The sequence below is a fragment of the Ambystoma mexicanum genome, chromosome 4q (assembly GCF_040938575.1).
Source record: "Ambystoma mexicanum isolate Mex_15411 chromosome 4q, UKY_AmexF1_1, whole genome shotgun sequence".
NCBI classification, from domain to species: domain Eukaryota; kingdom Metazoa; phylum Chordata; class Amphibia; order Caudata; family Ambystomatidae; genus Ambystoma; species Ambystoma mexicanum.
The window spans coordinates 572670364-572958721 of record NC_090928.1 but is presented as its reverse complement, the minus strand read 5'-3'; positions in this window follow the sequence as shown (position 1 = coordinate 572958721).

Here is a 288358-nt window from a genome sequence, read left to right as displayed (position 1 = left end):
TTTGGCTGGTCACTTAAGTTTTAAGATGACCAAAGAAAGGCTATCTCTGCACTTCTACTGGCCTAAGATTGGTACCGAAGTAGAGAAGTTCTGCAGAAGCTGCCACACTTGTCAAACCTCTGGCAAGAGTGGATCCAATAATTTGGCTCCCTTAGTGCCTCTCCCAGTGGTGGGAATTCCTTTTGAGAGGGTTGGGATTGACATTGTTGGTCCTCTTGACCCTCCCACAACTTCAGGCAACAGGTTTATCCTGGTTGTAGTGGACCATGCCACTAGGCTTCCTGAAGCTATACCTATGAGGACTGTTATGGCTCCAGCTGTAGCTAAGGCGCTACTTGGTATTTTTTACCAGAGTAGGTTTTCCTAAGGAGGTAATATCTGAAAGGGGATCACATTTTATGTCCCATTACATGCACACCATGTGGAAAACCTGTGGAGTTACCTACAGGTTCTCAACTGCCTACCACCCCCAAACCAATGGACTGGTAGAGAGGTTTAACAGAACTATGAAGAGCATGATAGGTGCTTTAGAAGAACCCCTTAGAAGAAAGTGGGACCTTCTACCTCCATGTCTTCTCTTTGCATATAGAGAAGCCCCTCAGGAGGGAGGAGGATTTAGTCCCTTCAAACTTCTTTATGACCATCCAGTCAGAGGTCCATTGGCCCTGATTAAGGAGGGGTTGGAGAGTGCTCCTTCCCCCAAGCCAGTCAGAGTGACTGACTATGTGAGAGGTCTCTGGAGGAGAATGTCACACATGATGGCAGAGGCAAGTGAAAACTTGAAGGCTGGTCAAGCTCTGGTCAAACATTGGCATGACCAGAAGGCTCAGGTTGATTGATTCTGTGGGGATATTTTCACAAAATGTTCAATTCTTTATTTTTAGTTCGCCCTCTAGAGAGGTACTTGAAATTACTTTAACACAACTGCTTCATAGATGAAAAAAATTATTTTGATTTCTCTATCCACAGGGTATAAAAAAGGAGGTACAGCTAGATATATTTCTATTGTGTGCTGATATTCCTTTGTTTATTTTAAAAGAAGGATAGTATTTTAGATCTTCTGTGTTCCTCTTCTGTTCTGATCTTTCTCATAATTAATTTTCAAAATCCAGGTTGGAGGTTATTAAATGATTCCCATTTTTTTTATGGGAAGTCATGAATCAGAGGACCCAGATGGGTTTTGAATTCATTTTATACTCGTCTGAGACTTCCTGATATTTGAAGCCTACGGGTTTCAGTGGCACAAGGGCCACATTCATCAGGGCTGGACAGACACTTAAAGGTTAATGTGTTAATGTCTTGGTAGCTGGTTGGATCGTACCGGGGAATCCCACCTGCAGATAAGGGGAGGGGGACAAGAGGGAGGGGGGGACAAAGAAGGAGAGTGAATAGCACCATGATGGTCTGAATTGTTTATCAGTGCTCTCATGTTGTAAATTCAACCTAGGTCTTACCTAGTTATCGGGGTCCCCACGAGTATCCATGTGGTTGGAAAGAAAGAGTTTTTAAACTTCCCACAAGAAACATGAGATCATTGTCATGCTCTGGAAAACCCATCTGGGTCCTCTGATTCATGACTTCCCATAAAAAAAATGGGAATCATTTAATAACCTCCAACCTGGATTCCGAAAATTAATTATGAGAAAGATCAGAACAGAAGAGGAACACAGAAGATCTAAAATACTATCCTTCTTTTAAAATAAACAAAGGAATATCAGCACACAATAGAAATATATCTAGCTGTACCTCCTTTTTTATACCCTGTGGATAGAGAAATCAAATAAAATAATTTTTTTCATCTATGAAGCAGTTGTGTTAAAGTAATTTCAAGTACCTCTCTAGAGGGCGAACTAAAAATAAAGAATTAAACATTTTGTGAAAATATCCCCACAGAATCGATCAACCTGAGTATTCTATTGTGTGAATACGTAAGGGTACACTCAGGCTTGAGACCCTTTTCTTGAGCCTTTTTTGTCAAATGACCAGAAGACTAACATGGTTGAGTTTAATCAAGACCAGCTCGTTCTTGTTATGGTCCCCACAAGGCAGAGGGCCTTGCAGGACAAATGGATAGGACCCTTCAAGGTTGTGAGTAAACTTGGAGAGGTGAACTATCTGGTGGATTTAGGTAATCCTGAGGAGGCTCACAGAGTCTTTCACACCAACCGTTTAAAGGCTTATGTCTCCAGACCTGACATAGGAGCTTTGCTTCTAGCTTCAGCTCAGGAGGAGGAGGAGGAGAGTGACCCTCTACCTGACCTCCTCAGAGGCCTACCTTTAGATGAGCAAGTGGAAGGAGTTAATCTCTCTTCCAGTCTCACATCTGACCAGCAGGCTGACTGCAAGTTACTGTTAAATCAGTTTGCCTCTTTGTTCTCACTTTCACCAGGCTTGACCCCTTGGGGCCAGCATGACATACACACTGGTGACTGTTTGCCTGTCAAAAGCAGGGGGTACAGAATGTCAGACACTGTCAGATTCCACATAAGGAATGAGGTCAACAAGATGCTTGAACTCGGGGTAATAGACCCCTCTACTAGCCCGTGGTCTAGCCCAGTTGTGCTTGTACCAAAGGCAGGATCCAAGGAGTTGAGATTCTGCGTGGACTATAGAGCTCTAAATGTAGTCACCACGACTGATGCCCATCCTTTGCCTAGGACAGATGAGCTTCTGGACAAACTTGGTGCAGCCAAGTACCTCAGCACATTTGACCTAACATCAGGCTATTGGCAAATAGCCCTGACAGACCATGCCAAGGAGAAAACTGCATTCTCCAATGCAGCTGGCCTCTACCAATTCAAGGTAATGCCTTTTGGATTAAAGAATGCACCTGCTACATTTCAGAGGATGGTCAATCAAGTTCTAAATGGGATGGAGGATTTCTGCATGGCATACTTGGATGACATTGCGGTGTTCAGCCCTACATGGAAATAACATGTTGAACACCTAGGTTATGTATTGCAGGCTCTTGAACAGGCCCATCTGACCATAAAGGCAAGCAAATGTCAAATTGGTCAGAGTTCAGTGGTCTACCTTGGACATGAGGTAGGAGGAGGTGAAATAAGGCCACTACCTAGCAAAGTACAAGCTGTACAAAACTGGGCCACCCCTACTACTCAAACCCAAGTGAGAGCCTTTCTAGGTCTCACTGGGTATTATAGGAACTACATAGAGAACTATGGGACCATAGCTTCTCCCTTGAATGCCATCTCCTCTCCCAAATTTCCTAAAGAGGTCAGGTGGAATGAGGAGTGCAATCAAGCCTTTGAAGGCCTAAAGAAAGCCCTTTGTCAAGCTCCAGTCCTAACAGCTCCTGACTATCACCAACCTTTCATTGTACAAACTGATGCTTCTAATGTAGGTATAGGTGCAGTCCTTAGTCAACTGGATGAGAAAGGTAGGGAACACCCCATTTTTTCATCAGCAGGAAGTTGAAGGATCCTGAGACAAGGTGAGCAACAATAGAATGAGAATGCTTTGCTATTGTGTGGGCACTGAAGAGGTTTAGACCATACTTGTATGGATCTACCTTCACTATTCAGACTGACCACCAATCCTTGAGATGGCTGATGCAAATGAAAGGGGAAAACCCAAAGTTACTCAGATGGTCAATCTGCCTGCAAGGATTTTTCCATTGAGCACAGAGCAGGAAGTCACCACCAAAATGCTGATGGTCTCTCTAGGATGTTTGTAACCGACTAGAGGTATGAGGTCCATCCAGGAGTGGATTAAATCCTCCTGCCCCTTAGTCTGGGTGGGCGAGTGTTAGGGAGAATTCTCATTTATCGCTAATTTCCCTCACCTAGTGAGTCCCCCAGCAGCTTTGGTGGACTTCTGGAGTTTATTTTTTTTCCACCTGGTAATAGTGAGAGCTTTTCCCCCACTCTTACCTGTGTTTTGCTATGTTTTTCTATCTGTTTTTGTGATTGTGGACTCTGAAGTACACAACTTCAGTAGCCCCCTTCTTTGTGTGTGTCACACAGCACCTTCAATGCCGTGGCACAGAGTTGTCTTTGAGACTTCCCTCAACTCCATTTCTGAGGTGACTACTGTCCCCCAGAAAAGGGTAAAGTTACCATTAACTTTACTTAGTCAATCTACCACAGATCTAGTACACCCCATCTTCCATGGAGTACTGGAAAGGGTTAACTCGTATCCCTTTTTATCTGTACCTCCTAGAACATTGTTTCGCTCTTTTAATCTTTAGACTTGGCTGGTGGCAGTGGTATCTACCCTAACTTTTCTACCGCGATTATATTAAATAAACGTGGTACTGTTCTTGGCTATTATATTAGCCTCGAACATAAACCCGCTTGACCAAATCGTCTTTCTTTTGGCTCCGGTTGTGTTTGCTCACCATTTCTTTTTGTTAAAGTCCTAATTGTGTTTTACTTTGCGCGACAAACTAGGTCCGCCTTCTTTGTTCACTGTCTTTTGGTGGGCTTCTGCCCTGAAGCCCTCCTCAAGGCACCTCGTGTCTAGGTGGCCTGAATGTGAGGGAGGGGTGTAGTCACCCCGTGCACAGGGTATCCTAGGAAACCCAAGTCGCACTTTGTCATGATTGGCCAGGGTAGTTGTCCGGGCTGGACAACCCCACTGCTGGGTGATTGACAGCCAGGCTGCGTGAATGGGGGTTTTCGCATAAAAGGCAGGTCTCTTGGGCTAGAAGTCAGAGAGTCGCAACTGGAACTACAAGGAACCGAAGAGAAGCGGAGAGAATGACGGCTGCTCCAACTACCCCATCCCGGTGAAGCCCTGCTGCAGCCCTGCTATCTGCCCTTCAACGGCTCATCGAAGATCCAGTCCGGAGACTTCTTCCCTTGAGTTTGGTGGGGATAACTAGCTCATCTTCTACAGCCAGAGGATCCTCTTCCATGGTCGAAATCGCTGCACACTGCTGTAGTGGTCCGGATAGCCACCTGAAGAGCCTCTCCTGTTTTTAAGGAGCGCACCTTTTATTCTGTGTTGCTGCTGCCGGCCTCATCCCTGTGTGGTGCAGAACCCCTTCAGACGTCCTCCTTCTCAAGGAAGCTCCAGGAATCTTGGGTCTGCAGGAAACCAACAGGAACAACTGCCAGGGCACCAGCTGCACCATTGGAACAAGGTACTGTGTTCTGTTGAGGAAAGTGGGTGAATCCCTTTTTTTTCATTTCCAAAGCTTGACCTTGTCTTCCCTCCTTCTTATAACTTTTGCTCCCGAACATTAACAATATCGAAGTACTTTTGGCTCAGTTGAATAATGAAATGTTAGACCGTGTGATCTTTCGGCAACTGGCCCCGGTGTCTTTCGACCCTGACTCCGGCCCTTTGACTTTTGAACTCCTGTCTCTGAATGTTTCTTGATTCTGCCTGCCTAACCAAAATATTGCCTGTGATTTTTGCCTCCAACTCCCTCCGGGTATCTCAGGTGCTAAGTGTGTTTTTGCCCCGGTAGCATTTCATGTCACGGATACGCGTTTGTTTAGTAGACTGAACTGTCAAAAAGTGATCGCAATTGTATCCACGGTAACGTGTTTTTGTGCCTAAAACCGGTTCATGCCAACACAGGGTACTTACCTTGAGACTTACTGTACAAAGTGAATTGGTCAGTTGTAGTATATTTAACTTTGTGGTTTTTATTGTAGTTTAATAGAAGGGTTGTGTTTATAACGAATGGTTTAAAAATAAATGTACTTATATTTTTCTATCTAAAACCTTGAGTCAGTGTTTGCTTGAGTCACAGTAATTGTGGTCTCTTTGTGTAATCTCTGCTACTGCTCATATACTCTTGAGATAAGCCTGGCTGCTCCACCACTGCTACCACTATGACATAGCAGTACAGGCTTGTACCAAAGGTAAAACTTGTATCACCACCTGTAGTCTTAATTGTGTGTAGTGGTCCCTAAGGGCACTGCACAGGATTCTGCCTAACATCAACATTAATTGTTTAGTCACTGTCGAATTGTTACTTACTACAGTTTTAATTCTGACGATCTGAATAATTTTGCAACATCATAATGTTCTGAGAATACTGCCATTTTGTTTATTCATCTTGAATATTAATTGCTCTATTCAATTGTTTTCTGAAACAGGTATTTTTGTGAATTATAACAATTGTGTGTTCATAATTCATCTTTATGCTTTTACTTGTGATAAAAATATGTTGTCATTCATATTTTCTAGGATTACACTTTTTCTTCAAAATGAGTATTATTACTTCTGATCAATAGATTGTGTTTTCGGTGTAATACTTTTTCTGAATTACTAAATGTTGTATTCACCTTCATTGTTATTTATTATCTGATCAATATTGTTTTTTTTTGTTTTTTTTGCCACTCTGGTATTTTCCTTGAATTACTACTTTTCATGTACGTTGATTTATATTATTTCTTATCAATATTAATATTTGCATCACTTCAATTTCAGGAATTACTACACTGCCTTTTGTCACCTTAATTATTAATATTTCAGCTCAATAATATTTTGTGGCACTGTGGTATTTCTGTGAATTATTATTGTTCACCGTGTTTATTTATAATGCTGAACAATATTAATTTGGTTGCCACTTTGGTATTTTTCAGAAATTACTTATTTTTCTACATTTCATTGTTATATTTGTGGACTGTAGTTCGTGTAGTAAGGGAACATTAGTGAGGAAGGCACTGACACGGAAGAATTGACAATCAATCAATGATTGCTACATCAAAAGTGAGAAAGAAGCAAAACAAGTTTGGAATATATATGTAAAACGGAATGTAGTTGACTGTGTGCACGCATTTTCATGACATCAGCACAACCAGTGATTTGTCCATGTCAGCTATCATGCAACTATGGCTCCAGTCACGCACAGCAAATAATATTCAAAGGCATATTATGCAATATTTGTATAAACAAATGTATTTACAATATGCATGATATATGTTCCATAACATTTGCCTTTTTCCTACCTTCAAGCATCAATACTGCAAATGCAAATAAGTACTTGTATGTATTTGGTGCATGCCTACTTACATATTTTCTTTCTTTTCCATTCAGGTAGGGACATCAATCAAGTGACTCCCATTTTTTGAGAGGCCACTGCAAGCGATAGCAAGTCCTGGCTTTTTTTAAAATTTGTATTAACACATACAATGATGCGGGTGATTTCTTCTCCCAAATGGTAAACTGCTATTCAGGTCACCCTTTGGTGCCAACTCCATGCCAAAAGCAGAGTGCACTTGTGCCCTGGTGCATCAGTAGCCTGATCAACAACACACACTCTGCTCATTGAGCAGAGCAGGTTCAATGGTCAGAAGATGCCCACTCAACCACCGCAGCAACAGCAAAGTCTCAATGGCACAGGGGCGGCATTTAAGATATGCGCCCTGTACCCAAACTACGAAAATCATGAGTACCCCATGCTGGTGGCAGGGTAATCTCTAAAAAGAAGCTATGCCAGAGTTTAGTCATATTGCATGGCAATACTTATGATAATGACCACCACATCCAAATTGATATTGCAAATGTGTCAGCACCTGTGAGTCAGCTCTGCTGTGGAAGGCAGGGTGTTTTAGGGTCAGATGGGTTTATACCGTCAAACGGCAGGACAGAAACCCTGAGGATCCAGCCTCTTTTCTATCCCCTTCATGAGGCCCGGTACCACCCTCCCTCGGAGACAGCCACACAGCAGGCAGCTGTCCTGGACCCAGGTATCAAAGAAGCATGCCCATTAAGGAGGAGTAGCCTCACACCAGGTTGCTGCAAGTCCTAAGGCCTTTCTCATTTGGAAAGGAAGGGGGTGGGAGAAGGGTAGGCAGGAGGGCTGTGGTCACTACAAACATCCTTTCACCATCTTGTTTCTCGCTGTCTCTCTTTCCCTTTCGTGTCCACTGCACTTCCTCTGGAGCAAGGCACTTTAGGTGTGACAAAAAAGGGCAAAGTCCACTCTGGGCAGGAGCAGTGATTGCTCTGCTAAAGTAGGCTAGCTTTAGAACAACCACCTGGGAACTAGTGCCTTTAAAAGAAGGGGTCCCTTACCCATTCAGTAGATTCACTCAGTTCTTTGAAGATTCTTTAAGGCTGCAAAGACGTTCTGAAGATTCTCATTTGGACTTCCTTTGGGACATTTGTACTGTCCAAAGCCCTCAGCCTGAAGTGAAGAAGGAACCATCCAAGACAGAAGAAAGGTCTGTCCCCTAAGCACTGCCAGGGCACAACAGGAGTGACCCGTGCTGTGGACTAGGACCAACCACAATGCATCAGATCTTCTATGCCAGAAGAGCACACCCTTAACTGGAACAGCCTTTCCTCGAGTGCTCTGCAAAGGCCTCACAGCAACTGGAGGGCCAGACCAGCCAATGCTCCCCATTCTAGTCACTCCATGTTCCCTGCACCATGAACAATAGGGAAGATGCTGGCACTGGTGGCTGCGTTCCTCTACTCAGTCAAACTATTGCTTGTAGCAGTGACGAGTGGTCTAGGCTAAGTCTCAAGAGGTGGTGAGCTTGTAAAGGGTCCACAATGAGCACACACAGTGCAGCAGTCATGGAATGCACTTAGACACTCTAGTATAAAAATACTTCTTTACTTATGGCCAAAACACACAATGAAAAATGACCACAAACAGGTAACATTATCACTCAATACTAAAAATTAGTTACATATAAACAATTACTGGTGTAGGCAAAATACAAATGAACCTCCTCAAAGGAAAGATACATGTAAGTATTTGCACTACAAGTCCACAGAGAATCAGCTCTAACTTCAGAAGTCCAACCCTTAGTTGCCTAAGGCCTTGTGCCCAAAAGTTCTGCAAACTTTCATATCAGTCTTTGAAGTTAATTTAACTTTTAAACCAGGCCAAGAAGAAGGCTAAAAAACATGATGGCCAAAGGACAAGCAAACAATCTTGTGGAATGGCCATGTTTGACCAGTAGCCACAGTTAGTAGCCAAACACGGTAAACGAGGTAAGGCTGAAACGAAATGCACCAAAAAACAATTGTGTCCTAACGAAACGCATCACCTGCTAGGCATGAAGCGACTGCTCAATGCCAGATACCAAACCAAAGCACCACAGAGTCACTTGCCGAATTCAAACTGGGGTTTACAACCACGGCTCATCCCACTTAGCCAAAGAACTGCAACTTCATCAACCCGGCCTTGACCAGCAAAATCCAGCCAATCTCCGCCCTATCACGAATTGCAACTTTTTGTTGAAAGTTCTTGATAAGGTGGCCACTCATCAACTTCAAGTGTATGTTGACAAGCACGACCTGCTCCACTCACAGCAATCAGGATTCAGAAGTGCTCATAGCACGGAATCAGCATTACTCGACCTTCAATCTAAAATGCTAGAAATCCTCGATAAAGGCAAGGCCGGCCTGCTCATCCTATTGGACCTCTCGGCGGCTTTCGATTTATTAGACCACGAGAAGCTCCGTGAGGCCCTGGGAAATGCAGGCAACTGTGCCGCGGAAGCCATCGACTGGATATCCTCTTTTTTGAATGACAGAAAATCCAAAATCACCTGGGGTGCACACTCTTCTGGCACGAATCCAGTGGATTGTGGCGTCCCTCAAGGTGCTAGCTTCTCCCCTCTCCTATTCAATTTATATATCTGTGGCCTCTGTGCCCTTCTTTCACAGTTGGATATTTATTTTACCAATTTTGCAGACGATACTCAACTTATTATAGAACTCAGTGGAGACCACACCACAGACAATAACAGACTCTCAGCAATCTATAATACTATAGAAAGCTGGATGAAAGCCCACTGGATGTGTCTGAATAGTTCAAAAACAGAACTTATGACATTCGGATCTTCAAAAGCCTTATCCAATCTAGGCCCAGCCTACTCATCATTTCTTATTAAGGACTCTAGCATCACGGTCCTAACTAAGGTGAAAACACTTGGCATATACCTGCAATCCTCATTAGGAGCAGACGCTCAAGTCGCTTTTCTTAAAAAGAACCGCCAGTACCACCAGAGATTACTACGCCGCATTAGGCCATATCTCAACGCTACAAATTGCGCCACCATTGCTAGAGCCACGATATTGTCCCGACTGGATTATGGGAATGCGCTGATGCTCGGTTCAAGTAAATCTTGCATTAAACAATGCCAGATCATCCAGAATAACACTGTTAGAACTATTACCGGGAAGTCCAAGAGCGAGCACATCACCCATGACCGAATAGGCCTTCACTGGCTCGGCATTGAGGAGCGTATTAAATTCAAATCCCTGACACTTGTCCACCGCTGTCTTTTTGGCACGGCTCCTACATACCTTGAGAAGGAATTTCTTTGGTACGAACCAAGCCGCTGTCTTAGATCAGCAAAAAAAGGGCTACTCAAAGTTAGCCACACCAGAGTCAAAGCTACTGGACTCGGGAGAGCCTTCCCCACCAAAGCTATTGCACTCTGGAACGAGCTTCCTGAGAAACTCAGATTAGAAAGTAGCTACTCGCTATTTAGGAAGCAGCTGAAAACTCTACTCTTTCGATAATTCGCTACATATTCAGCATGGACTCCTTTGAGTCCCCTGTCCTCCTTTTTCATGTTGTCCTGTGATCTGTCCTCTTGTGTTGTTGTCACGCCCTGATGCTTGCGAGCTTCGGCGCGTTATAAATATATAAATAAATAAATAAATAAAAATAAATCAATCGCACATCGGCGCACCCAAGATCACCACTTCAATGACCACCACCCGCCATCTGGAAACGCTGGAGCATTACCTGCTTACTCTCCAAGCAGCGAAAGTCCAACTCATCCTGGTCAACTGCAAAGCATTCCTGGGACCGCCCCAACCTGCATCATGAAGAGCTGCCGTTCTACAAAACAAGGACTGCCCTTCACCCTATTCGACACGTGCTTGCTGCCGGGACCTCCACAATCCTACATTCCCGAACTGAGTCTGATCAGCTTGCATCATTGTTTGTCACCAGGTATGATGCATCAGCCCACCAATAAGTGAATCAGGTACTGTGACTCTGAACTTCCCCCACAGTCCACTTGAGCCCTAGAGACTGGTTGGGTCACGATTGCTCCTCTTTCATGCAAGACATTTTTATGTCTGTACCATAACACCACTGGACCTATGCTCAGAGTGCTACTTTCTCCTGTCTGTTACATCTACTCTGTTCTTCCCTTTGGGGTGGGTTTTTGTCTAGTAATCTCTTTTCATTCTAAGTGTAGATGGCATCTTTAATTAGAGTATGTATATTTGTACAGACACTTGATTGGAAATTCCTTTTTATTTTGGACTGAGATGCTGTGTTGTTTGGTGTCACTACTGGTTAACCTTCACACCCCTCTTGTGAGTATAACCTTTCCTCAGCCCATGTTACCAAAAAAAGGCAAGGGAGTATAGGAGATTTTGTCTTATTCAGGTAAATTTGGGATTTGGCTGTATTTTATTACCGTAAAAATATTGGCGGTAATTTGGCAGTATATTAGTCTTACATTTAGAGTGGGCCTGGTATCATACTATTTTAGTGACACTACCTTGTTAGCTTGTATTGGTGGTGATTTTAGTGGTATCATGCTTTGCAGTATTTTCAGAATTATCTTATTCCTGTGGTATGGTGGTGAGTATGTTTTTTTTTATACTATAACCCCATTATAAAAACAAACCTTTCCTTTCCATTATAATATTTTCTATTTGCCTGTAGAGAGCCCCAGACTTAGCACACCTCACAGAACCTGATGAGTTTATTTATTGCACCACTTACAGTTTGTGGCTGGTGTTACTGACTTCTGTACATCCAGTAACCTAAGTGTCAAATTAGACACCCCCTTCCCATCAGCATGCAAGTAATGAAACATTCATCACACCGCACACAACCCTCTACTTCGTAGCTGTTTATTACTAACTTTCTCTTGTTTGCTATTTTAGTTACAGTGGTAAGTTGGTAAATGCACTACTGTACTGATATGAACCTCCGCTTTGTACTTCACTTATGTAAATAATTCACAGATACATAAATGACACAAAAATCCCAATTGTTTTTATATATGCTTTTTGTATTGCATATCATTTACAAGTCACCAGATCTTACCATGCGTTATTTACAGCATCATCTGCAATATAAAAGAACAAACAGAACAAGCATGTATTTTGCAAACATGAATTAATGTTCCCACACTTTGAATATAGAGAGAAATAAACATGCAATGATTTCTAATTTCTCTGCACTGCACAAATCCTAGCCACACGCACAGCATACAAATTATTCCTCAGTTGGCACAAATCCCTTACCAAGGCCAGTACTCTGATTCCTGCACGACTTCGCTGTCTTTTGCAGTCCCAATGTCAGCACGAAAATCTTCCGTACACTTGTGTGGGGGAGCACCAACTGATGAGATTCAGTCAGCGCTCAACCCCCTTGAAACTCCGTCTGTCTGTCTCCTCAGCCCAGCATGAACTAACTACTCTCTTCATTTCTTTTTCTTAAGAACACTTTTACCTTTCCCTTTATTGACGTGGCTTGTCTGCCTACATTTTCTACCAATCAGAGTAAAAGAATGTGCCCTGTGCCAGCTTTCATTTTCAAAAGAATGAAAGCTTCAGGTCCAGAGTAACTGTTTCACTTTGCTTCCTGCATCTTGCATATTTTCTGTTCTCACAAGCTGAATAAAACGGTAGTGTGCATTTAAAAATGAATTTTAAATAGTGCAACCAAAACATGGAATTCACCTAATTTTGCATAGAAGACTACATTCTCAAGTTAAAAGTTAGCACTTAGTACTTGAGTTATGTTAGTAATGTTTGTCGGTTATGTATTCTAATGTAGTCTTCATACATGAACCATCCAAAATACATGGTGCACCTCATTATTTGAACCTGGCAGCACAATAAGATTTTCTATGTGTGCTCTGAATATCTGCAATTTCAAACTGGGCATGCCTGTGTACCTTGTATGCTAGCAATAACGCTACATATTATATTGGAAAAAACATTCTATATTACATACTGGCAAAATGCTATTATATGCTGGCAAAATGCTATTGGCAAAAATGCTATACATGTCCTTACATACCCTCCGTTTTCCGATAATTCTGGCTAATCAAACCCACAACTGGATGAAACCCAAATTGTTCATCTTTTTTCTTACATCATATACATCACAATTGAAATAATGGCAACTCAGTAAAATGAACATTGAAATATTTCATAATAAACCACTGCTTAATCATAACAAAAGTAAAACAGATCCCAAACGGGCTCAAAAATCCTCGTAGGAATATTGTACACGTTTCTTTCCAACCGAAGTGTCCATGTATGTTCGAATGTCTTCATAGTCATATTCTTTATATAGTTGTGAAATCAACATTTTAGTTATGACAACAACATAATAAAATAAAACAAATAAATAAAACAAATAACTAACATAACTAATCAAAACAATTAAATAAAATATTACTGTTTTGAGACTCCATCGCCCTCACTTCCAGTCACACAGGAAGATATTATGCTCCACCCTCAATGCTGCAGAATTAAGTTCAATTCACTACTGTTCTATTAATGACGTTCACCATCATTATGACCGTACCTCTGAGATGTCCATATCATCAACTTTTCATCATCTGGTTCATTCGGTGAAACTCTTCATCCTGGCGCTCTTGGATGCTTTTCCATAGAAATCATCTCTTTAGGCATTCCAATTGCTTTGTCTTCACCTCCATACTTTGGTTCATAGGCTTTATTTGGGCTTCCTCCCGTGGACTCCAGGACTCCATCATATCTCGTGTCCTCCGGTCCTGCGACCTCCGACCCCAACCAAATGTCAGTTAGTTGTCAAAATTAAATAGAAAAGGGACAGATTAAGTACTGTAGGGTGTTTTGTGGAGATTTGGGGCCTGACGGTATTTTCTTACCGCCGAAAAATAACTTAGCAACAATCACTCCTTGTATTCAGATTGGGCCATGTACAACAATAATACAGTGGACATGCATTATTTCAGCACCCAGACATGCATATTTGGTATGCCTGGTTGGTATGCGTGGTTGGTGGTATTTTGTGATCATAATTCCCTTGTTTTATTTGTGGCCCCAATGTCCAGAATCCCTTATCTTTGCTTAGATTTTTCGTGTAATCACTAGAGAGACCTCAGACCTACATTTCAGGAATACCACATTTTCAGTGTTAGTGTTAGTGTGCCACCATGGGCGATCTCACTGACTTATTTACGACAGAGAGCTATATGTGGCAATTTTGTGGTAATTTCCACTACCTTATATACGGTAGGGAACTATGTCCAGAGAGTCCCTCTTCCCGTTGGCTCATGTACCTCCAACGAGCTATGCTACAAACAGTCACTCACAACTGTCCATACTGAATATGATCATGCACACATCTGTCTTAAAATGACAATTGCACTGTTTAAAAATCTCCCCACATCATCAGCACTGTATTGGTAAATATAAAACACACCACCCGTCTGCTTTCAAATATTTTTCTGTATTATAAAAGTTGCATTTAAACACGATCTCACTCTTTACAGAAATAAATAAAATAGCACAGTAATAGCATTGTCTGTGATACACTGAAAAGAGAGTGGCGGAGAAAAGAACTCAATTGGCAACATTAACATGTGATTAAGGCACAGGAATCTCCTTTCCTACACTGACTGAATATTCTCGTACACACTCAGCTCCCACACTTATGTAATTACCTTATCTGTTCAGGCCGAGTTTTCTTCAGCTGTTCTCTTTCTGAATGTGGCTCCCTTGAAGATTAACCCCAGTGAAAACAAGCGCCTTTCGTTCTCAAACCGGGGTCATTGCCTGGAACTCTCAGCTTTTTCAGCAGAAATGCTCCAACCAGGAAAAAAATAGGTCCTTCTCCCAGCTCTCCAAATCTCCACTGTTCTCCCTCTCTCTTCAAACTCCCCCCAGCAAAACCCTAATCACTGCCTCTAGCATGATACTTGCTATGACGCTGCTCCAATCAGAATCAATCATGCCATCTCCTCCCTCTCTACACAATGGCTCATTTTTATAGTAATACTTTGTAACCAACTGATTTCCTGTTCTTTCGAGCCCTTTTGCTTCCTGTAGTTATGTGGACAGAGCAGCAGAGAAAACGAAAAAAAAATGAATGCGCGTTTAAAAGTTCACTTTCAGAGTAGGCCTATTTCTGCAGGGGAGACACATTTTTATTAGTGGGTTATGTTAAATTCAGTTTTATTAGTCAGGTTATTTATGAGTAATGTTAGTTATTAATTTTCAAATGTGTCTCTTGCACCATAGGCATTTCAGGTGAAAAATAGTGTGCATTTTTGAATGTGCACGTGTGCTTTTAACTGTAAAAATAGATTTGCATCTTATATGTTAAAATCGTTTTTGACTGAATAGCCTGTCTTTCCTTGTTAATCTGGTAACACATATAGCAATGCACCACACCCTTGTGGTGGTGCTGCATAAAAAAAATTGCTACCTGTGCAGTAGTGCTGTACTCTGTGCTGTAACACGCCAAATATCCTTACATACCCTCCTTTTGTTTTTAGAACTTGGCTACAATCCAAGCCAATTCCTAAAAACAACTTGTTCTTTCTTTTTTCTTTTAAAATGCATGTGTATTGGGATATCTTTCTCTTCCTGACGTAGCTAGTAAAATCAGTAACATTTTCATTTTTACTGATAGCACAATCAACCATCCACCCATGATCAGCACCAGGATAGCCAAACCCACTATTGAGCGTTCCCCCCAGGTTCCCCAATTAAATCTTTCCACTTCTATTATCCCCAGATTACTAATTGTAATATTGTTTTTTCTCAAATTCATTTTTATAACATGCCTTTCTTTGTGATTCAATAAATATTCCACATCCGGGTCTATTGGAAAAGTATCCCTTTGAAAAAAATCGATATTTTCCACTTGGCTTTCCCAAACATCATTTGTTACATGAAACAATGTTAACCCCCCAATTGACACAATTGTATCCTTTGAAACCTGTAAATAAAAAACATTATATTTCACCTGTTTAACCACGTATGTTCCATGGTTTAAATGTACTACCGTCATGTTCTTTAAACAGGTGCTGATCAACCATTTACCTCTGACCATCTTAGCCTGTGCCATTTCTTCACTCCCCATATTGCTAATAATCACTTCACATCCCTCTGATATACTTGGGTCAGATTTCAAACCACAAATAGCATCTGTGGCATCAGGAACAAACGGTTTACCTGGACACATATTATTTTGTTCTTTAAATTTTACACATGTTTCCAGGCTTGGTATTAAATAAACTTCAGGTTCCCATGACTGAAATGCCACCACTTCTGGAGTCTTAATCTTAATAAATGTGTCCTCTTGCCAAAATCCCACGTTGTGTACCCACTTCGTTTGATAAATAAGTTCAGGGGCTACATATGGGATGCATAGCAAAAATCCGACCTCTAGTCTTTCCAAGTCCACATATAACGGCATTGCATTACCCATTTCGAATGCAATTTTTACCTGTATTATATCAATTTCCCTCCTAGTCAATCTTTCTATCATTTGACGAATAATATCCTGCGAAACAAAATACAAGGGGATATGTCCTTGAATCAATTGTGAAACTGCAGTTTGAACTTCTCTCATATAATTCGTTAATAGTCTATCAACAGGACTCATTATGTTCAATATTTCATTTAAAGTTCTGTCATGCTTAAGTATTATTTTAGTCGCCCGTTGCATTACATCCGCTTGTTCATTTAGAATGATTGCAGTTTCATTTATGAATCTTACTTGTTCATCCAGTCCCCCTCTAATTCCATCTAATGTTTTTTGTATTATTTCTAGGTCAATACTCAGTTGTTGCGCTTTAGTACTCAGTGTTCCTACCGAAATAGAATTGGCTGTTGATATTGTGGTACCTATTATGGCTCCAACTATAGACATTACCATTGATATCGCGAGCATCACCGCACCTCTCTTTCCTCTCTTCTTTTTAATGTCTGCTGAATTCACGAATGTTTTTTCCAATTGCATTAATATATCTCTTATTGACTGCTTAGTGTCCTCTTTTCTTATTTCCAGCCACTCTTTAGTCTGTTCAATCTTAATTCCGGTATTGTTCAAGTGTTTTTCAATCAAAATCTCAGGATTCAATGGTATGTATATATTTTGGAAAATCATCCTTCTATCACTCATGGTGAATCCTGGTGCCTCTTCCACCGCGATACCAGATGCTGGTCCAGGTTCAATGACAACCTGTGCTTCTGAATTCTTGAAGATCCCTCCAAATATCATCATCATTAACCATATCATCGGTATCATCTTCATTGCTGATCGCTTTGCAGCCTTGGTCTTCACCCCTCTTTGGGGCTTTCCCGGAATCCGTCGACGTGGGCTCCAGGACTCCACCGTCTCCCGTGGGCTCTGATCCCGGAACCTCCGACCAAATAATGTTAATTTTCTAAATCAAATAGAAAATAAACAAATGAAGTACATAGCACCATACTAACTTCACCCTTTTGCCAAAAATAAAACATGCTTGGTAAAAATATTTCGTTTTTTTTTTTTTTTTTCTGAAATTAAACACAAGTTAAAAGAAAACAAGCACATATAAAACAGCATTCAATATTTAATACATTTTCTCTCTGCACACCAACCATGAGCTTCCATTATATATTTATTTATTTATTTATTTATTTATTTTATATTATATATTTTTACATATATTACAGTGTTTATGTGCCATCATAACAATCAACGTTTTAACTTCTTTGTCACTGCCTCCTGATTGTACCTATTTATTTTCTCTTTTTGTGTTCAAGGGACTTTATCTGTTTCTACATGCTCAAGCTGCCTTATCTCATGTCTGGGATGGCATGGTTTGATTTGATTTACATGGACAAACTGCTCTATTGCTGTTTCACCTTCATTTTTCAAAATTTTATAAACTACAGGAGAGACCTTATCTATAATTCGAAATGGCCCCTGCCAGGCTGCTAGAAATTTAGAATTTTTCTGTTTACTTTTTCCAAAATGAAACTTGTACACCTGATCCCCTACACTGTATTCCTTTACTGATGTCTTTTTGTCATAATAAGATTTTGCACTGTCAGCAGCTCTTTCCAGATTTCTCTGCACAAAAGCAAATGCATGTTGCAAATGCCTCCTCAGTTCATCAATATATTCATGAACTGTGGATGCACTCACAAGTGTCTGCTCCTGTGTTCTGTATAGTAGGTGTTGTGGTAACACCATTTTCCTACCTGTCAAGACCTCATGGGGGCTAACACCTGTTGCTTTGGCAGGAGTTGACCTGATTGCCATCAAAACCAACGGTAAACGTAAATCCCAGCTGGAACCTGCTTCTGCCACAAATTTCTTTAAAATATCCACAACAGACCTATTGCTTCTTTCAACTGTACCTGAAGACGCCGCCCGATATGCGATATGTAGTTTCCTTTTCACACCTAGTATTTGCCATACCTTACTCATTAGAGTACTTGTGAAATGACTTCCTCTGTCTGACTCAATTCTTTGTGGCAACCCAAACCTTGAGAACACATGGTTCACCAGCAATGTGGCTGCTGTTTGCGCACTACAATCTGGTGCAGGAATGCATTCAATCCACTTCGACATCAAACATATCACACTCAAAATATAACGGTGTCCCCTGCTCGACCTTTTTAAAGGACCTACATAGTCTATTTGCAAATCTGACCATGGGAGAGTTAGGCCTCTTTTCATCAATGGTGCTCTATGCATTGGTGAAGCAGGTTTAAATTGGGCGCATACTAGACATCCTCTAGTATATAATTCCACATCTTGGGACATATGTGGCCAGTAAGCATAATCTTTTAGTATTTCTAATGTTTTTTGTGAACCTCTATGGCCTGCAGTTATGGCATCATGTGCATGGTGTAGCATTAGTCCTCTGAATGAAAGGGGTACTACCCACTGTATTTGTCCTGTTATGGACTCTCTAATCATGAGTCCATCCTGTAATCTAATTCATGTTTTGTTCTTTAATAGCACCCTCAACTGTTCTTTTCCCATACAATCATTTTCTGTTAAAGGATTTTGTTCGGGATCTATCAAATGATTATAATAGATTCCCAAAATTTGATCATTCTTTTGTGCCTCAATCAAATCTTGGTCTGGCGTGTCATGACTCCACTGCACCACCGGTTGATCTACCTCCTTTGGTGCTTTAGAACGTGTGACTGCATCAATTTGTATTTCAGCCATTAAATAATCAATAGGTAGCAATTCTCCCATCACAGCCCCAATCTTAGCTAGGTGGTCTGCCTTATCATTTCCCTCCTTATCCTCTCCTGGTGTTTTTAAATGCCCACAAATTTTTCTCCAGTATATTGTTAACTTATTCTCTGACACCAATTTGTCTATGGCTTGTATCATTTTTCCATGCTTTTGTGGCTTTTTGTTGTATGTAACCATGCCTCTTGCTTTCCAACCAGGCAAATACTCCACAAAGCTATTCCGTGCATAGTCAGAATCAGTCACCAGGACAATTTCACTGAACTTTTTATCAACTGCAGTAGCAATTGCTTTATAAAGGGCTGCCAATTCCGCCACCTGACTGCTCCTATCTCCAATCCTCATCCCTATACTGGGGACATCTTCACATTTCAACCAGACATTTCCTATTCCTGCCACTAACTGTTTATTACTGTCATTTTCAATGTGAAAAGCACAACCATCCACATATACAGTTGGCAAATCCTTGCATGTTTTTTCATCAAAAGCTTTGTGTGGTGATTGTTCAAATTCCTGCAAACTAGTTTCTACTTCCATTTCATTTGGTATTTGTTCAGCTGCACAGTCATGTAAGTCAGCTAACCCTTGAGCAATTGGGTTCTTTTTATTTTGTCCATATCTCACTTCTACGGGAAAACCTTGTAATGCCAGCGTCCATGAAGTGATTCTGGATTGCGCTAGATTACCTGATCTAATTCTTTTACTCTCTAAAAATTGCAAAGGTTGATGATTTGTTTCAATAATTACCTTTTCTCCCTGAACAATGGGGCGGAAATGTTGTAGCGCCCACACAGTGGTTAATAGAGCCTTTTCAACATTCATTAAATTTCATTTCAACTTGGGAAAATGCCTTACTTGCATATGCAATGGTTTTGTGATTCAAATCGTGTTTTTGTGATAACACTGCTGACATGCAATGTTCAGAAAAACCTATTTCTATAAAGAAATCCCTGTCCTTTATGGGGTATGCTAAACATGGTGCCTTTACAAGACATTCCTTTAATCTAGCCACTGCATCAGACTGCTCTTTTTCCCATTTCCAGGGAGTATTCAGTTTAAGCAGTTTAGTCAATGGTTGAGTGATTTCTGCATAATTTTCAATTAACTTTCTGTTATAGCCTGTCATCCCTAATAAACTTTTTACTCCTTTCACATTTTTAGGATCTTTTAATCTTTGTATGGCCTCTATTTTCTTCTTTTGTGGATTTAGCCCATGTTCAGTCACTTCATGCCCTAGAAAGTTCACTTTTTTCTTGCACCATTGTGCTTTTTGCAAAGATACTTTGGCGCCTGCTTTCTGCAATTGGCCAAGTACATGTCTTATTTCATCAAAATGGCTTTTCAGGCTTTCATTTTTTATCAGGACATCGTCCACATAAACTATTGTTCCTCTTTCTGCTGCATCCGGCATGGCCTTTCTCAAAAATATGCCAAATTCACTCCCACTATTGATGTACCCGAACGGAGCTCTAAGCCAGGCATATTGAGTCCTGTCAAATGTAAAGGAAAATAAATGTTGTATCTCCTCTGCCAATGGCACGCACCAATATCCAGAGGTGAGATCTAATGTGGTAAATACATTTGAACCATGTACCTGAGCTAGGCCCTGATCAATGAATGGCAGTGGCCATCTAGATACTGGTACTCTTTTATTTAACTCTCTCAAGTCTGCACACAGCCGCCATTGACCATTTGGCTTTAACACACCTAAAATAGGTGTATTGGATGTGCTATGAATGGGCCTGATGATTCCCCGTGATTCCAAATTTTTAATAATCTCTGCCAATGATTCTAAACATGCCAGCGGTAGTCTATACTGGCGCACAAACACTGGATTTCTGCTACACCCTTCTGGTAGTGTGGCCACATGTAAATCAGTTAAACCACAATCATAAGCATCTTTTGCAAATACATCCTTAAACTCCATAAATATCTCCCTCAGATTGTCCCTCTCTTCATTGCTTTCACACGCATTCGCTAAGGAGATCTGTTCTTCTACCATTTTGGAAAATTCTGGAAAATCTTCTGGTAAGGGAATCTCAGCGCTTTCCTCTAACTGTGTGGCTGTGTCTTTTTGGAAAGCTGCCACTTTTAAATATTTTGGCATATCAGCTTCCACTTCAATGGGCTGATTTTCTGTTTCATTTTCATTTAAATTAAATATTATGCAATCCTCTTGATGGCAGCACACTGTCTCATTTGAATCATAAGGATACACAGAATGAATTTTAAATATTCCTTTGGGCTGAGAGTCCAGGTGTTCTGGTAACTCACCCTTGGCATCTACATACTTTTCAGGAATATTTCCAATCACCATGTTATTTAAATCTGCCGTATAATGTGATTTTTGTATGGCCATTCCTAATGGGGAGTTTTCCTCTAAATGAATATCCTGACAACCTTTATTATTTACCATAATTTTTACAGATCCTTCACCAATATCTACCAATGGAATGTATTCATAATCCAGGCCTTGCTGTTTTATGGATTCATTCAGGCATACAAATGCATCAGAGCCTTTCATCTGCTGTCCATTTTTGCATTTCAGTGTTATTGCAAACTGTTTTGTAAATGCAGGAATAATAGTATCTTTCCTCATTTGTAATTCGATTGCATAAGGAACCAGTTGTGCACAATGATAAGCCCTTCTTTTGTCTTCAAATTCAGGTGCCGGACCACCTAGGCGTGACCATATTTTTTGATTAAGGAAATCTAACACCATACACATTCTGTGCATGATGTCATTTCCCATGTAAAATTCATTTTGTGCTCCGCTCACTATCCATACATTATGGTAAATTGTTTTCTGCCCAATGCTAATTTTAAGCATGCATCTGCCTGCAATTCGGTTTTCAAAGTCTGGACTGTCCAATACAGAAACATATTGGTTTTTAATCCTAAATCTCGGGATTTCTTCCCTTTCCATTATTTTTTGCAACAATTTCTCATTAATGAAACTCCTTTCATGTTCAAGCGCTAAAGTGGCTTTTATTGTTTTAAAATAGTCATTTGAACCCATGGTTGCTCATCTCCCATGTCTATTTCTGCCAGAGTGGTAATGTGTTTTTCTGAATCTGTTTTAGGAGCAATATTCTGTTTGTATGTTTTCTCTTTTAAATAAAAACGTAATGTGTGCTCATCTATGGCAGTCTGCCAAGTTTTCCTTGGGTCCAAGTATATTTGTACAGGTAGTTTTTCATTGTCGCTCTGCATTTTGTCTTGACACATTAATATAAAAGTGACACTAGGTATGCAGCTATTCTGGAGATATACCTCCACAGCATCATTTGTTTTGGCAACGGTGTGACATTCATTTATATTGCTGTTTTGTGATTTTAGTTTCTTAGGCCTCAATGGTTTTTTGGTTAAGGACCACAACACTCCATTCACCCCATCTATTAGAGGAGATAATCTTTTCAGACAATCTGTCCCCATCAGAAATGGAATTTCACAAATAGATGTGATCAATACCTCTTGTTTCATTCTGTGCTTTCCTATTTTTATGTCAACCTCAGTTACACCTATGATGGGCACCTCCTCCCCATTAAAGTTATGCACTGGGCCTTGATTTTCCTTCACTGTGATCTGACTCTGTGGGGGTCTCCCTTCATTGATACTCTTTACCAGCTCCTTGGACATAATTGTGGCCTGTGCGCCAGTGTCAATCATAGCAAAGGTGTGGCATTTTTCTTCTACAGTGATGGGTGCATAATATCTGTCCTCAACTTCCTCTAATACACATAAGAAATGTGAATTCTTACTGATTTCAGGGCTCACCTTTCTCAGGTCTTTTTCACTTTTGGCTAAACACATTGGTAAATGGAAAGACATTTTTCCCTCCTTTTTACCTATTTCTGCGCGAGAGATTTTATTCATTTCTCAATGATCAGAGGTTTTTTGGAGTGTGGCCACTGTTCGCCCATCCATCTGGGTAACATCAGAGACCACATTACAATCCTCCAACTGAACATGTGTAACAACATCATTCAGCAATTTGTCATTTTTTAATTCTGTGCATTTGTGATCATTTAGTGTGATACCAGCCCTTTCAGCCTCTTCAAAAATATGTGGCTCAAAGAATTCTTCAGGTGATTGACTTGTACCCTCCTTGTGAGTATTTCCTTTTTCTGTCTGTGTTTGGTCATTGTTTTGCTTGCCCAAGGAAGGAGCTATAGCATCCCCACTTACTCCCTGTTCACTGGTATTCCCCATGCATGAGTCATTTTTCTTAAATCTGTCCCTTTGTTCTTTTGAAATTCCTAATGTTTCTTTTTCATTTGTGCAAATCTTTACTGTTTTATTTAGCTCCAGGTTAAACCGTACCTCTTTTTTAGAAGTATTTGCACTTTCTGTCACAAGTTCATTTACTGGCACTTTCATTTTTAATCCATTAGGCATCTCAGAGTCGTTATGCAAAATTATATCAGAGCAATCTGTCATTTTGGCACTGCAGTTATCATGAGTACCCCCGGTCTTTGCTATGGCCATCAGCCCCCTCTTTGGAAGGTTGTTTTTGCGCTGTACAGAGCTTTCCTATTTGCTCAGCTAACATTTTTACTTGGGCCTCAAGGCACTGGAACCTTTCCATCTCTCTAGGATCCTCTTTCTGTGGCCTAGGTCGATATTGGTTGTTTTCCCCCTGATTGGATCTATTCTGATACCTCTCAGGTGATTGATGTCGGTTGGGATGGTTTCTGAACTCTTGATTCATTTGTGGAGGGGAGCGGGTTGCACCCATCCTTTGATTATAGTCCCCTGGTGGGGATTCATTGTACTGGCGTGGATTGTAGTTCACGTTTTGCCTCATGTCCTGTCTCTCAGATTGTGGGTACTGGCCCCTAGGTTGATTTCCATTATCAGTAAATCGATCCACATATCGGGGCCTATCCTGATTACCATATATCATGGTGTTGGGATCAAATCTGCTCTGTGTCCCCAATGACTGGTAGGGACCATCATTTCTTTGATCTTGATTTTGTCTCTGGTTATTGTTCATACCTGCCATATCAGGCCGGTATCCTACCCGGGGTCTGTCCCCTAAATACCTAGGGCTGATGTAGCTCTCTCTATTACTAGGATCATGTGATTGGAACATTGGTACAGGAAATGGCGATCTTTTTTGATTACCCCTTTGTTCAGGTGTCACATTATTTTTACCTTGGCTTTGAGCAGACTCAAGGGACATTTTGGCTGACCTGATTTCCATTACTGTGGCTGAGGGTTCTTTAGATTTAGGTCTAGTATCTTTCATTTTATCACTTTCTCTACCCTGACAATAGAGTACCTTATATAATTTTGTGCTTTGATGTACAATCCATTCAAGGGACTTGTCACGGTCAAATTCACGGACCAATTGGGATATGATGTCTTTCTGTAGCCCATAGAAGTATGCAGTTTTAAACTCATTGGAATTTGAGTCAAAAGATACATCAAAGCGAGAAAATGCTCTTTTTAAGTCTTGTAAAAATTGGCGAGGGGATGTATTAGGTCCAGCAGTAATTGTGTAAGCCACTTTCTTTGCCTCCTGCAATGACTGAAAAGGAGAAAAATGACGCCTAATTTCTTTTTCAAACTCCAACCATGTCATATTCTGCTGTTCATTTAATCCCATTATGATGCTGGCCGTCGGGGCATCTAAAGTTAAATGAAAATATTGTCTGTACTGTTCCTTAGGTATCTGGAGTGCTTTAAAAATGTCATGCACCACTTCTAAGTGATCCTCAATGCAGCATTCACCTCCCTTTTTAAATGGTTTGATCAGGGCTTTAATGGATTTCATTATTTTTATGGGGCTACTTGTTGCAACGCATGGAATTGCACTATTTTGTGATTCAATCCTGTTTTCAGGTGTATGAGATTGGTGGCTGCCCCCAATGGGAGTATCAAATCCCCCAAGGGCGCTGCAACCAAGTTCAGTCACCGGCCCAGTCACTGGAGAACTAGCTCTTTGGGCAGAGCTAGAATTCACCTCCACTCCATTGAATGTGGTACCCTGCCGCCTCTCCTGGGACCCGGGAATGCACATTTGCTGTTCTAAGTCCTTACACTTTTTAAGGAGTCTGTTGGCTTCATCTTGCAAATAGTTGTTTTCACCATTCATCTTATTAATCACCTCCTGCATGTCGCACATTTGCATTTGGCATTCATTGAACTCTTTATTTCTCTTGTCTCTTTCTTGAATCATTTTAATAATTTCTTGTTCTGCGCTCTGGAGATCACCTTCTTTTTCACAATGTTCTTTTTGTAAAATCTGCATCTCTGAAACAACCTCATCTTTATCCTGTCTAATGTGATCCACTAAGGCTTTTAAGTGTGCCAATTCTTGCTCACTATCTTCAAATTGTTTCTTGCTTTTGGATAACTGAGTATCAAAGTCTCTGCATTTTAATTGCATGTCTTTTTGGCATACATCCAATTCTGCTCTCAACATTTCCTGATTTTTACTCATCTAATTCAGTCTTCAACCTGTTAATTAGCTGAGTATCATTCTCTTGCATTCGCAGGGACTTGTTTAAAATAAACCATATTTTGCCGCATAGCCGTATTAAACAGTCTTTCTCTGCACTTTTATCGGCTGCATTCAATAATCTTGTAAGGCAGACCTGAATTATGCTGCCTTCTGCAAAAATATTGTCTAGTTTTTCTTTCTGCACCTCACCCTGAATGCGGTTACTCCATTCTAACGTGCTATTCGACGACCAATTCCCATGTGCAAACAACTTTGCCTCTAAATATTGCACTAGATCTGAGAATGTGGTTTCCCTTTGTGACATTCTGAAATTCGTTTTTAGTGGCACACTGCTATTATAAAATGGGTTCCCTTTAATGTGCAAATGGCAGTGTGAGACACGCTTGCCACGCCCAGTAGGTACTCTATGATCACTTTCCCGGCCTGCAACGCACCATAAATATGTAGGGTATTTTGTGGAGATTTGGGGCCTGACGGTATTTTCTTACCGCCGAAAAATAACTTAGCAACAATCACTCCTTGTATTCAGATTGGGCCATGTACAACAATAATACAGTGGACATGCATTATTTCAGCACCCAGACATGCATATTTGGTATGCGTGGTTGGTATGCGTGGTATTTTGTGAGCATAATTCCCTTGTTTTATTTGTGGCCCCAATGTCCAGAATCCCTTATCTTTGCTTAGATTTTTCGTGTAATCACTAGAGAGACCTCAGACCTACATTTCAGGAATACCACATTTTCAGTGTTAGTGTTAGTGTGCCACCATGGGCGATCTCACTGACTTATTTACGACAGAGAGCTATATGTGGTAATTTTGTGGTAATTTCCACTACCTTATATACGGTAGGGAACTATGTCCAGAGAGTCCCTCTTCCCGTTGGCTCATGTACCTCCAACGAGCTATGCTACAAACAGTCCCTCACAACTGTCCATACTGAATATGATCATGCACACATCTGTCTTAAAATGACAATTGCACTGTTTAAAAATCTCCCCACATCATCAGCACTGTATTGGTAAATATAAAACACACCACCCGTCTGCTTTCAAATATTTTTCTTTATTATAAAAGTTGCATTTAAACACGATCTCACTCTTTACAGAAATAAATAAAATAGCACAGTAATAGCATTGTCTGTGATACACTGAAAAGAGAGTGGCGGAGAAAAGAACTCAATTGGCAACATTAACATGTGATTAAGGCACAGGAATCTCCTTTCCTACACTGACTGAATATTCTCGTATACACTCAGCTCCCACACTTATGTAATTACCTTATCTGTTCAGCCCGAGTTTTCTTCAGCTGTTCTCTTTCTGAATGTGGCTCCCTTGAAGATTAACCCCAGTGAAAACGAGCGCCTTTCGTTCTCAAACCGGGGTCATTGCCTGGAACTCTCAGCTTTTTCAGCAGAAATGCTCCAACCAGGAAAAAAATAGGTCCTTCTCCCAGCTCTCCAAATCTCCACTGTTCTCCCTCTCTCTTCAAACTCCCCCCAGCAAAACCCTAATCACTGCCTCTAGCATGATACTTGCTATGACGCTGCTCCAATCAGAATCAATCATGCCATCTCCTCCCTCTCTACACAATGGCTCATTTTTATACTAATACTTTGTAACCAACTGATTTCCTGTTCTTTCGAGCCCTTTTGCTTCCTGTAGTTATGTGGACAGAGCAGCAGAGAAAACGAAAAAAAAATGAATGTGCGTTTAAAAGTTCACTTTCAGAGTAGGCCTATTTCTGCAGGGGAGACACATTTTTATTAGTGGGTTATGTTAAATTCAGTTTTATTAGTCAGGTTATTTATGAGTAATGTTAGTTATTAATTTTCAAATGTGTCTCTTGCACCATAGGCATTTCAGGTGAAAAATAGTGTGCATTTTTGAATGTGCACGTGTGCTTTTAACTGTAAAAATAGATTTGCATCTTATATGTTAAAATCGTTTTTGACTGAATAGCCTGTCTTTCCTTGTTAATCTGGTAACACATATAGCAATGCACCGCACCCTTGTGGTGGTGCTGCATAAAATAAATTGCTACCTGTGCAGTAGTGCTGTACTCTGTGCTGTAACACGCCAAATATCCTTACAGTACATAGCACAATACCAATTTTACCCTTTCTACTATTCTGCCAAAAACAAAATGTAGTTCAAAACATTCCGATTGACCTTTCGGATATCTACAACTAAGCACATGTTAGAGAGATAACAACAATATACATATGACATCATTATACATCAAAACTATTTTTATGTAGAACATTTCCGCATTATACCTTAGTAAGTCAACCTGATTCAGCACCTTCAATCAATTTTATTACCGCACCTTTCTCAAATGTGGTATTTTCATCTGCATTTATCTCCACACTAAACATTATATCTATTTTTTTTTTATGGTGTGAGACACTTTCAAGAAAGTCACTGCATCTTTCTCTCCATGAACTCAGGGCACTTAAGCTGTCTCTACTTGCTCAAGCCTCCCGATTTCATGTTTGGAGTGACAGGGTTTAATTTGTTTAACATGAACAAATTGTTCTGTCACCATTTACCCTCTATCTTTAATATCTTGTAAACTACTGGGGACACCTTATCCACTATCTGAAATGGCCATTGCCAGGCCGCAAGAAATTTAGAATTTTTATGTTTTGTTTACCTTTTCCAAAATTAAACTTATATACCTGATCCCCTACATTATACTCTTTCACAGATGTCTTTTTATCATAATATGACTTTGCACTGTCAGCAGCTCTTTCCAAATTTCGCTGCACAAATGAAAATTCATGTTGTAAATGCTTCCTCAGTTCTTCCACATATTAGTGAACTGTAGATGCATTCACAAGTGTCTGCTCATGTGTCCTGTATAATCAATGTACCATTTTCCTTCCTGTTAATACCTCATGAGGACTGATTTTTAGAAGAGGGGGCCGGTACACAATATGCAGTTTCCTTTTCAACCCCAAAATCTGCCACACCTCACTCATTAAGGTGCTTGTGAAATGACTTCCTCTGTCTGAGTAATGTAGCTGCTGTTTATACACTACAATCTGGTGCAGGGATACACTCTACCCATTTCAACATCAAACAAACCACGGTCAAAAGATAATGGTTTCCCCTACTCGACCTTTTTAAGGCCCTAGATAGTCAATTTTCAAATCTGACCATGGAAGGGTACACCCCCTAGTGTATAATTCCACATCTTGGGACATATGTGGCCAGTAAGCATAATCTTTCAGTATCTCTAAAGTCTTTTGTGAACCTCTGTGCCCTGCAGTTATTGCATCATGTGCATGGTGTAACATTAGCCCTCTGAATGAAAGGGGTACCACACACTGTATCTGTCCTGTTATGGATTCCCTGATCATAAGTCCATCCTGTAACCTACTCCGTTTTTTATTCTTTAATAACACCCTCAACTCTTCTTTTCCTGTACAATCATTTTCAGTTAAAGGATTTTGTTCGGGTACCATCAAATAATTATGATAGATCCCCAATATGGGATCATCTTTTTGCGCCTTAATCAGATCTTGATCTGGTGTATCATAACTCCATTGCACTACTGCTTGTTCTACCTCTTTTGGAGCTTTGGAGCGTGTAGCTGCATCTATTTGTATTTCACCAATTAAGTGTTCAATGGGTAACAACTCTCCCATAACAGCCCCAATCTTGGCTAAATTATCTGCTTTATCATTTCCCTCCTTATCTTCTCCTGGAGTTTTCAAATGTCCACGAATTTTCCTCCAGTATACTGTTAAATTATTCTCTGACACTAATTTGTCTATAGCCTGTATCATTTTCCCATGCTTGAGGGGCTTTTGATTATATGTAAGCATGTCTCTTGCTTTCCCGCCAGGCAAATATTCTACAAAGCTATTTCGTGCATAATCAGAATCAGTCACCAGCACAATTTCACTGAATTTATTATCAAATGCAGTAGTAATTGCTTTATAAATGGCTGCCAACTCTGCTACCTGGCTACTCCTAGCCCCAATTCTCATTCCTATACTAGGAATGTCCTCACATTTCAAGCAGACATTTCCTGTCCCTGATACCAACTGTTTATTGCTGTCATTTTCATTGGGAAAGGCACATCCGTCAAGTTGGTAAATTCTTGCATGTATTTTCATGAAATGCTTTGTGTGGTGACTGGTCTAACTCCTGCAAACTAGACTCCACCTCTACTTCGTTTGATACACATTCAGCTGCGCAGTCATGTAAATCTGCTAATCCTTGAGCAACTGGGTTCTTTTTATTCTGGCCATACCTCACTTCTACAGGAAATCCCTGCAATGCCAATGTCCATGAAGTAATTCTGGACTGTGCTAGATTGCCTGACCTAATCCTTTTACTCTGTAAAAACTGCAATGGTTGATGATTTGTCTCAATGATTACCTTTTCCACTTGAACAAAGAGGCGAACATGTTGCAACGTCCACACAGTGGTCAGAAGAGCCTTTTCACATTCACTCAACCTGGGAAAATGCCTTACTTGCATAAGCAATAGTTTTGTGGTTCAAGTCATGTTATTGAGATAACACTGATGACATACAATGTTCAGTGAAACCTATTTCTATAAAGAAATCTCTGTTTTTTATGGGATACGCTAAGCATGGTGCCTTTATGAGACATTCCTTCAATTTAGCAACTGCTACAGATTGCTCCTTTTCCCATTTCCAGGGCGTATTCAGCTTCAATAGTTTAGTCAATGGTTGAGTAATTTCAGCATCATTTTCAATAAATGTCCTGTTATATCCCGTCATTCCTAATAAGCTTTTTAAACCTTTCACATTTCTAGGATCTTTCAATTTCTGTATGGCCTCCACCTTTTTCTTTTGTGGATTTAGTCCATGTTCAGTTACCTCATGGCCTAGGAAGTTCATGTTTTTCTTGTTTTCCTTTTTCATTTGTGCAAATTTCCAACGTTTGATTTAACTCCAGGTTAAACCAAACTTCTTTTTTAGATGTATTTCCAATTTCTGCCTCATGTTCATTTGCCAGTATTTTCATTTTTAAATCATTAAGCATCTCAGAGTCATTATACAAAACCAGATCAGTGAAATCTGTTTTTTATCATTGTAGGTGTCATGAATATTGAGTCACTTATTATCAGAAGCCACTCGGTCACTACTATGGCCTTCTGCCCCTTACTTTTATGACTGTTTTTGGGCTGTACAGAGCTTTCCTATTTGTTCAGCCAACATTTTCACTTGGGCCTTGAAACACCGGAAACTTTCAATTTCTCTAGAATCTTCTCTCTGCGGCCTATGCCGATATTGGTTAGTCTCCCCCTGATTTAATCTATTCTGATATCTCTCAGGAGAGTGATTACTATTGGAGTTGTTTGTGAACTCTTGATTCATGTGGGGTGGGGAGCGGGGTGCACCTATCCTTTGGTTGTAATCCGCTGACGGCGGTGATTGATTGTATTGACGTGGGGCATAATTCATGATCTGCCTCATGTCCTGTCTCTCATTTTGTGACTATTGTCCCCTATGATGATTCCCATTTTAAGTAAATCGATCCACATACCGGGGTCTATCCTGGTTGCAATATATCATGGTGTTGGGGTCAAATCTGCTCTGTGTCCCCAATGTCTGATAGGGATCATTACTTCTTTGATCCTGGCTTTGTCTCCGATTATTGTTCATACCTGACATATCGGGCCGATATCCTGCCCAGGGCCTGTCTCCTAAGCAATGGTCCCTGTAAGCTGTGCACATGTGCGCTTGCCCAGCTTCCTTCTGGGTGCCGCTCAGAAGATTATTAGCAGCGCACACAGACAATTCTATCCTATTCAAAGAGATTCAATAAGGCATAAGCCATAGCACTTACCTGAAATGTTCTTTCTCTTACAATAAGCAACTAATCTTGATATTCTGCTAATTTGCATTACACTACTATGTACCTAAAATCTCTAACAGCAAAATACAACAAAAGAGGTTAAAAACTACTATGAAAAACTGGCTCCATGAAAAGAAGAATCTAACCAATCTAACCAGTCTGCCTGCACACATTAACCAAAGGTTTTCCCTCCCCACCCAGGATTCCTAAACCTGACTCTAGCACACGTTTACCTTATGACTCTAACTTCTGCCCCAGAGTAAATTAAGATACTACCGGACAACATTGACTCTTCCTCTCGGCTCTGCAAAAGGTTAGCAGACTTGTGTCTACATACACTTGTTTTGTTTGTTGTAACATGAATAACATTCACGCACCAGAATTTCTGTTACTCATTGTGCCTTACCAAAAACGTTACCCACACTATATAATCGAACTACCAGCTCAAAAATCGGATACTGACTGTAAGTAGGCAGGCTACTTGGATGTGTAACCAAATCCCATGCTACTCTTCTTTGTACATATGTCACTCATGTTCTTTTTGAAGAATTATTAACACATTATAAAACTCAAATATGAATTTGCTCTATAAAGATTTGAAAGACAAATGTGATGCTCAGTGTCTCCTACTTTAGCATTACTAAGATTACCCTATAAGTAGAGAGCAACATTGCAATATCATTTACTTAGCCTACAAGGTATAATGGGTATGGACTATGCATGGGATTACTCATCCATAGTAGCAGGGCACGCATATTTGGACAGGAGAATGCTTATCACACAATCTGCATCGTTTCCAAGTGTTCAGAGTTCCTTTGGGCATAGACCTTCACACATTATATGGTAACTTGCTTCTATTCAAACATGGTTTCACTGAGCGCTTGTATAATCCTACACAATGATATAAGGGTGGGGTGTGTTGCAAATGATCTTATATGCACTGCAAAAGAATTGTATACATGCAGAGTCATGACATTCTTAAAATGCACATCATATGTTGAGGCATGTAAATATGCCTTGCCTGCAAGGTATTGTGGGTCTGCAAATATCCAAGTGAGTGTTTACTGCTACAATCCCTCACTTTTTACAGTGCTCTATCAACTAGTATTGGAGGCAAGCCCAGGGGCAGGGGAAGGGTATGGGTGGAAGCATCAGACCTTGCAGATTGAAGGTGATGAACAAAGCAACACATTTCAAAGACCACATCAGACGTTTTGGCAGTACACTGAAGGAAATGTGTTGCATGTTTGCCAAAGGATAGGAAATTCTAGTACCATCTAGACAACAGCACCTTCTTTTTCTATCTATGCTCAACTGCCGAGGGCTTTTCAATGTAACCATGTGTTCTCTGTGTGCAGTCTCTAGCATCTCCTTGCATTGTATTTAACTGATCACAAAGAATTACAGAAGAGGGATCCATAGTTACAGAAGAAGGCACTCAATCAGTTGCATCTCTGGTGATTTGATGCAATCAATTTAAAAGGCATATATGCGTGATTTCCTTCAACAGAGCTCCGTAATAAACCTCAGTAAGTCTCTTGTTTAATTTTATCTAGGCTGTGGTACGGAAGGGTGGGCAAAACTACACACTTTATTATGTGCCCCGTCATTTCACTCCAGGGGCACAAGCAGGGCTCCAATCAGATGTTGCTCCCTACTTGGAGTCAAATGATTATTCAGGGAATAAATCAGTCATGAGCTTTGCCAGCTGCTATTTTCTGCTTACTAAAAGATGTTCTTTCCCCATAAAATTACTTTTGAGATTGAGCATTAATATTATTAGTGTTCCTTCTTTCCTATGCTACTGTTCTATTGGTCACTTAATCGAAAACATATCAGTGGAGCTCTGTGGGTTGAAGCAATATGTTCATTGTTTCTCATTTTTGTTAGGCACATTTTCCTATTTAGGGAGTAAAAATACATTGTGCATAGGTCTTTTATCTCTAAGGCTGGTGTTATCACTACCCACAGGAGAATGTAATGTGTATAGTAAGCAGGGGCACAGGAATTTTGGATCATCATATTCTAAGGTACAGTTATTCTGTTGCAACTATCATCCTTACAGAAATTATTAGAAGCATGTCCTCCTGGCCCTTGAATTACTTCATTAAAGTGGCACTTGAACTCCTTTCAGCATCTTTTTGACACATTGCTTTTAATTACCATAAATCCATTGGAAAATGTATTCTGTCTGAGTTTCAGCCACATCAGTTATGACAAGAGATATTTCAGGGCCACAAATGCCAGGGATGTCGTTTGCAGCAGTAACAGGCTGACAAGCCAGCCTATTCAAGGAATGGAACCCACCTAACCCAACACACCACCAACAGCCAAGCTACCAAATGGTCAATGAACAATAACACGCCAGCCTTGATAAAGACCCGTTGGGTTGAAACATGTGACGGCTGACCACTTGTGATTACTGCATCAAGAATAAACTTCCCTTTTTTTGAAAAATCAGAATACAAAGAAAAATGTCTTTAAGAATAAATATTGTTTATACAAGATATCTGGGAACACACCTAAGAGATAATTGTGTTTTGTAATACAAATTCATGATTTTCCATTGGCATAAAAGATGCAGGGCCTCATTACGACTTGGGCAGTATCCTGGTGTAAATCTGCCAGAATACCACCCAAACAAGTTACTGTTCCTTCCATTTGGTCTGGAGGAATTTCCACCAGATTACAACTGGTGGTGGCAGTGTAATTCCCCATTCATATTGAGTTCATTGGACTCAATGTGGCTTTTTGGCTGAATTAATCCAGCAGAAATACAGACAAATCACAGCGTTGAGTTGGAGGATTTACCTCCAGGACTTTCCTGGAAGCAAATCCTCAACTCCAGGCTGGAAATCGTAATTTGGAGTAGTGGTAAAGTTGGCGGTAATGGAGTTACCGCCAACTTTACCACTTTCTGGCAAACTTGTAATGAGGCTGACATTTACGCTTGCAACATACTGTAGCAGATATGGAAGTCTTGGACTGGTTGAGTTTTCTCTATAATCACATATGACATTTTATTTTAGTTTATGTGTTTGGAAAAAGTGTTGTATGATTTTTAAAGAATTGCAGTGTCTGGGAAGAGGACATTCCTTTACAAACTCTCTTCTGCGGTGGTAGCTCACAAAATGGCTTACCTCAGTCAGTTGCGCACATGGAAAATAATGTGCGCACAACAGCCAACCGGTTCCGCACATAAAGAAAAATAATTAGAGGGAACATAACTCCTAAGTACCTAGGGCTAACGTAGCTCTCCCTATTACTAGGATCATGTGACTGAAACATCGGTACAGAGAGCGGCAACCTCTGTTGATTACTCCTCTGTTTGGGTGTCACATTATTTTTGCCTGGACTTTGAGCGAACTCAAGTGACATTTTAGCTGACCTGATCTCCATTACTGTTGCCGAGGATTCTTTAGATTTTGGTTTAGTATCTTTCATTTTATCACTCTCTCTACCTTGACAGTATAGCACTTCATATAGCTTTGTACTTTGGTGGACAATCCACTCAAGGGACTTGACATGATCAAATGTGCGGACTAAGTGTGATATAATGTCTTTCTGCAACCCATAGAAATAGGCAGTTTTAAACTCATTGGAATTGGGATCAAAAGATACATAAAAATGAGAAAAAGCTCTTTTTAAGTCTTGCAAAAATTGGCGAGGGGACGTTTTTGGCCCAGCCGTAATCGTGCATGCAACTTTCTTTGCATCCTCTAATGACTGGAAAGGAGAAAAATGACGTCTAATCTCTTTTTCAAACTCTGCCCATGTCATAATTTGCTGTTCATTTAATCCTCTGATGATACTGGCTGTGAGAGCATCCAGAGTTAAGTGGAAGTATCACAATGCTCTTATAAAATGAGTTCCCTTTAATGCACGGATGGTAGTGTGGAACACACTTGCCACGCCCAGTAGATGCTCCACAGTCACTTTCCCAGCCAATGCACCATTTTTTGTAGGATATTTTGTCTTATTGGGGTAAATTCAGGATTTGGCGGTATTTTCTTACCATAAAAGTATTGGTGGTAATTTGTTGGTATATTAGTCTTACATTTAGAGTGGGCCTGGTATCATACTATTTTAGTGACCCTATTTTGTTAGCTTGTATTGGTGGTAATTTTAGTGGTATCTTGCTTTGCGGTATTTTCAGAATTATCTTATTGCTGTGGTAGGGTGGTCAGCATGTTTTTTTATATACTATAACTCCATTATAAGAAACAAACCTTTCCTTTCCATTAGAATATTTTCTATTGCCTGTAGAGAGACCCAGACTTAGCACACCTCACAGAACCTAATGAGTTTATTCATAGCACCACCTACAGCTTGTGGCTGGTGTTGCTGGCTTATGTACATCCAGTAACCTATGTATCCGATTATACAGCCCCTTCCATTCTGCATGCAAGGAAGGAAACAATCATCACACCGCACACAACCCTCTACTTTGTAGCTGTTTATTACTAACTTTCTCTTGTTTGCTATTTTAGTTACAGTGGTAAAATGGTAAATGCACTACTGCACTGATATGAACCTCCCCTTTGTACTTCACTTATGTAATTAATTCACAGATGCATGAATGACACAAAAATCCCAATTGTTTTTATATATGCTTTTTGTATTGTATATCATTTACAATTCACCAGATCTTACCATGCGTTATTTACAGCATCATCTGCAATAAAAAAGAAGAAACAGAACAAGCACGTATTTTGCAAACATGAATTAATGTTCCCACACTTTGAATATAGAGAGAAATAAACATGCAATGATTTCTAACTTCTCTGCACTGCAAAGATCCTAGCCACACACACAGCATACAAATTATTCCTCACTTGGCACAAATCCCTTACCAAGGCCAGTAATCTGATTCCTGCACGACTTTGCTGTCTTTTGCAGTCCCAATGTCAGCGCAAAACTCCTCCGTACACTTTTGTGGGGGAGCACCAACTGATTAGATTCAGTCAGCGCTCAACCCCCTTGAAACTCTGTCTGTCTGTCTCCTCAGCCAAGCATGAACTAACTACTCTCTTCATTTCTTTTTCTTAAGAAAACTTTTACACGTCCCTTTATTAACGTGGCTTGTCTGCCTACATTTTCTACCAATCAGGGCAAAAAGAATGTGCCTGTGCCAGCCGAGTTTTTCAAAACAATGAAAGCTTCAGGTCCAGAGTAACTGTTTGACTTTGCTTCCTGCATCTTGCATATTTTCTGTTCTCACAAGCTGAATAAAACGCATTTAAAAATGAATTTTAAATAGTGCAACCAAAACATGGATTTTACCTAATTTTGCATAGAAGACTACATTCTCAAGTTAAAAGTTAGCACTTAGTACTTGAGTTATGTTAGTGATGTTAGTCGGTTATGTATTCTAATGTAGTCTTCATACAAGAAGGATCCAAAATAAATGGGCACCTCATTATTTGAACCTGGCAGCACACTAAGTTTTTCTATGTGTGCTCTGAATATTTGGAGTTTCAAACTGGGGCTGGCTGTGTACCTTGTATGCTAGCAATAATGCTATATATTATATTGGCAAAACATTTTTATATTTCATACTGGCAAAATGCTATTGTATGCTGGCAAAATGCTATTCTATTCTGGCAAAAATGCTATAGATGTCCTTAAAGGAGGTATATCTCTTGATTGTCCCTGTTTTACCTTTATGATTGTGCTGTGTGGTGTTTTGGTCTTGTAGAATTGTGATGGCTGAGTTGGCCATTTTACCCATACTCATCCTTGTACTCCTTGGGGGCGCAATCCAATTCTTCACAGCCACACCATCTCAAATGTTTTAAAATAGTTGCAAATTCAGGCAGGCAATAAAGTGAACATCACCTACAAGAAACCCCAGAGTGAAACTCAGTTTGAGATCACACATCACAATTCTTCAGAAAACTTCAGTTGCTACTGTCTGGTGTGCCTTGTTAATCCATTAGAACAATAACTGGTTATGAAAATAAATGGGCCCCTGACGGTGAGCTGAGGCATTGTCCAATTTAGATAATGGGGAACAGAACTTGACGGGTACTGTAGTGGTGGAGACAATATTTGGTGGTGAGGTATAGTCATAGGTGGAGAGGTAAGCAATGGAAAATATGCAAGTAGGTGGAGCTGGGATTGCAGATAAAGTTATATCTTCAGAGAAAGGTGGGAATTATGGAGAAAATTACAAAAAGGACAACAAGAACCATTCTTCACCATCACCTCTTTCAGGTGATGATAATGATATCAGTGACCCTCTTTGAACACTTGTTTTCTCTCCGAAAGGAAGATGAAAAGGTCACTGAGACACCCTAGTGATGATGATAATGATGATGATGTTATCCCTGTGTGTCAAAGTGCAACAAACGACCTACAGAACAACAGCACAGAGCAACGATCGCCTGTAATACCCTTCAGTGCTATTTTTGTTTGCCCAAGAAAATGAAATGAAGCTAGAGTAGGGCAAATAGTCCAAATATGTCTGGGAGCACAGTGGCAGAACAGACAGCAGTTTAACAAAGCTAGGTTCCCAGGTCTATTCAATGTTTTCAACTACACTATTGGCCAGCACCACCAAAAAAAGAGGGCGTTCTGTCACTGATTTTGCAAGTATAAAAAAGCTCACATCAGGAGTCTGAGATGTTTTTTACTATGGACAAGCACTATTATCACCTTGGCATCTGCTCAGTCTTCAAAAAGCACATGTGCTGTGGGGAGACAGGACACATTATGGCACTAGGGGACTGTGGAGTGAAAAGGGGCCCTGTAGGTTTAGACAAGAACTTGAAAGGACCTCTTATGCAACATCAGTATCACTAAACAATTGTCATTCAATGGTGTTATATAATATACAATGGCTCTAAGAATTACTTTACAAACAAAACATTATTTTGATCCATAGAATACAGGCAGAAGGAACAAAAACTGAGTTCAATGCATTTCAGACTAATTGTCCATGCATTTCAGACTAAGTGTCCATCTTCAGGGAAAACGATCTTGAAATCAACAAAGTATATTCAAACAGAAAGGCCAAAAAAATCAGTCAGTAGACGGTACTTGAAAAATGCATAAATGTCAGTACAATATTATGATAGTGTAACCAGCCTACCTGCATGTTCTCATTGCGTATGAATTCCTGAAAAGGTGAGCCTAATGTGTTACAGAAATACATTGTGTAGGTGTCACATTGAGGCCCAATTGAGGCCCCAGTGATGTTCCCGATTATTGTAGATAATGTTGATCTTCGTATCTAAAAGACACGTTTGCAGAGATGAACTCTTGCAATGCCATTAAGAATTATTTTGAGGCTCTTAAATTCTCTGTTTGTAGTAATATCCATTCAGCTGATTCTTGTCCGTGATCATGTGGGCTAGATGCATACAGGCTTTTCACATCTATCGTGCAAAGAATATCTGTGGTAGCTGGTTGTAGGTTTGACAAGGTATTAAGAAAATGTGTACTATCTTTGATATATGTCTGTGTTTCTTGTATCAATGGTTGCAAGAAAAAAATCAATGTACCTGCCTAATGGCTGTAGTCTGTTGTTCGTAGCGGATGCTATGGGATGTCCCGGTGGTTTGTTGGCATCCTTATGGATCTTTGGTAAGATATAAAAGATGGGTGTTCTTGAATAGTTGGTGGTAAGAAATGCTTTCGTTTTGTCTGAAGTACGGGCGACACTTAGAATTGACCCCTTAGTGATAATTTCACTAAATAGGACCTATCCTAACATGGACCTTCTTTTCTTTTTATGTTAACAGCAGGGTTTATCATGCGGAACAACCCAAACTTTTCAATCTGGTATCACAGCTATCATGCACAACAGGTGTGTGTCACCATGACTTGTACTACCCATATGTCAGCCACGTTTGTTTTTAGTATTATCTATTGGGCCTCAACATGAAATATACACTAATATATTTCTGTAACACACTAGGCATGGTCAACAATGTTCCTCACACAAGTTTGCTGCAAATCCACCAAGCACTCCAGGCTGTAGCTGCAAGAATAGTTGTTTTCCCATTCAAGCCTATCCCAATTTCGAAAATGTTTTAACCCCCCCGCTACAATGTAGCTCCCTCTTGACAAAATCCATTCAAGCATTCAAAGTTGGGTCTATAATCTTTTTGAAAACGTTTGGGCAGATTCGTCAAGTGGCACAAAAGTTATAAGCCATCTAAAAATGTTGGGGACCCCACTCACATTTTGCCCTCTCTTGATGAAATAACACCAAACTTTGCAACAACATTCAAAGTTGGGTCTACAGGTTTATTGTAAAATTTCCATTCAGTTTTGTGGAAAAGTACCAAAGTTATAAGCCATCTAATAATTACTCTTCACCGACCCTGTAGTGCAGACATATTCATGGATGTCCTTGAACATTTGTCAAGTTCACAAACATCACAGCAATGTCCATGAACAAAAAGCACCACATTTTTGGCTTTTTCTGCACATAGTGCATTCCATCCTCATCACCTCCCAGCTCCCCAGATATTGTTTCATTTATTTGACAGGTGTAATGATGTGTTTTTTAATATGTTTTTACCACGTTGTTCGTGGACTACGTGCATCATTCGCAAATCCAACAAAACGTCTGCTTCAAATGTTTTGACGCAATTCATGTTTTTAATTGACCAATCAGCAGTGGTCACGTATAATGTCCACGACCGATATGTGTTCCCCGATTGGTGTAGAATCATCCATGCACACTGAATGAGGAAGTGGCCAAAGCAGGAATGGAAAATTGCCTTGGGCAGCCCCGGCAAGCTACCCTACCGGACCACATCAATATTGACCTTGCCTAGATCCAACACCCACAGACAACATGCACACGACCTCTAATGTTGATCAATGCTTGCTTAGCAGTCGCTCACACTGCAGAGATAGCTAAACTCATCTCGTACGACAACTTTGATACCTTGTTCATCACTGGAACATGGTTTACCCCATCCTCTCCACATGTTTTCAATGTCCTCCTACATCAAGGTTACTGCATCCAAAATGCTGACCAGTCAGGAAGGGCAGGAGGTAGAGTGGCAATCATCCACAGGTGTGATTTGCCATGCTCCACCATCGCCTCTCCCAGAACAAGCTAATTTGAATCACTTGGCTGCTGGTTCCCACTATCGCACAACACATCCATCACCGTCTACAGACCACCTCCCTGCGGTGACTCTTTCATGGCAGACATCGCCGATATACTCTCCTCTACAAAATTTGCACATTCTAATAATGTCTTTCTTGGTGATTTTTACATCCATGAGCCACAGGCTGACAACCACACTCGAAGCACGCTTTTCACACTAACCACTTCCATGAGTCTTAGGCAAATTGTGCTATCCCCTACGTGCAACAAAATCAACACCCTAGAATTAGTCTTCACATCATCTCCCTGTATTAACTGTGCAGAGCATATCCAACTTGACTGGTCTGATACACCACCATGTCATTATAAGTCACCGACTTGCCTAAAGCTCACAAAGGTCTGGCTAAGCGCCCCCTCCCTCAATGCTGCTCATTCAAAGCCTTCCCAGTCAATGAGCTAGAAGCAAACTTTGCAGACTTCCCCATCACAGGGAATACTTCATGCCTCCTGGAATTATTCAGAAACTCTGCTATGAAACTGGTGGATGCTCATGCCCAGTAAATTCCAGCCAGGCTAAACCCCAAACCATCCGCCCCATGGTATGCCCTCGAGGTAGCCTCCATCAAATGCTCAATCAGTGCCCTAAAGAAACGGTGGCAAAAAAATATAAATTGGAACATCTCACAAACCTCAAATCTGCAAAGCACATGTTTCTGATTGCAGAGGCCAAAGCTACATACTAATACACCACCATTGTGGCAGCCTCTAATGGGAGCAAAGCCCTCTTTAAAGTAGTGAAGCATTGTACCAAACCTTGACCCGAAGTAGCAGCAACTCAGGATAAATGGCACAGAATCAACTCATTTTTTATGGAAAAATTAGGCAAAATCTGAGAGACCATCGAATCAACCTCTCACGGCGTTAACACCCCCCGCGCCCTGGCATGTACACGGCCCCTATGGACCGAATTTGCTCCTCTCTTTCCCCCAGATCTCCTAAAAATGATTGCATCCCTTATACCTATTTCTTACTCTGATAATATAATTCCAGCCTCCGTCAGGAAAAAATTGATTGGCCTGGAGCTTAAAGCGCTCCTGAGAATCATCAAACCCTTATTTCCACTGCAGGACTTCTGGACCATAGTGCAGGCCCTTGCGGTCTCGCACATCGATGGGGAAATGCTCTCCTGACAGGGCTCCCAGCTGCTCACTTGGCTCCCGTAAAAGCAGTCCACCATGCTGCAGTACGTCTTATTACAGGAGCACGGAAACGTAAATTAATTATCCCCATCTAATGCAAACTACATTAGCTTCCATCCAAACCAGGATACTGTTCAAGACTGCATATATCATCTACAAAGCAGTCACGAGTCGCACACCAGTGTACCTGGTGGCTAAGTGTCACATATCTGGCTACCCATGCAGCAAATCAGCCAACAAGCTTCAATCACAACTCATCTGCAAAGAGAGGGCCTGCAAACAATACTACTCTTGTCATGCACCCTCCCTCTGGAATTTGATCCCAGTGTCCACAATTCTCCAATTTCACAAATCTCTCAAAACATGGCTCTTTCAACAACACCTGACCAAGGACTAATTACAATGGATGCACACACCTCCGCACAGACGTCACAGTACTGCCCTAGTGTTCAAAGATGCCAGCTACCCACACTCTGTACAGTGCTCCACTGCTCTCGAGCTAGGTCTGAGTTTTAAACAATGATTTAAATACATTTTGTTCATTTTTTTAAAATCTACTGAACGGATTAAGACCCAATTTATAAAAGCACACTTTCAGGACTAGTCCGCTGTTCCTCATGCAAGTTTGGAGCAAATCCGTCCTACGCTTTGGGCTGTAGCCACAAGCAAATATTTGTTTCATTCAAGTCTATCCGGAATTCAAAGCAATGGAAAATATGCAAGTAGGTGAAGCTGGGATTGCAGATAAGGTTATATCTTCAGAAAAAGGTGGGAATTATGGAGAAAATTACAAAAAGGAAAACAACAGCCATTCTTCACCATCACCTCTTTCAGGTGATGATAATGATATCAGTGACCCTCTTTGAACACTTGTTTTCTCTCCGAAAGGAAGATGAAAGTGTCACTGAGACACCCTAGTGATGATAATAATGATGATGATGTTATCCCTGTGAGTCAAAGTGCAACAAACGACCTACAGAACAACAGCACAAAGCAACGATCGCCTGTAATACCCTTCAGTGCTATTTTTGTTTGCCCAAGAAAATGAAATGAAGCTAGAGTAGGGCAAATAGTCCAAATATGTCTGGGAGCACAGTGGCAGAACAGACAGCAGTTTAACAATGCTAGGTTCCCAGGTCTATTCAATGTTTTCAACTACACTATTGGCCCGAACCACCAAAAAAAGAGGACGTACTGTCACTGATTTTGCAAGTATGAAAAAGCTCACATCAGGAGTCTGAGATATTTTTTACTATGGACAAGTACTTTAATCACCTTGGCATCTGCTCAGTCTTCAAAAAGCACATGTGCTGTGGGGAGACAGGACACATTATGGCACTAGGGGACTGTGGAGTGAAAAGGGGCCCTGTAGGTTTAGACAAGAACTTGAAAGGACCTCTTATGCAACATCAGTATCACTAAATAATTTTCATTCAGTGGTGTTATATAATATACAGTGGCTCTAAGAATTATTTTACAAACAAAACATTATTTTGATCCATAGAATACAGGCAGAAGGAAAAACAACTGAGTTCAATGCATTTCAGACTAATTGTTCATGCATTTTAGACTAATTGTCCATCTTCAGGGAAAACGATCTTGAAATCAACAAAGTATATTCAAATAGAAAGGCCAAAAAAATCAGTCAGTAGACGGTACTTGAAAAATGCATAAATGTCAGTACAATATTATGACATTGTAACCAGCCTACCTGCATGTTCTCATCACGTATGAATTCCTGAAAAGGTGAGCCTAATGTGTTACAGAAATACATTGTGTACGTGTCACATTGAGGCCCAATTGAGGCCCCAGTGATGTTCCCGATACTTGTTGATAATGTTGATCTTCGTATCTAAAAGACACGTTTGCAGAGAGGAACTCTTACAATGCCATTAAGAATTATTTTGAGGCTCTTAAATTCTCTGTTTGTAGTAATATCCATTCAGCTCATTCTTGTCCCTGATCATGTGGGCTAGATGCATACAAGCTTTTCACATCTATCGTGCAAAGAATATCTGTGGTAACTGGTCGTAGGTTTGACAAGATATTAAGAAAATGTGTACTATCTTTGATATATGTCTGTGTTTCTTGTATCAATGGTTGCAAGAAAAAAATCAATGTACCTGCCTAATGGCTGTAGTCTGTTGTTCGTAGCGGATACTATGGGATGTCCCGGTGGTTTGTTGGCATCCTTATGGATCTTTGGTAAGATATAAAAGATGGGTGTTCTTGAATAGTTGGTGGTAAGAAATGCTTTAGTTTTGTCTGAAGTACAGGCGACACTTAGAATTGACCCCTTGGTGATAATTTCACTAAATAGGACCTATCCTAACATGGACCTTCTTTTCTTTTTATGTTAACAGCAGGGTTTATCATGCAGAACAAACCCAAACTTTTCAATCTGGTATCACGGCTATCATGCACAACAGGTGTGTGTCACCATGACTTGTACTACACATATTTCAGCCACGTTTGTTTCCAGTATTATCTATTGGGCCTCAACATGAAACATACACTGATATATTACTGTAACACACTAGGCATGGTCAACAATGTTCCTCACACAAGTTTGCTGCAAATCCACCAAGCACTCCAGGCTGTAGCTGCAACAATAGTTGTTTTCCCGTTCAAGCCTATTCCGATTTCGAAAATGTTTTGACCGCCCCTACAATGTAGCTCCCTCTTGACAAAATCCATTCAAGCTTTCAAAGTTGGGTCTATAATCTTTTTGAAAACGTTTGGGCAGATTCGTCAAGTGGCACAAAAGTTATAAGCCATCTAAAAATGTTGGGGACCCCACTCACATTTTGCCCTCTCTTGATGAAATAACACCAAACTTTGCAACAACATTCAAAGTTGGGTCTACAGGTTTAATGTAAAATTTCCATTCAGTTTTGTGGAACAGCACCAAAGTTATAAGCCATCTAATAATTACTCTTCACCGACCCTGTAGTGCAGACATATGCATGGATGTCCTTGAACATTTGTCAAGTTTGCAAACATCACAGCAATGTCCATGAACAAAAAGCACCACATTTTTGGCTTTTTCTGCACATAGTGCATTCCATCCTCATCACCCCTCAGCTCCCCAGATATTGTTTAATTTATTTGACAGGTGTAATGATGTGTTTTTTATATGTTTTTACCACGTTGTTCGTGGACTACGTGCACCAATAGCAAATCCAACAAAACACAAAGTGTCTGCTTCAAATGTTTTGACGCAATTCATGTTTTTAACTGACCAATCAGCAGTGGTCACATATGATGTCCGCGAACGATATGTGCTCCCTGATTGGTTTAGAGGCATCCATGGACACTGAATAAGGAAGTGGCCAAAGCAGGAATTGAAAAGTGCCTTGGGCAGCACGGCAAGCTACCCTACAGGACCCCATCAATATTGCCCTTGCCCAGACCCAACAACCACAGACCACATCCACACAACCTCTAATGTTGATCAATGCTTGCTTAGCAGTTGCTCAAACTGCAGAGATAGCTAACCGCATCTCGTACAACAACTTTGATACCCTGTTCATCACTGAAACATGGTTTACCCCATCTTCTCCACATGTTTTCGATGTCCTCCTACATCAAAGCTACTGCATCCAACATGCTGACCAGTCAGGAAGGGCAGGAGATATAGTTGCAATCATCCACAGGTGTGATTGGCCATGCTCCACCATCGCCTCTCCCAGAACTAGCTAATTTGAATCACTTGGCTGCTGGTTCACACTATCGCACAACACATCCATCACCATCTACAGACCACCTCACAGGAGTGACTCTTTCATGGCAGACATCGCCATTATACTCTCCTCTACAAAATGTGCACATTCTAATAATGTCTTTCTTGGTGATTTTTACATCCCCGAGTCACAGGCTGACAACCACACTCAAAGCACGCTTTTCACACTAACCACTTCCATGGGTCTTAGGCAAATTGTGCTCTCCCCTCCGTGCAACAAAAGCAACACCCTAGAATTAGTCTTCACAACATATCCCTGTATCAACGGTGCAGAGCCCATCCCACTTGACTGGTCTGATACACCGCCATGTCATATGAGTCACCCACTTGTCTAAATATCACAAAGGTCAGGCTAAGCGCCCCCTCCCTCAATGCTGCTCATTCAAAGCCTTCCCAGTCAATGAGCTAGAAGCAAACTTTGCAGACTTCCCCATCACAGGGAATACTCCAGGCCTCCTGGAATTATTCAGAAACTCTGCTATGAAACTGGTGGATGCTCATGCCCAGTAAATTCCAGCCACGCTAAAACCAAACCATCCGCCCCATGGTATGCCCTCGAGCTAGCCTCCATCACATGCTCAATCAGTGCCCTAAAGAAACGGTGTCAGCAAAATATAAATTGGAACATCTCACAAACCTCAAATCTCTCTGTGCAAAGCGTATGTTTCTAATTGCAGATGCCAAAGCTACATACTACTACACCACCATTGTGTCAGCCTCTAATGGGAGCAAAGCCCTCTTTACAGTAGTAAAGCATCGTACCAAACCCTGACCCGAGGTAGCAGCAACTCAGGATAAATGGAACAGAATCAACTAATTTTTTATGGAAAAATTAGACAAAATCTGAGAGACCATCGAATCAACCTCTCACGGCTTTAGCACCCCCCACACCCTGGCATGTACACTGCCCCTCTGGACTGAATTTGCTCCTCTCTTTCCCCCGGATCTCCTAAAAATGATTGAATCCTTCATACCTATTTCTTACTCTAATAATATCATTCCAGCCTCCATCAGGAAACAATTGATGGGCCTGGCGCTTAAAGTGCTCCTGAGCATCATCAAACCCTTAATTCCACTGCAGGACTTCTGGACCATAGTGCAGGCCCTTGTGGTCTCACACATTGATGGGGAAATGCACTCCTGACAGGGCTCCCAGCTGCTCACTTGGCTCCCATAAAAGCAGTTCACCATGCTGCAGTACGTCTTATTACAGGAGCACGGAAACGTAAATTAATTACCCCCATCCAATGCAAACTACATTGGCTTCCATCCAAACCAGGATACTGTTCAAGACTGCATATATCATCTGCAAAGCAGTCACAAGTCGCACACCAGTGTACCTGGTGGCTAAGTGCCACATATCTGGCTACCCGTGCAGCAAATCGGCCAACAAGCTTCAATCACAACTCATCTGCAAAGAGAGGACCTGCAAACAATCCTCCTCTTGTCATGCACCCTCCCTCTGGAATTTGATCCCAGTGTCCACAATTCTCCAATTTCACAAATTTCTCAAAACATGGCTCTTTCAACAACACCTGACCAAGGACCAATTCCAATGGATTCACATACCGACGCACATACCTCACAGTACTGCCCTAATGTTCGAAAATGCCAGCTACCCACACTCTGTACAGTGCTCGACTGTTCTCGAGCTGGGTCTGAGTTTTAAACAATAATATAAATACATTTTGTCCATTTTTTTAAAATCTACTGAACGGATTAAGACCCAATTTACAAAAGCACACTTTCAGGATCAGTCTGCTGTTCCTCATGCAATTTTGGAGCAAATCCGTCCTGCGCTTTGGGCTGTAGCCACAAGCAAATACTTGTTTCATTCAAGTCTATCCAGAATTCAAAGATTTTGGGACCCCGCTTATAACTTTGCTGCCCCTTGACGAAACCACACAAAACATAGCAAAATAATTCAGAGTTGGCTGTATACCTTTTTTGCAAAGTTTTGTGAGGATTCAATGAATGGTGCCAAAGATATAAACCACCCAAAAACTGCTCTTCCCCTGGGTTGAGCAACTTAACCATAACTACAGGGTTGATACCGCAGCCCCTGGAGTAAAAAAAATGTCCAAAACGACCACAGCAATAAATGCATGATTACATGTGCAAACGAGAAAAGTGAACATGTTAAAACAAAGTCATTACGGGTCCGGCGGCAACCGTGCCAGTAAAACCAGCAGGTAGCCGCCAGACCTGTAATGATTTACTGGCGCCTGACTTGCCGGAAACACTGGGGCAGTACAATCCTCGGTGGTCCGGTAAGTCAGGCGCCAGTAAAATGTTGATCCCCATTCCCATAAAGTCGCATAGAACTCTATGGGAGTGTAGACCACGGGAACACCGGCACGTTAATAACAGTGCCAGTGCTTCTGTGAAAGTCTGTGGGCCAGTGCCGTTCCGCCCATCATGTCTGACCGTTGCAGGCGGAACTGCACCTGCCCACAGACTCATAGTTTGCCGGTCCAGAAACAACAATGCTGGTAACTCGTTGTTTCCGGACCAGTAAACTTGTAATGAGGGCCAGTATACAGTTTTAACATAAGAGCAAAGTGATACATGTGTAGATTGAAGTCTATTCATAGAAGGGAGAGCACAAGGGGGGTAATGGTCTGGAAATAGCAGTGGCAAACAAATGAAGTATGGTACAATAAATACGGATTTAACAGTAATTAGGCAAGGATGTGGAATAGCTCACACAGGAGGGATAATGTGCTTGTTTGGATATGTTATTTTTGAGAGAAAAGATATGGTGTTTAGGATTTGAACCAAGGGATGGAGGTGGTATTGCTTTATATCTGGAGAAAGGATGGTCCAGTGAAGGAGGGCAAAGATAGATAAAAAATGGAAGGAGGGTCTAAGGTAGAGAAGGTTTCCAGTAGGAAAGTAGCGAGTGCCAATGACAGCATGATAAATGTATAAACTGGGAGTATTTGAAAATGGATCTGTGATGTATGCAGAGTAGGTGAGGGAGGAGGGACTCTATAGAGTATTAATTACATTGTTTGGAATTCTTTTGAGGGGGCAAATTAGTGCAGAGGGAAAGCAACCAATAGGTTTAAGCAGTATTCACGGTGACTGAGTATGTTTGCTGAGATAGGAGTTTTGAATGAGTATTAATTTGGTAGGTGATGGATTTTTCTAATTTCAGGGAGGTTGAGCTTGATAGCAGTGCAGTTGGAAGTAATGCATTGATGACAATTTTAGTAACTGTCTGATATGACCACATTTCAGTATTTGAAGGCATGAAAACGTGGGGTTGCAGGCTTGTGTTAGGAGGTTAGCAAAAAGAAATTAAGGAGGCAGGGCAGGAATGAGCAAGGTGACCAGCGATTTACATTGCTTTGGTCTTAGAAGTATTGATCATAAGACTGAGAAGATCCATTCAGTGCCCTATAGCTGAAAGATAGTTTGAGATAAAATACCATTTCGGTGTCATGGTCAAATGGGTGCCAGAAGAAAATGAAAGAGGTGATGGGTTTATCAAAGGAAGATGTGTAGAGGGGTGTGTGGGCCTATGGCAGAGCCTTGGGGGACTCCTACCTAGATGTGGCTAGAATCTGAGGTGTCTATGTTACTGGAGAAAGAGGATGATCACTTAGAGAGACAGGAGACTAATTAGGCAATTAATGTATCATGAAAGCAGGGGTGTAAAATGGTTGAAGGCGGGTGGGTATGCATCTTTTCAATTGCTCTTGATGGTTGAAAATGATGAGGTTAGAGGAGAGTGTAGCGTGGTAAAAAGTTCAAGTTAACGTTAAAGACATGATTGAAAACATTAAATAAAAATGTTAAACATTTTTCTTACAAAAAATAAAGTTAAAGACATGGGGTAGAGGCTACGGATGTTTCTTTGGAAGCTGCCACAAATAGTTGTTGACTTCAAGGTAGATGGGGAGCCAGTGGTAAACACCACATTTAAAAACTTTAAAGTAATGGGAAGGTGGGAGACAAGCCTCTAATTCGCATAGTTGTAGGGTTCCGAAGAGGACTCTTTTAGGATGAATAGTACTGTGGCTATTTAGAAGAGACTGGGAAGATACCAGATTCCCCAAAAGCTTTTTAAGAGAGAAGAGAGGTTGGAACAGTGAACATGTACCAGGGATTTTATTGTTTGAGAAGCAAAGGGGTGAATTGGCAGTATGTGAGGGGGCGTGGCATAAGAGGTAGGAGTGAGAGAGAGGAGAGGAGTTAAAGTTTCACAGTATTTCGAGATCCTGGAAGAGAAGTACAGGGGATGTCATTAGCATACAGGAATGAAGAAATAGAGCGATTATGTAAGGAAGCATTACAAGAAGAAAACTAGAGCGTTTGCAGGAGTGGGTGGGATGTAAAGAGATAAGGTTGATGGCATTGTTGGTCTTGCCATTGTCCAGGGATATAATTAGGGGACAATAAGAACCCTTGCTAACTCCAGGAGAAGAATGCTGGGTTTGAGACTGTGAATCTTGTTGGGAGATCTGGGATGGGAGTGGGCTAGTGGGACTAAGGTTTTTAGATGGGTAGCAGTGCTGAAAGAGAGAGATGGGGGCCGAGTTGAAATCGAGAGTGGCTTGTTTGATAGCATGGAAAGATGTGGGTAGAGTGAGCAGAATGCACCAGACAGCATCTAAATAGAGATTCAGGGTGATTCAGGGAGTCATGTTTAAATGTTCATTTAGTTGATCGAGAGTTGGGGTGGGAGAGAAAGGAGGGGCTTTAAGTGAACAAGGGACTATTCAGATGGAGAGGGATCAATGCAGATGATACTTGAGGTAAAGGAGAATGATAGAAAAGATCAAATGAAGGCAGTTGCCATGATTTGTGTGGCGTGATCATGGTGGGCAGCCAGTGTGTTGCCATTGAGTAAAGAGTCTAGTTGGTTAGTTGGTTGGCGAAGGAGATTTTTGCTATTGTAAAATCTCCAAAGAGCATGGGAAGGGTGGCAAGAAGCAGGTCAAGATCAGGGAAAAAAGAGGAGAGAGGGTCAAGAAACAAATATCCAAAAATGGCAGTGGTTGAAGGGTTGTTGCAGCTAGGAGTTGAGACATTGTGAATTCAAAGGCAAAGGGGTCAAAGTAAGATTTCGGAAGGGGCAGATGGGAAAGGAAGCTGGTTAGATAAACAAATGTTCACAGACCGCACAGCAGAAGACTGTATACAAGTTGCATTGTCTGCATTGCAGTCAATAATGCCCCCAACTATTCAATCTGTGTGATCCATTATTCTAGCTACATCCTTATTGTATTCAAATATTCACAGAAGGATTTTAGTGGACCTTTGAAAATCGCATGGCTTACACAACTATAAATCATATTTACTAACTCAATCTACCACACTATTTTTGAGACTGATGGTGGGAGGCTAGGTGTTGGAGTCAAAATCTGCATATGTGATTTAAGGTTTGGGACATAGGCAGTTTGGCACATTAATATGCTTATTCAAAATGAAGGAACTGCATTTCTGCTTCCAGCCAGAAACATGGATGACAGCAAAATAAGATAGATTTTCTTAAGCTCATTTGATCACAGGCCAACACGAGTAGACTGTCTGGTGTCTTACCAATGTCGATCTCTCATGTATATTTATAAAACATTCAACGATCATTGCCCAATTCCCTATTGTACATTGTTTGAGGAAATTGTTCGGCAACTTTGAGACCATTAATAACTCTGAAGTTTGCATTGCTAGTATCACAAGCTTTAGAGGATTTTCATCAAGTAAAAGGGATGTTAGGGGTGTCTCTATTCAGTCATCTGAACTTCATGGGAAAAAATTTGCTCTCAGTTTGATGCCCTCTGAAGTGCATCAGGTCTTACAAGTCCCAATTGGTTGTGTCTGATTCCCCATGCCAACATTCATACAAAGCCGCTAAAGCAATTCTGGGTTTATATATGGCAACGCTTCCAGTACCTCTGAAACAACTATCATCTTATCATTATTACAATTAATGTAAAGACTCTGAGGTGGGCCAGATCAATCTTAACAACATGTTTCCATTATTGGTTTTGTAGTCTTCTTCGCAATTCTATTGAGAAGATTACTATTTCGGCTGCTGGGGAATAATATATGTTTTTAAAAGTACTATAAAAAAAATAGGTAATTTATCGGACTAGATTTGGCATCGATTTTAAGATATTGCCGGTCTGATTTACAAATAGTTTTTCAATGCGAAAACTTCATTGTGAATCAGGCCGTAGAGGCCAGTGTACTGCTTGAACATATTCTTTGGTAGAATTGTGGTGTGTGGTGACATACCATTGATGTACAATCTGCAGTGAAAAGTCTTTTGTCAAGGAAAGCCCAAGCCTGAATGGGGATATGGTCCTAAAGAAAGTCTTTGGGAAAGTCTTTTGCTCAACAGGTCAGTCCAGGCCTGAATTGGCCCAAAGAAATATATGTAGCTGCTGTGATTGATGAAATGAGGATAGCACCACGGGTGCATTACATGCTCAGACCGAATGCATGGTTGAATTAGTACCGCAGGTATAGTTTGGCTTGAATAACTATCAAATATTTTTTTGTTGCAAATTGGTGGTCATTCTTATGTTCCTACATTCAGAGCATCCCACATTATTCTGTACCTTTCTCCACCTCTCAGCCATGCCCACGCCACTGTGAACATATTCCCTCGCCCCACGAAGATGCGTGGTGGCTCGAGTGGCCACAGTAAATGTCCATTTCCAGCACTGCATGCAGAATAATTTTTACTGCGTGCGTTATTTTGACAATACCTCATGTGTATTTTGCACAGACGTGTAAGTATTAACAGGCCGATTCATGGAATAATTAGCGCGGCGCAAGTGGGCAAAAACGTGCGAATCGCAGTGGAATATCGAAAATCGCAGTGCAAGTGCGAAAATCGCACCAAAAGCAGCGCACATCGATTCATGGAAGGCCGTGCGCGAGAAAACCAGCGGATGTGCGATAAAACAGTGCGCGGCGCACGTTGGCGCACAGGCCATCTAACAGCGTGCACCAGGTCACAGCGAAAATCGCACAGGCCACAGCGAAATTCGCACATAGCGCGGCGCACGCAACAAAAGTAGGCGGAACACGGGCGTAACACTCGGAATGGGGAACAACTTGCCAAAACGTGGACGTCACGGGGGGAGTACAGGGCACAAGTGCGCGGAACGCCCACACGCTCGCCTACAACACGTATTCATGGAATAGAATAGGGGAAAAAAGCGCACGCTCAAACCAGCGCACAGGCACAAACACGACCGCCACAAGAAAGCAGGCGGTAGCGTCTCTGCGGCTGTAAGAAATGTGCGCCAAAAGGTGCGCCAACAAATAGCACCTATATACTGCCATGATGAATGTCCTATACTGTGGCCCTCCAGGACAAATGACGTGCAAAGGGGTACCCACAAACACGGACACCCGCTGACAAAAAATACGTGTGAGTGTATACCTGGGTACGCGGGAAGTCTCAGACGCGATTTCAGCAGGGTACGTGTATTTCAGGGGTGCGCGGGAAGTCACACACACGATTGGCCATGTGCGAGCAGGGTACGTGTATTTCAGGGGTGCGCGGGAAGTTACACACGCGATTCCAGCAAGGTATGTGTATTTCAGGGGTGCGCGGGGAGTCACACACGCGATTTCAGCAGGGTACATGTATTTCAGGGGTGCGCGGGCAGTTCCACACACGATTGACCCAGTGCGAGCAGGGAACGTGTATTTCAGGTGTGCGCGGGAAGTTACACACTCGATTCCAGCAAGGTATGTGTATTTCAGGGGTGCACGGGAAGTCACACACGCGATTTCAGCAGGGTACGTGTATTTCAGGTGTGCGCGGGCAGTTCCACACACGATTGGCCCAGTGCGAGCAGGGTACGTGTATTTCAGGGGTGCGCGGGAAGTTACACACGCGATTCCAGCAAGGTATGTGTATTTCAGGGGTGCGCGGGAAGTCACACACGCGATTTCAGCAGGGTACGTGTGTTTCAGGGGTGCGCGGGCAGTTCCACACACGATTGGCCCAGTGCGAGCAGGGTACGTGTATTTCAGGGGTGCGCGGGAAGTTACACACGCGATTCCAGCAAGGTATGTGTATTTCAGGGGTGCGCGGGAAGTCACACATGCGATTTCAGCAGGGTACGTGTATTTCAGGTGTGCGCGCGCAGTTCCACACACGATTGGCCCAGTGCGAGCAGGGTACGTGTATTTCAGGGGTGCGCGGGAAGTTACACACGCGATTCCAGCAAGGTATGTGTATTTCAGGGGTGCGCGGGAAGTCACACGCAATTTCAGCAGGGTACGTGTATTTCAGGGGTGCGCGCGCAGTTCCACACACGATTGGCCCAGTGCGAGCAGGGTACGTGTATTTCAGGGCTGCACGGGAAGTTACACACGCGATTCCAGCAAGATATGTGTATTTCAGGGGTGCGCGGGATGTCACACACGCGATTTCAGCAGGGTACGTGTATTTCAGGGGTGCGCGGGCAGTTCCACACACGATTGACCCAGTGCGAGCAGGGTACGTGTATTTCAGGGGTTCTGGGGAGTACCACACGTGAATTGGCCATGTGGCCCCTCCCAGGTGTACGCTCCACAACCTCCATGGACCCTGCAGCCAGCCCACACCACGGGGGACTACCCTGCACCCCTGCCCATGTCCCGCAGGCAGCCCATTCACCATGGGCATGCCCCCCAGCCAACCCACATGTCACCTTGCACTACTGATCAACAATGCATGTCTACCACCACCCCCACCCCCCAGCAGTGCAGGGGCACCCTCCACCAGGCCCCCACTCATGTCTCCCACTACCCCCACCCCCCTGCCACCATGGGCAGCCTCCACCAGGCCCCCACTCATGTCCCCCTGCACCCCCACCTCCAAGCAGTGCAGGGGCACCCTCCACCAGGCCCCCACACATGTCTCCCACCACCCCACCCCCAAGCAGTGCAGGGGCACCCTCCACCAGGCCCCCACTCATGTCTCCCACCACCCCCACCCCCAGCCACCAGGGGCAGCCTCCACCAGGCCCCTACTCATGTCTCCCACCACCCCCACCCCCCAGCCACCAGGGGCAGCCTCCACCAGGCCCCCACTCATGTCCCCCTGCACCCCCACCCCCCAGCATCCAGGGTCACCCTCCACCAGGTCCCTACTCATGTCTCCCACCACCCCCACCCCCCAGCCACCAGGGGCATCCTCCACCAGGCCCCCAATCATGTCTCCCACCACCCCAACCCCAGCAGTGCAGGGGCACCCTCCACCAGGCCCCCACTCATGTCTCCCACCACCCCACCCCCAAGCAGTGCAGGTGCACCCTCCACCAGGCCCCCACTCATGTCTCCCACCACCCCCACCCCCAAGCAGTGCAGGGGCACCCTCCACCAGGCCCCCACTCATGTCCCCCTGCACCCCCACCTCCCAGCAGTGCATGGGCACCCTCCACCAGGCCCCCACTCATGTCTCCCACCACCCCACCCCCCAGCCACCAGGGGCAGCCTCCACCAGGCCCCCACTCATGTCTCCCTCCACCCCCACCCCCCAGCCACCAGAGGCAGCCTCCACCAGGCCCCCACTCATGTCCCCCTGCACCCCCACCCCCCAGCATCCAGGGTCACCCTCCACCAGGCCCCCACTCATGTCCCCCTGCACCCCCACCCCCCATCATCCAGGGTCACCCTCCACCAGGCCCCCACTCATGTCCCCCTGCACCCCCACCCCCCAGCATCCAGGGTCACCCTCCACCAGGCCCCCACTCATGTCACCCACCACCCCCACCCCCCAGCCACCAGGGGCATCCTCCACCAGGCCCCCAATCATGTCTCCCACCACCCCACCCCCCAGCAGTGCAGGGGCACCCTCCACCAGGCCCCCACTCATGTCTCCCACCAACCCCACCCCCCATCCACCAGGGGCAGCCTCCACCAGGCCCCCACTCATGTCTCCCACCACCCCCAAGCAGTGCAGGTGCACCCTCCACCAGGCCCCCACTCATGTCTCCCACCACCCCCACCCCCAAGCAGTGCAGGGCCAGCCTCCACCAGGCCCCCACTCATGTCTCCCACCACCCCCACCCCCCAGCCACCAGGGGCAGCCTCCACCAGGCCCCCACTCATGTCTCCCACCACCCCCACCCCCAAGCAGTGCAGGTGCACCCTCCACCAGGCCCCCACTCATGTCTCCCACCACCCCCACCCCCAAGCAGTGCAGGGGCAGCCTCCACCAGGCCCCTACTCATGTCTCCCACCACCCCCACCCCCCAGCCACCAGGGGCAGCCTCCACCAGGCCCCCACTCATGTCCCCTTGCACCCCCACCCCCCAGCATCCAGGGTCACCCTCCACCAGGCCCCCACTCATGTCTCCCACCACCCCCACCCCCCAGCCACCAGGGGCATCCTCCACCAGGCCCCCAATCATGTCTCCCACCACCCCAACCCCAGCAGTGCAGGGGCACCCTCCACCAGGCCCCCACTCATGTCTCCCACCACCCCACCCCCAAGCAGTGCAGGTGCACCCTCCACCAGGCCCCCACTCATGTCTCCCACCACCCCCACCCCCAAGCAGTGCAGGGGAACCCTCCACCAGGCCCCTACTCATGTCTCCCACCACCCCCACCCCCAAGCAGTGCAGGGGCACCCTCCACCAGGCCCCCACTCATGTCTCCCACCACCCCCACCCCCCAGCCACCAGGGGCAGCCTCCACCAGGCCCCCACTCATGTCTCCCATTACCCCCACCCCCCTGCCACCATGGGCAGCCCCCAACAGGTCCTCACAATCCCCAATCATGTGCGTAATGGTCAGCCTCCACAGCCAAAAAGCCCTACCAAGTAACCCATTCACCCACATGGAAATGGAAATCACATGTTACACCCCCAATGTTCATGAAGCTAATGAAGCCATGTCCATCACACACAATGGTTGCAATTGAATGTGAACACACACAACATGACATGCATGAAACCAATGAGATGATACCACACAGTGAAGTATGCAAACAAAATTGTATTGAAAAAAAATAAGAATGCTAAAGAAAGAAAACAAACTACAATGTGAATGACAAAAAATAAGCTGCATGTCCGTATCAAAAAATAAAACTTGAAATCCAAATCGAAAAAAATTTAGTCCAAAGTCAAATGTAAAAAAATCTCCATGCAATAAAGAACAATGTACAAAAATAACAAGGGTCCATGAGCCCAACTGAACAAAGGAAACCTACTAAAAAACCTACCTAAAAATCAACTATATACAAAAAGTGGAGCAGTGTCCGTCGACTCCAAATCATAATACGAAAGAAAGGAAACCTAAAACTAAAGAACTATATACAAAGGCGGCGGGCAAGTCCAGCTGCTCACTCTGTGGTGTCCCGGGCCAGGGCATCATCGAACTCCTGTTCGATGTCCCGGAGGCGGTCCAGTTCCATGGCCCCGAGGGTCCGCAGGGACGACGCTGTGTCCTCCTCCAACCCCCTGCGGATTGCCTCGAGGCACTCGGCCCGCCTCAGGGCCCTCCGCATGGAGTTCTCCGCCCTGACCATTGTGAGCCACGCCTCTTCCGCCCGCCGCCGCTCCGCACCTATGGCGTGGCCCAACCGCTGCCACACGGAAGACACTCTCTGTCCTGGGTCCCCCTGCCCTCCGGCCGATGCCGGCCCCTCCGATGTCGAAACCCCGAGCCTTCATGGCTCCCACCATGTTGCTGCTGCTGCTGCTCTGCCTCTGCCCGTGCACTGCCTCCTGCTGCCTGCACATCCTCCGCCGGCTGGGGTGCACTTGTTGATGTGGCCACCCCTGCTGGACCACCGACTCCCGACTGTGGCAGGGATGCCTCCTCCACCAGCCTGGCCGCACCGTCAGAGGCAGCTCCACAGGGCACCCAGGTGACTGATGGGTGGGAAGATGGCACAGAGGACGACTGGCGCGTAGGGGGTCCAGTTGAAGAGGGGGTCTGAGCAAGCCCAATCAAACGGAGGAATCCGGCCTGGGTGACCTGTCCCAGCAGGCTGACGTGGTCAACGAGCCATTCGAGATGACGTGCAGTGAAAAGACTGCAGGTCACCTCGCATGGCCCGTTGATGCAACTCCACACCAGCCAGGACAGGCTCAACCCGGACCTGGATGGCCACGTCCGCAGGCAGAGAAAGGCCAGTTGACGTCAGCTCATACCCTGCCTGAAAACGGGTCTGGACGTAGGCATCCGCTGGTGCAAGATGATGCAGGGACAGGATCGGGGACAGGATTGTGCACAGGCACCTCCGCGGCCGCCTGTGCTGCCTCCTGTCCCTGGTCCTGCACTGCACCGCTAGCACCAGTGGGATCCCCACCTCCAGACCCCGTCTCTGTTGCTTGCGCGGCCCCCTCCTCCACCAAACCCCCCACCAACCTGGATGACTCCGTGCCATCTTCCCCCGTTGGGCCCTGTGGGGTCCCAGCTGCCCCTTCTGCTGCCGAGGAGTCCAACTGCAACCTCCGCCTCTTGGACCTCCCCCCGGCAGCTGCGGCCTGGGACGCGGCACCGGACTCCTCACTCCCCGACGAGATGACAACACGGGAGGGGAGCCAGGCCTTGCGTCTCCGGCTGGCGGTCGGATCCCCGCCGCTGTGCTCCACAGCACCTTCTCCGCCCTCTTCATCAGTTGACGCTGCAGACAGGGAGAAACAAAACACAGGCATCAGGGCACTGTACAATGGACACATACACGCATGACAGTTGCACAGGAGTGGCATTGGCAAACCTCAGACATGTCATCACAATCCCCAACACACATGTCGTTGCAACTGGCACACATGAGCCATACCACAGCCATATCGCAACTGCCACCACCATCCCTACACATACAACAGCATCAGCAGCCAAAGGGGAGCCAGACATCACATGCAACACAGGAAGTGCACCACACATGTACACACACCACCACACTTGCATGCATGTCCACACCTCTGCCAAGTGTCGCACTGTTCAGACGGGCATCCATGTCACATCTGCCAATCAGGCTTCCACATACCGCTGTCACATGCATCCATGTTGCATCACTTTTGCACCCTTGTCAAATACACACACATGCACATGTACACAGTGCTCATACATGCAGCCGAAAACAACATACATGCCTGACATCACGGACATGTCTACTTATAATACACATTCATCCAAACATGTGTGCACGCACAACTGCATTTGCCATGCAAGCCCACACACACAAGCACCATCCATGTCTCACACATAACAGCCCTCGTATGTGTCAGCCCTACGGCCCAGTACACCCCCACCCATACTCGACCCCATACAAACAGATGTGCAACCGGCACAATGGCGAATGATCACCACACACACTGCTCACAATCAGGATGCATGTACACTCACCGCTCGACTCCAGACGGGTCTGCTTCTCTAGGACCTGGACGTGGAGCGCTGGGGATATGCATTCCAGGACCCCCATCTGTTCTTCCGACAAGTGGCCCCGGCGCCCCTTGGCATCCGCTGCCTTCAAGAGGCGCCGGGCCTTGTTCAGGGTCCTGTACCTGAAGTCCTCCCAGCGCTTCCTGACATGTTGTAAGTTCCGGACTGCCACCCCCTCCGCGTTGATGGCAGTCACGATGTCAGTCCAGATCCGAGTCCATCCTTCCTTGTCGGCGCGGGAACTTCCGAAGAGGGCATCATACTGCCCCAGGACTTGCTCCACCAGGACACCAACTTCGGTGGCACTGAAGCTGGTGCCCCTCTGCCTCTCTGGCCGGGGGTTGTCAGTGGTCACAGATGGTGTTTGCCCCGACATGACAACCCCAGAGGCAGGAGTGGGTGTGCAACTTGGTCCTGGGGCTGGGCTGTGGAGCGATGGAATTCCAGTCGGGAGTCTTCGGTTCCAGCAGGGGTGGTCACAGCAACAGCACCCCTGGCTGATGTGCAGGCAGCAAATGGCAGTGCACGTGGGCAGCAGGCAGTCAGGCAGCAGCAGATGGCAGGTGGGAGCGTGCTCAGGGCTCTGGGGGGCAGTAGTTCGGCCTTCTGGGCAGGAGCGTGGTCTTCCGTGTGCTTACGCGTGGCCAGCTTGGTACGGAGTGATTTGGCACGTGAAAATCTTGCACCCAGCGTGAAAACCGAGGAAAGGCCCTTAGCGCGTAAGCGCGTCAGCACGCATACGCGATTCTATTGGACCAAAGGCCCTCAGCGCATAAGCGCGTCTGTGACGTGAGCCGCACGGGTGTTTCCCACACAGCACGTGATGACAGAGCACACGTGGAAAGACTGCACGTCAGAGTCTCATCGCGTGTGATTGGTGGAAATGGCCGTACACGGGCCGTACACGTAGAAGTGACAAAGCGTGTAATTGGTGGAAATGGCCGTACACCCATAAGTCACAAAGCGTGTAATTGGTGGAAATGGCCCTAGCGCGTAGACGCCGCCTAAGTGACGCTGGACGTGTGGGCCTTTATAAAAGGTACGCGTAGAACACCATTTCCTTGTACGTGCTTTTCGTGGAGAGCGAGTGGGTGAATTCTGTACTTCTTGTCGGTTCACACGCAATTTACTTCACGGAGTTTCAAGTTCGTATTCCCTGTTACCTTTGACAGATTTTTCTCCTTTTACTCTTTTACTGGTTTACCTGGGCCTGTTCCCTCAAACAGTGTTCCCTTCTACTGTTGTCCTGTCTCCTCAGACAGCGTACAAATCTTCTTTTGGTGGGGGTGTTGCCAACCAAACGCGCTCCTTTTACACGCTCGTTTACCAGGCAGACGGTGAGTCACGCACGTATCTAACATCTGTGCTTGCCCTGTGTGTAGCCTACCCCTTCAGAGGTCATTCTAGGCTGCGTGTGACACGCATACGTTCATTCTTGTGTTACTGGGTGCCACAGCGTAGTGCAGGTTTTTCTTTCTGCACATGTGGTCTAGGAGGGGTTGCGTGCACGTCATCTCCCTTTTTTGGGGCTCCTGTGCGTAGCGTGACCCGTCATCTTTCCCCAGGGGTTACAATCAGCCTTGCAAGAGCACTAGGGTACAATTACCATCTGGTACCCAACCCCTTTGACCCCCAATTGCCCAGGACTATATTTTACTGCCACTCCCATACGCACATTAACATCAGTGCCATGGCTTGGAGGCGAGGATTCCGTAAGGGTGGCAAAGGTGGAAGAGCCACAAGTGGTGGCCATGGTGGATCCGGTAGGGGACGTGGTCATTACTTGCAGGGTGAGCCTGTCCCCCCATGTTTGGAGGACCAGTCAAGGGCACCCATAATCCCCCCCCTCCCGTTGAGGCTGATGTGGCTGACACCATCCATGCTCAGCCCTTGTTGGACCAGCCCATTGTGGCACCAGACCTGGCTGACTCCATGGCTGACTTCCAGGTCAGCAGGCCTATGACACGTGCGCTGGTGCACGTTGATGTCACCATGCCACGTGCATCTGGGGCAGCAAGGTCATCTGCTGCACCAAGTAGGCAGGGCGGAGAGGCTGCAGGGGCAGCTGCGGCTCCATCCACCCCAGCCCTCACACACCCAGCCCGGACAGTGTCGGTCCTAGTCCATGCTGCTGATATACCCCCTGACACCATCACACTAGAGCCAATGCCTGCACCAACTCCCATGCTGAGTGTGCAATCCCACACTCCTGATACAGAGTCCACCAGGGCTCCTGCCCCTAGTGTCCAGAGCGGCGCAGGACACTCAGGATCACCACCACCTTCCAAGCGGAAGAGGAAGAGTGCTCGTCCGGCACAGGCTGATGCCCCAGACACGGCTACACAGTCCGGCCCGTCCAGGAAGCCCAGCTTCACGGATGACGAACTGAATGCACTTGTCGAGTATGTGTCCGCACATGACAACGAGATGGTCATTGTTGCAGGATCCAAGACCACACCTGCACAACGCCAGGCACACTGGCAGACCGTTGCGGACATCGTAAGTGCCCTTGGAATCGTGAGGCGCACAGCCAATGATTGCTATAAGCGCTGGAATGACCTAAAGCGCAGGGCAAAGAGTAAGCTGGCCTCAAGTCATGCCGCAACTGTAGGGACTGGAGGTGGGTCTCCAGTAGCAGACATGGAGCTCACTCCACATGAGTCAGTCGCTGGGACCTACGTCACAGAGGAACAGATCCAAGGCGTGGGAGATTTGGCTGATTACGAGGCATTGTCCGGTGAGTGCACATGCATGTGTGTGTCATCCATGTGCATGGTGTGTGTGAGGGCTTCGGTTTGTGTGCCAGGTGAGAGTGTGTGCGCCTGAGTCGTATGGGTCAGCCATGTGCTTCATGCAATACATCCAGCGCATCTGCATTTGCCCATAGCTGTATCCCTTCTGCCAACATTAGACATCTAGCCCAACTGCCAGTTGCCCTTGAAGTGTCACCTTGCCACAACATAGTTGCTAAATTTTCCACTGTTCATTTAGTCAGATTTCTTACATTCCACCACTTTTACTAGGTATGTCGCAGTCCTCTAGTCTCATGTCTGACATGGCTATGGTAAAGTGGAGTGACTTTGTTACCTGGATATCATTTGTTCAAACATGTCCCTGTGCAATTGGACCATTTCGGACTGGCAGCTCCAGGTGAGGAATCTGACCTGTTTGAATTAGAAAAGCTATTACATGCGGGAACTGGACAGAATGAATAGGTGCTGGCCTCCTCTCCATCTTCACTCAATAGCAATGGTACATACCGTCTGTGTGATGGCATGTGTGTTTCACCTGCCAATCACAGGCCAATGTGTGATGCCACTGCCAGGCAGCATGCAGAACATTTGTTCATCTTCAATCTTGGTGCCATCAGTGTGTGCCATTTGCATGCCCTTCATACGCAGTGAGGGTGCATGCATGGGAGGGTTTTAGTCATGTGGGACATCTGTCAAACAAGTACTGGTTCTCTTGCTTCTCAGCCCTCATTGTGTGCCATGGTGCTAATGCCTGTTTCCATTTCTTTGCAGGGGAAGACGCACCTGATACTGCTGGGGTTGTGGAGATGGTGCAGACCCAGGAGGGGTCCGAGGGCCGACCAACCACCAGTGAGGGACGTGGTGTGGTGGTGGGTGAGAACCCACAAGTGCTGCAGGTCGTGCTCTCAAGGGGTGTCTCTGGCTGCACTTCCCCCGAGCTGTACTCAGGTGTTGATTCGGATGAGACCTACGTGCCGTCGCAGGTGAGTGTTCCAGGGAGGGATTCTGTTCTGTCTCACCCACCTGCACCAGGGTCAGAACCCTCAATGGGGATGTCAGTGTTGGCAGCTACGCCTTTGGTGGTTACGGATGCAGGGTCACACTCCGAGACATCTGATCCTGTTCCTGGGCCAGCAGATCAGAGGGGGAATGCAGTCCTGCAGCCTCAGGCAGTGCCGGCACAGCAAGGCGCAGTTCGCCTTGCCCCAGACAGGTGTGGTGCCCTCCGACGTGGTGGCCGTACGCCACCTGGCAATACCGCATGGGAGCAATCCATTTACGGTATGGCAACCCAACAGGCAGCATCATCCTAGATGATGGCTCAGGCCATGGATCGGGTGGCCACTTCCATTGTCCCCCCTGAAAGGCTGATGGAGCGACTAGAGCAGGCAACCGACTCCATCTGCCAGTCACACAGGGAGGACATGTTGGGGTCCAACAGGGACAGGCGGGCGGCACTGGCGACTCTGCAGGAGGCCATCTCCATTGAGTCCCAGGGCCACAGGGAAGCCCTGAGGCAGGAGCTCCTTCACCTCAGGACGACTCTTGTTGAGCTTGAGGCTTCTACAGATCAAAGGACAGAACAGCAGCTGGAGCGTCTCACCCGTACGCTCTCAGCTGAGATGCAGGCAACGAGGGCGGAGGTCCGGGCATCCTGTGAGTTGTTGCATGGGGACCTCCGCACACTCATCCTCCAGAACCAGACCTACCACACCCGCATGCTTGCAGCCATGGAGGAGCAGACTAGGGCCTTGCGTGGGCTGCCTCCCATAGTGCAACCACCTCCCGATGCAGCTGCACAGGGTGATAATAGCGACAGCAGTGATACTCCCGCAATAGGGTAGCCGTGTGGGCCATGAGCCCATGGAGGTGTTTTTTTCCCCAGGATCCGTGCAGGTGGGTTCTGGTGTGCATCCTGTCCTCGGACCTCCTGGGTGGCCTCCCCAACCCCCCCGGGCCCTTCAATGGCCATTTTTATTTTTTTTTTATTTTTGTTTTTATTTTTTTTTTTATTTCTTTTATTCCCAATTTTTTTGGGACGATTTGTTGGCTTCCGTGGTTCCTGTGGGCATACGCTGCATTGTGGCTGGGCACATGCAGGCTTGTAATGTATTTGGTTCAGATGCTTGGGTTTGAGTCACACACACCCCTCCTGCTTCCCGTTTCCATGGGCTTGCAAAGGGTGTGCCCAAGTGACAGTGAATTACACAGTGACGTTGGACTCCCATGAGCTGTGTGGGCAGTCTGTAGTCAATACTGTGTATACATTCCTCGTGCATATTGCTGTTGTGTTGTACACTGCATGTTGCATTGATGTGTAACTCATCTTCTGTGTCTACCTCCCAATTTGCAGGTACCTTCCTCATGTCTACACAAGGACCTCTAGTCTGGAGATGTGGTCCATGTTGGCAGCAGTGCACCTGCAACTCTACAGGCGCCAACACTGCACAGTTGGTAGTGGTGGGAGTGCAGGCATTTCCAGGTGGTGAGACTACTAATATTAAACATTAGTGATGTCAAGTCAATGGTAGTACGTGCTCAAGTTTGTTGTTGGTCCGCCATTACTGTGAGCATTTCACGTGTTGCAAGTTTCTAATAGGGACACTGTACATTGTGACAGTAGTGTCATGTTGTGGGGATTACTTTGTTTAGCTGCAAATAGCATGACATGGCACGGTGTGTCGTGTGGCGGTGCTGGGGTTGGGTTGGCTGACATGGCACTGTCCTCTTGTTGCATTTTGCAAGTGGGTATTAATTTGAGCTGCTTGAATGTGTAACTTCACAAAACTGCATTGGTGGTGTCAGTGTGGGTAGGGATGCACACATTGTGACACTTCCAGGTGAAAAATCTCAGGCTGATATGGTTTTCACGGTTCTTTCTCCAGACATTCAGGATCAGTGTCAGGTTGAGTCATCATTGATTGTCAGATGGAATGTGCCAGGGCAGTGTTCACTCCACAGGGGTGTGATTTCTATGTGAAGTAATTAGCCACTAGCTGTGTACGGGCTGCCTCCCCCCGTGCCCTTTCACCTCCCATGCGCAGCGGCTGTGCATGTGGTTGGGGATGGGGGGGCACCACCATGTCCATGGCCAGGCCCTGGCGTGTTGCAACGTTGTGCAGGACACATGCTGCCACTATGATCCTGCACACTACTGGGGGAGCGTACAACAGCTGCCCGCCAGAACGGTCAAGGGAGCGAAAGCGTGACTTCAGCACTCCGAATGTGCGCTCCACTATGCCCCGGGTTGTAATGTGGGCAGCGTTATATCTTACCTGGGGTGGCGTGGTGGGGTTCCGAATTGGCGTCATCATGTGGGGGCTGAGAGGGTAGGCACTGTCCCCTGTGGAGGTGGTGATTGGTATCATTGGTGGGGTTGTGACCTAGCTCAGTATCTGACATGCATGCATGTGCAGTGGCATTCATACTCACCAAGCAGCCATGTATCGCCATGCCGGCCAGCTTCTAGGTCCCGGCTTAGGGTGGACATTCGGTAAATGAAGCTGTCGTGGGTTGACCCGGGATAGTTGGCATATACTGAGGTGATGATTCCCTTGGCATTAAATACTACCTGCACGTTGATGGAATGCCAGTGCTTGCGGTTCCTATAGATGTGCTCAGATGCCCTGGGGGGACGTAGAGCCACATGGGTGCAGTCGATGGCACCTAGCACTTTGGGGAATCGTGCCACAGCGTAAAAATCCAGGGCGGCAGCATGCCTTTCTGCAGGGGTTCTGGGCAGGTATATGTGCCTGCGGACTGATGGGCGTGCAGTGATGATGTTCAAGACCTGGTGTAGGCAGCGTGACTGGGTGGCCTGTGATACACCACCCACAATGGCACTTGTCCGCTGAAATGATCCAGTGGCTAAGAAGTGCAGTACATTGAGGACCTTCTCCAGGGGGCTGAGTGCTTGGGAGCACAGGGTGGGTGATGTGAGGTCGTCCTCCCACTCACTCACCAGGTCCAGTATGATGTGTGGTGGAAACCTGTACCTCCCATGCACCTTGTCATCAGGCATCCCGAAAAGGCTGGTTCTGGGTGTGAATATTCTGGCCCTGACTATCCTCCTCCTCCTCCTTTGGTAGGCCACGGCCACTGCTGCTAGGAACGGTATGTTCATCCTGGGTCTGAGCTAGTTATTTTGTTAGCGTGCAAATTAATGCGTTGCACGTGTTGTAGGCGAGCGTGTGACCCGCACACCCCAGTAATCCAGTGCACAGTCCAATAGCGTGTGGAAATTGCCCGCACACCGGGATACAGGTGCGCTGACGTACTTGCGTGTGTAAGTGTCCGCGCACACCTGATATACACGTACATAGGCCAATCGCGTGTACGCGCACTTTTGTCCAATTACACGCGATGACACTCTGACGTGCTGTCCAATTACACGCGATGAGACTCTGACGTGCTGTCCAATTACACGCGATGAGACTCTGATGTGCTGTCCAATTACACGCGATGAGACTCTGACGTGCAGTCTTTCCACGTGTGCTCTGTCATCACGTGCTGTGTGGGAAACACCCGTGCGGCTCACGTCACAGACGCGCTTACGCGCTGAGGGCCTTTGGTCCAATAGAATCGCGTATGCGTGCTGACGCGCTTACGCTCTAAGGGCCTTTCCTCGGTTTTCACGCTGACGTGCAGGATTTTCACGTGCCAAATCACTCGGTACCAAGTTGGCCACGCGTAAGCACACGGAAGACCACGCTCCTGCCCAGAAGGCCGAACTACTGCCCCCCAGAGCCCCGAGCACGCTCCCACCTGCCATCTGCTGCTGCCTGACTGCCTGCTGCCCACGTGCACTGCCATTTGCTGCCTGCACATCAGCCAGGGGTGCTGTTGCTGTGACCACCCCTGCTGGAACCGAAAACTCCCGACTGGAATTCCATCGCTCCACAGCCCAGCCCCAGGACCCAGTTGCACATCCACTCCTGCCTCTGGGGTTGTCATGTCGGGGCAAACACCATCTGTGACCACTGACAACCCCCGGCCAGAGAGGCAGAGGGGCACCAGCTTCAGTGCCACCGAAGTTGGTGTCCTGGTGGAGCAAGTCCTGGGGCAGTATGATGCCCTCTTCGGAAGTTCCCGCGCCGACAAGGAAGGACGGACTCGGATCTGGACTGACATCGTGACTGCCATCAACGCGGAGGGGGTGGCAGTCCGGGACTTACAACATGTCAGGAAGCGCTGGGAGGACTTCAGGTCCAGGACCCTGAACAAGGCCCGGCACCTCTTGAAGGCAGCGGATGCCAAGGGGCGCCTGGGCCACTTGTCGGAAGAACAGATGGGGGTCCTGGAAAGCATATCCCCAGCGCTCCACGTCCAGGTCCTAGAGAAGCAGACCCGTCTGGAGTCGAGCGGTGAGTGTACATGCATCCTGATTGTGAGCAGTGCGTGTGGTGATCATTCGCCATTGTGCCGGTTGCACATCTGTTTGTATGGGGTCGAGTATGGGTGGGGGTGTACTGGGCCGTGGGGCTGACACATGCGAGGGCTGTAATGTGTGAGACATGGATGGTGCTTGTGTGTGTGGGCTTGCATGGCAAATGCAGTTGTGCGTGCACACATGTTTGGATGAATGTGTATGTAAGTAGACATGTCCGTGATGTCAGGCATGTATGTTGTTTTCGGCTGCATGTATGAGCACTGTGTACATGTGCATGTGTGTGTATTTGACAAGGGTGCAAAAGTGATGCAACATGGATGCATGTGACAGCGTTATGTGGAAGCCTGATTGGCAGATGTGACATGGATGCCCGTCTGAACAGTGCGACACTTGGCAGAGGTGTGGACATGCATGCAAGTGTGGTGGTGTGTGTACATGTGTGGTGCACTTCCTGTGTTGCATGTGATGTCTGGCTCCCCTTTGGCTGCTGATGCTGTTGTATGTGTAGGGATGGTGGTGGCAGTTGTGATATGGCTGTGGTATGGCGCATGTGTGCCAGTTGCAATGACATGTGTGTTGGGGATTGTGATGACATGTCTGAGATTTGCCAATGCCACTCCTGTGCAACTGTCATGCGTGTATGTGTCCATTGTACAGTGCCCTGATGCCTGTGTTTTGTTTCTCCCTGTCTGCAGCGTCAACTGATGAAGAGGGCGGAGAAGGTGCTGTGGAGCACAGCGGCGGGGATCTGACCGCCAGCCGGAGACGCAAGGCCCGGCTCCCCTCCCGTGTTGTCATCTCGTCGGGGAGTGAGGAGTCCGGTGCCGCGTCCCAGGCCGCAGCTGCCGGGGGGAGGTCCAAGAGGCAGAGGTTGCAGTTGGACTCCTCGGCAGCAGAAGGGGCAGCTGGGACCCCACAGGGCCCAACGGGGGAAGATGGCACGGAGTCATCCAGGTTGGTGGGGGGTTTGGTGGAGGAGGGGGCCGCGCAAGCACCAGGGACGGGGTCTGGAGGTGGGGATCCCACTGGTCCTAGCGGTGCAGTACAGGACCAGGGACAGGAGGCAGCACAGGCGGCCGCGGAGGTGCCTGTGTGCAATCCTGTCCCCGATCCTGTCCCTGCATCATCTTGCACCAGCAGGGATGCCTACGTCCAGACCCGTTTTCAGGCAGGGGATGAGCTGACGTCAACTGGCCTTCCTCTGCCTGCGGACGTGGCCATCCAGGTCTGGGTTGAGCCTGTCCTGGCTGGTGTGGCGTTGCGTCAACGGGCCATGCGAGGTGACCTGCAGTCTTTTCATGGAGAGACTGCACGTCATCTCGAATGGCTCGTTGACCACGTCAGCCTGCTGGGACAGGTCACCCAGGCCGGATTCCGCTGTCTGATGGGGCTTGCTCCGACCCCCTCCTCAACTGGACCCCCTACGCGCCAGTCGTCCTCTGTGCCATCTTCCCACCCATCAGTCACCTGGGTGCCCTGTGGAGCTGGCTCTGACGGTGCGGCCAGGCTGGTGGAGGAGGCATCCCTGCCACAGTCGGGAGTCGGTGGTCCAGCAGGGGTGGCCACATCAACAAGTGCACCCCAGCCGGCGGAGGATGTGCAGGCAGCAGGAGGCAGTGCACGGGCAGAGGCAGAGCAGCAGCAGCAGCAACATGGTGGGAGCCATGAAGGCTCGGGGCTTTCGACATCGGAGGGGCAGGCATCAGCCGGAGGGCAGGGGGACCCAGGACAGAGAGTGTCTTCCGTGTGGCAGCGGTTGGGCCACGCCATAGGTGCGGAGCGGCGGCGGGTGGAAGAGGCGCGGCTCACATTGGTCAGGGCGGGGAACTCCATGCGGAGGGCCCTGAGGCGGGTCCAGTGCCTTGAGGCAATCCGCAGGGGGTTGGAGGAGGACACAGCGTCGTCCCTGCGGACCCTCGGGGCCATGGAACTGGACCGCCTCCGGGACATCGAACAGGAGTTCGATGATGCCCTGGCCCGGGACACCACAGAGTGAGCCGCTGGACTTGCCCGCCGCATTTTTATATAGTTCTTTAGTTTTAGGTTTCCTTTCTTTCGTATTATGATTTGGAGTCGACGGACACTGCTCCACTTTTTGTATATAGTTGATTTTTAGGTAGGTTTTTTAGTAGGTTTCCTTTGTTCAGTTGGGCTCATGGACCCTTGTTATTTTTGTACATAGTTCTTTATTGAATGGAGAATTTTTTACATTTGACTTTGGACTAAATTATTTTCGATTTGGATGTCAAGTTTTATTTTTTCATACGGACATGCAGCTTATTTTTTGTCATTCACATTGTAGTTTGTTTTCTTTCTTTAGCATTCTTATTTTTTTTCAATACAATTTTGTTTGCATACTTCACTGTGTGGTATCATCTCATTGGTTTCATGCATGTCATGTTGTGTGTTTTCCCATTCAATTGCAACCATTGTGTGTGACGGACATGGCTTCATTAGCTTCATGTACATTGGGGGTGTAACATGTGATTTCCATTTCCATGTGGGTGAATGGGTTACTTGGTAGGACTTTTTGGCTGTGGAGGCTGACCATTACGCACATGATTGGGGATTGTGAGGACCTGGTGGGGGCTGCCCATGGTGACAGGGGGGTGGGGGGTGGTGGGAGACATGAGTGGGGGCCTGGTGGAGGGTGCCCCTGCACTGCTGGGGGGTGGGGTGGTGGGAGACATAATTGGGGGCCTGGTGGAGGATGCCCCTGGTGGCTGGGGGGTGGGGGTGGTGGGAGACATGAGTGGGGGCCTGGTGGAGGGTGACCCTGGATGCTGGGGGGTGGGGGTGCAGGGGGACATGAGTGGGGGCCTGGTGGAGGCTGCCCCTGGTGGCTGGGGGGTGGGGGTGGTGGGAGACATGAGTAGGGGCCTGGTGGAGGGTGCCCCTGCACTGCTTGGGGGTGGGGGTGGTGGGAGACATGAGTGGGGGCCTGGTGGAGGGGGCCCATGCACTGCTGGGGGGTGGGGGTGCAGGGGGACATGAGTGGGGGCCTGGTGGGGGCTGCCCATGGTGGCAGGGGGGTGGGGGGTGGTGGGAGACATGAGTGGGGGCCTGGTGGAGGGTGCACCTGCACTGCTTGGGGGTGGGGTGGTGGGAGACATGAGTGGGGGCCTGGTGGAGGGTGCCCATGCACTTCTGGGGGGTGGGGGTGCAGGGGGACATGAGTGGGGGCCTGGTGGAGGGTGCCCCTGCACTGCTTGGGGGTGGGGGTGGTGGGAGACATGAGTGGGGGCCTGGTGGAGGGTGCCCATGCACTGCTGGGGGTGGGGGTGCAGGGGGACATGCGTGGGGGCCTGGTGGGGGCTGCCCATGGTGGCAGGGGGGTGGGGGGTGGTGGGAGACATGAGTGGGGGCCTGGTGGAGGGTGCACCTGCACTGCTTGGGGGTGGGGTGGTGGGAGACATGAGTGGGGGCCTGGTGGAGGGTGCCCATGCACTGCTGGGGGTTGGGGGTGCAGGGGGACATGAGTGGGGGCCTGGTGGAGGGTGCCCATGCACTGCTGGGGGGTGGGGGTGCAGGGGGACATGTGTGGGGGCCTGGTGGAGGGTGCCCCTGCACTGCTTGGGGGTGGGGTTGGTGGGAGACATTAGTGGGGGCCTGGTGGAGGGTGCCCATGCACTGCTGGGGGTTGGGGGTGCAGGGGGACATGAGTGGGGGCCTGGTGGAGGGTGCCCATGCACTGCTGGGTGGTGGGGGTGGTGGGAGACATGAGTGGGGGCCTGGTGGAGGGTGCCCCTGCACTGCTTGGGGGTGGGGGTGGTGGGAGACATGAGTGGGGGCCTGGTGGAGGGTGCCCATGCACTGCTGGGGGGGTGGGGGTGCACGGGGACATGAGTGGGGGCCTGGTGGGGGCTGCCCATGGTGGCAGGGGATGGGGGGTCGTAGGAGACATGAGTGGGGGCCTGGTGGAGGGTGCACCTGCACTGCTTGGGGGTGGGGGGAGACATGAGTGGGGGCCTGGTGGAGGGTGCCCATGCACTGCTGGGGGGTGGGGGTGCAGGGGGACATGAGTGGGGGCCTGGTGGAGGGTGCCCCTGCACTGCTTGGGGGTGGGGGTGGTGGGAGACATGAGTGGGGGCCTGGTGGAGGGTGCCCATGCACTGCTGGGGGGTGGGGGTGCAGGAGGACATGAGTGGGGGCCTGGTGGAGGGTGCCCATGCACTGCTGGGGGGTGGGGGTGGTGGGAGACATGAGTGGGGGCCTGGTGGAGGGTGCCCCTGCAGTGCCTGGGGGTGGGGGTGGTGGGAGACATGAGTGGGGGCCTGGTGGAGGGTGCCCATGCACTGCTGGGGGGTGGGGGTGCAGGGGGACATGAGTGGGGGCCTGGTGGAGGGTGCACCTGCACTGCTTGGGGGTGGGGTGGTGGGAGACATGAGTGGGGGCCTGGTGGAGGGTGCCCCTGCACTGCTGAGGGGTGGGGTGGTGGGAGACATGATTGGGGGTCTGGTGGAGGATGCCCCTGTTGGCTGGGGGGTGGGGGTGGTGGGAGACATGAGTGGGGGCCTGGTGGAGGGTGACCCTGGATGCTGGGGGGTGGGGGTGCAGGGAGACATGAGTGGGGGCCTGGTGGAGGCTGCCCCTGGTGGCTGGTGGGTGGGGGTGGTGGGAGACATGAGTAGGGGCCTGGTGGAGGCTGCCCCTGCACTGCTGGAGGTGGGGGTGCAGGGGGACATGAGTGGGGGCCTGGTGGAGGGTGCCCCTGCAATGCTTGGGGGTGGGGGTGGTGGGAGACATGAGTGGGGGCCTGGTGGAGGGTGCCCATGCACTGCTGGGGGGTGGGGGTGCAGTGGGACATGAGTGGGGGCCTGGTGGAGGGTGCCCATGCACTGCTGGGGGGTGGGGGTGGTGGGAGACATGAGTGGGGGCCTGGTGGAGGGTGCCCCTGCACTGCTGGGAGGTGGGGGTGCAGGGGGACATGAGTGGGGGCCTGGTGGAGGGTGCACCTGCACTGCTTGGGGGTGGGGTGGTGGGAGACATGAGTGGGGGCCTGGTGGAGGGTGCCCCTGCACTGCTGGGGGGTGGGGTGGTGGGAGACATGATTGGGGGCCTGGTGGAGGATGCCCCTGGTGGCTGGGGGGTGGGGGTGGCGGGAGACATGAGTAGGGGCCTGGTGGAGGCTGCCCCTGCACTGCTTGGGGGTGGGTGTGGTGGGAGACATGAGTGGGGGCCTGGTGGAGGGTGACCCTGGTGGCTGGGGGGTGGGGGTGGTGGGAGACATGAGTGGGGGCCTGGTGGAGGATGCCCCTGCACTGCTGGGGGGTGGGGGTGCAGGGGGACATGAGTGGGGGCCTGGTGGAGGGTGCCCCTGCACTGCTTGGGGGTGGGGGTGGTGGGAGACATGAGTGGGGGCCTGGTGGAGGGTGCCCCTGCACTGCTGGGGGGTGGGGGTGGTGGGAGACATGCATTGTTGATCAGTAGTGCAAGGTGACATGTGGGTTGGCTGGGGGGCATGCCCATGGTGGATGGGCTGCCTGCGGGACATGAGCAGGGGTGCAGGGTAGTCCTCCGTGGTGTGGGCTGCCTGCAGGGTCCGTGGAGGTTGTGGAGCGTACACCTGGGAGGACCCACACGGCCAATTCACGTGTAGTACTCCCCAGAACCCCTGAAACACACATACCCTGCTGAAATTGCGTGTGGAACTTTCCGTGGAATACACGTGCCCTGCTCGCACTGGGCCATTCGCGTGTGGAACTTCCCGCGCACCCCTGGGATACACATACCCTGCAGAAATCGCGTGTGGAACTTCCCGCGCACCCCTGGAATGCACGTACCCTGCTGAAATCGCGTGTGGAACTTCCCGCGCACCCCTGGAATACACGTACCCTGCTTGCACGGGGCCAATCGCGTGTGGAACTTCCCGCGCACCCCTGAAATACACGTACCCTGCTGGAATCGCGTGTGGAACTTCCCGCGCACCCCTGGGATACACATACCCTGCTGAAATCGCGTGTGGAACTTCCCGCGCACCCCTGGAATACACGTACCCTGCTGAAATCGCGTGTGGAACTTCCCGCGCACCCCTGGAATACACGTACCCTGCTTGCACGGGGCCAATCGCGTGTGGAACTTCCCGCGCACCCCTGGAATACACGTACCCTGCTTGCACGGGGCCAATCGCGTGAGAGACTTCACGCGAACCCCTGAAATACACGTAGCCCGCTCCCCCAGGCCCGATCGCGTGAGAAAGTTCACGTGAACCCCTGTAATACACGTAGAACGCTCCCCCAGGCCCGATCGCGTGAGAAACTTCACGCGAACCCCTGAAATACACGTAGCCCGCTCCCCCAGGCCCGATCGCGTGAGAAACTTCACGCGAACCCCTGAAATACACGTAGCCCGCTCCCCCAGGCCCGATCGCGTGAGGAAGTTCACGCGAACCCCTGTAATACACGTAGCCCGCTCCCCCAGGCCCGATCGCGTGTGGAACTTCCCGCGCAGCCCTGAAATACACATACCTTGCTCGCTCTGGGCCAATCGCGTGTGGAACTTCCCGCGCACCCCTGAAATACACGTTCCCCGCTTGGCGTTTGCTGTTTGCCAGCCCGGTGAACTGGTCCAGGGTTAGCGAAGCCCTTTGCGATGATTTAGCGATTTTGATGGCTTTTCCTTGCGCGAGGGCGTTCTTCGGGGCGTTACTGGCGCTGCTGCAGGGTCGCTGCGATTCTCTGCGCCACGGCTGGTTTGGGAGCCTAAAATCCATGAATACGCTGTGCGCGGAAATCGGTTTTAGCGCACGTGCCTGGCGCAGACAATCGCACGCGGACACTCTGCGTCAGCCGCTTGCGACACTTTTCTGCGAAATTCTATGAATTACCCTGTAAAGCTATAATGGGCGCTGAAACCACATGTGCCATTGTAATTAGTATACACGCAGTAATCCTGAAAAAAGTACATACATCAAAGCCAAAATGAGGCCCTTCGTGACTGAAGTCGAAGTTGCTTTACAGAACCGGGAGCAAACCCAGACTCGCTGCTGGATATGATGCCCGTCAGCCAATTAAATAAATTAAATACACCAATGATGGATGGTTCCTCTACTGAATGGGGTATTTAGAACCTTTTTTCGCCTTGGGAAGATCGAGAGTCATGGAATGATGCACACATTGTCCGTATTTGGAATTAAGAAGGCAGAGAAAGGACAATTCCACTACTTGCATTCAAAATCAGTATTGTTTGCCATTGTAAAAATAAATTATTCACTTTAATGGAAGTCTCTTTATGATGAGGCGATGGATCGCAGGCTAATCCTAATGAATCGACTCCTCGTGCATGAAGCTAAAGAGAAATTCACAGCCAGAGGGAGATGACAAATATATTTCCAGCAATTAGGGGAGTTAGTTGGTGCTCGATTTCATCTCGACATTGTTCAACTTGATTTGAAATAATGTTGCGGCAGCCCTGCAAGGCACCCATCTGGCGTGGTTGGCGCATCAGTGCTCTTCTTTCATGTGATGAAAATGCGAAGTGCTTGCGACTCATGTTCTTTGAAGCATACTGCATGCAGAAACGGTAAATGTAGGTTAGCAGATTTGGAAAGACTGAGGGCCTCATTTACAAAAAAATGTGCACAATGCAAAGTGACTTTGTTCTGCACTTTGCGCCGTGCCAAATGAATTAACCTGATTCAGAACTCGGACCTTGTGGTGACTCTTCCTACTTCGCGCTGTGCAGGAGCGCTTTGAATGACAGCCCAACGTGAGGGAAGGGCCAGCACGAAGTAGAAAATAGGGGGCAGCACATGCAAAATCCTCATTAAGTGAGAAAAATGAGGAAGAACCTGGGCGGGGAGAGGGAGGCACTGTACAAACAGGCAACACGCCCACATCAAACACTTAGAAAACCCTATTCACAGAACATGTCACGCCATCTGTCAGACTCCTAAGTAAAACCGATATTACCACCACTCTTAACCTGATGAAAAGCACAAAGTGCAATGAAAGGCCATGTATAAAAAGTGCTATGCAACCCCAACTCACTTAGAATTGCCACAGTGCTGTATCCTGCATTGTTAGCTCTGATATGCATGGAAGGAGGAGAAGGAGAGCAAGTATCTTCCTACTACGCATCAAACTATTTGGAATGCCAGACTTGGATGTGCATTTAAGATACCTCTACCCCCCATCTCATACTAGACCGGGTTAGGCAGCGGTAGAATGACCTGGCATCACCCATCATGTGCTCACAGGCTGGGCCACCTCTTGTGAAGGTGCTAACAGCCTTACACTTCATGACCACTGGTTAATTCCAGCACACCACAGACATCATGCGAGGCATATCACAGCCCACACAATTCAGATGCATTGACCAGGTATTGGGCCTCATTAGGACCCAGGCGGTAAGGGGTTTACGGCGGCGTAAACAGCGCCGACCCTTACCGCCTGATTCCGAGGTCCCTTGGCGCCCTGGAGGACTTAACACCTGCTTTTAGCAGGTGTTAAAATCCATGGCGCTAAGGGACCTTGTTGTTAATTACGCCACCGTTATTTACGGTGGCGTAATTAACGCCTTCCCCACTCCCATTATGCCCTATGGGGCAAAAATGGGAATGGGGAAGGGTAAATGGGTTAATGGGGACTTACCGCCCCGCCAACCTCGGAATGGGTCGGTAAGTCCGCCAACCACCATGGCGTAAACATAGTTTACGCCATGGTGGTAAAGGTACGACCCAGGCGGTAACTTACCGCCTGGGTCGTAATGAGGCCCATTGAGTTTTATCCTAGCACATGTGCATAGGCATGTATATGCTACGCACACTGCATGCAAGATAAAGACTGTGCCAGGAATTTGACGCAGTTGCACACTTTCCACAGTTCCTGGGAGCCACCGACTGCACACATGTGGCACTGCTGCCCTGCGAGAGACTGAGCATATCTATCGCAACAGGAAATGTTGGCATTCCATTAATGCGCAGGTGATCTGTGTTGCCAAATGACACATCATGCATGTCAATGCCAATTACCCCGATGCACGCACAACAGCTACATCTTCCACTATTCGCCCATATTCCAGGCCGTAGCATCGGGAACATTTGGCAATAACAGGCTCCTAGGTATCAACTATCATGCACACAGAAGCAGTCGCATCACAAACAGAAACACACGAAATTACAATAAACAGCCATTTCCCCCTTTGCAGGGGCCAATGTCTACCCATTTTCACCATTTCTGTTGAGACCCATCAAGAATCCAACCAACCAAGATGAGGCAAGTTACAACATCACACACATAGCCAATAGGGGCATAGTGGAGCACACATTTGGGGTGCTCAAGTCACGCTTCAGCTCCCTTCATCATTCAGGTGACATATTGCTATATGCAGCCCCTCTAGAATGCAAGATCATCGTGGCATGTTGTGTCCTGCACAATATTGTCACAGGTCATGGGGTAGCAGAAGAGCTGCAGGAGGGACACCACCCTCATCCACAGGCACCAGCCATTCTCTTAGTAGGCCAAAAGGCACAGGGACAGGACACACGCAAGGAGGTTGTACAGACATAATTCAGCTGAACTGCAACCCCGTTGGACCATACTCAGTGAAGCCATATCCCAGATGCCTTCAATGATATAATTGGCCCAATCCAGCTTCCCCATAACAGCACTCTGAGAATGTGCATCTATAAGAGACAAACTGTGTGTGCCCCAAAACATGAAAACTACAATGCCACCTCATCGACATCCATTACATCAAGCGCAGAAACCCTTGCACAGCCAGAGCAAGTGGAAATAAAAGTAGTCTTGTCACAGGCACAAAATCCTAAACAGAACAAAATCATCCCCAGGCTTAATGTCACCATACCATGTGCTCCCCTCGTGGAATACAACAAATGTAAGAATGGGATCATTGGATTTCCATCTTCATGATGTTTCCCTCTGGACCATTGCTGTTGGACCTGCTCACCTTCACACACCACTACCATGTAGCTGAAACTGGAATGAGGAAACTCAACAGCTGCCCACCCACCCCCTCCACATGTACATCTCTGACACCATCAACATATCCCCCTCCAATCATGAAGTTGCTCTCCAGGAATACCAGAAAGCAAACTCTCCCACAACAGGATACACAAACATGAATAAAAAGGTAAGGTAGCACACACTCTCCCTCAACATCCCTTGACCATATTAATGGGAACACATCAGCAACATGACACACAACACATGAGAAGGACACACTGGTATCCAACACCTGCACCTCACTAGCAATGCACCACACATTACATACATCAACCACATGCATACATGTCAACTGGATCATTCACCTATGCAGCAAGAGACAGTCAGGTGTTTTGCCTGGACAGAGGTGAGCTGGAACCAAAAGAGGCCATGGAAATGATATTCAAAGTGACCCACTATGACACTTCAATTACAAGGCCAACCGATTCCCATGAGAAGATGTGGAAACATCACACAAACGAGGCCCAGGGTACAGGGGCATTCCATGAGATTACCATAGTATATAATATGCCAGTTCACCCCTGATCATCGAGTGGCCCTTGGACATGACACATGGCAGGAGATCAGCATGCAAAGCTTACATGAAAGAATTGCAAATGGAATGCCACACAATAAATAACCTACTACTTTAGCTCTCACAAAAAGCATGTGCACAGGAACATTCAGAGGAGACTGTCTCCAAGCAACAAATTGTGGATGTGCAACAAGAAGCCCAAAGCACACGCATAGCTGATCAAGGAGACATGCACACACATCAATATGTAGGACAACTCACATCTTCAGTGACAGTGACCATCACACAAACAACACCAAAACACATAATTCATGCAAACCTAAATGTGTCAATGTGTCACAGCATGCCACTAGTGGAGTGCATATGTCAGCAGCCATGAACAAGATTGACAGTGCACAATCTTACCTGCTGGTTAAGCTGTGGTGCTATGAATCCCTTACCATGTTGACCTAACGCTGGGCTTCCACATTGGTGTTAGGAGGACCACTGTCCAGCAGATGGAATGGGGACTTAGGTGGAAATAAGGCACTGGGGGTCCTCTCAGGGAGTGTGGGCACTGGATGGGGCAAGATATCTGAAACAAAATAGGACACATGTTTGGACCAGCTAAAGGAGTCAGTCATACAGACTGTACATAAACATATCAATGTGGAATGGAATGTTCACATGTGTGTGGGAGGATGAAGCACTCCACAACACCATGTCAGTTGGTGACAATGAGCATGGCTGCATGTCCAGTCCTCCAGCTTGAAATGCCCTTGAGAGGGCAATGGCCCTCATATGAGAGAAAAATAATGATGAAACAGTCCACCCTGGACGGGGGCAAACATGATATGTAGTCCACCTTTGATGGGGTTTTAAAACAAATATAGTCCACCCTCGACGGAGCAAAAATGAAATAGTGTACCTTGGATGGGGGTAAACAACAAATACAGTCCACCCCGGATGGGAACAAGCATGAAATATAGTCCACCTTGGACAGAGACAACAATCCAAATAGAAAACAACAATTGTCCACACTGGGGGGGAGGGGCAAACATGTAAAAATATTAAGTAAAGAAGCATGCCCACTCTATGGACTCATGATCACCAGGGTTCATGAAGAAGATGTGGTGGTGGTGTCAAGAGGATAGGGGTATGTGTGGACATTGCCAATGGAAACACCTGTGTGGTTCAACTGGGACCACCATCCTTTGGTGGATCCTGGGATGGTGCACTCTGACCGCACAGTGCCAAAGCCTGGTCCTCATTGGCTATTCCCACTTGTGAGAGGGATGTGTCTATGAGTGTCTCAATCGCTACAAGGTCCTGGTGATGTATGTCACGAGTGGCCACAGAGTCCTTATGCATGCACACCCTTGATGTCTCCAACTGAATGTTGAGCTGTAGATGTCTCTTGTGGCAAACATTTCATCCTGAAGGGCATTGGCAGTAGGAGAGGGCAAGCAGGCATAAACATGGCACAAGTGAGGCAGGAGAAACAATTGTGCCTGTAGGCTCTGGTGTTGGTCCAGGTGGACAATGTGAAGTAGCAGGAGGTGGAAAGGCAGCGGGCATATGATGCAGCAATAGCCAGGGATAGGCCTGTGGTGAAAGAGAGATTGGCGCGGGCACAGTCTGCCATCCTAGGGTAGTCTTGCAGGACTATGAATGAGACAGAATCTCAGATGAGGGAAGAACTGCAAGCCCTCCAGGCACCAACAGAGGCCCGCCTGCAAGCAACGGGTGTGGAAGGGGTATCGGTCTTGGCTGAGGCATTATCACAATGGAGTAGCCTCCTGACTCATGTACATAATTCTTTAGTTGTAGGTTTCCCTTTTTAGTTATATATTTTTTCACTGACTTTATTGTTGTAAATTAGCCCCTAAACTGGCAATGCTTGGCAGATAGCAAGACATTACAAAACAATATTTTAAATAGGCCCCTTGGAATGGTTCATACCTTGAACTACATGAGCCAGAATTTGCAGAAGATCGTTTATGATTGACTCACTTAAAAGATAATCAGGGCCTGATTCTGAGCTATGGCAGAAAGTAGTGTTAAAAGTCGACATTCTCCCCTCCAGTTTCCAGCACCACTATTCTGAGGTGGGTGGAAGGATTTGAGGGGATCTGTCATGCTTTCTTGGCCTTGGCAGTGTGTGTTTATATTAGCTGTTGTTATATAGTTCATCAAACATGAATAAAAAACTTCACAACCCTTTGGGTCTTCCATTGCTCCCCTTTCACCTTTGGCAATATCTGTTGGACTTATATTGCTTAGGTGTTAGATTCTCTTGGGTAATGGTTGTAGGCATTAGCCTTTAACAATGTCGCCTCGCTGCATTGTTGGACTTTCCATATGCTCAGATGTTTAATTTTACAGTCAAAAGTACTATTATAACTTGTTTCACTCACATGTGAGTGAAACTGCCTGCCTGGAACACACTAACCGAGTCAGAGCGTCACAGAGTCACTTTTAAGCTGTGTATTCACTTGGTAGATTGCATGTTTCCAATACTCTCATGCTTCCGCTGTTGTGGCTCCCTGCGACCCGGCAAACAGTCTCTCTTGTCCCACTTTCGCACGTGCCACTCGTTGCTGGAGGCTTCTTGGCTCCTGAGATTTCCTGGTGTATGGTAGCCAACTGAGAACGTTCAAGAGGGAAAACTTCCCCCGCTGCTCTTGCTTTCCACTGAGCAGCATCTGCAAAATGAGCCTTCAAAGGGCCAGTGTTCCCTCTGCACACTTCCTGCTGCACAACCTTTGCACCGGGGACATCTGGAGACATAGGCCCTCATTGCGAGGTCACCAGTAGGCTGCTGGTAGTTCTGGTGGCCTACCGGCAACCATGCTTTACCATTTCTGCTGTCCAATATCCCGGTAATGCTGGGATATTACGGGTGGTGGCGGAACGTTAAGTTTGCATTCCTGTGGAGTCCTATACGACTCTGTGGGAATAAGAACACTGAAGCATCGACACCATTAGTAAAAGTGCCAGTACTTTAGTGATTTATCTGCTAGTAGGGGCCTGAACTACCAGCTTGTCAGGCATGCTGGGAGTTCACAGCCCCTACCTGCAGACTCAAAGTGAGCCAGTCTGGAAAAGGTACCTTATTTTGCGACCTTCTCACATATAATGAGGGCCATAGACCCTCTCTGAAACAGCCATAGTCTTTCACTTCCCAACGTTCACAGCATCTTCCTTCTCCAGTCCCAACCTCAGCAGCATACATGGTGTGAACTGCTCCTCCTGCTCGCACAGCTTTCCTCCTTCTCCTTATACTTCGGCCTCTGCCTTTGCTTCTCTTCTCTCCATTACCTGCACCTGAGGGGGCCTTTTTAGCCTCTCAGTTTCCTTCAGGTATGGGTCATTTACATCAATTAGTTGTCCACTCCTGCAGTGTTGCTCTTTAGCCCTCTTCCTTCTCGGTATTATGGGTCTTGAAGTGCATAGAAACAAAGTTAGTTTTTCTGTTATTCATACCATTTTCTAAAGAAGTGTCATAAGGTTTGTTATTAGGCTTGATTGATAAGAGGAATATAGTTCTTTAGAATTTAGACTGGTATTATTTACACACTTCCTTTCACTATACTGTTGGGAGTTAGTAGGGCCTTTAGTTGTGTGAGTTCATCTGGTTTGAGAAGGGTTTTTATTTGTCTTTATGCCAAAGTGTTGTAGACTATTTATACCCACAGTAAGGTGCTCAATTTGTGGAATATACAGATTATTGTGACAACAAGCCATTATATACTTTGGCATTTGTGATATGTCTTCCCTAGAGGAAGACACATACCATGTCTCACCATTTTGGCGACTAATATTTGCTTTTGATTGTGTTGCATTCATCTTGTACATCTGCCATACATTGATTTCCCTGCCCATGTATGCTGTGACCTTATCTACCTATAATTTCTTCTGCCCTTCCACTGTAATGAGTCCGTCCCTTGGTACACAGGAAACTATTCTACTTGCAGCACACTACTTGTGCATTCCACAACCTATTTCAGTTCCCTACTAGTGTCACTCAACCAAACTACTTTTTTTATGGCAGATATATGTGCATTAATGGTTTGACTGTTTAATGGATTCTGCCTCAGTTTGTATGATTTCTAGCCCTGAGCTCATGGGGGTATAGGACCCTTATATACCCTCTCCCACCTTTAGAGTAACTGATAGGAGGAAGAGCAGAAGTTGTTACTGGCACATTTATCTGCACCATAACACTCCCCAATACTGTTGATTCATCAACAACCCCCTCACCTCTGCCCTATGGACCTCTTTGGGCAGCCACATTTTGGTGAACCCCATCAAGTTACTTCCTTGTGCTACCTATTCGCCTGGGCCATATGTCATGAAACAACAGTCCCCATCCCCTTCACAATCTACCCACTGTTCTTTTTAGCTGTGGGGGTCAGCAGGGCATTCAAAAAAATGGCCCAGGCAGTCCAACAGGATGGTCTATAGCATTCATGTAGGGTGCTGTTCTGTTTGACTACACTAATTTATTTTATCAACCACATTTACTATTATTTCCAATTCCAGTACCTTCTTTACAGCCTTTTTACAGCCGTTCCCATTGAGCCTAAGCCAATTTTCACCCATCCAGCCTCCCGCTGCAACCAGAACACCCTGCAGCAGCGACGCAGCATCATGTTGGTGAAGATCAATACAAACAATGATCTGCATATCGTCTGCATACGAGTAGCACTGGAGGCTGTGGGCATGGATGAGTTTGACCAAAGGATAAATATACACGTTAAATAACATAGTAGACAAGGCAGAGCACCAGGGAACACCACAGGAAAGGGACAAAGGAGCAGAGGGAAAAGAGGAAAGAGAGAGAGAGACTGAGTACGTGTAGTCAGGAAGGACTCAAACCAGGCACCCCTGCCTCAACCATTCGTCCAACCAGGATGGAGTGTTCTACCATGTCAAACGCAGTGGACAGATCTAAAAGTATTGGTGCGCCCACTGCACACTGATCCAACAGCTGAGCACGTTTATCTATCACGGACACTAAAACGCTCCCTGCCCTGGCCGGGACTAAAGCCCAATTGAAATGGATTGAAAAAGACAGATCCCCCGAGAAAGGAACTCAGCAGAGGAGAAGTCAGTGACTCAAGCAGTTTCATAAAGAAAGGTAGAAGAGAAATGGGATGAAGATTAAACAGAACAGAGGCATCGAGTGTGTGTTTTTTCAGTGGAGGGATCACCAGAGCGTGCTTTATTGATATGGGCAATTTACCTGTGAAAGGAACCATTGTTATAGCCCCGGAGAATCCTTGTGTTTTCATTGATATTCCTGGCATTGGGACCTTCAACATTTCAACACAGGATCTAGTTGCCCCATTGTCAACCAAGAAGGAAAAAGTCTTGTCACCTATGGTTACCCCCACCCTTGGTTCCTCTTGCGAATCTGGGATAATTGATAGAATTGGGCACATCAAATCACATTTTGGGCTGGCTTATTGTGGGTACATGTTCAGTCCTCTTCCAATGTAGGGATTCCCTCCCACTACTGTCACAACTGCTACCCTAGGTGTCTGTGCCTGCAGCAATATATTTGCACCCCAATGTGCCACTGTATTCTGTGGTAGTGCTGTTGGTGTTTGTAATTGCATCTGAGGTTGTACCTCCTGCTGGTCTGTGATATTTGCTGCCAAGTGTCTTGGTAGGTTGATACTATGTGTAATCTTGGGCATTATAGTCTTTTTGTGCAGCATTCTGTGGTATTTGATACTCAAACCCCCTCTTGGGCCAAATTGGTGCAAGTTTTGTTGCATTCCTCCCCTCCTTCTACAAACCCATGCAATATGTCTGGATCTCCCACAGGTTCAGCACTGTGGTTCAAATCTCCCAAATCATGGTTGTTCTCCATTAAACCTTGGTTGTGCAGCTTGGAATACAAACCCTTTTCCTCTTGGCACAACCCCTCTCTCTCGGGGATAATACTTGTATTCTCCTCTTCCCATAACATTTCCATTCAAACCTTGCTATAGTTGATGTGGTTCCTGTGCACTGTTGCCTTCCCCAGCACTCGTTATTACTGCTCCTTCTACTGCAAATTTTGACAATTTTTTCTCTGCAAATTTTGCTTCGGCCACCTTTATTTTCTCAAATTTCTTTCTGTCTTTCTCTTGCTTTAATGGCCAATCATGAACAATGTTCAATTGTATCTCCGGGCATGGTTTTACCTCAATCCCCACAATTTTCCTTATTTGTCTTTGTACCTCTTCTGTGAGTCCCAGACATAGAATATGGTAACAAAAAACAGGTATATTTTTGTCCCAACCTTCCCTCATTTCTAACTGCCACGTTTCTTTTATTTCTTGTATATGAGCAGCTGGGTCCTCATCTGGCCCCATTTTCTGTGTCATTATCCCACTCATTCCTGATGTATTTGGGAATTGTATTTTAAGTGCCCTCCAAATATCTGTGCAACAATTCTTGAAAGGCACACAACCACATCTGGTGTTTTGCACCATCACTCCAGGGCAGCCCGTTCATTTCCAAATGTCTTCTGATTGCTCTCCCAATATGGCAGCAAACAAGCTCTTTACATCCCCTGCTGGCAATGTCATGCCTGATGTTTCTCTTTGCAACTCTTAGATCCACCACCCTGTGCTTGCTGTAAGCGACAGCAATTTACAAACTAGATTGTTTTTGTCTGTCTTTGGCCAAGGTATATATTGGGCTAGTCCTCTGCCTTTCTGTTATAAAGGGAATTGGGTCAGTCCACCTCTGTGTGCCATATATTGAATAGTTTGTGGTGATGTGCCAACCTATATGCATATACATAGGAAATATAAGGACTATGGATGATTCCACAGCGCACTTTAGCAGAGCTGGATCCTGTGAGCAGAAAGACTTTTTCAGTGTGTCAAAATAAACTTCCTGTCTTAAGTGAGGAGCAAGAACGCTGAAGATGTCAGAGGTTCATCAAATAATAGCATTTTAAATGGAGTAAGACTCGAAAACATGGTCTACAGTCACATGGTCAGATGAAAATAGACACTATTATGAGCTGTATCGAAATTAAGAAAAGAGAGTATGCTATAATCCCTTGTATTCTCAACACAGAGAACATTTCCAAGGCCGAATTCAAAGCCTTAATTGACTAGTAGACTGCAAGAGTGACGATGGATGCCAGGGCTAAATTGGTGGGAAGCTATGGTTATGACCAGCACACCAGTACCTGTGTGCCAGCCTGCATGCTGCTTGCGTCGGTGGAATATTACAGAGGGGTACAAGGGTGCCAACCAATTATAGAGGGACATGTAATAGAGAACCCTATAGTTTGTATAACCAATGGGATGTCATGTATTTGATGACATTCATAGAAATCTGCACTAGAGGAGGGTTTAGTGGCCCCATCTGATGTTAGACACCCAATAACCTTCCCTGACAAGTATGAAACATATACCCAGATGTTCCCTGTAAGCCTATCACCATGCCAAGTAGGTTTTTGTAGTATGCAACATAGATTGACATCAATAATTATGAGTTTTTAGTATATAAGATGCTTTTTATGTGTTGCATTGAGTGTGAAGATCGAGCAAAAGCGTGGATGTTTGTTGTAACTCCCTGTTTTAAATAGTTGATATTAAAACAGTCGCACTTTGCCACCTTCCTGAGTCGGTTTTGATTATTGATGTTTGAGTAATATACTGCATCCCCATCTGTCTCTAAGTATTGCTGCCTCGTCTTTAAGGGCTGGGTCGGACACCACAGTTCACGTGATAGCAGAGCTGAGGGGTAAAAATCCATCGATCTAGTAAGCTTTGGGGTCCCGGAAATATCGGACGTCCTCCGCCATTTAACTGGAAGAACATGAGGCTTCCTGTAGATAGCAGCCGTTAGTTTAAAAACCTTGCAAGAACAAGTTGGACGGGTCGCTCGTTTTCAAGCAAAATCCCTTCCCAGCACCTACAGGAAGCTAAGAGGACTGAAGGCTGAAGTGGCTGGTTTGCGCAGGAGACGATCCCGAGGGTCGGAAGTCACAAACGCGAATGGTGAGTAGGCTGAGTGAGGTGGCAAATTGAATGTGCACTGAGTGGGCAAGAGTAATAACGCGGATAGAGTAACGGAGGGTTGGTTGGGGTATTTTATTATTTATTTAAATATGAGGAGCGCCATAGTGTGAGACGATAAGCATCATGGTTTAAGGTATATAGACGAGGAACAATCTATATAGTAAGCCCAGAGACCTACGTCAATGACGTTTAAAAGGAGCTCATCCTAAAGCCCCAAGTGGACGTATATAGGCTATGAACAATCAAGTTATCGTTAAAGAGGACAGCTCATACTCCATCAGAGTAATTTTTAGGGGCAGATATAGTCATGAGGAGCATGGACTAAAGTATATGTGGGCCAACCAGTCTGTCAAGTATTGTCTGTTTGTCTGAATATTGTATATGATAAATGTGACAAAGAAATGAAATATTGAGAAACAAGACAACAAATAGACTATGGTGGAAACTATTAGATTTGAAATTTGATTATTTATTAGTTAACTGATAATGTTCAGTGAATTGGTAGATTGAAGTAAAACGTGATATAGAGGCTTGGAGCTGTGACGATTGGTGCACATTCATATTGTATTATTTTTCTGGAAAGTATTTATTTGTGTGCAATAGCGGTAAGTAGTGACAGTCAATTGTGACTAAGCCATGAAGGAGGATATTACTTAACTCATACACTTGTGCAGACAGCTGCCAAAACACGCACCCAAGCTTAAACAATACAGTGCAGAATGGGTTAAGGGTATGGCAGATAAGATTCATGCCATGGCCACAATGGGAATTGCTGTCCAAAGCGGTCCTGCAACATATGACAACATATTTGCATGCAACATATACGGACACAAAGTTAGGTTAGCAAGCTTAGAGCTCTGGACCGTGTACCAGGAGGAAAGGGAAGACCTGCCTCCTGATGACTGGATGCTTAATCAGTATAAAGCGGAGGGTGAAGAGCCTTATGCTCCCTCTACCGCGCCTGAAGAAAATGGCGATAGTATAAAAGATGAAGGATTATATCTTTTGAGAGTGCTCAAGGCAGAAACGGGGTCTAGTAACCCAACATATAAGTCACCTGCATGTAGCAGCGATTAGAGTCCCGAAAAGACTCCAGAAAGAGATGTGATTCATAAAGTCCTATGGGTCAAGTAAAGAAGTGACCGACAAGGCATGTCTCTAGACATAGAGAGAGAAATAAAAAGATGGAAAGGAGAGAAAGACAAAGCTGACAAGGTAGCTTTCATACAAAATAAATGGATGGGCGGTCTGATATTGCTCAAACTTGATGGAAAGAGCATAGAGAAAGTAAGACAAAAGGAAGATCAGGATGAGCAAGATAGAAAAGATGAAGAAAGAGAGAAACGAGGTGAAAAGACAAGAAGAGGAAAGGGTAAGAGAGGAAGCAAGGAAGACAGCTTGACAAGGAAATAGAACTTAAGGGAAGACAAAGGGCACGTGACATTGATTGCATAGAGAAAGAGTTAATGGGACCTAATCCACTAGTAGCATAGGAGGAGATAGAAAGATTCTTCCCGACACATGAACCAAAGCCAGGTCTGTCTAGAGCAAATCTAGAAGATGATTTTGATATAAAAAGCATTGGGGAGAAAATTGATGAGGTTTATCATGACTTGAGGACCAAAAGTGAATAAAAAAAAGTTAAAAAATGATTGATTTGAAAATACACAATTGCAAGGTAAAGAGGGATGTTTGTTTAGCCTCAAGCATAGAGCTTTGTATTTGGACAGGCTGACTCTGAATAGAAATGTGAAAGTGGGAAGTCACACCAGTTGGGGACAGGATATGTCAAACGAAGATAGAGAAACCTTCCGTGGGGAGGAGGGAACTAATGTATATGGTTCTGAAGGGTGTCAATAGACAGAGAAGTAAAATGGACAGATCTAGACCTACTTAAATCTCGAACCTCTGGCATGGCTAGATCGGCCTAAAGGATGGCCCCATAGTGTGAGGGGGGGCTCGCCACCTTATGTGAGTAGACTAATGTCATTACTGGGAAGAAGGCGGTGCAGAACTATTGTCCCTGCTCTGGACAGGCATAGGATGGGGGATAAATGTGAATTTGGGATCTCACAATTCCCATTGTTAGAGAAAGGAGGGGTCAGACCACAGTATAACCCTTGACCCCAGATGTATAAGGATAATTTAAGGTGTAAACTCCCGAGTTTGACGTTGGGTGCCGTAAAATGGATCCATGAATTAGAGAATATGACTTGAGGAAATACATTAGCAAGAGGGGACATTAAGGGTCTTCTAGCAACTATACTTTGGGAGAGAGCTGATGACATTTGGTCGAGAGCAGGATACGCAGGTGTCACTGCTCAGAACACTGCTCATGATGGAGCACCATTTAATAAGAGCAGCAGTCTGGAAAGTGCTTTCAGTACAGTATCCAGACATGTCGGGCATGGGACCTATAATGGCACGCAAGATGCAGGAAGGGGAAGATTTGTTGATTTATATTCAGAATTTCCAAGAGCAATGGATATTGGAAACACGCGAGCCATGGGGGAAATCTATACCTGTATTCTATCATATATTGTGTTAAGGGCTGCCAGATAAGGTGCAGAGACATCTCAAGAAATTGGTTGGTATGGAGGCAAAACCTGGCCAGAAATACATTTGACAATAGCGCATCATTGCTGTATGTTACAAGAGAAAAACCAAAAGAAAGAAGAAGGTAGGAAACATGAGGAGGCTAAACTGGTACAGAAGAACTTATCAAAGTATGCTATAGAAGGGGCAATGTTAACTAGTGGAGAAGGGCAGGGATTGCAGCAAACAGTAGGTATGCCGCAGGTGAATAACCAACGGCAGTTTGATCAAGGAGGGAATGGATTTATATCACAAGATAGAGGAAACTTCTGCGGAAGAGGAGGTTTTCAGAACAATCAAGGGAACTTCCAGAATAACCAAGGTGGGTTTCAGCCTATACAGAATGATAATCAAGTCAAGCAAGGGGCCCAAATTAGAAAGTTCCCTCCTGTATGTTGGACATGTGGAATGACAGGGCATATAGCACGAGCATGTCAGAGCCAAGGATATGTACAGAATGGGCATTTCTCAATAGTGGGGACCGCTTATCGGCCTGCATATGGCACACAAAATAGGGATAGGTTTGCCCAAGATCAAACAATGTATCAAGCACAAGTGCTGAGAATACAACAAGCTTTGTAACCACAGCAAGCACATTTGAGTCAGCCACAAGGGCAGATTTTTCCCTTATAACTACAAACAGCTGTGGTATGAGGGGTTTTGGCTATGCTCATAGGATTTAATGACAACAGCAGATCATGGAGCACAGTAATCGCTATCGGAGAAGTTTACAGATTAACTGACGTCATTGATGAGGATCCGTTATGCTCACCTGGTCTCTGCGGAGGCGCTGGGGCATGGTTGCAGCCCTCCCTGGTGTTAGATCTCCCCCTTCTGGTTTTGTCCCCTGTGGATCAGCTATGGGCGGCAACAATTGATGGCATTGCTCCTGCGTGGATATGGGAAAAACGTGAATGCCCTGGTAGATGACTGTGGTATTTCCCAACCCCTTTGACCCAAGGAGCGATTTCTGTGTGCACGTACCGGACCATAAGGCTCACCTGATTAATGTGAATGATGAGCTCTCCGTCCTGCTACTTCTGGCAGGGGAGCTTGTTAGTGGAATATAGTTCCTTCACCGATTCCTGAGTACTAGTCCAGTCCGGCTGCGACTAAGTTCCTGCTTCTGCTTTCTCTCAATGTCTTTGTCTTTTCCCTCTCAATGTCTTGATGTTCTTGCTCTCAATGTGGTTGTTTTGCACTGAATAACGTTTCTCTCTGTTTTCTCCCAAATAGGTGGAAATGCAGCCTAACATTGCTGTGGAACGCGTTCCACGCTGTGGAAGCGTGGAACGCGGCTGAGCGGAAAATGGATGTGACTGCAATGTTCAGCAGCAGGTGAGTGATGGCTTTAGAGAAGGCGCAAGGTTTTAATGACAGCGAGCCCTTAATGTAATGTATGTTAAGTGTCTAACCTTGTCTTTTGCCTTTTCTTTGCAGGTGCTGCGAGTTTGGATGGAGTGTGTCATTCTGCGGTGCCTGGATGATGCTGTCTATGTTCTGGGGTGTTTGCCAGTGAGCTGCGTTGTCAGGAAGAAGATGTCTGCACTCTGAGATGTTTGCAGGTGAGCCGCGGTGCCAGAAGGAAGATGTCTCCGCTCCACGATGTTTGCAGGTTAGCCGCGGTGCCAGGAGGAAGATGTCTGTGCTCCGAGATGTTTGGAGGTGAGCCAGAAGGAAGATGTCTGCACTCTGAGATGTTTGCAGGTGAGCCGCGGTGCCAGGAGTGTTCAGGTAAGAGCAGGATTCTCCAGTGACAAGCACAGATGCAGATGGCAGGATAACTCCAGGTAGGATGAATCCCAGGCGACGGAGAGCGTTACACTGCACGGAGGTGCAGAATAACGTGAAGTGTGTGCTTTGGCTTGGGCTGGCTTTTATAGCTGAGCTCTTAAGGCCACTCCCCTTAGCAAAGTTCTGCATGCCACACTCCGCCACTCCTAGAAGTTAGAAGATGCACGTGAAGATGCAGATGAAGATGAAGACCACACCCGGACTAGTTACACAAATGAGAGTTCTTGAGAGTATTCTTACTCATAATAAAAGAGTTCCTGTTCATTCTAAGTACTTCTGCCCATAATGGAAATGTCCTGTTTAAATCATTCCATGAGCCTGGCGCCAGAGGCGCCAGGACTGTGTCCCACCAGGCCCCCCATGTATAAATGTCCCAAAGGTATGTGCGTGACCCATGATGCCCCCTGCTCCCTCCACTTGATGGTACCACTCTTGAGATCCTGGGTAAGTGGTCATGACACATGTTTAAAGATGACCCATCTGATGATAAAGTTGTGTTCGAGATGAGCATTACATATTGGGTTGGATCTGAAAAATGCGAGATCCCACAGAGAATGATGATAGTGAGACAGCGTCCTGCATTTTTGGATGAAGACATGGCGAAAGTGCCAGTTTCTTTATGGACTATGGGCCCCTATGACATAGAACTATTAAAAGGATTTGGAGAAGTTTAAACTGAAGCGAGGAGCAATTTTACCTGAAGCACAACAGTATCCTCTCTTGAGAGGCAGATGAGAGTATTTTTAAGACAATATCCACCATGATGGATCAACATCAGAGTCACCATGTAATACGGCCATGTACCCTGTCAAAAAATCAAAGGGGCGGTCATGGCGTTTAATTCAGGACATACATCTGATAAATCAGATTGTAGAGTTTCCTCTAGTTCCTAATGCAGCTACGATTTTATGTAGTGTACCTGTTGAGGTGTGATATTTCACTGAGATTGATTTGAAAAATGCATTTTTCTCAATCCCATTGCATACAAATTCTCAAGATCTGACGTAATTTACGTTCAGACAGACTAGGTCAAAAAGCACAAGATTACCTCAGAGGTACTGTGAGTCCCCATCGATTTTCAATAGAGTCCTGCAGATGGATATAAGCAATATTGATTTGCCAAGTACCGTGCTCCACTACGTAGATGACATTTTGGTCTGTCAGTAGAAGAGTGCAGACGTGATTATGTTCAGCTAATGGTTATTTTAGCTGAGAAAGAATATAAAGTAGACAAAGGAAAATTGCAGTATTTCCAAGAAGAGGTAATATCCATAGGCCAGTTAATTTCGCATTAAGGAAAGAAAGTTACAACTGAAAGGTCTGAGGCCATTTTGAAAACAGCAAAGCTACACATGGTAAAACATATGCAGCAATTTTTGGAACTATGCAATTATATGAGGGCATGGGTATTTGATCATAGTTCATACACAAGACCATTGTTGCAGGCCCTGAAAAAGGCTCAAGCAAGTCAGGAAAACATTGGGCCTCATTACACGGTAGGCGGTAACCATGGCGCTATTAGCGCCATGGTTGCCGCCGGTATTTTACCCTGTCCGCCTTGGTGGATGGCGGAATTACCACCCTACTCCAAGGTGAGCGGGACGGTAATTCCCCATTCCCCAAGGCTCTTCCCCATTCCCATTTTTGCCCCCATAGGGCAAAATGGGAATGGGGAAGGTGCTAATTCCGGTAACGCAAATTGCGGTACCATAATTAGCTCGAGGTCCCTTTGCGGCACCCTACTTTAACAGCTGGTAAAACCAGCCCTTAAAGTCGGGTCCCGCAAAGGGAACTCGTAGTAAGGCGGTAGAGGTTGACCGGTACCGGTGCCCTTACCGGTACCGCTCAACCCCTACCGCCTAACATGTAAGGAGGCCCATTGTATGGACCAAGCGAATGGAGGAAGGGTTTGACAAATTTAAAAAATGGCAAATTGCACAGCTCCGGTTTTGGGGATCTCTAATTATTCTGAGGAATTCTTTTTATTCTTGCACACAAATTGGACAGTTATGACAGCAGTAGACACGCAGAGAACCATGTTGGGGTACAAGCCTTTAGCGTATTACAGTGGTATTTTGGACCCAGTAATGAGGGGTCACTTCTGCTGCAAACAATCTATGGCAACCGCTGCGTTCGCTATTGAGAAGTCTGCCAGCATAGTAATGGGATGTTCCATGATGATGTTTGTTGAAAATGCATTATTTGCTGTTTTGGAAAAACATAAAGGTACACTGATGTCTCAAATAGCCCCTGCTTATGAGGTGGCCATATCGAATCCAGCGATTAAAATAGTCAGATGTGAAATGTGAATGCTGACACATTTGTAGCTGAACCACTGGTAGAAGACGAGCATGCCTATGATTGCTCAAATTATGAGGAATTTTGTGATGAAATTCAGAGAGTAAAAGAAAATGCTCTGACATCCGGAGAGACCCTCTTTATTGATGGTTCATCACAGACCGATAAAACTGATGGGCAAAAATATTCAGGTGCGCTGTGGTAAGGTACATGGCTAAAGGGGAATTTGAAGTAATGACAAGCGTATAACTACTGTCTCACTTTTCAGCACAAGTTGCAGAATTAGTGTCGCTGATTTTCACACTCAAGGACCACGCAGACAAGGAAGTAACCGTGTACCATGACTCTGCCTATGCAACGTCGATAGTACGCGCAGGGCTAGCATGTTGGAAAAGGAGGGTCTACCTCTGAGCGGACAGCACTCCAGTGCAATATGCTGCCTTATTGGACAGACTTATTAAAGCACTACAGCTCCCAGTAGCCATTGTAATCTTAAATGCGCAGCGCATACTAAGAGAGCAGACTTTATTTCACATGGAAAGCGAGTCGCAGATGAAGAAACAAAATGAGTTGCATATTGTTTCTTCGGATATTATGACCTTTGATAATGCTGATGTGAATGAAAGAATGGTGGTGATGATGATTATATTTAAAAGTTTTAATAACTTATCAAAGACACAATTAATGGAAGTTCAGGGAGAAGCACCATAGGATGAGAAAGATCTGTGGACATGGAGGGGGTGTTCTTTATCCCCTTCCGAGCGATTATGGCAACAGGAAAACACTGGTAAACCGGTGATTCCAGGAGCCTTACACTACCCTGCGCATGTCACTAGAGAATACCTTGCAGTTATTCATTTTTGGCATATTTAAACATAATTGACCAAAGGATCCAGTTCACACACGGAATTGGCCAACCTTGCATCAATTTTTTGGACGTACGTGTCATCCCTAATGTACCCTTGTTTGAAACAAGTGTATACCACAAACCAACCGACAGCAATACTCTTCCACTTGCCACTATTAAAAGCCTACCGTACAGTCAATTGCTGATTATTAAAAGGATTATCAGCAATGATTCCAAATATGAACGAGAGAAGGAGATGCTCAGCAAGTTCAAAGGAAGGGAGTACAAAGATGAAGAACTCAGTAAAGCAGCCAATAAAGTTTCCACCCAAGAACGAACAAAGCCGTTGACTCCAAAGAGTACCTCTGTGGCTGATAATCCACTGGTTTTTGTGAGAAAATATAGCGTACAGACACTGAGGATCAAAAAAATTATTCTCAAACATTGGCCCTTACTAACCTGTTACAATAAATTCCAGAATCTGTTTCAAGAAAAGCCCATATTTGCCAATCAGTGAAGCAGCAATCTCAGAGATCTCTGGGTAAAGACAAAACACAAAGCAAAGACAAAACAAAAAAAAAGGGAAGGTACCTTCCCATGTATGTCAAGCAGCAATTGCAACAACATCATTAAAGGCAACACTGTGACACACCCCAGGACGGGAGAGAAAATCAAAATTAAAGACTACAGGACCTGCATATCACGAGGAGTAATATACTGTATCAAATGGCCATGTGGTTGACTGTATATTGGACAAACCCGCAGAAAAGCATGTCTAATATTAAACAAACATAAGTCTAATATGAGAACACATAACCAGCACTCACCAATTGCTAGACATTTTGACGACGCTAAAGATCAACAGGGTAATTCATAGAAATTCGCACAAAAGTGGCGCACGCGGCTGGCGCACAGTGTCCCCGTGTGATACACTGCGCCAGCCGCGTGCAATAAAATCCTTTTCATCGCACAGCGTATTCATGGATTTTAGCCTCAAAAACCAGCCGTGGCGCAGAGTGGTGCAGCGACCCTGCAGCAGCGCCAGTTACGCCCCCAAGAACGCCCTCGCGCAAGGAAAAACCTTCAAAATTCCCAAATCATCACAAAGGGCTGCGCTAACCCTGGACCAGTTCAGAGGGCTGCCAAACAGCAAAAGCCAAGCGGGGAACGTGTATTTCAGTGGTTCTCGGGAAGTTTCACACACGATTGTCCTGGGTACGTGTATTTCAGGGGTGCTCGGGAAGTAACACACGCGATTCCATCAGGGCACGTGTATTCCAGGGGTGCGCGGGAAGTATCACACGCAAAAGCAGCAGGGTACGTGTATTTCAGGGGTGCACGGGAAGTATCACACGCGATTCCATCAGGGTACGTGTATTCCAGGGGTGCGCGGGAAGTATCATACGCAAAAGCAGCAGGGTATGTGTATTTCAGGGGTGCGCGGGAAGTATCACACGCAATTCCATCAGGGTACGTGTATTCCAGGGGTGCGCGGGAAGTATCACATGCAAAAGCAGCAGGGTTCGTGTATTTCAGGGGTGCGCGGGAAGTATCACACGCGATTCCATCAGGGTACGTGTATTTCAGGGGTGCGCGGGAAGTATCACACACGATCCCATCAGGGTACGTGTATTTCAGGGGTGCGCGGGGAGCACTACACGTGAATTGCCCGTGTGGGTCCTCCCATGTGTTCCCTCTACACCCTCCACAGCCCCTGCAGGCGGCCCACACCACAGGGGACTACCCTGCACATGTCCCGCAGGCAGCCCATCACCATGCCCATGCCCCCCAGCCAACCCACATGTCACCTTGCACTACTGCCCACCAACACATGTCCCCCTGCACCCCCACCCCCCAGCAGTGCAGGGCACCCTCCACCAGGCCCCCACTCATGTCTCCCAGCACCCCCCACCAGTCAGGGGCACCCTCCACCAGGCCCCCACTCATGTCCCCCTGCACCTCCACCCCCAGCAGTGCAGGGCACCCTCCACCAGGCCCCCACTCATGTCTCCCAGCACCCCCACCCCCCACCAGTCAGGGGCACCCTCCACCAGGCCCCCACTCATGTCCCCCTGCACCCCCACCTCCCAGCAGTGCAGGGCACATTCCACCAGGCCCCCACTCATGTCTCCCAGCACCCCCACCAGTCAGGGGCACGCTCCACCAGGCCCCCACTCATGTCGCCCTATACCCCCACCCCCCAGCACTGTGCGGCACCCTCCACCAGGCCCCCACTCATGTCCCCCTGCACCCCCACCCCCAGGCAGTGCAGGGCACCCTCCACCAGGCCCCCACTCATGTCTCGCAGCACCCCCACCCCCCAGCAGTGCAGGGCACCCTCCACCAGGCCCCACACATGTCCCCCTGCAACCCCACCCCCCAGCACTGTGGGGCACCCTCCACCAGGCCCCCACTCATGTCTCCCAGCACCCCCACCCCCCACCAGTCAGGGGCACCCTCCACCAGGCCCCCACTCATGTCGAACTCATGTCTCCCAGCACCCCCACCCCCCAGCACTGTGGGGCACCCTCCACCAGGCCCCCACTCATCTCCCCCTGCACCCCCACCCCCTAGCAGTGCAGGGCACCCTCCACCAGGCCCCCACTCATGTCTCCCAGCACCCCCACCCCCCACCAGTCAGGGGCACCCTCCACCAGGCCCCCACTCATGTCTCCCAGCACCCCCACCCCCCACCAGTCAGGGGCACCCTCCACCAGGCCCCCACTCAAGTCCCCCTGCACCCCCACCCCCCAACAGTGCGGGGCACCCTCCATCAGGCCCCCACTCATGTCTCCCAGCACCCCCAACCCCCACCAGTCAGGGGCACCCTCCACCAGGCCCCCACTCATGTCCAACTCACGTCTCCCAGCACCCCCACCCCCCAGCAGTGCAGGGCACCCTCCACCAGGCCCCCACTCATGTCCCCCTGCACCCCCACCCCCCAGCACTGTGGGGCACCCTCCACCAGGCCCCCACTCAAGTCTCCCAGCACCCCCACCCCCACCAGTCAGGGGCACCCTCCACCAGGCCCCCACTCATGTCTCCCAGCACCCCCACACCCCAGCATTGCAGGGCACCCTCCACCAGGCCCCCACTCATGTCCCCCAGCACCCCCACCCCCCAGCACTGTGGGGCACCCTCCACCAGGCCCCCACTCATGTCTCCCAGCACCCCCACCCCCCACCAGTCAGGGGCACCCTCCACCAGGCCCCCACTCATGTCCCCCTGCACCCCCACCCCCCAGCAGTGCGGGGCACCCGCCACCAGGCCCCCACTCATGTCTCCCAGCACCCCCACCAGTCAGGGGCACCCTCCACCAGGCCCCCACTCATGTCTCCCAGCACCCCCACCCCCCACCAGTCAGGGGCACCCTCCACCAGGCCCCCACTCATGTCCCCCTGCACCCACACCCCCCAGCAGTCAGGGGCACCCTCCACCAGGCCCCCACTCATGTCCCCCTGCACCCCCACCCACCAGCAGCCAGGGGCACCCTCCACCATGCCCCTACTCATGTCTCCCAACACCCCCACCCCCCACCAGTCAGGGGCACCCTCCACCAGGCCCCCATTCATGTCCCCCTGCACCCACACCCACCAGCAGCCAGGGGCACCCTCCACCAGGCCCCCACTCATGTCTCTCAGCACCCCCACCCCCCACCAGTCAGGGGCAACCTCCACCCGGCCCCCACTTATGTCCCCCTGCACCCCCACCCCCCAGCACTGTGGTGCACCCTCCACCAGGCCCCCACTCATGTCCAAATCATGTCTCCCAGCACACCCACCCACCACCAGTCAGGGGCACCCTCCACCAGGCCCCCACTCATGTCCCCCTGCACCCCCACCCCCCAGCAGTGCAGGGCACCCTCCACCAGGCCCCCACTCATGTCCCCCTGAACCCCCACCCCCCAGCAGTCAGGGGCACCCTCCACCAGGCCCCCACTCATGTCTCCCAGCACCCCCACCCCCCAGCAGTGCAGGGCACCCTCCACCAGGCCCCCACTCATGTCCCCCGCACCCCCACCCCCCAGCAGTGCAGGGCACCCTCCACCAGGCCCCCACTCATGTCTCGCAGCACCCCAACCCCCCACCAGTCAGGGGCACCCTCCATCAGGCACCCACTCATGTCCCCCTGCACCCCCCCCCAGCACTGTGGGGCACCCTCCACCAGGCCCCCACTCATGTCTCCCAGCACCCCCACCCCCCACTAGTCAGGGGCACCCTCCACCAGGCCCCCACTCATGTCGAACTCATGTCTCCCAGCACCCCCACCCCCCAGCACTGTGGGGCACCCTCCACCAGGCCCCCACTCATCTCCCCCTGCACCCCCACCCCCTAGCAGTGCAGGGCACCATCCACCAGGCCGCCATTCATGTCTCCCAGCACCCCCACCCCCCACCAGTCAGGGGCACCCTCCACCAGGCCCCCACTCATGTCTCCCAGCACCCCCACCCCCCACCAGTCAGGGTCACCCTCCACCAGGCCCCCACTCAAGTCCCCCTGCACCCCCACCCCCCAACAGTGCGGGGCACCCTCCATCAGGCCCCCACTCATGTCTCCCAGCACCCCCAACCCCCACCAGTCAGGGGCACCCTCCACCAGGCCCCCACTCATGTCCAACTCACGTCACCCAGCACCCCCACACCCCAGCATTGCAGGGCACCCTCCACCAGGCCCCCACTCATGTCCCCCAGCACCCCCAACCCCCAGCACTGTGGGGCACCCTCCACCAGGCCCCCACTCATGTCTCCCAGCACCCCCACCCCCCACAAGTCAGGGGCACCCTCCACCAGGCCCGCACTCATGTCCCCCTGCACCCCCACCCCCCAGCAGTGCGGGGCACCCGCCACCAGGCCCCCACTCATGTCTCCCAGCACCCCCACCAGTCAGGGGCACCCTCCACCAGGCCCCCACTCATGTCTCCCAGCACCCCCACCCCCCACCAGTCAGGGGCACCCTCCACCAGGCCCCCACTCATGTCCCCCTGCACCCACACCCCCCAGCAGTCAGGGGCACCCTCCACCAGGCCCCCACTCATGTCCCCCTGCACCCCCACCCACCAGCAGCCAGGGGCACCCTCCACCATGCCCCTACTCATGTCTCCCAACACCCCCACCCCCCACCAGTCAGGGGCACCCTCCACCAGGCCCCCATTCATGTCCCCCTTCACCCACACCCACCAGCAGCCAGGGGCACCCTCCACCAGGCCCCCACTCATGTCTCTCAGCACCCCCACCCCCCACCAGTCAGGGGCAACCTCCACCAGGCCCCCACTCATGTCCAAATCATGTCTCCCAGCACACCCACCCCCACCAGTCAGGGGCACCCTCCACCAGGCCCCCACTCATGTCCCCCTGCACCCCCACCCCCCAGCAGTGCAGGGCACCCTCCACCAGGCCCCCACTCATGTCCCCCTGCACCCCCACCCCCCAGCAGTCAGGGGCACCCTCCACCAGGCCCCCACTCATGTCTCCCAGCACCCCCACCCCCCAGCAGTGCAGGGCACCCTCCACCAGGCCCCCACTCATGTCCCCCGCACCCCCACCCCCCAATAGTGCAGGGCACCCTCCACCAGGCCCCCACTCATGTCTCGCAGCACCCCAACCCCCCACCAGTCAGGGGCACCCTCCATCAGGCACCCACTCATGTCCCCCTGCACCCCCACCCCCCAGCACTGTGGGGCACCCTCCACCAGGCCCCCACTCATGTCTCCCAGCACCCCACCCCCCACTAGTCAGGGGCACCCTCCACCAGGCCCCCACTCATGTCGAACTCATGTCTCCCAGCACCCCCACCCCCCAGCACTGTGAGGCACCCTCCACCAGGGCCCCCACTCATCTCCCCCTGCACCCCCACCCCCTAGCAGTGCAGGGCACCATCCACCAGGCCGCCATTCATGTCTCCCAGCACCCCCACCCCCCACCAGTCAGGGGCACCCTCCACCAGGCCCCCACTCATGTCTCCCAGCACCCCCAACCCCCACCAGTCAGGGGCACCCTCCACCAGGCCCCCACTCAAGTCCCCCTGCACCCCCACCCCCCAACAGTGTGGGGCACCCTCCATCAGGCCCCCACTCATGTCTCCCAGCACCCCCAACCCCCACCAGTCAGGGGCACCCTCCACCAGGCCCCCACTCATGTCCAACTCACGTCTCCCAGCACCCCCACCCCCCAGCAGTGCAGGGCACCCTCCACCAGGCCCCCACTCATGTCCCCCTGCACCCTCACCCCCCAGCACTGTGGGGCACCCTCCACCAGGCCCCCACTCAAGTCTCCCAGCACCCTCACCCCCACCAGTCAGGGGCACCCTCCACCAGGCCCCCACTCATGTCTCTCAGCACCCCCACATCCCAGCATTGCAGGGCACCCTCCACCAGGCCCCCACTCATGTCCCCCAGCACCCCCACCCCCAAGCACTGTGGGGCACCCTCCACCAGGCCCCCACTCATGTCTCCCAGCACCCCCACCCCCCACCAGTCAGGGGCACCCTCCACCAGGCCCCCACTCATGTCCCCCTGCACCCCCACCCCCCAGCAGTGCGGGGCACCCGCCACCAGGCCCCCACTCATGTCTCCCAGCACCCCCACCAGTCAGGGGCACCCTCCACCAGGCCCCCACTCATGTCTCCCAGAACCCCCACCCCCCACCAGTCAGGGGCACCCTCCACCAGGCCCCCACTCATGTCCCCCTGCACCCACACCCCCCAGCAGTCAGGGGCACCCTCCACCAGGCCCTGACTCATGTCCCCCTGCACCCCCACCCACCAGCAGCCAGTGGCACCCTCCACCATGCCCCCACTCATGTCTCCCAACACCCCCACCCCCCACCAGTCAGGGGCACCCTCCATCAGGCCCCCATTCATGTCCCCCTGCACCCACACCCACCAGCAGCCAGGGGCACCCTCCACCAGGCCCCCACTCATGTCTCTCAGCACCCCCACCCCCCACCAGTCAGGGGCAACCTCCACCAGGCCCCCACTTATGTCCCCCTGCACCCCCACCCCCCAGCACTGTGGTGCACCCTCCACCAGGCCCCCACTCATGTCCAAATCATGTCTCCCAGCACACCCACCCCCCACCAGTCAGGGGCACCCTCCATCAGGCCCCCACTCATGTCCCCCTGCACCCCCACCCCCCAGCAGTGCAGGGCACCCTCCACCAGGCCCCCACTCATATCCCCCTGCACCCCCACCCCCCAGCAGTCAGGGGCACCCTCCACCAGGCCCCCACTCATGTCTCCCAGCACCCCCACCCCCCAGCAGTGCAGGGCACCCTCCACCAGGCCCCCACTCATGTCCCCCGCACCCCAACCCCCCAGCAGTGCAGGGCACCCTCCACCAGGCCCCCACTCATGTCTCGCAGCACCCCAACCCCCCACCAGTCAGGGGCACCCTCCATCAGGCACCCACTCATGTCCCCCTGCACCCCCACCCCCCAGCACTGTGGTGCACCCTCCACCAGGCCCCCACTCATGTCCAACTCATGTCTCCCAGCACCCCCACCCCCCAGCAGTGCAAGGCACCCTCCACCAGGCCCTCACTCATGTCCCCCTGCACCCCCACCCCCCAGCAGTGCAGGGCACCCTCCACCAGGCCCCCACTCATGTCTCCCAGCACCCCCACCCCCCACCAGTCAGGGGCACCCTCCACCAGGCCCCCACTCATGTCCCCCTGCACCCCCACCCACCCAGCTCTGTGGGGCACCCTCCACCAGGCCCCCACTCATGTCCCCCTGCACCCCCACCCCCCAGCAGTGCAGGGCACCCTCCACTAGGCCCCCACTCATGTCTCCCAGCACCCCTACCCCCCAGCAGTGCAGGGCACCCTCCACCAGGTCCCCACACATGTCCCCCTGCACCCCCACCTCCCAGCACTGTGGGGCACCCTCCACCAGGCCCCCACTCATGTCTCCCAGCACCCCCACCCCCCACCAGTCAGGGGCACCCTCCACCAGGCCCCCATTCATGTCCAACTCATGTCTCCCAGCACCCCCACCCCCCAGCACTGTGGGGCACCCTCCAACAGGCCCCCACTCATCTCCCCCTGCACCCCCACCCCCCAGCAGTCAGGGCACCCTCCACCAGGCCCCAACTCATGTCTCCCAGCACCCCCACCCCCCACCAGTCAGGGGCACCCTCCACCAGGCCCCCACTCATGTCTCCCAGCACCCCCACCCCCCACCAGTCAGGCGCACTCTCCACCAGGCCCCCACTCATGTCCAACTCATGTCTCCCAGCACCCCCACCCCCCAGCACTGCAGGGCACCCTCCACCAGGCCCCCACTCATGTTCCCCTGCACCCCCACCCCCCAGCACTGTGGGGCACCCTCCACCAGGCCCCCACTCTTGTCTCCCAGCATCCCCACCCCCTACCAGTCAGGGGCACCCTCCACCAGGCCCCCACTCATGTCCCACTGCACCCACACCCCCCAGCAGTGCGGGGCACCCTCCACAAGGCCCCCACTCATGTCTCCCAGCACCCCCACCAGTCAGAGGCACCCTCCACCAGGCCCCCACTCATGTCCAACTCATGTCTCCCAGCACCCCTACCCCCCAGCAGTGCAGGGCACCCTCCACCAGGCCCCCACTCATGTCTCCCAGCACCCCCACCCCCACCAGTCAGGGGCACCCTCCACCAGACCCGCACTCATGTCCCCCTGCACCCACACCCCCCAGCAGTCAGGGGCACCCTCCACCAGGCCCCCACTCATGTCCCCCTGCACCCCCACCCACCAGCAGCTAGGGGCACCCTCCACCAGGCCTCCACTCATGTCTCCCAGCACCCCCACCCCCCACCAGTCAGGGGCACCCTCCACCAGGCCCCCACTCATGTCCCCCTGCACACCCACCCACCAGCAGCCAGGGGCACCCTCCAACAGGCCCCCACTCATGTCTCCCAGCACCCCCACCCCCCACCAGTCAGGGGCACCCTCCACCAGGCCCCCACTCATGTCCCCCTGCACCCCCACCCACCAGCACTGTGGTGCACCCTCCACCAGGCCCCCACTCATGTCCAACTCATGTCTCCCAGCACCCCCACCCCCCACCAGTCAGGGGCACCCTCCACCAGGCCCCCACTCATGTCCCCCTGCACCCCCACCCCCCAGCAGTGCAGGGCACCCTCCACCAGGCCCCCACTCATGTCCCCCTGCACCCCCACCCCCCAGCAGTCAGGGGCACCCTCCACCAGGCCCCCACTCATGTCTCCCAGCACCCCCACCCCCAGCAGTGCAGGGCACCCTCCACCAGGCCCCCACTCATATCCCCCTGCACCCCCACCCCCCAGCATTGCAGGGCACCCTCCACCAGGCCCACACTCATGTCTCCCAGCACCCCCACCCCCACCAGTCAGGGGCACCCTCCACCAGGCCCCCACTCATGTCCCCCTGCACCCCCACCCCCCAGCACTGTGGTGCACCCTCCACCAGGCCCCCACTCATGTCCAACTCATGTCTCCCAGCACCCCCACCCCCCAGCAGTGCAGGGCACCCTCCACCAGGCCCCCACCCATGTCCCCCTGCACCCCCACCCCCCAGCAGTGCAAGGCACCCTCCACCAGGCCCCCACTCATGTCTCCCAGCACCCCCACCCCCCACCAGTCAGGGGCACCCTCCACCAGGCCCCCACTCATATCCCCCTGCACCCCCACCCCCCAGCACTGTGGGGCACCCTCCACCAGGCCCCCACTCATGTCTCCCAGCACCCCCACCCCCACCAGTCAGGGGCACCCTCCACCAGGCCCCCACTCGTGTCCCCCTACACCCCCACCCCCCAGCAGTGCAGGGCACCCTCCACCAGGCCCCCACTCATGTCCCCCTGCACCCCCAACCCCCAGCACTGTGGGGCACCCTCCACCAGGCCCCCACTCATGTCTCCCAGCACCCCCACCTCCCAGCAGTGCGGGGCACCTGCCAGCAGGCCCCCACACATGTCCCCCAGCCAACACGTCATCACAATCCAGATCCCAGGCTCCTATGCCCACCCAAATCACACTCAGTCCAAACACCCAACCAAGCTTTACATCCATTCAAAATTGAAATACCCATTACATGATAGATAACAAATAAGCAGTATGCGCATGAGTACAAGTCCGTCAGACCCACACAATGGCAACATATGACTGTGAAAACCCACATTGTGGCAGGCATGAAACCAATGAGAGAAGTCCACACATTGAAGTAAGAAACAAAAATGTATCACAGTGTAAATGAAGTGAATGAAATCAAAACAAACAATAATGGCAACAAAAATCTAAATGCAGCATGTCCACAAAAATAATAAATAATGAAAATGGGAATCCAAAATAACCGTAATGAAATTGTGTACAAAGTCACAGTCCAACAAAGCAAATCCAAAGGGAAAGTAAAGTGAAAATCCATTGCTCCATGGTGAAAAAATAATAAAAGATGAAGGACACAAATCCACTGTGAAACTATGTAAAAAGAGCAAATCCAGGGTCCATTATCCCAACGATGTAAATGAAACCTACAATAAAACCCACCTAACTAATAACTATATACAAAAAAGTGGGGCATAGTCCAAGCGCCCCAAATTAAAAAAAAAAAAAAAACCTAACACTAATTAACTATATACAATGGCAGCGGGCTAGTCCAACGGCTCACTTCTGGATGTTGCGGGCCAGGGCATCATCGAACTCCTGCTCAATGTCCCGGAGGCGGTCCTGTTCCATGGCCCCGAGAGTCCGCAGGGACGACAACATGTTCTCCTCCAACTCCCTGCGGATTGCCTCGAGGCACTCGGCCCGCCTCAGGGCCCTCCGCATGGAGTTCTCCGCCCTGACCATCGTGAGCCGTGCCTCGTCTGCCCGCTGCCGCTCCGCATCTATGGTGTGGCCCAACCGCTGCCACACGGAAGATACTTCCCGTCCTGGGTCCTCCTGCCCTCTGGCCGATGCCTCCCCCTCTGATGTGGAAGGCCCCGAGCCATCCTGGCTCCCACCTACAGCCTCCTGCTGCTGCTGCTGCTGTCCATGTGCCCCTTCCGATGGTGCCTGCACATCCTCCTCCAGCTGGGGTGCAGTTGTTGATGTGGCCACCCCTGCTGGACGTCCGACTCCCGACTGTGGCAGGGATCTGTTGTCTTCCAGCCTGGCCGCACGGTCAGAGGCAGCTCCACAGGGCACCCAGGTGATACATATGTGGGAAGATGGCATGGTGGACGACTGGGGCATAGGGGGTTCCGTTGAGAAGGGGGTCGGAACAAGGTCCAGGAAATGGAGGAATCTGGCCATGGTGAGCTGTCCCAGTGGGTCAACGCGGTCAAAGAGCCATGCGAGAAGACATAGAGTCTGATCATGGAAAGAATGCAGGTCAGCTCGCATGGCCCGTTGACGCAACGCCACCCCACCCTGGACAGGCTCAACCTGTTGCAGGATAGCCACATCTGCAGGGAGAGGAAGGCCAGTTGGTGTAAGCCAATCCCCTCCCTGAGAACGGGTCTGGAGGTAGGCATCCCTGCTGGTGCAAGATGATGCAGTGACAGGAGCAGGGACAGGATTGCACACAGGCACCTCCACGGCGGCCTGTGCTGCCACCTGTCCCTGGTCCTGCACTGCACCACTAGCACTAGTGGAATCCCCACCTCCAGACCCCGCCTCTGTTGCTTGCACGGCCTCCTCCTCTACCAAACCCCCCACCAACCTGGATGACTCTGTGCCATCTTCCTCCGTTGGGCCCTGTGGGGTCCCAGCTGCCCCTTCTGCTGCCGAGGAGCCCAACTCCAACCTCCGCCTCCTGGACCTCCCCTCGGCAGCTGCGGCCTCAGACGAGGCACCGGACTCCTCACTCCCCGATGAGATCACAACCTGGGAGGGGAGCCAGGTCTTGCGTCTCCGGCTGGTGGTGCGACCCCTGCCGCTGTGCTCCACAGCACCTTCTCCGCCCTCTTCATCAGTTGACGCTGCAGACAGGGAGAAATAAAACACAGGCATCAGGGAACTGTATAATGGACTCATAAACACATGACAGTTGTACATGAGTGGCATTGGCAAACCTCAGACATGGCATCACAATCCCCAACACACATGTCATTTCAACTTGCACACATGAGCTATACCACAGCCATATCGCAACAGCCAGCACCATCCATACACATACAACAGCATGAGCAGGCAAAGGTGAGCCAGACATCACATGCGAAACAGGGAGTGCACTACACATGCACACACACCACCACACTTGCATGCATGTGTACACCTCTGCCAACTGTCGCAGTGTTCAGATCGGCATCCATGTCACACCTGCCAATCATTCTTCCACATCCTTTGCCATGCAAGCCTACACACACAATCACCATCCATGTGTCACACATGAGAGCCCTCGCATGTGTCAGCCTCACGTCCCTGTACCCCCCCATACTTGGCCACATAAAACCACATGTGCAACCTACACACTCCTGCCACACCACCACACGCACAGCTTACAATCAGTATGCATGTACACTTACCGCTCGACTCCAGACGGGTCTGCCTCTCAAGGACCTGGACGTGGAGCGCTGGGGATATGCGTTCCAGGACCCTCATCTGATCTTCCGACAAGTGGCCCCGGCGCCCCTTAGCATCCACTGCTTTCAGGAGGCGCCGGGCCTTCTTGAGGGTCCTGGACCTGAAGTCCTCCCAGCGCTTCTTCACATGATGGAATAGTTGGACTGCCACCCCCTCCACGTTATGGCAGTCACGATGTCCGTCCAGATCCGAGTCCGTCCTTCCTTGTCGGCGCACAACCTTCCAAAGAGGGCATCATACTGCCCCAGGACATGCTCCACCAGGACACCAACTTCGGTGGCAGTGAAGCTGGTGCCCCTCTGCCTCTCCGGCCGGGGGTTGCCACTGGTGCCAGATATTGCAAGGCCAGACATGGCAACCCCAGAGGCAGGAGTGGCTGGGCAACTGGGTCCTGGGGCTGGGCTGTGGAGCGATGGTATCCCAGTCGGGAGTCTTCGGTTCCAGCAGGGGTGGTCACAGCAACAGCACCCCTGACTGATGTGCAGGCAGCAAATGGCAGGACACGTGGGCAGCAGGCAGTCAGGCAGCAGCAGATGGCAGGTGGGAGCGTGCTCGGGGCTCTGGGGGACAGTAATTCAGCCTTCTGGGCAGGAACGTGGTCTTCCGTGTTCTTACGCGAGGCCAGCTTGATACGGAGTGATTTGGCACGTGAAAATCCAGTACGTCTGCGTGTAATTCGAGGAAAGGCCCTTAGCGCGTAAGCGCGTCAGCACAGGTATGTTAATTCATTGGCCCAAAGGCCCCCAGGCGCGTCTATGACGTCAAGCCATGGCCGTTGAGAATGACATGTGTAAAAAAAAAAATACACGTCCGAGCGTCAAAGCGTGTAATTGATGGAAATGGCCTCAGCGCGTATGCGCGTCTGTGACTTGGGTATAAAAGGTACGTGTAGAACACCATTTCCTTGTACGTGCTTTTCGTGGAGAGCGAGTGGGTGAAATCTGTACTTCTTGTCGGTTCACACGCGATTTACTTCACAGCGTTTCAAGTTCGTACTCCCTGTTACCTCTGACAGCTTTTTCTCTTTTCCTCTTTTGCCTGGGCCTGTTTCCTCAAACAGAGTTCCCTTCTACTTTTGTCCAGTCTCCTCAGACAGCGTACAATTCTTCTTTTGGCGGGGGTGTTGCCAACGCGCACACGCGTGTCTTTTTCACGCTTTTTTCTGGCAGACGGTGAGTCGTGCACGTATTTAACATCTGTGCTTGCCCCGTGTGTCCCCAGGAGGGGTTGCGTGCACCTTACTTCCCTTTTTTGGGGTGCCTGTGCATTGCGTGACCCGTCATCTTTCCCCAGGGGTGACATACAGCCTTGCTAGAGCACTAGGGTACGATTACCATCTGGTACCCAAACCCTTTGACCCCCAATTGCCCAGGACAATAGTTCACAGCGACTCCCATACGCACAATAACATCAGTGCCATGGTTGGGAGGCGACCAAGCCGTAAGGGTGACAAAGGTGGCCGAGCCCCAAGTGGTGGCCGTGGTAGATCCGGTAGGGGATGTGGCCATGACTTGCAGGGTGCCCCTAGCCCCCCATGTGTGGAGGACCAGTCAGGGACACCCATGCCCCCCCCCTGGTTGGGGGTAACGTGGCTGACACCATCCATGCTCAGCCCTTGTTGGACCAGCCCACTGTGGCACCAGACCTGGCACAGGGTGACTCCATGGCTGACTTCTAGGTCAACAGGTTTAGGCCACTTGCGCCGGTGCACGTTGGTGTCATCAGGCCACGTGGATCAGGGGCAGCTAGGTCATCTGCTGCCACGAGTAGGCAGGGTCGGGAGGCTGCAGGGGCAGCTGTGGCTCCATCCAACCCACCTCTCACACACCCAGCCAGGACAGTGTCCATCCTGCTGACATTCCCCCCTGACACCATCACACTTGAGCTAATGCCTGCACCAACTCCCATGCTGAGTGTGCAATACCACACTCCTAGTACAGAGTCCACCGGGGCTCCTGCCCCTAGTGTCCAGAGCGGCGTAGGACACTCAGGATCCCCACCACCTTCCAAGCGGAAGAGGAAGAGTGCTCGTCCAGTAGAGGCTGATGCCCCAGACACAGCTACACAGTCCGGCCCATCAAGGAAGCCCAGCTTCAATGAGGCCGAACTGAATGCACTTGTAGAGTATGTGTCCGCACATACAAGTACGGCCTAAACTTCTTCAGAGCCCACACGATAGCAAAGCACTCTCTTTCGATTGTTGCCCACCTTGTTTCAGGATCCTTCAGCTTGCGGCTGATGAAGCAAACGGGGTGCTCCCTACCTTTCCCATCCAGTTGACTGAGTACGGCACTTATCCCTACATTGGAAGCGTCTGTCTGCACAATGAAGTGTTGGCGGTAATCAGGAGCTCTGAGTACTGGGGCTTGGCAAAGAGCCTGTTTCAGGTTTTCAAAAGCCTGATTGCACTCCTCGTTCCATTTAACCTTTTTGGGAAATTTGGGCGAGGAGATGACATTCAGTGGAGAAGCTATTGTCCCATAGTTCTCTATGAAATTCCTGTAATACCCAGTGAGGCCTAGGAAGGCTCTCACCTGGGTTTGAGTAGTCGGTGTTGTCCAATTTTGCACAGCTTCAATCTTACTGAGCAAAGGCCTTATTTCTCCACCGCCTACCTCACGCCCAAGATAGACTACCTTACTCTGTCCAATTTGGCATTTACTTGCCTTTATGGTCAGATTGGCTCGTCCAAGAGCCTGCAAAACATCTCTCAGGTGGATTACATGTTCTTCCCAGGAATTGCTGAACACTGCTATGTCATCCAAGTATGCCATGCAGAAGTCCTCCATCCCATTCAGAACCTGGTTTACCATCCGTTGAAACGTAGCAGGTGCATTCTTTAGTCCGAAAGGCATTACCTTGAACTGGTATAGGCCAACGGGGGTAGAAAATGCAGTTTTCTCCTTGGCATAGTCTGTCAGGGCTATTTGCCAATAGCCTGACATCAAGTCAAATGTGCTGAGTTTATCCACCAACTCATCTGTTCTTGGCAAAGGTTGGGCATCAGTCGTGGTGACTGCATTAAGAGCAACGCCTCAGGACGCAGTGTTCGAATTGCCCGTGCAGAGCACCTCGGCAACCGGATAGCCACTACCCCTGTACCGCGACCAAAAGGTGGTGCCTTGTGACGGAGTACTCCGCGGCTGGTCTCTTCCCTGGTGGTGCACCGGACTTCACTTTTCTTCGACGACAAGATCATCTCTACTCTTGGCAAAGACCCGACGTGCATCCACCACCAGGAACAACTGCCCCCGCCGGAGCTGTCTCTCCGCAAACAAGGTACCGTGTCCGCCTGGCTTCCCTTTCGATCGGTTCGAGTGAGGTGTCTTAATCCTCTCCTTTCCGTTGGGTCGCCTCCAAGCTTTCTCACGTATTGTTCTGAACTGGTTCAATCTGCCGATAACAATTTGCTATAAAGACTCGAACGCATTTCCACTAAGAGACTTTTTGGGCCATATCGCCTTGCCTCTCTCCGAGTGGGCCTGGCCTCTGAACTTTATGATCTATTGTGGTTCTTACCTTGCATTTTTCCCGTGAAGTATTGAACTGTGTTAATTTCGTAACCTGCTTATTTTTCTCCCCCGTCCTAACTAATATTCGAGTGCCATCTAGGTTGAGGCATACACCTCTGTCTGTAAATAAGTGATGCTGGTAGAACCTAGACTTGTCGAAATATTGTTAGGGGGATTGATTGTTTCTTCTTCGTAGAGTAATTGTGATTGAAGTGTTTGCCGTGATAGTGCCATAGTGTTTTCCATAGATGTTCTGTTATAAATAAATACCTTAATATCTTTACACTGAGCCTCGTTGCGTGTTTGCTTGTCTTACTGTGAAGAATTTCCCTATATTGTATACTCCACATACTGCTTGACTCTTCTTGAGGGAAGTCTGACTGCTCAGCCACAGCTACCAAGTGAATCTGTGTGGTACAGACTGCTACCAAGTGGGTTTACTGCCAAACACCTGTAGTCCTAAATCTTTTGCAGTGGTCCCAGAGGGAACTGCACAGGTTTCCGCCTAACACCCTCCTCTCCCTCTTCACTTTATGGCTAGGGTACATGCCATCTGTGTGATGGCATGTGTATTTGACCTGCCAATCACAGGACAATGTGTGATGCCACTGCTAGGCAGCATGCAGCAAATGTGTTGATCTTCCATCTTGGTGTCATCAATGTGTGCCATTTGCCTCTCCTTCATACGCAGTGACGGTGCATGTATGGGAGGGTTTTAGTCATGTGGGACATGTGTCAATCAAGTACTGGTTCTGTAGCTTCTCAGCCCTAATTGTGTGCCATAGTGCTAATGCCTGTTTCCATTTCTTTTCTTTCATGTCTTTGCAGGGGATGACGCACTTGATACTGCTGGGGTAGTGGAGATGGTGCAGACCCATGAGGGGTCTCAGGGCCGACCGACCACCAGTGAGGGACGTGGTGTGGTGGTGGGTGAGAACCCACAACTGCTGCAGGTCGTGCTCTCAAGGGGTGTCTCTGGGTGCACCTCCCCCGAGCTGTATTCAGGTGTTGATTCGGATGATGAGACCTATGTGCCGTCGCAGGTGAGTGTTCCTGGGAGGGATTCTGTTCTGTCCGACCCACCTGCACCAGGGGTAGAACCCTCAATGGAGATGTCAGTGTTGGCAGGTACGCCTTTGGTGGTTACGGATGCAGGGTCACACTCCGCAACATCTGATCCTGTTCCTGGGCCAGCAGATCAGAGGGGGAATGCAGTCCTGCAGCCTCAGGCAGTGCCGGCACAGCAAGGCGCAGTTCGCCTTTCCCCAGACAGGTGTGGTGCCTGCCGACGTGGTGGCCGTACGCCACCTGGCAATACCGCATGGGAGCAATCCATATACGGTATGGCAACCCAACAGGCAGCATCATCAGAGATCATGGCTCAGGCCATGGATAGGGTGGCCACTTCCATTATCCCCCAAGAAAGGCTGATGGAGCGACTACAGCAGGCAACAGACTCCATCTGCCAGTCACACAGGGAGGACATGTTGGCGTCCGACAGGGACAGGCGGGCGGCACTGGCGACTCTGCGGGAAGCCATTTCCATAGAGTCCCAGGGCCACAGGGATGCCTTGAGGTTGGAACTCCGTCACCTCAGGAGGACTCTTGTTGAGCTTAAGGCTTCAACAAACACAAGGACAGAACAGAATACCCAGGCCAATCGCGTGTGGGACTTCCCGCGCACCCCGGAATACACAGACCCAGGCAATTCACGTGTGGAACTTCCCGCGCACCCCGGAATACACGTACCCAGCCAATCGCGTGTGGGACTTTCCGCGCAGCACAGAATACACACACACGCTATTTTTCACACAGCGGGTGTCCGTGGTTGTTGCGTACCCCTTTGCACGTCATTTGTCTTAGAGGGCCACAGTATGTGACATTCATCATAGCTGTATATAGGTGCTTTTTGTTGGCGCACATTTTGGCGCACATTTATTTCAGGGACAGGGACACTACCGCCTGCTTTCTTGTGGCGGACGTGTTTGGGCCTGTGCGCTGGTTTGACCGTGCGCTGGTTTGCCCTATTGGATTCTATGAATACGTGTTGTAGGCGAGCGTGTGGGCGTTCCGCGCACTTGCCTCCTGTACTTCCCCCGTGACGCCCACATTTTGACGAGTTGTTCCCCATTCCGAGTGTTACGCCCCGTGTTCCGCCTACTTTTGTTGTGTGCGCCGCGCTATGTGAGATTTTGCTGTGGCCGTGGCGCACGCCGTTAGATATCCTGTGCGCCGGCGTGCGCCGCGCACTTTTTCAGCGCACATCTGATATTTTTCTCGCGCACGGCCTTCCATGAATCGATGTGCGCTGGTTTCCCTGCGATTTTCGCACTTGCACTGCGATTTTCGCACTTGCACTGCGAATCGCACGTTTTGGCACCTCTGCGCGGGAATTTTCGGCGCACATTAATTCCATGAATCGACACCCAAGTGTCACAAATAAGGTTCTAGATCCTGGAAGTTGTCCAACTTTTAAGAATCAGCTTCTCTAAGAAACTTGAACAAATAGAAGCACACTGGATTGAAAGATTGGATACAATGCGCCTCATCACGAGTTTGGCGGTAACCCTTAAAACCTGGTGGTAGCGCTATTACCGCCGAATTTAAGGGTCTGCCAAATCAGGGCTTTGGCGGATTTCTCCCCAGCTCCGAGCTGTGGGGAAATCCACCGAAAATTTGCGCTATTACCACCGGCGGGAAATCCGCCGGCGGTAAGAGTGCGAAAATTCCCCATTGAGCCCAATGGGGAATGGGGAATTCCCGAATGGGCTCAGTAGGGAATGGGCAATACCCGTTCCGCCAAACCCGTGATCCCACGCTATTAGCGCCAGGGGGTTTGGCGGTAGGGCTAGAGCCGGCGTTACCGCCCAACTCGTGATGAGGCCCAATATCTCCTCGTGGCTTGAACAAAGAATTGGATCTACATTCTTTTCTTTAAGAAAGAGAGAACTACAATACTTCATGCATACATCATCATTTCTTGAGGATGGGCACTAGTCCCATTACAGTGTTAACAATATTTTTGTTGATATTCTTTTACTTTTGTGCAATAACGTGATAATGCCCATTGTATATTTATGGTCCAGGTAAACCTTAACCCAAGACTGAGGACTTGCATATATTTCCTCTGCCACATTATGGTTATTATCGACGAATACAATTGATGAGCACGGAATAGGCACCCCATAGGAACAATAGTTCAATATAAATAGGGGTGGAATTTGGGAATTTGAGACATCCTAGATAACCAGTTCGATACTTTACTCTCAACCTCATTATGCCCAACAGATTTAGAGGGTCACATTATATCCAAATAGTTAGTGTTGAGTTCCCCTTTGTTAATAATGAACATTTTAATTTCTTGCTGAAGCTATCACGAATCATTGCCAACTATCGCTCATCATGAGTTATTATGGTCGACATACTCCTGTGACTACCTATATGCTCTGCGTCTTCTTATGATCTGACTATTTATTGTTAACTCTCACGATACCTTACATACCATGTAAACCATGAGTTAATCACACTATCCCTTAGCCTCGAGTTCCCGATCTAAAAGAAAGTGCAACCATTCGTAACATCAATCACCATTTATGTGTATGGCTCACGCACTACTATGATAACTGACGCCACGCATTGCTTCGCGACTTGATGCCTCGCGCTTCAACCTAAGAAACATATATCCTTTAATCGTTGCACAGCCGGGATTCCTCTGATGTGAAAGCGGATAGTTTTCAAATCTCCATACATTTCGTCATAAGAAGGCTACCACTTCACTAATACAAACGATAAAATACGGGTACCTTCGTAATAAGTAGGGCTGTACCGAACTTCGGCTTCGAGTCCCTATTCTGCCGAAGTTCGGCTGAAATACAGCTATCCGGCTTCGGCAGAATAGTTTCTGTTTAGGGACTCGAAGCTGAAGTCCACTTTCTATGATTAGCTGCCCTCTCCCTGTTTGGGAGATGACAGCCAATCATAGAATGTTTGACAGTGTTCAGGCTGCAGAAGCCAAACAAGCTGTTTGCCTATTGGCTTCTGCAGTCTGACCACAGAGGAACCAGCCTAACGTGTTGAAATAGGAAGCGAGGGAAGGGAACAGTTCTTCCCGTCCCTCACTTCCTATGCCAGCCCCCGGACCCAATCACCAGGTAAGTGACGCCCCCCCCCATACCCCCTCATCACGGTGAGGCCGCGGGGCCTCAGGGAACCCCCGCGGCCTCACCGCAATAATGTTCTGTTTGTCGGGCCACCGGTGCAAAGCCGGTGGCCCGACGTTTATTTTGCATTGGGGGGCCGCTCCTACAGGAGCGGCCCCCCCAGACTCATGAGGCCGCCGGGGCACTTTGCCGACCCCGGCGGCCTCGGTGCCCCCCATCCCCCTCACCACGGTGAGGCCGCGGGGCTTCAGGGAACCCCCGCGGCCTCACCGCAATAATGTTTTGTTTGTCGGGCCACCGGTGCAAAGCCGGTGGCCCGACGTTTATTTTGCATTGGGGGGCCGCTCCTACAGGAGCGGCCCCCCCAGACTCATGAGGCCGCCGGGGCACTTTGCCGACCCCGGCGGCCTCGGTGCCCCCCATCCCCCTCACCACGGTGAGGCCGCGGGGCCTCAGGGAACCCCCGCGGCCTCACCGCAATAATGTTCTGTTTGTCGGGCCACCGGTGCAAAGCCGGTGGCCCGACGTTTATTTTGCATTGGGGGGCCGCTCCTACAGGAGCGGCCCCCCCAGACTCATGAGGCCGCCAGGGCACTTTGCCGACCCCGGTGGCCTCGGTGCCCCCCATCCCCCTCACCACGGTGAGGCCGCGGGGCCTCAGGGAACCCCCGCGGCCTCACCGCAATAATGTTCTGTTTGTCGGGCCACCGGTGCAAAGCCGGTGGCCCGATGTTTATTTTGCATTGGGGGGCCGCTCCTACAAGAGCGGCCCCCCCAGACTCATGAGGCCGCCGGGGCACTTTGCCGACCCCGGCGGCCTCGGTGCCCCCCATCCCCCTCACCACGGTGAGGCCGCGGGGCTTCAGGGAACCCCCGCGGCCTCACCGCAATAATGTTCTGTTTGTCGGGCCACCGGTGCAAAGCCGGTGGCCCGACGTTTATTTTGCATTGGGGGGCCGCTCCTACAAGAGCCGCCCCCCCAGACTCATGAGGCCGCCGGGGCACTTTGCCGACCCCGGCGGCCTCGGTGCCCCCCATCCCCCTCACCACGGTGAGGCCGCGGGGCTTCAGGGAACCCCCGCGGCCTCACCGCAATAATGTTCTGTTTGTCGGGCCACCGGTGCAAAGCCGGTGGCCCGACGTTTATTTTGCATTGGGGGGCCGCTCCTACAGGAGCGGCCCCCCCAGACTCATGAGGCCGCCGGGGCACTTTGCCGACCCCGGCGGCCTCGGTGCCCCCCATCCCCCTCACCACGGTGAGGCCGCGGGGCCTCAGGGAACCCCCGCGGCCTCACCGCAATAATGTTCTGTTTGTCGGGCCACCGGTGCAAAGCCGGTGGCCCGACGTTTATTTTGCATTGGGGGGCCGCTCCTACAAGAGCGGCCCCCCCAGACTCATGAGGCCGCCGGGGCACTTTGCCGACCCCGGCGGCCTCGGTGCCCCCCATCCCCCTCACCACGGTGAGGCCGCGGGGCTTCAGGGAACCCCCGCGGCCTCACCGCAATAATGTTCTGTTTGTCGGGCCACCGGTGCAAAGCCGGTGGCCCGACGTTTATTTTGCATTGGGGGGCCGCTCCTACAAGAGCGGCCCCCCCAGACTCATGAGGCCGCCGGGGCACTTTGCCGACCCCGGCGGCCTCGGTGCCCCCCATCCCCCTCACCACGGTGAGGCCGCCGGGCCTCAGGGAACCCCCGCGGCCTCACCGCAATAATGTTTTGTTTGTCGGGCCACCGGTGCAAAGCCGGTGGCCTGATGTTTATTTTGCATTGGGGGGCCGCTCCTACAGGAGCGGCCCCCCCAGACTCATGAGGCCGCCGGGGCACTTTGCCGACCCCGGCGGCCTCGCTGTGAAATGTGCCTCACCCCTTGAGCACGGTGAGGCCGCGGGGCCACAGGGAACCCCCGCGGCCTCACCGCAATAATGTTCTGTTTGTCGGGCCACCGGTGCAAAGCCGGTGGCCCGACGTTTATTTTGCATTGGGGGGCCGCTCCTACAAGAGCGGCCCCCCCAGACTCATGAGGCCGCCGGGGCACTTTGCCGACCCCGGCGGCCTCGGTGCCCCCCATCCCCCTCACCACGGTGAGGCCGCGGGGCCTCAGGGAACCCCCGCGGCCTCACCGCAATAATGTTTTGTTTGTCGGGCCACCGGTGCAAAGCCGGTGGCCTGATGTTTATTTTGCATTGGGGGGCCGCTCCTACAGGAGCGGCCCCCCCAGACTCATGAGGCCGCCGGGGCACTTTGCCGACCCCGGCGGCCTCGCTGTGAAATGTGCCTCACCCCTTGAGCACGGTGAGGCCGCGGGGCCACAGGGAACCCCCGCGGCCTCACCGCAATAATGTTCTGTTTGTCGGGCCACCGGTGCAAAGCCGGTGGCCCGACGTTTATTTTGCATTGGGGGGCCGCTCCTACAAGAGCGGCCCCCCCAGACTCATGAGGCCGCCGGGGCACTTTGCCGACCCCGGCGGCCTCGGTGCCCCCCATCCCCCTCACCACGGTGAGGCCGCGGGGCCTCAGGGAACCCCCGCGGCCTCACCGCAATAATGTTGCGTTTGTCGGGCCACCGGGCCAAAGCTGGTGGCCCGAGATTGTATTGCATAGGGGGGCCTAAAAAAAAAAAACTATTCGGCTCACTATTCGGCTCCGGCCGAATAGTTGACAAACTATTCGGTATCCGGCCGAATACTAAATATGCTATTCGGTACAGCCCTAGTAATAAGATGGTCTGCTCTCACAATCCTACAATGTCAATAGACCTATCATAGCAACTTGTTACTTGTTCCGCTGTATTATTGGCTCACAATTTTTAGTTTCACTTTTACCGATCCTATACCCGACTCAGAACATTACATGGTCATCCGCTGCACTCTATGCGATTGTCTAGACAACGAACCATGCAACGTGCTTGAACGTCACATATGTGAGGATGCTACGCTGTAACTAACTGGAGCATTACCATAACAACGTCTCTATACTAAAGTTCGTCTTGTTTCCCTAGCCGCACACATTCGGTGGACATTAGAATACCAGAGACATCAGACACGGTAAGAGTTTTTGAGCGGAATAATGACGCTCCCTTATTTCAACCATACTATTAAGGGCATTAGTAATTTCTTGACAATTTATTATTTAGTTGTGCAACACTGGACAGACATTATAGGATAAGTTTAACGGCCAGATGCTGCCATTATTTCTGTAACCTTTACATTGATGAAAAACAAAACAGATATAGACATCTCTGCACTGTACATGGTAGGAAACTTCATTTTATGTTCCCATTTGCATATAAAGATATGGCAAGATATTAAAAGACATCAGTGAATTTAAAGTAAACACGTGACTTATATGCCGCTCTGCTACTACTTGTTCTACGGATAGAAATGACCCGGGTATAAAGCTGCACTTGTGCATTACAGATGAAAGCGAGAGTTGTTACCAAGCACCTAGTGGATGGTGGTCGAGGCTTGATGAACACACGTTGGATCTGATTGACAGAGAAATAAGATTTGTGAGGTAACATGCACACACAATAGCAAGTACGTTAGACACACAAGACTGCAGGTACTGTGTGTATATTACTTCATTGTTTATAATGCATATCCATTTGAGAAACGTATTTATAAATAACGTGTTATCAACAGTTAAGTGTCTAGTTGATGCGAACTGCAACCTCCTTCTTAATAAGTTTGCACATTATTGTTCGATTTTGTAAAATTCGCCCTGAAGAAGGACCACAAAAAAGGTCTGAAACGCATTGGCGTTGTTCACATTCACTTCTTCATAGAAAATTAACTATAATTAAAAGATTAACTGATTACTTTACAACAACACAAGGAACTATTGTCTTGGTTTATACACACGTAAGATGAAATGAATGGATAAAGACTATCAGTAGTGTTTACTACGACAATTGGCGACCCCAGATGTGATTAACTTTTTCATCAGACGCTATTTTTCCTGATAATGTCTCGGCCCCCCCAGAAGACATAGTTCAGTAATCTGGTCAATTCTATGCCCAACTATATACATCAGAAGGGGGGTGCAATCATACTTTGAGGGCAGCTGGATGGCCGAGCTGTCACAGGAGGAAGCTGCACAGTTGGACGTCCTAATTGAATGCAACAAATTGCTTAAGATATTGCAAAGTTGAAGGCGGGATGAGCTTCGGGACCAGATGTGTTTACCACAACCTTTTACTAAAGACATGGGGGAAGTGGTAAAGTAGAAGGTGAATGGGGAATGCTGCTGTGTGTAAGGACTGGTATTGAATAGATAACAAAAGTTATCGTAACATGAGCTGGTGCAGAGGTGCAAACCCTCCAATTGTGTCTCCACACCAGACACTGACAATAACAATGAACATTTACAACTAGCATATTATGTGTATTCGATTTGTTCTGGCTCCTGTTTTATTTACAGTTCTATTTAGTTACCACTTCCTTGTTTCGTTTCTCATTTGATGTGATTTGCCAGTGAATTACATTGTGAGAGGTAACTCTCACATCTTTCATTTCTCAAATGCAAATGCTTCTGCCTAGCCTCACTTAGGGTAATATCTCACTCCGTTTTGTCATTTTCCAGTCAACAGTATTTTGAGTAGATTTTTATTTCGTTAAAAACAAAAATAGTCAGCACATTTATATAGTTTTAGTCAGATGAACATAGAATGTGTTGTTCCATTTTGGGATTCTCTATTTCATGATATTATTTGTATTAATCGGACATGGTTTCACCAGTGTTTCCTTAAATAGTTTGCCATTAGTGGTACACGCACCTATTTGGGCCAGGTTACCGCCTTGGTGTTTCAAAATGTTCTTGTGCTCCTGACACCTTTTTCGCTTGGGTATCATGATCCACGTATCAGCGTCTTATATTTTTTATTATGCCCATATTTAGTGGATCTTGTCTGACATGTCGTGCTTGTGAGGCTAGGCATTTTCACTGCGTTCATGTTTACAACATCCAGTATAGCGCAATGTGCATTGTTAGCTCAGATATTTCTGGTTTATGTAGTTCGACACGCAGCGCATGTGGCTTCTGTCACGTGATTTGGTCACATGACTCTTTCAGTAGCAGTTAAAATGGTGTCAAACCACATTACTTACGAACGCACATCTTCTGAGTGTGTTTCCGTGTTGGGCATCGGCTCTGAAAGTTGTTTACTTACATAAGTGTATGGTTCACATACCATTAGGGAGAATTTTTAATATTAGGCATTACGCTCATTATAGATACTCTTATTATCTCTTGGGCTATACCTTAAATTATGGCATTATGCCACCGCTTTGAGCACCTTAATTGGATATAGCATTGCAGGTACTTGACCACGGGGCCACAGGTACATTGACATGTTTTCTGCATGAGCAGTCTTTTCCTTGCACACTCAATGTCACTCTATGGTTTAGCTTTTCAGTGCGTGGATTCTATTTTTATGACGAGTGCGATTATTCTTGGGCTGTTACTATTTAGCAGTTTGATTTTGTACTACTTTCTGGTGTTTGTTTGCTTTAAACCTTTGACACATAGACACACGCTTTGAGGGTTTCTCTTACATCACGTGGATTAGTCGTTGGCTGCAGCTGGTTTAGCACTCTGGTCAGTTTCCTTTTATTCACATCTATTCTTGTGGCAGCATTCTCGTTCATCTACTTTTGTTAACTATTTCTTTGTGAATCTTGGATTAAGACTAGCTATCCTTTGATCTCTCAAAGCTCAAAATGTGCCATTTTCATAATGTATCCTATTTTGGATGAACGATTACATGTTTTTTATTTTTTATTTTTGGTTATCTCTTTGTTTTTGTGATGTATATATCATTTCTCTTTATATCTACGATTGTACTTAATTGTGACTTACAATTTGGGTCTATCGTTTTCTTAACTACTTGGTGTATTTTTTTTTTATGTTCTTGACTATTTAACAACATCATGGATGGCACAGGGGCCCCAGATTCGTTCTCCCATGCAAGAATATTGATCATCCCAAAGGAGGGGAAAGGCAAGCTGGAATGTGAGTCTTACCGGCCAATATCCCTATGAAATGTTGACATGAAGATTTTCACAAGTGTGTTGGCAGAACGTCTGGGGAATATTAATACACTCTGACCAGCTGGGCTTCATTAAAGTCAGGCAGGGAGTGGATAAAGCCTTCAATTGGGTTGAGTGGCCTTTCCTGAGAGCGGTCCTGCAAAAAGTTGGGTTGCTATCTAGATGGTTCATGGGAGCTATGGCACTATATAAAAAACCAATGGCAAAAGTAATAATTGCAAAGCTTCTGAGGGATTCCAACTGGGTCAGGGAATGAAAAAGGGGTGCCCACTATCTCCCGTGCTCTTCGAGCTATACTTGGAACCATTGGCTGTAATGATTAGAAAGGATAGGCAAATCCAAGACTTAGAGAAATATGGGAATAAAGATAAGTTGGCCCTTCTTGTCTGTGATATTTTGTATACATATATCAATCCCAAGGTTCTTTACCCACTTTAGTAGATGTTATTGGAAAATACAGAAAGCTCTCGGGCTTTAACATCGATTTTTAAATAATCTGCTACCCTCCTTGAAGGACTGTCCAGTGAAGGGGGATCAGCAATCTGTGCTTCATGGGCTGTGGGTACAACCAGAAGGCTGTAAATTCCTTGGTACCGTCATCACAAGGGAAATTAAAAGTCTTTATGCAGCCAATTGCCGAAACCTATGAGATAAAATTTGGGAAAACTTAATTTGATGGGTGAGAATAACGCTGTCCTGGACAGGACGACTTACCACATTAAAAATGAATGTCCTGCTCAGGCACTATTTCTATTCCAAGCCTTGTCGATTGAGATTCCGGCCTCCTTCTTTGATGAAGCAAACAATCAGGAACTTTCCCTGGGGAAAGAAGAAACCCTGAATTGCTTACACAACTTTGATGTTACCCAATGAGAGAGGGGGAGTGCGACTCGTGGACCTAAAGAATACTACAGAACCCTAAAACTTCAGGTCTTGTTGGATCACTTGAGGGCGAACAAAGATAAACAATGGGTTGACCTAGAGAATTACTGTATTGCTCTAGTTTCATAGGTGAGTGACTTTGGGTCCCTACAAACAACTATCAAAATGGGTACAGACACACCCCAGTTTGGCAATTCTGTGTGGATTATTGAGGAAGTCACAGAATATGGTAGGCATGACATCCTGGCCTTCACCTCTTAGTTTCTTGTGGTACTCTCCCATTAAAGACAAAATAACTGAACCACTCAGATTTCTATCTAACTATAAGAGGCGGTTGGTGAGAGCAGATAAGTTGTGATGCAATGGGACATTTCTGAATGAGGAGGAATTGAATGAAACAATATAGATTTGGCCCATGCCCCCATTCATTTTTCTACAACTGAAGGGTGTATTAATGGATCAATATTGGGATGGGCAACTAAGTTGAAAACAAACTTCATTTGAACAAGTTATGGATAGACAGGTGGGTTTGAGAGGCCTCATATGCAACTTGTATGTGGGTCTGCTATCCAGAGGACATATGTGTCTTACCCAAAGTAAATCACACTGGGATAGGTAACCGAGTACTGAAGATTATGAGGATGTATGTTTGGTCATCCATAGCAAAGTTTGGTCTTCATCAAGCAATGCAATATAAAATGCCCAACTACAGACTACTTCAACTATGGCAATCGGCCCCACAAAGGCTAGTCAAAATGCACGCCGAAGTGAGTCCATTTTGCTGGCGAGGGTGTGAAGAAATCGGGACTTAAGGACACATCTGCAGGAATGTCCCTTGGTTCATGTATTCTGGAAAGAGGTCATGGCCTTGGTGAAGAGCATTGATGATATAAGAAGGCCCCTACATCCATTACTGATACTATTTGGAGTAGCAGAATCGGAGGGCCACTACTCTGGGCTGACCCATATGGTTCAAAACCTGCTATTGTCAGCGAGGGTATGCATCACCATTCATTAGAAGAGGCAATATCTCCAGAAACAGATAGTCATAGAAATACAGAATGGCTCCTGTGCACATCATATTGTAATAGGTAAATATCTTAGTACAGGGAGTAACTAGATCAGGTACTAAATAAGACAGCAGACAATGTCTTAACACCACAAGGATTCTCACATTATATAGGCCTCTCGGAAAGCAGTAACCCCAGGGATCGAACATAACCAATCTCCATTTGTCTCAAACTCTTAGTCCAAGCATAATATGGATTTACCACATTGATCCCCAGCATGAGGTAGGGGTGGGAGTGTGTGTAAGGAGTGTTAGGGGGTGGTGGGAAGGAGGAGTTGTGATTAGTTTACATGTCAATAGAAGACTAATGATTGCAATTGTGTCAATATGTGATGTTCTTAATATTGTTAAGTCAATGATGTTTTTAGGACTACATTTATGTAATTTTCTCTGTTATTGTATGCACTCTTTTTGGAGAAAATGTTTAAATAAAAAACACATATATATATATATATATCTATGAACCAATTCCCCCTTGCAGGTGTGAGATGGTTAATATATTAACTATGTAGCGGTCACTTGACATACAGGCAATGACTGTCTAGCATAGGACTATGGGCCTCATTACGAGGAAGGCGGTAGGGGGTTAAAAGGGCCGGTAGAGCTTCCGGCCCTGTTAACCACCTACCGCCACATTACGAGGTTTGCTTGCGGGACCCGGTAAGGACGCCTGGTAAGACCAGGCGTCCTTAGCGGGTCCCGCGAGCAGACCAGGATGAAAACAACGGGCCCATTATTAACAGGCCCGTTGTTTTCATCCTCCTCATTCCCACTGAGCCATATGGGGGCTCGAATGGGAATGGGGATGTACAGGGTCTGGGTTCCTGAAATGGGGAAATACCGGGCCCTCCAAGGTCAGAATGGCCCGGTATTTCCCCATTCCAGGAACCCAGACCCAGTACCCGGAATGGGAGTAGCCATGCCACAAATAGCGGCATGGTTACCTCGTAATGAGGCCCAAAGTGTTTACGGCATGTACATGCAAAACGTAACTTTATTGCATTGGATCTCATAAGTTTGAATTCACAGGAAATGGTCTCTGGATCCTATATTTTTGTGTTTTGAATCCACATGTGGCCTATGTTTTCTGAATGTGAGGACGCAGCTCTCTGTAGACATGCACTGTGACTTTAATTAAACCTGGTTTTGTTATTTCATGTGTGTTTGTGTGTGTGTGTGTGTGTGTGTGTCTCTATGGCTTTCCTTGCATATGAATGTATTCATTTCTATCAGATACATGCACAGGTTTCAAAAGGCATACATGAAATGCGTTCAGACTTTTTATACACCTGGGCTGGAGATGTGCTATTCTGCAGTAACAGATATTTAGTTGAAAACTTTGTTCCCTCACACACTACGACTGTCTCTGCCTAGACATTGAAAGACAGGAGAATGCAGAGTATTTGCCCTTCGTACAGTTGTTAACTAATAGAATGAATTCCTTCTGCATGTGTTTCATCATGCAAATATCCAGGCTATACTACGGTCTCTACTGGTGGCATTAACTGCATGATATCATCTCAGGTGATAGTACTTGTCATTGTGCTATCATCCACCGTGACTCAACACCAGCTTCAACCACTAACTATGCTTGCAAATAATACTTACCTTTATACATGCAATCTGACTTTGAAGTGCCAGACAAAATATTTTCAATATAAAGTTAATCAATCCTTTAAAGGGCAACCTCTCACTTCGTATTTAACATATTTGGAAGAACACAGGGCATGTATTTATCAACACGTGTATTCCTGTTTTTTTAAAGTGCACCACTTTAAATTCCCGGTCCTTTTATCTTCCCAGATTTTACCCATTGTTCAAATTCGACAATTTGGGGATTGGGGTCTATTTACCATTTTGGATGTAACTTCTGATTCTGGGAAAACCAGCTAGGGGCTCGGCAGCCAGACAGCATCCTGTCAAACCCTGAATTTGGGTGGTCATTTTGGAATTAATCACCAAGTGCTGGCTGGTCATCACTCTTTGAGCTGCTCTGGCATCCTTTTCTCAATGGTCAGGCAGGTAAGAATGACTGGTCTGCCTTCTGCCAAAAGTCAGTTTTCTTGCTCTACAATCTCCAGTGTTTTTTAAAAATGTATGTATTTATTTATTTGTATAGCGCTCACTGCCCGCAAGCATCGGGGAGCCTATATATAGACATGGACAAGAGGGAGCCTAACAAGGTGAGATGGGACAAACAATACATAAAGTACTGGTTGCCTAATTCAGGTAGGTCTAGACAGAGGGTTACTTGAAAAGCACATTTTTAAGTTTTTTGCGGAACGCCAGGAGATTGGGCTCAAATCTAAGGTGCTTCGGCAATTTGTTCCAATTAGCAGCCGCACAGTTGGGGAAGGCTCTGCCCATGCCGAGTTCCTTCTCGTGTTTCTGGGGAGTCATAAACGCATTTGCTTCTGATCTTAAAGTCCTGGAAGGATGGTAGAAAGTAAGTTTGGACTTCAAGTAGGCTAGTGCCTTGCCGTATAGACACTTGTGAGTTAGGCACAAGGACTTAAATAGAACGCGATCCTCTATTCTCAGCCAGTGGAGATCCCGTCTAGCTTCACTGATGTGTTCGCTTCTTGCTTTCTTTTTTACCATTCTGATCGCGTTATTTTGGACCAGCTGGAGTTTTTGGATGCTTTGCTTACTAGGTCCTGCCAGGAGGGCATTACCATAATCCAGACGCAACATAATGGTAGCTCTTGCTATTGTGGCGCAGTTCTTTTCATTCAGTAGTGGTCTAATAGATTTAATGAGCCTGATGTAGTAATTGCAGTTTTTGCTAACATACATAGCCTGGGCATCTGAGTTAAGGGAGGCTTCCAGCGTCATGCCTAGTGTTTTAACCTTATCTGCCACTGGAATATGGGTTTCTTTAATTTGGAAGGCCAGATAGTCAGCGGAGAGTTTGGCACGAGCCTGGGTGGAGCCAAAGACCATTAATTCAATGTGTTCCCTTTATGTCTCTTCCTCGTCCCAGTATAACATCATCCATCAGTCTGCTCATCCTTCTTATGGGTATCCCATTATATTTCACTCTAACTCCAACACTGTCTGGTTAGACGTTTGGCTCTCCAGTCCCAAGCATGGGAGGAAAGCCTTCCTTATTGAGAAAAGCCTAATTCCTGACTCAACTGTGCTACCTTGATAAAACGTTTATCTTTAGGTTCTGTGAGTGAAGACGAATATTTTGAAATATTGAATGATGATTTTATGCATTTTTGGCAAATTAAGGTAATTTGTAGCATGGTGACATACAAGCACATATCACATCTCTCCCAATAGATTTCGCCCGGAATGTTTAACTTAATTTCCCAGCATGCAAAAACTATTCATCTCTCTATATATATAAAACACGTAGGTATGTTTCTGTATTCAGTTGATGCAATTCATCACTGTTAGGTTGCCCTCTGCTGTGCAAATGGCAATGTGCACCTCTGTGTGCACTTCCACTTCAACAGCTTTCATTTTAACAAACAGAATGATCACAGTTCTAGGAGGTCACCTTCGCCTTCCACTATTGCAAACAATTGGAATAATTTCAAGTTACTTCTTCACACCCCCACTTCTCTTCACACAGGGCACAGTGGTTTCAGTGTCAATGAAGAGTTAAATACTGGCTCAATGTTGCAGTCTCTAAAGAGCAAAACTGTGTAGGATGAATGCCTCCTCACAAGCTAAAACTGAAAGTAGGTGCTGTAATTATACTACTACGCAATCTTATGCCATTACGGGGACTCTGCAATAGAACGAGGTTGGCAATTACATGTCTACAAAGATACATCATAGAGGCCCATTAATCGGTGGAACTTAGATACTGTTCTTATACCACACATACCTCTCATTTGATCTGATACAAATATGCCTATTAAATAAAATAAAAAAAACAGTTATCTATATGTTTAGGCTTTTCAATGACCATTAATACGTCACAGGGACCAATGCCCCCTTCCTGCAAGTGATTGGTGGCAATTACGATATTTAAGAAGGGGGCAGAAGTGACCCTATGAATTCCCAACTGATATTGCCCTTCAAGTTCTGCTAGAAGGGTGTATGTTACGCCGGGAATGGCTAGTCTATTCTTTATGACCTCTGAGTGTTGGACTGTGCATTGGACCACATAACCCACAATGCATCACATATATCTCTCACAGACTTTGTTGATCAGAGTTTCTGGTGTGCATGATCAGTATTTGGCCTGGTTCACCGATCACCATGGACCAATGGCTTGCTGCTTTACCTTGGAATTTATCCGGATCATTCTACCAGACTCTCTCAGTCCTGTTCCTAATTGTATTCCCCTCCTGCATCTTCCTCCTAGTTTGTGTTTTGTCTTTTCTTCCCTCATCCATGGTGCTCTTGCCTGGTTTGTCACTTACTTGAAATAATTTCCAAACTCCTTGGGTCTACCTTTTCTAGGGCTGAAATCAAGTGTTTCGCCAGTTTACTTGACTTGCAGTCTGCGAATGATTGGTAAGGCTCTGAAACATCTTGGTTCATGAACCAGGACCCCATAATCATGCATCATCAAATTTGCCTTGGTTGCAAGGAAAAAGGTGTAGATGGGAAGGATAATTGTTATGTAGTAACTTCATGAATACAGCATGATATAATCTCCTGGGGCATACAATTTTCATGGGCACAAACCTGTGACACATCATCATATTTTGACCTGTGATTTTATGTAAAATCTAAAAGGTCAACAACAGATACAATGTTTGTGTAGTTTTATTTAACACATTCTGTTTGCTAAAATACTGCAGATTCTCAAAGGTTCTTAAAAGTTCTTCAGCAACAATTCACAAGGTACTGCATTCACTCCAGACATTGCCCACGTGGCACTATTTGACGGACAGATAACAATGAGCCATTTTTAAATAGGTGTTATCTTCACAGATTAACTTGTGTTTCAGGCAAAATTACACACTGGGCCTCAATACAAGTGTGGCGGACGGAAACAAGGGTGCTGGTAAATTTACCAGCAGCATTGTTTCCTGGACCGCCATACTCCGAGTCTGCCTGTCAGGGCCTCTGCACCCGACAGGTCTGACCCTGGTAGGCACAGTGGCCCCGGTAGGCAGACTGATCACAAACCACCGGCATCATTAGTAATGGTGCCGGTGCTTCCGTGAACCCATTGCCATGGGGACTCCACAGGAATGGGGACTAACATTTTCCGGCACCTAGCTTCCCTTAGCTGTATTATCATGCACACAGTGGATTATCATCTCCAAATTGGAATGCAAATTCACAGATGCATTTAGAAGGACGTTTGCCTACCCATGTCCCTAAAATGTAAATAATACCCAAATAATTAACTCATATTTTAGTAATAGGAGCCCTCTAATTTCATAGTGGGATCCAGTCAGGAGACAATGTCAAAATGTTTGCTGATGATATTATCTCTAATATTTTGTTCATAGGCTTTACTAATGCAAGTAATGGCCCACTAGAATCATAATGGCCTTTCCCTTTGCACTATACCTGATAAAGATAATTTGGGTTAGGGTCACCATTGAGTTAATCAAACTGTTCAACAACAGACTATCTTTATTTACAGTAGTTTCCAGAGGACATCTAAATCATTTTGTCCCTGCTCCTTTAAGTACAGCATAAGAAGAGGGAGAAGATGGAACCCATAAAGGCCCTCTACGGAATCCATTTTCATTTTTTGTAATAATACACCCACATCTCAGACCTATCTGCTCAAGTGCACATGGTATATTGGCACATACATATTTAGATATGGGCCTTCCTTGCATGGAACAAAGCCCCGTATATAGGTGTTCAACCACTGAGAGCAGTGCCATCGGCAGTCTCTTGGGACCCCATCAATTGTACCTGGTGCCTGGAACTGTGATTATGTTAATCCCATGCACGTGTCTGTCTGATTCTTTTTCTCCAGGAGGACATTGGGGTTGGAGTCATTGCACACCACTCATACACCACCCATAATGACTGCACCCAATGACAAGGTATGGGGTAGCTCTCTGGCATTGGCACTGCTGCTTTTTCAATGCATTTTCAATGCATAATTGTATTATTGCTTAACCTCAGGGTGACTGTATCTCAACCTGGAAATGCAGCATTCTACTTTACATCAGGGAACACTTAGCATAATAATGTACCAGGGTCAAGCTTATTTTTTTTGTTCAGAGCATAGCAAAGCTTTCTCTACTTTGTATGTATGAATGGTTCAAGTTTATGTAGCTTGTGTCACACGGTTTGAACTCCCAGCCCCTAGCAAACATATGTGTGATCTTGTGCACAAAATGTGAAATGTATTATTTCACATGTAAAATCATTGAAACGCTGTTCACTGCTGTACATTACTATTAAACAAAGAAATTGGATGTAATAATGAATTTTTAAAAGAAAGTATGCAATATGGAACTTGTTGTTTTTACATACTTTGTAACGATTCTTTTTTAACCATCACATTATCATGTTAAATTAAACAATTACAGAGTTAAAATGTTGACAAGGGAGGGTTTTAAAAATGCATACCGGCTAAATGCTTTGAGGGGCTTCATACTAAAGATGAAGCCTAAAATGAATAAAATAAATGAAATGAGAAAGACCCTCTCAGCAACAGCAAGGGAAATACGATGCACCAACTTTGGTGCTTATTAGAGATTTCTGCCAATTGTCATACTGCAGAGCAAGCCCAAATGTTGAAAAATAACTGTTGAACTTATACTTATTTATTTTCAAACCCAGCCATTGTGCAACTCACAGAAAGTGTATCAGACATGTATTTCCAAAAATTCTCATCTTGAATGTATGTTGTGAAATAACCATGCTTTCTTGGTGAGGCACATCCCTGTAATGCTTGACATCCTTAGCCCAAGACGTTGAGCACAGGATAATATACATTTGGAGTGCAGCTTTAAGCAGAGAAAATTGCAACATTTAAAGCACACTGCCTTTATTTCAATACAAGCCTGGGTTCAATACAATAAAGGAGCATCTAAGGGTGACCTTAAAAGCCATCTGGCCTGATCATGACCTGTAATTATTTTCTATCCAGATCCCACAAGAATGGAGACCTTTGCTCTCTTCAGTATGCCTACAATTGGGGACAGAAACCTAAAATGCAATTTGATTGATGTCAGCTCCTTAAGGTTTAAGTTCTTCATTTATCAAAGCAGATCTGACTTTTTAATGTACATGACACAGCAAAATGAAATTCAATAGCGTTTTCATTCCTATTTTTAAGTTTCAAACAATAAAGTTTGCAATTAATTATTAATATGGCATAATAAAGGAACACATATTGATTCTCGCTTTTGCTGCAATGGCATAATCTTTATATATGGTATTCACACTAGAAGGACATATAAAGAAATCCAATTAAAAGCTGTAGACCCTCAAGAAAATCCAAACAATGATCAGAGGGCCCGAATTGAAGAAACACAACTTTATTACCAATGCAAAATAACAGCCAGGAAAGTCAGTGAATCTGATGAGATCGCAAGCTGAGAACTTGCCCCGCCTACATCAGACAGCAGCATTTAAAGACAAAAACCGCAACATTAGAATACATTTGTGTACCATCTAAACATGATTTGTAACTACATTCTAAGCTTCCTATTGGCTCCTGCCTACATGAAACTTAAGTCAGCAGAAATTACTGTGTTCTAATTCGTTAGTACATTTCCCCATTCTGATTGGTTACTACAATAACAGGTTACATTTGGGTGTGCAATACCCTGCGGATGACCTAATCATGTGCAGTCAATACAAAGAACAAAATCTGCCATCACCAGCAATAAACGAATACAAGGCCATTATCTTCTGTGAGGCCATATAACTTGGTATTCCGTGCTACTCCCCACAAATGCAGCTCTCTCACCTTAATGTCTGTCCTGGTCACTACTGGATACTTGTCTGGCTATGACAAGGACGAAAATCCTGATTTCATTGTGGGCTCAACTTTCTTGGGAATTATTTTGTGCGAAAGTGTAACCGAAGCCTGACTCTTAGAATAATAGCTAATATTTGTGCTGCCAGGCCATCCAGCCATGTCCTCGGCCGCTCGAAGGCTCTCTTGGATGCAGTAGAAACAGAATCTAATTCAAAATGGCAAAATCACTGAAACAAAATGGCGGAATACCCAGAGGCCTACCTTTTTATTTAATATTTAATATTTGCGCTGCTAGTTCGCTCTGCCATATACTATTTATCAGTCCTTGGACTCTCTAGAGTGTTGCAGAAACAAGGACTAATTCAATAACTATGGCAAAAACACTTATAGTAATGGCAGTCACTAATTAAATGGCTTGCATTATTACCTGCAAAATAACTACTTTAATTATGTGCCTCCCTTTCACATGTAACTTGTTGTTTTCTTGGAAATAAATGCAGTTCACTTTAAATGTTGCTTTTCTCTGCTTCAAGCTGCACTCCAAATGTATAATATCCTGTGCTCAATGTTTTGGGCTCAGAATGTCATGCACGATAGAGATGTGCTTTGCCAAGAAGGCATGTGTACTTCACAATATTTATTGAAGTTGAGCATTGGTGGAAATACATTTCTGATGCACTTTCCGTGGGTTGTACAATGGCTGGGTTTGAAAATAAATTAGTTGAACAGTTATTATTTTAATGATTGGGCTTGCTCTGCAATTTGACAGGTGTCTCTTTTTAACATGACAGCAAACAAGTGGAAGAAATCCTTAATACCACCAAAGTTGGTACATCATTTTTCTCTTGCCAGGAAGGCCTTTCTCATTGTATCCATTTAAGCTTTATCTTTATTATAAAATCTCTTCATGCATTTAGCCTGTATGTATTTTTAAAACCCTTCTTTGTCAACATGTAAACCCTGTAATCATTTAATTTAACATACGAGTGTGATGGTTAAAAAACACGGATACCATGTAGGGAAAAATAACAACAACCTAAGTTCCATGTGGTATACTTTCCTTTAACAATTCATTATTAAATCAGATTTCTTTTTTTAATAGTAACATACAGCAGTGCACAGCATTTCAATGACTGGAAGGGAAGATGAGTGATGGGGGTTTTAATTACCTAGGATGGCGGGATCCAGAGTGGGTTTCTTTAGTAGAGGTAGGTTTTGTCCTGTCTTTGAGGGTCTATGGGAAGGTGCCTTGAGGTAGGGAGCTGTTGATCATCTCCAGTCAGGGAAGGCTAGCTTCTGTGGGGAGGGTGTTGAGGATGAATGTTGGTAGAATGTTGTCTGCATATGATGTGGCTTTAAGGGTTGCCAGGGTTTCTACCAGGACCTCTGTAGAGAGTGTCTGGAATGTTGTTCAGGGTGTGGAACTTTGCGAGGAGAGACGTGAGATAGGTCTGTGGATGCAGCGCTGGTGTCTGTGTGCTGGCAAATCTTGCTGATTTTGTTGATGATGAAGGTGTTTATGGCAATGGATTTTTCGATCGATTGTGGTATGGCAGGTGCTTGACCTCTTTGAAGAGGACTTTTGTTGTTGACATCTGCTATAGTGTTCTGATAGTAGGAGGCCCTTGTTGTGTTGATTAATTGCCAGTGGGTTAGTCAGAGTTACTCAGAGTTCCTTGAGAAGTGCCAGGTCGGATGTAGTCCTGGAGCAGTGCCAGGTTTTCTCTTGTTTCTTGATGACTCTGAGGTTGTGTTTGTGCATGTACCAGGGTGCAGATGGTTTTGGTATGCAGGTGCATTGTTTCAGAGTCACGTGTCGGTCAATGGAGCCTGAGTGGGTGGCATTGAGTGCTTCCAGTAGAGAGTTGCAGTTCAGTTGGGGGTGTTCAGTCCATGTGAGGTGGAGTTTGGCAAGGTCTCCCTTGAAGGCTTCCACGGGGAAGATCTTTAAGGACCTCAAGGTTTTCTGATGTGTTTCTGATGTGTTTCTGCTGGGAGTGGTTGACTGGGGTGGTGTGCAGAATGGTGAAAGGCACGGCCAGGTGGTCAGACCAGTCAAGTGGAAGAGGAGAGCTGTAGCGGAGACAAGGCAGTGTGGTGATGATTAGGTCGAGGATGTTACCTTTATCATGTGTTAGGTCTTTTGTTTGCTGTGTGATGCTGAGGGTGTCAAAGCACAGGAGAGCTTCCTTCATTGGTTTAGTGGCCTTGTTGCCTGGGAGGTTAAAGTCACCTTGGAAGATGTTGTTGGCTTGCGTGAGTGACATGGTGGTGACCAGGCTGGCCAAGTCTCTGATAAAAGTGGTGTTGATTTTGGGTGGTATATAGATGAGATGTGAGGTGACTGTGTCCTTCCGGGAGAGCAGGAAGTGGCAGCAGAGCATTTCAAAGGAGCCAATGTTGTCAACGTCATGTCTGTTGCAGAGCCACAAGGTTGTTTGGATGACTGGGAGGCCTTGCCTGTCTTGTTCGGCTGGTCTCTGTGTTGGATGTTGCAGCCATCGGGGACAAGGACATCTAGGATGTGGGTGGAGGTGGGTGTCAGTCAGGTCTCGGTGATGAAGATGGCATCAATGTCATGTGTAGGGATGAGGTCAGTGATGTCTGCTGCATGGGTAATAGCTGATGGAACGTTGGTAAGCATTAACTTCCATGTTGTGGATGGTGAGGGGCTGCTGATGAGGTTGAGGTTGATGTGGGTGAGGTTGCTGCATTGCACAGTCTGTGCCTTAGAGGAGGGCAATGACGTTGGCATTGTCTGGTGATGGTGGGGATGACCAGTGGGGACGAAGGGAGAAAATGCATGTCAGCACATGCTTACCTGTTGTCTGAGCAGGGGTTCAGTCCCTGGGTCCTCTCTGTCAAAACAGGTCCAAACAGAAGAACAAGTTACTTACCAACTGTAATGTTCTTTCGATTGGATGTTTCTCCCACGTATTCCTCATCTTATGATAACTTGTATCCCAGCTCTGCTACTTCGGAATTCTTTTTTCACCAGAGGGCCCTATGTTTGAAGCCACAGGGTCGTAGTCCCTCGAGGGCTGCCATCGAGTGTCGAGGTCATCCGCTGTATAAAGGGCTCGAGCAGCGCCCGTTATCTCAGTTCTGTTTTTACGGTATTCATGATCGCATCAGCTGATCAGGTCTTAAGTCCTCAGGCTCTTAAGGAAATTAGAGTGGGAGGGGTAGGTTGGGAGGGTTGATGAGGAATACGTGGGAGGAGCACACAATCGCAAAGAACGTTTCGGTTGGTAAGTAAATTTGGAGATGGGAGTACTAGAAATGTTTGTTATGGACTGAATGAAGGACAGCTTTTGCAAATAGTCCTCCTTGATATGAAGTGGAATCCAAGCAATTGTGCTTCACAAAGGTGTGCATTGATGACCAGGTGGCCGCAGCACACATATCCTGCACCGGGACACCCCTCTGAAGAGATGTGGACGTTGCCATACCTCTAGTTGAATGAGCCCTTAATCCATATGGAGGCTCTTTTCCAGCCAACTTATAGCATTCAGAGATTGCTAGAATTATCCATCTGGATAGAGTTTGTTTAGACACTCCAAGCCCCAATTTGTGTCCAGTATACCCAACAAATAGTTGGTCACATTGTCTAAGATTTGCCAATCTGGAAATGTAGAAACTGAGAGCCCTTTTGGGTCCAGTCTATGAAATCTTTCCTCTTCCTTACTAGCGTGAGTAGGAGGATAAAAAGAGGTAAGGTAATTTTTTTGTGACAGATGAAAATCAGAAACTATTTTAGGCAAGAAAGATGGTTTGACTTTTAGAATAAATTTGTCCTTATGGAAAATTGTGTGAGGAGGCTTACAAGACAGTGCCTGCAACTCACATATCCTGTGGGCTGATTTTATAACCACCAACAGAATTGTTTTAAGAGTGAGAAGTCTTAATGGGCAAGAATGTAAAGGTTCGAAAGGAGCACACATGAGAAATTTTAAGACAAGATTCAAATCCCAGATGGGCACCTGAAAAGGTGCCGGAGGGTATACATTTGTCAGCCCTTTCAAGAATTGAATGTCTAAAGGGATTTTAAAATAGGACACCTCTTCCGAGGAGCGCTTAAAGATAGATAGCGCTGCCAAATATCCTTTTATAGTACCAACTTGGAGCCCCAAATTGGCTAAGTGTAAGAGAAAAGAAAGTACTGTTGGAGTATTACAAAGGAATGATCCACATTCTTATCCCTGCACCAGTTACTGAACTTGTTCCAACAACACTGATACAGGGATATTGTTGCTGGCCTTCTGGCTGAAAGCAAAATCTCCATTATGTCATCCGGGAGGTCCCAATCCTTATATCTTAGCCTCTCAGAAACCATGCGTGAAGGCTGAGTGTCTTGACCTCTGGATGGAGAACCCGACCTTCCTCTTGCGAGAGAAGATCTTCTCTCTGTGGAAGGCGTATTGGAGGGCAGATGGACAATATCCAGAAGGTCCGGGTACCAAGTCCTCCTGGCCCAATCCAGGACAATAAGGATCATGGTTTTCCTGAACTTTCTCACTCTCCTGATTACTTGAGGAATCACGGGGATAGGAGGAAACGCGTAAAGGAGTGGAAATACCCAGTCCACTAAGAACGCGTCCCCTGGAGCTCCTCTTGGGGTAAATTCCCTTGAGCAGTACAGTTCGCACTTCCAGTTGGCACTGGTCGCGAACAGATCCACTTGAGGGGTTCCCCAAACGGTGAAGATCTCTTGAAGGACTTCCTGAGCTAGTTCCCACTCATTGAAGACTGTGCTCTGCCTGCTCAGAGCGTCTGACGCTGTGTTCAGCTTTCCGGCTAGGTGAACTTCCGATAGAGAGATTCCTTCTTGCATTGCCCAGAACCAGAGCTGTGTGCCTCTCTGCACAGTGGGAGCGATCCCATGCCTCCTCTTTTGTTTTACGTAGTACATGAGCACTGTGTTGTCTGTCATTATCAGGACATTCTTTCCCTGTACAGAGGGCAGAAAAGCCTTCAGCGCTTGCCCTCAGCTCCAAAAGGTTGATGTGTAGTTTGGACTCCGATGGAGCCAACGACCGCTGATTGTCAGATTGTTGGTCTGGGCTCCCCACCCCATGAGTGAAGCGTCCGTCACTACTGTTATGGCCATGGTTGCCAAAAAGGTTCCCACTTGAGGATATTCTCCTTGCAAGCCCACCGTAGGAGATCTTGAGTCACTTTGGTTGAGACTTGCTGAAGATCTGACATCTCCCCTGAAAACTGGGACCATTGAGTCCTCAGGGCCCATTGAAGGGATCTCATCCTCAATCTGTCCTCTGGCACCAGAAAAATGCAGGATGCCATGAGGCCTAGAAACCTTAGAAAGTCGAATGCCGGTAGATATTGGCCATTTTGAAACGTCATTACCATCTGCAGAATGTGGGGAGCTCTCTCCTCGGGAGGCAAGGCTTTCCCTGAGGAAGTGTCCAGGATTGCTCCGATGAATTGGAATTTTTCTCTTGGAATCATGTGTGACTTCTTTTAATTGAGAGCGAAGCCCAGACTGTGTAAAAAGTGGCAGGTCAAGGCCAGATGTTCCTGGGCTCGTTCGGGTAAACTCGCCCTTATTATCCAATCGTCCAGAAAAGGGTATACATGAATCCCCCTTCTTCTGATACTCGCTGCCATCACCATCATCAGTTTGGTGAAAACGTTCGGGCGGAGGTAACCCCAAATGGTAGAACCCGAAACTGATAATGAGAACCATCAATTGCGAACCTCAGGTACATCCTGTGCTTGAGATGGATTGGCACATAAAAGTAGGCATCCTGAAGATCCAATGGAACCAGCCAATTCTGAAGCGGAAGAGCCTGAAGGATTTGAGAAAGGGTCACCATCTTGAACTTGTCCTTCCTGAGGAATTTGTTCAAATTTCTTAAGTCCATGATGGGTCTCAATCCTCCGTCCTTCTTGGGGATGAGAAAATAAGGGGAGTACCAACCCTTGTTCCTCTCCGCTACAGGTACATGTTCTATTGCACCTTTCTCTAGCAGGGTTAAAATCTCCTGCACAAGGAGCGGGTCTGGAATTTCTACAGAGTTGGCTCTCGGTGGATGATCTTGAGGTCTTTGATGAAAAGCAAGACAGTAACCACTATCTCTAGTGCCCAGGCATCTGAAGTAATGCCCGCCATTTGTCCAGATACCGAGTGATTCTGCCTCCCACCAGGGTCTTGTGGGTGAAGAGCTCAAAGTGGCTTTGCAGCGGCTGCAGCAGTGGCTGAGGAGGTATTAGCCGCTGCCATGGCTGATCTAGCACCTCTCCCTTTTCCACCACAAAAGGGTTTTCTGTGTTGACCTCTCTGACTGGCCTGCCCCCTTCCTTTTCCAAAAGAGGAGTAGAAGCGAAAGGGGCAACTCTTCCAGGAAGATGAGCCTGTTTAAGAGTGTTGTTGAGACTGTCTTATAGCGGTGCTAAGTGATTTTTCTCCCACTTTCGAGGTCTGCAGCTTCTCCAAGCTCTCGTCCGCCTTGCTGCCAAACAACCTCAAGCCGTCAAAGGGCATATTAAATAATCTAGATTGCACATCAGGTGCAAAGCCAGATTTCCTTAGCCATGCAAACCTGCGTAGGACTGTGCTAGATGCTATGTCCTGACTGGAGGCATTCCTCCATAGCCTCTTTACCATCTTTTACTATAGCCAGGAAACCATCCCGTTCCTCACCTTCCGGGATGATTTCAGCCACTGATGACATGCAGTCCTACAGGCTATATCTAAATCTTGCTAAAGTGCATGTATCATTAGTCGATTTAAGAGCCATGCTGCCCGAAGAAAAAACTTTCCGGGCCCAAGCATCAACTTTTTTATCATCCCTGTCTGGTGGTATTGATGGTTAAGCTGATTGCCTAGTGGAGGTTGCAGCTTGAACCACTAGACATTCAGGGGAGGGATATTTAGATAAATATTCTGGATATGATAAAGATGGCCTATATTCTGGTACAAGTTTCTTGTTTACTGCTGACATAGAATCAGGAGTATTCCAATTTACCATCAACCTTTTTTGCAGTGCCTTATGGAATGGAAGAACAGGATCTTTTAAAGGACCTTCACTCAGGATGTCCGTCATGTCATCCTGGTCAAAACCTTCCAGCTCATAAAATCAATTACCCTTCCCATAAGATTCCTATAACTAGTATCAGCATGATCTGTAGGGTCTGGCCTTTCAAAATCCACTTCAGGTGACTTTGGAGTCTAAGCCACTGGTATTTTGGAGACATTCATAAAGATCTGGTATTTTAGAATTTGGGTCCACTAGCTCTTCAGGGACCTCTATGGCTCCAAATCTAACTCCAGCTGAAGTGACATCCTCTTCAGAGGAGTGTTCTTCAAAAATGGATGACATGGATCTGAAAAATTCCTGTCTAGGTTAAGGATGGAAAGCTTTTTCAGGTAAAGAAGGTGGAATTGACCTAGGTATGGACAACGGCGTCGACTTGGGTCTTGGAATCAAAGAAGGCCTCGATAAAGGTGTTGATAAGGAAGACGCTGGCTTTGATGATGTCGAAGGAGGCTTCAATGCTGTTGAAGAAGGCTTCGATACAGCTAAAGGTGTGGATGTCATTTTCATCAGCGGTTTCAAAACTATGGTTGTCGACTGTGTCGAGTCGAGTTTTGGCTTTGACTTCGACGTCGATGTCAATTCCGCTAATCCTGATTTATGCACTGGAGGTTTTGACTTAGTACGAGGCATTGGGGAACTTTCCTTGAAGTCACTCTCGACTCCTTTTCAACTCTCGCATGTTTAGATCTTGATTTTCCTCTGTCACTTTTAGAGTGGGTAGAGGCATGATCACCACGTGGCAACTTTGAGAGGGTCTGGGCCTCTTTCTCAAATATTTTAAGCATCAAAACACTGAAGGCCTCCCATTTTTATGGGGAATCATGCTTTGATGGATAAGTTACTCTCCTCTCAGAGGAGGACGAGGAGGAAGAAGACCTATGACGTCACTTTTTTGACTTTTTAGTCAATCCTCTGTATGAAGGGCTCAAGCGGCGCCCGTTACCTCAGTTCCGTTTTTCCGATGCAACTGATTCGTGTTACAAACAGCACATCAGATTTTTCCTCAACAATGTCCTCATCATCTACTCCCACCACACCCAAGACAGGGTTAAAAAATGTCAGAAGTGTGGTAGGAAAATGTCGATAACCGACCCCCATCAGAATTGCCTCTGGTGTCTCAGCCCAGACCATCGGGTTGACGAGTGCGGTTCCTGTCAGGCCATGTCCAATAAGGCTCTTAGGGAATGTAGAGGTAAAACAAAGAACGCATTTTGCAATTTCATCGTGGGTGGAATATAGAACTGCACGCAATACTCCACACGGGTACTACTGAAGATACTTATGCAAAATAAAATCAGGATGCATATAAATGCCAGTACATTAATATAATTACTTATGCTAATCATCGCACTTGGATTTGTACAACTTCATGTTTTAAATTATTGAAATTGTTTTTCAGTCATTTCCGTTGCGAATCTGATCTGTGGCTACGTTATTACTAACGGTCTACAACATAGCACTATGCTCTGTAACAAGATCAGAAAATAATATTTTTCATATGTATACGCATATATTTTTACAAAATCCTTTTACATTAATGATTCCAGGGAGAGGTATCAATTTGAACTCATCATTCCTGGACGCTGATTGAACCAATTGTTTTGTCCATCTGATGAGGAAATTGTCACAGAGTGGAATGGAATGAATTTATGCGTTTGTGATTGGCAAGGTAATACGTTTTAGTAATATTGCAGCTCAATTGAATCTAACTGAAATTCGGGGTCATGTCAAAAGTGCTTATGTGTAGACTGTTGCAAAAAAAAGTACCTTCACAATCAAAAGGACCTATTCGTCTGGATATTAGTGAAATAAATCAACAAGCAGCAGGCCCTGGGGAAGACGGTTGTTACCTCATCAAAATAAAGTGTGCTTCGTTTATTTGACTAAATAATCTTAATGTGAATATAAATACATTTTTACCAAAGAAATCAACCAAATATATAAAAAGTAAAGAAAAAGTTGATTATTTTGATTATTATACCATTGTACACATAGGTCGTTTACTAGGAGAATCCAATTGAAAAACGCTTTGTAAATCAGGCCCGTAGTGCTTGTTAACGTGTAGTACGGGTGTTGATGATGATGAATACTTTTATTTCAACAATCATGATATATTTCTAAGCTCTATAAATGATAAACTTCATGAGAAAGGGAAAGACACAGACGCCAGTGGATGACAGAGAATGCAAGAGAGACAGCGCCAGAGAGAGAGAGAGACTTACTAGTTATACTTTGTAAACTGTTACTAACATAAAAGACGTCCCTTTATGGGTATTCACTAACATGTTTGTATCCACTCATAGTCAGCACAATGTTCCTTGCTCCAAACTGGAATGACAATCACATTGCACCTATATTTACATTGCCTATGAGAAAAAGTGTTATTTTTACATCGCCTATGAGAAAAAGTGTTATTTTTCTCTCACTGTCCACCACTTTCCCCACATATTCTATGACTGGAGTTTGTTTATTTTACTACATAGTTCCTAGAATATGTTGGCTGTATAGCGGCATTGGTCATTTGTGATTCAGCTGCTTAAATCAAAGGCTTAAGAGACTGTTTAAAAAGATAAGAGCCAAAAAGAGTCACCAATTTGGCAGATTAGGCCTGTTAAGGCAGCCAACGTTATTTCGAACCACTCCAGAAAAAGGGAGCAAACTACATTCATATTCCGTAAAACTGAATAACCAGGCCTTTCTGCCATTCAAGTTGTTTGCCAAGTAACAGATTAAAAGAGCAATAGGTGTTTTACCATCCAGGTCCATTCGCCCTGCCACCACCCTGCAATGGCAGATCGGCAAATGTTCATCAGTGATAGGAGTGAGATCAAGCCATTTCGTTCTGGAAATTAGCACTCTCTTCTACATCTGACTTGAAGAGATCCTGTATCCTACCCATACACCAGCAAACCCAGACAGATGCTTTTGGAGGACATTTACACATGAAAGCACCCAGGCGAAAGATACGCAGCCCCTGTGAGCATCACTGGATGGAACTCACCATCCAAGTTCTTCAGAAAGTGAAGGAACATTGGTACGAGTACGATATGACTGAATTCGTTTACAATGCTATCCGATTACAAACCAAGAAAGGCCAAAGGGGAACGCTGAAATGATTGATGCTTCTTGTCTGTGAGACTATAAAAGAATCCTTGGAATAATGGAAAAGGAAAAGAAAGGGCACAGAAAACAAGGATCACAAAACAGAACACAATGCATCTACGGCTACCCTGGCCTTCAACCAAAACATCTAAGAACGTGTGCATTTATAACCTGGAAGCAAACCAGTTCATACTCCTGAGGCACCAAAATAGGCTTGCAATATTGGTTGGAATAGATGCTAATTACTGGTGTACAGCTCTTTCCTGGAACACCACTCCACTTGCCTGTTGTAAGAACCCATGAGAAATACTGTCCAGATCATAATGCAATGTGGAAGGCACATTTCACAAAACACTGTGGCCCTTACAAAAAGACCCATTGAACATGTTCATGCTAGCTGATTGATGGATTGGTGATTGGTGTAGTGTATAGCATCATATTGTCCATGCAAAGTGGTATTGGAAAAATTAACCTTGTTATTTGCGAAACTCTGATGTGCAATAGAGCAGTGAAGAAACTTGAAATAATTAATATGAGTTTCAACTTCCATGGAGACAATGACCCTATGGCCATTTCTCCAATTCTGGCTATTCAACACACATGGCTTGTCCTGCATTCCAAGAGCAGATAAGAAGATGAATGGAAAGGGATCTGTCACGCCACGCCTCTATGTGAGTGAGCTACCACCCAATCACGTTCTTTACTTCCAATGTGCATGATATACAAATTGTGAATGATTTGCCCTGAAGTGCAGCCATAATCTATTCAATCTTTACAAACACCTGTAATAAAGATGGTTTAGAAAGATCATCTGGATAAATGCTGATAAGAGTCGTATGTGACAAAATGAAGGTGGACAACCCAACAAAGGAAGACTGAGCAATATGAAACACCAGCATTACGATGTGATACCATCAAAGCAGTAAACAGACGCACTCCCAGTGCTCCCCATCCTCCCAAGGCTGGCAAAAGAGATTGGGAAGCCCTGTATCTCCCACAGACAGCTGGAGGAGAATCTCTAATTGATTTAGACAGCTCACACACCTATGCACAGCCTGCTGAGGAATGGCAGAAAGATACAGTGTCTAGCCGTCAAAGGTCAGCAATTCCATGCACAGAGCTGGAGTTCCAGCAGTGCATGTGCTCGAGGGACAAAGTCCAACATGGATTGTGGGCGGAACTCCAAGCAAAACCTACATCAGCGATAAGAATTAGGTGTTTGCAGCATCCAGTTATAGAGGCATTGCCAGAGACAGGTGAATCAGTCTGCTGCAAAGGTGTAAGGCAGAGTGCCCACTGAAGAGAGCCAGTTTTCCATGAACTCGGTAGGCAGAGATCTGGCTCGGGATGCAGCCAGGACACTCCTACCTGACTCTAACATGATCAATCTGGACAGGCACCAACTAAACCATTAGCAAACTCGGCCTACCTGGAGTTAAGAAGAGGAGGATTTACTCACCAGGGGGTAGGTGAGTATATAGGACAATGGCCAGTCAGGCAAAGGAAACGCCACAAAGGAAGGGGTCATCTAATTAAAGTACTAATTGCCTCTATCACTTTATTCCCGAATGTCACTAGCTTTGAGTGGAAAAGAATAGCATTCCTTAGACCTAGTTTTAGAGTTAAAGATGGAGAAGTAAAACCTGTCAGGAGCACTTTATAGCCGGGCATTGTATTCCTTGTTAGGCAGAATTATATGCATACCCTTTGGGAACACCACACACAATTAAGACTACAAGTGACAGTACAAATTCACCTTTGGTACAAGCCTGTACTACACAGTAAAGTGGTAGCGATGGCGGAGCAGCCAGACTTATCTTAAAGTAAAGTGAGCAGTATCAATAGTTACACAAAGGACAGCAATTACTATGATTCAAACAAACACTGACTCAAGGTTTCTGAGTAAAAGAATATACATTTATTTAGACATCAGTTATAAAACATTTCACTATTATCAAGCAGTTGAAAAATCACAATCTTAATACACTACACCACACCCAATAGATTCTGGACAAGTTAAGCTCAAATTGAAGTGTGAGCAAAATGGCACTCCAGTAATTTAAAAGGGAGGGGAAGACAAAGTTAGATAAAAGTTGAGCAGCACCAACAAGTAAGTAAGCAGGGAAATCTAGAAAAAGGAACTACAGTGAGGAAATCAAATCAAGAGGCCTGGGAAAAATCAATGGACCAAAGTCTTTGCAGAGGATCACACAGTTCAGGGGAGTTCGCGGTTAAGTCTTTGCCAAAAGTTCAGAGCAAAGTTGGTCAGAAGATTGGCAAAAGATTTCAAACACTTTCACCGCGGTTGGCCAGAACGAACAACTGGGTTAGCACAGTACCTTTAGAGCAGAAGAATGCTGTAGCTGAGCCAGACGATCCTGGCAGGTCCTGCAGGCTCACGGTTCCTGAAGGGACTATCTGACTGACAAGAAGGAGGGAGACTGGAGGGTCCTGCACTGCCCAGGGAAGAAACCAGCAGCAGAACAAAGCAACAAATAAAAAGGTGTTCTCCTTAAAACTGAAGCAGGGTCCCATCCTCCTGGCTATCCGGTTGACTGTAGCTGTGCACAGCAAATTCGACCAGGGGAGGGGGCCTGGCTTGCAGTTTGGCAAACTGGTTGTTTCCACCAGGTCAAGGGGAGAAGCGTCCTTGCAGATTTTCCCTGTCATCAAAATTTGGAGAGTCTGACCCACAGCAGGGCTTCACCGGGAGATTCAGTCGTGGTAGAGGTCCTCTTCTGTCAGATTCTCTTCAGTTCTCTCGATCCAGTGGCGACTCTGCCTTCTCTGTCCCAGAGACCTGCTTTGTATGCAGTTTTCCCCCATTCACACAGCCTGGCTGTCAATCACACATCAGGGTGGCTGTCCTGACGGGACAGTCACCTAGCCAATCAAACAGGAGTGTGACTTGGGTTACCAAGGGAACCCATTGCAGGGGTCCTAAAACCCCTCCCTCACATCCTACCTACCCAGACTTTCAGGCACCTAGGCAGGGATTTCTGTGCAGAAGCCCGCCAAACGTCGGCGAACAAAGGAACCAAACCTGGTTTGGCGTGCAGAGTAAAACACGAGAAAGACCTTTACAAATAGAAATGGCGAATAAACTCAGATGAACAAAATAAAAGTAAATGTGGTCCAGCGGATTTAAGTTCGAGGCTACTAAGGTAGCCTAAAACAATACCAAGGCTATTTAAAATAACCGCGGTAGGAAAAATAGGGTAGATACCACTGCCACCAGCCAAATCTTAGGGAACGAAACACTGTTCCATGAGAGACAGACAAAAAGGGATAACTATTAACCCTTTCCAGTATTCTATGTAAGATAGTTTGTACTGGGTCTGTGGTTTTAAAACGACTAATAAAGTCAATGGCAACTTTACATGTTCTGGGAGACAGTAGTCAGTCCCACAAAATGGAGTCTGAGGTGGGAAGTCTAAAAAGACAACCCTGTGTCACTGCACTAAACGTGCTGTGTAACACACAGTAAAAAGAGGATGCCTATGGAGTAGGTGAGGCTCCATAGTCTCTGAACACAAACATGGTAAATACACACAGCAAAACACATGTAAGAGTGGGAAAAATGGCTCATACTCTTACCAGGTGAAAAAAAAATCATAGAAATCCAGCAAAGCTACTGAGGGACTCAGTAGGTAAGGGAAATTAGCCATTCTGGAGAATTCTCCCTAACATTCTTAGGTCTAACAATAGCAAAAATACAGGTGGTGGGGGTGTCAGACAGTGATGCAGTGATTAGAGATTGAGCACTAACTGAAGACCCTCCAATTAGTACCCAGGTAAAAGGGGTGAATATTTTATACACAACAGCCCAAATGAGTGGATAGTTCCCCAAGTTGTCCTAAATGCATTAGCAAAGCGTAGGTGACCAATAGTGCAAAAGGGGGAAACATGCATCTTCCCATTCAAGACCCTTTCAAACACAAACAGTCCATTGACCCGTTGAGACCATCTCACCATCCCAGGATGCAATGCAGCACAGGCTAGATAAAGAGCTTTAACAAAGGTCTTGAGGATAAGATGCTGCTATAACTGAAGAAAAGAAGTACATTTAGACAATTTAACTTTCTGAAACTGTGAGTGACTTAGTTGGACACTTTCCTGAGAGTGCTCAAGATTCTTGCTTTTTTGAACAGTGCACATAGTACCGTTGGCCCATAATGGAGCAGAGTATACCCCTTATTCTTTGACCATACGGACACTATGTTTTGTTTATAGAAAACATCAAAATTCTGTGTATGATCAAAGTCTTAACTCACCCATGAGTTCTTCTATCCCCACCTCATCATTCTTATTTTGTGGGTGTTCAGTGCTGCATAATATGCTGTTGACAAACCACACCTTGGAAGGGAGGCTGTGGAGTTAAGGGAACATTTATAGTTTGTGTTTTGCTCCTCTGTTGACTAGACTTGTTTCTATTTCAGTATCCCCTACAACCTGTTTCTGTTTGCAAATAAAAACTGAGAAATTCACGTAATCTCATGGGGTTATGTTTTTCCCATCTTGTGACATCTATTATCTGGCTCAGGTATTGAAGAAATATTTTTAGTGAAGCTAGAACCTTCTTTAAATTTATTTTCATGAAATTAATCTTCAAAAGAAGAACACATAGTGAAGATCACATTGTGTTGATCTCAAAGTCCTGAAATGTTTTTCTGGAGGATAGCATTTCTGATTTTTCTTGATCTATACTGCACCTTAGAAACTGAAGTAGAATAATATTCATCTGAAGGTACCTCTTCACATCCTTGCTTGCAGGAGTGAGTAATTCTGAAAATTGTCTAGATATGTCAATAGCCAAATACCTGACTAATTATAGTTGCCACCAAAGTATGAAGAAGCCTACGAAAGCACGAAAGGACAAAAGAAAAACAAAGAGAAAGCAGGTGAATCATCCTTGCATTTTCTAGGGCCAATTGGACCATCTAATCCCAGGAACAAACATCCTAAAGAAAGTTGGAAATTGTCTCTATCTTGAAGTGACTATACTGTATGAAAAGGTCAACATATATGAGGTTTATCACTGACCAAAAACGTTTGTCCTTTTCCTTTACTAGAAAGCAATTGATCAGAAAACCAAAGGGATAGAAATGAGAACTGTTTCTTGCTCCTTACTGATACAGGTGCAAAGTGGCAATATTTCTAGTGAAATGAGGTGGTTGCCTAGCACAAAATAATATAATTTGCAGATGGTGTTTTTGCTAAAATGGATGACTGATGAATTGTTATCTGAACTCGTGGTTGGCTTGCAGGAACCCAAGGTCTAGTGAAATGTTTCTGCAATTAAGTAAAAATATATTTTAGGCAACTCACAAATGTTAACTGGGAACACTGCATGAAGTGACTTTCCTTTGAAATCTAGCAGCAATAAATCTTCTGGAAAATATTCCCCAGTAGAAATACATTCTGTTGGCTTTCTTGTGCAGAGGGCTGTGATCCTCTGTCCTCCCTGTCCTTTGAGAGGCCAAAAACATGGTCTTCCTTTCTCTTGACCAGACAAAGAGCCCTTGATGTGGTCTGTTCGAGAAGAAACCTTAGAGTAAACAATCTTCTCATGTGTTAGCCCTACCAAAGGAAGAAAGAGTAGTAACGCATAGTCACCCTTCCTGTACAGAGTAAAAGCCAAAGAAAAGCTCATCTGTGTTAACAGGCTGTGTGATTCAGATAGCTTCCATAGATTGGAAAGTATCTAAAGCATCTAAGGCAGGATACCATTTCACCATTTAGAGCATTACCTAACATGCAGATTGCTCTCTGAAGCCCCATAATGATATCAGGATCAACGGGGAAGCCATTTTTCCTAGATGTTACTGCAATATCTAATATCTAGAAGACCCCACTGTTCCAGAGACCTATCTTTTCATCTATACCATCTGCTATACACACATTTTCTAGGGTTCTTCTCCAGCTTTGAAAGGAAGGGTATGCTGTTTGGGTGAACATTGGGGGTGACTCTTTTCCATTCTATAAGGGACTCGGACATCCAGACATCATATGCCACATAGAGATGCCATCTAATTTAGTGGACAAGTGGGTCTGGACATACTTGGACACGTGAGGGGGTTTCCATTTACCCTGGTGATAACCTTACTATGGCAGCCTATTTTTATGTGCGTGTGTTTCTTTGGGTTTTCTAGAGTCTGAGACATGAATTTTGCATAGAAATCCATGGATGTCTTATCACACATAGGGCTGTGAGATGGAGGAGTGTTAGGTCCTACACTTTTCTGTAATTATGATTTTTGATTTGACTGTATATGACTTGGTTGGAATGTTAGCTGTACTTTGTTATTTTGCAATCGGTAGTAGGGAGAGAGTGTAGATTATTATCATTATTTATACACCATATAGCTAGACACCAATGGGATGTGTGCTATCTATGAAGTTAACACACTCATGTTATCAATAAGCTGTGGGATGCCAGACTCCCCATTATACCTGCCATAGTGACACATTGCATCGTTGACGGAAGAAGAGGTTTTTGCTCCTTTGATGGCTCCCTGGCTCACCAAGGCGACACATGCATGTGTTGGATGCCTGGCAGCTCCTGTCTCAAGGGCTCTCGGGCACCTAAGCACCCAGCACAGGGAGTTAGCTTTAAAGTTCCAAGCTAGGTTTTCAACTCCAAAGAGGGCTTGTAGGGACGGATGCCAAACTTTCAGCAATGACATTTGCGCGTCCAATGAATAGTTTCGTTTCCCAATTCGAGATGGAACACTGAGACTGATGCAGAGACTTCAGCGTTAATGCATGCGCGTTAGATGTATACCCCCCATACGGGATATCTGTTACTTTCTGTTCACAGTGGACTGTTATGGGAGACTTTACCAGGCGTTTATAAGTGCACATCGGATCAATTTAAGCTAACTTTGATCTCCATCGGCACTTCCACCTTGAGGGACGCTTCCTTTCCTGACTGTGGGAAGTACATTGAGTTTACCCAGCACTAATGGACGTTTACACGTTTTAGGTGAGAGGTACGCAAACATGTTCAAGAGGCATGTACGATAGCGACGGCATACTCAGGCAGGTATTTCAACATTATAGGGTGAGAATGGGGATTCCCTGTAGGTGATCAATTACTTACTGAGGGTGTTTTTTCTCTCTAGACAGCACTCCTGTGGGTCTGGGGAGAAGGGAATCTTGGACACTTGTTACTTACCAGGCAAGCAGCTTATGAAGCATCCAGGAGGGAATTTAGGTTCACTACACTGGATGGGTGATGTGGGGATTGTCACTGGGCTCTATTGCGTGGATTGATTAGATATTTCTTTTTTCTTCCTTCTTTCTTTTATTTTAATTTTTTTAACAGAGCTGTTCTTTCGTGCATACCCGTACTGGCTTTAAGTCATTTTGGTACTGACCTCTAAGCAGAATTGGACAGAGGTAGACAGTGGTTTTGATGTAAGGCTTGTGATGGTCTGTTTTGTAATGATAATTGTGTATTTTGAGAAGTATTCGATTTTAATATTGATGTTAACATTGATGTTTCAAACTAATTATGATTTTTCTCTTTAATGTTTCAGATATGTGAGGGTTTTTTCCTGATGATGGGACTAGATGCCACAAAACGTGTAGGACTTGTTTCAGCATAAACCCTAATTTAGGACTTTGTATTATATTGTACCAACAAGATTTGATTGTGAACTGTGAGATATGGGCATGAGATTTATGTCTTTGACAACAATCATTGGTGGTTGTTGATTTTGTCTTGTTGAGAGTGTTGCCTTAGACGGTGATTGAATTAGAATCAGGAGCATTGAGACTGCTGAAATTGAATCAAACCTCTGGGAGTTAGGGAACTAATTGATTAATGTGTTCTTATGTATTGTGTGTTAAACAAGTAAGTTATGTTTTTATATGAAAGGGTATGTTGTGATTAAAATAATTCTGACTGTGTGATGTTTATATAGTTGTGTGATATTTGCTAAACACAAGTAGGTCCACCGTGCATCACCAGAATAGAGTGTGCAGGTAGGTTTCTGGACAGTCTTTGTCCAGACTTCATTAGTGTTTTTAGTGCTCAGGGACTTGGGAGTCAGTCCTATTTCTACTACTATCACCTCCTCAACGATTAAATAATCATGTTATAATTGAGCTTATTTTTAACTATTTAAATAGTGAGTGCAGCCCCCTCACTCTAGTATCCATGAGGCAAATTATGCCACACCTTAGAATTAGGATGTATAAGAGCCATTAGTTCAAATATGATTTACACACTTCGGGTTTATCACCACTAGTGTCTCAGACCTCCGTATCTGGAGAAGCCCTATGAGGGTCAACAAGCACAACCTCACCCAATGCATCATAGCAGATGGGTAGAGTCCAACCCAGGTCTATGGAAAAGGGATCAGAACTTCTGATATATGTGCTATTTCGTCCAGCACATGTTACTCCTTACATCCAGACGGTTATGAAGGTAAGGTTTCCCTCAGAGACAGATCACCATTACCAACTCCCCAGGGTGCAATGGCTTAGAAGCAATGAAGCTTCACTCATCCTTTGGGCAATACATAGGTTTCCTCTTTTGAGCAGGTATTTGGGAACTATATGTCAAACCTCATCACCAACTACAATGTGCTGATACATGGGAAGGTTGTTTTGGGCATCAAGAAGGGAACCATGCACCCAAGCAATGGCAACAATAAATAAATAGACCTCCCCATCTACGTTGAAAAGTCAGATAAGGTAGAAGCCATTGCCTTGAATATGACATTAGAGATTTGCATCTGTATTGGTATATATTAATTTATAAAGCAGAATGGAAAATAGAGTAGGAGAGGAGTGAATCAGAAGACGTAGAGAGTTCCAATGTCAGGGTGCTAGCAAAAAAAAGTATCAAAAATGAGAAATGAGACTGCGCATAGAGTGGTTTAGGATGAACAAAAGATTAATCAAAAGAAAAGAAGACTGAGCAGGAGTGCAGAAAGAAACTAGAGAGGAGATTTAGGGAGGGACAAGAGCTTGTGTGCATTTGTAGGCGATGCACAAGAAATTAAAAGTAGTAGAGATTCAAAAGAACACCAAGGGATTGAAGAGAGGTAGAAATAGTGGAGCAGGCAGAGAGAAGCAAAAGGGTAGGACTAGAGGAATTGAAGATTGAATGAAGAGAAGATATTGTAGAGGTGGGAGACCAATCAGGAGAGCAGAACAGTAGTCTACTTTAGTAACACTGAAGGAAAGAGGCAAACATTCTGAATGTTGTAGAGCAATAGAGGACAGGAGTGAGCAGTATTGGGGATGTGGATGGAACATGAGAAAGAAGAATCAAAGGTAACACCAAGACTTTGAGAGTGCAGAGAAATAGGAGTTGGGGAAGGTGCAAAGGAAATCAGAGTGGGGGAATCAGGGATGGAGAGTAGCAGAGGGGATATAGTTTCAGTTTGTGAGAAGCTGAGATGTAGGACACGGAATGCATCCAAAATTGAATAGAGAGTTGGTAAGCAGGGATGTTACCATGGATAGAGTCATAATAAGAGTAAAAGAATATTGATTACGAGATTGCAGTGTAATAAAATAACCAGTCAAGGAGATGTTGGACATCTATCTCCCTGAAATCAACGTAGAACGTCTTAGGTGATGTGACCCTCCTGTTCCCCCTACCATTAGGAGTCTACTTAAATAACCCAGAATTAACATAGACACCCACCATTCTGATCTTAACAAAAAGTAGCTGCAGGAGGAGCTGCACTGTTTTTAAACATGGCAAAGTAATATAGAGAATACCCTTTCTGAGGTCGCCCTCGGATATGGATAGTCCCAGACAAATGAATTGATGAAGTAACATTTCGAAATGATACTGTTTGGGGGTTGCCATAAGTATGCTGCTCCAAACCAAAGCACACTTCCTTTTTTGCTCTAACCCAGACCATGTTTGAACTGCGATAAGTGCTGCGGCATGCCTTTTCCATAGCTGGATTCTAAATTGCCTGGCAAAAAGAAATAGACAGGACATTCTGTCGCATTGTGACTCAAAGTGCTGCTGGTGCAAAAAAAAAAATACCCTTAACTATACACCAGCAGCACGTTGTTAGAACATTGGTGCTAGAAAGGGAGAACGTAAGCAGTGAACCTTCCTCCCAAAGGACCGAGCCTTAAAGTATTGTAGGAGTTGCTGATGCTAATTAACATGTTTGTTTGCTTACTGCTGATAAAAATGAAACTAAAGGAAAGTGCATAATAGCAACCACCCTGCTCTGCTTTATCATAAACAATGAAACCATGTTCCTACTATCAATTCAACTGCAATATATGCATTGCTATTTTTATGAAAATAGAGGGGTAGAGACATATGAGGAAGTGTAATACATATGTGTGACATGCATGATGCATGCATGAGTTTTACATATCTCAAAACACACGAATTAAACCAATTTACATCCCTACTCCATCCCAAACCGTGATGGGGAATATGTGGCAGTTGCCAATTAACGAAATACAATGCAATGAACAGACTTAATGGATTACTGCTTGGGTAGAATGAATCATCGTGCATACACCATTGCTTTCTCAACTGGATGCGTGCTACAGTATTCCAATGATGATGGAAACGTCAAATCCATCTTCCTGTCATGTCACTTTCAGTTAGATTATTTTAAATGGTTTCTGTTGATTATATACGTTTGGCTTAATCCATGTCCCCTTTGAATGGTGAGATATCACACCTGATAGTTCTCCTGCATAGTCACAGTTGACACAGTATCAATATACAAGTGTTCAGCAAAGCACACACAGCATTACGATTTAACTTAATTTGTGCAACATGCTCTGCATGGTCTTGGTGTTTATCCATGTGGTGTTTTAAAAAAGGTTTAAAATTGAAGCTAATCCATGGCCTGTAGTGATCTTCTGGAGAAGGTGCCCCTGTTTTTCTAATGGCAAATGGTAAGTGGCTGACATAGGCCATCCTAATGTTGGAAACTCCTTTTTGCCTAATGGCTCTCCTAAAGCTAAATCTAGAGAGGTGCCCATCTACTCTAGTGAGGTACCTATCAGCCTGTCAGCTCAAGAGCTCAGAAGAGGTTGGAGTAGTTATGATTTGTCACAGACTGCCTGAAGGACAGAAAATGCCCTGAAAGACAAGCACAAAGAGTACTTAAGCAGTAAGCCCTATTGTGCTGGTGCATGACCGGGTCAGGTAATGCTCTGGGGCTGTGTTACACGCCCGATTGAAATAAAAGCTACAACATGAGCCACGTAGCCTTACCAGACCGGACAATGCCCCCAAACAGAAGGGTTTATTGTGATTAGTATCCTGGAATGCTTACCATGGTGCAAATACATATACACATATTCAGTGACAACAATATGGTTAAGAGAGAATAAAGGTGATCAAATTTAACACATCAAAACCCATGAAAATCAGCCAATGCATTTCGAGCAAGACCACCTTAACTATGCACCCTCTGTTGTGCAGCGTATGATCACAATGATGACATCACTGATGACATAACTGGTGCATCACTAATTACATCATACATGACATCACCAATGAGATCAATAATTATTAAGTTATAACATTTGAGTTAACTTCTTTTGATACATATTTATATTGTATTACACTTATCAATAATAACAACATGACATAGAACAATACACGATACAGAAGTTTGATATGATTACATGTGCAACAATAATTAGTAGTACCTGTCAACTTTTAAACTTTAAAAAAGATATGTAATGTTATACACATGATTTGAATTTCATGGATTAGTAAGCAATGGCAATACTTCTTTTCAGGGAAAGTACTTGATTCTTGTAAATGTATTTCAGGTATTTCCAACATAACATAATGGTGGCCATGGCCTGGCTTTGCAAAATGAGCAGACAAACCCCAGGGGTTTTAAATCTAAAAACCATCATTATGCAGGAGTGGAAGTCTTGGCGAAGGTATAAAGCATGATAGATAGATTATGAAGCATATGATCCCTAATGGAGCAACCTTTCCTCTCTAAACCGCGCATTGAAGAATCCAAGATGGCGGCAGTTTGGTGCCGACACTGCTATGGAGGTTCCGGAGCAGGGACTCCAACGCAACAGTATCTGGGCTCTATACTGGTACCAGAGGGTGAGCGGAGGCCATGATCAGGGGGAGATGGGGCCAATGGGGAACCAAACAACAACATAATTAAGACACAGGCCGTTGAGGGGTGGTCCGGCCAATAAACTGCACATAGATCCAACTGCATATGGTTAGCTGGTGATGCCCGGCGGCAAGCGTCCTGCTGCAGATACAACGCCGAGCCATAGCGGTGGCCACACCTTAAAGAGGGGAAGGGCACTGTCAGGCGAAGAGTGGGGATAAAGTATTAGCCCCAGCTAAGAACTGCAGATGCACAGAATTAGCGCTCTGCAACCTGCAGCACATGATAGGTGGTGGCCAGATAGGTAGCCGACAACAAACACAAGTCGGCAAGGCAGAAGTGTCTTTGACAGCCACTCAACCTTTATGCTTTATTGCGTGTTGGGCCAGACCTTTAACACCATAAAGGCAGTGGAGCTGGTAGAGCAGAGATAATAAGTAGAATATAGGTCTCTCCCCCCACGCCAGGCAGGGCACATCACCACGAGGTCAAACCTAAATAGACACAGTCAGCCATGAGCCCATCTATAGCAAAGGGGACGATGTCCTCAATTAAAGATATGTTGAGGTCTGCTTAGGCCTCTTCAGCCTGCTCAATGTCGCCACATGCACCACTCACCCCTGCAGCGGGGGTGGGCGGTTGGATTCTCAACCTGCGACTAAGGGAGACAGAGCAAAGTTGTTCCAATCTTTACAGTGAGACATGATGGCAACTACGCAAGAACTGAAGGGCTCTCTTTGTGAGCTTGGTCAGGCGGTGCAAGCAACAGATATGCGAGTGGGTGAATTGGAGACCGAGTTTTGTGAACAAGTGAATAATCAATCCATTTTGGAGCAGAAAGTCATGGAGTTAGAAAACCGATGCAGATCCTTGTAAGAGAAATTGCAGGATGGAGAGATTAGGTTGAGAAGGAATAAAATAAGACTTTGCGCAATCCGTTGAGAAGTCACAGATCAGGAATTAGAGGGTTATGTAATAGGCCATTTTGCCGAGATCCTAGGACCAGACTTTAACACAGACCTTATGATGGAACGTACGCACAGAGTTTTCATGAACTTCCAGCAACAAAACAGCTTTTTGCCTACAGTGCTCAAGATAGGACTTTAGAGTGAGAGTATTTTACTCCCAAATTTTAGAATTAGAGAGTAAATCAAATTTCAAGAGCGTAAACATTATTTTCCTCCTTTGCAAGAGAGCAGAAATTGTCTGACAACTATTCAATTTGTTTGAAAACATAATTGATGAAACAGCTGTTTTTCAAAGTGGTTCTAAATAATTTATTGTGCCTGTGGGAAAAAAAATTCCCCACACAAGAACCATGTAGATGCATACTACCCAGCTTCATCTTCATGATACTTGGGCACAAACTCTGTTAAGAGTTACTACAGATGCCAGCTAGTTACATCGGGTGATTCATAAATCAAGTTCCTCACTCTACAAGGATCACTTCTCTGCCTCTCGGGCCTACTGTTGCTGCGTGGCACTACCTGCTTGACAGCCACTCCATGTTTTTGGTCCATCTCTCCTTCCCTTTGCTACTTTGTTTCCCCTGTCTCTCACTTTCTGACGCTCTGCTTCTCACCCTTAAGTGTTGCGATGCCACATTTTGCAGTCTGTTTCTCTGTCACTCTGCCTCTCCCATCCCTGCATTCTATTGTTGCTTTGTCTCTTCTATATCTTGCTGTATCGGTTGATTTAATTTTAAAATGTTTTTATTGGCGATTGTATATAGACATTCACTCATGTAGCAATCGCTTTTTTTCCACTTTTCACTACAATGCAATTCGCCTATACACATATTCTCATAACATAGACAGTAAGTTAACACAATAACTAACAAACTTACTTCACTTGTCAGGCAACATATTGCACCAAACACTTCCTTTTTCATTGCAGATGAATAGTGGTGCTGAGTGTAGGTCGCCTTACCTTCCGCAAGGGAACCGTATTTGGAGCAGCACCAATTGCATAGTGACCTTTGTCTGTAACAGCAATTAGCTGATATATAAATGGCATAAGGATGTTCATGGGGGTTTGTCATCTGAGGGATGGAACATGTCTCAGACCAGGGTTTTCCAAGCTTCATAGTTAACACTTACATTAGTCTCCGATCTTGCAACACCCCTCCCCACACTTTGGATCCAGCCTCTGCCCAATGTTCACATTCCTTCTGCCAGTGTGCGCATTGTAGGCCCTTGGGTGACTTCCAGACCATAGCTATGGATCTTTTGGCCAGTATGCATGCCATGCACATGAATTTTACAGCTTGTTTGAATTTACTATCCCTGGAGTATGCCCCCAGCAGACATTCTTTCGGAGTCCATTCATAACGTACAATCCCTGCCTTTCTGCAGGCCTGTTCAATCCATGCCCAGAATCGTTGTACATGCACGCACCCCCAGAACATGTGAATTAGCCACGCTTCTACAGTGCCCAACAATGGGCACTGTGGTTGCGTGTCGCTGTTGAACTTGGCTATCCTGTATGGTGTCATATAGGTGCGGTACAGGACGTTCAGCTGGATTAATCTAAAGCAGGGGTTCCTGGACACTTCCTGGGGGTATGATAATATACGTACCCACTCCATTTCTTATATATCACTCCCCAAATCTGCCTCCCAGTGTTCCATCAGTGCAGTGCTCTTGGGGTTGGGTCTGTGTATTAGTAAACCGTATAGTCTGGACATGGTTTCCAGCCATCGCTGAGGCTATGCATTAGGGTCAGTAAGGGGTTGGCTGTCGGGTGCCCAGGCCATTCCGCCCACCTCCCACTCGCCACCTTCCTGACCTTCTTGTACCACAAAAACTGCCCTTTGGGCACCCCTTCCTTCTCAATTATAGATCCAAACTCCCTAAAGACACCGTCTGCATCCATGTCTCCCCAAGTGTAGAGACCCCATCTTTCCCAGTATCTCACCACCGCCAAGTCTATTCTGTCCTTATAGACATCTGCTGAGATTGGTATATCAGGTGAGTATGGGCGCTCGAACTTCAACAGTGTCAGGGTTCTATGCCACACATGCTGCCCCAAAGTCACAATCATAGGCATGTCGCTCAAACAATGCAGCGGTAACCATAATATTTCTTTAATGTGTGCCGGAGCCACCAACCTCTGTAGTATCACTGTTTCTGAAGTAGCCTCGTCAGAAAGCCACCTAGCTACAAAGCTAAACTCCGCTGCCAAATAATATTTTTCCAGATCTGGCAATTGTGTCCCCCTTCTTTATAGGGTAGGCAAAGAGTTGTGAGTGCTAGTTTGTGTCGGGCCATGCCCCATAGGAATTCCTGTAACATTACTTGTAATAAACGAAAAAAGGTGGCCTTAATATAATAATGGATATTATTTAAAAAAATACAGGAATCTTGTTAAGTTTATCATTTTGGTGATAGTAATCCTGCCCATCAAAGACAACAGCAACTTGAACCAGAATATTGTAGACTTTCTCAAGCCCTTCACCACAGTCGCCTTGTTATTTTCATGCATTCTCTCAGGTGTGTGCCCTATATTCACACCCAATAATCTGAATGTTTCCAGCTGCCATTAGAGCCCCACACTCGGTAATTGTCCATATTCTTCCCTCTTAGCCCCGCCAGTGGAAATATGCAGGACTTTGCTCTATTGAAGCAGATTCCTGATACCTTTGCATAGTTGTCCAGCACGTCTAGTATCTGTGGTACGTTACATTGTGGGTCCCTCAGGTACACTAAAACATCATCCACGTAGAGCAAAAACCAGGTGGCCAACTCCTTCCACCCTTATACCTGCCTCTAGGAATTGCTTTCTAAGATAGATCGCAATTGGCTCCAGCCCCAGCACATAGAGCATAGGTGACAGGGGGCACCTTGCCTGGTGCCCCTTTCTATATTCCAAGTCGATGACACCAGCCTCCCAGATTCAACCCACGCCACTGGTGCAGTATATAGTATCTTAACCCATTTAATGAAGTATTTGCTAAACCCAACCTCCCTCAGCACTGCCAGTAGCCACCCCCAGTACAGTGAATCAAATTCTTTTATCACGTCTAGCGAGATTATTGTGCAGTGTGCCTTTGAGTCAGCCATCTGTGCTATAACATGTTGCAGACAGTGCAAATTCATGGCTGTGCTGCAAACCGGTGTGAAACATTTTGATACCTGTGTATCAGTTCACCAATCACCCTGGACAGTCGCTTCACCAGTATGGTCCTTAGTATTTTTATATCATAGTTTAGCATTGCTAGTGGCCGGTATGAATCGCATCTGTCAATGGCTTTTCCTGGCTTGGGAATTGGGACCACTAGGGTTTCTTGCATATTAATTGGAAGAACCCCCTTGACATAGGCTTCCTTGAATACCGCTTGTAACACCGGGGGCATGACCGGCACATATGTTTTATAGGGGTAGTCCATACCTCCCAGGCGACTTGCTAGTGGCCAGCGATTTAATTGCCTCACCCATCTCTTCTGCAGATATGTCTAGCTCCAATGCTTCTAGGCAATCCTATGTCTTCTAAAGTGCCTAATATATCTTCCTGGGGTACCAATTCCTCATGCTTATAGAGGTGAGAGTAGAATTCTTTAAAGGTGTCATTAATTGCCTGTTGTGACTTGAGTGTATTGCCACCCTGACTCTGTGGTTAAGTGTCTCGGGTTTTCCCACTTGCACAGCCATGACAATAGTCTACTTTGCTTGTCTCCCTCTGCATGGGCCCTAACAGTTCTGACCGCATAATCAAATTTCGCTAGCCTTTCCCAGGCATCCTGGCAACGTACCCTAGCTTGGGCCAGGCTTAGCTCCTCCTCTTGAGTGCCCAGTGTGCGAGCTTCCATCTGCCCAATATCCTGCTCCCTTTTCTCCAGTCCCAACCTTAAAGTGTTAAGTGATACCTCCAGCACTGGCAATGACCTCCCCCCTCACCACCACTTTCAATGCCTCCCAGACCGTGCTCCAGTCCTTCACGCTACATATGTTTCACTCCAAGTATTCCTCTAGTTTTGTTTTGAGCCGTCCCTGAAGATCTGGTCCGTCAATGCATCTGCGGGCATGCGCCACAGTGGTATGCAGGGCATTGGGTCTAGCATCGCCCACTCCAGCAGGAGTGGTGAGTGGTCTTAGATCGATCTGCCCAGGTACCATGCCGATTCTATTTCTGGTAGATTCGTCCTCCGCACAAATAAATAGTCTATCCTACTGTACAAGCAATGGGGCGAAGATAAATATGATTAGCCTCTATCGTTAGGATGCCTTTCCCTCCATACGTCCACAAGGTCTAAATTCTGCAGCAATGTATTCAGTGCAACGGACGCCAACCCTGGTCTATTCACAGGCGGGCGGGATCTATCCATGTCAAGGTCCCTAACACAGTTGAAATCGCTCCCCCCAACCCCCAAATAAAAAAGCATTCCCGGTATGGTGTCATCCTGGCACATAACATATTAAGGTGAGATGGGATTCCATGATTAGGGAAGTAGGAGTTAACTATGCATATTTCAATTTGGTCTATATGGCCTCGTAGTATCAGGTACCTCCCATCCGCATCAGCTTCCATCCCCTGCAACCGGAAAGGGACAGCAACATTTGCTGTATCGGTTGATATAACTCCTTTTCCTCTCTCATGTCATTAATCTGGCTATATCTGTTTTTTCATGTTCTCGGTTGTGGTTGCTACTCCTTTTGATTATCTTTATATTGGCCTGCCCTTCTATAGTCTTGCTTATCTATTTCCATCTCTCCCCACCTGCTGTTGATCTGTGTTTTATTTTACTATCTCTAAATGTCTCTTTTGTTCTGCTTCAATCCATCACGCCTATTGTGTGTTTGTCCTATTATTAACTCTGTTTCCCTTCTCCCTTTTTTTGTTGCCTTATCATATAGCCCATTCCTCTCTCTTCCTGTTGCTCAAATTCCTGTTTTGGATTGTCTAGTATGTTCTCGGTCCCTTTGCCCCCCTCCGCGCCATACCTTTTCTCTTCTGTATTGGTTAGTTTCAGAGTTGGTCTTCCTCTCCTGTTTTTCTGTTTGTCTTTTAACATTGCACCAATAAATATCCAAAAATTTGAAAAGGCCTTTTCTATTCAAAAATCTAGTGCAGCTTAACCATTGGATGCTCCTTTTTAGATTTGTGCAAACCTTCTTTTGGCAATTAGACTGGGAATTATAGAGTTAGAGGTTTGTCTGACCAGATGCGGCACTTGCTTGAATGCAGATGCTTTAGCAACACTGTTTGCCAATACAAGTACAAGAGCCCATATCAGAGGTGTGTTCTGAGCCATTACAAGTATAGCAGCCTCGAGGAGGTGTGTATTCTAAACCATTACAAGTATAGCAGCCCAAATGAGATGTATCTTTTCTGAGCCATCACAAGAATAGCAGCCCCAATGAGGTGTGTGTTCTGAGCCATTACACGCACAGCAGCCCTGAAGAGTTGTGTTCTGAACAATCAGTGGTGTAGCAGCCCTGATCATTTGTGTGTTCTGAGCCATTACAACTGTAGCAGCCCTGAAGAGCTGTGTGTTCTGACCCATCCCTGATGTCTGAGGGTTTGGCGTGCTGCTATAAATGTAAAAATAAATAAATAAATCACTGGTTCAGCAGCCCTGATGAGGTGTGTGTTCTGAGCCATTACAAGCATAGCAGCCCTGAAGAGTTGTGTTCTGGGCAATCACAGGTATAGCAGCCCTGATGAGTTGTGTGTTATGAGCCATTGCAAGTAGGGCATCCCAGATGAAATGTGTGTGTTCTGAATCACTGAACATTTAGTAGTCCTTTTGATAAGTCGAAGGTTAAGACAACTGTGTTACAATTGAATGTTAACTGCATCTTAAATGCATTTCTCTGATGCAGACTCATTAACTCACCTATTAACAGGATTCGAACTAACAAGTTACACAATAATCTCTGCAGCAGGAATATTGGCCCACTGATCTGCCTTTCCCAACAGGCTGTTGACAATGAAAGGCACATAGGGGGTCATTACGAGGTAGGAGGTAGCTGTGGCGCTATTAGCGCCAGGGCTAACCCCTTACCGCATTCTGGGTCCGTGTTCCCGGAATAGGGACTTACCGGGTCATTCTGACCTTGGAGGACCCGGTAAGTCCCCATTCCGGGAACCATTCCCCATTCCCATTTGAGCCCCCATAGGGCTCAATGGCAATGGGGATAGAGCTAATAACGGTACCACAATTTGCGGTACCTCTATTAGCTCCGAAGTCCCTTAACGGGTCCCTTCCATAACGCCTGGTAAAACCAGGCGTTAAGGAAGGGACCCGCTAAGGGACCTCGGAATAGGGTGGTAAGGGATTACCAGCACCGGTGTCCTTACCGGTGCAGGTAATCCCTTACCATTTACCTCGTAATGACCCCCATAGTGTTAGGGCACTGGCAGTTCCATGTGAGGCTTGCCTGACATAAATGACTTGTCAAAGGCTCTTAGCCTGTTTGGACTAACCTACATTAGTCAGGAGATTCATAATGAGGCTTTGAAATGTGCTAGATTTTTGGCAATGGGACCATAACTCTCTTTCAGGACCTCTCCTCATCCACAATAATGACACGCAGGCACATGAAGCAACTGACGGAATAGCTGCAATAGAAAGCCATTGCCTATTGGTGCGGGTATCCCTTTAGAATAATGTTCAGATATGGGTATGTCCAGCATCAATTCACCTCATTGCAGGCGGCAGTAGATGTACTCAGTATTCCACTGGTAGAGATTAGGATGCCAGACCCGTCGGATGGTTTGAACCCGCACACAGGCTGATCATGCGCTGGATCTCGATGACCATGACACAAGGATCGAAGGAGACCTTCAGTAGATAGACGGGAGAGGAGCTTGAACCCTACAACAGCAGCAGGAGGTTCGGGGTTGGTGGGGGTGAAGCTCTTTGTACAGAAAGGGAACATGCGTGTAAACATGAAGGTACCGTGAATGGTTTAAATGCATTTAATAGGCCAAAGTTTTTTTTATTTTGCATTGGATAATGTATGAATGATAATTGCAGTGTCAGCGGGCACACACACCATGCTTCAGGTACACTATCTCATGTTTCCCCGTAACAAGGTTTTGTTAATTTCATGGTTATTGGAGCATAACCTGTTCAACATTCCACACACAAGAAGTGGGCATCAACTTCCATAAGCAACATCATATCCACAATGGTTGTCATAGTAAATTCTCATAGGGTGACCTGGACCATTGAGATTTCACAGGGGTCAGCATGGGATTCGCTAGTGGGGTCCTCTTATAGGACCGGAAGCTGATTCATAATAACACCTTTATTCATTGCAAATGTTTGTAATGGTACCCCTTAAATGTTTATGGGTTGAACGCCCCCATGAAAGGAGACACTTCCTTACTAACTTTATAGCAGTGGGAGTGGATATAGCGATGCTCCAGGAATCTCATCTCCTTAAAGTAGATTGGCAGAGACTGAAATCACACTGGTTACCTCACCAATCATTTACATCGCCCCTGATAGAAAGTGGGAGTAGCCATACTGATCCATAAGACTGTGAACTTAAAGAAGAAAGCAGAGATTAGAGATACTCTGGGTAGATTTTTGGAGATCAGCAATTGCTGCAGGGGGACAGATTTATCTTTTTCTCGATTTATGGTCCCAACCAGCAGAAAGAGAGCTTCTACACCAGATTATTCATTTACATCTTCCAGTTTCAGGAATGAGAACTGATATTGGGAGGGGATCTGAATGTAGCACTGAATGAAGACTTAGACTGGTCACGACCTGGTGATTCTTAGGATGCTCATGTGCCCCCATCTCTTTCGTGCTCAATTTCAAATTTAGAGTTAACAGATGTGTGGCAACATTTTAATACCCAAACAGGAGATTACATGCATTTCTCATAGATCCATCAGCGCTACTCCTGAATAGATCACTTTTTGGTTTTACACTCCTGCCTATGGTTGTGACCTCGATGATAGAAATTGCAGCGGGATGCAGCGGGATACCAGCAGATAGGGAGATCTTCCTCATGGACAGTAAATTACTCCCTTCTTACAGATGCAGGCTCATGTGCAATACAATAGCTGGAAAAATCACTCAATATTTTCTTGATAACAACACTGCAGACTCTTCACCAGAGATAGTATGGGAAGCGTTTAAACCCAAAATTAGGGGCACATTTTTTAGCTTGGCCTTAGAAAGTAAGAGGGCACTAAGGCCACAGTGACTGGAGATTGAGACGACGGTTCATGAATTAGAAACTCAATATAAAACCAGGGGCTTGCACACACTTTATAGACAATTGCAAACAGCTAGAGCAAAAATGAAGGCACTATGGGCTTCAGACATCTCATATAAACTATTGAAGACAAAGCAATTTTATTTAAGCACCTCTAATAAATCCTCCCACCTCTTGGCATATAAATTAAAAGCCCAACACACTAGGAGCACTGTGGGAGGTTTGAAGGGTGGAGAAGCAGTAATACAACAAACAGAGCCTGTCAAAATGCTAATTCTAGCACAATAATATTTGTAACTATTTGCGGGAGAGCATCAGGATTAAAATTATCAAGAGACATTTGTCCAGACAGCAAATCTCTCGAAGATATCTGCACAAGATAGGGATATTTTAGAAGCTCTGATCTCCCCAGAAGAGATTTAAAAGTTAGAAAAATGCTTCCTAATAATAAGTCACGCGTTCCCTATGGATTCTCTGGCCTTTTTTACAAACACTTCACAGGGATCCTGGTACCTCATTTCACTATCCTATGTAATAATGTCACACTAACAAGGGTTAATTCCCCTTCTATGGAAAATCAATGCTAACACTGTTAGGGAAACAAAGTAAAGATTTGACAAGATGTGAGTCTTATTGGCCAATCACAGTACTTAATTACGGTGCTCATATTTCTTCAAACATGTTAGCCAACTGGTGTAGGCATCCTACTGGATATCATACACCTAGACAAGACAGGATTTGTCCCAGGCAGAGAAGCTCAGGATAACATACGGAGAGCAATATATGTGATTGAATGGGCAAGACAGGTGGACACTCCTTTAGGGGTTTTATCTATAGATGCCTAGAAGGCGTTTGACAGGATAGACTGGCGATACCTTTGTAAGGTTTTGCAAGGGGTTGATTTCAGACCTAGATTTATAAGCTGAGTGATGGCCAACTTTGTGCACCCCATTACCAGACTTAAACTCAACAGACAGTTCTCTGACTCTGTACTATGTCAAGAGGCACACTTCAAGGCTGTCGGCTGTCCCCATTATTATGTGTGCGGTCAATGGAACCTCTAGTGCAAAACGTTTGCTCCTCTGAAGCTATACTAGGGATTGAGGCAGCTCAGATTCATCATTAATTGGCCTTATATGCAGATAACCTTGTTTTATGAACAACTCCATAATAACAGTACCACAATTCATGACACTACTCAAATCACTTAAAGGGGTCTCAGGGTTTAAGGTACACTACACTAAATCCCATATAATGAATGGTTCAGAACTGCTGATAGTAGTTAACACATTTAGGACAACATTCGAATTTAAGTGGACTCACGATTCAATACTTGGGGATAAACTTTACAGCAGCAAATGATAGATTATTGTCAAAATATATCCCAGACCAGAGTTGTGTAAAAATATTAAGGAAGATCTACTGAAATGGGGGATGACGGAGATCTCCTTGTTAGGGAGAATAGCAGCAGTCAAAATGACCCTCTTACTGAGGTTCTTATATGTCCTGTAAGCATTATCGATTGAGTTCACATGAAAAATGCTGTGTGACTTACAGTCACAAGTCTTAAAATGTATATTGTCTAGGAGGTTGCCGAGAGTCTCCCGTCAAACAATGGTGGCCACTAGAGGAAACGGAGGCCTGGGAATGACTTACCTAGAAAGTTACCTGTGTGCAGTGCAACTAGTCCCCACCTTGGAAAATACCTCTGATTTGAATACTAAACAATGGGTACAGATAGAGCAAAGCAAACTGGGGGTCTGATGCAGGATTGGTGGTGGCTCTCCTAGATGACAGACAAAGGGAATTCTTCCGGCGACAAGAGTGACAATGACATATTGCGATAGGGCAATGCAGAGATATAATAAAACTACACATCCCTCCCCGCTTACCCGGATCATGAGAACCCAGAATTCCCACTGGGCCAAAGCACTAGGAGGTCTGATCTGTGGTTTGAAGGGGGACTGCACAGTCTAGGCCAACTATTTATAGATGGGAGACCTCTGTCATTCAAATAAACGTTCCCTTTCACAGATACAGCTTAATATGAATATATACAATTACAGCACTGGATCAAGGAAACTAAGGTTATGGGAGGGGTAAATCAGGAAAAAACGACATTTGAAGATCTCTTTATTGGAGATCAACCACCAAGAAGGTTGTCTGCATTATACAGGGTGGTGAATTCAAGTTGATATAAACCACCCCATTCATACATGATAACATGGGAAGAAAACTTGGGATTTCCTATCGACAAGTTAGCATGGTATAATATTTGGACCAGGGCCGCAAAAACATCACAGTGTGTATAGTTGAAGGAAAATGGTTACAAAATACTATGCCGTTGGTATCTTATCCCATGGAGGCTTCATAAGGTGACCCAAGCAAACCTTTCCACTTGTTTGAGATGTGGACAACTCCAGTGTACATTTTTCCATATATGGTGGAGTGTGGTCTCATTCAACCATACAGGAAGGAAGTGCTTACGCACATTAAAATGATTACAGGGACGGAATTGTCTTTGGACCCGCTTACAGTTCTCCTGGGCAATGAAGACCCGAGGTGTCATTATAAATTGTCATCAAACAGTTCTAAACTAATTACGTACTTCCAAGTGGCAGCCGGGGTCACACTAGGCCAGCATTGTAAATGTAATAGTGCACCTGATATTCAGGAATGGTGGTTCAGAATGTGGTCTGGGGTCCCTATGAAGAGAATTGGACCCTCCCTCAGGGGGGGTGAAATGCAGAAATATTTGGAGTTGTGGAATCCATTTATTCACTTTGTGCATCAAAATGATTTTCCACATGTACATCACATATTCCAGGATCTAACATCATTCACACTGATAGAGGAGCTGGGGAGGGGACTTATGAGCATACCAGAGGCATGCTAAAGTAGAAATTCGGAAACAATGGGATGCTATTAAATGAACCTGAAATGCTCTGGATGTTGAAGTTGAATTTTCAAAAGCAGATTTGTTACATATGATTGTGATATATAAATACTGTTGATTTATGCAAAAGCAACATGGCGAGATTGTAACTAAGGAATGTACTAATATGTAACACATGTACTCAACAAAAAATAAAATTAAACTTAAACAAACATAATATGATAAGTACATATAGTATTACATACATAACAATAGATAGAAGTAGAAGATGTTTAATAGTATGTGTTATGTAAATAGTTAATGTTCACATTTAAATGTATAATTTCTAATAACATTACATGAACACATTATTTTCTAAATGCCAGGTTTTATTTAAAAGAAAATCACATACAAAGAAAGTAAGTGCCCATGTGCATTGTGATAATATGTAATCTAAGAATTCAAAGTTTGCTTAATATGCAAAAGAAATCAGTTACCTACACTACATAATTACATTTCTAGAAAAGAAACAAAGATTGGAAATTAAATATTTTAATATAGACATATCAATGGCATTACTAATATTTTTAGTCATTTCTTTTGAAAATAAATTATGCATTTTTATTCCAATAGGACAGATTCCTTTCCAAAGAACATAAATGATTTATTTTCTTTACTTTATTTATATAATGTGTTTATTAGTTAAATGAACTATCTCACATACATTACAACTCAAACAATCTAAAACAGCAATGAAAAAAATGACATATTCCTTTTTTATTTCTTATAAAACATATCTTATCAAATCTATGTATCATACATCAAAGAAAAAACGTAATTTCATTTATATTTACATACAAATTCATGAAAGTCCCCCATCTTCGAACTTTGCCACTTCTACCATCCATACATTGCGTAGTGCAATCATCATGGAGGTGTTACACGAATAAATGCAACATTTCCAAAAGTGATCTTCATTGATTCCTTGTATCCTATGGACAAATTGGGATAATAATGTTGTATATATTATTTCAGACCTTTTGCAGCATATCAATATGTGACGAGCCGTTTCCGTCACCCCTGGCTTCCAGCATATACAGCAGATATGTAACTTTTCATTGCTCCCCTGTTGAGGCCCCAGTGCAGTCAAAGTTGTCAAATGAACACATTTTAATAATAGATAAAATCTACAGACTATTATAGATGAACATTTATGCAGGTAATTCTGCACAAATATTTACAAAATAGCCAACTAGGATTTTTATATATTTTAAGCTGTTCCAAATGAGTATAGTTGGCTATCCAATACCATTTTTTAAATTGTATCTGTAAATTCATGCTTTCATTTTAAAAAATCTGATGACCAATTGGGAGTCCAATTTAGTACTTCAAAAAGATCAGACGACTGTTTAGCCAATCCGTAAGGTCCATTTCTTACGCTTGTATTACACATGTTCTGTCCCATACGTTTTAATAAAGGGCACTAGGGATCTTTACGTGCCTTAATCGGTAATATACCTCATTGTCTCAGGAACTGGGAAATTAAAGAAGAGAGTCCAAACTCCAATCACATCAATTCAATTGGAACACAACTAGGAAATCCCAATAATGACCTCTAAAATGTGCCCTCAATATTTTTCAGCCAATCTAGATTACTAATTTGTGCTATCTCTAACCCATATAACATAGTTGGGCACAATGATTGTTAAAGGGACGTTATGGTTACAAGTTAAATCAAAAAACCCAAGAAATGTGCCAGTTATGGTAAGCTATGCAACCATTACTCGTGCCACCGCCATGGACTGCTAAGACTAACAGCCAGGACATCAAAGATGACATCACAAATGTCATCATTGATGACAGCGGTGATTGAAGTATAGTATTTTTTATCTGGTGATATTGGCCAGTAGAATCATAAATCCGAGCCTATCAGACACTTGAATAATGTTAAACTTGGAATTACCAGGTAACATTCCAAGAATTATCACACACATGTGTTAGCACAAACAATAAATGAAATACATATAATCAATGCCAAGAAATCTGAGGCACATACAGGGAAAGTCTAGCAAAGAGGACAGAAACACCATACCTATAAAATGACAATAAGATTAAAGTTCATCATTATGTATACAAATGAACTGTCTGTTTGGGACCTGCTTATTGTCCCATATATGTACACCATGAGCTCAAGCCAAACCATAAGAAAAGTACCTTAAGAACATATGACATGGTTAATGTCTAGATATACACCACCTTTACAATTTTAAAATTCTCACAGTCGGCGGGGGCATGGCCAAGCGCGGCACAGAATGGCTGCCTAAATTGGAGCTCCCGTTCCCGCATACATACTTTTAGTCCGGAGGGACTTAAAATTACATATTTTACCTTCCACCTCAAATGTCTTCAAAGCCTAGGTCATCTGGATCATGGGGAGCATTTTTCTATGCTCCGGCACGCTGTTGTGAGTGACGACTTCACAAGGCCAAAACCACTGTAGCCCAGCAGCTGGAGATGTCGCATTTCCTGTCACCGGCATCGGATTGCAAGATGACGTACGGCGCTGCCTTCTGACTGGGAACCTACTTTCTCCACAACACAGGTTGCCATAGGAATAATAGCCTTTCCTTCTTTAATGGAATACATATGGTACTTGTAATTTACAAACAAGGATTTTACCAACATATCTGGAAATATCCCCTCAAAACCAGCCCCCAGAAGCTTTCATACATCAAATAAGTGATAACTGCCTGCCTACTGAATATTTTCAGGAAATGTTGTGGCACAATTTCATTTAATTTGATAAATTAACTATCCAATTAAACATGCGTATGTTATCACATAAAGGAGGCGGTATTCGGGGTGAATGTTGCGCAGTGTACCTTCTGTGTGCCTCATTTATCCTCTATTGAAGCGGAATTAACTGTGCTGGAAACAAATAATCTATAACATTTCTGCTACAGTTCTACAAGCCTTTTACTTCTCTCAACCACATTTCAAAATGTCCTCACGAAAAAGTCAAAGTAAAGGTTATGCTAGTAAAGAAACAGCCGCAACCACATTGAAAAGGCCCAAAATTGACTCTCCTCCGCCTGCTCAGACACTATTGATATCAAACATGGAAACCATCTTGCTTGAAATCCGAGCACTCATTCCCTTTATGGAAACTAACACTTAGCTCCAACAATTGGATGAAAGATGGGTGAGTTTTGAGAGCAGGATTGAGGAAGTAGAAAAAAGAGTGAGAGTAGCTGAAGATGTTACCGCTAGAGTTACCGATATGGAACAATCCATCCTTACCCTTCAGAAACAGAATGGAGATTTGAATAACAGAAATCACAGGAATAACCTACGTGTCATTCGATTGCCAGAAAGAGTAGAGGGAGAGGATGTAGCTCTCTTAATTAAAAAAAACTCTTCAAAACATCTTAAACTTGCGGCCGTCCATTGCATCACAATACAGGATTGTGACAGAATCACATAAGAAGAATGCACCAAGAACAATACATTTTCCTGCTTCTTGAACACACTCAACTCCAATTGATTCTGAAAAATGCTAAAAGGATGGATTATCTAATCTTGAATGGTCAAGGGTCTGCATTTCACAGGATGCGTCCACAATCACAGCACAGCGGAGGAAAGATCTACTCTTGTACCACCCTGCTCTCAAGCAGCTAAATGCTAGATATAGTCTGATCCACCCATGCACCTTCAAGGTCAATATCAATGGCAAGATGTCTTCTTTCGATGACCCATCTGATCTAAAGAACTAAATACGACTGCAAAAGATGGAAGTGATGGATACAAGAAACATTAGTCACACATGACTCTCCGTCCTTCTTCACCGGTCTCTGCCTCATTACTTTCTTTAAGAGCAACTCTATGGGAAAGTGTCCCTCTGGAACTGTCATCTTAAGGATCTTCTGGAGTGGATTGTCCTCAGGTTTTTGTTAGCTGTACCATCATTTGTGGGATGCGCCTACACCACCTTATGTCATTTGGTTTTGCAACTCTGATTTCCAAGCTTTTTATGTTGCTCTTTCTTACTCTTTCATATTCATTGGGTTGAAACATATTAACAATCACCAAGTTACACACTTCTACTTGAAGACACCCTACTGTATAAGCGGTATTAGACCCCTACCCCCCTCAAACTGAATGCAGATAATATAATAGGCTGATCAATGGTTCCAGTATTACAAAAATCACAAGTGTAGTGCTGTTTTGAAGATAAAGATTGCATGTAGGACGACATATATTTTTTGGGTCAGAATGACTCAGGAAGTAAAGGGTGTCTCCAGAATTACTAACATATCATGAATATGTAAAAATATAGTCTGGGAGCTGGATAGAACGTGAGTTATGCTCAAAAGTAAATTGGTTTGCCGTTTGGTAGCCGAACATCTCGCTGAACCGACTGAGATATTTTCTAAGATGGATGCCAAATACAAAATGGTGTCTTGAAAGCAGGTGTGCAAAGCCCTGATTTTGAATATTCTTTGGCAGCATTTCAATGTGAGATAGCCTGTCTGGTATGGTATTATTTAGAACTGTTGGCAGAAGAAGCAGACAATGATGGATAGTAAATTAGATAAAGGCATGGGAAGGCTACCAATTAGACAGAACAGCTGCTTACTTGGCAACAAATAAAATAATTCATGGAGGTATTCACGGTATTAGCTGCCAACTAGATTTGTTCTTAGCAGGATTTGAAGGATACGTAATTATGTTTAGCTGAGTCTGGAATGAGCTTATCAGTCTATGTGTCAGTCAACCTATGGTTGCCAAGATGAGATAATGTGGGCTTTGTGAATGACAAATAGGCAAACCAATCAAAGACAAGGAGGGCTTATATCCTAGTTTAGTGAACCAATAAAAAATGTGTCCTGAATTTGTATGAAAACATTACGTCATTGAAATAGGCTTATAAAAACAAGCTGATTGTAGCAGACCTGTGTGCCTTTCTAGAGCGTCTTGAACCTGTAATAAAGATGGCTGTGAAATCTCATCCGGGCATCCGTTCTTGTGTTCTTATCGCCAGTGGCTGAGTCTACAGATGTCAAAGGCTGATGAGGAGCCTTTACACTACTGTCAGATGTTGCAATGATGATCTTTTTCTTTTTACTTTTTCTTTTATTTGTTATACCCATTTTTACCATTTTATAACAATTTTTTAACCCTGTTTTTGCTCGAGACTTTGTAATTCCCAAGATAAGCAAAACGCAATTTTATTATGAACAATGTTCTTATGGTTACCTTATGTTAATATTACTATTACTACACTTCACTATACTATGGCACTGAAATGTGTGACATGGAATGTTAAAGGTCTTAACAATCCAAGTAAAAGACAGAGGCTATTAGCTCATATCAATAGATTTAAGCCAACTATTGCTTGCTTGCAAGAAACCCATACATCACTACACAAATGCATGAAATTAAAGAGATTTTGGGTAGGGGTGGTGATAGTGAGTCAGGCAAATGGTAAACCTAATGGAGTGGCTATCCTAATAAAAAAAGGTCCTAATTATCAGGTCCTTCATAAGGTCTCAGATTCCAGTGGTAGATTGGTTGTACCTAAAATGTGAATTAACTCCCAAATGTTCTCAATCCTCAATGTATATGGGCCCACTAATCCTGACCATGAGTATTGTAGGGGTATGAAACAAATGATTTTGCAGTCGGACTTCCCAATTTGATAATATGTCGAGATTTCAAAAATGTTATTGACCCCTTTTTAGATAGAAGATTCTCATGTCAATTCAGATGTTGCAAGTCACACATCAAATTTACAAAATCCTTAGCTAAATTTGGAGAAGTCGACACATGGAGGCTCCTGCATTTTCAGATCTGGACTTCACCTTTCACTCCCTCCCACATAACTCACTATCACGTATTGATTACATTTGTGTCACCAAATCTTTAGCATGTGCACTAATGGACTCCACTATTGAATGCTCACTAATATCAGATCATTCTCTGGTTATAACCAATATTGAATTAGAATGTGTTAAATATCATATAAGCAGAGGGAGATTTGACAACTCACTACTTCAGGACATCAGTTTTCAAAAATCCTTTTTTGAACTTCACAACTTTTTCTTTCATATTAATAAGGATGAGGACACCTCCCCAGCTAACAATTGGGATGCATAAAAGGCGGCCCTACGGGAACACATTATCTCATTTATAGCTAAAAGAAAGAAGGAGGGCAGGAAAGATTTAGATGCCGTGTACAATGAATTGTGAGCTCTCGAAAAAATATATAATACTAGTGCTAATAATGCATTACTTAAACAAGTCCTAACCCTCCGTTTCTCTATTAATAAAAAATACATGTAACAGGCATGTGGTGCAGTCATGAAATTCTAGTCCAAGGTAGATCAATCATCCAATAAAGCTGGTAAAGCATTGTCTTTGTATCTTAAGATCAAAAAGAGAGATCCAGAATAGCTGCTATTAAAATTGATTCAGGCAAAATAGTAACCACTGATGCAGACATCCTGTTTTTTTAACTAAATTCTATAAAAATCGATACATTTTCGGTCATACTAATTTGAATATTAATTGCATTTAATTCTTTGAGCATTGAAACAAAACCACCCTATTAATATGGATTTAAGTAGCCTTGATGGCCCTAGTCATATGAGCAAAATTACAAAGGCCATAACAGATTTAAAACAGGGCAAAGTCCCTGGACCCAATGGGTTTTCTATGGATTTCTTTGATCGTTTCTTGTCTACCCTCACACCTAAGCTAGAATCACTTCATAAATTCTTCTCTAGGGCAGATAAGTCAAAGGGCTCCTTTACAGAAACCCTTCTAATCCTATTTCCCAAACAATAAAGATAGTGAGTTACCCAAGAACTGTAGACCAATTTCATTGATTAATTCTGATTGTAAGATCTTTGCCAAGATTTTAGCCAATAGAATAGAATCCTTTACATATAAATTAATGAATCCCGACCAAGTAGGATATGTCTTTTGCTTTACATACAAAAGAGAAATCACCTCCAAAAGCCCTATATGTCAATACCATTAGAAGCCGAAAAAACATTTAATTGCGTTCAATGGGATTCTCTATTTCGAGCATTAAAATGGCATGGTATTGGGGACGGATATATTAATTTAGTCAAGCTTTTATTCTCAAACCCAAAGACCTAGGGGTACTAGACAAGGATGTTGTCCCCTTCTACCTATTCTATTCATGTTAGCCTTCAAACCGCTACTAGAATTGATACAAAGCAATAAATATATTACTGGTATTACATGTGGAAAATTTGAATTTAAATTAGCTGCTTATGCAGATGACATATTAATCTTTATAGACAATCCATCTACATCACTTCCTTACCTACTTGATTCAATTAATCTTTTCTCTAAAGTCTCTGGGTACAAGTTGAACAAGGAGTCAGAAATGCTTCTGCTTAATGTTTATTGTGTTAAAGAGGATTTGATCTAATTCGGTCTTAGCTGGAATCCTATATCTATTGCTTACCTAGGTATTTCACTTGCCTTTTCACTCCATCAAATGATTAAAATTAACCTACAAAGACTACAATCCAAGCTAAATGAGTTTGTAACCACATGGTCTCCATTATACCTGACCTTGTATGGAAGATTAGAAGCCATTAAAATTAAGTTTACACCTATGATTCTATACTATTTACAAATGCTCCATATTCCTTTACCTATCTCCCCTTATAAAGCTATTGATAAAATATGTATTAATTTCCTTTGGGGATCTAAGAAAAAGAAAGGCATTGCTGCTAGTAAACTAAGTTATCCATTTCGCAATAGTGATATCAACTTCCCCAATTTTAAAAACAATCATAGAGACTTTATTATTAAACAAGCCACAAACTGGTTCCCCATCAATGAAGTCATAAACCCACCTACTTGGTTGATTGTTGAAAAAGGCATGTTTCACCTTTTGATATCAAAGACACAATATCTTTTCAATTGATCCAAATTAGGCTTCTCTAAAACGGTCCTGTCTCACTAGTTCTTACTTGAAGGACTTTCTGTTTTATCAAATTAACAAGCCGCAAAGGCCCTCTCTCCCTTTATTTGGTGAAATAAGTCTATGACCATAAATGGTAGACCTATAGTCCACAAAATCTAGATTAGCAAAGGCATCACAATCATAGATCAAGTGATTATGGATGGCAATATCCTCTCTGCAGAAGAATTTAGAAACAAATTCCTATTATCATCAATATCTCTGAGTCATTATTTTAACTTAATTAATGCATGCTTAGATGCTAGCAGTAGAAATAGTTCCCAGCAATTACTTATAGATCCTCCTAGAGTGTGTCTCATAGAACCCCATATGCAATCAAAGCATTCAACCTCTACAAGATTATACGGTCAGAAAGAATCACAATAAAGTATGGTCATTTGAATTGTAATGGGAAGAGGACTGTGGAACCCACTTTGGGGAGGAAATGTGGTCCATGATTTGGTCCAAGACAAAATTTATATCTACATCAGCAAACCTAACCAGACATATGTTCTTTGAATGTCCCCTAGTAAATACGTTTTGGAACCAAGTTTGGCAATTTCTTAGACGGATCTTCAAAATCACTTTTCCCTTAAATGTAACTAACATCCTTCTTGGGATCCTAGCAATCAAAGAAAGCAAGATTAAATCATCCTTGGTTATTCTTGACTTGTTAATACTTCTGACAATACATCTAATCACAATAAATTAGAAAGATTTAACTAAAATCTCCATAAAATGTTGGTGGAATGTTATGTGATATTCACAAACTAGAGAAATGTATAGCAAACTCGCCCTCTCTCTCTTCTAGACATGATAGAAGATGGCATCCCTTTGTTGATTATTTACAAATGTTTAACCTTACCTGTTTGGTAAATTCTGTTTACACTCATATGGTTCTTACGCTATATTCTATCACATATCTGAGATAAAATAATCCTTTCCCTTTTATATTGTTTTATTTTTTCCCCTTTTTCCTCTTAATTAATCTGAGTAACTTAAATATGTGTTAATGAATGTATGATAACTCTGCTCTTAGTTATTTATTACAAATACCTTCAAAGTTAATGAATTTCATACTATACTTGTTTCTAGTTATTACATTATAAAGTGTTAATGATCTGAAATGTTGACATGTTACTGATTGCTCATATATACTGAGATTGTTATAAAATTAAAAATAAAAACTTAAACATAAAAATTCTCACAGTGACTGAACAAAAACAACCGGCCCGGATATATGATGTCATCAATGATGTCTTCAATGATGCCATTTGTGATGTCATCTTTGATGTCCTAGGTGTTAGTCTTAGCAGTGCATGGTGGCGGTGTGAGTCATGGTTGCATAAATTACCATCACTTGCAAATTTCTTGTTTTTTTTCTTGATTTTACTTGTAACCATAATATCCATTTAACAAAGACTTTTGTCTGAATTTGATAGGTTTTCATTAGTGCAAGTTAACCATAACATCCCTTTAACAAAGATTTTGTATTGAATGAGATAGGCTTTCATTATTGCAACTTAGCCAGAACTTCCATTAACATGTTTTCACTGAATTTCAATGTTTTCTTTTAGTCAAAATATTACATAATGTTATAGCACTGTATGGAAGCTATTAAAAAAATTCCTCTTTTAACATATAGGAAAGTACAATAAATATCCTTTACATTAAAACATTATTCTACTCAGTATGCAGCAGTTTCAAAGTCCGTGCAATATATCTTGTGTCGGTGGATGTACCTGCAAGCAGGTGGCAGCAACCCAACCCCAAAACACAGGGGACAACACAATTTTTATGTTTCCTTTTCACACAAACAATATACATATGGAAACATTACAAGCAAGGAATACAACCCAAACATACATTTACACACAGTTGTATGTCTCCAAATATAACGCATATTGTTTACACATTACACAATATTATGGATTATACCAAATTCTAAACATAACTGGAAACCTTATGTAAACAATGCAGTTAAACACCTCTTAGGAACCGATGCACAAGAGCACAGCACACGAAAACAAACTCTCTAAACTTAGTAAGTAAATATTGCCTTCTCTTTTATTGTAAATATTTTCCATAGGAATGAAATACATGTATAATTGTTTAATAACTTAAATTACTCATTACATATTTCTACAGAAATGGCAAGCACACTTGAATGGCTGGAGGAGTACTTCCCTAAAGATGACATGACCGATGAACAATGTATTAATGGTAAATACACACATATTTTTAAAATACACTGAAAGAATGCAAGTTAACAATCACATATTAAACGATATATTTGTGATATATTTTATTTGCCATAAAGTCCAAGAAGCATACAGCCTGAACTATAATCATGAGGAACCATTTGTAAATTCTAATGAGGGAGAAATGGACAGCTCTGAAACAAAAATTAATACATTATGTAAGCAAATGTCTGATTTAAAAAAATCAAATTGCTGAACTATCTAATTATGTAAAGAATGATGTCATCCAAAATATTGATTTTCATTGCCTCACATGTAGTTGTGACACTTTTCCTGAACAATCACCCAAATCATCGCCAGAACATTATTATAATACAAGTTTTGATGACATTTCTATCCCCAATTCTCCAAATCATGAAAACCTACAAGCTCAAAATTCCCCTATTTATGTTTTGCACTGTAATTCCCAATCCCTTTCTTAAAATAAATAATTATGAATATAATTTGTATATGTTAGTTGCACACATGTTTTTCTATGTAAATATATAATGTAAATAAAGAAATATAATGTTGCAATCTTTCTAAAAAATGTTTTTCAAATGCCATTTTGACATCTGCTGACTACAATAATGTATGTGTCTGCATATTTACATACCTGTGATGCAGAACAGATGTTTTGGTGTTCCCGCACTTTTAATTCGTCCCTGAATGTCATAGTCTGGATGCCGATGCCACACCGTGTACACGCAGTATGCAGTATTTCACGGATGTCGTGACATGGCCAAGGGCGTCTCCGGAATGTCATGAAGTCACCATGCCCGTGTGGCGTAATGATGTGTCTGTGAACGGTGTTCACACTTCACAGACATCTTTGAATCTTTAACATTTTCACCCACTCTAGAGACTTTAAAGTTCAAACTTTGCTCTTCCACACCTCCTAGCACCATTGCCAGTGTATCTTTTACGCACCTTTTCCTGTAACAGAAGTCTCTGGTCTCATAATGTCAACACAGACGTCCCTGGACATTGCCATGTGACCCTGCCTGTGTGGCATGAAGGGGTGTCCACGAACAGTGTTCGCACTTCGTGGCCATATTCGAATTGAATTTGCAGCCACTCTAGGAACTTTCAAGTTCAAACTCTGCCCGTCCACAACTCTGAGTACCCTACTTACTTAATTTCTAAACTTTGTACAACTTTTCAAGGCCTTATTTGGGTGCCGATGTTTGCGAACACGATGTTAGTCTGTGGGCAGTTCCTCCAAGGGTACCCATCCACTTCTTTCAGTCATTCTGTACTTGAAAGACCTTCAGAGGAGACCTTTCTTTGTTAGAAGCAGAATACTTGCTGTTTTATCCACAACAGCATCTGCAATGGCCATCCCTCCTCCCGAGGGGCCACCACCAATACCACCTGGAGGTCCTGGACAGAGGAACAGGGGTGCTGAAGCAGATGACATGCAGGAAGAAGATGATGGAGGAAGTGCTTACTACATTGGGTAGGCAAAAGGAGTAGTGGGTGTGGAGGTTTTCACAACTGTGGCAGGGGTGCCAAAGGCTCAGACTGCCTGTCTGCACTGCACAGACTGCAGAATTGTACTCAGTTGTGACCAAAAGGGGCAGTTCTTGTTTGGCACTATCTCCATGCGTCTCCACACTCACACCTTCCACCAGGCTGCCATGAGAAAGGCGATTTCTTACTCTGGCAGTAAGATAACTTCGGCCACTACACTGTCTTTGATCACTCCTGTCAGCACTCGGGATACCACAATGGGGCAGATTATTCCTCCTGCCGTCTCACAGGCCATAGAGGAGGCAGTTGACCTGTACCTTTTCATGTTCAACAGTACTTTGTATGTACTGTCACACAATCATCTGCAGGGGTGGGAATCTGAAGCGTGTTTGAGGAGGCAATGAGGGTGCATGAAAAGGATTGCCCAATACCTTAGTTTTTAGCAGGCCCTACATCTTCCTTTGTCCACCTGCCCCACCCTTATGGTGGTTGGTGCCCCATCCCTTCCCCCTGCCTCCTTGATTTGCTCCCTCGCTCTGTCAAACAAAATACTCTTATAGACTCCATCTACTTTATATTTATACTTAAAATAGTAAGACTCTATAAGAGTATCTAATATTTTCATTAGCATTACATTGTATGCTAATGGAAAATGTAGACAATTTGCATAGCAAAGAAAAGGTGACAGTAATACATTTCTGTCCCAACCACTATTGTCTACCAAACAAAATGTTAACAGAAAGTGCAACATGCATAGGAAGTGTTACTCCATTGTTTATGGCTTTCACACTTCCCACTCATATTACACTATCATTAAAACATGACTTTTCCCCTTCCCTGCATTCATATAGACCATGGACAGTGTTACTGTCTGCTGACTTCTTGAAGAATTGAAGACGGGATTTTAATAACAGTTTACTTTTTTCTTTCTAAAATGGTGGCTCTTAAAATAACCTTTTTTGATGTATGTAGTATATCAAATAACAAATGCTGTACTGCATATTCTACTTATTTGTTCTTATACCTTTTACAAAAAACTGCTTTAAACCTTTATTTTTGTTTTTGGTTTTTGTGTACTATAGCTACTAACAAATGCTTTACTGCATATTTTACGTCTTTCATTTTCATTTCTTTCAAAAAACAGTTTCAAGGCATTGTGAACATTGGAAAGAAACATTGAATTTCCAACATCTGTAAAACGTACTCCATATATTCGAAAAAGGTTCACTCCATCAAATTTTATATTCTTATTGTGGAAAGATGCCATTATACATCTCATTAAAAAAAGCATGTGCAGCTTTATCAACATTCCGCCAGGTTTTTTCAATTTGTGAACAAAACAAGTTTGAACCTTTGCACATTTGACTTTGAGTTAGCTGTGAAAAAAAAATAATCTTTGTAGCTGGAAACAGTTCCATTAGCCTTCTAAATGTATCTTTCATGCAAACTGCAAGTATGATCCAGTAACATACCCTAAACTGTTCCCCCCGCAATGTAATATAACGATATCTGGATGTTTGAAACAAACCATATTCTTACACAAGGGTAATAAGGCCTTCCAGTTCAATCCACAAACTCCTTACAATGACACCACCACTCCTTCAAGTCCAAACCTTTCAGAGATGCCAAGACGCTCTGTTTGTACCTTCAACCAATGAATCTATGAATCTCCCAACATCCAAACAGTCAGCTTCTTCATAGCCATGCTTCCAGCACTTCAGACAAAAAATAGCACCCTTGCTACCCTTTGCTCCTGTACACTTCAACTCCTCCTCCACAACCAGGACACCTCAATGACTAATCCCCCAAGGTGCGCAAACATTTGCAGCTGTCTGCAGTCTCCACAGTCCTGTTTCCATGCAGGGCATCATTAAAAGACCCTAATGGCATGTACGGGTCCGCAGACTATTGCAAACACCCACAGACGCCATCTCACAGAGCAACTCTTCTACCCTTTTATCTGTGTAACAGTCCTTCATTAGCTACTTTCCAACAGTGACACATGCATCTTCCAATCACAACCCAAAGCTCTACATGTAACCCTGTCAGCTCAGTTCAACACTTCAGATGTCCATCTCAACTCTGAGAGTAAATGTCTACTGTTATTTGGAGCCCCAGGTATAAAAACCTACAGTGAAACTGTCACAGATTTGTATTTGCAGATTCAACAATATCTACATCTAAGAAGACATAGCACAGGTATGATTCTATTTTTTAAAGTACTTTTTTCACCACTTCTTTAAATATATGCACAGGTTTACTACCACTTACCCTGTAATAATTATCTCAGTAAACATATGCTCTTTTTAACCACTGCTATCAAATGCCATATATTGCCAACATTGTCCACCTGCTGACATTAAGTGGCATCTAATTACATGTACTGTCAACATATTTGACCTGGTCACACCAAGTGCCACTTAACAGTGTTCTACAAATATTTGGAAGTACATTTTCCTTACTTGTAAAAGAAATTAAAAATAGCGGGGCTCTAAACACGTGTATACATTTTTTCATTTTCAATAAAATGCTCCTAAAAAGAAAGATTTTTAAAAGAACATTTTTCCTTACGTATAAATGTAACATTTTCCAACCTTTCCTATCACATCCCTCATAGTGCCACCAATCTGCACCTCCTCATATCAACTACTACTTAATAGTACTATACCAGTGTTTAGCATCTTAATTTGTTTGCCTTTACACAAATATTAAAATGTTTGTCCTACTGCTATACCTATACTCTGCATGTTTCTTATTAAAATACAAGTAAAAGTAGGCATTACTAAAATGTATCAGCTTTCCTTACATATAAATGTGCAGTGTTCTAAACGCAGTCCACATTCCATGTGGTGGATATTACACCTCATCCCAACAAGTCTCACTTAAAGCAGTGACTACAGTATTTTCCAGATGCATGTTACTCACTTCAAAAACATACAGACATGGTGGAAGTGTCAATATATGTGTGCATTTTTCCCTTTCAATAAATGTGTACTTAAAACAGGCAATCCTAAATGCAACACTGTTCCTTATATACAACGGACTAGTGTTTTCCAACCACTGCTATAATACACCATATACTGAGAACATAGTTAACATACTTCAGCACCCCACATATAACAAACCTTTATTCACTCCCTTTACCACTAACTGCACCTATCACAGTAAATATGAAACCTACTTCAACATTAACACATATGCTAAATAAGTTTCTATTTTAATGACAGGAAAAAAGACGATTGACAAAAGCAGCTACCGAACAAAGAAAACTCTTCACATGCTACACAGTAAGTACATTAATATAGCATGCATGTCTCTCTATATTTTTCAAATAATGTAACTTCATTATCTATTAGCCTAAAACAGTGGTCTTCAAACTGTGCGGCTGGCCACCCTTGGCGTACCCAAAGGATGGCCGGGGACTGCGGGGGCATGAGGCTGTTACAAAATGAATATGGTAACTTATTTTAATAGAATATATAAGCAAATCTGGCATCTAGGGGGGGCTCAGCAACACTGTTGTTACTGAAGGGTGACATCAACAGCAATATGTTAACTGAAAGAGGGTTCAGCATCAAAAGGTTTGAAAACCACTGGCCTAAAACATTATTTCCATTCAACTGTATTGCATTACACTCGTACTCATTTTATTCCACCAGTCACAATATTCCCAATCCCAACTGAACATTCCTCCACAATCAATACACTACCAGTCTGTTCTTGCCTAACAACACAAATTTCGCTCATACCCCTTCTATAGCACAGTTTAATTTCTTTATTCTTCTATAACCCTAGCCTCATCAACTCCTAAAAAGAATCCAAAATGTTCACAATCCTGGCATTACAAGCTATTAACACACATTAACACACATACACAATCTTCTTCACTCCTTTACAATTACACCCACACAACCCTCATACCTGTACAATAAATCACATCATTACAGCAACCACTATTTTTCTCAGCACAACACCACTGCTCCCATATTCACTATCACCACTACTGTACAAAAAACAGTACTATAAACACGTTATCACCCATTTCCCATCACTTACACATACTTATTCCACACAACACCTCTCGATTTGAATATCATATTTACCCAAACCCACCGCATCTATACAACACCTCACTCTTGCAACCTTACCAACCCCGCCTGTCATCCCACTTCAGAATCACACAGCAGTCTTTTTCAACCCTCTAGAATTGCAACCACAAACCCATAATCTTTATAGAATAACACTCTCATAAACATTCCACAACTTTAAAACACACACTTTCTTTGTTTCCAACAAACACAACATAATGCCTACTAAAAGCAACTCCATAGAACACAGAGAAAAAAATACAGCAGATACAAAATAAAAACAAGCCATATGCTCACCCGCCACTAAAACAATGTATACAACACATTCAAAGAGAACAGCTAGTAATCTTGCTAAGGCAAATGAAACCAGTCAGCACTAAAAAAGTAAGCCCCCTCCATCAAAATATAAAACTAAACAAATATGTAGTAAGGAAGTAGACCTCAAGATGAACCTTACGCTATATCTATTCATGTTAATATAGCCAGAGTAAAGCATTCTAAAAAGTCAATGTTACAGTAAATGTTCCAGTGTAGAGTTCTAACCAATCGTATAAAAAATATGAGAATTCACATTCCACGCTTAAAAAACTACCACAGAAAACTCATCCTTCAAGCTCTCATTGACAGCTCATTTAAACTAAATTAGTATGTTATTTATATTGATTTTAAACAGACTGAAACCACTAACTAAATTAATCAACTAACTACAAAAAGCAATTGTAAACATGCACAATGTCAATGTAGATACCTTTTCAAACTTCTGTGAAGGTGAATGGTTTCAGACCAGAAACACAGAACCATTTTTTAATGAAGAGGCTTATAAACAAAAACAAACAATTTCAAATGCTATATACAAACATGGGTGAGGATATGAAGTGGTATTAGACACCGTTATGGCAAAAGAAACCCTTATACGAAGATCTTTCCCAACAAACATTGAACCAAATGTTCCTTTTGTCCAAACAGTGGTCCAGTGTACAAATTAACCTGCAGCTCAATATGTAACATACGTGAACAGTTGTTGAAATGTTTATGACAATTCCTCAATCAGTATGGGAAATGTAAAGACAAAAGTAGAATTAAAACTTTACAAACCAGGGACTCCTGCCCAGTTTGCATCAACACTGGACTGTAAGGACATTCATTTGCCTGCATTTCTGTAACTGCTTGCAAAAGCAACTTCCAACACATCAAAATGTTAGCAACACATTATTCTGCAATGCAAAACCTGTCCATAGATTGTACTATACAAAAAGTCCTGCTCTAGGACTCCAAAAATTAAATAACATTCCTTTAGATGGAACAGACGAAGAACTTCTTTGAGAAATAGAACACATCCAAATATTTTACAACTGAAGTTGACTTACAAAATTTAGTTACTTTAGAAAACATTAGAGAACACCTCACAAAAAGCAACCGCCTTACAAACACATACAAAAAAGAAATAGCAAAGATATAAACAGAGAAGGAAACATAAAGGAAACTACCCAAATAATACAAGATTCATCACAAACTGGTCAATTTGAATGTGTGTATCCTGTTACTGCAGCCAACATTTTAGACCACTATACAATTCACCCTCTGCATTCCAAAGACACCATGCTGAAGATGCATTAGAAAGATATCAAATGTGTCAAGACAAAGGATCTTCAATGAGTATATGGGATAAAAGTGTAGAAGCAAATTCTTTTTTCTCTACTCTTTCCTACAGGAAAAGGAAGAAGATATGTTCAAAGAGCCACACAAATTAGTGCATCAGAAAATCGTTCTTTACAAATGTATTCTGAAGATCCAAGATTCAGACAAAATATAGAATACATTTTCCACCACCTGTTCGAAAGCAAACTAGTAACTCTATTTTACGTAGTTGCACCCACATTAAAAACAGGCTCTAATTTCTTAAACATGTCAGCTACCCAACTCTTTCAAGAGATAAAAGACAAAGATGAACTTTTGCAGTCAAATATCACAAATCTCTTGGCAAACATGCGTGGTCCAAAACAATACTGGTTCTGATGTCACACTGTATGTTAAGGAACCTAGACCCAACTACATGGTTTGTTACTTTAAATTGTGCAGAATATATATGGGATGACTTGCATGACTTCTTACAAACCGCAAACCAAAATTAAGAGGCAATAGACAGATAAACACCAGGAGAACTCTGTTCTATTGATGCTGTCAATGCTTCAAGATATTTTTACCATCGCTTAATTGCCATGCTGCACTTCATCTGCAATAAAACTACCCCTCCAATTGGGGAAGTAGAACACTTCTTTTGGAGAAAAGAATATCAATCCACAGGAGCACCACTCCACCACACATCCACATGCTTTTGTGGATAGCTCCTGAATTTGGCCATGACATTGATGCCACCCTTTTACAATTATTGAAACATGCATTAACTGTGACATCCCCTCAGAAACCACACAGTGACCTACGTACACAAATATTACGCTTCCAGAGACTTAAGTGTGGGAAACATTGCTGACTTCAATATAAAAACAAAGTTAAATACTTCACCAAATGTACCTTTGGCTTCCCTAGACCAGGTTCCACCAACGGACAAGTACATCGCGTGATGTCTTCTGTTAGGTACAGTATAAAAGGGAAATCTCCTAAAATGTCATTTGTGCTTACTTCTTTGATGTCTTCGCTGTTAGTCTTAGCAGTACATTGTGGTGGTGCAAGTTATGGTTGCTTAGCTTACCATGACTGGGGAATTTCTGTTTGTTTTTCGGATTTATTTGTAACATTCACTAAATTTCACAGGTTTTTATTAGTGCAACTTAGCCATAACATCCCTTTAACAAAATGTTTTCACTGAAATTCATACGTTTTTTTCAGTGCACCTTTAATTTCTTACAAGTTCCATATATTATACTCACCCTCAATGTAGCAGCTCTAGAGTCCAGAGACAGTATACAAGTCTGTGGACAGCAGGTAGCATTCACAAAGCCCAGAAGCACAGAGGACAACTGAAAATGTTGTACCCTTCAACCAACAAATACATATGCATAAAACAACATTACTTATATTTACTACACCCAAATATACCTTTTTGTACAAATCATCATTTAAACATGTACACATTATTTTTTCATTTAGTACACAATATAATGGAATGCACCAAGCACAAATCATAACTGTAAACCTCAAGATAGCTCTTCATACAGACTCTCAAGATAACTCTTCATACAGACTCACATACACCAGGCGCTCATTCCAAAACAACCTCTTACCAAATAGTAAGTACACTGCATTTATGTCGCTGTTTTTACCATTCATTATGTAAACATTTTCTATAAGCGAAAAACACTTTTTTAATTTTATTTCATCAGAAATGGCACACATACTTGAGTGGTTGGAAGAAAACTTCCCAAAAGAATAAATAAGTGATTATGACATCTCTAATGGTAAACAATACATCTTTCAATATAAACAAATGATGTAATTTATACAGAGCTCATTGAAATAATAATATCTTCTTTTCTTAAAGCACATACTTTACATGAAGAAACAACACCCCAATTTAATTATGGAGAATCCCAAGAATCAGAAAGACAATCTCTATCCCCATCTACACATAATCAAATCTTGATCTTGTCTGCAAAATTGGATGAACTTAGTAATGACTTAAAGAAACTTTTAAATTATGTTAAAAATCATGTTATTAGAAATGTTGATTATCACTGTCCTTCTTGTACCTGTCACCCTTTCCCCCAGAATTCACCCCATCAGATTTCCATCAAATTTCCAAAGTATAAATGAAAAATGCTTTGTTGAAACGTCACGCCCTCCCTCCCTTAAAGATAATTGCATAGAAATTCCAACTTCTCCTATTTATGTTCCCATTCCGATACCCCGTCCCTTTCATAAATAAATGTATTTTTTATACTATAAATATGTTGTTTTTTGTTTCATCATAATTTCTTTTTTTAAACTCCAATTATTAGTCCACAGACAATACGACTGTCCGGGGTGTCCGTGTATGCAACATTGTATGTCCGCACATATCACGCAGTGTCTGGACATGTCCCTTTTCGCATGATGCACTTTTAATTAGTCTGCAGACAGAGCACCCGTTTACGGACATCCAAGCACATGCAGTCTATCGCCCGTTGGATGTCCCCGGATATCATCATGTGACTGTACCCGTGCAGCATGACGACCTGCCCACAAACGGTGGCTGGGCTGAGCAGACAGTTTAAAATTGCATTTTCAGACAATCTTAAGTCGAAAGTGCCCCCTTCCAGAGCTCCTAAAGCCATTTTTAGTTGATCTGTCAACTTTTTACAACTTTCCAAGGCCAATTGTCAACTCTAGTCTGCAGACAGTGGCCCGGTTGCGGGTGGTTCCTCTGAAGGAACCCACCCATTACTTCTCCTCATTCTTAATCTGGCAGACCAGGATAGAGCACTTCAGAAAGACCTGCTTTGCTGAACTTTCAATCCAATGGCATCTGTCATGGCTATTCCACCTCCCCTGCCTCCACCACCACCAACACAACAACCATCTGAAGGGCCTGAACAGGGACAGAGGCACATCAGTGTAGATAATGATAAAGAGGAAGAGCAAGATTAGGTAGAGGAAGTTCCTACTTCCAGTTCTCAAACTGAGTCATGGGTGTGGCAGTGTGACGGTTTGGTGTACCGAAGGCTCGGGCAGCCAAGGTGAGATGCACTGAGTATGTGGACGCACTCAGTCATGGAAAACGTGGGCTGTACTGCTACGGGACCACCTCCATGCACCATCACACCATATTCAACCACTGAGATGCTCTGAGAAAAGTTGTTCCTTTCTCACAGCTCCTGTCACCAAACAGGCTGCTCCTGTGGGGCAGAGGACCCTGGCAACTGCCTCACAGGCCATACAGATTTTTATTGACCCTTACCTTTTGAAGGTCATAGTACTATGTTTGTAGTGCAATGCACCAATCTGCAGAGGAGAGCAGTTTCGTAGTGCTTTTGAGGTCGCAGTCAAGGAGCATGAGAAACACTGCTGTCTACCTTAAATTTAATCCCCACCCAAACTCTTCCTCTGTCCACCTGCCCCTATCTCTGTGGTTGGTGCCCCATTGCTCCCTTCTCTCCCTTCCCTCCCCTACCTTACCTTGCCTCTTCTGTAAAAAACAAAAAAGCTCCGAAAACGTACCAAAATCACAAAAGAACCATGATTCACAGTTACAAAATAGAACTTAAAAACAATATCACAGGACCCTTTGCAGTCTGCATAGTTAGTGGACAGTGCAGTAGTTTCCTGATACCTGGAAAATTCCAGGCATGGGGTGGGGGAATGAAAAATATTTTAATAGTTTTTTGTTCAAAAATGGTAGCTCTAAAAAATAACCTTTTTTCTCTTTCTGATTTTTATACATATTTTTCATTATTTGGTTTCATGTACTGAACTAACAAATATTCTACTGAACTTAATTAGTTTGTCTAACTTTCACAAAAAGTGTTTTTTCAGTTTTTGCTTTTTGTTTACTTCAACTACTAAATAATCAATCTTTTAGGTGTTCACAAAAACTGCTTCAATGCATTTTGAAAGTTTTCAAGAATAATCGGATTGCCCACATCAGTCAGATGCATTCCATCTCTTCAAAACATTTTCACAATATCTAATCTACTATTTTCATTATCAAAAGATGTCACGCCAGCATCTCACAAAAAAACCACATACAACTCTATTTACATTGTGCCTTGCTCTTTCAATTTGTGGACAAAATAAATTTGGACACATCCACATTTGTCTCTGAGCTATCCGAGAAAAAATAATTTTTGAATGTGGAAACAGTTCCATCAACTTTCCAAATGTATCCTTCATTGCAAACGGTAATGGAATTCTGGTAACATTGCCCAAACTGTTTCCACCACATTGAACTACGAGGATGTCCGGATGCTTCAGGTAAAACATATTGGCCCTCATTACGACCCTGGCGGAGTGGGTTTACGCCAGCGTTATTCGCGGCGGACCCGTCCGCCCTACTACGAGTTCCCGTAGCGCCATGGAACGTTTTCCGCCTGGTTTTTCCGGGCGGAGAAATCCATGGCGCTACGGGACCTTGATGTTAATTACGCCACCGTATTTTGCGGTGGCGCAATTAACGCCTTCCCCACTCCCATTATACCCTATGGGGCAAAAATGGGAATGGGGAAGGGTAAAATGGGGATTGGGGATTTACCGCCCCGCCAAGGTCGGCATGGGGCGGAAAATCCGCCAACCTCCATGGCGCTATCGGCAGCTTTCCGCCGTGCTCCGCGGTGCATTTAGCACCGCGATTTCCGCCAGGGTCGTAATGAGGGCCATTCTCACAAAATGGGGGGAATTCTGCCCACTTCATTCCTCGAACTTCACACCATTAAACTATCTAATACTAGATTCTCAGACAATCAGCAGTGATCAGAATACACCTTCAGCCAATGGATCCAAGAGTCTCCCAGAATTCATGCCCTCTGCTTCCTCAAAGAGATAGCCATAGCCATCTTCAGTGCACTCACCAAACAAAACTCCTGCTGCTCCTTAAGAGACCCAGATGGCATGTCCGATGTCCGTGGAATACCGCAGTGACCGTGGACACCGTAACACAGTGCAGCCCTTTTACCCTTTTTACCTTTATGTTTGTAACACTCCATCATTGACTGTTTTCAAACAGTCGCACATCCATACACCAATCACATCCAAAAACTCTACATGTAACCCAGTGATCTCAGTTCAACACTTCAGATGTACTCTTAACCTCTCAGAGTACACATCCCCTGTTACTAACAGCCACCGGCATCAGAAGCTACTGTAAAACTCTCCAAGATTTCTATTTACAGATTCAACAACATCTGCATCCAACAAGACATAGGCCCTCATTCCGAGTATGGTGGTAGTCATGGCGCTATTTGCTCCATGACTGCCTCCCATACTGGTACCGACTCCGGTTTGGTACAATGGGGACTTACCGGTCCATTCCGACCTTGGAGGGACCGGTAAGTCCCCATTTACCAAGCCATTCCCCATTCCCATTTGAGCCCCCATAAGGCTCAATGGGAATGGGAAGGGTGCAAATAACGTGCCGGCGTATGCCAAGCCCGTTATTTGCGCCCAGGTCCCTTAACGGGTCCCGTCCTTAACACCTGGTCAGACCAGGCATTAAGGAAGGTCCCCGCTAAGGGACCTCGTAGTAAGGCGGTAAGGGATTACCAGCACCGGTCTCCTTACCGGTGCCCAGTATCCCTTACTGCCCTACTCGGAATGAGGGCCATAGTACGGCTATGCTTATCTCTTTTATAAATGTAATTTTACAGGGTTCCTGACGCTTACCCTTTAATAAGCTTTACAATAAGCATATTCTCTTTCTTAACCACTCTAGCAAATTTCATGTATTGCAGCATTTAACACCTGCTCACACCAAGTGGCAGTTACCTACAATGCTGTGTATTTAAACATTTTTTATTAGGAGCATTTTCATTAAAGTTAAGAAATGCATATATGCATTTATAGCAGCACTGTGTGTAACTTCTTTGTAAAAGAAAGAAAAAGCATATTCACAAGATTTATAAAACATTTTTAAGTGCCACTTACTGTGTTAAAGTTTTAATATGTTGGTAGTACAGGGATACCTGCTAACATGACCAGTTCCAATCTGTAGGTACTTATCAAGTCTTGCTTTTATTAGTTGCATTCTGTGACTTGTAATACCACTTCTCCCATTACACAACTCAGACATCTAGTCCCGGATTGGAAACAGAAAAACAAATAGGACTGATCTGGAAGATTCAAAAGTGTTTCATTTATATGGAATGAAAAATGGAAAATGCTGTACATTTTAAAATATTTCTTTTTAGGAGCATTTTCATTAAAGTTAAGAAAGACATATATGCATATAGATATATATTCAGTATAAAAACGTTGACATTTGTGATGTCATCTTTGATGTCCTGGGTGTTAGTTTTAGCAGTGCACAGTGGTGGCGCGAGTTATGGTTGCTTAGTTTACCATAACTGCTGAATTTCAGGGGGTTTTCGGTTTTACTTGGAACCATAACGTCCCTTTAACAAAGTTTTTTTACTGAATTTCATAGGTTTTTAGTAGCGCAACTTAACCATAACGTCCCTTTAACAACATTTTTTTACTGAATTTCATAGTTTTTAGTAGCGCAACTTAACCATAATGTCCCTTTAACAAAGTTATTTTACTGAATTTCATAGGTTTTTAGTAGTACAACTTAACCATAACTTCCCTTTATCAAGTTTCAAGTTTTTTTACTGAACATACATTTTCATAGTGTGAATTTGATAGATGTTTACTAGGATTCCCTTACTTTATATACATGTATCATAGAACATACTGAACAGTCCGCTAATGATTTTGATGTCCGCGGACTGTGCGTATGTCCACAAAAGATCGCGGACAACATCAACACTACACAAACACTCAGGGTGTATCCTAAAATGTTCTATCATGCCATATAAACACTGCACAAATTCAAAAAACAGCACATAAACACATTATATGTAATAATAAATAAGAAGTGGAACCTATATATCTAACACATCAACCATCCATTTAAATACTGTATATACTAAAATGGAATATACCAAAACAAAAAAGATATGCCTCCAACATAATTACCTCATAGAAACTGCACAGCTATAGGCAACAGTAGACCTACACAACAGTAAGAATACAATTTACCAGAAACTAGTAAGGAAACTTCATTTATCTTATATATTTCTAAACTTTTTGTATTAGGTTCACTAAAATTAATATAGTTTTGTTCTTTACACAGAAATGTACAGTACTTTGGAATGGCTTGAGTAAAATGTCCCACGGGAGGAAATGTCTGAAGACAGTAATACTAATGGTAGACACTTCTCTTTATAAGCAAAATAAAAATCATTACTTTATGTGCACTTAACATATATATATATATATTTTTTAACAGACAATACAAACATTGAAAATAATACACCAAAAGACACATTGGAAAATACGCTGCAGCGCATGGAACAAAAAATGGTCATGCTCATGGAAAATTTAAATATTTTGAAACATTTTGTTGAGGACCACATACAAGAAAAAATTAAATACCATTGTCCCACATGTACCTGTTCCCCCTCTCCATGTCCCAATCAACTATCCCCAAACCCTCAACACCAAGAAAAACGTTTTGATGAGACTTCCATCCCTTCATCCCCTCCCATCCATCCTCTCCGAACCCCTAATTCCCCTGTATTTGTATCAGTTTCTGCTTCCCTCCCTCTTTCATAAATTGTGTATCTGCATATAATAATAGAAAATATTATGTGTCTTTTAATTCAATCCTTTGTGTCTTATTTTTTTCAAAACTCAGTTGGGGTGTCTGCGGACAGCCCGCCTGTCCAGAATGTCCATAATTAACAAAATGGGGGTGTCGTAAGGACACTATACCTGTCCGTACCCTTCACAACCAAGATGGAACTGTTCTTAGAACACACCCGGTGTCCGGGATGTCCGTAAATGAAAAAAATGGGGGTGTCCTAAGGACACTATAGCTGTGCGTACCGTTCGCAACCAACATGGAACTGTTCTTAGAACACACGCCGTGTCCGGGATGTCCGTAGTCAAACAAAATGGAGGTGTCCTAAGGACACTATACCTGTCCGTACAGTCTTCAGAACATCTACTCACATGCGCACCACACCCGTAAGTGCTGCGAACATCGCGCCATACTTTTTGGAAATTTTTGAACCTTTTTGGGGTGTTCGATCTGTCCGCGAAGTGCACCCTTCCACCCCTATAAAAGGCCACACCCCAGAGCTGATCTTCATTGTACTTCTGGCTTTTGCAGATTGACCTTTGCTGCCTTTGCTGCTCTAGCTGAGATTATCTCATTAACCCTGATGGCATCCATGGCTGCTGTTGCTACATCTGCAACAGCACCACCCCCAAATCCTCCACCACCACCACCTCCCCAAGGGCCTGCAGAGGGGAACAGGCGTGAGGATGTAGTGAACGAGGATGAAGAGGATGAAGAATATGAGGTAGAGCAACGCCCTATTACCAGCACTCGCCGGGAGTCTTGGGTGTGGCGGTTGTTTACCATTCATGTTAATGTACCAAAAGCATGTGTGAAAAAGGTCACCTGCAAACAGTGCAAAATGGTACTGAGTCGTGCGAGACGTGGTTCGTACAGCTTTGGTACGACATCCATGAAGCGACACCTAATGTCGTTCCACAGTGGGGCCATTTGCAAGGTTGTACCTTGTGATCAACGTAGTAGGTTGAGTTCCTTTAACATACCCTCAGTTTCCGCTCCTCTCACCACAAGAGACACTCCTGTGGGAGAGCGCATCCCTCCAGCTGCCTCACAGGCCATTCACAATGCTGTCGACCCTTAACTTTCAAGGGTCACAATATTGTATATGTACTGCGACGCAGTACTCTGCAGGAGGGAGAGTCTTCGAAGTGCTTTCAAGACTACGGTCACGGAGCACTAGAAGACCTGCTATCTACCTAAGTACATCTTCCTCTCTCCACCAGCCCTTTCTTACCCCCGTGGTTGGTGTCTCTTCATTACCCTGCTTTCCCCCGCTCTCCTAGTGTGTCGTGTGTAAAAACCCCCAAAAAATATTAAAAAACAAAAATAAAAAAAGACTCTTTTCAGAGCCGCCTTTCACAGTTTAAAAATATAGGTGGCAAATAAACAGTGCATGGCCCTGTGCATTTTTTGAAAGTCTGCGGACAGTCCTAGGACATATAAAGTTTTAGGGTGCAGCCCTAGCAAAACCAGTGCACTTTTCTCTGGGAGGAAGTGGTCGCTCTGAAAAGAGCCTTTTGGTGGTGGTTTTGTGTGTTTGAAAAACTTGAAATCATCAACAATTACTGCAAAATAGATGACTGTAATTCCAAAAAAGTTTACAATGCATTTTGTACATTTCTCAGAAAAATCTGATTTCCGGCATAAGTAAGATGGACTCCATCTCTGCGAAAAATATATGTGCTATGAAACATAATATTTTCATTGTGAAAAGAGGACATGACAACATCTCTTAAAAAGGCACAAACAGCCTTATTGACATTGCGCCTCACTTTCTCCATTTGTGGACCAAATGAAGAAGAACGCAGCCACATTTGTCTTTGCACAATACGAGATAAAGTTACTTGGGAATTTGGAAACATTTCCATGACCTTACAAAGTGCTTCTTTCATTGCAAATTGCAAGGAAATTCCAGACACATGTCCTAAACTGTTCCCTCCATAATGAATTATAATTATGTCTCGATGATGCTCTGTCTCCAAAGTAGCACAGAGAGGTACCAGGTCCAGCTACTTCAATCCACGCCCTCCATGCCAGTGCATTTCCACATGAGGGAATCCAAGATCTGCAGCTACTCCACAGCGTTCTGCATGCACCTCCAACCAATGTATCCATGAGTCTCTCAAAATCCAGATAATCTGTTTTCGGAAACACACAGCCATAGCTATCTGTTCTTCTCTCAGGAAAAAGACGTTCTGACAGACTCTCTCCTTACACAACACGCCCAGTAAACTTTAATAACCAATCCGTAGCTCTGCTCATTCTCATTTGCATGCCTCTCCACCCCAAAACCCCTGTATGTAACACGCACTGCCCGCAGACTACTGCCATGTCCGTGGACATATCGAACATCTGAGCATGGTGAATGTAAATTTAAATACTGTGCCCCATTTCCCCTTTGAGGTTGGCTCTGAAAAAAGCCTTTTTCTTTGTTTCTTTTGCAGATGCTTGACAGACACCTGTTATTTTGTATTTTCTGGGGGAGGGGGGGTTTCTTCTTGCTTTACTACTAAAATCTTCACATAACCTTCTCCAAAGCAACCCTTATAGTCCATGGCATTTCCCAAAAAAGATAAGGAAATGCCATCTTCTTCAAAATAAACAGCATTACTGGAATCAATATTCTCATTATTACAGAAAAACATACCAGCTCTAAGCATGAAACCACACATGCCTCGGTTGATTGCACACCTACCAATGTTTTACTGAGGACAAAAAACAGAACTATTGTCCCATATTGCCCTCGGTAGTAATCCAGAAAAAATGACTTTGGCATTTGGAAGGATGTTCATCATAGTACAAAACTACCAGATGTGGACTGTTCATCCTGCCCATATCGTCACAAACTTGTACAATTGCCTGTACATTGCAATCAGGCACAGTGCTCCAAACCACCTCCACTCCTTCTGCCATCTTCACTACACACAGTCTCTTTCAACACAAATCCACAACCTCAACATCTGATTGGCTGATCCCTATAATCCCCTTTCCATGCTGGATTTGCGGGAAAACCCAGGATGTGGCACGCCCTATCTGTAGACAGCCGGGGTGTCCGCGAAGCACGTAACTCTTAGCCAGCCCTTCTACCCTTTCCACATCACTCTTGGTGCCATTCCCTCATTGGATACAGCTAAGCAGTTACACAACCATCCACCAATCACATCCAAGACTTCTACATCTAACTCCATCATCAGAGTTCTGCACTTCAAATGTACCGTTGATCACTCTGAGTACAAGTCTCATATCATTGGAAAGCACGTACTACAAAAACTACTCTACAAGTCTCCAAGATTTCTACTTACAGCTGCATGCATATCCACATGCATGAATATAAACTACAGGTATGCATATTTTATTCACAGTACATGTAGAACTCTTATGAATGCATATAAACAGAGTAATGCCACTAAACCTGCATAACCTATAAAATGACCTTATTGCAATTTTTCCCATCTACTATAATCAACTGTCACTACGAAACCAGTTTGCTATCGACAACACAGCTTTAGAAAACCAAGTGAATTTCAAACACTTAAAATTCTACTCATTAGCAAACCATGTTGAACTAACATATTGTAAATAAAATATAAACGATCCACATGGTCAAATGAAATGCATGTATTCGCTATGTTCAGATATCAAACAAGAATACTACTGCAAAAACATAAAAACCAACGTCGAAATTAACATCAGTGCTATAAACACACCAAATTACTAACTTCTTTCTTTTACAATTGCAGTGAAGATCACGCTCCTGAAAATCAGTAGCATCTGAACTACAAACAACATATCCAAAGAAATCTGCTCATTCCACAAAAAAAAGAGTAAGCACAATACTACTTTAATATTCTTACTGTTACTCAAACACACTGTGTAGTTCATTCATGTAATTTGCGCACCAAGAAAACATAGATTTCTGAACCATTCTGCCCACGAATCCCCATTTATTAAACAGGGATTAGCAGGCAGAATGGCACACACATCCCCGTTTTTTGGAACACAAATAACATAACTCAACCCCTAGAATGTTAGTACTACAAAACAAAGAACTGTTTTAATTTCATACCATTAGATTTACTATTAGTGCTTCTCCTCACCACTAGCTCAGTTTCCACTGTCATCTGAACCGCTGTATAGTAACACACAAATAGAAGAATAGCCTTCCCAACTAATTGTAGCTGCCCAATGCACAATCACACACCACCACATACATCTTTACCATCATACTCAGAAACTCATGCACATAGCACAAATACATTACAGAACGGCCCAACCTATACCTTCTTTTTTTTAACAGACCCCAAAGAATGCCTACCAAAAAGCAAGTCTGTAGAAAGCAAATCAGAAATAGAGCAAATGAAAATAAAAGTGTCCAAAATAAGCATGTATCTCTAGCAGAGTTTGTATAAAAAGTTCAAACAAAACAGCTAATACAGTCATTTAGGGGAAAAAAACAAACTTCCAGTACAGAAACTTTGCCTCCTCCATCAAAATGTAAAACAAAACAGAAAAAGATTAACAATAATTCAGCTACCACTACTGCTAAAACTGCTCCTATAAATATTGATATACCAGCAAGTAACCATACCAAAAAAAGTATTTTAGCAAAAATGTTCCGCCACAGAGTCCTTCAGAATCTTATAAAAACAGACAAATTATGCACAACCCTTAAAACCTCCCGTAGAAAATTTATCTTAGAAGCTTTGATAGACAGTGCAATCCTTCTCAAAAGAAAGTTATTTATTTTATTGTTAAACAGAATGAAACCACTAACAAATCTAACTACTAAATTACAAAAAAGACTTCTCAATAAACGGAATGTCAACAAAACTTCTCAAATATCTGTGAAGGTGAATGGAGTCACACCACGAGCACAGAACAATATTTTAATTAAGAAGCATACAACAAAAAAAAAAAACACAATTGCCAAATACTGCTTACAAACATATCCCCAGAAAACTCAGAATTACCTCTCCATTCGACTGAACCAGATCATCCAGTATACAAATGGCCATGCACGTCAATGTGTAACATTCCCAAAAAGTCTTTCAAATCTTTACTCCAGTTCCTCAATCAGTATGTGAAAGGCAAAGACAAAATCAAAATGAAAGTGCTGCATAATATGGATACCTGTCCAGTGCGCAAATACACAGGACTACAAGGACATTCATTCACCTGCTTTTCAGGACCTATTTGCAAAAGCACCTTTCATCATATCAAAATGATATCAACACATCATTCAACTGTAAGAAATCTAGTCTATAAACTGTACTATGCTAAATGTCCTGCTTTAGCACTAGCCAATTTAAATAACATTCTTCTACATGGAACAGCCAAAGACCGACTCGAAGAAATCGACCACATCCAGAAAAAATATTTTGGAAGTGAAAGCCACTTACAAAATGCAATAGCTTTACAACAGACTAGCATCAATTCTATACATGGCAACCTTCTACTACACCCATACAAAAAAGAAATCCGCTGAAGTACCAAACCATGTGTGTATGTGTTGCCGCAGAACTTTTTATAAAAGTAACACAAAAACTATAGACATACAAAATAGAAGACAATGAAGATTCCAAATGGTTTGAATTAGCTCTCTACCTTATAGCAGAAAACAAATACGAAATAAATGACCCCTTAATACTTTGCAGTTACTGCACTACAAAACTTGACAACAACCAAACTCCTTCACGTTCTATCACAAATAACTTGGAATTATTCCCACTACCAAAACCCCTGCAACAACTCAATTTATATGAGAGCATCATAATTCAAACAGTGCACCCATTTCAAGCAATAATACGCCTTCAACCGAAAACATCAAAATTACCTCCCTGTAAATTGGTGAAAGGCATTTGTGGCAAAGTAGTTTATTTACCATTAGATCTTAAAGATAATGTGCACACTCTGGGAGTGCAACGTTCAATGGAGCAATCTTTAATTTTCTTAGTAAATTGTGTACTTACAAAAGACAAAGAAATTTGGCAACAACTCGTAGACTTACACAAAGCCTTGCGATATCTAAAAGACAATAATGAATACTACAAAGAAATAAATATTGAAGAAAGCTTACTGAACAACTGAAATAATTCAAGAGTCACCAGAAACTGGTCAATTTGAACTTCTAGATCTAACTACAGTAGCCAATATTTTAGACCATTATATAATTCATCCATTACACTCTAATGACACCATAGATGATGGACTAGAAACGTACCAAATGCGACAAACAAAAGGATCACCAATAAGCATACCGGAAAAAAGTATAGAAGCACATGCTTTTCCTCTACTGTTTCCTACTGGGAAAAGAGGAAGGTACAATGATAGACCCACTCAGATAACAGCATCAGAATACCGCTCTTTACGAATGTATTCTGAAGATCCCCGATTTAGACAAAATGTGGAATACATATTCCACCTACTCTTTGAAAGTGAACTAGCAACTCTATGTTACGGAGTTGCACACACATTGCAATCAGGAACCCACTTTCAAAATGGGTCAGCTACGCAATTAATACAAAAAGTGCAAGAAAAAGATGAGGTTTTACAATCAAGAATTACAAATCTGTTAGCAAACATGCGTGTTATGAAAGAGTACTGGTACCAATGTCACGGAGATGTACGTTGTATGATAAGAAACCTTGGGCCACCCACTTGGTTTGTGACATTAAGTTGTGCAGAATATGCATGGGAAGATTTACATGATTTCCTACGCATATCAAACAAAAACAAAACAAACATAGATGTACTACCACCTGGAGAACATCCTGTTAATGTTTCAAGATATGTCCATCATCGTTTCATTGCTATGCTACACTTTATTTGTAATAAAACTGTTCCTCCCCTCGGAGAAGTGCAACACTTCTTTTGGAGAAAAGAATAACAAGCCAGAGGAGCACCACATATTCACATGCTTTTATGGATTAAAGATGCTCCTAAATTTGGTCAAGACAGTGATACCACTGTTTTAGTTTATGGAAAAATATGTCACATGTGAAATTCCATCGGAAGCAACAAATAGTGATCTTCATGCACAAATTGTACAATTTCAAAGACACAAATGTGGCAAACATTGTCGTCGCAAATACAAAAACAAAGGGAAATACAAACCAAATGCCGCTTTGGTTTCCCTAGACCAGTTACAGAAACAGGTGAAGTGAACAACTTCATGTCTTCAGTTAGACATAGTGTTAAAGGTAAATCACCTCAGAACACATATTACATAAAAAGAACAGAAGAAGCAAAATATATCAATGATTACAGAATACTTAACAAAAGCAGAAAAAAACAGAGCTTCAAGACCTCTGGAATGACCTATCATCGGACAAAACACTATCTCAGAAATTGTACAGTTTAGGCATAAAAATGCTCTCTTATAGAGAATGTGGCTCCTATGAAGCTGCAGATCATTTAAACGGTACTGCTTTGTATGGAAAATCTGAAAATATATTATGGCTAAATCTTGGTCCTGCTAAATCTAGAAAAAGAGTTCTCAAATCATACGACAACATAGAAACAATAGCCAAAATGATCCCAAAAATGATCCCAACAGCCAAGACATTTGAAAAACAATTTACAAGACACATACTACCCAAACAGGAGTACCACTTTGAAAACCATGTGTCTATACCACATAGCCCAAAACTTCACATACAAAAATAATATAAAAGCCGATTAAAAAAAAGGTAGATATAGAGTGACAAATTGTGAAGGCAGCTTAGTGAAGCTCACCAAACGAAGCTTAATTAATCATATCAAATTGTCATTAAAAACTCCTCAACATAAAGAACTATATTACATGTCCCTGCTACAACTTTTTAAACCATGGAGAAAAGAAGAAGAGATACTAGAAAACTATGACTCCTATGAAGATGCTTTCAAAGCAAATGAAAGCACTATCACCGATGTAAACTTTACACAGTAGAAAACAATGTGGCACGATGAACAGCATCATGAAGAAGAAGTCCAGGCCCAACTAGATAAGGACACTCCCGACAGTACTCAACTTTCTGTAACAGGAAGCCAAGAACCACTGGGACAGCCACTAATAGCAAATGAGGCAGAATTAGCTATAACAGAAGGAGAGAACACCATGTGTCACTACGAAGGAGATACAGAAGACTTAACTGTACTACAATCAAAATAAACAAAGAGCAGCGTACCATTTTTCAAATTGCACATGGTGTACAACATCAAAATAAAGAATGCACCTGCCAAAATTACAAACCTATACTACTATATGTCAGTGGTGAAGCTGGTTCAGGCAAAACATTCTTAATCAGAATCATCAGCAAGTTCCTTCAACAATTGAAAACAACAATCTGTCAGCTGTTGTATCTGCCCCCACAGATTTAGCTTCCTACAACATAGGCGGTGTCACTTTACACCGATTACTACTCCTTCCATTAGAACACCAAAACAAATTAGAATATTACAAACATTCTACAGAAGCTGCAATGGAACTACGTAGAGTGTTAAAACAAATGAAAATGCTACTAATAGATGAAGTGAGCATTGTCTCCAACCTAATGTTGACTTTGATTCACCTCAGATTGCAAGAAGTATTTAAAACAAACTACAAAGAGCTCCTTGGAGGAAAACACATTATTGTTTTTGGAGATCTTCTTCAATTGACACCAGTGAAAGGTGAACCTATTTTTAAAACCTTAGGACACAAACTCTGCCATAAAACTGTTGGCAGCATAGGAAATGTCAACCTTTGGCAACATTTCCAATACAGAGAATTATCAGAAAACATGTGCCAATCTGCAGACCTCACTTATGCCAACATTTTAAAAAGTATTAGAGTTGGTGTACTATCTCAAGAAGCACAACAATATTAAAAACGTGGACATCCATGCACTTTAAGGCCATAACTCATGTGCTACTGATGTCATAGAACAATTAGCACACAAAAATGTCAATTGTATGTCCTTAATGCCAACTCTTGCAAGTTGTTCCAAATTCAATGAAACAATGTTGAAAAAAGAAAGGCAACCAATAATTGAAATTTGCTACACAGACAAACTGGACGTACATGGTATGACACTACACATTTGTCAACAAGCCACAACAAGACTAAATACCTTAGAAAATTCTATCTCCAACACAGCTGGTTTGGAGAAAATATTAAAATTACCCTTAAACTGTAGAGTAATGCTTCAACGTAACCTTGACGTGGAGCAAGGACTAGTTAATGGAGCACTGGGTACAGTTGTTGGCTTTCAAACATACCCACGTGACAACAACATTCAGTTTGTCAATATTCTCTTTGACAAACTTTCAGAAGTAAAAAGGCTAGGGCGCTCAACAGCTTGATTCCTTCTCTTCAAAGACATGTATGTATGCAGAGAACAATTTTCATTAACTCTAGCATGTGCAGTCACCATTCACAAATCACAAGGTCTTACCCTAGACAAAGCATTGATAGATATTGGGAACACAGTCTTTAAAGAAGGCATGAGCTATGTAGCACTATCACGCTTACGTACACTTGACAGTCTATTTCTAATCAACTTTGATGCAAGTAAAGTAATCGCTGATATTCCTTGCATTTTAGAATACAATAGACTAAGTTCACTATACACCCCCATCTAAAAATATATCCTGTTCCACAAAAAGGAAAACGTTGTAATAGAAAACTGATTCAAACAGAAATGCAACAGGATCTCACTGCAAATCCTCCCAAGAGAGTAAAAGAATCTAATACTTCATCAATTACCACAACCAAAGAAGAACCTATCGCTCAAAGTAACTCAGGTACTTCTTCAAAGAAGCAACACACACTCCGAAAAAATTACTTGGACACAGAACTATCTGGTCCATTCAAATTTTCAAATATAACTGGTGTAAGTTGCTACGCAAATGTCGCAATGAATATTCTATTTCAATTGCCACCAATTGTTGACAACATTTACTTACACAGTACAGACCAATTGTGTTTGCAAATGTTAGTCCTTCATAGAAACGCAACAAACAATCCTGACAACACATATAGTGTTCATGGAATAAGACAGGATTCGGACTACTGTGCTGGAATGGTGAAATTCCCTATAAACTCATAAGAAGATCCACAAGAATTTCTAATGTACTTATTAGAAGTACTGGAAAACAAAAACATACCTATAAATGAAATCTTCCATATTTCATACATGTGGAACATACATGCACTCTCTGCAGCAATGTGGCACAGGAGCAAATCCCTAATGAGCGCTTTTTGTATGTATATATACCTAATTGTGAATCCGTTCCATTTCAGCAACTTGTACAAAATGCAAACCATGGTAGATTATGTACTACCTGCAATTCAGATAATCACTCCACCTTATTAATACAAACACATAGTAAATACGCAATACCAATGCATCTACGTTACAATGCAGATGGTACCAAAAACAACTGCAAGCTGACTGGATTCACACATGGTCAAGTATCACTTAGTAAGAAAACCTTCACAACAATAGGTATAATCTACCACGCAGGAGCCACAATCAATGCAGGTCAATACACTGCATATATAAAAATTAAATGTGGATGGTTCGAATGTAATGATAGTACCATTGCTCTAAAGCCGAGATTACCAGCAAATCTTACATTCTTAAAACAAAAATTTCATAACTAATCTGTACTTAAACATTAACAAAACTTCAATTAAAAAACTATAAACAGAATACGCCAACAGGTATCTAACTACCCCAAGATTCTATAACAACCAAACAGATACATGATTGCTACTAAATTATAACAAGAAATAAACAGTTAGAATACGCCAACATGTATCTAACTGCCCCAAGGTTTTGCAACAAACAAACAGATAAATGAATACCAATAAATTATAACAAGAAATAAACAGTTAAAATACGCCAACACGTATCTAAAAGCTCCACAAATCTGCAACAAGCCAACAGATAGAACATTAGGCAGAAACAACAAGTGAACTCTGAAAACAAATAAACAAATAGACTGTAGCATAACAGAAAAAGGTTTTTTTAATCCAACATGGATTTTTTTACCACAGACGCAATGATTTAAAAAAACAAACACAGAAACTGAGCAAATTGCACAGTACACTGGTTTGTAAACTACTAAATATGAGGCTCGAAAAAAAATCTGAAATGTCTCTTTTGCTATGTAATAAGTCTTTATAAATGACCTACACTAACATGATCTTTTCTTTTATCATAGAAATTGAAAAAGAATATGTGCTCCAGTTACCCAACTCATGAAAAAAATATATTCAATCACAAAAAATCAAACAGTAAGTATATTATATTAGAATTCATATATACTGCGCATAACAGAACCATTGAGGCAAACATCTAACCATACACCACAAAACAAACAGGCCGATTCATGGAATAATTAGTGCGGCGCAAGTGGGCAAAAACGTGCGAATCGCAGTGGAATAGCGAAAATCGCAGTGCATGTGCGAAAATCGCACGAAAAGCAGCGCACGTCGATTCATGGAAGGCCGTGCGCGAGAAAACCAGCGGATGTGCGATAAAAAAGTGCGTGGCGCACGTTGGCGCACAGGCCATCTAACAGCGTGCGCCAGGTCACAGCGAAAATCGCACAGGCCACAGCGAAATTCGCACATAGCGCGGCGCACGCAACAAAAGTAGGCGGAACACGGGCGTAACACTCGGAATGGGGAACAACTTGCCAAAACGTGGGCGTCACGGGGGAAGTACAGGGCACAAGTGCGCGGAACGCCCACACGCTCGCCTACAACACGTATTCATGGAATAGAATAGGGGAAAAAAGCGCACGCTCAAACCAGCGCACAGGCACAAACACGACCGCCACAAGAAAGCAGGCGGTAGCGTCTCTGCGGCTGTAAGAAATGTGCGCCAAAAGGTGCGCCAACAAATAGCACCTATATACTGCCATGATGAATGTCCCATACTGTGGCCCTCCAGGAAAAATGACGTGCAAAGGGGTACCCACAAACACGGACACCCGCTGACAAAAAATACGTGTGCGTGTAAACCGGGGTGCGCGGGAAGTCTCACACGCGATTTCAGCAGGGTACGTGCATCACAGGGGTTCGCGTGAAGTCATTCACGCGATCGGGCCTGGGGGAGCGGGCTACGTGTATTTCAGGGGTTCGCGTGAAGTTTCTCACGCGATCGGGCCTGGGGGAGCGTGCTACGTGTATTTCAGGGGTTTGCGTGAAGTTTCACACGCGATCGGGCCTGGGGGAGCGGGCTACGTGTATTACAGGGGTTTGCGTGAAGTTCCTCACGCGATCGGGCATGGGGGAGCGTGCTACGTGTATTTCAGGGGTTCGCGTGAAGTTTCACACGCGATCGGGCCTGGGGGAGCGGGCTACGTGTATTACAGGGGTTCGCGTGAAGTTCCTCACGCGATCGGGCCTGGGGGAGCGGGCTACGTGTATTCCAGGGGTGCGTGAGAAGTTCCACACGCGAATAGCCTGGGCGCGTGTATTTCAGGGGTGCGCGGGAAGTTCCACACGCGAATAGCCTGGGCGCCTGTATTTGAGGGGTGCGCGGGAAGTTCCACACGCGAATAGCCTGGGCGCATGTATTTGAGGGGTGCACGGGAAGTTCCACACGCGAATAGCCTGGGCGCGTGTATTTCAGGGGTGCGCGGGAAGTTCCACACACGAATAGCCTGGGCGCGTGTATTTCAGGGGTGCGCGGGAAGTTCCACACGCGAATAGCCTGGGCGCGTGTATTTCAGGGGTGCGCGTGAAGTTCCTCACGCGATCGGGCCTGGGGGAGCGGGCTACGTGTATTCCAGGGGTGCGTGAGAAGTTCCACACGCGAATAGCCTGGGCGCGTGTATTTCAGGGGTGCGCGGGAAGTTCCACACGCGAATAGCCTGGGCGCGTGTATTTCAGGTGTGCGCGGGAAGTTCCACACGCGAATAGCCTGGGCGCGTGTATTTCAGGGGTGCGCGGGAAGTTCCACACGCGAATAGCCTGGGCGCGTGTATTTCAGGGGTGCGCGGGAAGTTCCACACGCGAATAGCCTGTGCGCGTGTATTTCAGGGGTGCGCGGGAAGTTTTACACGCGAATAGCCTGGGCGCGTGTATTTCAGGGGTGCGCGGGAAGTTCCACACGCGAATAGCCTGTGCGCGTGTATTTCAGGGGTGCGCGGGAAGTTTTACACGCGATTTCTGCATGGTACGTGTATTTCAGGGGTGCCGGAGAGTCCCACATGTGATTTGACAGTGTGGGTCCTCCCAGGTGTACCCTGTACACCCTCCACGGCCCCTGCAGGCAGCCCACACCACAGGGGACTACCCTGCATCCCTGGTCATGTCCCGCAGGCAGCCCACCCAACATGGGCATGCCCCCCAGCAAAGGCACATGTCTCCTTGAACTAATGAACACCAACTCATGTCCCCTTGCACCCCCACCCCCCAGCAGTGCAGGGGCACCCTCCACCAGGCCCCCACTCATGTCTACCACCAGCACCACCCCCCCAGCCACCAGGGGCACCCTCCACCAGGCCCCCACCCATGTCTCCCACCACCCCCACCCCCCAGCCACCAGGGTCACCCTCCACCAGGCCCCCACTCATGTCTCCCACCACCCCCACACCCCAGCAGTGCAGGATCACCCTCCACCAGGACCCCACTCATGTCTCCCACCACCCCCACACCCCAGCAGTGCAGGGGCAGCCTCCACAAGGCCCCCACTCATGTCACCCACCACCCCCACCCCCCAGCCACCAGGGTCACCCTCCACCAGGCCCCCAACCATGTCTCCCACCACCCCCACCCCCCAGCCACCAGGGTCACCCTCCACCAGGCCCCCACTCATGTCACCCACCACCCCCACCCCCCAGCCACCAGGGTCACCCTCCACCAGGCCCCCACTCATGTCACCCACCACCCCCACCCCCCAGCAGTGCAGGGGCACCCTCCACCAGGCCCCCACTCATGTCTACCACCACCACCACCTCCCCAGCCACCAGGGGCACCCTCCACCAGGCCCCCACCCATGTCTCCCACCACCCCCACCCCCCAGCCACCAGGGTCAACCTCCACCAGGCCCCCACTCATGTCACCCACCACCCCCACCCCCCAGCCACCAGGGGCACCCTCCACCAGGCCCCCACTCATGTCTGCCACCACCCCCACACCCCAGCAGTGCAGGGGCAGCCTCCACTAGGCCCCCACTCATGTCTCCCACCACCCCCACACCCCAGCAGTGCAGGGGCAGCCTCCACCAGGCCCCCACTCATGTCACCCACCACCCCCACCCCCCAGCCACCAGGGTCACCCTCCACCAGGCCCCTACCCATGTCTCCCACCACCCCCACCCCCCAGCCACCAGGGTCACCCTCCACCAGGCCCCCACTCATGTCACCCACCACCCCCACCCCCCAGCCACCAGGGTCACCCTCCACCAGGCCCCCACCCATGTCTCCCACCACCCCCACCCCCCAGCCACCAGGGTCACCCTCCACCAGGCCCCCACTCATGTCACCCACCACCCCCACCCCCCAGCCACCAGGGTCACCCTCCACCAGGCCCCCACTCATGTCACCCACCACCCCCACCCCCCAGCCACCAGGGTCACCCTCCACCAGGCCCCCACTCATGTCACCCACCACCCCCACCCCCCAGCAGTGCAGGGGCACCCTCCACCAGGCCCCCACTCATGTCTACCACCACCACCACCCCCCCAGCCACCAGGGGCACCCTCCACCAGGCCCCCACCCATGTCTCCCACCACCCCCACCCCCCAGCCACCAGGGTCACCCTCCACCAGGCCCCCACTCATGTCACCCACCACCCCCACCCCCCAGCCACCAGGGTCACCCTCCACCAGACCCCCAACCATGTCTCCCACCACCCCCACCCCCCAGCCACCAGGGTCACCCTCCACCAGGCCCCCACTCATGTCACCCACCACCCCCACCCCCCAGCCACCAGGGTCACCCTCCACCAGGCCCCCACTCATGTCACCCACCACCCCCACCCCCCAGCAGTGCAGGGGCACCCTCCACCAGGCCCCCACTCATGTCTACCACCACCACCACCTCCCCAGCCACCAGGGGCACCCTCCACCAGGCCCCCACCCATGTCTCCCACCACCCCCACCCCCCAGCCACCAGGGTCAACCTCCACCAGGCCCCCACTCATGTCACCCACCACCCCCACCCCCCAGCCACCAGGGGCACCCTCCACCAGGCCCCCACTCATGTCTGCCACCACCCCCACACCCCAGCAGTGCAGGGGCAGCCTCCACTAGGCCCCCACTCATGTCTCCCACCACCCCCACACCCCAGCAGTGCAGGGGCAGCCTCCACCAGGCCCCCACTCATGTCACCCACCACCCCCACCCCCCAGCCACCAGGGTCACCCTCCACCAGGCCCCTACCCATGTCTCCCACCACCCCCACCCCCCAGCCACCAGGGTCACCCTCCACCAGGCCCCCACTCATGTCACCCACCACCCCCACCCCCCAGCCACCAGGGTCACCCTCCACCAGGCCCCCACCCATGTCTCCCACCACCCCCACCCCCCAGCCACCAGGGTCACCCTCCACCAGGCCCCCACTCATGTCACCCACCACCCCCACCCCCCAGCCACCAGGGTCACCCTCCACCAGGCCCCCACTCATGTCACCCACCACCCCCACCCCCCAGCCACCAGGGTCACCCTCCACCAGGCCCCCACTCATGTCACCCACCACCCCCACCCCCCAGCAGTGCAGGGGCACCCTCCACCAGGCCCCCACTCATGTCTACCACCACCACCACCCCCCCAGCCACCAGGGGCACCCTCCACCAGGCCCCCACCCATGTCTCCCACCACCCCCACCCCCCAGCCACCAGGGTCACCCTCCACCAGGCCCCCACTCATGTCACCCACCACCCCCACCCCCCAGCCACCAGGGGCACCCTCCACCAGGCCCCCACTCATGTCTACCACCACCCCCACCCCCCCAGCCACCAGGGTCACCCTCCACCAGGCCCCCACTCATGTCACCCACCACCCCCACCCCCCAGCCACCAGGAGCACCGTCCACCAGGCCCCCACTCATGTCTCCCACCACCCCCACACCCCAGCCACCAGGGTCACCCTCCACCAGGCCCCCACCCATGTCTCCCACCACCCCCACCCCCCAGCCACCAGGGTCACCCTCCATCAGGCCCCCACTCATGTCACCCACCACCCCCACCCCCCAGTCACCAGGGGCACCCTCCACCAGGCCCCCACTCATGTCTACCACCACCCCCACCTCCCCAGCCACCAGGGTCACCCTCCACCAGGCCCCCACTCATGTCACCCACCACCCCCACCCCCCAGCCACCAGGGGCACCCTCCACCAGGCCCCCACTCATGTCTCCCACCACCCCCACACCCCAGCCACCAGGGTCACCCTCCACCAGGCCCCCACCCATGTCACCCACCACCCCCACCCCCCAGCCACCAGGGTCACCCTCCACCAGGCCCCCACTCATGTCACCCACCACCCCCACCCCCCAGCCACCAGGGGCACCCTCCACCAGGCCCCAACTCATGTCTACCACCACCCCCACCCCCCCAGCCACCAGGGTCACCCTCCACCAGGCCCCCACTCATGTCACCCACCACCTCCACCCCCCAGCCACCAGGGGCACCCTCCACCAGGCCCCCACTCATGTCTCCCACCACCCCCACCCCCCAGCCACCAGGGTCACCCTCCACCAGGCCCCCACCCATGTCACCCACCACCCCCACCCCCCAGCCACCAGGGTCACCCTCCACCAGGCCCCCACTCATGTCACCCACCACCCCCACCCCCCAGCAGTGCAGGGGCACCCTCCACCAGGCCCCCACTCATGTCTACCACCACCACCACCCCCCCAGCCACCAGGGGCACCCTCCACCAGGACCCAACCCATGTCTCCCACCACCCCCACCCCCCAGCCACCAGGGTCACCCTCCACCAGGCCCCCACTCATGTCACCCACCACCCCCAGCCACCAGGGGCACCCTCCACCAGGCCCCCACTCATGTCTCCCACCACCCCCACACCCCAGCAGTGCAGGGGCAGCCTCCACCAGGCCCCCACTCATGTCTCCCACCACCCCCACACCCCAGCAGTGCAGGGGCAGCCTCCACCAGGCCCCCACTCATGTCACCCACCACCCCCACCCCCCAGCAGTGCAGGGGCACCCTCCACGAGGCCCCCACTCATGTCTACCACCACCACCACCCCCCCAGCCACCAGGGGCACCCTCCACCAGGCCCCCACCCATGTCTCCCACCACCCCCACCCCCCAGCCACCAGGGTCACCCTCCACCAGGCCCCCACTCATGTCACCCACCACCCCCACCCCCCAGCCACCAGGGGCACCCTCCACCAGGCCCCCACTCATGTCTCCCACCACCCCCACACCCCAGCAGTGCAGGGGCAGCCTCCACCAGGCCCCCACTCATGTCTCCCACCACCCCCACACCCCAGCAGTGCAGGGGCAGCCTCCACCAGGCCCCCACTCATGTCACCCACCACCCCCACCCCCCAGCCACCAGGGGCACCCTCCACCAGGCCCCCACTCATGTCACCCACCACCCCCACCCCCCAGCCACCAGGGGCACCCTCCACCAGGCCCCCACCCATGTCTCCCACCACCCCCACCCCCCAGCCACCAGGGTCACCCTCCACCAGGCCCCCACTCATGTCACCCACCACCCCCACCCCCCAGCCACCAGGGTCACCCTCCACCAGGCCCCCACTCATGTCACCCACCACCCCCACCCCCCAGCCACCAGGGTCACCCTCCACCAGGCCCCCACTCATGTCACCCACCCCCCCCCACCCCCCAGCAGTGCAGGGGCACCCTCCACCAGGCCCCCACTCATGTCTACCACCACCACCACCCCCCCAGCCACCAGGGTCACCCTCCAACAGGCCCCCACTCATGTCACCCACCACCCCCACCCCCCAGCCACCAGGGGCACCCTCCACCAGGCCCCCACTCATGTCACCCACCACCCCCACCCCCCAGCCACCAGGGTCACCCTCCACCAGGCCCCCACTCATGTCTCCCACCACCCCCACACCCCAGCAGTGCAGGGGCACACTCCACCAGGCCCCCACTCATGTCTACCACCACCCCCACCCCCCCAGCCACCAGGGTCACCCTCCACCAGGCCCCCACTCATGTCACCCACCACCCCCACCCCCCAGCCACCAGGGTCACCCTCCACCAGGCCCCCACTCATGTCACCCACCACCCCCACACCCCAGCAGTGCAGGGGCAGCCTCCACCAGGCCCCCACTCATGTCACCCACCACCCCCACCCCCCAGCAGTGCAGGGGCACCCTCCACGAGGCCCCCACTCATGTCTACCACCACCACCACCCCCCCAGCCACCAGGGGCACCCTCCACCAGGCCCCCACCCATGTCTCCCACCACCCCCACCCCCCAGCCACCAGGGTCACCCTCCACCAGGCCCCCACTCATGTCACCCACCACCCCCACCCCCCAGCCACCAGGGGCACCCTCCACCAGGCCCCCACTCATGTCTCCCACCACCCCCACACCCCAGCAGTGCAGGGGCAGCCTCCACCAGGCCCCCACTCATGTCTCCCACCACCCCCACACCCCAGCAGTGCAGGGGCAGCCTCCACCAGGCCCCCACTCATGTCACCCACCACCCCCACCCCCCAGCCACCAGGGGCACCCTCCACCAGGCCCCCACTCATGTCACCCACCACCCCCACCCCCCAGCCACCAGGGGCACCCTCCACCAGGCCCCCACCCATGTCTCCCACCACCCCCACCCCCCAGCCACCAGGGTCACCCTCCACCAGGCCCCCACTCATGTCACCCACCACCCCCACCCCCCAGCCACCAGGGTCACCCTCCACCAGGCCCCCACTCATGTCACCCACCACCCCCACCCCCCAGCCACCAGGGTCACCCTCCACCAGGCCCCCACTCATGTCACCCACCCCCCCCACCCCCCAGCAGTGCAGGGGCACCCTCCACCAGGCCCCCACTCATGTCTACCACCACCACCACCCCCCCAGCCACCAGGGTCACCCTCCAACAGGCCCCCACTCATGTCACCCACCACCCCCACCCCCCAGCCACCAGGGGCACCCTCCACCAGGCCCCCACTCATGTCACCCACCACCCCCACCCCCCAGCCACCAGGGTCACCCTCCACCAGGCCCCCACTCATGTCTCCCACCACCCCCACACCCCAGCAGTGCAGGGGCACACTCCACCAGGCCCCCACTCATGTCTACCACCACCCCCACCCCCCCAGCCACCAGGGTCACCCTCCACCAGGCCCCCACTCATGTCACCCACCACCCCCACCCCCCAGCCACCAGGGTCACCCTCCACCAGGCCCCCACTCATGTCACCCACCACCCCCACCCCCCAGCCACTAGGGTCACCCTCCACCAGGCCCCCACTCATGTCACCCACCACCCCCACCCCCCAGCAGTGCAGGGGCACCCTCCACCAGGCCCCCACTCATGTCTACCACCACCACCACCCCCCCAGCCACCAGGGGCACCCTTCACCAGGCCCCCACCCATGTCTCCCACCACCCCCACCCCCCAGCCACCAGGGTCACCCTCCACCAGGCCCCCACTCATGTCACCCACCACCCCCATCCCCCAGCCACCAGGGGCAGCCTCCACCAGGCCCCCACTCATGTCTCCCACCACCCCCACACCCCAGCAGTGCAGGGGTATCCTCCACCAGGCACCCACACATGTCCCCCTGCCCCCAGGTCCTGACGATACTCAATCATGGCAGTAATGGCCAGCATACCCAGCACAAACACCCAGGCAAGGATTGCATCCACCCACATAGTGAATGCAATTACATGATACAACCCCAATGGCAAGTCTGTAAATGAACACATGTCCGTCACACACACATACACAATGGGTGCAAGTGAATGTCAAAACCCATATCATGACATGTATGAAACCAATGAGAAAATACCACAAGTGAAAGTTAAAAAAACATGTATTAAAGATGAAAAATAAGTAAAAAAATCAAACATACAACAATGGGGATAACAAAATAAATGGTCCATGTCCGAGAACAAATGTAAAAATAAAAAAAACAAAGTAATCCAAAAACAAATGTTGTCCAAAGCAAAATCATGTGGAAGTAAAATAATGAAAAACCATTTCCTCATGGTGAACACAATAATTAATAAAAAAAATGTTTCTTCAACAAGCAAACTATATACACGAAAATTCCAGGGTCCATGAGCCCAACACCATAAATGAAACCTACTACTACCTAATTAAAATAATATATACAAAAAAGTGGCCATTGTCCGAGCGGTCCAAAAAAACAAAAATTAATAAAGGAAACCTAACACTAACTAACTAAATAACTATATACAAAGGCAGCGGGCAAGTCCTGCGGCTCACTCGGTGATGTTGCTGGCCAGGGCATCATCGAACTCCATGTCGATGTCCTGGAGGCGGGACTCTGTCCTGGCCCCGAGGTCTCGCAGGGATAACCCCATGTCCAGCTCAAACTCCCTGCGAGCTTCCTCGAGGCACTCAGCCCGCCTCAACGCCCGACGCCTGGAGAACTCCGCCCTGACCATGGTGAGCCGCTCCTCTTCCGCCCGCTGCCGCTCCGCACCTATCCGCTGGACCAACTGCTCCCACACGGAAGACACCACCATCCCAGGGTTGCCCTGCCCTCCGGCCGATGCCTGCCCCTCTGATCTTGAAGGCCCCGAGCCATGATGCCTCCCACGTCGAGCCTGCTGCTGCCTCCGACGCCACTGCCTCTGCCAGCACGACGGCATCCAGGCTGATGGAAACCAACGACGCCGTCGTGCACGTGCCCTGCCTGATGATGCTGTCACATCTTCCATCTGCTGGGGTCCAGTTGCTGTGTTGTCCACCCCTGCTGGACCTCCGACTCCCAACTGTGGCAGGGATGGGATCCCCACCGAGCTGGCTGCATTGGTCGGGGCAGGTCCACAGGGGGCCCTGGTGGCATCTGGGCCGGAAGACGGCAAGGAGAACGACTGGTGTATAGCCTGCACAGAGGAGGAGAGGGCCGCCAGATTGGACAACACATGCAGGAAACCCCCGAACATGGCCGATCCCAATTGGGCCACGTCGGCACGGTGCACTTCGTGATGACGTGCGTCCTCCTCCCGGGAAGCACGCACGGCATCACGAATCATAGCCGTGCGCATCGCGACCCCAATCAGGACCTTCTCCACACGGCCAGGGGTTCCCACGTCCGCAGGTGGAGGGGAGTCAGGTGACATGGACATCCCCTCTACCTGCGGACGGGCCTGGGACGGGGCATCCCTGCTGGTGCATGGTGGTGCACTCACAGGGTCAGGGACAGCGACATGCACAGGCCCCTCCACGGTGACCTGTGCTGCCTCCTGCCCCTGGCCCTGGACTGCACCACTTGCACCAGCAGGAATGCCCCCACCAGGCCCCATGTGTGCCCCAGTGGCGGCCTCCTCCTCCTCTGTGCAAACCACCAACCTGGATGGCTCCTCACCGTCTCCCACCGTAGCAGGCCCCTGTGGGGGCTCACCCACCCCTTCCGCTGCAGCCGTGGGGGCATCCCCACCGCCTTGCTCCACAGCGCCGTCTCCGCCCTCTTCTTCACTAGCCGCTGCGTAGAGGGAGACAAAGAACACAAGCATCAGGGCACTGTACAATGGTCCCCTAGACAGGAAGCAATAGCAGATGAGCACCACTGTCAAAGTACACTTCCATCATGTCCCTCCACAACACATGGGTCAGTCCAGGCAAAACACACACAGTAACAGGCATGGTGCATGCCATGGACATTTCCATGCATGTCCAATGGACTCTTGAAACATTCAATGATATGTAACTCACATGCATCATGGCTCATGCCTATCACATGCACACACTTCACCTCAGTCACATCCATCTGGCCCCAAACACACCAAACACAGCGGATACAAGGGTAATTTGGCTGCTTCACTGAATCTGTGCATTGTCACACACATGTGTCATGCATCCATGGCATGCAAAAGTCACAGACACGCAGGTCAGGCACACAGACATGGCTACCATATATGTACCTGGCATCAGCACCCATCCCTCACCCCCACCCATGTCCAGGTACAGAGACTGGCATGCTCTCATGTTCAAAATCTGCATAGGGCTCCCCATGCGGCATTTGAACACATGCAACAACCATGTGGGTCACACATCACTGGTCGCACATGCATTACCATGTTGTCCCTGCACACATACATGCATACATGGCCTATGGCACACATACAGGCAAGTATCATAGAACCAGCACACCGCAACATGCCCTGTCTCACACAGTGATGCTTGGACACTTACCGCTCAACTCCAGACGGGCCTCCCTCTCAAGGATCTGGGCGTGGAGCGCTGGGCGTACGCGTTCCAGGACCCTCATCTGGATGGAACTCATGCGGCCCCAGCCCCCCTCCACGAGGCGCCGGGCCTTCACAAGGATCCTGGACCTCAAGTCCTCCCACGCTTCTTGATCTTCAGGACATTGCGGGTTGTCACCCCCTCCGCGTTGATGGCAACCACACAGTCGGCCCAGATCCTCTCCCGTCCTTCCTTGCTGGCGCGGGACGATCCAAAGAGGGCATCATACTGCCCCAGGACATGCTCCACCAGGACACCAACTTCGGTGTCAGTGAAGCTGGTGCCCCTCTGCCCCTCTGGCCTGGGGTTGCCACTGGTGCCAGATGTGGAAGTGCCCGACATGGCAACCCCAGAGGCAGGTGTGGGTGGGCAACTGGGTCCTGGGGCTGGGCTGTGGAGCGATGTAATCCCAGTCGGGAGTCTTCAGTTCCAGCAGGGGTGGACACAGCAACTGGACCCCTGCAGATGGCTGATGTGCAGGCACCAAATGGCAGGGCACGGTGGCAGCAGGCAGGCAGGCAGGCAGGCAGCAGCAGATGGCACGTGGGAGGCTGCTCGGGGCACTGGGGGGCAGTAACTCGGCCTTCTGGGCAGGAGCGTGGTCTTCCATGTGTTTTCGCGTGGCCAGCTTGATACGGAGTGATTTGGCACGTGAAAATCCTGCACGTCAGCGTGAAATCCGAGGAAAGGCCCTTAGCGCGTAAGCGCGTCAGCACGCATACGCGATTCTATTGGACCAGAGTCCCTCAGCGCGTAAGCGCGTCTGTGACGTGACCCGCACGGGTGTTCCCCACTCAGCACGTCATGACGGAGCACACGTGGAAATACTGCACGTCAGAGTGTCATCGCGTGTAATTGGACAAAAGTGCGCGTACACGTGATTGGCCTATGTATGTGTATTTCATGGGTGCGCGGGCACTTACACACGCAAGTACGTCAGCGAACCTGTATCCCGTGGTGCGTGTGAATTTCCACATGCTATTGGGCTGGGAACTGGATTCCAGGGGTGCGCGGGTCACACGCTCGCCTAGAACACGCGCAAAGCATAAATTTGCGCACTTTAACAATAACAAGCTCATACGCCAGGATGAACATACCGTTCCTAGCAGCAGTGGCAGTGGGCTACCAAAGGAGGAGGAGGAGGATAGTCAGGGCCAGAATATTCACACCCAGAACCAGCCTTTTCGGGATGCCTGATGACCAGGTGTATGGGAGGTACAGGTTTCCACCACACATTATACTGGACCTGGTGAGTGAGTGGGAGGATGACCTCACATCACCCACCCTGTGCTCCCAAGCACTCAGCCCCCTGGAGAAGGTCCTCAATGTACTGCACTTCTTAGCCACTGGATCATTTCAGCGGACAAGTGCCATAGTGGGTGGGGTGTCACAGGCCACCCAGTCACGCTGCCTACACCAGGTCTTGAACATCATCACTGCACGCCCATCAGTCCGCAGGCACATATACCTGCCCAGAACACCTGCAGAAAGGCATGCTGCCGCCCTGGATTTTTACGGTGTGGCACGATTCCCCAAAGTGCTAGGTGCCATCGACTGCACCCATGTGGCTCTACGTCCCCCCAGGGCATCTGAGCACATCGATAGGAACCGCAAGCACTGGCATTCCATCAACGTGCAGGTAGCATGTAATGCCAAGGGAATCATCACCTCAGTATATGCCAACTATCCCGGCTCCACCCACGACAGCTTCATTTACCGAATGTCCACCCTAAGCCGGGACCTAGAAGCTGGGCGGCATGGCGATACATGGCTGCTTGGTGAGTATGTATGCCACTGCACATGCATGCATGTTGGATACTGAGCAAGGTCACAACCCCACCAATGATACCAATCACCACCTCCACAGGGGACAGTGCCTACCCTCTCAGCCCCCACATGATGACGCCAATTCGGAACCCCACCACGCCACCCGAGGTAAGATATAACACAGCCCACATTACGACCCGGGGCATAGTGGAGCGCACATTCGGAGTGCTAAAGTCACGCTTTCGCTCCCTTGACCGTTCTGGCGGGCAGCTGTTATACGCTCCCCCAGTAGTGTGCAGGATCATAGTGGCAGCATGTGTCCTGCACAACGTTGCAACACGCCGGGGCCTGGCCGTGTACATGGTGGTGGCCCCACATCCCCAACCACATGCACAGCCGCTGCGCATGGGAGGGGAAAGGGCACGGGGGGAGGCAGCCCGTACACAGCTAGTGGCTAATTACTTCACATAGAAATCACACCCCTGTGGAGTGCACACTGCCCTGGCACATTCCATCTGACAATCAATGATGACTCAACCTGACACTGATCCTGAATGTCTGGAGAATGAACCGTGAATACCATATCAGCCTGAGATTGTTCACCTGGAAGTGTCACAATGTGTGCATCCCTACCCACACAGACACCACCAATGCAGTTTTGTGAAGTTACACATTCAAGCAGCTAAAATGAATACCCACTTGCAAAATGCAACAAGAGGACAGTGCCATGTCAGCCAACCCAACCCCAGCACCGCCACACGACACACCGTGCCATGTCATGCTAATTGCAGGTAAACAAAGTAATCCCCACAACATGACACTAGTCTCACTATGTACAGTGTCCCTATTAGAAACCTGCAACACCTGAAATGCTCACAGCAATGCCGGACCAACAACATACTTGAGCATGTACTACCATTAACATGACATCACAAATGTTACATATTAGTAGTCTCACCACCTGGAAATGCCTGCACTCCCACCACTACCAACTGGACAGTGTTGGCGCCATGTAGAGTTGTAGGTGCACTGCTGCCAACATGGACCCCATCTCCAGACTAGAGGTCCTTGTGTAGACATGAGGAAGGGACCTGCAAATTGGGAGGTAGACACAGAAGAAGAGTTACACATCAATGCAACATGCAGTGTACAACACAACAGCAATATGCGCTAGGAATGTATACACAGTATTGACTACAGACTACCCACACAGCTCATGGGAGTCCAACATCACTGTGTAATTCACTGTCACTTGGGCACACCCTTTGCAAGCCCATGGAAACGGGAAGCAGGAGGGGTGTGTGTGACTCAAACCCAAGCATCTGAACCAAATACATTACAAGCCTGCATGTGCCCAGCCACAATGCAGCGTATGCCCACAGGAACCACGGAAGCCAACAAATCGTCCCAAAAAAATTGGGAATAAAAGAAATCAAAATAAAAATAAAAATAAGAAACAATCAAAAATGGCCGTTGATGGGCCCGGGGGGGTTGGGGAGGCCACCCAGGAGGTCCGAGGACAGGATGCACACCAGAACCCACCTGCGTGGATCCTGGGAAGATAAAACACCTCCATGGGCTCATGGCCCACACGGCTACCCTATTGTGGGAGTATCACTGCTGTCGCTATTATCACCCTGTGCAGCTGCATCCGGAGGTGGTTGCACTATGGGAGGCAGCCCACGCAAGGCCCTAGTCTGCTCCTCCATGGCTGCAAGCATGCGGGTGTGGTAGGTCTGGTTCTGGAGGATGAGTGTGCGGAGGTCCCCATGCAACAACTCACGGGATGCCCGGACCTCCGCCCTCGTTGCCTGCATCTCAGCTGAGAGCGTACGGGTGAGACGCTCCAGCTGCTGTTCTGTCCTTTGGTGTGTTGAAGCCTCAAGCTCAACAAGAGTCGTCCTGAGGTGAAGGAGCTCCTGCCTCAGGGCTTCCCTGTGGCCCTGGGACTCAATGGAGATGGCCTCCTGCAGAGTCGCCAGTGCCGCCCGCCTCTCCCTGTTGGACCCCAACATGTCCTCCCTGTGTGACTGGCAGATGGAGTCGGTTGCCTGCTCTAGTCGCTCCATCAGCCTTTCTGGGGGGACAATGGAAGTGGCCACCCTATCCATGGCCTGAGCCATCATCTCGGATGATGCAGCCTGTTGGGTTGCCATACCGTAAATGGATTGCTCCCATGCGGTATTGCCGGGTGGCGTACGGCCACCACGTCGGCGGGCACCACACCTGTCTGGGGCAAGGCGAACTGCGCCTTGCTGTGCCGGCACTGCCTGAGGCTGCAGGACTGCATTCCCCTTCTGATCTGCTGGCCCAGGAACAGGATCAGATGTCGCGGAGTGTGACCCTGCATCCGTAACCACCGAAGGCGTAGCTGCCAACACTGACATCCCCATGGAGGGTTCTGACCCTGGTGCAGGTGGGTGAGACAGAACAGAATCCCTCCCTGGAACACTCACCTGCGACGGCACGTAGGTCTCATCCGAATCAACACCTGAGTACAGCTCGGGGGAGGTGCAGCCAGAGACACCCCTTGAGAGCACGACCTGCAGCACTTGTGGGTTCTCCCCCACCACCACACCACGTCCCTCACTGGTGGTTGGTCGGCCCTCGGACCCCTCCTGGGTCTGCACCATCTCCACAACCCCAGCAGTATCAGGTGCGTCTTCCCCTGCAAAGACATGAAAACAAAGAAATGGAAACAGGCATTAGCACCATGGCACACAATGAGGGCTGAGAAGCAAGAGAACCAGTACTTGATTGACACATGTCCCACATGACTAAAACCCTCCCATGCATGCACCCTCACTGCGTATGAAGTGCAGGCAAATGGCACACACTGATGACACCAAGATGGAAGATGAACACATTTTCTGCATGCTGCCTGGCAGTGGCATCACACATTGGCCTGTGATTGCCAGGTGAAACACACATGCCATCACACAGATGGCATGTACCATTGCTATTGAGTGAAGATGGAGAGGAGGGCAGCACCTATTCATTCAGTCCAGTTCCCGCATGTAATCGCTTTTCTAATTCTAACAGGTCAGATTTTTCACCTGGAGCTGCCAGTCTGAAATGGTCCAATTGCACAGGGACATGTGTGTACAAATGATATCCAGGTAACAAAGTCACTCCACTTTACCATAGCCATGTCAGACATGTGACTAGTGGACAGCGACATGCCTAGTGAAAGTGGTGGAATGCAAACAAACTGACTGAATGAACAGTGAAAAATAAGCAACTATGTTGTGGCAAGGTGACACTTCAAGGGCAACTGGCATGCAGTTGGGCTAGATGTCTACTGTTGGCAGAAGGGATACTGCTATGGCCAAATGCAGCTGCGCAGGAAGTATTGCATGAAGCACATGGCTGACCCATACGACTCAGGCGCACACACTCTCACCTGGCACACAAACAGAAGCCCTCACACACACACCATGCACATGGATGACACACACATGCATGTGCACTCACCGGACAATGCCTCGTAATCAGCCAGATCTCCCACGCCTTGGATCTGTTCCTCCGTGACGTAGGTCCCAGCGACTGACTCATGTGGAGTGAGTTCCATGTCTACCACTGGAGACCCACCTCCAGTCACTAGAGTTGCGGCATGACTTGAGGCCAGCTTACTCTTTGCCCTGCGCTTTAGGTCATTCAAGCGCTTATAGCAATCATTGGCTGTGCGCCTCACGATTCCAAGGGCACTTACGATGTCCGCAACAGTCTGCCAGTGTGCCTGGCGTTGTGCAGGTGTGGTCTTGGATCCTGCAACAATGACCATCTCGTTGTCATGTCCGGACACATACTCGACAAGTGCATTCAGTTCGTCATCCGTGAAGCTGGGCTTCCTGGATGGGCCGGACTGTGTAGCCGTGTCTGGGGCATCAGCCTGTGCCGGACGAGCACTCTTCCTCTTCCGCTTGGAAGGTGGTGGTGATCCTGAGTGTCCTGCGCCGCTCTGGACACTAGGGGCAGGAGCCCTGGTGGACTCTGTATCAGGAGTGTGGGATTGCACACTCAGCATGGGAGTTGGTGCAGGCATTGGCTCTAGTGTGATGGTGTCAGGGGGAATGTCAGCAGCATGGACTAGGACCGACACTGTCCTGGCTGGGTGTGTGAGGGCTGGGGTGGATGGAGCCGCAGCTGCCCCTGCAGCCTCTCCGCCCTGCCTCCTTGGTGCAGCAGATGACCTTGCTGGCCCAGATGCACGTGGCATGGTGACATCAACGTGCACCAGCGCACGTGTCATAGGCCTGCTGACCTGGAAGTCAGCCATGGAGTCAGCCAGATCTGGTGCCACAATGGGCTGGTCCAACAAGGGCTGAGCATGGATGGTGTCGGCCACATCAGCCTCAACGGGAGGGGGGGGGATTATGGGTGCCCTTGACTGGTCCTCCACACATGGGGGGACAGGCTCACCCTGCAAGTAACGACCACGTCCCCTACCGGATCCACCACGGCCACCACTTGTGGCTCTTCCACCTTTGCCACCCTTACGGAATCCTCGCCTCCCAGCCATGGCACTGATGTAAATGTGCGTATGGGAGTGGCTGGAAACTATTGTCCTGGGCAATTGGGGGTCAAAGGGGTTGGGTACCAGATGGTAATTGTACCCTAGTGCTCTTGCAAGGCTGATTGTAACCCCTGGGGAAAGATGACGGGTCACGCTACGCACAGGAGCCCCAAAAAAGGGAGATGACGTGCACGCAACCCCTCCTAGACCACGTGTGCAGAAAGAAAAACCTGCACTACGCTGTGGTACCCAGTAACACAAGAATGAACGTATGCGTGTCACACGCAGCCTAGAATGACCTCTGAAGGGGTAGGCTACACACGGGGCAAGCACAGATGTTAGATACGTGCGTGACTCACCGTCTGCCTGGTAAACGAGCGTGTAAAAGGAGCACGTTTGGTTGGCAACACCCCCGCCAAAAGAAGATTTGTACGCTGTCTGAGGAGACAGGACAACAGTAGAAGGGAACACTGTTTGAGGGAACAGGCCCAGGTAAACCAGTAAAAGCGAAAAAAGAGAAAAAGCTGTCAGAGGTAACAGGGAATACGAACTTGAAACGCCGTGAAGTAAATCGCGTGTGAAACGACAAGAAGTACAGAATTCACCCACTCGCTCTCCACGAAAAGCACTTACAAGGAAAACGTGTTCTACACATACCTTTTATACAGGGCCACACGTCCAGCGTCACTTACGCGGCGTGTACGCGCTAGGGCCATTTCCACCAATTACACGCTTTGTCACTTCTGCGTGTAGGGACATTTCCACCAATTACACGCTTTGTCACTTCTGCGTGTAGGGCCATTTCCACCAATTACACGCTTTGTCACTTCTGCGTGTAGGGCCATTTCCACCAATCACACGCTTTGTCACTTCTGCGTGTAGGGCCATTTCCACCAATCACACGCTTTGTCACTTCTGCGTGTAGGGCCATTTCCAACTATCACACGCGATTACACTCTGACGTGCAGTCTTTCCACGTGTGCTCTGTCATCACGTGCTGTGTGGGAAACACCTGTGCGGGTCACGTCACAGACGCGCTTACGCGCTGAGGGCCTTTCCTCGGTTTTCACGCTGATGTGCAGGATTTTCACGTGCCAAATCACTCCGTACCAAGCTGGCCACGCCTACGCACACGGAATACCACGCTCCTGCCCGGAAGGCCGAACTACTGCCCCCCAGAGCCCCGAGCACGCTCCCACCTGCTGCTGCCTGACTGCCTGCTGCCCCTGCACTGCTGGGGGGTGGGGGTGGTGGGAGACATGGGTGGGGGCCTGGTGGAGGGTGCCCCTGGTGGCGGGGGGGGTGGGGGTGGTGGGAGACATGAGTGGGGGCCTGGTGGAGGGTGCCCCTGCACTGCTGGGGGGTGGGGGTGATAGGGGACATGGGTGGGGGCCTGGTGGAGGGTGCCCCTGGTGGCGGGGGGGTGGGGGTGATAGGGGACATGAGTGGGGGCCTGGTGGAGGGTGCCCCTGGTGGCTGGGGCGTGGGGGTGGTGGGAGACATGAGTGGGGGCCTGGTGGAGGGTGCCCCTGCACTGCTGGGGGGTGGGGGTGATAGGGGACATGGGTGGGGGCCTGGTGGAGGGTGCCCCTGGTGGCGGGGGGTGGGTGTGATAGGGGACATGGGAGGGGGCCTGGTGGAGGGTGCCCCTGGATGCTGGGGGGTGGGGGTGGTGGGAGACATGAGTGGGGGCCTGGTGGAGGGTGCCCCTGCACTGCTGGGGGGTGGGGGTGATAGGGGACATGGGTGGGGTTCTGGTGGAGGGTGCCCCTGCACTGCTGGGGGGTGGGGGTGATAGGGGACATGGGTGGGGGCCTGGTGGAGGGTGCCCCTGGTGGCGGGGGGTGGGGGTGATAGGGGACATGAGTGGGGGCCTGGTGGAGGGTGCCCCTGGTGGCTGGGGGGTGGGGGTGGTGGGAGACATGAGTGGGGGCCTGGTGGAGGGTGCCCCTGCACTGCTGGGGGGTGGGGGTGATAGGGGACATGGGTGGGGGCCTGGTGGAGGGTGCCCCTGGTGGCGGGGGGTGGGGGTGATAGGGGACATGAGTGGGGGCCTGGTGGAGGGTGCCCCTGGTGGCTGGGGGGTGGGGGTGGTGGGAGACATGAGTGGGGGCCTGGTGGAGGGTGCCCCTGCACTGCTGGGGGGTGGGGGTGATAGGGGACATGGGTGGGGGCCTGGTGGAGGGTGCCCCTGGTGGCGGGGGGGTGGGGGTGAGAGGGGACATGAGTGGGGGCCTGGTGGAGGGTGCCCCTGGTGGCTGGGGGGTGGGGGTGGTGGGAGACATGAGTGGGGGCCTGGTGGAGGGTGCCCCTGGTGGCTGGGCGGTGGGGGTGGTGGGAGACATGAGTGGGGGCCTGGTGGAGGGTGCCCCTGCACTGCTGGGGGGTGGGGGTGATAGGGGACATGGGTGGGGGCCTGGTGGAGGGTGCCCCTGGATGCTGGGGGGTGGGGGTGTTGGGAGACATGAGTGGGGGCCTGGTGGAGGGTGCCCCTGCACTGCTGGGGGGTGGGGGTGATAGGGGACATGGGTGGGGGCCTGGTGGAGGGTGCCCCTGCACTGCTGGGGGGTGGGGGTGATAGGGGACATGGGTGGGGGCCTGGTGGAGGGTGCCCCTGGTGGCGGGGGGGTGGGGGTGATAGGGGACATGAGTGGGGGCCTGGTGGAAGGTGCCCCTGGTGGCTGGGGGGTGGGGGTGGTGGGAGACATGAGTGGGGGCCTGGTGGAGGGTGCCCCTGCACTGCTGGGGGGTGGGGGTGATAGGGGACATGGGTGGGGGCCTGGTGGAGGGTGCCCCTGGTGGCGGGGGGGTGGGGGTGATAGGGGACATGAGTGGGGGCCTGGTGGAGGGTGCCCCTGGTGGCTGGGGGGTGGGGGTGGTGGGAGACATGAGTGGGGGCCTGGTGGAGGGTGCCCCTGCACTGCTGGAGGGTGGGGGTGATAGGGGACATGGGTGGGGGCCTGGTGGAGGGTGCCTCTGGTGCCGGGGGGTGGGGGTGATAGGGGACATGAGTGGGGGCCTGGTGGAGGGTGCCCCTGGTGGCTGGGGGGTGGGGGTGGTGGGAGACATGAGTGGGGGCCTGGTGGAGGGTGCCCCTGCACTGCTGGGGGGTGGGGGTGTTGGGAGACATGGGTGGGGGCCTGTTGGAGGGTGCCCCTGGTGGCGGGGGGTGGGTGTGATAGGGGACATGGGTGGGGGCCTGGTGGAGGGTGCCCCTGGATGCTGGGGGGTGGGGGTGTTGGGAGACATGGGTGGGGGCCTGGTGGAGGGTGCCCCTGGTGGCTGGGGGGTGGGGGTGATAGGGGACATGGGTGGGGGCCTGGTGGAGGGTGCCCCTGGTGGCGGGGGGTGGGGGTGATAGGGGACATGAGTGGGGGCCTGGTGGAGGCTGCCCCTGCACTGCTGGGGCGTGGGGGTGCAGGGGGACATGAGCAGGTGTGCAGGGTAGTCCCCTGTTTTGTGGGCTTCCTGCAGGGGCCGTGGAGGGTGTACAGGGAACACCTGTGAGGACCCACCCAGCCTAATTGCGTGTGATAATTCCCGCACACCCCTGTAATACACGTACCTGGCCAAATCGCGTGTGATAATTCCCGCGCACCCCTGTAATACACGTACCTGGCCAAATCGCATGTGAGAATTCCCGCGCACCCCTGTAATACACGTACCCAGCCGAATCGCGTGTATAATTCCCGCGCACCCCTGTAATTCACGTACCCTGGCCAATCGCGTGTAGAACTTCCCACGCACCCCTGTAATACACGTACCAGGCCAAATCGCGTGTGATAATTCCCGCGCACCCCTGTAATACACGTACCCAGCCGAATCGCATGTAGAACTTCCCGCACACCCCTGTAATACACGTACCTGGCCAAATCGCATGTGAGAATTCCCGCGCACCCCTGTAATACACGTACCCTGGCCAATCGCGTGTAGAACTTCCCACGCACCCCTGTAATACACGTACCAGGCCAAATCGCGTGTGATAATTCCCGCGCACCCCTGTAATACACGTACCTGGCCAAATCGCATGTGAGAATTACCGCGCACCCCTGTAATACACGTACCCAGCCGAATCGCGTGTAGAACTTCCCGCACACCCCTGTAATACACGTACCCTGGCCAACCGCGTTTAGAACTTCCCGCGTAGCCCTGTAATACACGTACCCTGGCTAATCGCGTGTATGACTTCACGCGTACCCCTGATATGCACGTTACCCGCTTTGCGTTCCTTGTTTGGCAGCCCTGTAGACTGGTCCAGGGTTAGCGCAGCCCTTTGCGATGATTTAGCGATTTTGATGGCTTTTCCTTGCGCGAGGGCGTTCCTGGGGGCGTTACTGGCGCTGCTGCAGGGTCGCTGCGATACTCTGCGCCACGGCTGGTTTGGGAGCCTGAAATCCATGAATACGCTGTGCGCGGAAATCGGTTTTAGCGCACGTGCCTGGCGCAGACAATCGCACGCGGACACTCTGCGCCAGCCGCTTGCGACACTTTTCTGCGAAATTCTATGAATTACCCTGAAAATGTTTACTTCCATGGATATGTTATACTGCAGTGCTTCTTACCAAACTCTACAATCTTAATGACATGACGTAGCTAAAACTTCACATACAAACTATACAAATCAAACAGTACACACACTGTAGATTTGCAAATATTTGATAGATATTCGATTCTATGGGTGTGATCTATGGGTATGATATGCTGCAGTGGTTGTGGCCAGGGCCTAGAGTCTTGGGTGAATGGCCTACGACCTACGGCCATCGGCCATGCACCCAAGACTCTAAGCGTTGGCCACAACCACTGCAGCATATCACACCCATAGATCACACCCATAGAATCAAACATTTTAACTGTCTATATGGGCCCACCCATATCACACTTTTTGAAAAGTTTGGTGAGGATTCATCGAGGGAGAGCGAAAGTTATAAGCCACCCATGGTGGCTTATAACTTCGGTGCATATAACTTCGATCTTGGGTGCATGGCCGTCGGCACCTCCCACCTAAACAAATACAGTATTTGACCCATCCCTTGCTCCCCAAACCTCCCCAAGCACTCTTGCGCACCAAAACCCTCCCCAAAACTGCATTTTGCCTCTGTTCGCCGCTGCGCTGTCGGCAGATCCAAGATGGCGGGCGCATCGGAACAATCCAACGCACTTCACGCTCTTCACCATCCAATCAGCGAACACATCACATGTCCACGGACATGATGCGAGCCGATTAGCCAATCGGTGTCCTGTCCGCGGAGCGAACAGGGAAATGTGTCTGCGCAGCGGACACAGATATCACTATTTTTTTTAGACCTACTTTTTGGTTGTTTTAAAAAAAACTAATGGACGGATTTTCACCAAATTTACAAAAGCACGCTTTAGGGACCAGGCCGCTGCTCCTGCCGCAAATTTGGTGAAAATCCATCCACCGGTTTGGGCTGTAGGCGTGCGCAAAGTTTTCTCCCCATTCAGTCTATGGGAAAAAAATACATTTTGGGACCCCCCCTATAACTTTGTACCCCCTGCACCAAACCTCACCAAACTTTGCAAATGAATTCAGAGTGGGCCATACACTTTTTTTGCAAAGTTTGGTGAGGATTCGTTCAGGGAGAGCGAAGTTATAAGCCACCCAAAATGTGCTCTTCCTATGGGATTAGCAACTTAACCATTACTACACAGCCACTGCTGTGGCTGTGTAATGCATATATAGCAGCACCATGTATAACTTATTTGTAAAATAAAGAAAAAGTAGATGGAAAAGATTTGTACAACATTTTTAAGTGTCACTTACTGTGTGGAATTGTAATATCTTGGCAGTGCGTGCATACCTGCTTTTCCAATCTGTAGGTGCTTATCCAGTCCTACCCTTTTCTCTGCATTCTGGGACTTGTAGTCCAAATTTCCTAATGAAAAACGTGCAACTACAACTCCCAGAATACAAATAATAAAACCAACACTTGATAAGCACCTACAACTGGAATGGAGCATGTTGGTAAGTATGCATGCATTGCCAACATATTAAACTTCCACACACCAAGTGCCACTTAAAAATGTTTCACAAATCTTTTCCATTTGCTTTTCTTTTCTTTTACAAACATGTTACACACAATGCTGCTATAAATGCACATATACACATTTTAACTTTCATGAAAATTCTACTAAAAACAAAATGTTTTAAATGTTCAGCATTTTCCATTTTTCATTCAATATAAATGTCACACTTTCAAACCTCACTCATTACATCCCATACACTATTCTCCACCTGCTCACACATATTTGTGTACAGACAAAGTATCTATATATAATACTTCCCTTACATATAAAGTACTCTTCCTTCCCAACCTGTACTATAAGCAACCAAACAATGCTGCAACAACAATCCACCGTTGCATTACCACTAGGACAGTGTCCCTACTCTTTGAAAACACTGCAAGACATTACAAATACATTACAAATACACTGCACCACAAACACAGCACTTCTTTCATTAAAAGGGTGAAGCCTGCAGGGCTTAAGGGCGAGGGTGTTAGCATCCCGCATGCCCTGGAACAGTGTTTGCAGCCCTGTTGTAAGCCCTGCCTCCCTGCTGAGGACCCAAATACATCCATCAGCTCCCGCGAGGGTGAAGCCCATGGGGGTTAAGGGTGTTGGCATTCCGCAGGGTGTTTGTGGGCCCGCAGGGGTGGGGTGTGCCTCTGCTCAGAGCATTTTCTTTTTCCACACACGGTTTGGATCCATCACAACGAAAACTGCAAGGTTGTTATCAACTGTTGGCGCTGTGCTGTGCCATCTACTTTGCTCACAACGCGGCCTAATGGGTCCTCCAAGGAAGATACAAGTGTTACAGGGAAGCCCTAGAACAGGATAAACACTGAGACTTTGATATTACTCTGCTGCCACACTGCACGTTTATCGTTTTTTCTGATGTAGTAAGGCCCAGAGCTGGCTTATTTTTGCCTTTGGTGAAAACTAGCAGCACACTTTTACTGTCTAATTGTTTCATTACGGGCAGCTTTTGAAATGGCAATCCGTCCGCATGCAATGACACATTGTAGCAATCATTCCTCAAGTCAGGAGAGACAATATTACTAGCAATTTCAATAATGCTTGTATTTTATTTGTTGGAAAATACCAGATGTATGCTGTTTTATTATGTTCTGACAAAGGAGAATGGACAGATCTTTTGGTCTATTTTTCTTTGTATTACTCAAGCCAGTATTAACTGGTTTTAAGGGAGTATGTTCCATTATTCTCAGACACCAGGGCAGTTTTACTAGCACCAGAGTCGATGATTACAATGATATAGCCATGTTTTAGGTCCATTTAATGGTTTCTTTTTTCTTTTTGTTGTTAAAATATAGTTCCAGTGTCACTGTCTGCTCCTGTGCGTACCTGGTCTCTTATGGCATTCACTAATAATGGTAATTTGTTGGTTATTGTTAGCAGCCTTGTCCCTGCCGACTAGCAATCTAGTTCAGGCAATTGATTCAGTCCCACTTTGAATGCCTTTGGGTATTATGGATATATCATCAGTATTAGTAGAGATTGCCAAAGCAGTATTCACGTCAGGAATAACATCATCAGAAGGAAAATGTTCAGCTATGTTTAGTTTTTGTTACAGATTCAGAGTAGATGGATTCACATAACTTAACTAATGATGATAACAGGTAGTCAAGTACTTGTAACTGAGTATTTTAAATTCCAAATAACTCAGAATTGTCATTCCCAATGTTGGATGTAGTACTCTGAGAAGGGTGGTCATAGACATCACATGATACAGATGCGGCACTGTTCCCAGTGTAATCACTCAATATATTAATGGTGTTTTTGACAGTGCAGTCTCAATCCATTAAGTTAGAGTTGACAATCGTTAGATCAGGTATTTTAATAATAATGTGTGTTGTAAGTCAGAACTGTAATGATGAATGTTATTGTCATTGAGAGTGATAATTCTATTTTTATTACCAGCAGCAGCACTCACATCATTAGTCTCCGATGTAATTTTAGAGACAGAGGTTTCCTCATAATTCCCACTAACTTCAACAGTCAATAATGGAATATTACCTTTCTCAGCAGCAATAGATTTTTTATTGACCATAACATTGGTTTCAGATTCCTAAAAGTTAATGTTATGTTGTAAATATTATTCAGCCAGACTTTATCACAAACATCTGTGGGACCAGAGTTGATGTCACCAACAGAGTGAATCACGGGTAAATCGACTAGAGAGTCAGTTATTACAGCGCCCATACAGGCCATATTAGTAATGACCTCAGAGTCCACTGATGCCATCTTGGTCCTAGGAAAAGGTTCTTCAGTAGAGGCAAAGTATGTAGTGATTCTGTTTGCCGAACAAGAGGGGGCTTTCCTGGGTTTAAAGTTGGACATAGATGTACTCATCAACCCTGTTCATGTGAGCGCTAGAACAAATCTGCAGGGGTTATCTTCACAGTCGTCTGAAGAAACACCCATTTGAGCCTGGGATACTGCATGCTCCTTGTCAACCAACATCAGACCATGGACCTTGTACGACGGGCAACAGAGAGACATTGTGATGGTGACATGCTTTGCATGTGTCGCACACCCTGCACAAGTCTCTGTTGTGCTGGTAATGTGCCGCTTTAGCAACTGAGTGTCCATTTATGTAGAAGGATGGCATAGCTAGGATGTGGTTAAAAGGGCTAATGGCCCGCAGTCACCACAAGAGAATGTTTCCTCAAAATGCAGCAGTAACAGCAGCCAAACCCTTAATGAAGCAAGCCCAAACACTTAATGAAGTAATGGTGAAATGTTTCCCACTTCAGCGTTATATGCAAACAAGGCATTTGACTGAGTAGACTGGGGCTATATCCAATTTACACTGTACACGTTTGGATTTGGACCAAGATTTAGGAGCTGGGTACAGTCCCTGGTCCATTCCCCCTGTACTAGGATTAGGGTGAATGGGGTGCTAACAGACTCAATTAAAATTATAAGGGGCACATGGCCAAGCTACCCTTTGTTGCCATTGATCTCCAACCTCTCAATGGAACTGTTTGCAAACAGAGTAAAAACAATTAATAAGGTTAAAGGTATTTAGGGGGAGACAGCACCTCAAAGATTGGGACTTAATGCTGTTGAAGTACTAGTATATATGAAGTGGACTAAACTCATTCAGGGAGGACATCTGTTTTCTAGTTAATTATCGAAAAGCCTGGTATTATTCGGAAAGTTATCTTCAATAAAGACAACTTGAGGCAGTGAAAAAATATACATAGGAAACAGACTGCTTAGAGTATTTGGGGGTCAATATTACATCAGAAACAAAATAACTGTATCATTATAATTTCCTGAAATTGTTTAATGAGTTGGGCCAATACTTGAAGAATTGGCAAAATTAAGATATTTCCTGGATAGCGAGAACAATAACATTGCATTTTAATGCCCTTTTATATCTTACAATGTAAAATCTCAGCAAAAACATTACACTACATGCAGCAGAAAATGATCTGCTTTCTTTGGGCAGGGAGGAGACTCCACTAAAATCCTAATGTGTAGGAATGTGTCGGAAGGCCGTACATTTTCCACTCTTGGGTATTATCTGATAGCTGCTCATACTGTGCAGATTTATGACTCAGTACACTCAAGCATGGGAATAAGAGGGAGAGAGGTGCAACAAAAGCTATCCAAGATTCCCAAAACTGTGCAAAATGGGTAGATGCACTTGGGGTGTGGGGATTGCTGTCATCAACACTGATATTCTTGGAATCTTAGGATACATTATGGAGAAAATGGGAGGAGCACCAATGAATAGAGCCCTATTCCACTATTACAGACATTGCAGAGTTCTCACCAGGACTTTGAGGCAATGACTTTGCAGATTGAGTGGCCTGCGGTTTAAGGAATCTCCAATTACGGCATTGGGCCTCGAACTCAGTAATGAAGGAAGTTGGCATGAGGAAAGCAATACCTGTGGAAATATTCTTAGGGCAGGGTATACATGAAGGACAAATAAAAAATAATATAACATCTTTCGGATAAGGCAGGGGTTGAAAATAAACACCCACGCATCTCAAAGTAGGAGGAAGGTCTGGGGATGGAGACAGACAGCAAAGCCTGGCTAGAGATTTAGGTGAGGTCGATGAGGGCTTCCAAACGCTCAACGAGATGGGAATGGGCCTATAAAATATATGCTGCTAGTACTTAAATCACAAAGATTGCATTTGATAAAAGCAGAATGCTCTCCCCTATGTTGGTGAAATTGCTGTGACATTGGAAAACTGAGACACAAGTAGTGGACGTGCCTAATTATGCGATACTACTGGAAAGAAATCTTATATCCTATATCAGGTCCTTTCGTCAACCTGGTGATCCAGCTATTGATGGTGGTGAGATTAGGGATTGCCCAATTTTGTAAAACAACAAGGATATTCCGTGGAATGTTACATGGTGAAGTATGATTTGGGAAATCTAGGTAATGAAAAACTGAAAATAACAATGGCGGGGGCAGTAACAACATTTGTAGAAATATAGAGGCAGCTTATGTAATTTTAGTCCGTTTAGGGACAGAATGGTCACATATCTGTCAAAACCTAACATACGGGGCTGGATTGAAAAAAAAGTAGAAGGGGAAGAAAGTGAGGCACTTAATGGATGTGAGGAGAGTGGCTGAAGTGCTCTATAATATCTATTACATAGGTGTGGAATGGACAGGCAATACAGCTTGGTAGTGTGATGCAAAGATATCAAATATTTAATTGAAAAGTATGTAAAAGCTAAATATACATTGTGCAAAGGGCTATTATGTGGTGTAGTAGGTGCAGGTTCTCATATGATAGTAAACCTGTGTATTTACAAATGTTATATGTTATACATGTTATGTTAATGGGATTTATATCACACACTGCTGCCATTTGCACGGTTTCCAAGTGCTTGGGCGGACCTGAAAAACGAGGAGTGGGAGGGTTTGTTAGTAGGAGCAGACGGAGAGCACACAAATGCTTTTGCTGTTATGTTGGTAGTTTCAATTTGGAGAAAAATGGTCACTGTGTGTCGCTGTGCTTCTATGTCGTATGGTTCGGTGGGTGTGCAGGTGCTTGAGTCCACAGAGGGAGGCCTTATTTGACCATGGAGTAGAGTGTATTTACTGTGTTCTAATTGTGTAGGTTATAGGAGGAGGTGTGGAGTTTTTCATTTTGGTGTCAGTGTTTTGGTTGCTCTGTGAGGGTGGTGGGGTGGTGTAGTTGAAATATGGTGTGTTTGCAGAGCTTTGGGGAGTTTTGGTATGAGTAGTAGGGGAAAAGTGGATGCTCCTCATATCAGGGTATAGTGTTGAATTATTGCTGTGTCAGTTTGTTGATTAAACTCAGAGCCATTGTGCAGTGAATAACGATGTTTAGTCTCTTTTTAAGTGGTAGGCCAATCCTTTGGGTCACATGACCCGTCAATACCAGTGCCAAGATCCGGTGCACCATGTTGCATTTCTTTGCATTAAAGCTGCATGCTTTTCCTTGAAGAACTATTATAATTACCTGTGGGCCATGATTTGTGAGTTAGGTCAGCAAATCAAAAATACATGTTTTTAGTGCTTTCCTGAAGGCAGGTGTTCCGCTTTTGTGCGTATTCCCTTTGGAAGGGAGTTCAATAGTTTTGTTGAGATGTTTTAAACGTCTGATCCACCATATTTCATTTTTGAATATTGTTTTGTTCAAGATATATGTCATTGCTAGACCTCAGTGTTCTTTTTGGTCCGTAGATGGAGATTTTGTCTGGCAGAAATTCTGCTCCTTGTCTGTGAATTGCTTTGTGAACAATGTAACGTGGTTGTAAATAGATAGTTTTCTTGATTGGTAGCCAGTGAAGGGATCTTAGTGTTGATGTAATGTGTTGTCTCTTGCTGAGTCTTAGGAGGAGCTTCGCTGCTGCATTATGGATCCATTGCAGGTGTTTGGTGAGGAGTCAGCCATTCCAAGGAAGATACTGTTGGCGTAGTATATTCTTTACATGACGAGAGAGATGATTGTAATGGCTCAGTGTGAAAAGGTGCAAAAGGGCAATATCCGCTAAATAGTAATAGTGGAAAAAGCATTTATTTGATAAAGCATTGTATTGAGGTTCCAGTGTTTGGTTATTATGCATAACAATTCAGAGATGTTTAACTACTTTGGATGCTTCAGGTCTCGTTCCCATTTCAGTAGGCCATGGTATAATTGTATGTATGGAGAGGTTGCTGGTCGTGATCATGATTTAATTTTTGTCCGAATTGAGTTTAAGGCTGTTGGTGTTCATCTATGCATTGCTTTGTGAGAGGCAGCAAACAAGAATTTGGTCCATGTCTTTGCTGGTATCATTTTTGTAGATGTTTGTGTATCATCTGCTTAGCGTGTGAGCCCATGCCCCGCTATGATTTTTATGAGTGGGATTAGGTAAATGTTGAAGTGCAGTGGTAAGACACTTGTGCCTTGCCTTGCGGTGCCCCATAGGTGTGTGTAATGATGATATGAAGGGTGGTTGCCAGGTGGTTTCCCTTCTTTGTGTTAAGAAGGATTTCATCCACTGTTGTGCGATATTGCTTATCCCTGCTTCTTGTACCATTTTAATTAGTGTTATAGAGTTGACTGTGTCAAAAGCCACTGAAAGGTCTAATAGTATCAGGGTGGAAGTTATGTTGGAGTCAGAGTTTATTTTTAGATCATCCCAGATGAAGAGTAGAGATTATTCTGTTATTCTCATTTGCCTGAGGCAGACTTGTACCTGGTCTAGGTGACATGGTGAAGACTTCTCTACTTTTGTTCCAGCTGTGTGAGAAGATGCCTCAAGAGCAGTGGACAGGAGCAGACTGTGACCCAGGACAGGGCCAGGGGGCTGCAAGGAGCAAAATGGTCAGGCCATCTCTCATGGTCAAAGACAGCATCAGCAGGTTGGCGAGGTCCTAGCAGAGCAGTGAGGATATCAGCAGAAATTCTAGTGACAAGGTTTAAAAATAACCATGCAAATATCCAGTCCAAGGTGAGTGCAGGCCAAATGCAGAACCAGACTTGTGATTGGTTGGTCCTACCCTTCCCAGAGGAAGCCACCAGATTCAGGTATTCTCTGCCTTCAAGTCAGCATGAGTATGATATGCGTTGGTTGGCTTTGTCAATGCTGGTTGCAACAACAGTCCACTTGCAGGTCTCTGGTAGTCCTTTATCTGCAAATGCTTGGATCTTATGGTAGACCATCTTGAATGGCTCTACACCCTCGCACTTTATCCAAAACTCACATGCGGGAGACCTTTAATCCACCAATCGAAATGAGCGGCAACATTAGAGCAGGTGGAGGATATCCAATCAGTGATAGACTGCCACCTCACAATCTGGTCTACACCATGTGATGCTATGGCTGAACTGTGTATCAGGAACATAAAGACCTAAGACTCAGTTTCAGAGAGCTCTCAGACACAACACTGACTGGGAGTCCTTGGCCAGACTACCATGAAAGTGCATGCCTTTATATGCCACTTTCCCAACTGTGGGGGAAGAAAGATGGCCAAAAAAGCCGGCAGAAAGAATATGACTTGTATCATGAAGATCAGCCATTCTCAGTATATTATACTAAAAAAAGCATTGCAGTCCACAGCTATGCACCAAGAAAACTGTAAAAAACAGTTCACTGCCACCATCATGTTCAGTGGACATTTACAAAGTTACTGGGATTTTACTTCAAGGAAAGAAAGAGGCCCGTGTAAAGATAAAGGAGAAAAACAAAGGGGGCCATTCGCTGAACTGGTTGCTATAGGGACTAGTCAGTGCACGCCAAACTAAAAGAATGAACCTGGTGTGTAAGACCAAAGGCCCTCAGTATCCTCAGAAATCGAGGATCCACACAATAAGAAGATATGCTGGGGCACTCCATTCAAGTCAATGGAGCAAAGTTACAAAAAAATAAAAAACTTTCCTAACACTGTTCCACAATAATAATGGATACAATAATCAGGCCTCGAAATGTGCACTGGACACTAGCCATTGATAACAGACTCTCTGCAAATGCAGTGTGCTGTATACATGCAGAAAACTAAGGGAGAGAGAATGACTTTCTTTGCCTTGCTAGTAGCTTTGAACTTAATGTTGTTAAGGCAGGTGTAAAGATTTTAACAAAAACAATGTACACAAAGTCATCCATATCCAATAGACAGAGGACAGGAAGATAAACATCAGGGAACAGAAGCTATTTATTGCATCTTAAACAAAATCAGGCTTTATTTTCGTATTGGACACCCACCCTATAGTAAAATAAGTATTGTGTTGAAAGAAGTATATACATCTAAAGGCACAACTTCCTTATCTAAGAACAAAAGATCAGTACGTGTATACAAGAAGTAAAGACATAGATGATCGTTACGAAGTTGCTGGTAACCCGCTGGTGATTCTGGCATGTTACTGGCAAACGCGCCTTACCTGTGCCTGATATCCTGGTATTTCCAGGTATTACCAGGATATTTTGGGTGCCAGCAACGGCGGTAAATTCCCATTCCATGGAGTCCATTAGGGGCTTCACCGGTATTACCGGTATTACCAGTGCCAGTGATTGCGGTAATTATTTGCTGATATTGGCCTTAACTATTGGAGCCCCTACCGCAAACTCAGACTGTACCAGTCCAGTACAAATGTTGGCGTTGCACACCCGTAATGAGCCCCATAGCTTGAAAGTGGCATTATTTAAAATTGGAATTAGTTAAGTTTACGGGGTGAAAGGCAATACATTAAAAAAAACATAATTTATTCCCAGGTTGGCAGTTATTTTGTGGTAATTCTGCTGAATTACCTTAAAAAACGGATACCGTTGCTGTCAGTTGGTCCCGTGGTATACCATGTGATTGCAAGTGGTGGTAGGGCAGTGTTAGCTCCTCCATTGGGGATTTGTGGCAGAATTACCACTGGTGGAATTACTGAGTGTTAATTAAACTGATTTTCAGAGAACAAGTGGCAGATATACCTCCAGCATCATGCATCATGCTCTGGATAATTCAGCCGTTGGTAATTCCATCAAAAATGTGTCTGTGCAGGATACATGGAGGTAATTCTTTTACTGCCCAGAAAAGTGTCAGGAATTGAATTACCTTCACTTTTTTCCCGCACAGCTGAACTCAGAATGAAGCCCAATGTCATCAAAAAGCTTGTGACCTGTTCAAAAAGGTTCAAGTGGGTGGTTTATCAGTCACTATAGCCCCAAAAGTCAGACGGAATAAAACTAGGTTTCTGGATGATGCAGATGTGGTTCCAACTAGGTTCAGTGATGGTGAATCATGCTGGCAAGATGGGTATTGAGTCAGTTTGAAGCAGGGAGCAATTGTCATGATGCCTACCCCCGGAGCACCAGGCCAGGCCCAGCACCCCCGGGAGCAGGCATCACGCCCCCTGGTAAAAGCCCAGCGGCCCTTTATAGGGGCTCTTTGGACTCTGTCCTGGCGCTGTTGGCGCCAGGCTCATGTTGGACATCAGTCCTGGCGCCATAGGCGCCAGGCTCATAAGGGGAAGTGTTTGGTGCACTTACCTGAAGCAGACCATGCTGCACACTCACCTGATGCAGACCATGCTGCATGAAGAGCCAAGCCAAATGAGGCTTAGGAGGGACTATTTTTCTGAAGGAACTATTTTGTTACTTGGGTGGGGCTGTGGAAGAATACTCACCTGGAACTTCTTCCAAAGCTATTTAAGCCTCGCCCGGATAGCCACACGTGCTTCGCCTTGTTCTGCATCCCAGCAGCTGAACGCTCACCGTGTCTGCTCCTGCACCTGGACTCCAGCCACGCCCGCCTCGAACCTGGAACACCTGTAAGGGAATAAGAGAAGAGAAAGGTGAAAACCAAGAACTTATTCAACCTTCTTACCTGCATCCGGAATCTTCACGCCAGCATTCCTGAAGGAAGTCTTCCATTTAAAAGCACCGCGTTGCTCGCTGCAGCGCCGCGCTTCACTCACCTGTTCCCGAGACGCCGCCCGGCTCCATCGCGGCTCTCAGCAGCGGTCGCCACATCTCTGCACCTAGGGGAGAGAAGAAGAGACAAAAGGTGAGCAAAGGAACACAAGAGGAAAGCCGAATTTTCAGCCATATTACTTACCGGCTTTTCTTGGTGAACCATTCCACATCTCGGGTCCGCGCCGCATCTTTGGCAGGTACCGCACCTCGGCCCCTGTGGGGAAAGGACAAAAGACATTACTGGGGAATTATAAAGACATTTAGAGGGGTCGCCCTCATCACTAACTCACCTGATTTTACCACCGGCAATTTAACCCCTCAACGCATCGCCTTTGTTCTGCACCTGAAATAAAGGACAGAAAAAACAACATAAAAGGAGGCTCACACTTGAACTTTTGCATCTTCATGCTTACGGCGTATCGCTCAGAAAAGTCAAGTGGATGTGCCAGCGCCATTCTGAAAACCAGTGAAGTAACTGGACGAACGCGCGCCCCTGCACCAGAAGCAGGATGGAGAGTTCATCCTTCCAAACCATAAGGTGAGCTTAAACCAGGGGTTTTGGAGGAAGTCAGAGAAGAACGAAGGGGGAAAGGGGGGAGCAAGCACACTATTCAGCAGACAGTTAATCCCCTTTCTCACCTGCAGAAGGATATTCCTACGGGCCAGACAAGCAAGATTTGAGGGTCCTGTTCAATCAGTGGTCCGAATTCGGCGCATCACGCTTGAAGAGGCCACAGCAACCCAGACCAGACCAGCGCCTCCGTGGGAGCCAGGTGAGCGTTACAGCAATTGAGAGGTGGCATTTGACAACTCAGTTTGGAGGGCTCGCCAGGGTTAGTTTGAGAGGCAATCCTGGTTGAGACATTGGTAACCCATGGGTTGGGTTAACAAGTAGCACGAGATCTGGGTGGTTCAAAGCTGCAGTCCTGATGGTCTGGCATAATGTTTGAAGAGGCAATGGTTCAAAGTCGTCCACAACAGCAAACTTGTGTTCAAGCCAAACAGGTGGTGCAGTGGTCAAGCCGATTTGATGAATTTGGCAGCAGTGGTGCAAAAAGATTTTAAGAAGTGCCAAAAGCAGCATCACAAATCGTGGTGGTTTGAAGGCATCCAAACATGGTTGAATCAGATTTGATGACGGTTCGACAATGTAGAATGCGGGAGACTAGATTCTTTGCTCTTCTGGTGCTGTAAGTTGCAAACCATGAGTTCACGGTCAAGATTGGTCCTTATTCTTTTCAGGCCCAACATGAAGGAGGCTAGCTAGAACTGCAGGCGTCCTTCACCTCCGGGGTGTGGGTATGAGTGCAGTTAGCAGAGTGACAGGTCTTGACCCACAAAAGCAGTTAATCCCTTGGGATGCAAGAGCAACGTCTCAACCGTGGAAAAAGGTTTAGGCTGAGTAAATATTATTATCAAGAAGAACTAGTCATTTAGTGTCATTATTTTGCCATTTTGATTTGGCAGTTCTGCACACATGGTTTTTGTAGTTAGCGTTAACACACTTTAGCGAACATCACAGAGCCTTACACGATGAAGAAGGAGCAAAAATGTAATAATGTTGCGTATTAGATGTAGAGGTTAGTGCCAAGGTGTGGATAATACGTTTTGTAGCTAGTAGTATTGATTGATGTTATATTTTATATATAGGGAAGTTTTGGCAGCAGGTGAAAAGGTAGCAGAAGTGTCCAGCATTGAGATAGGGTAAGGGTTGTGCTGTAGTAGCATGATTGTGTGTGCCGCATGAGAAGTTGCAGCTTCTGGTAGTTAGAGAATTAGGCCACCTTTGGAGCTTTTGCTCTGTCCATTTAATTAGAGTTTAGGTATCCTACCCCTCAGGGAGTGTGCAGACAGACAAGGTTGCGAAGGAAGGGAGACATGCAGCACAGGTAGCAGTTAATTGTGCCAGGCCGAGCAGCTCACAGGAGTTGAGTCTGGAATGTTAGTTTATGATGATTGGATTAGTACTGCCGCTGTGAAGGACAAAGCTCATTAGAACAGAGCCTGGTGTCTGTCCTTGTCAAGGTGTTGAGCTAGGTTTGGAGTAATACTACCCCCATTGAGAAGTGGCAGGTCCATTTGAACTACAGGTGTCTGAGCAAATAGAGCAAATCCATTTGAGAAATTCATCCCCAAGAGCAGTATCTTCAATGTGTTTTTTATAAAGCACCTTGTTCCCAAGGGAGACAAAGGTAGGATGTGTGTTAGGGAAATAACATGTTCTAAGACAGGAGTAGCAAGAGGTGATGTCAAAGAGTGCAGATACAAGGTCAAAGAGGCTATATGGGAGTGCCACATTGTCCCTGATTGGGTCCTGTCACGGGTATGCACATCACCAGTAGGCCAAGATACATGACCCAATAAGGAGAGCCATTGTTTCCACAACACATCTGAATATAGTAGACCAATCACATCACAGTTTTTTTCTGCTGACTGTACAATTAGGTCATCTTGTAAGTGGTTGTTTTTAGATATGAACGATAAATGGGGTAATGAACTATAGGGAATGTTTAGATTTCTGTATAGGTATAAGCCAATGGGGACCACAGGATTATGTTGTATCTGATATGTCTTGCTTTACTGTTTTCTGCTATAAAAGATGGAACTTGACATGGGCGTGTCGAGCATGGTTTCAGTTTGCAGTATTATAGTGCACTTCTTATTGATCCCCTTGGAGTTATTATACTGATCGGTTTTTAGGGGCTGCTTTACAAATTTGTTGACCCAGATGTGATTTCAGATCCTCTGTGAGGCTGGGAGCTCCCCCCACACATCCTTGGTTTGTTTGTTTGTTTATTTATTTGTTAATGCGCGCCAAACCTTTAGGTAGAAGGGCGCAACAGTACACAAAATTCTCGAAGCTTAGTTACAGGCAGGTACATGCAGGTGAGTGCAATACAATATAGTACAATACGATATAATACAGTGTATAATACAGGTTATAATGCAAGATATAGCTGATCAAGGTGCAGGTCAGGATCAGACTGGGCATTTACAGAGTGTGCATATTGGGTATATACATATTAGTGCAGCATATAGTACAGTGTCTAATACACGATCTTAGCTGACCAAAGGTACAAGTCAGGGAACTGATCTAAGCATAATCTAGGTGGAGGGTAATGTTGGAATGTCAGAGATGGGGAGAGGAGGTTATAGGTCGTTGGTGCGGAGCCAATTAATAGCATTGTGTCTAAATCTGGCATAGGGTAGTGGGCGTCTAAGGTCAATAGGAAGGGAATTCCAGGATTATGAGGCTTTGACTGGGAAGCTGGTTCCTCCGGCCGTAGTCAGCTTGAATCGACTGGTTTTGAGCATGAGTTGGCAGATCTGATAGGTCGGGTCATGATTCTTCTCCATATTTTTAAGAGGATTCTGTCTTTTATTTTTAGCAAATGGGTCTCTTTCCTGGATTTAGTGATGTGGTCTCTGGTTGGGACATTCAGCGCTGCTCTTAGGGCATTGTTTTGCAGTCGTTGTAGTTTGTCTGTGACATATTTGTTGGCACCAGAGTACAAGGCATTGCAGTAATCAAGTCTGGACATGATTAGAGCGTTGGCCAGGGTGATACAACTGGCCCTGGAGAGAAATGGTCTGGCAGCCCGAATTAGCTTGCAAGTGTAAGCTGTTGTGGAGGCAAGGGAGCTAACTTGCTTTTTCAGGGTGAGGGAGGAGTCTAGATAGAAGCCTAATGTTTTTACTACAGGCAAAACTGTGATGATATTGTTATCAATGTTGAATGATGCGTAGTTTGGGGATAGTTTATTTAGGTTAGTGTTGGATCCGAGGAGCAGTATCTCAGTTTTATCGTCATTCAGGCATAGGCCGTGGGTCGCCATCCATGCCTGAATGAGGATGTATATCTTGTTCACCAAAGCCAGGTCCGTTTCATAGCTGCCCGAAAGGGGTATGAGGATCTGGGTGTCATCTGCATAATTTGTGTAGGTGAAGCCCAGCCTGTCCGACTTATCAAACAGTGGCTTGGTGAAAATGTTATGCATGGTGGGTGAGACGCAGGATCCCTGTGGGACTCCACATGTTATTTGGATCGGACCAGGCCGGGTTGAGGTTGAGAACACTCTCCTAGTTCGGTTGGCTAGAAAGGATTGGACCCATTCTATGGCTTCCCCAGTGAAATTGGCAGCAAGCCTAGGGTGGTTGCATAGAACTGCGTGATCCACCAGATCGAAGGCTGCAGATAGGTCCAGTAGAAGTAGCAATGCCATTTTTCCGTTATCCTTTAGCTCCTCGATTTTAGTCTTCAGATCTAGAAGGGCTGTTTCGGTACCATGGAGGGGACGGAAACCTGATTGCCAGGAAACTAGCAGGTGGTTGGCTTCCAGGTAGTCCTGGATTTGTAAGTAGGCCACTCTGTCAATGATTTTGAGAAGGAATGGCATGGTAGTGATGGGTCTGTAACTGGTTGGGATGAATGGATCAAGGGTTTGTTTTTGAGTAGGGGGAGGACCCAAGATTCTTTCAGGTTGGTCGGTACTGTGTTAGATTTAAAAGATGAATTTACAAGCTTCGATATGAAAGGGGCTAGGCCCCTGGCTGCATCCTTTATTATTTGCGCAGGGCAGCTGTCGCCTTTGCAGTTGGACGGTTTCAGAGAGAGAATTACTTTTTCAGTTTCAATGATGGAGATAGTTTTGAAACTGAAGGGAGGGATAGTGTTAGGCTTGATAGGCAGTGGTGATTTTTGATCAGAGAGAGGCAAGGAGTCCTTTCTTAAAATTTTGTGTTGGAGGGTGGTAATTTTATTGGATAGGGCGTTTTAGTGTCTGCTGGTTGTAGGGGGGATTCCATTTCCCGGAGGATGGAAAAGAGTACCTTGGTATTGGATTTAGCTTTTGTTATTCTGCCGTTGAATAGATTTTTTTTTTTTGTATTAATGATTTCTTTCTTATAGTGCTTGGAGAGTTGAGTAAGTTTGGCTATGTTGTTTTCAGTAGGTGAGTTGCGCCAGATGGCTTGAAGCTTTCTTTTTTGTTTTCTTAAGTCCTTAAGTTGCGGCCCCTCTCTGCATAGACATGTCCATATTCACAATCTGAGGAGGTCTGCAGGCTCTGTGTTGCAAGAAGGCCTGCCTGATCCTTGGAGCAGGGTGCTGTGCCCTGCTGTGCAGGCAATTAGAGGCGGAAACTGCATCAAAGGAGCTTGTAAGAATGCTTAGAACGTGAGTGCACCCTTGGGGAAAAAATAAAGGGGGTTGACAATTGTGTTCTGGGTGTGTATGATAGTGTGCAGAAAGTGAAGGAGAATCTCCTCAAAGAAGAGGAAAGACCACATGGTGATATTAGGTATGTTTGTGAGTAGTAGAGAGGTGGTTGTCTCCCGCTGTGGGGAAGGATAATGCCATAGTAGTGTAGCAGTAGTAAAAGAGCAGAATTGATGGAAATACAACACTGTTATCAAGGTGACAGTCGTGTATACGGACCCAGCATCCCTCCATTTTACTGTGGAAGGGGCATGAGGAGGGTTGAGTTACCACATCTCGAGAGAAAGGAGACAGAGGAAGGGTCTACACCATTGTGTAAATAACAGTTTTTATTTGATGATTTTGTTAATATTTGTATATATAAGAATGAGGGTGATGGTTGTCCACATGTGTGGATAGGGGTTGTGTTGTGGTGATTGTTTGAGTGGACATGGTTTGAGGGGGGCAGGGTGTGGAGCGTGGGTTGAGAAGGGGAAGTGATTTTAATGAAGCATTGGGATGTTAGTGGAGTAAGACGCTGCTGGACCGGTGATCGGTAAACCTAGGGTTTATTAAATATGGAAAGATTTGTGGAAGAGCATGAGTACTCCATTAGAACATGTGTGCGGCCCTGCCACAGTATAGGAAGAACATCATGAAGTACCATCGCAAATGGGTTCAGGGTACTGCAAGAAGGATGTTTAGATGTTGGCCCGAGGAGGGAACACATGATAAAGCGGTCCTCAAACATATGTATGTGTATTTGGCGTCAAAAGGTTAAAAATGCCGAACGCACAATCACTAATTTAGATTTGGAAGCAGTGGTCATGAGAAAGGACAAAGTAATTCTGTAAGGTCCAGCCGAGGAAGGGGGATGAATGTCACGCAGTTCTGTGCATTGTCCCGGCACAACCACTGAGAGACGTATCTGCCAAACAGTTGTTCGAGGATGTCAAAGACACATGAGAAATTATCTTTTTAAATGTGCATACTGTGACAAATGATGATTCAACACAGTGAGGTACCCACACTATGCTCATTGTCATAACATTGCCATCACAATTACAGGAGGATATGGAGAAGGTACACAGTAACATATGGACCAGCAACACCCATGATGGGGATTATTGAAGAGCATACGGGCCGTTTTCATCAAGCTGCATCAAGCTAATGCAAGTGCAGTGTTACCCAGGGTACGACAGTATCCCCTTTCACGCAAACCTAATGAAGGGATTTATAACAACATTGTAGCACTATGGCAACAAGGCATAATAGAACGATCAGAGTCCCCATGCAACACAGCCATATACCCTGTGAAAAAAGCAAAGGGTTCAAGTGGTGGCGAATGATACAGGATCTCTGGCCTTTGAATGACATTGTAGAGGCAGAATTCCCAGTAGTACCAAATCCCTCCACACTTTTTTGCAATATACTCACTGAAGCAACATGCTTTATGGTCATTGATCTCAAGAATTTGTTCTTCTCCATTCTGACGTCCCCTGACATAGCAGTCCAGCTGGTGCAGCTAGCTGCCAGTTCCTTAGAATCTAGTCCCCCTGGCACATATTATTGAACTACAGGGACAAGCACCACAACAGAAGGATTTGTGGATCAGAAGAGGATGTTCCCCTTCACCAACAGACCTAATATGGAGACAAACCTTACAGGTAAAGTATTAATTCCTTAGGAAATGCTGACAGTTGCCTTTAAGCAATTGCACTATCCTACACATATATCTAAGCAATGCATTGCAGCAGACATTCAGGAGGACTGGTTTGTCCCCAATCTTCAGGAACATTTAGACAATATTGTAACAAACTGCACCACCTGCCATCTGTACAGTACAGGCTATACCCTCAAAATGTTATGGGGTACATTGACCTGCCCCCCAGGGACCTTTTCGAGAGCTCCACATCGGCTATGTTGACATGATTAACAGGTGTAGTAACTATCTTTATTCATTGTAGTATGTCCATTCTCTTGTTGGCTTGAACTAGGATCCTGTGCCCACCCTGATGTCAAATCAGCACCTATATTTTTGGTGCACAAGGCATTTCCTCACTGGGGAATATGTAATGTCATGAGATTATACAATGGGACACACTTCTTTAATGAGCTTTTCAAAGAAAAGACCTCCCTATTGGTCATAAAGCTCAAATTATGCTCAGTTTACCACCCACAAGTCAACAAGTTGGTCAATCATCTTAATGGTTTGTTAAAACAGCAATTGTCTAAAATGTGTCAGTCGCTGGGGAAGCCTCTGCCTTCCACTTGCATTGTTTAGCCTCATAAATCAGCCAGAGAAGGTGCATCATTTGAGCCCTCACAAAATCGTGCTGGGTATGAGTCTGAAAACACCACTCACACCTGCACGCACAGTCTCTAACCCTCACAGATCAGCTGATATATTAGGGGAAGAGTTTCTTGGCTATCTAAGGGATTTAACCAAATGTATTAAAGTTATCTCTCAACATTTTGCACTCCGTTCACAACAGCCGGCTGCAATGGACATAGTCAATCCATCATCTCTGCAACAACCTCTTCTTTTCCTAGGGGATGATTCCGTGTCTGTCATCTCATTCTTCATGAAGTGGAGCAACACCCACTTTCACTGACCCTACAAGGTTATCTACTCTGAGCCATCTGCAATAAAGTTTGAAGGACTAAAGCACTGGATCCACCACACGGACATCAGAAAGGGCACTAGTACTGGTCCCCCTCCCCAGGACTCACAGGAGGAACAACCATGAAAGATGAGTTTTGCCCTTAGGTTTTTTTTTACATTTCTGAAGACAATGTGTCCATTTGGACGAATAAATATTAACTCCAGGCCCAGCGCTGGGTAAGAGACCCCATGGGAGAAACCAATTGGAAGCCCACCCCCGAAACCTACATCAAAGCCACAGCTCCCCCAGGGCGAAAAATCCCTGGATTCAACAAGAGAGCAGAAAGTACAGAAGCCCTTCATTGGATAAACCCAAACGTCATTATAGATCTAGAGTCCACACTTTGTCGGGCACAGGTCGGCGGGAGGGCAGATTTACTCGCCTCAACAGCCCACCTCTGCTTGGGCAAAGAAAAACGATGACAAGAACATTTAAACTCCAAAGAACACAAGAAAGAAAGGACAGATGGATATTAAATCGAAAGGCACTACTCAAATTATTCCAGGAGAGTCGGTTATCCCATATCGATGTTACAAAAGACATAAATATTTTGGAACCGAACCCTAATGGAAGATCTGATAGTTCGTACTTACATATTGGATCGAACTATATTCAAGATCAAATCTGGAATGCAAGAGACAGATTATATAACCTGGGCTTTGACCTGTTAAATGCTATGGAGGGCAAAACACCAACCTCGCCTCATCGGGAGCGGTCCTTCTATCGACCCAGACACCAGGATCATGACCAAGACTTGTTACCTTACAAAACCCCCACAAGGCCCCAAATGTCTAGTAAACATGATGAAAATCGCTCTCAGAGAGCCTCTAACAATCTGAACAATCGACGCGACACAGAAAGGAGAAGGAGTGGGGAGAGAAGTCCTGTCCGGGTTCCATTCTCGACACGAAATCCCACCCAAAGAATGTTTCAACGTGTGGAGCAAGCCGAGGAAATAACGCAGCCAGGCAGAAGCCTTTCGGGGAAAATCTACCCAGCTGGGGAAGGAAGGAGAAACAACAACAAGTAGCCTCTAGACGTCCTCTCCGGTGACTTTTCAGAGAAAGTATCGATCTCTACGGAAGTCCCGGAGACATCATTGAAATTGGGATCGTGGAACACCAGAGGCTTCAGCCATCTAACGGTCTCTTCAGATGTCAACTTGGGGAGCTTCGACGTTTTATGTTTGCAGGAAACGTGGCTAATGGAGCCACCAACGCTGGACGGTTTTCAAATGGCACACTCACCCGCCCTTAGAGAGGAGAGAGGTAGGCCTAGATCTGGCCTCATTACGGCCCTAAGAGCGGGCTCTGGACTATCATTGTCCAAAACACTTGTGGCATCAGAATTTTTTTTGGCTACGCTTCTGGACTGGGAAAGGCCGAAAGGCCCTGCAGACCCCAATTATAAATCAGAAATTCTTCTGATTAACATATATTGGAACCCAAAGCGAGTGAACAATGACTCTTTTCTCGCACAAATTGAGAGCCTAATAGATGACTTTCTAATAACATCTACCTCGAGCGATGTGATCATTGCCGGAGATTTGAATACTGACCTAACTCTCGATTCTAAAGAGCCCCAAGACAGAAACAGCATGTGGCACAACTTCCTAGACACAAGAGAGATGCATATCCTGGGGCAAAGGGCCGATAAGAAAACTGAAGACATCCCAACCTGGGAAAGAGGAAATCAAATGGCAACAATTGATTACATCCAGGTGTCCAAGAGCCTCCTGCCGCTGTGCTCAACCCTTACAACTATAAGAACACAGCACAGCGACCACAATCTACTAACTTTCTCGTGGGAGTCAAAGAGAAGAAAGGAGGAGTACGGCGCACAGGATCTGCTAGTAAACCAAAGCGGGATAAGACTGAGACTGTCGGAAGTAGCTATTTCCAAAATAACCAACCAATACAAGGAATGCAAGCTGATTAAGCAGCTAAGCCCAGCAAGCAGGATCGAATATCTGCCCCTAATAACAGTCTACCACAGGAAAAAAAAAAAAAAGTTCTACAATACGGATCTAAAACCCCACTTCACACTTATAATGAACAACTAGTTACCCGAAGAAAGGAGGTCAGAAAGCTACAACGGGAGGCAGCAAAAACAATGTCACCAAGCAAGAAGGTTGAAGCCGCTACTGCAGGAAAAGCCTACAAAGTTTGGCTGAAGTCAACTAAGGCAAATAGGTACCAGGCAGACGCGGAAAACATGCTGAGCGCTATTAGTGGTCAAAAGGTACGCGACTTCTGGTCACTGATTAAAGGCAACTCTCAATTAGCGAACCAGGTACTACAAAACACAATCGGTGAAAAATCCTGGATATCTCACTTTGAAAACCTATATGGAATCCGGGACAAGGTAATAGAGAACCGGACACCTAGTTCTGGAGAACTGTGGGAAATTCCAACGGACCTGAACACAATTAAAGGGAAAATAACTCAGCTCAACGGATCCAGAGCGGCAGGATCCGACGGCATAGCCAATTTCGATATAAAGAACAAATTGGAATTCTGGGCCCCTTTCATCCAGGAAGTTTTTTCAAACTGTATTAGACTCTCGACCATCCCATCATCCTGGAAGAAAGCGATTTTGGTCCCTATTTTCAAAAAAGGATCTAAAGACAACCCTTCACATTATCGGCCCATCGCTTTACTAGACTCCATAGGAAAGCTCTTTGGGGCCTTAATCCTGGACAACTTTAGCAACTGGATCTCGGCGACTGGCCTGTCGGATCCCTTCCAGGCGGGTTTCGTGAAAAACGTCGGCACTTTGGCTAATGTTCTGGCAGTGAGCACACTAAAAGCCAAGGTATTCGAGGGCAGCCCCAAGATCTACATGGCATTCATCGACCTGGTCCAGGCGTTTGACCGGGTAGACAGGCAACGATTATGGGACAAATTACAACACCCCGCCTGCCCCCCAAGGATACTGGAACCCATAAAGGCCCTATATACAGAAACCACAATATGTGTCCGGCTCAACAACCAAGGCCTTCTGTCCACCTGGATGAAGACAGTAAGAGGGGTAAAGCAGGGATGCCCTTTAGCTCCTGCCCTGTATAACGCATATACGGCTGACTTCAAAGAGTACGAAGCTAGAGTCCGGACATTCCCCCCGACATTGGGAGCTAGCAAAATCTCACGATTGCTATACGCGGACGACATAATCCTCTTTGATGTAACTCCTATCGGCCTCCAGAGATAGATAAATAACCTTGATTCTTACCTCAAAGAGAACAACCTCCTGATGAATTTGGAAAAGACCAAAATCATGTCTTTGGGAGGAAACGAAAGGAAGTCAGAGAAATTCACATGGGCGGTAAATAACATCAAAATTGAATTGGTAGACAGCTTTAAATATCTGGGAGTGATTATCAACAAGAACTGCAAGGAAAAACTGATGCAGGAGAACATCATGACTAAGGCGAGACTTCTCGCCTCTCAATCTCGGGCAATATTGAAAAAATATGGAAAATTCACCATGGCCCCTGTGATAACCTTCTACAAGGCCAAAGTGATCCCGACACTCACGTATGGAGCAGAAGCCCTACCGAATCTGCCAACATCTTTTTGGCTAAAAGTGGAAGGTTTTTATTGGAGAAAGGTTCTTAACCTTCCTGATTCGCTACCAATGGTGATAATAAGAAGGGAACTTTCCCTACAATCTTTGACCTCTATTGTCTCCCGTAATGAAGCAATGTTATTTCGAAAGTGCCTACTCCCAAACCCCTCACGGATCATGCAAGAAATCCAGTATGAAATCCGGTCTGGATCATGTAAAATGCTCACAAGTTGGATGGTAAAGATCGAATCAATCTTAGAGAATGCTGGAAGTTCTAAAGACGAACTAACTAATAACCCGGCCAAGGCGAAATCTCGACTACTAAATCAAGACTGGATCGATACTTTGGAAAAAGCTGCCGCCTCAAAACTGTTTAAAGACCCTACTTCTCAGCTGTCCAAAGTGAATGAGCTCAAACCTTACTTATTAAGAGGACCGAACTCTAAACTCAGGATGAACTTTTTAAGAATCCGCCTTAATATCGTTCACACAAGGGAAGTTCTATTCCGTAGAAAACTGGCCCCGGACGAAGCATGCAGATTCTGCAAGAAGTCAGAGATGGCTGAAACCATAAGACACCTCCTGCTCAACTGCTTAGGCGTCACGGGCCCCCGCCAGAGACACCTCGGACATTTGTTCAAAAACCTATACGTCTACGAGGAAGAGGAATGGTGGTGCCGGCTCATAAGTGGGGAAAAGACTATTTGGGTGATCGCGGTGGTAGGGTTCTTTCGAGAGATCGGCCTGCTTACCTAACCACAGACACGGATGGGCAGGATAGCCAGCTGGGTGTCCTTAGCCCGCCACTCCTGTGGGGGTCGCGGTCCGTGTCCATGATCCCGGTGTAGAATCAGAGTGGGAACTACGTGTGACTGCAACACAGGTTAAAGTAAGACCCCACGCCGTTCTGTTTGTGAACTTCGAACAGTTAATGGCAGGATTACATCTCTATTTTGTAAAAATTGTATTATACAATTAAATCAAATAATAAAAAATAAAAAAAAAATATTAACTCTTCGTCACAGCTTCCAGTAGCAGCACATTGCATCAAGAACATAATGTTGTGTATTGGATGTCTCTCTCACTTTTTCCTTCCTTTCTTTTGGCAAGAATTATTTGGTGGGGGCATATTAATAGGGGATATAATAAGCATAATAATACTGAAGAAACAAATGTGTTAGTAAATAGGAGTCTAGCAATCTCAAGATGCAAAAGGAACACTGAATACCAAGGGGTTATCTTGGAAATTGTTGCAGATGCTTATCATCCGAACATGGATGACCTTTGGTATGATCATATGTGGGGGGGCGGGTCGAAGGATTCCTGCTACATATGTTCCCTGATCCCACATGCAACTGGCCATACCAGAATGTTTGTTCCCAAAGAAACGCCACCTCTGATAGCACAGTCTTTAGAGTACCGAGCCCTATATAGGGAAGAAGGGTAATCCGAGGACACAAGGTGCAAGCAACCATGCTAGAAACAGACACCAATGCCTGTTATATGAATGAGTGCTGCAATCAAACATTTTACATTGCAGACACGGCTGGAGTGACAGCAGTGCTCATAGTTATTTTCTGGACCTGTGGGAAAACTGCATATCTCCACATTTCACCCTTTTGGAAAGGGGTGTGCTCCATAACAACATTACATTCCTCTATCCTTATTGTGCCCAATGCCCACCTCACCATCATAAATGTGCCACAGTGGCCCCCAATTACAACTGTACCCCCTCCCCACCAGCGTTCCAGTCAATCAATGAGCTCCCCTTGTTATAAACATTCAAACTATTTCTCCCAAGAGTCTGTTGATAAACTTAAAGCCATAATGGATCAGTACAGTCTATTCACTAAAATGGAAACTTTCTTTACCTCCTTCCTCGTTACAGGCATCCAGACTGCAGCCAATTCTAAATGGCTGCAGATAACGAAGAAGAAGAAGATAATTCAGATTGCAAATTAAATGGAGCATGGCCTCAACTGAGTCAGAGAGGAGTTGAGGGCCATATGTTTGATGACGCTACAGAACCGGTACTTCCTGAACCTCCTCACAACCATGCAGGGGGTGTCTACAAGACAATAGGGAGCTCATGTTGTAGCTATTTTCCCGCCAACGATGCAGACAATGGGTCCCTGACTCATGCCATAGGGGCTCTACACAATTTGCGTATTGCCATTGAGAAGGAAGCTGAGGTGGGAGAACAAGATTGGCAGGATTCGTTATTTTCATGGGCTTCTCTTCCTCACTGGGCCTAGCCATAAAAGTGCCAATTCCCATTGTCCTTTTACTTGTCATATTTTGCTTCTGTCAGCTTGTCCTGTGATGCTGCTCCAAGACGGCACCTGAAGGAGCTATGATGATGTCCCTGAATCTCACAACGGGTAAGACTACTCCCACTCAAAACACATGCACACACAGACAGAAAATGGAATGGTGCAATACAGCGCAAGATGATAAGGCTAGAACATCCACTTGGTCCCCTAGGGACCCTGTCTCACCCCCCCACCTGACCGAAGGAACTATGTAGAGCACTGGGTAGATCTTGCAGGGGATGGAAAATTCTGCTTCATGACATGTACCTCAGAAGAATATGGCCAATGCGGAGATAACTAACGTCATTTGTGTAAGGTGTGGGTGCCCAAGGATGTTTCCAACAGGGAGTGAGAAGCCAGATTAGTTAATTAGTTAACTAAAGGAGGAGTGTTGGGGTGCAAGTGCAATGTCCCAACCATGGAAAGAGGTTTAGACTGCGTAAATTGTATTAGCAAGACAAGCTGACTGTTTAGTATCATTGTTTTTTGTAGTTAGCGGTGACACACTTTAGAGAACATCAGAGAGTTTACACGATGAAAGAAGGAGCAACAATGTAATAACTTTGCTTATTAGATGTAGAAGGTTAGAGCCAGGGTGTGGTTAATACATTTTGTAGCAAGTAGTTTTGATTTATTTTGCTTTTGTTGCATTACAGAGATTTTAGAATATGCTGTTTTATTTTATATCCAGGGAAGCTCACCATTCCATTTGAACTACAGGTAACTGACCAAATAGAGCAAATACATATGTGAAATTCATCCCCAAGAGCACTGTCTTGTCTGCCTTTTGTATACAGCACCTGGTTCCCAAGGGAGATAAAGGTAGGAGGTGTGCTAGGGAAGTAACGTGTTCTAAGATGGGAGTGGGAAGAGGATATTCCAAAGAGTACAGCTGCAAGGTCGAAGATGGTATATGGGAGTGCCAAAATGTCTGCTCTCATGAGGAAGCCATTGTATTACCCGGCGGGGTTGACCTTGTTGTTCGCATTTGCTCCCTGATTGGGTCCTGTCGGGGGTATGCATATCATGAGTAGGCCAATATACCTTGACCAATAAGGGGAGTCCATTGTTACAACAACACACCTGAATTTAGTAGACCAATCACATCACAGTGTTTTTTGCTGACTGTACAATTAGATTATCTTGTAAGGGGTTCTATTTAGATATGAACGACCAATGGTGAAATGAAATATAAGAAAGGTTTACATTTCTGTATAGATGTTAGTCAAGGGGGAACGTGGGATTATGTTGTAGCTAAGATGTTTTGCTTTACTGTTTTCTGCTATAAATGATGTAACTCAACATGGGCTTGTCGAGCGTGGTTTAGTTCTCAGTGTTAAGGGACTAACTGACACTCCTGGCTGTATTTGCATCGAATACAACATTGTTCTTCTTGCAAATAGAACACTTCTTATTGATCCCCTTAGAGTTGCTTTCACCAATTTGTTTTTGGGTGTGTTGTACATCCCCAATGGGATAGGGCAGAGAGCAGTGCTTGCCTCTGCCTTGAAAGACTCTATAGTTACCTCACTGGCAGAGGAATATGGAAAGGACTACTCTCCAATACAAGTCCAAATTAATTCTTTGTGAAGTCCATGAAGGTTCAAAATGAATCAAGGAAGCAGTGGGAGACCCCTTATTTATAAGGCAAAATCCCAGACATAATCGGACATAAACAAGTCTCTCTGTGCAATCTTGCCCCTTCCCTGAGTCTCATTTAAAAGGTCCTAAGGTATGCAACACCCTGATCTGGAACTGGCCTTCTTGTTGATGGTGTGCTCTTTGAAGTTTGTTTCCCGGGTGGCTCTTGCTGGGAACTGCCTGCTGGAGAGCAGTGTTAGGCAACCTCCTAAAGGATTAAAGAAAGGCACAGGCTTGCTGCCCTTTGTCCTCTTGGCAGATCAGAGACAGGCAGTCTGATTTGCATACACACAATCTTTCCTTGCTGGCATGGCCTCACATTGTACAAATATGCATGCTACAAATCAGATGTGGCTTTAATAAGTAAGTGAGCTACAAGCCACCATACTACAATCTATGCATGGCTTATATTTCAAGATCATCCTTCCACCAGGTGATCTTTTATCATAATTATTATGGTTTGTGATTAGAGGTGCAGATTTAAATGCCACCTCTGTTTGCAATGACTTTGCTATCAAAGCAGCTGTGAAACAGGGCAGCTTTGACTTCTGAACTGGTTCTGTGCCACTGGAGAGAAGGAGCTACAGTTCAGGAACACTGATGCAGCAGGGCGCCTGTATACACTATGCTTTTGGCATGGAGGCTTTCTGAAAGGGGTTCTGGTTAGCAGAACACCCATGTCAAGATAGAATTAACAGCATAATTGTATTATATAATACACATTTGAAAAAGATAAGACTTCTCACTGTTACCAGATGGCAAACCTCACACTGATATAGAAACTAGTGCTAGAGAGAATTGGGAGATGCCCATGAGTGTCTCGACTTCGCATCTGCTACCTCAACTCTTATTCACAAAGCATACAACTGCAGTAACTCTGGAATTACATTGAGCCTCTTTCAGAAGCCCTCGTCCAAATCTTTGTGAATCACATTTACATTAGAGCATCTCACAGTTGCTCCAGCCAGCTTCAGGTACGCTCTAGTTTTTAGGGTTTATTATTCAGGTATAAGGTAAAGGATGCACACTTGAGATGCTCCTGGACATCCCCTCATGTGATTGATCCCATGTCACTACTGAAGAACCTGGTCTTTCACAAAGCTTTGGTTTGTCATCAATTCATGCCTAACAAGTTGGCAAAGGGACTAGCTAATTGGTTGCAGGATACCCAGTGAACAAACCCAGTACCTGTTAATGTGCATTAATAAATAGATTGACTTCCCTAATTTTAATTATGTATGTTCGCATTGCTAATGGACGGTGTCCTTCTTCCCAAGAACTCTTAGAGCTAGTGGTCTGTTAAAAGCCGCTCCCAGCCTCGTTATATGTAGCTGCATCTTTTCTTTCCGAAAATAAATTGCATTGAGCTGGTTCATCGTTTGAAGCTCACAAAAAAGAGTGTGGCGGTTTCATTATGTACTGCTTTGATATGTTTTAAAGTTAATGGAGTGTGTACAGAAAATACACATTACACATTTCAGTAATGAAAACAATTGCTATGAAAATGAATTTCTTTTGCAATATAATGATTAACTAATCTACACGTTTCAAGCTGACATGTCAGCCAACAACCAATTATGCATCCTGATTCGCGTGCAGTGGTAGAAGCAAGCCACGAATGTGAAACCCTGGTTCTGAATATGTGTTATGAATGTCTATCAGGCAGTAATGGGAAGGCGCTGCAGCTTGCTATGATGGAACATTAATTGTGAAGTATTTAAAACTGATCCTTTGCCTCAATTCAGTGGAAGAAATCGTGCCTGCAGACTCAGTTCCTTAGCTTAAAATATACTCTTCATTTATTTGACTGTGAACCCAAGTCGCGCTAGACAGAGTCATTAATAGCGTTTTAGACGAAGCACAGCGTCCCAGACAAGAAAGAAATCCCCTCGTTAATCATTGACAAGGGGGAAAGCAGGAACTCACTGCACTAGCATGGATAAGAAAGGGCTGCCGTTGGGGTGAAGCAAGGTTGAGTAGCAATGAAGAGCAGCACGCTGCGCGGCTTAAAGGATTGGCGGGTGAAGGCCACGCGCGGGGTCACGGAGAAGGGTTCGAACGTTCACCTGCTTATAAGGAGCGCTCGAGGGTGTGCTGATGCGCCTTCAATCAGTCAAAGAGTGTTGCCGCGCAAAACAAGCTAAATTCTGATGGTGTAAACTCTTTGCTCCAGCTTCTTCCCTTATTGGGACCCAATATATAGCTTGAAAATAACAACGCTAATGCATGACAAGGCCAGCTGATTGGAGCATTTCGCAGAAGTACATTGCGTGACGCACTGCCCCTTGCATAGCCATTGTTGCACCAAAGCACAGGTTTCTATCAGCCACATTCCTGAAGGCATGATACGTCAAATTCCAAAGCCTCCCAATTCTCCATTGAAGGGTCCACGCGACTAACCTCATGCATCCCCTTACAATGCGCAGTGAAAAAGGTTGAAGGTATTTAAGTGTTCACACTTGGGATAATTTGGAAAGCCCCCTTCCCCTTTGTGCAGAGAGGGGACCAATGGTCAGATTGCGAACATCTCCTCAAGGAACCAAATCAAGTGCATTGGGGAGGAGGATGTGGGAAGGAGGGAGAGTCAGCAGGCAGAAGGGCTGATTTTTGGTTATTTGCAATTAAAGCAAAGAGCAGTTTGGGAACATAAGCATGCATGCCCACAAAATGTTATATTTGTAATATGTATGCGAAAGTGGTTCAAGCATGAAACCCATCTGAGCATGTTATGTATACACTGGCCATAGTATAAACTCTTCATTTGTAAGAGATTAGTAAAGCTCCCTTAATTCATTCCTTCTAACCAATGTTCGGTGCCACATGTGCACAAGCGAAGGGGGCGAGATCTCTCCTTGAACAGGTGATGTGATTTAATTTCTTTAATGGCTTTCAAAATGTACTGGAAGGGAGCAAGATGGAAGAGATTTTGAAGACAACTCTTAGACTTTTGCCAACCTCGAGCTATTCAGCAAGTTCCCCCCAAATTTCATACCATACCAAAAATGTAAATTTTATTTTTTCCCCCACTTAGCAAGCCCAGCCACCTGGTGCCTTCCTGGTTGCCATTCTTTTTCCCTACTTAAGGAACCCCACAGCCTCTTTTCCTTTGCAGATGAGGAGTAGGTGCAAGTGGATCTTGGTCACCTGGCCTAAGCCCCGCCCACCTGGTGCCTTCCTGGTTGCCGCTCTTTTTCCCTTCTTAAGGAGCCCTCCACCCTCTATTCATTTGCATATGGGGAGCATGTGCAAGTGGATCTTGGTTACTTGGCCTAAGCCCCGCCCAGCTGGTGCCATCCTGGTTGCCGCTCTTTTTCCTGACTTAGCAAGCCCCGTCCACCTGGTGCCTTCCAGGTTGCCGCTCTTTTTCCCTACATAAGGAGCCCTCCAGCCTCTTTTCCTTTGCAGATGGGGAGCAGATGCAAGTGGATCTTGGTCACCTGGCATAAGCCCCGCCCACCTGGTGCCTGTTAGGCAGAGTCACCAGCAGTACCCTTGGGGAACACTACAGGCAATTAGGACTACAATGTAAGCACAATTTCACCTTTGGTACAAGCCTGTACTACACAGTAAAGTGGTAGCGATGGCTGAGCAACCAGACTTATCTCAAGAGTTTATGTGAGCAGTACAACAAGTTACACAAAGGAAAAACCAATACAGTGATTCAAGTAAACACTTACTCAAGGTTTCTTGGTAAAAGAATATACATTTATTTACACAGTTAGTTATACAACATTACTCTAGCAAAAGCAGTTCAATATCACACACTAATACACCACAAAAATCCAACTGGTAAGTAAATGAACAGTTTTAGCTCCAAAATGAAGTGGGAGCAAAATGGCACTTCAGATACTTAATAAAGGAGGAAACAGACAAGGTTATAAGAATAGACAGCCCAAATACATTCATAGGCAGGGCAAAGGGTTTCGGTTAAATACAACCGCCAATTCTTCTCAATAGGCATGGGCAAAAGTCAATGGTTCAGAGTCTTTTGTATAGGATAGCACAGTTTTGGTAAATAACGGTTAAGTCTTTGCCATGGATTTTTAAAAGATTTGGCTAGGCGAAAAGTTTGACGAATGTTAAAGGAAGGACAAGCCTTCGTAGTTGAGGAAAGTTTAACACATTTTCTCGATGGCCGAAAAGAATTCCGGACCACGTTTGGTCAGTACCTTGTCAATGAAGAAAGCTGTAGCTGAGGCAGTTATTCCTGGCAGTTTGAGCAGATCTCGCTGTTCCTGAGCTTCAGTCGTGGGTACAAGAAGGAGGACGTCGGGAGGTTTTGTTAGGCAGAATTATATGCTGTACCCTTTGGGAACACCACACACAATTAAGACTACAAGGGAGAGTACAAATTCACCTTTGGTACAAAGCCTGTACTACACTGTTAGAGTGGTAGCAGTAGTGGAACAGCCAGACTTATCTCAAGAGTAAGTGAGCAGTATCAAATAGTTACACAAATGACAGCAATTAATATGATTCAGGCAAACACTGACTCAAGGTTTTCAAGTAAAAGAATATACATTTATTTCACTTTTAAATTGTATAACATTACACCATTATAAGCAGTTTAAAAACCACACTCTCTATACACCACACCACTTCCCTTAAATTCCAGACAAGTTAAGCTCACAACATGAAGTGGGAGCAAAATGGCACTCCAGCAATTTAAAAGGGAGGGAAAGACAAAGTTGAAAAGGCTTAGGGCCAAAGTCAAAAGGACAAAAGTCTTTTGCTCAAGATCACACGGTTCAGGGTAGTTCGAGTTAAAGTTCGTGCCACGGATTTGGACGAGGTTGGGTGGTAGAAAAGTTAGTTTAAAAAGAAGAGAAGGACAAGCCCTCGGATTGGAGAAAGATTTTGCACACTTTACCCGTGGCTGAACGAAACGAGCAACCGGGTTTGCACAGTACCTTAAAACAGAGAAAGCTGTAGCTGAGGAGGACGTTCCTGGTAGTTCATGCAGGCTCATGGTTCCTGAAGCGACTGTCGGGCTGACACAAAGTAGGAAGACTGGAGGGTCCTGCACTACCCAGGGAAGAAGCCAGCAGCAGAGTAAAGCAACGAATAAAAGGTGCGCTCCTTAAAACACAAGCAGGGTCCGACCTTCCTGGATATCTGGCCCACTGTAGCTCTGTACAGCAAATCGACCAGAGGAGGGGCCTGGCTTGCAGTTTGGGTGGACTGGTTGGTCCCACCAGCTCAAGGGAAGAAGTTTCCTGGAGGATCTTCTCTGTCGGTGGATTCTGACGATTCAGACTTGCAGCAGGGCTTCACCAGGCGGTTCAGTCGGTGAAGAGGTCCTCTACGGTCAGCTCCTCGTTGGTTCTTGCGTTCCAGTGGCGACACTGCCTTTCCAGTCCCAGAGACCTGCTTTTTATGCAGTTTTCCCCCATTCATACAGCCTGGCTGTCAATCACACATCAGGGTGGCTGTCCTGGCAAGGACGGTCCCCTTAGCCAATGAGACAAGAGTGCGACTTGGTTTACCAAGTGAACCCATGGCAGGGGTCCAAAGACCCCTCCCTCACATCCTGCCTACCCAGACTTTCAGGGCCTTAAGGAGGGCTTCTGTGCAGAAGCCCGCGAAAAGACAGCGAACAAAGGAATCAACCACAGTTTGGCATGCAGAGAATAACACGAGAAAGATTTTAACAAAAAGAAATGGCGACTCAACCCAGCCAGAGCCAAAATAAAATGTATTTGGTCAAACGGGTTTATGTTTGAGGCTAATATGATAGCCTAAAACAATACCATGGTTATATAAGATAACCGCGGTAGAAAAGTTAGTATAGTTACCACTGCCACCAGCCAAGTCTTAATGTAAAGGGAGCAAAAAACTGCCCCACAAGACACAGACAAAAAGGGATAGGATTTAACCATTTCTAATACTCCATGTAAGATGGGGTGTACTGGGTCTGTAGTTTAAAGAGACTACATAAAGTTAATGGCAACTTTACATGTTTCTGGGAGACAGTAGTCAGTCCCAAAAAAATGGAGTTAGAGGCAAGTCTAAAAGACAACCCTGTGTTACGGCACTGAAGGTGCTGTGTAACACACACAAAAATGGTGCTCATGGAGTAGGTGAGGCTCCAGAGCCCAAGATCACACAAATGGTAAAAACACACACAGCAAAACACATGTAAGAGTGGGAAAAAAAGGCTCACACTCTTACCAGGTGGAAAAAAAATCCTAAAAATCCATCAAAGCTGCTGAGGGACTCATTAGGTAAGGGAAATTAGCCATTTATGAGAATTCTCCCTCAGAGGTTCCTGCACTGCCCAGGGAAGAGGCCAAAAGCTGTAGCTAGACGTCAGTTTAAGGTGTGAGCACCTTAAAGCCCATGAGCTGGTTTCCTTCCCTCTGGCTACCCGGTTTTCAACAGCACTCTGATGAAAATTCGACCAGAATAGGACCGTGTCCAGGTGGCTTGCGATTTGGCTGTTCCCACCAAACTCAAGGGAAGAAGTTAACCTTGAAGGGCTTCTCTGTTGTTGGAGTTTCAGGCAATTCGGACCTGCAGCAGGGCTTCACTGGTCATACAGGAGTTGCAGCAGTCCTCTTCCTTCCTCTCTTTTCGTTCCAGTGGTCGACTCTGCTTTCCAATTCCCAGAGACCTGCTTCTAAACAGTTTTCCACCATTCATTCCAGCCTGGCTGTCACTCACCCAGCAGGGTGGCTGTCCTTGCCGGACAGCCAGCCTGCCAATCACGCCAGAGTTCATTCAGGTCTTCTAGGAGACTAAGCACAGGGAGTTTCGGGCACCTCCCTCACATCCTGTCCACCCCAGACACTCAGGCGCCAGAGGAGGGCTTCAGCATTGAAGCCTGCCAAAGGCCAACAAACAAAGGGACCAAACCTGGTTTGACGCGCAGAGACAAACACAAGAAGGACCTTTCCTAAAAGAAATGGCAAAAAAAGATGACCAGAGTCTTGGGCGTCATATTGAAACACATGGCTGACCTGATTTTTAGCTACCTTTGTTAACGATCGGGAAAAATCAGGGTAGTTTGATCTAACCCACTGCCACTAGCCATTTAAAGTAGGGAGGGGTAACATTTTACTGTTACATGAGTGTTTTGACTCAGGGGAAGCTAGGCAACCCCTCCAGCACTCTATAATAAGATAGGGTGTGCTGGGTCAGTAAATTTAAAGAGTCTAGTAAAGTCAATTTAACTTTACATGCTCTTGGGGACAGTAGTCAGTCCCAGAGAAGGTATTTAAACCTTGGGGAGTCTGAAAGACACCCCTGTGCAAATGCGTTGAAGGTGCTGTGTGACATGCATAAAAAGATGATGCCACTGGAGTTGTTTTAAAACTCCATAACCAAAGAACACAAAAGTAAAACAAACATCAAAATACATGAAAGAGTGGGAAAAAAGGCTCACACTCTTTCCAGGTAAAAAATCAAATCCTAGAAATCCAGCAAGGTTGCTGCGGGTCTCAAAAGGTAAGGGAAATTAGCACATTTGGAGAATTCTCCCTAACACTCGTCCACCCCAGACTAAGGGACAGGAGGATTTAATCCACTCCTGGATGAATCTCCTTACTCCAGTCGGACAATCATTCCGGAGAGACTATCAGCATTTTGGTGGTGACACCCTGACCTGTGTTCAATGGTAAAATCAAACCCTTGCAGGCTGATTGACCATCTCAGTAGTTTTGGGGTTTCCCCTTTTATTTGCATCAACCATCTCAAGGGTTGGTGGTCAGTTTGAATCACAAAAGTCGATCAATACAAGTATGGTCTAAGCGTCTTCAATGTCCACACAATAGCATTCACACTCAATGGGTGCCCACCTTGTTTCTGGTTCCTTCAACTTCCTGCTGATGAAGCAAATGGGGTGTTCTCTACCTTTTTTATCCAGTTAACTAAGCACTGCACCTATACCTGTATTTGAAGCATCTGTCTGCACAATGAAGGTTTGGTTATAGTCAGGAGCTCTTAGGATTGGAGCTTGATAAAGGGTTGTCTTTATGCTTTCAAAGGCTTGAGTGCACTCCTCATTCCACCTGACCTTTTTAGGGAATTTGGGAGAAGACACTACATTCAAGGGAGAAGCTATGCTCCCATAGTTCTCTATTAAGTTCCTATAGTACCCAGTGAGGCCTACGAAGGCTCTCACTTGGGTTTGAGTGGTAGGGGTGGCACAGTTTTGTACAGCAATGGCCTGATTTCCCCTCCTCCTACCTCATGTCCAAGGTAGACCACTTTACTCTGACCAATTTGACATTTACTAGCCTTTCTGCTCAGATGGGCCTGCTAAAGTGCCTGTAAAACAATTCCTAAGTGGTCAACATGTTCTTTCCAAGTAGGGCTGAACACTGCAACATCATCCAAGTATGCCATGCAGAAGTCCACCACCCCATTCAGAACCTGATCAACCATCCTTTGAAATGTAGCAGGTGCATTCTTTAATCTAAAAGGCATTACCTTAAACTGGTAGAGGTCTGCTGGGGTTGAGAATGCAGTTTTCACCTTGGCATGGTCTGTCAGTGCTAATTGTCAATAGCCTGAGGTCAGGTCAAATGTACTGAGGTACTTGGCTGAACCAAGTGTGTCCACCAGTTCATCTGTCCTGGTAACTACATTAAGAGCTCTATAGTCCACACAGAATCCCAACTCGTTGGATCCTGCCTTTGGTACTAGAACAACTGGACTAGACCATGGACTGGTAGAAGGCTCTATTACCCTGAGATCAAGCATCTTGTTGACCTCCTCCTTTATATGAGATCTTACATGATCTGACATCCTGTAACCTCTGTTTTTGACAGGTAAACAGTCACCAGTTAGAATATCATGCTGGCCCCAAGGGGTCAAGCCTGGTAATTGTGAAAACAGGGAGGTAAACTGATTTAACAGAAACTTGCACTCCTGTTGGTCAGGTGTCAAATTAGAAGAGAGATGAACTCCTTTCTATTTTCTCGTCATAAGGCTGGCCTCTGAGTAGGTCAGGCAGAGGTTCACTCTCCTCCTCCTCTTGAGCTGAAGCTAGAAGCTAAGCTCCCACCTCTGGTCTTGAGACATAAGCCTTTAAACAGTGGGTGTGAAAGACTCTGGGAGCCTCCTTAGGATTGCCTAAGTCCACCAGATAGTTGACCTCTCCAAGCTTACCCACAACCATGAAGGGTCATATCCACTTGTCCTGTAAGGCCCTCTGCCTTTTAGGTACCATAACTAAAACTTGCTGGTCTTGAGTAAACTAAACCATGTTGGCCTTCTGGTCATGCCAATGTTTGATCAGAGCTTGACCTGTTTTAAGTTATCTGATGCTTCTGCCATCATGTGTGACATTCTCCTCTGGAGACCTATCACATAGTCAGTGACTCTCACTGGACTGAGGAAAGGAGCACTCTCCGACCCCCCATTAATTAGGGTCAGGGGGCCTCTAACTGGATGGCCATAAAGAAGTTCAAAGGGACTACATCCTACTCCCTCCTGAGGGACTTCTCTATATGCAAAGAGAAGGCATGGCAGTAGGAAGTCCCACTTTCTTCTAAGGGGTTCCTCTAAAGCACCTATCATGCTCTTCATTGTACGGTTAAACATCTCTACCAATCCATTTGTCTGAGGATGGTAGGCAGTTGAGAACTTGTAGGTTATTCCACAGTTCTTCCACATGGCCTGCATGTAGTGGGACATACAATTGGATCCCCTGTCAGAGATATCCTCCTTAGGAAAACCTACTCTGGTACAAATACCAAGTAGGGCCTGTTAGGGCTAATTCTCCAGAATGGCTAATTGCCCTTACCTACTGAGTCCCTTAGCAGCTTTTCTGGATTTCTAGGATATATTTTTTTCACCTGGTAAGAGTGTGTGCCTTTTTTCACACTCTTACATGTGTTTTGCTGTGTGTTTTACATTTTTGTGGTCATAGACTGTGGAGCCTCACCTACTCCATAGGCATCATTGTTTTACTATGTGTCACACAGCACCTTCAGTGCAGTGACACAGGGTTGTCTTTTTCAGGCTTCCCACTTTAAACTCCATTTTCTGGGACTGACTACTGTCTCCCAGAACATGTAAATATTAGTCTTTTTAAATTCACAGACCCGGTACAAACTATCTTCCATAGAGTACTGGAAAGGGTTAATAGTTATCCCTTTTTGTCTGTTTCTCATGGAACATTATTTCGTTCCACTTTCTTTAAGATTAGGCTAGTGGCAGTGGTATCTACCCTACTTTTCCTACCGCGGTCTATGAAAATAGCCTTGGTACTGTTTTAGGCTAAGGTAGTAGCCTAAAACTTTAATCCGCTGGACCCTATTTAATTTTTATTTGGTTCCGGCTGGGTTTATTCACCATTTCTTTTTGTAATGGTCTTTCTTGTGTTTTATTCTGCATGCCAAACCAGGGTTGCTTCCTTTGTTCGCAGTCCTTTGGCAGGCTTCTGCACAGAAGCCCTCCTAAGGCACCTGAGAGTCTAAGTAGACAGGATGTGAGGGAGGGGTTGTAGGCCACCTGCACAGGGTCTCCTTGGAGACCCAAGTCGCACTCTTGTTTGATTGGCTAGGTGACTGTCCTGCCAGGACAGTCACCCTGCTGTGTGATTGACAGCCAGGCTGTGTGAATGGGTGAAAACTGCATAAAAAAGCAGGTCTCTGGGACTTGGAAGGCAGAGTCGCCACTGGATTGAGAGAACCGAAGAGAAGCTGAAGGAAGAGGACTGCTGCAACTACTGAACCTCCCGGTGAAGCCCTGCTGCGGGTCCAAATCTCCTAAACTTCTACAACAGAGAAGATCTGCAAGGAATCTTCTTCCCTTGAGCTGGTGGGACCAACCAGTTTGCCAAACACGAAGCAAGGCCTCCCTCCCCTGGTTGAATTTGCTGTGCATCACTGCAGCGAACCGGATAGCCAGGAGGACCGGACCCTGTTTGGGTTTTAAGGAGCGCACCTTTTATTCGTTGCTTTGCTATGATGCTGGTTTCTTCCCTGGGCAGTGCAGGACCCTCCAGTCTTCTTCCTTAGTGTCAGTCCAACAGTCGGTTCAGGAACCGTGAGCCTGCAGGATCTGCCAGGAATTTCTGCCTCAGCTACAACATTCTTCTTCTTCTAAGGTACTGTTCAAATATGGTTGTTCGTTCCGTCTGAACGCAGTGAAAGTGTTTTAAATCTTTCACCAATCCGAGGACTTGACCTTCTCTACTCTTTTAAGTATTTTTTCTTCCCACCAACTTCGTTTCCAACTCTTGACAAACTACTCTGAACTGTGTGATCCTCTGCAAAAACTCTGAACCATTAATATTGGCCCAGACCTATTGATTTGAATCCTCATTGTAGTATGCCTTTCCTAGATTACCCTGCCTACTTACTTGTTGGTGCTGCTTGATTTTGAATAACCTTGTCTTTCCCTCCCTTTTTAAATTACTGGAGTGCCATTTAGCTCACACATCATTTTGAGCTTAACTTGTCCAGAATTCTTGAGTGTTGTGTAGTGTATTAAGATTTTGATTTTCTGCTGCTTTACTTATTGAACTGTTTTACAATTGATGGTGTTAATAAATGTATTTTATTTTACTCAGAAACCTTGAGTCAGTGTTTGTTTGAACCATAGCAATTGCTGTCTTTCTGTAACTTCTGATACTGTTCACTTCAGGTATTGCTTCAGGATACCTAGTAGCATGGTCTACTGCAACCAGGATGAACCTGCTTCCTGAAGATGTTGGAGGGTGTAAGGGACCAACAATGTCAATTCCTACCCTCTCAAAAGGGACTCCCACCACTGGGAGAGGCACCAAGGGTGACACATTCTTGGCCCCACTCTTGCCAGAGGTTTGGCAAGTGTGACAGCTCCTACAGTACTTATCTACATCAGCCCCTAATTTAGGCCAGTAGAAGTACAAAGAGAGCCTTTCCTTGGTCTTCTGAAACTCAAGTGACCAGCCAAAGGTATCTCATGGGCTAACTGTAGGAACTGGAGTCTGCTTTCAAGAGGCACTACCAGTCTTCTGTAGTCCCCTGGGATAGACTCAGTCGGTTCACTGTAGAAGAGGCCATCTTCCCAGTACAACCTATGCTTCCCTGGCTCTTGCCCATCCAGCTGGGAAGCTGCCTGTTGGCGAAGACCTTCAAGCATAGGACACTCTCTTTGCCCTCTGCTGAAGTCTGCCCTACAGGGTATACATTCTGACAGTAAAGACTTCAGCTCAGGATGGTCTGCAGGATCCAGATCTCCAACAGGAGCAAGGTCCTCTTCCAGCTCTGATTCCTCAGCAGCTGATTCAACCACACAAGGTTGTTTCACACACTCAGCCTCAGCTGGTGGAGGGATCACAGGTGTGATCTTGGACAGTCCTCACGGGGTGTCTTGTTGGTAGCCCAGGAGTGCTGGTGGGTTTCTTCCTGGAGGTTTTAGGTTGCCACTTTACCGCCTTCTTCTTGGAAATTGCAGTCCGTAAGTCCTGTGGACTGGGAGTTATGGTTTCCTCTATAATCTCCTCTGGAGAGCCCCTTGAGGTACTCTCTCTGGCCTTCCTAGACTGCTCCTGTTTCCTTTTGCTGTGAGGCCTGGGGGTGCTTGATACAACTCCAAGAGTTTTTAAGTCATTCCCCAACAGGACTCTCCCAGGTACTTCACTCTGCACACTTACAGGTATCTTGACAGCCATATCATTACACTGAATGAGAGCTTGTAACTGTGGAAGCATTTGGACAGGGCCTCCAGCAAGCTTAGTTTGGAATTTGGGTGCCTTAGCAACATCCTCTTCCTTGAAAAATTATTCATCAACTACAGTTATGCTTGTCCCAGTGGCTCTGATGGCAGGGGTCTCCTGACCATTCACAAGAACACTGTATTTGTAATACTCTTTAGTATTGTCTGGAATAGATTTATACACATCTAAGTTCTGTTGTTCCCACAGACCCAGTAATACTAAAGAAACACTGGCAGAGACTTTCATGGGTTCCTCAGCCAATAAGTGAAAGTTTCCACTTGCCATTGGTACTTCATCCACTGGAGAGAAGGCTAAGGAGACAGTGTGGCCCCCTGAAGGTTTACCCTTACATCTGGTATCCCCTTTCACATGGTCAGTTGACCCACACGCATAACATTTACCAAATGTCTTTATGAATGGAGGTTTGTTCTGACCTCCTTCTGGTTTGTGCTCAGGAGGAACACTCGCCTGATTTGGTTTCCCTCGTGGCTTACCCTTGTTATGTTTGTGGCCCTCTTTTGGAGTGGAAGTATTAGAATTCCCTTTGGTATCTTTCTTGTGCTGCTTCCCCTCATCCTTCTTCTGAGTTGCCCCAGAATCTTTGTGAGTAGCCCTGTTGGCAACCCACAGGTCAGCAGCCCTTGCTAACTCCTTTGGATCAATTTCCTTAGAGTCAGCAAAGTGCTGTCTCAGCTCAGGAGAGCTGGCATCATAAATAGATTCCAACATAAACAGATTTTGCATACCTTCATAAGTGTTCACTCTGTAAACCTTAACCCATTCAAACATTCAGTCACCCAGGTAGCCCAAGGGGCACCATCATGCTTTTTGAGGATTCTAAACCTCTTAAGATACTGAGAAGGGGTCTTCCCAAATCTAGCTATCAAAGCTAGCTTGACAGTTTCATACTCATTTCTGTCTGTAACCCCCAACTCCATTACCAAAACAGTTGCAACAGAGGTAGCCTAGAAAAAAGCCAATACATCAGCTGAGTCCCTGTAATGTCTTGAATCCCATGGTTATTTTCAAAAGCAGCCAACCAATCCAAAATATCAAGTTTAACCTCATACAAACTTACTGCATCTTTGGGCATGCGAGGCCTCTTAGGACTGGAAGACCTAGAGTACTCTAGGAGAGAACCAGTTTCAAAAAACAACTTTTTCATTTCAAGTGCATGATTTATTTCCATTTCTCTGAGTCTAAGCTCTTGATGCTTTGTTTCAGTTTGATCTTGGATTCTTTTAAATTCTGACTCCAGTCTCATCTTTTCAAGTGAGATAAATTCAGGACATAGGTTTGGACCGGATGGGGTCCCTGTGGTAAAAGGTTGAGGCCTATGAGCAGGTAGAGGTAAGACAGGGCCTACATTCTGAGACTCTTCTGCCTCATCTAACTCATCCACAATATTAGAGCTGGGCTCTGACATATTATCATCCTCATCAACATTTTCCACATTTGCTGCAGGTGTGGGGGTTTCAGACCCACTCCTCAAACTTTGGTATTCGAACAACGTTTCTATCAATGCAACCTTTTTGCCTTTTACAGTGAGATTCCTAGCTTTACACATATCTCTCAATTGATCAACAGTTAAAGTCACTAGGGTCTCCTGTTTGTAGATTTCCTTATCAGTCATGATACAACAATTGCTTTACTAGTGTTGCTTAGCCTTGGGAGGATTATTTGAACAAAGGTAAAAGTAGCACTCTAAATGTGACAAGTATACTTTATCCTCACCACTGTAGACCAGTGTTAGGCAGAATCACCTGCAGTACCCTACAGGCAATTAAGACTAAAAGCGTCAGTACAATTTCACATTTGGTACAAGCCTGTACTACACAGTTATGTGGTAGCAGTGGCTGAGCAGCCAGACTTATCTCAAGAGTTGAGTGAGAAGTAGAACAAGTTACACAAAGGACCAACTAATACAGTGATTCAAATAGACACTTACTCAAGCTTTCTTGGTAAAGGAATATACATTTATTTACTCAGTCAGTTAGAAAACATTATACTAGCATCAGCAGCTCAATATCACACACTAATGAACCACAACAATCCAACTGGTAAGTAAATGAACAAGTTTAGCTCCAAAATGAAGTGGGAGCAAAATGAGACTTCAGATATTTAATAAAGGAGGGAAAACGCAAGGTTATAAGAATAGACAGCCCAAATACATTCATAGGCAGGGCAAAGGGTTTCAGTTAAATACAACCAGCAATTCTTCTCAATAGGCCTGGGCCAAAGTCAATGGTTCAGAGTCTTTTGTATAGGTTAGCACAGTTCTGGTATATAACGGTTAAATCTTTCCCACAGACTTTTAAAGGATTTGGCTAGGCGAAAAGTTTGACAAATGTTTAGGGAAGGACAAGCCTTTGTAGTTGAGGAAAGTTTCACGCACTCTCTCGATGGCCGAAAAAATTTCCGGACCGTGTTTGCAGAGTACCTTGTCAATGAAGAAAGCTGTAGCTGAGGCAGTTGTTCCTGGCAGTGCGAGCAGATCTCGCTGTTCCTGATCTTCAGTCGTGGGACAAGAAGGAGGACGTCGGGAGGTTCCTGCACTGCCCAAGGAAGAGACCAAAAGCTGTAGCAAGATGTCGGTTTAAGGTTTGAGTGCCTTAAAGTAAACAAGCTGGTTTCCTTCCCTCTGGCTATCCAGTTTTCAACAGCACTCTGATGAAAATTCGACCAGATGGGGATGGTGTACAGGTGGCTTGCGAGTTGGTTGTTCCCACCAAACTCAAAGGAAGCAGTTAACCTTGAAGGGCTTCTCTGTCGTCGGAGTTTCAGGCAATTCGGACCTGCAGCAGGGCTTCACCGGTCATCCAGGAGTTGCAGCAGTCCTCTTCCTTCCTCTCCTCTTCGGTTCTTTCATTCCAGTGGTCGACTCTGCTTTCCAAGACCCAGAGACCTACTTTTAAACAGTTTTCCCCATTCATTCCAGCCTGGCTGTCACTCACACAGCAGGGTGGCTGTCCTTGTCGGACAGCCAGCCGGCCAATCATGCCAGAGTGCATTCAGGTCTCCTAGGAGACTAAGCACAGGGAGTTTCGGGCACCACCCTCACATCCTGTCCACCCCAGACACTCAGGCACCAGAGGAGGGCTTCAACGCTGAAGCCCGCCAAAGGCCAACAAAGGGACCAAACCTTGTTTGACACGCAGAGACAAACACAAGAAGGACCTTTCCTAAAAGAAATGGTGAAAAAAGATGACCGCAGTAGTTTTTTACAGATAGGTCTTTGGTGTCATATTGAAAAACATGGCTAACCCCATTTTTAGCTACAGTTGTTAGCGGTCCGGAAAAATCAGGGTAGTTTGATCTAAACCTCTGCCACCAGTCATTTAAAGTAGGAAAGGGTAACATGTTACTGTTACATTAGTGTTTTGACTCAGGGGAAGCCAAGCAACCCTTCCAGCACTCTGTAGGAAGATAGGGTGTGCTGGGTCAGTAAATTTAAAGAGACTAGTAAAGTCAATTTAACTTTACATGTTCTGGGAGACAGTAGTGTTATTGTTTGAGAAGGTTCTTCTTTTTTCTACTTCTCTCTTCTTTTTTCTTCTGTCTTTGTTACCTATTGTATAACATCAAAGATCTTGCATTGAATGGCACAGCTGACCTGCCATATATCACTATGTTATGATAAATGCCAATAACAGACTTGAAAATAAATAAATTAAACCTTGGGGAGTCTGAAAGACACCCCTTTGCCACTGCACTGAAGGTGTTGTTTGACACACAGAAAAAGATGATGCCATGGAGTTTGTTTAAAAAACCATAACCAAAGAACACAAAGGTAAAACACACATCAAAATACATGAAAGAGTGGGGAAAAAAGGCTCACACTCTTTCCAGGTAAAAAATCAAATCCCTGAAATCCAGCAAAGTTGCTGGGGGTCTCAAAAGGTAAGGGAAATTAGCACATATTGAGAATTCTCCCTAACACCCACCTGGTCCCCGTTATGCTGGAGTGTGTGCCCCCACCCCTACTGGTCCCCTGTAATGCCTGTGTGTGCCCCCCACACCCACTGGTGCTCATGATCTGATGTGTGCCCCCTACCCCCGGTCCCCCCATTATGCTGGTGTGTGCCCTCCCCCTCCCCAGGTCCTCTATGATGCTTGTGTGTGCCTCCCACCCTCCTGGTCCTCTGTTATATTGTGGTGTGCCCCCCAGCCCCCCTGGTCCCCCGTGATGCTAGTGTGTGCTCCCCACCCCGCTGGCCCCCCATGATGCTGGTGTGTGCCCCCACCCCCTGGTCCCCCATGATGCTGGTGTGTTCCTCCACACCCCCCGGTCCCCCGTGGTGCTGGTGGGAGCTCCCTACCCCCGATCCCCCGTGATGCTGGTGTGTGCCCCCCAAGCCCCCCTGGTCTCCTGTGATGCTTTTGTGTGCCCCCCTGGTCCCCCTTATGCTGGAGTATGTGCCCCTCACCCCTACTGGTCCCCTGTAATGCTGGTGTGTGCCCCCCCGGTCCCCGTGAGGCTGATGTGTGCCCCCTACTCCTCGGTTCCCCGTTATGCTGGTGTGTGCCCCACACCCTCCCCAGGTCTCCCATGATGCTCGTGTGTGCCCCCCACCCCCGCTGGTCTTCCGTTATATTGTGGTGTGCCCCCCTGGTCCCCTGTGATGCTAGTGTGTGCCCACCACCCCGCTGGCCCCCCATGATGCTGGTGTGTGCCCCCATCCCTGGTCCCCCATGATGCTGGTGTGTTCCCCCACCCCCTGGCCCCCCGTGATGCTGGTGGGAGCTCCCCAACCCCGATCCCCCGTGATGCTGGTGTGTGCCCCCCAAACCCCCCTGGTCTCCCGTGATGCTGTTGTGTGCCCCCCTGGTCCCCCTTATGCTGGAGTATGTGCCCCTCACCCCTACTGGTCCCCTGTAATGCTGGTGTGTGCCCCCCCAGTCCCTGTGAGGCTGATGTGTGCCCTCTACCCCTTGGTTCCCTGTTATGCTGGTGTGTGCCCCACACCCCCCAGGTCTCCCATGATGCTTGTGTGTGCTCCCCACCCCCGCTGGTCTTCCGTTATATTGGGGTGTGACCCCTATACCCCCTTGTCTCCCGTGAGGCTGGTGTGTGCCCCACACCCCGCTGGCCCCCCGTGTTGCTGATGAGTGCCTCCCCACCCCCATCCCCCGTAATGCTAGTGTATGCCCCCCCTTCTTGCCCTCTCATTGTCCTCACCCCTCGCTTCTATCTTAAAAACTGAGGGAGTTATAGAGGTTTTAGTGAGAGGTTTTTTTCAAAAATAAAGACACAAATTTGGACACAGACTTCAGTTTAGAATCAGAAAATATGGCTTATGCTTTTATTTAAGGCTAGAGCATTCAGGCTAGGCAAACAAGTCTGGACAAAGTAAGCTCTGAGACTGATTCATGACTTCAGTAACAGATCCCCATCACCTTCCCCGGCGGCACCAGTCCAAACACTCAAAGTGGGATTTATGGATCAGAGTTACACAAATAAAGATGACTATGAAAATGGCGCTTTAGCAAATAGACAGAATAAGATAGCACTAACGATTTTGACACTGTTACAGGTTAGGAAAGTAGGGATAGTTCCGAGATCAGAATGGAACAAGATAAGCAAGTTATACAATAGTTCTCTAGCGTCCTTTTAATACTCACAATCCACTGGGATTTTAAGATTTTTGACAGTCAGGGTTCTGGTCAATGGATTGGATCTATCAAGGAAAGACAGCACATAAGGTGCAGGCCTGGATCAGCTAAGCCGGTCACTGGAACTGCACAGGATCTCCCCTTCTTGTTTCTGGATATTTCAATTCAGTGGGATTGCAAATTCATCAGGCAAGCATTTATGGTAGCAAGTCAGATGGTTTTCAGGATGCTAGTTTCAGGATGCTTTCTCATACCACAGCGCTTCACTGGGTTGTAAGGATTAGTTTGAGGATTGAGGCCTAACTGAAAATGATTCAGCTACTGCTTGGCCTGGTCCTTGGCATCTGGATCTGGACGGATGTTGAATGCTGGATGTTGAATGCTGGATCAGAGTTCTTCGCTGGAATCTGAAGAGTCCTTATGTGTTGTCAGCTGTCTCTATTTATCCTTTCAAATGACATCACAAGGTTGGGTGTATGGGCCGGCTTAACTAAACTCACCCCTGTGGACCGGGATTGGATCAGAGCCTCATCTCCGCCTTGCACCCGAGTGATTGGATCAAGGACGGATGATGTTACATTTATGGTTTGGCTTTTACAGTCCTTAGAAACGTCCCCTAGCCACCAGTATCAAAATCAAATGTATAAATATGTCCTAAATACATATTTATACATTTGTAACCTGTATGAAAATTACATACACGGATTACTTATTTTATGGAGTATCTGTTCATCAAAATCCTGCAGCTGTGAGGTCTTGTTTCGCCTTTTTTGCAGCATTTTGTCCATTTCTTCATGAAAACAATTACCAACCTTTCTCCAAATTTCCACCAATATGTATGTTTACCATAGGGATGTGTGTTTAAAGTTTAACCATTCTAGCATAAATACAGTTCCCATAAAATCACATATATCGCCATTCCTGTTCAGAATATGCTACACAGTTCCACCACATTTTGAAATGTAGTGCCACAATTTAGACTAACAAATATGCCCTTTTGATATTTTTCACCATTTATGATAACAAGTTATGAGTCTCTAAAAATTGTTCATTACATGTTCTTAGCAGCAAAGGGTCTGCCTTTTGTCGCTCCCTGGAGCTCAAGGAGTAGCCCCCACCTTTGGGAACCTTCTGCAAGCCAGGTTTACACACGTCCATTTCCTGGCCTGGAGAATCTGCCATTGTTCAGTCTCTGGCTGCAGACAAAAGTCTGTCCTACCACACCATTATCATATGTCAGTGAGTATCTGCTGAGAGGAATGCCCTCCCCTTGGGTGGAAACACCTGTTTTTCAACTTCTGGCAGGCCCAGCCAGCCTAATTTATTCTTGATTTCTTGATTTAAAATTGAGCAGAAAACAAACTTGTTGCATCAAATGACATAAATAAATTACTTTCTTATATTTAAACCTGTGGGATCAAAAACAACTGAAATCTGTGTTTCAGCAACAATCCTTTTATATTTACTAATCTGGCAGACTTTTAGTTTAAATAACTTTAAAGCTTAATCAGGAGAGCCCATATGACAGGAACTGTCATTCACAGGTAGCCCAGTGTGCTGCACTGAGATTTTTAACAGGAACTGTCATTCACAGGCAGTCCAGTTTTCCTGAAAAATGATTTGCTCTTAACATTTCAGGACTTTGTACATTCCCAGTGCTTCCTTAGGTTAAATGGATTTTAGCGCCAAGCAAGATTTTGAGTGTTGAGAAGTGTTGTGTTTTCAGGCATTTTGGAGTTTTAGCAGCAAAGTAAATGTCATTTAAAATCGAATTTTGGAGTTTCACTTGCAAAGTGCTGTTTTTCCCTCTGCACTCTATGTTTATTTGTCACAGAGCCCACTGGCACTTTTTCTGCAGCGTGTGCTCTATTCCATCACACATGCACCATGGGTTGCAGGTTGTGCAGCCATCTTTGTGTGTGTTGAAAACGCGGTTTTGGAGGTTTTGGTGCACACAAGGGTTTTGCTGCCATTTTTGCTGTTTCTTGCACCATAGATACCAGATTAATGCCACATAGTATATCAGCGTGGGTCAATACATCCCACACCACGTGCAAAGCAATACCCCATCTCCAGGCAGATGAGGGTATGTTTGAGACCATTTCCACTTTTATGAAGAAAGTATTATTAGTACCATCCGATTCTCCATGTAGCATGGCTTTGTACCTAGTGAGAATATTGACGAAGGGTTGTGGAGATTTATTCTGGACCATCACCCTCTAAACAATATAGCTGAAGCTGAGTTTACTTTAGTTCCAAATTTCGCAACAATATTGTGCAACATCCTATCTAAGCCCAAATATTTTACAGTCATAGATTTACAGAATGCGTTCTTTCCAATTCCCCTTTATGAAGACTCACAAGATTTGACTTCATTTTCATATAGAATGATCCACCTGAAACATACTTGATTACTCCAGGGGTACTGTGAGTCCCCTTCAATCTTTAATGGAGTCATCCAGATGGACTTAGGCAATGTTCAGCTCAAAAGTGCAATTGTTCAATATGATGATGACATTTTAGTATGCAGTGAGACAGAAGAAAGATGTACAGAAGATTCCATTAAGCATATGACTGTCTTCTTAGAGAAGGGATATAAAGTGGACAAGGAGAAGTTACAATACTGTCTGGAAGAGGTCTTGTATATAGGACAGTTGATTTCTCATGAAGGGACGAAAGTGACGGCTGAAAGGGAAGACACAATTATGATGACCTCATAGCCTGAAACAGTGAGGGAAATGCAACCATGTTATGCCTATGCAATTATTGCACTGCCTGGGTTTTTGATTACAGCACTTAGAGTCAACCGCTTTTAAAGGGGCTCAAAGAAGCACAGATGTGTAAGAGTAAAATAATATGGACAGATGAGATGACTGTAAGGATCTGAAGAATTAGAACAAACGATCAGTACAGCCCCTGTGTTGGGAATTCCAGATTTTTAATTATTTTTTCATTCAAATGGAGAAGTCATGACAGCAGTCCTTACACAAAAACAACAATAGGACATGGCTACAAACTATTAGCCTATTATAGTGGGATTTTAGATCCAGTTATGAAAGGGCATTATCCTTGTGAACAGCCTTTAGCTGCTGCTGCATTCATGATTGAAAAAGAGTCAAACCTAACAATGGGGTGTTCAGTAACATTATTTGTTGAGCATGCATTATTTGCGATTTCAGATAAACCCAAAAGTACATTTACCACACAAAGAGCATTAGGATATGAGGTAATAATAGTGATTAAAATTGTCAGATGTAAGACAGTGAACCCAGCAATGTTCATAGTTGAACCAGTGGGATAGGATGATTTACTGAGAACTATATTGAAATTCCCCAAGCTAGAGAAAATGCCCTTGGTAAGGGGGACGTTTTTTTTATCAATGGTTTTTCATAAATAGATCAAACGACTGGTGAAAGATATACTGGATCAGCAGTAGTAAAGCTGAACCAAGAGGGTGAATTTGAAGTAGTGACAAGTGCGAGATTGCCTTCACGTTGCTCACAACAGGCTGCAGAATTAGTGGTGCTTATCGCCACTCTTCAGAGATTTGAAAATGAGGAAGTTACAGTGTACCCTGACTCTGTCAATGTCACATCAATCATACATGCAGGTCTGTCACACTGAAAATGGAGGGTCGTCTGCGTGCAGATGGTGCTCCAGTGCAACATGATTGTTTGTTTGTTTGTTTGTTTATTTATTTAGTATGGCGCACAAAGCCCTGAGGTAACAGGGCGCAACAGAGAACAGGAGGGTGAGATTGCGTAAAAACTTGGTTACAGAATAAGGCATACATGAATAAGAGGCATAGCATTACATTGCGTGGACTGTACATATATACATACAGAAAATAAATTACTTACATATTTACATATTTGATGCTGTGCATAGAGGCGGTTTGATTAAGGGCATAGGCATGTGGGAGGGCTTAGTCATGGGGATCATTGGACCGTAACCAGATGAGGGTGTTTTTCCTGAAAGTAAGATTGGTCTGTCCTAATGTTGTGTGGGAGGGCATTCCAGTGTTGGGCTGCCAAGACAGGGAAACTATTGCCACCGGTTTTCTTTTGTCTGAATTTGGGTACCTGCAGGCAGTGGGAGTTAATCGATCTGTTAGGGCGGGTGGAGGTTTTTTTAGCTATTCTGGCTGCTAGATAGGGTGGGCTGCATTGTTTAAACATTTGAAAGTGAGTGATGCAGCGCTATTGGATAAATGTATTGAAGTGTTAGCACTCCCATTTCCTCTAGCAGTTGTAAAATGCACAGGGAATTCTAAAAGGACAGATTTAATTTCTCACTGAAATGAAGCTGCAGATTTAGAAGCCAAAAAGGTAGCCTATAACTCAACCATTTCTAATTTTGAAATATAAAGTGTTAAACAAATTACAGGACGATCCATGTTGGTAAAAGAGGACTTTAACATGCTGTCTATTGTACAGTTAATTGATATTCAGGGACGATCACCACTAGAAGAGAAGGAATTATGGAAGAAGCATGGGTGTTCTTTATCCTCACAGAGGCAATTTGGAGACAGCATAGTACTGTAAAGTCAGTTCTGCCTCTAGCATTATTTCGAGTAGCGTTGGAGCAGTTTCTCTCCCGCGCATATGTTTTGAGAGAGTCTAGCTGCTACAATAGCAGATGAGTGGTTTTTGACAAACCTGTTAGAGCATGTGGCACAGTTTATTGGAAATTGAATTGTGTGCCAGAAATGTACTGCAGGGCACACCTTGTGAACAGTGAGAGGAGCAATTCCTAGACCCAATGTCCCATTTAAACATCTAAATATAGATTATGAAGATTTGCTGCAGGCATGCAATAGTCACAGATATATGCTGGTTGTGTTATGTGCTTTTTCTAGATGGATCAATGCCGGTCCATGTACAGACCGTGATGCCACGTGCGCTTCTAAAGTTTCTTGTGGGTATGGAGTGTGTGTGAGGTTTTGTGGTCAGACAATGGACCGCATATTGTAAATGAGTTGTTTGAGCAGTTCTTTTATTAGGCATTAAGCATACGTTTTCTCCTGCTTATCACACACAGGCAAATGGTGTTTGTGAACAATCCAATGGATTATTGAGGGAACAGAGTGCAGAGATCAGGAGGACTCCGAAGAAGGGATGGCTACATTCCCTACCCTTTGCCCTATATACCATAAGGAACCAGCCTGGCTCAGATCACCATCTAACTCCTCATGAGTTGGTGACTGGATGCTGCATGAGAACCCCCAATGCTCCTCCAACTAGGTTAAAAACGGATGCATATAGTGTAGTAAAAACATTAGTTGATGAGATGCATGATTACCTAAGAATAATGACTGCAAGTGTTTCTTTCATGTCTCAACAGGTCAAGAATCGAAGGGAGGGGTCAAAGAGAAGCAACAAAGATGATCAACCCATTAAAGCTGAGGATTTGTTAAACCAACCCAGTCTATATCCAGGAGACTAGGTGCTGGTATGAATGCGTGTACGCACTTGAAGCACTCCCAGCTTTGAAGGTCCATATGAGGTGGAAGAAGTCATACCCAGAGCAGCCAAGCTGAAAGGACGAGGAGCCTGGCTTCATTTGCTTCATTTGCTCGACATCAAGCCATCTAAAGGAGATAAAAAATCACTAAACTGCCGAGCCCCAGGTCCTAATGGATTGAACAGTATGGTCTTTAAGGGAGCACCAGAATTATAGGCGTCCATCCTACTAACGCTATTTAACAACATCACCAAATCTAACACAATACCTAAATCTTGGAAAACATCATATTTCAGACCCATTTTCAAAAAAGAGAGCTAAAACATTCTGGTAAATGATTGCCTGATGACACTGCTAGATGCATAAAGCAAGATCTTTGCATCTCTAATCCTTTGACAAATTGAAGAGTGGGCTACATCGATTGGTAGATTGTCTAAATTCCAAATGGGATTCAGAAAAGGTGTTAGTATCTTTCCAAATGGTTTTATTATTGATATTTTCTCTGAAAAAGCATGTGGTTAGGACACCATTCCCTGGTATGTCTCCTTTATCCTTTATTGATTTGACACAGGCCTTTGACACAGTAAATAGCTCTGGACTATGGCTCAAGTTAAACAAGTGTCAGTTACCTATCAAATTGTTGGATATATTGGTATATCTGCATAAGGAGACCAACCTTAGAATCACAATAAATCTGCAGGGAACACTATTGAGGAAACGTACAACATCAAAGGGGTTTAGACAGGGATGTACCATAGCTTAGCGCTTTTTCAATCTTTCCTTCTCAGATATAGGAGAGTATTTGAATGAAGTAGCTTTCATTTCTCCACAGATAGCCGATTTTAAAATCTAATGGCTCACCTCTGCAGATAAAATGATCCTTAGGCTTACACAATCTTATGGGAACATTTCAGTTATACAGACCTGACAATGAACTAACTATTAATTCAAATAAAACTGAATTCATGAGCTTTTCCTGATCAAATAGGAGACATGCTTTTGTTAGAAATTGGCAGTTGAGGAGTTGGATGTTGTTCGAGAAATAAAATACCTAGTGTCTGATTCGTGGAAAAGAGCAAATTAATCATGGAAGGGCCACGCGCCGAGAAGGACGTTGAGCTAGCCTGCTTGCATGAGTAAACCTGCGTGCTCTGCGTATTCATGGATCCAAACGCGCATTTCCACTCGACACACAAAGGGAATCGAGCTGCGTGAGCAACGGCCACAATATGCCCCCATGCAAATCAAAAACATAGCCAAAGATCAACCTTTGCGCAAAGTCTGTGTCCACCTCTGACACAACATCCAGCACCCCAGCTAGCTACTCTGCCTGAGGTTCCACATAAGTAACGGCTGCACCCCAGCTAATCTGCGTGAGGTTCCGCTTAAGTAACGGCTGAACCCTAGCTACTCTGCGCGAGGTTCCACCTAAGTGATCACTGTATATCTATGCTACGGCTCAGCCTCTTGTTTAGTTTACTACTGTGCATTATCTCCTGTATCTCATCATCTGACCCACCTGTAACCAGGGTCCTTATGGTTGTTTGTAATCTGTCTGCCTGACTATGTCTGTAAACTCTAAGTTTCTCAAGCCCCCAGTTACCTCAGGGTTTGGCGTGTGATACAAATAATAAACAAATACAAAAAATACAAATGCCTCAGCTACTCTGCGCGAGGTCACAAGTAAGTAAGAGCTGCAGCCCAGCTACTCTGTGTGAGGTTCTGCGTAAGTAATGGCTGTACCCCAGCTAATCTGCGCGAGGTTCCATGTAAGTAACGGCTGCACCTCAGCTACTCTGCGCGAGGTGACACCTAAGTAATGGCTGCAACCCAGCTACTCTGCATGAGATCACATGTAAGTAATGGCTGCACCCCAGCTACTCTGCATGAGGTCACATGTAAGTAATGGCTGCACCCCAGCTACTCTGTGCAAGGTCCTGCGTAAATAACAGCTGCACCCCAGCTACTCTGAGTGAGGTCCCCCGTAAGTAACGGCTGCAGCCCAGCTACTCTGTGCAAGGTTCCACGTAACGGCTGAAGACGAGCCATTCTGCAAGAGGTCCCATGCAAATAATGGTAGCACCCAAGCTAATCTGCACAAGGTCCCACGTAAGTAATGGCTGCACCCCTGTGAACTGTCCCCCTACTCCCACCGTCCTCCCTACTCCCACCACACACAAAGTGTTAGCACATACCTCGGCAGCACATCAGCCCCCTCAGGTGCAGACACCACCAATCAGCCCCCCTCCCCTCCAACACCACCCTAGGCAGCCTTCACACCACCCACCAGCCCACCTTACCTCCGACACCACCCCAGACAGCCCACTCAAGTCCAGACACCACCCACCAGCCTCCCTCAACTCCAACAGTACCCCAGGCAGTCCCCTCAAGTCCTGGCACCACCCACCAGCCCCACTCACCTCTGAGACCCCCCAACCTCTGCCAATACTCCAGGTAGCCCTCACACCACCCACCAGCCCACGCACCTCCACCAATAACCCACGCAGCCCTCACAATGCCCACTAGCTCCCCTCACCTCCAACACTAACTCAGCTGGCCCTGCCACATAACCACTACCAGTGCAATATTGAACAACAATTCACCTCAACTCGACTGCCGTGCCACCAACTTGAAGCACACTGGTCACATACCCACCCATATAACCACATAATGGACGTACCCCCAGCAGCTCTGCCCGATGGAACTTGCGCTCCCCCAGCCAACTCATCCTCTGATGATGTGAACTGAAGTCGGGCTGGCTGGGGTGTTGACGATCAAAACCAGTCTGTCATCATGGGGGATACACCTCTTGCGCATTTATGTGCGACACCAACTAGAAACACAGCAGAAAAAAGGAAATATCATTCGGAATGGGTTTTGTCTGGTGGCTTTGTCCCTGCCATTTGGCTTCACAACAATGCTTCCACCCTCTTCACGAGCTGCAGCAACTGTTGAAAATGTTGATAAAAAACAGTGACATCAGTAATCATCATCAATGAATGTCTGGCATACACAATGGGCCTCATTACGACCCTGGCGCTAATGGGTTAACGGCGCTATAAAAGGCTGCAGCGCCATTAACCCATTAGCGTCTTACTACGAGGTCCCTTTGCGGGACCCGGCCTGAACGGCTGGTCTGGACCAGCTGTTAAAGTAGGGACCCACAAAGGGACCTTGGTGCTAAGTACGGTACCGCAATTTGCGGTACCGTACTTAGCGCCTTCCCCAGTCCCATTGAGCCCTATGGGGCAAAAATGGGAATGGGGAAGGGCCAATGTTCAATGGGGAATTACCGCCCCACCAACCTTGGTATGGGGTGGTAATTCCCCATTGAAAATTGGCAGACTCGTTACGATACCGGCACCAACCATGGTGCTAATAGCGCCATGGTTTAGCGCTAGTATCGTAATGAGGGCCAATATAAGCATTGTAACTCATGCATCATGTTTCATCCATGAACTGAGACACAGACAATGCACGTGCACACACACATATATATGTGCCCTGGCAAACCGCATTGCAAATGTTGCATAAGTGTAGTGTGATGTCTTAATCACAGTCATGACCCAGGCACATGTTAACCAAGCCCATTGTACAGTGTGCAACATCCCAAAACAGGCAACACCACCATACCAATGACCAACAAACACAATAATGACATGCAGCCATGGTCATGCAGACAGCACCAGGGCACCTGCCCACACACACACACAGTCACCAATGTCCACATGTGACAGCAGACCTGCAAGCAAGCAACATATACTGCCACTCATATCTGTGAACAATTTGCACATGTTATTTGGCCAACCATACAAATATTGTATGCACACACATACACTTGTTCTACAAATTCACTGGAATGATAGGTCACATCCCAGTCACTTAGGTATCAATGCATGAACTCCACACTCACAGGCATCAAAGAACATGTGTAACTATCATCAGATCTGCCTGCATTGATGCACTGTCCATTTGGTCACACATAGACTGGGACATCATGCACATCACTCACATGCCCAAAACATATTATGTCCACATCTGTCATATCCAAGCACTTGCTCCTTGCTCACACACTGCACGTGCACAACAACAACAAACCATGAATGCACAATCCGCCAATCCTCAAGCAAATGTCAGCATGCAATGTCTGAAGCCACATATGGCTTTTATTGACATGAATCACCTATCAGCTGCGTCTCACAACACACACAAGCCACAAATAGGATGTGGCATCTGCAAACATGTATGCCACACATAAGCCCTAGAGCATTGTCCCAAATAGGTATTCACCAGCAGTATCCAGACAACTTTTCCAGGCCAAGAACCGGGAGAGGATGTCTGGATAGAACCTCTCAAGTACCCACAGCTGTATCTAGGTGAACCATTAGCAGCCAGCTGGGTTCCATGTTGAGGGCTGCCACCACCGTGGTATGGCTACGGGTCCTGAGGTTGTCCCAATGTTTCCGGACCCTGCCCCTGGGGTGGACAGCCACCCCCTCTGTGTTTATGGCATCCATGATGTCATCCCAGATCCTTAGCCTTGTGTTGGTGCCCAGCTGCGTAGCTGGATTGAAGAGGGCATCAGGGGTGCCCAGGACCCGATCAACCAGGATGCCAAATTCAGTGTTCCAGGGGTGCCCAGGACCCGATCAACCAGGATGCCAAATTCAGTGTTCCAGGTGATATGGATGGGGCAGACATGGCACAATCGAGGCAGGTATGGGCTTCCTGGTTCCTGAGTAGGTGCTGTGAAGCTCCGCTGGTGTTGGCAGAGGTGGAAGTCCCAGCAAGTACAGAGGAGGTGGTTTCAGGCCCAACACAGGAGTCCAGGCAAAAATGGGGAGGCTGGCACACCAAGACAGTGCTGGTTGCAGGCATGCACTCACTCTTAGGCAGGCAGCAGCACTATAAGAGTAACTGAGGCAAAGCAGTTCCAGAGGAAGAAACTTCAGCAGCAGGAAGGCAGGAGAAACAGTGATGTGCATCTTGCTTCTGCAGCAGCCGATAGCAGACCAACAGACCTTAACGAGTAACAACATACGTGCGGTGACACTGGGAACCTACACGGCTCACAGCAATGACGGGGTGATATAAGCCACACGAAACGGATCACTAGTTGAGAGCGTGAAGGTTACGATCCTGATGAGTTTCTGAGACGTCTTTTGTAGTGCTACGAAATCCTTTCCTTCAGGTACCGGGAACCCATTTTTCTTTGTGGGGGGAATGTCTCTGCGCATGCATGCATGTTTTTGTGAACTTTTTGAGGAATACAGTGTATTGCGTATGCAATTTCTGTGTCTCTGGGTGCCTCTGTGTATCACGGACCATTTTTTTGACTTAACGGAAGCTTTCAGGTATCGCTTATGCATTTTTATGGGGGGGTTGCCACTACACGTACCTCTTTACCAATTTTCAGAAGCTTTCTGGGTATCACAATTGCAATTTCTTTTTTTCCCGGTGCCAATGCCTATCGCATACCATATTTATTGTCATTTATGTTTACATTTGAGACTTGCTGGACCACACATCTACATCGCACATCACGTAGACTGTTCCCTTACCCGTTTTGCCCAGGACAATAACTTGGTGTGCCTTCCATTCATCCCTTACACCTGTGAATGAGTGGAAAAGCACCAAGAGGGAAAGGGGGCAGACGGGTCGGGAGGGGGATGTGGTGATGAAACATCTGTCCCAGTCCTGGTTGTGGTGTGGAGACACCTGCACCAACCCCAGGGGGTCGGGATGTGGTGTGGAGGACATGGCAGGCCCCATTCCACAGCTGGTCTGTCACATGGATGCCAATCTGGTTCCAGCCAGACAGGGGCAGCGCTAACACCCTGTGCCACTAATGGCAGGAAAGGGCACCCTGCACAGCAGAGAGAGGTTCAACCCCAAAACACGGCACTGGACACTGGCCCACAGAGGAAGAAGAACTTCACTGAGGAGGAGCTCCAGATCCTCATTGACTTCTTGACTGATCACCATCGTGGCATGTGTCTGTATGCGGGAGCACACATACACTCGCACAACATATGATGCATTGGCAGCATGTCACAGACCAGATAAATGCCTTGTATTTGTTTTATTTGTAACGCGCAGCCGTCAGGCCCAGAGGCATCAGGGCGCAACTTTAGACACGGTTATATAATGAACATACATTTAATCAATCTTTATATACGGTGCAAAGTATTCAGAGTATACAGCAATATAGGGGTGGAGATGCACAGAGATGAACAGGTTCAGAAGCACTCGAATAATCTCACCCCTCGCACCAAGCAAACACTAACTGAGTGTCAACCTGTCCTCTGCACTGGCAACCGGAAGGGGTCCTGCAGTGGAGGAACAGCTGACACTGCATGAAGAGGCCACAAGCCAATTCATACTCCTTCAGCAGGTGCAAGACGTGGGAGGCCTGGAGAATTATGAGGACACATCAGGTGAGTGGCCGTCATTGTGCCACCTGTGTTTTGCCAGGCATGCATCACCCACATCATTTTTGTATTGGCACACCTGGCAGCTTTTGTATGACAGCCCTGAGTAAAGCATGTCCTGTGATGTACAGACTCGTGTCAAATGGCCATCATACTGGGAGCACTCTGTGTGGCAGACATTTGTGGCACATGTCTGTGTGACAGTACACATCCCCCACAGGGAACTCCCCTGGTACATGAGCACCATGAGACACCTATATGTACTGTTGAGTGCTACATTCTTGTTGCTTGTCACTCTGCACTGCTATACAGGTGCATGTAGACAGAGTTTAACTTTTACACCATATTGTGCAGAGCATTATGTTCCATTTGTCACCTGCTCCTACGTGTTGCCTTGTCATGATGCATATCTGAGCTGTCTGTCAATGCACCTTGTGGTGTTTCCAAAGTGAATTTACATAAGTGTCCACAGACCATATCCACAGTGACTTCATTCCAGTGACACAGAGAGCCTACTCATTGTGACGCCTGCTCCCTCTTACCCTCCCACACTCTGGCCTGACTCCATGGGGCCACTCCCCTCACCCTCTTGTGGCTCAGTGGACCTTGTTTAAATCGCCTAATCCACTATCTATTTCTCTGCACTTCATGGACATTGGCTATAAGGCCCACTCTCGGCTGTACCTACTCATGGGCTTTTTCCTTTTCCACACCTTACTGCAGGTCCTCATTGTCTCCAGTTCCCTGTCCCAGACCTCATTACTGTGTATGTGTTGACTTTTTTTTTGACTGTGGATGTGGATGTCTGGCTGTTGTCATGTGATGTCATTGAACATTTCAATGTCACATGTGCATTACTTTTCCCCTGGTATGTGTGGTGACTCGACAGTTGCATGGCCCCTCACTGTGCGTTTACACCACTGTTGAATGGCAATGTGTCCACTGTTGCCATGGACATGATGGGTTTGTGTCCTGCCATTTGTTGTTTCAGTGCACCTTGAAGCATATATGCATTGTTTTCTCTTTGAACATGGCTTAATCTGTGTTTCTCTGTATACGTGCAGGTGATGATGCAGAAGAGGAGGAGGAGCAAGAGTTAATGGTGCAACAGACCACCAGTGGGGGACGTGGTGTGGTAGGCCGTGATAACCCACTGGTGCTCCAGACCATCATCAGTCGTGCCGCAGACTCTTCTGACTCAGCTGGCTTTGATGCTGAACCTGATGTCTATACCTCAAAGAGGGTGAAGGTGAGTGCACCAATGGGTGGATCAGATGGGGCCAGTGAGTCTACGCCGGGGAAGCTGGCTTCACAAGGCCGGTCAGTGGTTGTCCCCCCGTCTGCAGTAGTTACGTCTGCAAGGCCACCCTCCCATGATTTGGCTTCAGGTCCTGGGGCTGATGTCCAAGGCCTGCATACCTGCAGCCAATGACAGGGGCACCACAGCAACAGGCATGGTCCCTTGCATCAGGCCACTATGGGTCCCGTACATGTAGGGGATGTGTGTAGGCTGGGGAGACAGAGTGGGAACAGCAGATGTTGCATGCCACTCTCCGACATGGGAATGTGTTGGAATAAATATCTGAGGGGATGGATAAAATGGTCAAGTCCATGACCACGCCAGTGGCCTGGGTAGAGCAACAGCTGCAGGTCATGCAGTCCTCATGCTGCTCTCACAGACTGTGCAGGAAGGCCAACATCAAGGGCAGATGAGCTGATCTGCAGGCACACAGTGAAGCCCCGAGGCTTGAGATGTTGGCCACGAGGACCGCTATCCATGGAGAACTCTCAGCCACTAGGGCACTGATCCATGATGAGATGGATGCCAGGCAGACACTCTCAGAGCAACTCAATGCATTGGGGGTGAGCCCATATCCAGACTCTGCAGCCATCCATGAGGAAATGCTTGGAGACCTCACCAACCTCACTGTGCTGGTGCATTCCACTGTGTCATGGCTGGCCATGGACAGTGAAGACTAGGACTTGGCACTGCATGGTGAGGCTCCAACACCACGTCCATCTGCAGATCCACGCAGGATGGGGGTCCCAGCACATACCAGCCTCCTGGTCTACCATTGCTGTGAGGTCCATGAGCCCATGTGGACATTGACATACACCCTACCTCCTCCCCTCCAGGGTGGACTCCCAAGTACATGAAGGACATTTTTGTTTTATTTGTTGTCCACGGTCTAGTTTTTTGGTTTCCCTTGATTGGGCATGGACACCTTTTTGTTATTTTTTGTATTCCTCTGGCCCAAATGTTGCCATGTGTTTTTGTTTTGCCCTTTCAATGGTGGATTTTTTTATTTTCATTTTTGTTTCTACCTTGAGATGTGCAGTTGACCTCTCAAAGGCATGATGGATGCAGTTGTGGAAAAGCAGCCATGCGCAGTGACATCAACTGGCATGGTTGTCTCGTGGTCATCGGGATGGCATCTGCAGGTAACATTGGGTGGAGGGTATATGACGCACGTCTGTTGTATGCATGATTGTGAACTATGGATGCTGTAATGCAATGTCTCATCTTGTTGCAGTGCTCCAGAATCATGCAGTGACTGGACTCCATGGGAGGTCCAACATGCACCCATTCACAACCCTAGTACACATGCCCTCTGCTAGGCACTGGCCCTCCTCTCGCACATTTGGATGCACAGCTCCTGGTGGTGTTGATGAGGGAATCACATCATGCCAGCTTAGTCGGCAGGTAAGAATGTGCACTGTCTCCCGTTTTGTGTCAGTGTTCTTGGTCACCTTGGTATTGGCATGCAGTACACATCTTGAAGAACTGGGGGGTAAACCTTGTGTTACGGTGAATGTCTGTGCAGATGTGTGTCTGTACACATGCATGTGTGTATTTGTGCAGTTATACTTCTATGCATGTGGATTGTTTTGGTGGATGCACTTAGATAAGTTACCCCATCATTGTGCAGCACTATTCACACTTTACCCATTGTCAGTGTTTCATTCAGACTGAATGTATGTACTGATTGACGACATGCATTCACTGTGCACCTGCACTCTGTGTATTTTTGTACTCCAACACTTGCCTCACTGACCGTGATGATGTCTCATTACTGCCACCCTTCCACTCCTCTTGTCCACATGTTTACTACTGTGCCGTGCAGGGGTACTCCCTGTGCACACTATTCTTTGACCTGTGCCACTTCCCAATCCACTCCTTTCTCCACTTACATGACCTGCCCAGCCATGCCACTGTTCAACATGTACTACACACACGTTCATTTCCATGCATCAACATCGTCCTCTGCAACACATCATGACGTAGCCTATGGTGACTCAATTCTGCCCTTTTGTGTGCATTGACTCCACAGGACATGTTTGTCACACTTGATGCATGTCTGGTTGGACAGATATGCAGATGTGTTCCCATGACTGACTGCTTCTGTGTTACCCAATGAGGTGAGTATTTTTACAGTGTTTGATTCTATTGGTAATCTGCACCAGGGTGGCTTCCATGTTTTTTTATGTTGACACATTCTTTATGTCATCTGCCACTCTCCCATGCATGTTTGAGATTGTCCACTCCCTTCAGCTTGTCTTCTTCTGTTCTCCCCATGTGAGTTGCAAGTGCACCCTGGATTCCATGCACACTTTGTTGTACAGTCTCAATCGGGGTGTGTGGTGTGTTGGGGGGTGAGTGAACAGCTGCATGTTGTCCGGAGTTCTATTTGCAGTGCTTTAGTACAATGGTGTCTTTTGGTTGGTATTGGGTCTGGGTACATCGTTGGAGTGCCTTCTTTGAAGGGATGTAGCATGCATGGGTATTTTTGTGATTTGCATTCCATGGTGGGTGATGCTGGTGTTTTTTGGATGTTGAGCTGATGATTGACCTTTCACTTGTGACCATTCCTTGTCAGTCTGCCCTTCACCTTCACCCACTTTTGTCCTTCATGGACCACTACATGTGGTTCTTGTCCATCTCTGTTCTTTTCCGTGCTCTCCAACCAGGATGCTACTTCAAGAGATGTGCATGTCTACATCTTACTCCCTAGGGTGGATTATCTATGCCCTCACCCACTGTGATGTCAGGCATGTCCATCCTCATCACCACTCCAGACAGTCTCCTCTTAGCAATTCTTTTTCCTGTCCCTCTCTTTTTGCCACTCCGCTGCAGTGCTTGTCAATCATCAAGTTGTGTCCTGTCTCCCTCTTGCACTCTGTCATCCTTGTACACTGGGTGGAGCATGCCTAATTTCTTGATCCCTGCATGAGTTGTCATGGATGCCCAGTATCTTCAAGTTGTTGCAATGCATGTCTTTGCAATTTGAAAATGTAATTGCAGGTGCGCTGCAGTGGATGAAAGTGAGGTGGATACCATGTGAGGGTAAGTGAAGGATACTCAGGGTGTGACTTGCGTTGTGGTTTGTTGCAGGTTGTCTGGAACTGTGTGGGGTTGCTTTTCTATTACTTGTATTGGGGTGAATGGGTACAGCTTTGTGGTTGCATGTGACACATGGTGTTATTAGGATGGTGTGTCTATACATGCTGTTTTCTCAGGATAATCATGGTGGCCCTGGTTGCAGGATAATAGTTGTGGGTGGCTATCAATGTAGGTCCTTAGTTGGTGAGTTCTCGTGAGGGTGGCTGGCCCAGCTGTTTGTGTGCTGTGACACATGTTTAAGGTGGTGGTGGTGACTGTTTCCTTGCACTTTACACATGTGTCTTGGCTGCCACATGGCATCACATAGAATGATTTTTTAATAGTAATTCCTACCCACACAGACAGTCCAATCTTGCTACTTCTTCCCCTTCTGGGGTGCTTTCCCAAGACGGTGCTCATTGTTGGGATGCAATGAACTCCCCATACGCCAGGAACACATGATTGCCCATTCTTTTTTGGTTGATATCGTGACCATGTACCGTGCAGAGTGCACCGTCACTTATTATGAGACATGTTGACAGCTGCTGGGTACATCTCAATGCTCCCTTCAGTTCAATGCACATTTGACCCAATTCAATCCATTCCTGGGGAAGTCTTCCTTGTATTGCACTTTACTGTTGCATGCTCCCTTTCTTTTGTGTGTGTTTGGCCTTCACCTCTGTTTCTCATTGCTTTCTCATGTCTGCTTGTGTAACTCATGCCAGTTGCCTCAGTGCCCTGACTTTCAGTCTGACAGCTGCCTCTGCGAATTGCTGCCTTCTGCAAGATCCTGTCTTCTGTGCAATTGTTGAGATCTGTGGTTCACTTCTTCTTGGGGTAAGCATCTTCGGCTCCCCTGACAGAATTTACTGCATTGTCCCACTGCCACATTGATGAGGGGATGGCATATTATGGCATTGTGCGTAATACAAAGGTGCTCCTGGATTTCAATACTGTCATTGCGTTCTCTTTTTGGGGGTCCTCCCAGTGTCATGATGGCCATTCACTGCATGGCACTCAGTGGGGCAGTGTACGGGTTGTCCGTGGGTAAGGTGTCACTGTGTGGGTTGTTCATGTTGCATTGGCTTGAGGTTAGTGGGTGTGGCTGTATGTATGCCAGGACAAATGCGGATGGGTGTGTGGTGAGTTATTGTAAGCATTTGTTGCATGTCACCCAAGGGGGCACATGTTGCTATATGTTTGGTTGGATAGATGTGGTGCCTGCCCTTTCATTGATTTGTATTTCTCTACAGATGAATTTGGCATGCAATTGTGGAGGAAGTAGTAGCTCTATGCATGGGCAGGAAACAGCATAAGTGTTTGTTGGTTTACAGGCCAACAAAGGGGGAGTTTGGTGGACTGCAAGGTCCAGATGATGTAGGCTCACCTGGGATGAGGTAAGACGTGCATTTCTCTTGCAGCTCATGGTTTATTTTCTTTTTCAACATGACTGCTTTGATGTGACTGTGTATTGTGAGCATAGTGGTTGTCAGGGAATGGTTGAGCCACTGAACCTGTTTATTGTTGTGTAACACACATGGTGGGTCCAGTGCTGTCCTCGAATGAGTTTGCTAGCATCAATTTCGTAGTATGCCTTCCAACTTGTGGTCTGATGTCTATGGTTTGGTGTCTACATGCAGTCCAGTTGTTGTTAGCCATGTGACGGCGGTCTGTGACTTTGTTGCTTGTGCTGTGTGCTTTTGGGTGTGCTACATGGACACTGTTGTGTATAGTTGCTTTGCCTCTGTTATTCATTTGTGCACTTCCATGCAGATTATGTGCATGAGTCACAGGCTGTTTTCATGTGTAATTGCAACGTTATTTGATGCTCCTGTGAATGTGGCCCTTGGGGTGTGTCTAACACTTTTGCTCACTTATAAATTGGATCTTATTCAGTGGTTGTTTTTATATGGGGTGCAATGTATCCCTATTCCCAGTATGTATGTCAAATGTGGAACCTTGCACCTCTGCTTTCCCACTCATAGCAACATGGATATGTGTGTGCGTGTAGTGCACATGGTCCCAAATGTCTTCACTCCGATTTTGGTTTGCTTATAGGAATTGGTAGAATTGTTGATTTTGGTGTCCATGAATGGCAAGGTGCTAAGATTTGATTGTTGCCTAGGTCATACATTTTTCTGTAGCAACATGTTTATACTTTTGCCATTTGTACAGTTGTTGAGCCTCCAGAATGATTTCACTAAATACTTTGCAAAAAGTAGTAGTGGAACACTCCCACTTACAAGTCTTTTTCTGGTGCCTCTGCTTGCGCATGTTGTTTTAAGTCTAAAGGACACACACAATGTTGCCCTCCCCATGGCACATTCGCAGGGTGTTGTTCTGGACAGAGCATAGGCCCCAATTAATCACTGAAGGGTACCTGGGAGGTGGCTTCACTATGTGTACGCCACAGGGGCTATTATTTATGTGAAGTATGATTGCACCAGCTGTGTGCATGCAGCCTCTCCATGTGCCCATTGGACAGCCATGGTCAAGGGAAGTGCCTGTGGGTGCGGCCTGTTTCCCACCTGCATGTCTACTGATACACTGCACCATGTGGAAAAAAATTTCAGGCGCATGCAGCCAAAAGGATTCTATAGACTACTGCTGGTGCATATAGCAACACCTCACCAGAGTGGTCAAGAGAAGTGGAACCGTGACTTTTGCATCCAAATGTGCGCTCCACTATGCCCTGAGTGGCACATGTGCAGTACTATAACTCACCTCAACTGGTGTGGGGTTCCTGATGGGTGTCATCATGAAGATAGTCAGCAGGTAGGCACTGTCCCCGCTAAATGTGTACGTGGTTGTCATAATTTATTGGCAGAGTCTATTGTTCAGTGTGTGACGTGCATGCATGCACATGCATGTTCACACTCACCAATGAGCCATGCGTTGCCATGTTTTCCATATACCGGGGCCGGTGCAATAGAGACATGTGGAAGATGTAGCTGTCATGTGTGCTGCCCGAGAAATTGGCATAGACTTCCATATTATTATTTTTTTATGGTGCGAAAGAAAAAAGAAAAAAAAAGTAAAGGATAATAATAATATCAAGGAAGGAAAAGGACAAAAACAAAAACAGAACAGGAAGCAATAGAAGAAACAAGAATGAAGATACATCAGAATATAATAAACAAAATCCCAAAGATAAAAGTAAAATACCACTTCTCTGCGTACATTCATTAGTTGTTACACTTTCAGTTCGCAACCAGTTAATCCAACTAAGTTTAGATCTTTCAACAAGTTCACTACTTCTGTTGTGAGTAATGTTTCATTACCCGAGCTTAACCTTTCCCAGAAAAAAATCAGTTCCTACAACCTGATCACCCTCTTCTCAAATGCCGCCATGCAGCTACTCAACAAATGCCTAAAGTTCTGTGGGCTTGCTGAGTAGGCTGACCGACAATGCAATTGCATTTTGTAAAACCTTGCTTTGATGGTAGAGTGAGATCCTGGGAGGGGGCAAGAGCCTTGGACCTTTCTTGATCAGAATGAGTCAAGTCCATTGGACTAACCACCTGTTGTTCCGATGCACAGGGTTTGCAGGGGCCATTCTCAAATTGGCAGATGTTTCCCACCGGCACATCGTTTCCCGATTCTTTTGAAACTTGGACCGCACTGCCAGAAGTGTTCTGTGCCACCTTTGTGGGTTTAATCCCCACTTTCCCTCACAGAAAAAGTGGAGCATTCTTTCTTGGTTCACATGGTATATCTGTTTGAACCCCAACTGAAATTGCAGTGATCTCTGGTTCTGGCTCCGTCTGTCCTGATTTCACTTGTTTCTTTGACCTTTTCTTTCCTCCCTCGTCTGAGTTTTCCATAGCACCAGCACATTGACTTCCCTTGTCCTTTAGGGTGGAGCCATTTTGACTGAACTTAGCTGATTTAATTTTACGGATAAAGTGTGTTACTTCAGATTTCCTGGTTTTGTTATTACTTTGGTGTTTAGCTTTTTTCCCCCCCTTGTCTGTGAGCTGAGTGTCTCCCCCATCGAATCCTTCTGCTGTCTTTTCCGCTTTTTCCTCGTCTTTCCATTTGGTTGGGGTATTTTTATCAGACCTTGTTCTTTAGACACTTTTGGGCAAACCTTTGGGATTTCCTTATGAACATCTTCGACGAGTTCGGCCAGACAAATACATTGCTCCATTGTTGATACCAACAGTGGTGTATCATCAAAAGGATTCACAGAAGCTTCCTGAGGAGGACAATCTTTTTCCCGCGTGCCCCTACTGAGACACGACATGGGTGCCCCGGGAGCCTGGCCCTCAGTATCTCATTCAATGAAGACAGATCAATGTTCACTCCCTCCCATTGCCCCTGCAAAATACACAATTTTTCTGATTGTAGCTTGTTCTCAGTTTTGATCTATGACAAGGACTCCCCAAGTGTTAGGTTTATTGCTGACTTTAAACACACCAACGTACTTTCATTTTCATCCATGTCTTTGGTCATTTCTAGTAAAATGCCTGTGTGTTGCTGGACTTCACCCCTGAGTGCTTCGAAAACTTACCAGTGAGGTGAGAACAAAATCCAAAGCGGATCAAGTTGGAGTGGATTCCGCAATTGCGTTGGCCCCCTGGGTGTCCTTAGTGGAATGTACTTGCTGGCTCTCTTTCTCCCATGATTTATTGGAATTCCAGTTCCCATGTATATCTTGTCTCGGACATGAGATAACATTTAATTCAAAGAGGGAGTCCTGTTGCGTGTGATAGTCTCGACTACCTTTCCTCTCTCTACTCTGTGCATGTGACTCAGGTCGATGAGCAATGTCTGCATTGTTTACCTCCCTCCGAAGCTGGGAACATTTGCTGGTGTCTGCCTGTGGAACATCATTCAAACTGCAAGACCGAATTGGAAAGAATTCCGATATGATTAAGTGTAGAAGCTGTAACAGTATGTTTAATGTTCATTGTTAGAGTTTAGTCAGGTCCAGATGGATGGGGGTTGAGACTGTGGCAACAGCCGTTCCATTCACCCCCATACCATCATTTCTGAGCCTGTAGGGATCTGATCGTCCATGGCAACATTGCTTTCAGGTGTAATGAAATGATAACAGTCCAACTGCTGCTATTGATCTAGGCGAGTTTGCTTGTTTTTTTCCTTTTTTACGGCCATATAGTGTCATCCAATTCAGGGGCGCTTAAGTCGTCCCCTAGCGTTCCACTTCTCAAATTGTACATGCGGGACATCTTGTGAACTCTTTCAGATCACAAGCACATTTTGGCTTTTCAATTTGTAGTAAATGGCGCAACAGGAAGACTATAGCGGACCCACACGCCAAAGTGGGAAACAGCTCCAAGGGTTGAAACAGAAGACTTTATTTTTCTCTGCAAGCAGCTCAAGGGCAGAAATAGCCCGCAGCCATGGCCAATAG